Source organism: Gavia stellata, chromosome 7 (genome assembly GCF_030936135.1).
Source record: "Gavia stellata isolate bGavSte3 chromosome 7, bGavSte3.hap2, whole genome shotgun sequence".
NCBI classification, from domain to species: Eukaryota; Metazoa; Chordata; class Aves; order Gaviiformes; family Gaviidae; genus Gavia; species Gavia stellata.
Window position 1 is genome coordinate 20,338,621 of NC_082600.1, and position 288,358 is coordinate 20,626,978.

At 43.0% G+C, this 288,358-nt stretch overlaps 1 protein-coding gene and 1 non-coding gene across 3 annotated transcripts; both read left to right on the top strand.

The window, feature by feature from the left end:
- Positions 1-57,687: 57,687 nt before the first annotated feature.
- On the top strand, positions 57,688-189,464 carry FOXN3 (forkhead box N3). Of its 2 annotated transcripts, XM_059819611.1 has the most exons (6): positions 57,688-58,236; positions 86,538-86,674; positions 118,026-118,090; positions 167,081-167,146; positions 176,978-177,086; positions 188,770-189,464. In XM_059819611.1, exons 1-6 carry the CDS (start codon positions 57,694-57,696, stop codon positions 189,317-189,319), a joined length of 1,470 nt encoding a protein of 489 aa, XP_059675594.1. In that variant the 5' UTR covers positions 57,688-57,693; the 3' UTR covers positions 189,320-189,464. The 2 variants fall into 2 exon arrangements, with proteins under 2 accessions (XP_059675594.1, XP_059675595.1); XM_059819612.1 differs by lacking the exon at positions 167,081-167,146.
- A 50,655-nt stretch (positions 189,465-240,119) lies between these two features.
- On the top strand, positions 240,120-240,192 carry TRNAT-UGU (transfer RNA threonine (anticodon UGU)). The gene has a single exon. It is a non-coding gene; the product is annotated as a tRNA-Thr (tRNA).
- Positions 240,193-288,358: the final 48,166 nt, after the last annotated feature.

The following is a 288,358-nucleotide window of genomic DNA, read 5'->3' on the forward strand; positions in this document are numbered from 1 at the left end:
CCCCCCCCCCCCCCCCAAACTAAGCATTATTATCTTATCACCTATGTCCCACGCATACATTCTTCTGCTAATGAAGGAAAGGAAATGGTCACTCTCAGATTTCGGTCTTTAAAAAACATGAGCATCTTGATTTTGTTATATTTTTGGACAGGCTACAAGGGATAAAGTTGAACTTGTCTGAGGATAAATGAATACTACCGTACTGAGAGTTTACTAAGTGCAAAGTGATTTGGAAATAATTTTGGTTTTTTCCTATAAAAATTAAAGGCACCAAATAAGCTCAAGTGCGGTGCTTGGGATTTTAATTTTTTTTCAGTTCTTCAGTTCCGTGCTACAGAAGAGCTGGTTTTTGAAACTATGTTGAATGGAAATAATAAGTGCCTAAATTGTGTAGTTTGGGTGTAAGACTTCAAGCTAGTTCAGCTGTTACTAGGACCAGTCTTACATAAGTCCTTTAGGCTGATGTAGGTGACTTCCTGCCATAAATACCATGCAGTTTCTATTTTTTGTGGTTTGATTTCGTTACAAAATTTCCACTCATTCATCTGCCCTACTATGATATCTTCGTGTATTGTTTAAAGGAACATCCATTGCAGTTTTTTTGCAGGCTGATATGATACCAACTTGGTGCTCAAGACCTGCCCTCATGCCGCAGTTGTTCCCACTGTTAGGGTAAGGCAATCACAGAAGATTCCCATCCCAAGGATGCATCCTCTGCTGCTGCAACTTGGGGACTGCAATCAAACAGGGTGATTTCACCTCGCAGGGTCTGTGGCAGTGCATTGACTTTGGTTACACTACTGGGGACCGTGTAGTTGGTGGTTGTGGTAATGAGAATAAGGGTTCTAGGTGTTTGTCAAATCTGACAGTGAGTTGCCCGCTGCTCGCTTTTTGTTCAGCAATTCATTGTAAAGCCATAGCTACGAGTTTCACTTTCGGCAAGGGTGTTCCTTTTTTTTTACCTCTCCTAGGCAAGCTAAGCAGAAATTGTTGGCACCTGCTCCTATCTGTGGCTCATATCTATCATCATGCTGTAGACAGACAAAATATGGAAGATTTCCAGGTAATTGTCTGGAAACTGGGGAGGCGGTGGGATTTTTTCCTACGGTCTTCTTGTTACTCTCTCGTGTACAGCTGCTCATTGTTTTGCGTTAACTGTTCACACTTGAAGATTTCTGAGGATTGATACTGTGAACCCTTAAAGAAGATTAGACGAGGTGGAACTGGCTTTGATTGCCATTTGGGTCTATGATGCTGTGCTCTTTTCACTGCAGCACAGATGAAACCGTATGTTTACTCCTAAAATAAATAATAATCTGATGTTCACCTGAGTTTAGTTATTTACTTGGAGGAAAAAAGTTTCCTTAGAAATGAGAAGGCTATTAAAAAATCTGTGTTGGGCATTTTAATTGCAGCGTGCGAGGAATCCTTTGAAGTTTTATTACCTATTATATACTTGATTCAAAAGTTGCCTTTTGCTATAGCTTAAGGTTTTTTATTTGCCTAAGAATATTAACATTTCTGTTTCAAGCTTTGAAAGAGCAAACTTTCTGAGCATGGTTATGAACATTAGGTTAATGCATAATCCCCGCTCAGAGGTTCTCCTAGATTTCCATGTGCTTGTTTAGAGGCTGTTCAAAGGTGCTTAGCTTTAATTGCCATTATGTGAGCACACAGAAATAAGGATCCGAGAGCCTTATCAATTATTCTGTTCGCAAATTCACTTTTAGATCGTCTCCGAGCTGTTCTAAGTTGAATTACACTGAAGTTACTGGGAGGTGTAAAGGTTTTTATCTAAATGGGGAGAAGGTTCTGTTGTCTCCTTATTTAAATGCTCAGTGGTTATACCTTTTTTGGTCTTAATGTAGTTGCTGAGGATTTGTTTTGTTTTCTGTGTCATTGTTTTTTGCAGTTATTTTACCTGCCTTACATGTGCATGTGCAAACTTTTAGCCTCCCACATTGAAATAATAATAATACAGGTCTGTTGAAAAATGGCACGAATGACCGAGTTTCTGTGGCTTTCAGTCAGCTATGAGATCTTAAATTCTTGAGTTGGAATGGGAAAAGGACCTTGGCTTTTAACAGCCTTTGGAAATGTTACTTGGAGGGCTAGAACTGGGGCAACATGACTGAAAGGTGGCTGGAACTGCATCTTCCACCATCCAACAGAAGCCTTTTCTGTAGTCACAGTTCCCGCTTCAGCATCTTATCTAAAGATCTGTGAAGTCCACAAGGGAATTGAGAGTGAGTCATTGTTGAGTAAAAAACTGGAAATGTGTTTCTAGAATGCAGGAAAGGACTGGTGTATGGGGAAGAGCTCTCTGGTGCAGCCTGCCCAATACCAGAAGGTCACAATAAGACTGAGAGAAAAAAATCAACCATTTTGTGCATTACGCTGCAAAACGGAGTAGAAAACATATTTTTACATGGTTGTATTGTAGAATCAAGAATTAACTTCTAGAGATCATACAGAAATACCCTGTACTTCAGGCTATGTTTTACCCAAATTATGAACAGCTTTCTGGCACTGAAGATAATAACACCAGTATCAATAGCAATAAAACACAACGGGCTAAAATCTGTCGCATTAGAAGAATTCAAGTAGTCCCTGATCTTGCTTGTCCCACCCGCGTGCATCAGCTGTGCCTGGGGTACTCCAGAAGTCGGGCTCCATGGATTTGTGGTCTCTGAGCTCATGAGAGCCCATAGTCATCTTACACGTATATTGAAACGAATAATGAGTGCTGGTGAGGAGTACAGAAACACTGGTTTGAGCCCTGCCACAACCAGATGTTAAGAGCACGAGACTCACGCCAGTCAATTAGAATTAGTTTGCTGAGCCCAATGCACTGCCGTCAGCCGGGCGGTGGGAGATGCTGCCCACATCCTGCAGCCCCGTCCCCGCTGGTGGCCCCAGCTCTGGCGGTCCCAGCGGTAATGTCCCTGCTGCTGCCTGGGGCCGCTTGCGCTGCACCTGATGCTGGTCTTGGAGAAATAAATAATGCACACGCGGTGTGGTTATCCTCATCAGCTTCCTTCGCCTGCCTTGCAGGTCTGAGTTTCTTGTCCTTGAAGTCACCAGGTTCTGTCCAGCCCCTTATTTGTACCTGCCCAAAGCCTTGTGCGTTACTGTGTCCTCAGCACAGCGCTCATCCCGCTGGCATGGTCTGCCGCCTTAACCTCTGATTCCCATTCAGGTCTTAGGTCACTTTCCGTTGTGGCTTTTCATCTTCTTTTTTTTTCCCCAAGAACTTTTTTAAACTCAGGTATAACTAAAACATTTTATGTTTTCTTTTTTTTACATTAAATATTTTTTGTTTAGTTAAAATTCTCTCCCTTTCTTACAAAACATCTTATGTGTGTTTGGTGGAAAAAGGTTGGTCAGTTTTTCAGTAAAAAAATTCAGTTAGAATAATGCTTTTAGTTTGCAAAAAAATGAGGTTCTGTTTTTTGGGTCACAAGCCCAGTACACATTTCCAGGGTATCATGAAAAACAGTTGCCACCAGATTTTCAGAGTTCTCCAGGAAAAACAAGTGCAGTTTGTCATGAATCCCGGTTAATTTATTCCCCATTCCATAAATGTTATCCCCTACCAGTCCAAACGCTGTCATTATGCCGCTGTCATTAACCATCTGTTTAGCATGTAAAACTCCTCGGGGCAGGGATCGTATCTTTGCTTTGTACTGTGTAAAGCTGAGCCTGTAGCTGACACTTGAGAAACAATTAATGATAATGCAGCTCAGTAGGGTACTTGGATACCAAGCTAATAAGAGTGGTATAAATGCCTGGCTGGGTGGGATTAGAGGGAACTTCTGTGTCCCAGTGGTGCGTCTCCAGCAGGTGAAGGGAAATAGTCTTAAAACATCATCTGACAAGGAGCAGTGAAAAAATAAATGGCATTTCTGTAGGATGTGAAATAGTCAAAGATGCAAGAGAATCACAATTTGGGCTTGTATCTGTGTTTTGGTTGATTACTATGATTATTATGAGATTTTACCAACTAAATATTTTTCTCTACCCTAGAATAAGGGTTCACTTCAGAGCATTAATCTCATTAGTGCCTGCGTTTTCCTTTGCATAGTCCTCTGCACGCATTATAAGTTGATGCTTTATCGTATTTTCCTTTGTATCTTAATGATCCCCGTGCATCAGGGGGAGAGAGAGAGAGAGAAGCACAGTAGATTTTCATCTTATGTTAATCCATCAAAATCAAGTTAGTCGCAAGTGATGGAGGAGGCGAGCGTGTGCGCGCAGACGTCAGTGCCCAGCCGAAAGCTTGCCAGTTGCCCAGCAACCTTCCCAGAGGAAGATGGATGTCCTGCCACCCGCTCCGCTTTTAGCTGAGCCGCAATATATTCCTGGTACCGCATCGTCCGCGCACGCAGGGGATGGGCGCGTGGGCTCAGCCGGCGCGGGATGTCAAGTCTCTCAATAGTTGGCTCTTGTGCCAGGGCCGGATAAAATGCATTTCACACCGTCCTCGTTAAAACTGTTAATTCAGTTGACTGCATCACGTCTGTTTGGGAGGAGGCGGTGCGAGCTCGTTCACATCGTTGGCGTTGCTCTTCCCTGCCCTCGGGCTCGTAAAGCCACGTTGCCAGCATCGTTTCTCCCTCCTTTTTAGAAAGGCCCTTATCTGTAATAAATAAAACAGCAGGCTGTAGGAGCTCAGCGAATGCCATATGTGTCACTGACCTCTCGCTTTTTGGTGGTTTCTTTAGTTCGTGAATTGGGCTCAGCTGGGGCAGGGCCAGGTCTGACCTCCACTTTGGCTGTGCTTCCCCGTCCTGTGGTTGTCCGGCGTTAGGACTCCCGGCCATGCGTGCAGCGGGACAGGCACCGTCAGGATGCAGCCTGAGAAGCCTCTGGAGAAATCAAAGGGCTGTTTCTGTTGGAGAGTGCTGTGTAATGCCAGTGTTTCAAAGCCAAATAGGACCTGACAGTCTCTCTTTAATTTTATACAATATTTAATTATTATAGGATGCATTTATTCACTATTTGGCTTTCTCTAGAAGATGTGCCAATCTTGCGCTCTAGGGTGAATTTAAAATTCTTGCACATTTACAACAGCTGGATCTAAATCGTGCTGAAAAGCTGACACAAAATCCTACCTGTGTAATCACAGATATCTTTCATGGTCTGACTCTGGTGCCTTTATTTATGTTGACAAGCTCTTTACTTAGGGTTTGATTCAGGAAAGCAGTTACAAATGTGCTTGACTTTAAATCTTTTAATAGTCTCATTGAAGCTAATGAACCTCTTGACAGGTTTACGCTTGAACTTGTGCCTTGCTGGATCTGGACTTGTGTGAGCGGTGTCACTGAGCCAGCAGGACCTGGGAGCCCAGGGAAGACAGTGAGGGCTACGTTGGCTCGGGTGCCATTGGATCAGGTTCTTTGACCACTGCAAATTAAGGGTATAGAAACACGAAAGGGATATTAGGGAAAGCACCGGCTATTCTAAGGGGAAAAATATTTGCAGCCACATGATACAGCCCTTTAAACTGAAATAAATCTGCCCCAACCCAAGAAACATTGCTCCAGTTTCATCTGTGTTCCCCCCTCCACCGACCCACCAGGAGCAGCTTTGTGGGCACGCAGCTGCTCGGAGGCTCTTCCTCGCACCCCTGTCCTGGGTGACTCTGTCCATGTGCCCATGACCTTAGGGGAGCAGGAACTGCCTTTGAGAGATGATACTTGTATTAGCAGGCAGGGAAAACATGCAGCAGCAGTGAACTGCGTGTGGAACGGTTCAGCATGGCTCTTGCTTACTCTGTGTGTATATATGTGGCAATTACATGCTATTTCAAATGCACTTTCTGGTGGCAAGCTATTTATCAACAGACTATTGAACTTGTTATTTCCTAAAGCATATGGTGTGTGGCTCCTGATTGAAAAGCTGCTGTTCGGTCTCCTTGTTCTTCTGCCTTACGCGGATTCTTTCCGATTTGTTTTCTTCAAGTCCTTCAACTCTAGATTGATAACTTCCATCACCTGGATAGCGGAGCTTTGTTCAACGACAACACTGTTGTTTTCGTCTGTGCTTTTTCTAAAATGGCTGTACACAGGGTGACAGAGAGAAGTACCTGGGGGCAGAGCATCAGATGCCTGAAATTCAAAAGGAGGAATGTTTTCAGAATGCTCGTGTGCTTATTTGTTGGGAAACGAATAAGGACTGTGAAAAACTAAGATCATGTTTACCAGATGGGAGATGGGATAACACCAAAAGGCTACATATTATGGTTTTAATTGAATGAATCACAGGTTGTTGGTGAGAAACGTTTCTTATAATGGAAAGTGTCATCAGGGAACAAGTGATCTTGCTGCTGTCCCAGTCTGAGCACAACTCTTGCCATATTCACGCTTAATTATGAGAGATTGGTGTCTGGTCCTCTCCTTAGCCAAGTCCAGTGGGGATGGGTCCCACTCCTTTTGACAGAGATAGTGGTTTGCTGCTCATGGTATCCCATTTAAAGGGAAAGGTCAAAGAAAAACTTCCCCTTCCATGGTTAGATCACCTTCCCCCCGCCCCCCTCCACGAGGAGTCAGATGAGAATGTACCGTAAGCCGCATTCTGAAAAGAGTGGCAGTCGGGGTCTGCGCAGGGAAGCCTGCTCACCCTTACCAGTGCTGGTCCTAATGAGTATGTCATTAATTTGCGTTGTGAGGACTCCTGATGAGCCTGGTTCTGACCTATGGTCCTGCTGTTTCTCAGTGCTGTATAAACACAAACCAAAAAGGGACCATTTCCCACCTTAAAGGTTTTCTATTATAAGAAACTACCCTGTAGTACGCACAGGTTAACTGTTAGATTAGAGCCTTTTTTACAGATGGAGGAAGCGTTTCAGCTCTGCCGTTTGTCCTGTGTGGTGGGACTCACCTGGCTGGTGCGGTGTGGATGCCCTGCGTGCCGCAGGCAGACGGCACCCCTCCATAGCCAGCAGCGAGAAACGGGCGCTCGGCGTGCAAATCAGCTCAGCCCAAGGAGTGCTCCTGACCTAGGCCAGGTGATTGCCTCTGTAAATGCCGCTCGGTCACTCTTCTGGAACTCAGACGACCAGCGCAGCTGTAGGCAGAGGTCAGCACTTTGCAGCATCCTAGATTATGTGATGCAGATCAGAGACATAACGCCAAAACAGGCCCACAGCATGGTTTCACTTAACTGGGATATGTCTAGAGCTTGATTCTGCTTGATGCTGGATATTCTTACTGTCCCTTAGGGTGAGGAGGTATTGAGGTCACCCAGTGCCATCCAGGATGGTGTGCTAGAGAAGCATGGAGGAAGCATAGAGAAGCCAGGTAGCCGATCACAAAGAGCTACTAAAGCAGCAACAGGAATATCTTCTCTTATTTGAGACCATTTAATCTTTTTGAATGAGTAATATAATATTTATAATATTATAGTAGCTGTAATAACTTGCTTAAAAATTAAAAATAGTTAATGGGTGAAGTGGAATAAGCGTGTTTAATGTTTCTCACTGAACTGCTGCTGTACCTCCTGCTAGAAAAATTTTATTTAAATGCATAATTTTCTCCCATTTTAAAAACGTGGACTGGAGCATACACGCTGGCTCTGTATTCCCTTCTGGATGCACATCAGGCTGATGGTATTTATAAAGCTCTCTGTCTGGTATGTGTCCTAGCTGTCTGGAGCACCACCTCCTACCGTCAGACAAATGATCACTAGGCAGAGGAAGGCATTCCAGTGAAATACATTGATCTGCCTGGTCCTTTTCTGGGATGCAGTACTACGTCTTTTGTGGTAGGTGAATTTTGTGTATTATTTTATGTTATTAGATCAGATTTCCTTAAGTCCTGGGAGGTTAGCCCCAGGCTCAGCCCAGCTCCCAGTAAAGTGTTTCCTGCACTGCTTTCCCCATGCAGTAGAAAGTTCTACTATGCTTGAAGACCCAAACTGCTGACCACAGCCCTCAGTTGGGAACTGCTAAAGATACTGTAGACAGCTTGGACCTGTGCCATAGGGGACTTGGTGAACAGGAAAAGACACTGATTTGGATTTGATATAGTTGGGTGGTACAAAGCTTGTAAGACAGCCATGTCTTGCATTGCTGAAGAGGTGCACCAAGGCATTTTGTACAAGCAGCAGCAGTCTCCATACCACTGAAGACTTCATGCCTGGGTAGATTGCATGGCTATTGCTAATTGAGACGTGGTAAAGCATGAATAGCTGCAGCGAGGTCATCATCTACTAGAATGAGATGGAGATTCCTACGCAAAGTTGATAGTATTTTGCCACTCATAAACTTTGCTGAGGGATGGTTTAGCCTCGGTGTGAAATGTAAGCCTGACTGCAGGTTGGGTTGACTGATGGAGACGGGATAGGGAGAAAGGGAGGGCATACCTTAAAATGAAGGGACCTGCTCGGTGTAAGCAGACTTCTCAAAGCTCTGTCCTTTTCCCACCAAACTCATCTTTGCCTTCTCAGATCTTTGGCCAGTTGGTCTTTGTCAGTGGACTGATCCTGCTGCATGTGGTGAAGGCTAAGTAGAGCTATGTGTCATATTCACAGCATTGCCAGTTCAGTATGTACAATATGGTGAAGTGAGGTAGCGTTCAAACATTTTCTGATGACTGGGGCCAGATGACTTGTAGTCAAAAATCCTAAAAGGAGTTGATGCAGAAGATCTTTGGTCTGCTTCCATTCACTTCTTACACCTCTTGGAAATTCACAATGGGTGAATGTGCGCAAAATGAAGAACCTGAGTAACTGCAGGCAGCTTAGCCTGACATCAATCCCGGGCAAAAGAATAGAGGAACTGATAGAGGATTTAGAGAATTAAAGGTAGGGAATATAATTAATGCCATTCAACATTCTTTTTTGGAGAATATGTCTTGTCAAACAAACCTGATTTATCTGATGAGATTGCAAGTTTGGGGGATAAGATAACTGTGTAGATATGATATACTTAAACTTCTGTAAGGCATTTGATTTTATTCCACATGACATTATGATTAAAATATTAGTACTATATACTTTCACTGAAGCACACATTAAACGTATTAAGAACCAGGGTAACTGACAGAGCTCAAAAAGTAGTTGTCAATAGGGAATCATCACTGAATGGGAACATTTTTAATGTAACTCTGCAGGGATCAGTCAGAGCCCCCATGCTATTCATCATTTCTGGCAGTGATCTGGAAGTAAATATAAAATTATTTCTGATAAAATTTGTGGGTGGCACGAAGATTGATGAAGTGAGAACAAGGGCAGTAGGGTACAGTGCTCTTGGTCACTTGGCTAATTGTCCCTATTGAAACAAAATTCCTTTAAATATAATTGAATAAGAAAGTTTGCATGCATCTGGAGAGGAGCGCAGCACAGAGCTGTTGCACAGCCTGGAAAGCAGAAGGTTTATGAGAACCCTTTCAGTCTGCTGACCTCTCGAGAGAAATGGGGCTTCCCTGGGGAAGAGGCTGTTTGCCTGCAGGATCCCTCGGCCTCCGTGTGACAGCGGTGGCGGTCCGTGGCTCGGCAGTGCTGCTGTTTGAGGAGCCTCCTTGACGAGGCTGCTGATATGAAACAAGTCTTCATCTGCAGCGCTGTGGAAGGCCTAAGGAAAATGTCGGTTTGCGACTGGTTAAATTTCTGTGTTCGGCTGTGTATCTGTGGGATCTTGAGTGTGTTTTCTCATTAACCTTTGTCCATCGGAGGTACTTGAAGATGCCCCTACACCTGTATCGCAGAAACACAGGAACCAGACTTAGCAGTAGAGTTTAGCCTGAAAATGAGGCAGGGTCCATCCCGGTGTGACTGGCTTGTAACTCTGTCAGCACCTCCAAACTTAAACTGGGCTACAGCAGTAAAGGGCACACAGCAGTGAAATGAAAACACAGAGGTATCGCATATCCGTATCATGGCTATATTGCATTAGTGGCTTAGTGTGTAACAGAGACTCTTCTTCAGTGCAAAAGCTCCTTGCATCCGCAGTTACTTGCAGACCACAGGCGCACGTGCGTGCACTCTGCAGCATGCCAAGGCTTCTCCTCCTGGTGAGACCGAGAGAAGTTGTGTACCCAGGTACCATGTAGTGCGCCCCATTAGCAATAGGGGTATAAGGTACCACATTATGAAGAGGGCCATACCAGTGCCAAGGGCCTTCAGCAGTGGCCGGGGAGAAATGAACAGGCATAAGATTATGCACGCCTTCAGCTTTGTTACGTTAGAGATTTTGAAAAGGCAGAGGAGGTAACAGACCAACTTCTAGTGTAGCTTTCCAGCCACAAGTTTCCCTAAGCTCAAAGAAAACAGTGTATCTTACTAAATAAATGATTAGACGTCAATGATTTTCTGCCTTCTAGAGCAGAGTTATTTGGAAGCATGAAAAGAAATTGCTGCAGCAGTATAAAACCACTGCCCTTTGCACTTGCATCTTTCCCACAGAGTAATCCTTCATTCATTGTTTGCTTAATGAGAAAAGAAAGAGGTTAATTTATAAAACCAAATAAAAAACAGACAGAAGACTTTATTTGTGGAACAAAAAACTGAATTAAATGAATAGTATGTCCATTAATGCTGCTAATTGTGCCATGCTCCACTGAGGAAAATACACAGGTCAGCTAGTACTTTGCTCTTGCTGGTGGAGTCCACAGGCCCTTTCCAGCGAGGGGCCAAGCCAGCACTCTGTGGCAAGAGATTCCAAAAAACTTCTCTTGCTTGGTGAATTAATTTCAGCTCCCAGTCTGTGACAGGTTCAGCCTCTCAGGGGTTTCTTAAATTTAATAGATAGGCGTAGGAATAATTGGCAGAGCTGATCTTGCCGGTGAATGCTGCTGTCTGAATCATTTGCAAATTCTCATGAACATCCGCAGAGAGCTGCTGCAAGGATGAGAAAGAGGGACTCACTCCTTAATTCATTTTCCCTGCTCCAGAGAAGTCTGTCGTACCTACGTTATAATTCAGCAGTTTCTAGGCTATTTCTGTTGACTAAAGGATCTTGCAGAGGTTGGAATGAAACCCAGGTGGGGAGAAAGTTTTGCATTTCACCTGAGTCTCCTGTTGTAGCCATTTGTCTTTGCTAGTCAGTGCAAGTCGGAAATCTCCGTCATCCTGGTCGGGTAGAGAAAGTTAACGGGGAGTGGAGCAGGGTAGCTGTGTCCTGATATATATGGGAGCGGGTTATATCTGCATGGATGATGGCTACTTGATGCTGAGGCCGGCTGGAGGCTAAAGCTGCTGTATCTCCTGCTCTTTCTTGAGTAAGCCTGCAGAGGAGCGAGGGGGCAGGGGAGACCTGGGCAAGCGTGGGTCTGTACTGGCTTGGAAAGGGTGGTCACTTCATGAAGACGTCTAGGAGTAGTTCATGAAGACACCTAGGAGAGTAATGTTTGATTCCTTTTGGGAAGGTGGGGATTACTGTGAAGTGTAGATAAGGAAAAACATGTCTGGAAAAAAAAAAATTAAAGTTGTTTTGTTGGAATTCCTTATGATGCTTTAGAAGATTTTGTGTTGGAAAAGGCACTTTCCTCCGGACTGTGACTGAAACTAAAGAAAATGCATAAAGAAGGTTGATCTATTTACTGAACTTTACCAGCTGCCCTGTGAATGTTGAGGCTTCATGGTCTGTCTTTACCTGATGGGGCGTGACGGCTTGTAACCACCGCCCTGCTGAAAGGAGCTCGAGAGAGTTTGTTCCTCACTAACTTCCCATCGCCTTTGTCAGCCAGTCCTAAACCGTGATTTTCAGATTGTGATAGCAAGAGTGAAGAGCTAATTGTGAAAACAGTTAGTAAAAATTTAAACCAAACTGGTACCACAGAGCATGTGCAGATTTTAATGCGAAAGAAAAACCTGGAGCAGAAATGTTTTTCCCATCCTTGTGTCAGGCAGATTCATCACTCTTGAATTTAATCTGCAATCTGTTTTATTTCTGACATGATAAAATTCTACTTCTTAACTTTAAATAAGACTTTTTTCTATATATATGTATTTTATGTGTATATATAATAGATATGTATAAAGTATATGTATTTATGAATATAAATGAATATATATGTATTATGAGCATATATGTGAAAAAGTATGTAGCTGTTGCTCTGACATAGCTTACTGGCACCCAGAATTAGATGGAGTCTTTGGAAAGTGGTTTTTTTGAAATGCAGCCGTCTCTTTGTTAAGTATTCAAAGAACATTGTAATTATTGCTGTGAATATCTTTTAAATGCTCAGTGGAAAAAGTTGCAAACATTTTCGTTAGAACATGTATTTGTTTGTAACCTGTTCAATACATCACCTGTTTGTATGCCAGCTGGCTTCCTTTCAGAAATGTACTGTTGAGAAGGTTATTATTTTTTTAATCATTGTGATATATTTTTATGCTGTTGTCACACTTTAATGGAGATCCGATGCTTGCATAATATCTTCTGGAAATATTTGGGAAACATAAGACTATGCTTTTTCTGGATATATTGGCAAAATCGTTCTTGGCTTCAGTTTGGGCATGCAAGTGATTTTCTTTCCTCCCAATTCAAAGTAACGTAGTCGTGCTTGCCAATGGTTACATCAACACGGCAGTGTTCATTTTGTCTAGAAGGTACATAAGCTGTTATATTTTCATGTCTGAAACTGTGGCTCTGGAATGGGCTTGGGTCCTGGGGATGGACTGCTGGGCAGGTGGAGTCCGTGGCTGACGGTGGCTCACGGGGCGAGCATCGGGTCGAAGAGGTGCCTCCGAGCGCCGTGTGCTTGCTGGCTTCTCTTTGTCTTCCCACGGAGCGACCTGTGGTTGTGGTGGTTCATCTGACAATGCTGCAAGCTGCTTGCGCCTTGCTTGAGGTTTTGAACATCTCAGGACACGTGTCATTTTTTATGTGCGTGTTTAAACACAGGGCTGCAAGTCGGGAGGGAAGAGTGATTTTACAATATAACCAACTTCTGTATGTGAACATCATTTCAAAGGAAGTCAAGGGTTGTGCTGGTAAAGCTGAACCCCTCTCCTGGTCAGCAGCAGCCTCAGCTCCTGCCGCCTGCCCCGCTGCCTGCCTCGCCCCTTCCCGCTGGGGCATGGGCCACCACGTGGGGTGGCTGGGCAAGACCTTCTAGTCAAGCCCAAATCAAAGTTAGGGTCTGTAAGGAATCTCCACTGGTTCCCCAGCCTCTGGGCTTGGGTAGTCAGCTGCTTTGTCCACTCAGTTTTGGTTTTTAGCTTTTCTGGTTCATTTCTGAGAGCAATGGTGATGCATTTTTTTTTTTTAGCAGAAGCTGAGATTCTCCTCTGTATCGTACTTCCTGCAGAAGGTCCTCCAGGGCTGGGGGCTCTCCAGCACCGGAGGTTGTTTGGCTTGTAGCTTTTCCCCTTTCTCTGGTTTTCCCTGCTCACTTAAAAAGTGAAGCTGCCCCCTCTTGGAAAATACCTTTTCCATGTTAAAAAGACACGGCTGTGCTTTCATGCTTGTGTCCTTTCTGGTTGTTCAGAGCAACCTCTGAACAGGGATGAGGAACCCACCTCTGTGGTGGGCTCAGGCGGGTCCCTTCCCCTCCTGAGCTCTCCCTGGACTGTGTTGTGGCCTTGAGCGGGAGGCCATGGTGTTTTACGGATGCGTTTAAAAATGGCTCATTTTTTTTTGTAGGCTATTCTGCTTAAATCCAGGACAAAACCATAGTAGATTGAAGTAGCTAAAATTGCCTGTCTGTAGTTAGCGTGGCGGGGGCTGTGGGCAGGATATCCTCGGCCCCCGCCGGCGAGGCTGCGTCATCCTGCCACAGCGAGCAGACGGAGTGAGAAGAGAAACCCGAGATACACAACATGTAAATACTCCATAAATACTAGGAATTTGGCAAGGAGGCAGCAGTGGCTTCCTCTCTCCCTGAAGATACCGCCATATGCCCAGGGATGAATCCAGTTATTTCAGCAGCGCTGGCAAAACTCAATTTCGACTCCCTGCTGCTCCTGGGCTGGCACGAGCACCGGCCCCGTCTCCTCAGGGCTGGGGGGCTGCAGGGTAAGGGGCGACCAGGGAGGGCAGGGAGAAGCACCGCCATGGGCGTACCAGGACCGCTGGTGACGGCAGCCGGGGAGCGGGGCAGGCAAGGTGGTGCATAAGGCAGTGGGCTCGGGTGAAGGGCGCTGCATCCTTGTGCATGCTGCCCCCCGATCGGTTTTGGGGTGCAGGGTCATGGCCAGCGGGGGCAGGGGGGAGCACTGGCGGCAGGATGTGTGCCCGGGCACCTCCTGCTCTTGCCCTGCACCTCCTCCTTTGGATTTTGAGATCTGATGGGAATGTGGCACAAGGTGGAATAGCTGCAGGCAAATCACTGTTATGACAGATATATTACTGCAATAAAATTATAAATTTATGGCAGTCAGAGAGCTAGGCATTTGCCCATAATGTTTCATCACTTCTGTGTATTGTCCCAGTCAGGTGGCATATAAACTAAACCGAGCTGTAGAAGAAAGAGATGGTACTGGGTTCGCTGCGCCCTCCTGCTTAGCGCCCTGGGCCCTGGCGCTCTGCCCTGGAGCGTGGCACCGGGAGGGACTGCTGGAGCACCGAAACACAACGGGGGCTTTTGTGTGGGTTTGGATAGTGGGAAACAAGCTACTGCCACAGCACCTCCTCTGAAAGAGATTATTTATTGGCCCGTGGCAAACCTCAGGCTCACGCTCTTCAATGGCAGCACTTTTCTAGCCCCATGTTACTGCTACAAACGGAAGGTGCAAGCTGTGTTTTTTGTTTTGGGGCTTTTTTGTGGTTTTTTAAATTTTTTTTTTTCTCCTCCACAAGGAGAGGAGGTATTTCAAAACGTGGAAATGCCAGGGGTAAAAATTCACATCCAGCTCCTGGCTCCACTCTTCTGCGCATCCATACACTCTTCTCTCTCCACGCCATCTGTCTGTTGAAATTAATGCTTTAATAACCTCTGCAGGGTAATACTGCTGTTTATTTATTCCAATGTTTAAGTTCCTTTTTGACTTTCTGGGATTAAGCTGGAGTGCCCAGGTGTCCTCTTGGACTGTGAAAATCCCCAGGCTGGAGTGTCACAGGCTCTTGAAAAGGAGGAAAGTGTGGGAGACGGTGGTTTCTCCTGTGTTTTCCTTGGCTCGTTTTCCTAGCTGGGCAGGGGAGGGGAGCGAGGCCCTAGTCCCTGTGGTGTGACCCAAAGCAGAGGCAATGTACAGTGCGCAATGCCCCAGGGTCCTGATGGATCCCACCTTGCTGCTCCTCTGCTCCTGGCAGCCCTTCCCTGCCTGTTGCTCTCTGGAGTTCAAGCACAGTCTCCTCGGAGTAACCCTGGAGCTGTGAATCTTCTGACTTACATGGCAGTGTTTTTTCCTTCAGAGGTAACCAGAGCCTGAGACCACCGCACAGCAGTACTTCTTTAACAGAAGAAAAATTAGAAGTATCATAGCCCAAATAGCAACAGGCCCTCCATTTCTCATCTTGCTGTGCCACCAGGAGCATCTCCTGGGTTGGGCTCGGGGTTGTCTGGATCCCGCCTGCACCTGCAGTGTGTCCTGGGGGAAACCTCTTACTTTCTACCACCTGTAGTTTCTTTGTTGCATTCTCTTTCCTATCTGTGTGTGTGGGGTTTGTTTGGGTTTTTTTGGCTCCAGTCTAGTGTGTGACACAGCATTGCTACATGGTTTTTGCTGCTGGTCACTGCATCTAAGAAACTCCCTGGTGCTTCCAGCTGATACCACCACCGTGTCTCACCCCAAATCCGTGGCTGTGATCTTCCTACCAGCCATCACCGTCCTTTTTCTGCCAAGGTCTTCCCTCAGCCATGCCAGGCCGTGGTGGATACCACATTTATCTGGAGACTGTTGTGCTCGTTAGCCAGTAATTGTCAGAATAATCGCTTTGTGATAACTGTGTGGTATCAAGCAGGGTTCACGCAGACAGATTCCCCTGCGTATCCCACTGGTTTGCCTGCCCTGGCACCCTTTGGGTGTCCACTTGGCTGCCAGGGAGCTCACCTCCTCCTGTCAGTTTGCACACCTGGAGATGGTGCTTTCTTTCCCGCCTGTCTGGATAAAGTATGTCCTTTTTATTTTGCATCCTGGAGCCTTTAATTACTCTCAACAAGTCCCTTTCACACTTTGAAAATCCTGTAGCAATTTCAATTTGAATTGCTTTCTCTGAGGCTTCTGTTTAGATGAGTGCACCTGCTCTGGGGTCCCACTGGTAATTGGGCTGTAATAGTTATGATCCTTTAAATGCACTTAAGGTACCATGAGCTTTAAGAATTGATAACAATGCAATCTGGCATCTCAGCACCAGTGTTGTCTTGTCTCCGAGCTGAGCATTTTGGTTTTAATTGTATTGGTTTGCCATTTGTGAAAATTACGAATATTAGCACGTTGTAGAACTTGGATGTATTTAATTAAATGCTGCCCTGTGCTCCCATACGTATCCTGCAGGTCTGGGTCCTGGGCTGCTCCTCAGTTCCCGCTCTGTCAAACCGCTGCTGAGTTCAGTGGGAGTTTTGCCAGAACAAGGCCCTAAAAAAGAAGTATGGCTCATTTGAGCAGTTGTGCTCATTTGTGCTCCAGCCCAGGCTCACGTTAAAAGGATATTAAACAAAAAATACTAAAGAACCTACTTGTCTTGTCCTTGCCCAGAGCAAATCTTTATCCTGGGACTGGTCCAGCAGGTTAAAGATGGCATTTCCTCTGGTTCATGTGTTACCTAGGATTTTGTATTGCGGATGCCATGAATAGATCAAAGCTTTTAAAGTTCTCTGCTGCCTTAATTCCCCTCTAAGGGGCGGGGGGGGGAAGAAAAGAGAAAGACATCTCTCTCAGGTGTGTCTCAATACAGCAGCAAGAGGTGTGCAGTCTGTAGCCTGCTGCTGCATTCAGAATATAAAATTTCCAAAATTACAAGTTGCGAGTGTGATAATGAACTGAAAGTAAATACAGTTCAGTTTGCTATGAATCACTCTTTGGGGGTTTAATTGGACTCAGATGAGCTGGCATTGTTGTGGTGCAAGAATAGAGTTGTTTCAGAATTAGACAGGCGTTGTTGCTCAGCAGTCCAGAGCTGCAGCATCCGAGTGGCACCAGGGAAACCTTGTCCTCAAAGAAGCTTCCCAGGACAGATCGAGGAAGGTCTCTGGGTGATGAAAGAGCCAGCGGCTCCTGCAAGCCTCCGAGATCCGGGAATTCACCTGCTGGTTCCAGAGGCTGTCTCTGCGCTTTGAATCGCTCTCTGATGAACACTATGAGTTAAGGTTGTCACTGTGGGATGGAAGGCTTTCCTTCACCCTAAAAGCCCTCTAAGCTCTTCTGGCAGGGAAAAGGGGGCATGAAATGATAGTAATGGGAACCACTATAATGGGACATTACAGGAAATGAAAATAAGCGTTTTGTGCTCTTCCTTACAGCAGGAATTTAAGATCCCAAAGCGGAACCACCAATGGCTCGGACAACGTGTTGCGTCCAGGCAAGGACAATACTTTCCTTAGGAAAGCGAATGCAGTTTGGCTCCATGAGAGGTAGAGAGCTGGGATGATACCCTAACTCGGCGTTTGACTAGCGTAGCTTGACTACACTGGAGATGCACAGAGAACTTGAACACAGGAACTGTCCTGTAATGGGGAGAGACAGAAATTTCATATCACCCTCTTTAAAGCCATGATTGTGATTATGGGACGAGGTTCTTAACCTGGTGCAAGAAGATTTATATAATGATTCTCATTAATGCCAGTGGGAATTACTCAGAGCTATACAAGTGCATCACAATAAGAAATGTGCCTTGGCAGTTCACTATTAATATTTGAAGATAGTACAAGGAAAGTCTCCTTCTCTGAGTCGAGTGGGCAAAAAATAGTGATATTTTTTGGGAAAAAAAAATCTGTTATTTTAGTCTTCTGAAAGGTTATAGGAAGGTGAACCATTCGTACTTACAGGTCCTCAAAAATAAGGAATTTCTTACATATGTAGCTTTTTAACTGTTCCCATGATTATAACTGCAGATGTTTAGCTACTGTCTGCTGGTTACTGACGGGCAACAGCCCAGCTCTGTTTTTAGGCGCTGCTGACCATCTCTGCTGACCCACTCAGTCCCAGGGCTTTGGTCCCGTCTGTTGCTCACCATGGGACAGGAAAGGTTGGTTCCATTCTGCTTGCAGTTACATCCTGTAATAAAACAGGACAGGGAGACTGCAGGCAGCAGAAGAAAGGCATAAGCAAAATCAGAATTTGTGATTTTAGTCTAGTGAAATATCTCAAAGAGCTTGCTTCTTTTGAAGTGGCCACTGAAGTTGGGAGAAAGGGCTCTGTATTTATGTGAGGTACGGAGAGAGGCAGACATTGACCTTTACTTGATGTTTCTGAGTTAGTCGTTATTCCTCTGTTAGGTATGTATCAGTAACAAGCTTTCAAGTTGGTTTCTTCGAATTTTGGCTTTCTGGGTTTTTTTGGCTAAAGTTGGCATGAAGTTTTAATCTTAAAATCTGAGTTCCAGCAGCAAGCATTATTTCAGGTGTGGGTCCTGTCCTGCATTGTACCAAGTATGGCTACGCAGCCTTCGCCTCCAGTTCACCTTCCTCCCATGGACGGCAGGGCTCGGGCTGCGTCTGTTAGCAGCGTGTTGCTGCGGTGATTGCCCAATCCCTGTAAGACCTGTGGCTAATTGCTGCCGTGCTGTTTCAACTAATTTTCTTTATTATTCTTAGCATTATTTACATATTTTTTTATGGAAACCCATTTCATTTAAATGAGAGAAAGTAAAATCTACTATTCCTGACAGATGTCAACAGCTTTGGAACAATGCAGGACATGGTGATTGCATCCCAGCAATGCCACTGGCTTGGAAGAAGGTTCACTAAGGCAGATGAGTCTTGCCTCTCGCCCTGCAGATGGTAAATGCCAAAGCTAACCTTTATAACAGCACATTGCATGTGATGGTCCACCCCGAAGCCCAGGGTTCCCTGCTGAGAAGGTCCTTGCTCATGGCTGCGCAAGTTGAATTTCATCAGTTTTCACATTCCCAGCAAATAAACTGGTGAGGTAGAAGTTGGTGCTATGTGTGGCTTGGTGCAAACCTTCTTCAGGATTATTTTGAAAAGTCGAGGGTCTTGGAGATCATCAGCTGCTAGATTAGTAACACCGAGGATGGCGGTGTATGCCCTCAGGGTATACTCCAAGTGATAAGTGGAGTGTGGAGCTAGAGGGACAGCCACAGTGAAAGTGCATTTCAGTTTTTCAGCTGAGCAGTGGCCACATCCTGGCCCAGTGTGTATACATCTTACCACCCCTGTATGGGGCAGGTGCTCTCATAGGAGGGTTTGGCATTACAATGGTATGTGCTGTTTTAATACTTCAACAGAGATAACAGAATACTTAAATAAATCCTGTCTGATGCTTAGGTGAGGATTTCATCCTGCTATGTCTGTAGGCAGATACCAAACAGAGTTTATAATTCACTGTCCAAGGATTTGATCCTTTCTTTCACTTTCTTTTGCATTCCAACTTACAGTATTATAACTGCATAGAAATTGCTGTAAGGCAATAAAGAACATAGTCACATAATAGTTGCACAGAATAAGGTCAGCAGGTAATAAGGTGTTGGAAACCATGGACCTAGGAAGGTCCAGTTACTTGCTTAATACAGATATTGTATTGGCATTAAAAAGCAGAAATTCTTGAATGTTCCCTGCTTTCCTGTTATTAAAAAGCCGTCAGAGAAACATGAGACCAAATGAAGGTACATGTCTCCCCTGCCCTGCTGTGTGGCACCAGTTACAGGGTATTTTACAAAAAATTCCCAAAACACCCTGCCACTGTTACCATCTCTGCTGCTTGGCAACTGTTAGCACCAGCCGGGCCCAGCCGGGAGCACTGGGCTCCTAAGGCCAGAGCAGCTTTTAGACTGCTGTGCTAGTTAAACCTGACTGAAGCCGAGCCCGGCTGCAGGATGGGTATGGCAGCAGGTGCCTGGCTGAAGCCTGGTTCCCTCCTGAGCGCAGGCGTGGGACAGCGGTGGCAGCTGGGGACAGCTGTGAGCACCAGGGAGGGCACCCAGGTGAGGGCAGCTGGGTTGTTCGAAAGGGAAAAAGATATTTTTATTCCAGCAGCTAAAACCCTTTTGTATTTTGATTTCTTTTAGCAGCTATTTATCCAAAACATTTGGGAGAAAAGCTGTCTCTTTATTAAATATTTAACACCCTTGCCTTCAGCTGTGGGCTGAGAAAGCTCCCAATCCACATCTGAGTCACCAAGAACTCCTCCGACAAAACCAGAGGAAGTCCAGATTGGAGATCGTTACAGGAAAAAAAAAAAAGTTTGCTGATTTGGAAAAAGCCCAGAAGGGTTCCATCTCTCGTATATCATAAAACGAGCACAGCAGTCACTCTGTCGTGTACATCTGTGTGGATGAGGACTTGTAGAGTCCCAGATTTTAAGTGGAGAAGATCTCAATATGCTAGGTAGCGTCACACCCTATATAATGCAGACAAGTAGTGCACACAATGACTGGTCTCTTACTAAACGCTGTTCGGATTCGTATACTGACATGTTGGAGATGACAAGACATAGATCACTGTTTCCCTTAGTAGTTTGTTCCATTGGTAAATTATTGTTATTTTTAATCTCAGGCTGCTTAGTTTTCACCTGCAGCCATCAGCTGACATGCATCTCTCTGCAAAGCAAGGAGATCCATGTTTTGAAGGTGCCCCGCTCTGTCAAGACGACAGCTTGGGACTCGTCTTCAGAAAGTGGGAATGCAGACTCCTGCAAAAGCAGCTTATGGTAACAAATAATGTGAAAAGGATGATGGGTGATAAAACAGGTAACAAAAAAGGTTATGGCTAAAGTTTAAGTTATCCTAGCGCTGCTGGTGGTGAGTAGTAATGTGCACTGTGCTTGTATGTGCCATGCACGCATGGTGCTTGTAACTGACTCTGCTATGTATTTCTATTGAAGTGATAGGAACTGAATGAGTAAAGTTAAGATGAAACTTCTTTGTCATGTTTCTCCCTTTGGCCAAATTATGTTTTCAACATCCAAATGAATTATCTGCTGCAGAAATAGGTGGCAATCTCTGTCCCTTAGCCAATTACAGAGACATCTCCAGCAGTGGTTTTACACCTCTTTCCACTGTGGACCACTTAAAAATTTTTCCTGGTGATGTGGGTTCTTTGTATAACAAACATACACCTACTGCCAAGAGGTTTACTCCTCCTCATTGCTATTTGCAGATACTTTAAATGTGGTTCACAATATTTTCGCTGGTAGAAAACCATTAGTCTGTGACACAGGTAGTTTCTGTGTGCTCTGAGATCACTTCTACAGGGAAGACACAGACGCAAACCACTTTTTTTAGGCTATATGCTCTGAGTACTTTTAAACAACTTATTGTAGCTTATGGGCCTGATTCTGATTTCAAAGTAGTGTTTATAGATCAGCTTGTGGTAAAGTTATTCCTGATTTAAGACTATGAAAGTAAGATCCTTTTTTTCCAGATGTTGAGCTTAGGAATACAAGCCTTATAGCCTCCTCCGCCTGCCCTAGCATGGTGCTTATTGGAAGGTGAGGAGTAACACCAGTAATGTCTGCTAATGACACATCACCACTTGAGCAGCACTAATTGGCCAACATACTCTGGCACAAATCACTTGGCCCCTTTGCTCCTTTGACCTCCTCTGACTTGTGCAGGTGGGACTTGGACAGCTACCTTTTGTATGTGCTTGGCTTTTGGGTAGCCAAGGTTAATAGATACGACTCTTTTTTCCATAGCTAGCCTGCGCTGTCCCCTGCTTTCTGGGAGGCGAGAATGAGATTACGGAAAGTCAGTTTGGACATTAAAGGCTGACAGCAGTTAGATACCACTTTGACAGGCATTCTGCAAATACTCGGAGACAAGACGGTCAGGAGACAGTTTGTATCAGCATTATGGAAAATGTTATGACCCTTTTTAAAGCTCATTGCTCAGATGTGCTGCAACACGTACCTGGATAAACACGTTTGTTAGGACTCCTCACCGGGAGGAGCTGGTGTGGCCATCCACCTCCGCCTGAGCTGGCTGATACAGCTGGCAACCTCATTCCCTACCCATTGCTCAAATTGCCTAATGCTGCAATTGCCAGCGTCTTTGATGAAAGGCAGGTTCATGTATCAGATTGTTGAGCTTTAGGGATAGGGGATTAGATTTGCAGTGTAATCTTCCAGTAACATTCCTCTTGATCCAGAGACCGTGCTTTACAAAAGAGCTCTTTTCTCTCTGACATTGTGGTGGCCTGCTAAGGGACGACTATCTTCCACCTTCACTTGGCGATAGTAAGGCTGCTACTGACCTGATGTTCATGAAGGTCACAGCTGCACCAGGCAAAATTAGTTCTGTGCAGGACAGTTAAGGAGATTGGATTTTCTCAGTTGTAGCTGATTTGCTTTCATCTGGGTTCTTCCTGCAAAGCCATTTAAAGTCCATTCCCCTCTGCCCCCCACTGCCCGTCTATGGGAAGAGACTGAAAGGGGGAGATTTCTGCCTGGTCTCTGATTCTGCTTCAAGCCCTATTCTCACGTCTTTCCAGGAAAGCATCTGGACAGAGGCTGGGCTGGGCTTTGTAGTTGTTCTGGAGCCTCAGACTGTATTGCATCCCATCACAAATGTTGTAGGGCCAGTAGGGATGGTCTTCCCCTGTGCCAGTTGGCTGTAGCTTTTGCACTGTCTGTTTTGGATATAGGACCCTGTGGGGACCCTTCTGCAGATTCCTGGTAACGTCGCTGCAGATGTGGCTGAGCCCCTTTCCAGTCCAGCTTTTTTCTTCTTGTGGCTGAATGTACCCGCAGATTTTGGAGCCTGATGGAGCCATTTAATTTGGGTCAAAAGGCAGGCAAAGCCCATGACTTCTAATCAGGAAAAAAACCTTCTGCACAAGTCAGTTGAGTACCAGATTTGGCCAGTTGAGCCTGGCCACTAGGAAATGTGTCAGATATCTGTCTGTACTGGCAAAACATGGCATATGGTTGTGCGTGAGAAGCCCATTCATTGTGACCACAGTGAGACACAAGAGGGAAAGTGATTTCTACCTGGATGCATTTTACTTCAATGACTTTCCCAGCGGGATGTAATCATGGTGAAGCTTTGCCTGTTGCGTTGGGTTGCAAAGCAACCACTGATGGAAAAAGCCTCTTGTTTCCCAGGCATCCTCCTGATTTCACTCCCTGTCATTGTACGTTGTGGTGAAACCTGAAGTCTGCAGCAATTGCTGCCTGGTGAGTTTGGGAAGCGATACTGGAAGTTGAGGCAGACAATTGATGGAGGGAGGGCTATGATCACATGGTGATGGTGATGGACTCTGTGATCCCAGTTCAGCTCCTCAGAGCAAATGGGAAAATTCACAGGAAGATTTGCTTGAGCACCTGGGCAGGGGCGTGTGATGGGGATATGTCCTTCTTCGCAAAGTCACTTTCAGCCTGTATCAAAAATCCATGCTGCCTGGGACTATATGGAAAAAGGGGGTATGGTTATAATTGAAGCAAAAGAGAGCTGCTGTATGATACGTTCCCTCCTCCCCAAAACTGTAGCTGATGCAGAGTTAAAGGCAGGTGAGCCTTAATTGCTCCCAGAGCTCCATGTCTCTCCTCTCTGGATAGCAGAGCTGCACTGGAGCAGCGCCGGCAGCACCGCTGGGTCCTGTGCAGCAGGGTCCAGCATGACCAGGGGAGCCAGGACAGCCGTAGAGAGCAGGTCTGTCCCCCTGTCCCCAGGCCCCTGCGCGTTGCGGTCCCCTCGCGTCAGGCAGGTCCCCTTGACTTGGTCACACTGGTCAGCTGTATTAACGCAGAGCCTGGCTGACTCCGGGATCGTGGCATGCTGCAGACCGTCCCGTACCTGACGCTGCAAAGTCCTAGTGTAGAAACTGTTGCAAAGGAGAAGCACCATATCAGCTGATTATAAATGCAGCCAAGTCAAGATTTTTGGATTCCATTTTCTTTTCTAAAAGCTTTGGTAACTATCATTTTCCTGCACTGCACTGAAAACGTGCAATGGCTCTGGTTTGTCTTTGGCATTATCTGTTACTTTTTATTGGCATCTCCCTTTATGTTGTGACAGCATGTCCTGTACTGGCTTACAGGCATAAATATTGCATCGGGGTTTGGGCTTTTTAGTCAACACGCATTTGGGAAAGGTGCTAGCGACTGTCGAGGGGTCAGCGTGCAGCATGTGAATGTGCAGTCATTGGAAACATCAGCATCCTTTGTGTCTGTGTTTCAGAACAGGTCTGAGACGTGAGGATTTTAGGTTTTCCATTCAGACAGTATTATATTAGGAGTGTGAAGTATTTGACAGTTCTTTTATATTTACTCTTTTAATGTCAAAATGTGTCACATCTGGTATTAATTGGTGGAAAATTATGGCTCTAATTTACCAATTTGATTGTCTGGGAAAATTGAAAAGAGTGTAACATAATAAATGAATGCCTATTAATCTTTCAAATTTGTCTGTTTACCACCAAGTGCTATCTGCTAAAATGGTTTGTTACGTGGTGCTGTAAACAGCTTTTCTGAACTACTGGTATTCATGGAGAGGAATTACTACCTGGGAGGGCTGTGGCCAGTGCAGTTTGGACTCGCTAAGGGCAGGATGGGGCCCGAAGAAGTCCTTGGGCCAGCAGTGGCTGAGACCCACCTGAGGCAGGTCTCCTCCAGGCTGTCCTCTCCTGCGGGGAGTAGTAACCTTGGGGGGGTGATGGCACGGCGTCGCCATTCCCGTGTGCATGCCGGTCCCGTTCCCTGCTGTCCTGGGTGTGGGGACGGAGGAGCAGCCTGCCAGGGACATGGCCTTTGTTCTCCTCCTTCCCTTCACCCGGGGCTGTCTTCTCCATGTGGGTTCTTAGTCCAGGGCACAGGCTACCGCTTCATTGATGCCCAACACAAATAGGCATCTTTGTCCACTATAATTGTTTTAATCATCATTAATGAACATTAATTATTTTGAACCGGAGCTCTCAAAAAGCCTTGATTTTCTCAGACTTGCCAACAGAGGAGCGTAGGCAAAAAAGGTCAGATTGTTCTTCCTGGGGTTGCAAATGGAAAGGTTTGTCTTGCAGGCAACGTGGATCAAACCCAAACTGCCAATATAGCTTGGCAAGGCGCTGTCACTCCGTCCTGACAACCCCAGCTCTAAGGAGAAGGGTCGCCGCTGCCTTTCCAACTGACACGTGGGCGAAGCAAAGGAAGCTGGTGGCAGTACACTCTTATTTGAGTGGAGCGTGTGCATGGTGACAAGCCCGGTAGCTTTTCTATCAAAAGACACCCGTGTGTTTGTGAAAATACATTTTTGGAGGATCAAATACCAGGTGCTTATTTTAGTAGCAGAAAGCCCTGAAACATGCCAACTCTGGAATAAGCTGATTCTGAAAACTGACATATTCTGTATGATTATTCCAGTATATGCCATCTGTCAGTAGCATATCCAAATATTTATATATTTTGATTATTGTAACTGTTATGAGGATACTGAAGCTCACAAATCATTTCATTTTCAGCAATCATTTTATTACTCTTCCATGGTTTAACAACGAAGTTTTGCCTGTCCCCGTTCAGGCTCTCACACAGGGAATACAGTCACAGCGTGGCTATGCAAGTGATACCCTTCATAGAAAAAGCCTGTGGCTGGGGGATGCCTGAGCCTGTGCTCCGCCGGGTCTGCGCCAGCTCCCACTCACTTCATCTCCTTGGGCTTCAGCCCGTGATACGCTCTCCTTCAACTCCGTCCCGCCTTGTCAAGTGACTACGCTTAGATTGGCAAATGATATAATATGACTAATTATGTTTAATGCGGATAATGTCTTATAATCAAAATAAAGAGTGGATTGCAAACAGATCCTTAAAGGGCACGAGGCACAGAATTGACGCCGTATTTATTACCAATAACATCACTGAAGTGCTAACAGCTGCTCGGCTCCGGCAAGTGCGGCCCCTTTGCAGAGTTTTCCAGAAGAAGGGCTAAGTGCATCGGAAGCGCATTATTGCTGATAATAGTAATTAGTTCAGTAGAGCTCAAAATGTTTTGTAAAATATTATTATCATCCCAATTTTGCAACTCTGCAAACCCTGGCACGGAGAAACAGCTTCCTCGGCTCGGAGGAGTCACTGCCTGCCATGGGGGTGGCCCTGGCCCTGGGTGCAGGGCTGCTGCCCCTCTCGTTGGACCACAGTGCTCTCTCCAGCTGACTCCAGAAGTAGAAGGGATGTCCCCTCCATATCTCTGCCTTCGTTTTCAGAAGCGTTAGCAAAGAGACTTCAGTAGACGGAGAAATGCAGCGATGTGAAAGCAGATTTGGGTGTTACATTTTTGAAAAGCCATTGTTAAGCTAAAAAAGGAAACCGCAAGCTGTAAAGGTTGACGAAGCTCCTGTGTAAGGGACTCTTATTTTGCTGTGTACGTTTGTTTTCTCTTGCTTACTAAAGGACTAAAGTGCAATCTAGGTTTCAGAGAGAGATGGCTGATTAATCTGTCTGCCAGGTACATATGGAAATAAATTAGCAAATGGTGCATCTGGGATTAAACTACTGCAGAGATGATAAATTATTGCCATCTTCCATGGCTGTATTACTGAAGCTTCACTGGGTTCCCAGTACTCAGTTACTTGCTATTCACACGGTATCACCGTGGCTGTGGAACAGAAAGCCTCTATGTTTGAAGCAATTTTCTATGATATGCTAGTTTGAGAACAGATCTGGCCAGACCTGTAAGGATATGCAGTATACTTAGATTAAGTATAAGTGAAGAGATTTGATTCAGTCCTTCTGCTCTGCATGAAATTCTGCTGGTTTCTGAGGGCAGGAATGCTCGGGAAGGGGAAAGGCAAGGACCTGCAAGAGGTTTTTCCAGTATTTGCAGTCACCCCCCACCCTTTATCCCAAACAGCAGAGTTATCTACAATAGCATGAAGTTGTGAGGGCCTGGAAGTGAACATCCTCTGGCCTGAACCTCTCCCACACCCTCGGCTTGACGCAGATGTAGCTCCAGATTGCACAACTCCAGCTTATCTCCGAGATCAAGACTGAGATGAAACACCATGTGGGCAGGTGGTATTTGCATTGAATCCTGATATAGGCTTCTCAGCTCTGTCTCTGCTTCTACTGCATTTTTCATGTCCGTTTAAACTGATACGTAGTTGATGGGCTGGCAGCTGAGACATACCGGCGATGCCTACAACAGGACATGGAAGTGGAGTAAGTGTAACAGCAGACATGTGGTGTGCTGCCTTTCTGGAGGAAGAAAGGGTCGCGCAGAAGTTCTCATCAAGGCTTCTGCATTATAATACTTAGCGAGATTATGGCTGTGTACACAGTGCTTGTTGGGAGCTCTCTGTGGATCACCTGGACTATAATTTTCTTTCCTGTCCATGTACCTGGATTTCACTTCAAAAGAAACTGGGACAGCTGTGGAGATGGTACGAAAACCAGTAGCTGTACTGGCTAGGCCAGGAGAGGTTCCTTACATACACAAAGGTGATCTTATGATAGCAGTGCAGGGTAACAAAAGTTCTTGTTCTGGTTTCCTTATTTCCTGAGGTCTTTACTTGGGCTCTTAACACTTGCTTCGGGGTTGCTCTTCCCCAGAAGGGAGTTGAAGGAATAAAGCAACTCTGCAGATGGTCACAAAGAAGGTGGGGAGGGGGCAAGTGGGAGCAGTGCTGGACACAGAGATAAATCAAAGATTGAGTTTTGCTTAACGTGGCTTGTGTTTAAAAGCTTGTATTTTAGTTTGAGAGCATATTGCAAGAGTGGCTTGGCTTTTCCTAGGGCAGGTCTGAAGCATGTGGCAGTCATGGTGCAGAGGGGCCAGATCCTGCGGCACACAGGCGAGCTGTGGGAGCGGGGGCAGCATTGCTGGAAAAGCCGCAGCCGGGCTTTAACGGGGAGTCTGCAGCCCGGCACATAGAGCTGGTGTCTCCACGTCGACCTCCCTGGCCCTGCGTGGGCCTTCCAGGTCTCTCGAAATCAGTCCCTGTGCAGGGAGCTCTGCCGGGGACTGGTCCCGCGGGCAGGATGGGACGCTTGCGGAGCTGGGAGCTGCAGGCGCTGGTTGTCCTTCAGGTCCCCTCGGTGGCACCGGCAAGTGGACGCGAGCCCGTCACAGGGCACAGACAGCCACTGTGTCTTCAGGCTTGGCAAGGTGGAAGGGCTGGGTTTGAGGGACAGTTACTGGGTGACTGTGTCCTCCCGTTTTCTTCTCCGAGTCACTCATCGCAGTCCGTGAGTGAAGCACAGTGGGGATGTATGTGTTCGTAATTGAATACTACTACTGAGAACAACGCGTTTCGTTACGAGATGCATGGGTGGATGCCTGGCTGTAAATCTGAGCTAGCGAGGACTAGCTCTGTTCAATTAATCCAAACACAGAAGTATTTACTAGAAATAGATTTATCTTCCAATGACTTTATTTGCAAATTTTGGTTAACAACAACAGTTTGCTCGTAATATAATCGTGTCAAGCAGCAAGTGGGACTTACTGTCATTCTTGGCCTTTCCCACGAAGTGTTTGGAGTAGAATGCAGAGTGAGTCAAAGGAAGCACCGGCTGATGGATGAACAGATTGCGGCACAGTCATCTATTCTACTGCGCACTTCCAGGGAAACCCCTGCAAATTAGACGTGTGGTTTTTAAATGTACAGAGAAAACTAAAGAAATTACATTATGAATGAAAAATCAGATGGAAATGTCTATTCCTCTCTCGTAAACAGTTCAGGAATAACTTCCTCTAAAATATTCTGTTTTAAGCACGCATTTAATTTGTGCTCTGGGAGCAAAATAAAGTTGCTAAGATAAAACATTCTAATAATGATTTATGTAAATTTATTTGAACAAAGCAATGATGTAGTTGCCGATAGCAAATTGTTTGGAATGTGAAATGGTATTTACGAGCTGCTTCTCTCTATATGAATACAATAGATGATAGGAGATGCTACATAAAGAAAACATAATTGTACATTCAAAATGGAGTCTGATGCCATGTTTAGTAAGCAGGCAAGCCAGTTGAACAGATTGCTGTGTGTCTGATAAAATAACCTCCAGCTTGATTCTTCATAGGCTATTTATAGAATGCGTTTAATTTAAATTTTAGATATGTGCCACAGATGACCGTAACAATCATACCAGGGCCATGTATGATAATACTAATTGTTTGCCTCACACCACACATATGCAAAATCTTGGGTTGCTTTGCAAGCAGAAAATCAGGCTCCGTATCCTCAAAATACGGATGAAAAGAGGAAAACAATTGTAGTCCCCAGCTGCTACGGGCATATGGGGCCAAATTTATCCCGTCTGTTGAAGGTTATGGAGTTCCGCCAGGGATGACTTTGATCCCGTTTGTCTAGCAAAGTGGAACCAGTATGTCAATATAAGACATCCTGCTACTTCTGATGTTCTCCCAATAAAACAACATCATTCAAAGTGGATTGAATTTCCCAAGTGCCCGAGTCACAAATGTGATCAAGGGGGATATTTAAAAAATGTTCTGATTCTTGTTAGGTTTCTGTTAAAGCAGTGAACAGCAAATTGGCTTTTTCATCAATGAGGGCTTAAGCCAAGGAGTTGCTGGTATAAGCGAGCGTGCGTCAGCGCTAGGCACAGAAGACCAAGGGCCATTTGAAGCTTTTTAACTAAATGCTGGAGGACAGAGAGCTGTTTCTGCATTCAGGTAATGCAAAGCATGTTTCACTTGACAAGGTTTTTTTTCAGATCAGGAATGAGAATGCCACGTAGAAATAACAGGGTTATTTACTGTATTTGCTTTGGCATACTAAGGCATGTCTAGATACTTGGTGATGGGCTGAGCCACAAGGTTTGCATTCAGCTCCAGCCATTTACAAGTTTAAGAGGCTTTTGGATCCCTTGCTTTGAACAGGGCTGATTTCCTAGTCCCCAGCAGCTGCTCTCTTGGGGACATAAGGCACTTGCAAAGTAAGTTCAGGTAAGCTCCGTGTGAAGATAGGCACATCTGGCTATCGCATGAGAGCTGAAAAGTCTGTGTGTGCAAAATTGTGCCTGTGGGAATCCTAGAGGGATTCAAGTAAAATAGTGCTCTGTCATCTGATTGGGGTTCAGGTGACATTTTTGCAGAGTTAAGTTCTTCCCGGTTTATTCTGGACTAGCATTAAGTGCGCAGCATAGGAAAGCTACGGCTGCTGCTCAGGACTTCACTGGTGGCAACAGAATGGTCTGTCCAGCACCAAACTGGCACGTTAAAGGTGTAATACTGAACAGAAAGTAACTGTCTTTGGTCTCAGGCTTACAGGCTGTTCTTTTGGGCCTTTCATGCGTATCTGAGCGAGGTTAGGAAAATCATATAAATGCCAGTGTGGCGAACCTGCAAGTGAGGATCTCTGACCAAGGTGGGGTTTATTTCTAACAATGCTACATCGGACTGTATGAAAGGCAGATCTTGGTAAACACTGTTCTTTAGTGTAGCTGACAAAATTTTACGTAAAGTGGTCCTGGGAGATGATTGTAGGGTTTTAAATTTGACTAATTTATAATCAAATTACTTTGCGCCTGTTCAGTATATAGTGCCTTATAAAGAGGATTTTTAATAGCTGTGAGCAGAGCCACTGCACAGTCTGTTCATAAAGTGTGTAGGCACTGTTAGCTCAGGGTGAAGAGGTATAAAGGTACAGCAGATTTGCCACACAAGCAACAACTGGAAGATCATCTATTTTGCTCTATTTATTGCTTTGTGACCACTCTCTTCTGCCTGGGGCTTTCTCATCTGCACACTCTGCATTACTTATGAACTGCCAGGCCAAATATCTGAAGACATCTGAGAAAGCATGACAGATTCACTTTCAAATGTTGATCAATGCTGGTTTGGCCTCCAAAACAGACAGTAGCCCCTGGAGATTGGGGTGAAGCCATATGACCCTTTTGCTTTGCTCTTTGGGAAGCCATTCGTTTGCCACAGCAGATCAAAACCAGGAGATCACCAGGTCATTTACTGAGATGGCACATCTTCCTTCAGAAATGTGCGGTTAATTTTAATAGCTCCCCTATTTAATGTGCTGGGGTGTAGCTAACACCGTCTGTTACGTGTAATGAACTACACTGGGACATGTCTGGCACTTGAAGCTGCAAGGAGAGTTTCAGAAGCAGCTCTTGATCTGTCAGGGGCAACCATTGCTCAGGTGTCTTCAGCTGAGGTAGAAGCTTTGTTTGCTTAACAGGATTGAATTTTCCTCAAAGAAACAACTGAAACGATAGGAGAATCACCCCAACCTGTGCTGAGCATTAGCAGATGAGCTGTTTTGAAATCGATCCATTTGGAAAGGAAATAATGTGCAGATTGGTCAAGGTAATGACGGTATTGGATAATAAAGTAGAAGCAGGGGTGGAGAAAGCGTGTGAGGGATATAGTGTCACCTAAAAGCTTTGCAGGAGTGCTTTTATTACCCTGAATCAGCTTGGCTTTGCACTGACACTTAGCTGTTTGTAAAAGAATTATACCTGCTTCTGAGATAAATACATCTGACAGTGAACTCTTAACCCCTCTTTTGCAGGCCCCTTCTGAGTAGTAGCCATGGAGAACGAGATGCCTTCAATTTTTCTGAATACAGAGTTAGATAAAATGGGGTGCAAAACTATGGTACATAATTTTCTAGTGAGCAGAACGCTTCAGGAAAATTACAGTCATTATTGAATGTAATGAAACCTGACAAATTAGAGTTTCATAGGCCCTCCTTGAGATTAGCGTGGTCCATTAAACATGCTCTCTGACTGCTAAATGGCATTGTCCCATTTCACCGTAAGAACTTGAGAAATCCTGAGGTAACTCTGGCTAACAGCTGATTGAAAGCACCCAATCAAGAGCTCTTTAAGAGGAGAAATTATCCTGATTAGCATTATTTCCAAGAAGGTACTCTCTGAGTAGGCTGTAAATTGTGTTAGAAGCATTTGGTTATTGCAGGGAAGACCAGATTTGACACTGAAGTGGCCACAAAGTAATGTACGAAGTGCAGTGATCAAGGGAAGAACATTTTGTTGATTGTGGTGGGAAAATTGAATTACTCTCAGTTGCATAGCTATTCAGAATATGTACGTTAAAGTGAATGATACTCAGTTTAAAAGAAGAGCAAGCAAATACGAAGAGCTGAAAAAGTCCCTTTCCCAAATCCTTCTTGCCTCATGATTTACATCTTAAGAATGTTTTCACGGGGAATAGCGTAGCACACCGGTCATGAATACCTCATCCATTATGCTAAGACATCCCAGTGATGCAAACTAAATCAATACAATAGTATTTCTTAAAATGATTGCTTTTTCCTTGACTGATTGTGCATTAAAAGCAACCTTTGAATGATGGCCTTTAGCACCTGAGACCTGGTCACTGGCGCCGACTGAGCTGATATGAGATGAATTGTGGAGGATCTGTGTGATAGTTAGAGTTGGTACAATCCTTCCGAATTGTGCAACAGAGTCAACGAGAGTGCGTGTAAGTCACCAGTATGGGATAGGGGGTCTTTATCCTGTGGAAGAGGTAGGACATGGATGTACTCTAGTGCCTGGTCCTTCAGGGCACTAAGACCGTCTTAGACAGTTTTTATAGGCATAGGCATAAGTGAAGGAAAGAGTGCTGCGGCTGTAGGTGAGCATAGTAGCGTTCCATCAACAGATGAGCCTTTCACTCAGTAAACTGTCTAAAAATCCAAACCCCCCATCTAAAACCAGTGAATAGCATATGTGTACAGGAGTGATGGAACTGCAATTTAGTTTTGCTTGCTCTGTCTCTTGGTCTCACCCATCACCCATCCCACATCCCAGTTTGGGAGGTGCTGCACACTGCTACCACAGTCTGCAATGTCTTTCTGAAGCTTCCAGTGCAATGATGCCTGACACTGAAATGCAATAAAAATTAAAATCTGGAATAATGGCAGGCATGAATAGATATTTCTGTAGTTCTGAGGCAAAGATTTAAACGAGATTTTGCATGTCAAATTAAAAGAGCCACATGACTACAATTTAATGCTAGGAGCTGTCTAGTCTGGTAATGTCATCTCATTTCATGACATCCTCAATGACTAAAGCTGATCCAGAAGACTGATTTGTGGTGTTTTTCCAAGGTGATTTACTAAAAATGGCTCAGTTAGTGGTGCTTTGGGTGGTGTCTCGGCCAGAGCAATGGGCACTGGTATAGTGGTAGAGTGCCATCATGGCATATAAAGAAGAGTTGAAGCAAGAAGCACTGAAAGTTTGGAAAGGAAAACAAGCACTTGAAATACAAATAAGATTCCCATAATCTTACCTCTGCCTGGAAGAAGGAGTCTGTCAGCATGGCTGATGTGGTGCGGAGTAGAATATGATGAACGTGAATGCAATCGCAGAGAAGTTAAGTTTATTTCCCCCTAATCTAACTGCTTATAAGCGTTTACGGTGCCTGTAACATCTCAGCTATATTTGACATTGTTGTTCAGGGCTGGCAGCTCATGTTTGCTATCAGGAGCAGATCTTTAAGGAAGATCTCTGTTGGCTATGATGTAGCTTATACATAAAAATATTTATAGTAGCTGCTTACATCTATCCTCTTTCGAAAGATAAAGCACTTGAGTGCACACTGAATGCCTGCTACCTTCCCATCTCCCTGACATTCATTATAAACTGAGAAGCCAAGTTTTTTAAAAGCTATTTAGATGTTTTGTGCTGTAACTTTCTCTAATAGATATATTCCTGTTGATTGCAATGAAACACACAGAGCAGAACAGAACAGATCAATCGAAAAGTAAAGTTAAGACAGCAACTACACTTCTTTTCCACTTACCTTAATGGAAACAGTTACGGCTGGATCTATCCCAGGTGCAATGCTGCTGAAGTCAATGGAGTTGTACCAGCGATGAATTTGGCTCCTAGTGTTTTGTTTTGACCTTTTCAGAAGGTTGCTCTGCAGGAGTGAAACTATTACCAGTGATACCTTAAGTCGAAATATAGAAAAGGCAAAGCTAGAGTGCATAGCACCTTTTTCATTAAGGAAGAGGGCTGACTTTAATAGAGTGAGGGCGAAAGAATTGATTCCAGATAAGTGCTAAACTTAGTTGCAGGTTCCCCTGGTGAATAACAATCCCAAGTTGGCCTGAAACTTGGACATCTCTGCATTCACGCACAGCTGTCTGGAAGGGGCTGCATGGTCCTTCTGTACGTCTGTGCGTCAGGATGGTTTGGAGTTGGATGTCAGTTCCTGCAGATACGCTATTCATCCACTCACCAAAAATCCATGTAAACTGACTGAACGTACTAATGGTTCAAGTGTCCCAAAATTGCCTCGCAGTGCTCTGTGTGGTGATCTTTATTAGTAGGTATTTTTGAATTTCAGTAGACAACACATATTCTTGACATGCCGCGATTGTCTCAGGGAGGCAGGGAATAGCGCCATGACTTCGGAGTATTTTCAGCCTCAAACCATTACGTTTTGCACCACTGGATGCAGTCATCCAGGCTAAGTGACAGCAGCGTCTTTTGTGGCGACTGACAGGCAGCAGTGCAACTGAGAAGTGGCCCTCAGTATTGGCACTGTCTCCTTCCCGCTGCAATGGCCTTTTGTTCTCTGCTGAAATTTCCGGTGATCTCCGAAAGCAGAAACAACGAGCCACGCACAACGAGGACAGAGGCTTTGCTAACGAGGAGGGAGACAGCCAGAAAAGCTCTGTTTCCTTTAGAGATAGCTGGATTTGGAAGGATGGCAGAAGTCCAGAGAGGTGTATCAGAGGTGTGCCTCAGGAGGTCCCCTTGCCCGCAGCGGAGCTCAGGGCAGCAGGAGCAAACACCCGTCGCTGCCGCAGCAGGAGCTGCAGGAGGGGGTGGCCAGAGATGTGCCACACCGCCGCACTGCCGTGGCCCGGAGGCGATGCCGGATGGACGCCCCTGGGGTGGCTGGCTGTGTGCTCCTACCCCTCTTCTCCTTCCCTGTCCAGGCATCCCCAGCCCTTTCCTTTTATGGGCCCCTTCCCTCCTCCCGTCCTCCCCAACAAAACTCCTCCGCGACTGTGTTTAAGAAATCGTTGGCACCAACCTGACATTTGCAGACTGTCGGTCTGCTGGTGCAGGGTGCTGCTGTCCTCAGCCCTAACGCGGGCTCTGGGCTTTTTGGGGGGCAATGTCTGATCCCGCATTGCCTGGTTCAAACGCACCAGCGCCTTCCCTTCCCCTTAGCTACTTGTATAGTAAATACACTGATCTGCAACAACTCCTGGGTTTCCTGGTGGAAGAGGGAGGAGGAGTAGGTCTAAAGATTCCTCGAGTCACTCACACCTACTTACCATCCTGTACATGTAGGTGAGGCGAGAGGATTTCAACACTGACAACCCAGAATAAGATGTAAGACTCCTCATGTTAACGGAAAGCTTTATTTATAATATTGCTCGTTGTTTTCCTTGCTAAATTTTGGGTTTTCTTTCAAAGTCAAATACAACCTCAAATTCTTCATTTGCCCTAATCCTTGCACCTTGTAATTCCTTCACTAAGTGAGGCTTGAGTCCCGGTCCCGGCAGAGGTTGCAGAGCAGGAGGGCACGGAGCAGCCTCCCGCAGCAAGGGCCTTCCTACTTTTGTAGAGTCCACTGCACTGTGTTTACTAGTTTCTTCTGAAGTGTTATCATAAATAATTAAAGCTAAACTGTGCTTGTTAAATAAATGAGGAATGCCCATGTTCAGATGCATTATCTATGCTTTAATTGCCCTCAGTTGTTGAGCCCCTCCTCCTGTAAGGAGGCAGGAGCCTTCTGCCTGAATGGAGGGCTGCAAGAGCTGCAGGATTTTCGCTGAAGTACTGGCTCCTCTCTCAACTGCCCAAGAATTTTTAAAACACGTTTTTAGCATAGTGGTGAATGTCATCCATTGCGGTGAGATGGTGTTCCTGGAGGCAGGTGCTGTCCTTTCGCTACGGGCTTTAAAAATGTGGAGAAACTATTTCAGGGGGTGAAACATTTACAGAGAGAGTTTCTTACATCCGGGCTGCCATTCAGCAGGTACAGGACAACCAGGCAAAGCCCAACGTCTCTCGCGTTCACAGCCACGTGGGTTCACGCCGAGCGCTTTGCAGTGCATGCTGCCCGCGCGTGCCCCCGTTAGCCGCCCTGGGGCTGGGCTGCGGGTCTCCCCGACACGTTCCCTGTGCTGCTTCCTGCACACGCGTCTCTGGTTGTTTTAATTTCTCCGACAATCTTTTCACGTGCTTTTGGTCCTCCTGTGCTTACATAACGTATAGGTGCCAATGCACATGCTCCATATGAGCTAGTCAGGTCCCACTAAGTTGCTGCTGCATGGCTGTAGGCACATGGGGCCCCTCAGGTCAGCACGCTGTAGCATCCCGTTCGGAAAGCGATCCACCTTCATCTTAAAACTGGTTTTAAAACTAATTGCTGCATGGAGTCTCACAGTCATCCTGCTTAGTGATTTAAAACTCCTGGACTCAGTAACTCTACCTTCATTCGGAAGATCTGTTTTTATAATAATCGTCTCTAAAGAGGACCTGGGAGATTATTAAGAGATGGCATTGATTATCACTGAAAATACCATGAAGAAATTTCCTAGACAAATGTTGATGTCCTGGATGATGTTCATTTTTTTCCACAAGGAAACAGAATTTTATTTAAAAAGCATAATTAGCTTAATAATTATCTTGAAAGCTAAATGGGATTTTAAGGCTTAGTCTGTGATTTAAGGCTTGGTCAGTGATTTCTAGGTGGTTGACACCTGCAGGGCTGAGAAGCCGCGAAAGGGTAAGGCTGGTTGATCGGGGAAAAAAACCCAAACAAAAACTAACAGAAAAAAGGGTGAGGAGGAAGAGAAGTAGTAGTGTCATTGGTAAGGAAAGGCTGTGGTAGCATCTGACATTTAGGAAGCAGGCTAAGTTGCAGAGATGCGAACTCAGGCAGCAGAAACCAACTTTGGATCTTGAGGGCTGAGTGCTGGGAGAATATGGCAGATGGGGAACAAAGGATTTTTTGGTGTTTTTTTTTTTTTTCCCTTTTTTTTTTAATTAGGAGGGTTACAAGAGAGGCTAGTCACTAGAAGATCTGCTAGAAGACCATGTGAATGCTCAGTAACTAGCAAGAGGACTTGCTGGTGGCAGGAGTAAGGCTGGTTAGGTGGAGGTGCGGTAAGGCTACCCTGGCGTAGGAAGAGATGGGCAGAGCAAGGCGATGAGCAAAAGGAACCGGTGGTTGCTGAATTTCTGGAGGTTTTCTAACTTTACAGAAACCAGATTTGGTGCAAATCAAAAGCAAGAACAATACACTGATACAAGGCAGCTGTAAGATCAGAGTCAGATGTCCGTCTCTACCATCACCAAAGGAACACGGGTGTCCCTAGATACTTCTCACAGCATCTAAAATTGTTTTTACTGAAAGACTTTTGTCTTTATAGAGGACGTGGTTATAGAGCAAGAGGGAATGAATAGATTTGCTTTTTTTTCTGTACCTCAATTTTGCCTTCTTGATGTTTATTTTGGTTATTGTGGCTTCTGAGGCTTTTTAAATTAGTGTTTATTTCTTAAACAGAGTGCCTGTGAATGGTCCGGAATCTCATGTCCGAGGCTGCAGAAAATAATATTTTAGTGAAAAGGAGTGGGAAAGTGAATTTTCCCTGAGGAGATAAGTTTTTGAATGATTGTTTGTATCTGCATCTGGAAGAAAGGAAATGAATATTTCTTATGGCAGCTGAGAGATGGTCATGAGGAAAAGGAAGCCATTATTAATTAATCATCAATTATTATTTTAATATTTATGTAGCACTGCGTGACTGGTGCCCTACAGGGAAAGAGGATCATCTCTCTGCTTGAGGAGCCTATATTCTAAATTTAACTACGGTGAGGGCTGCTCGTGGCAGATGATGTGTTTTCATCATTCCCTGCTCCGCCTCAGCTTTCCGGTTGAATCCCATTTTAATTCCCCATCCCCAACAGAGGGGAGCCTGCGCTGAGCAGGAGTGGCGAGATCAGAGTCTAGAAGAGCACAATCAATGCAGTAAACAGAGAGGCAGGATTAGAGGTCTGATCTCAGAGTTATATCTTGCAATCCTTACCCAGAATTGCAATAATGTAAATAAAACCTTTCCAAGAATAACGAGTGCAGGATTTGGTGCCAATTTGGAAAGACCTGCCCTTCCTGGGCCCTCAGACTGGCGTCCAAGTAAAGCGGGTCTTTTTTCAAAGCCTTTAAATTGAGGCACTTTAGCGGTGAGACCTGGCCTGCGTGGGGCTGGTGGCAGCAATACGGGGATGTTTCTCTGATGGATGTTTGTACTGACCTTACCCCTTGCTGAAGTCCCGTTCCTATTTCTGTGCTTTGAAGCAATTGTTTCTACATCTGCCGTGCCTGTACCTGATACTACGCTCAGCTGGCAGCAGTCAGCAGGGTAATGAACTCTGATAGATGTATTCTGATAAACCCCATATATTTAGTTCCTAGTGATTAGCTGATGCATCACAAGGGTTGTATTGTAAAGAGGTAGTTCGGTGAAGTGTCAAACTGAACTCTTTGATTCGAAGAACACGTATACGTGGCAGCCCGCTTGAAGTGGAGTGCATTTGAAAGGGCAACTGAAAATACGTAATACCAAGAGAAACCAACGTTCATGTAAAGTACCTGTCATTGTGAAAGCGTGGTGTAGTGGCTAGAACAGAAAATGGGAGTCACACAGTCTAGGGTCTATTTTTGGCTCCAGCATATCTGTACTGAAGTCAAATTAATTGGAGCTAAATACAGAAATCTCTCCTTATATAGGATTTTTGATCCACTTTCGGAACTCTGTAACAGGGATGTGCTATTCTGTTTTTCTAGAGGATGATCTAAAAGCATGGAAGGAAGTTGCTATATTTTTGTATTAATGTACGCAAGATCTTCGTAAGTGTCTGAGTTAGCATCAGACATACGACTTCTGTGCTGGGAGGGATGAATCTGTGGAAATCTATAGCTATCGCCAGATGCCAGTCTTGATCAGAAATCTGTTGGCTGCACTGAAATTTTGCATAGATACCTTCCCCTGTCAGGTGACCTATTTAAATGGAAGAAATACTATGTAAGAGTCTTACAGAAGTTTCTAGGCAGAGAATCCCTCTTCTGCAATGTAGAAGCCCAGGGCAAAAAGACAAGTTGTCATTTATTACTACATTTTCCTTTATTTAAATAAAAACCAATATTTTGAATGTGACTTTCCCCTGTTAAAAAAGATTCTTTAAAAAACCAAACCAAACCAATCCGTTGTCTCCAGCGGCACGCCTGTGTAGTGCTCTGTGAAGGTATCCCCGTGCTGTGTGGAGGTATCCCAGTGAACTCCAGAGGAGCGCTCTCAAAGACGTTCAGCCACCTGGACCGTGAGTTTATCTCCGTGCTAGCGTGGGGACGTTGCTTACAGGACGTGCCGCAGTTTGGCTGTCCCTACACCGTACGGTGCAGGAGGTAGCAGGTAAATCTTTGGGGATTAGCAGCGAGAGGACGTTGCGATTCCCCTTTGCTTCAGCTAGCTTCCAAATCTAGATGGTTGCTCATACATGCTCACAAGAGTGGAGGCTTGCTAATAGTTACAGAGAAGAGACAATCTACGCATACAGGAAATGGGCTCTGCAGAGACATGATTTGGCAGTGGTTTCATCCTCTGGGCTGGCTCAGGCCTCCATCGTGCTGAGTGTGCTGTCTGAGTCTGTCAGGGCTGGGCACGTCCCTTTTGGGGGTCAGTACCTCCTAGGAGAAGGACCTAAGCCAATACTTGTAATGCAGAGTCCTGAAATAATTCACAGAATAAACTGTGTAACAGGGTGTGTTACCATCTCGTCCATCCATCTGAGTTAGAAATTCAAAGCAGAGTTACCAGAGGAGAGGGAGACACCAGTTTGGTTGTCTGCACGGCCGTCTCCTGCCGGCCGCAGAGCAGGACAGGCGCGGGACTAACAGCAGCCACAGACCGTTTGGCCATACGGGTTTGGCTAAGGGCCAGATATACTCAGGAGCATGCTCATTTCTGTGCAGGATGTTGCCCCCAGGCAGGACAAGCACCTTTTAAGATGAATATCCCACTATAACTGCCCTCCCCTCTCACAGGCGTGCTGTGTCGGTGGGGAGAGACAGGCAAACCTTTAGGCAGGGCTTTAAGATGACTTTTGAAAGGACCTGAAGGCTTTAGCAATCCTAACTTCACTGAAAGTCAATTAAAAGCCAAGGAGACTTGGGCTCTTACATCTTCCCAGCGCTTTTCTTACAAGTTACCATCAGGACTTGAAAATCTAATCTTTTGGCTATGCCTCCATCGCACTGTCCATCTGAGGATCTCTAATCAAAGCTGTAAATATCTATAAATCTGTAATACCTTATGAATTCTCTATATTGACTTGAGTTTTGGGATGTTTACTGTATGAGTATATTGATTTAGGTTAATAGGAAAAATAACCCAGTCAGTAATAAAAGCTGGCGATAAATCACTCTTCCAGGAATGCTCTTCAGGCGGGTGACAGGCAGTGCGAGGATGGAACAATCCTGCAGGCAAAGGCCAGCAGGTCAGGCTGAGCAGCTTGTGTGGCCAGTCCTTCCCTCACCATGGCAAGGGAAAGTCCAAGGGAGACTTGTTTAGGGGCGAGCAGGGTCTCCTCTGGAGCTTGTGAATGACTCGGCCGTAGCCACATTGCGGTCGGTCGTTGGGTGACACAAGATACACGTGGCCACTCTTTGTCTGGCTGTTAAGTAACAACTTGGCTTTAGGGGGACACTTGTTATCACTGTCACAAGCCTCTGACAGAAGTCCAGCGGAGTCCTCGCAGTTTGTTAGATAAACAGGGTTCATGCTCGGGGTGCTGCTTCTCAGGGCTGCCTCTTGTGCTGGGAGCAGCTGCAGGATTGTGCCTTGGGAAGAGGGAAGTGTGATGCCTCACACCCAGGGAAGGTGCAATCAGAACAGCAGAGGCATCACTAGCTGCAGCATGCTTCACTTATATCCCATGCTCATGGAGGAAAACATCCGTAGGTTATCCCATCCAGCAGCTGGTATGGATCTGTACCGTTTTGCCTGAAGCCATTCTGTAGACTGCAGGGAAAAATATTAGTGAGCCGCAGGAAAAGCCAGGCTGCCTGGTGTGGCTGTAACGTTAGGCTTAGCCACAAGACCGGGAGCGGCAGAAATTGTAACCAGAGTATGTTTTTTCTGGTCAAGCTCCTTGGAATATTAACTCACATTGTTCTAACTCCTTCTCTTGTCCTAGTGGTTTATACAGCAAAAGAGCTTTTTTTCCCTGTTAATTTCCTGAAGCACAGTGTATTGCTTTCTTGTTTTAAATAAAGCTCCTGCTCTATTTTTGAATAACATAATGAGTGAAAAATGACTTTATCCATCCTGGTGGCAGGACAGCGATTTGTTACGCTGCCAGCTGGAGGACCTGGATCAGAAACAAATTTGGGTTCCCAGGCTCTGTGCCAGAAGAGCTGAGACATATTTTTGAGGTGATGTACTCGGACCCTAGGGGGAGATTGTTGACTGAACTGAGCTGCTTTCAGAAACGTCCTGCCAGCTGAGCCGCAAAACACGGCTGGTCTTTGCCTCAAAATGGATAGGTCTCCTGCCCCGCACTGTGCGCGGTGGTTAGGAAGTGCTCCCAGGAGCTGGAAGTGCAGGGGAAGAATTCAGGGTACTTTGAGCAGAAATTAAGTTCCTGCATGTATGATCACCCTTATTTATCAGTTATTATTATTATTATTGCATCGATCCAAGCACGAGGAGGTCATGTGTAATGACGAGTGAATGTTGGAGGGGCGGTTGCCCTTTTCACATGGGGCCAGAGCTGCAACTTGAGTAGAAGATGATACAAGGCCATTGCTTCCCATATCACCACCATGGACTCAACCTAGCCCCACACCACTCTTTGAAAGCACTCTCTCTCTGTCCCTTCCTGATAGCACTTCCCACCATGCTCCATGGTCCTTCCTCACCTCCCAGACCATTTCCACCTTGGCCATGCTCCTGCTGCCTTAGGCAGGTGCCAGGTGTAAGCTAGAGGCTGCAACTTGCACTGGAGCACCTCTGAGAAGTTTGGTAACTGTGAATCTGCAACTTTTTTAAACGACTGAATCTGCATAGGGCCTGATCTGTTACAGCTGGTGTCTGTGCAAGGCAGCATCTTCCAGCTGCTGTTCTCTCCATGGATAAAGACATCGTCAGCTGGAATGATCTGCTTCCACATTTTGTATGGACATATTAAGTGCTTGGAAAAGCTCCAGGTACTTCAAGTGAGACTATAAAGGGAAAACTACAGAGTTAGACTACAAGGGAAAGCATGTTAGGATCATTTATTGAAAAAGAACACCCTTTTCTCCTATCTGGGTAGACAGAATACTGATAATTATGACTGTATGATCAGATGGTCATTGATAGGGATGTTTATTGATGTTTTATTGTTTATGTATACCTGTAGTTACTTCAATGAATGAAATACAGAATTAAGTGTATTAGTAACACTGTCCGAGCAGTAAAAAGGCACTATAAAATCAAGCGAAGTCTACATAGACATGAGTCACACGTCCTAGATATACAATGATTATCATCATACATGAAATAGGGCTTTCAGTAAAGCTACCAGGTGGCAGGTTTAAAGCAAGGGAAGAACTTTTTTCACATAGTCAATAGCTAAAACATGGAACTCCTTGCTGCAGGCTGTTGGTGATGCTGAAGCCTACATGAACCTTTTTTAGACAAGTTGATAGAAGAAAAGTATCTTGGGCTTATAGCATAACACAGCATCTAATTGCATCTTTAGCTGAAGCTTTTAAGAAGCAGGTCTGTGTAAACACGGAAGAATGCTGTAGGGCATTACTGTGCATTTGCCCTGCTCTTCCTTAGGACGTGGCTGGAACCAGGACGTGGGCAAGAGGAGCTTTGGTCTGACCGTCTTCTTCAGCTCTTACAGTAAAGGCTAAATGGAGTTATGTGACAGGGATATAAAAGGAGAAATAAAGTTAGAGGGTTGGATGCTGATTTAGTTGGCACTGGCGTAAATCCAAGGGTGCAATCAAATAGTGCAAGAGAGCCACAGTGGGTACCACTGGGGTACCTGGGAGCAGCTTAAGCCCACCTCCCTAAGGATGCTGCAGGCACCAGTATTGCACTTCCCACTCAACAAGGCAAGCACAGGCATAAATTTCCATCTGGCCACTTTCAAGATTTTATTCCATCTGCCTGACCTATGAAAGAGAAACCCTGCTCAAGTAGAACCTATAACTTCAGAAAGGCCCCCCTCTTGGTACTTGACAACTAAAATCCCATTCTTGAAAAGACTTGAGCACATACTTGCCGTGGTGTGCATGCACACACACCCCTCCCTGCACAGACGTATGTGCTTCCTCACTCACGGAGATCAGCTGCTTGACAGGGGCTGTTCTGCAGGTCTGGAGGGCTTTGTAGACACCAGGTCAGAGTGCACACGTGTGTTAGGAGAGCCATCAAAAAAATCCAGTAAAAGTACGCAGTCCTTCTCCAAATCCAGTGGTGTGCACCTAAGTGGCCAAATTTGCCTCATTGTCCTCTTGTTTCCCTGTTGTCTCTTGAACTTCACTGATAAGCATCTGAGGTGGGTTGACCCTGGCTGGATGCCAGGTGCCCACCAAAGCTGCTCTATCACTCCCCTCCTCAGCTGGACAGGGGAGAGAAAATACAACAAAAGGCTGTTGGGTCAAGATAAGGACAGGGAGATTGCTCACCAATTACCATCATAGGCAAAACAGACTCAACTTGGGGAAATTAATTTAATTTATTACCAATTAAATCAGTAGGATAATGAGAAATAAAACCTAAATCTTTAAAACACCTTTCCCCCACCCCTCCCTTCTTCCGAGGCTCAACTTCACTCCCAAATTCTCTACCTCCTCCCCCACAGCAGCACAGGGGGATGGGGAATGGGGGTTGTGGTCAGTTCATCACACGTTGTCTCTGCCGCTCCTTCCTCCTCAGGGGAGGACTCCTCACACTCGTCCCCTGCTCCAGCGTGGGGTCCCTCCCACAGGAGACAGTTCTCCACGAACTTCTCCAATGTGGGTCCTTCCCACGGGCTGCAGTTCTTCACGAACTGCTCCAGCGTGGGTCCCTTCCACGGGGTGCAGTCCTTCAGGAACAGACTGCTCCAGCGTGGGTCCTCCACAGGATCACAGCCTCCTTCGGGCATCCATCTGCTCCTGCACGGGGTCCTCCACGTGCTGCAGGTGGATATCTGCTCCACTGTGGACCTCCATGGGCTGCAGGGGCACAGCCTGCCTCACCGTGGTCTTCACCAGGGGCTGCAGGGGAATCTCTGCTCCGGCGCCTGGAACACCTCCTCCCCTCCTTCTTCACTGACCTTGGTGTCTGCAGAGTTGTTCTCTCACATATTCTCACTCCTCTCTACCAGTTACTGTCCCCCAGCAGCATTTTTTCCCCCTTCTTGAATCTGTTATCCCAGAGGCACTACGACCATCGCTGATTAGCTCGGCCTTGGCCAGCGGCGGGTCCATCCTGGAGCCGGCTGGCATTGGCTCTGTGGGACACAGGGGAAGTTTCTAGCAGCTTCTCACAGACACCACCCCTGTCACTCCCCTCCCCCCCCCCCCCCCAACCTTGCCATGCAAACCCTATACAGCATTTTGATGCAGAGGCAGTTGCTCTTCCTTCGCTTGCTCAGTACCTTACGCCACAGGCTCTTGGTCCATAGCTAGGGAGACCGTGCCAGGATTACTTTCCCAGAGCAGCTCGTGTGCCAGGGACCGCCCCCCCACCCCCCCGTGCTGGATTTGTGGGGAACCTCCAGACAGAGAGCGTCTTTAGGCCCAGTTGCAGTCTCATGCTTCATGTGTGCGTGCAGCACGTCTCTGGCTCCCTAAATCTGGTGGGGGTGTGTGAGCATCCAGGGTCAACCACGGCTGTGTGTAAGGAGTGTGCGAGACCAGCGCTGTGGCAGAAGAGCAGGTAATAAGTTACTGATGGCTGTGCTTGTTCAAGCCCATTTGTTTTGCCTTCTCCACTACTGCAGTAGTTGTGACAATAGACAGAAATAAGTAAAAGTAAGGGTAATAAATGTATTATTCTCTGGCCTCATCTGGCCAGCGCTAATGGATTTTCTCTGTGAAGTTGCGCTGTCCCACTGACTGCCCTGTAGCTACAGGAGTGTATAAATGTTAAATTGGGACCTTCCCACGGTAGTAGATGAGTAGAGAAGCCACAGCTTTTCCTTTGAGTTGAATATATGAGTTTTTCACTTTGCGAACATCTGAATTTGCTGTTTTCTGGTAAGAAATATATATTTTGTTGCAATGATATGACCAAAGGACAGAGGAGCCCAACCTTCCTGACAGGTGAGCACACGCTGGGGTCTTGAGAGCCATGAGGTTATGTGTTTTGGAGATCTGAGGGGGAGGAGGAGTTGCAGAAGCAGTTTTCCAGTACACGTAACAGCCGTGCATGGCTTTGGATTGGGCTGGTTTTGCCCTGGTACCCAGCATGATCCAGGTGCTTTCACGGCTGCAACATCAGCTGGCCCCTGAGTGGTGGTGAGGGTCACCCGGTTGGCCAGTGCTGGCTGTCCACCCTACCCATGGCATGGGAGTCTTGCGTGAATTTGCTGAGAGCGGTGTCTCAGGACGGCCCAGGTGACCTCTTAGGTCAAAGCCATCCATGGCACCCTCAACAAGAGTAGTGGCATTGACCAGTCAAGAGATTCATCGGCAGCTGTAGCCAAGTGCTGGCTTTGTTGCACGCAGTTAAAAGCTGTACTGTCAGTTTGTTTGCTCATCCTCCCCCAGATTTGGCATTCCTCTGATTTTGCAGCCAACTGTAGGTTGTTTTTATTTGGACCAAATCATGCCTTGGGGCAAAACTGACATCACTGCTGGGCCTCATTAGGGAAATGAGGAGCAGGGTGTGGGGAGCCGCTGCAGGAAGCGCCTCGTTTCCCACCGCTGAACTGGGAGGTGAACTCCGCTCGCCAGACAGGTTAGTGGGGTCCGGCATGTGTCGGGGTTTCAGAGCAGCCCTTTGCCAACACCCTTCAGCTATGAGAGGCTCAGGAATCTCGTCAGGTGGAGAGCTTTTGATAAGTTACGACTTGCATGCTATGTGGTGTAGGCTGCTCCGTTGCTGTCTTGGTGTTTGTTGGGGGATTTGAGGTTTTTTTTAATCATCATTTTAAAGAGCAGTATTAGCAGGCAACAGGGTCTCTGTGTGTCTCTGGTAAATTCAGAGTCGTGGATATAAATAAATGAAGACTAATCACATGGTTTTCAGTAGGTGGTAAAGTCCTTTTCTTCAAGTAGTGCGGAAGTTCTTACTCTGCTTAGTTACAGTGTTTCCAGCTTGGAAGAAACGGAGTGGTTAGTGAAACTTGCAATGATTATTTAATTTGTGAACTTCTTTTGCTAGCCCCATTTTTTTGTTGTGTTTAGATACCACTATGATGTTGCCTTATGTCTCCCACACTTTACGTTGTTTTATACCTTACACAGTGACTGGACTTTAGCTATGTAATTCCCAGCTTTCCCTTTTATCTAGTTGTTTCTGACCTTTGGAGTTGAGTTGTGTAACCAGAGGTGCGAGTAACGTTTCTCCACTGAAGATCAGACATATGTCATATAAGACAGTGTCTTTAATGTCACTTTGTAGTTGCTAGTTCAACATGTCACAAGTTGCTAAAGTTAACTTGTAAATATTGTGAGCAATTTGTCTTCCGAAGAAAAGTACCATTTGAAGAGAGCCAGTGCCTGTTCCAGCCACCCCAGCAGCAAACACCACCGCTCCTGCTGCTAACATTGAACTGTAACCTGGCTCCTGTTTCATGCTAAATAGGATAACAAAAAGTATTCTTAGAAATGGGATGTTTCTAAACATATCAGAAGCTTGTTTGGTCCAGCACCTGAAAAAATGCAAGTGTGTTTTTTAAAGTCCTCTGTTTTCACTTTGGCACAAATCATAGATGTTCATAGAAGTATCTATAAGCACAGGCTCTGGAGATGGGCTGCTTCTCATTAAACATGCATGTGCCATTGTCTTCTTACTTCTTCAGACCTGGCCTTCATTTTGAGGTCAGGCTTTAATTTCTGAAGAATATAATTTAAAGCTATTTATATCGCTTTGTGATTACCTGCAACTACTAATGAAAAAGACTTGGCAACGAGAAATAAATAAGTAGCAGCTGCAGCTGCTTTAACTCTACTAGAGGTAGTAAAAAAGAAGGCCTAAACTCCCGAGCGAGTTTAACAAAGGGGCAGAAGCAAGCGAAGTGTCTGATTCCAAGAAGTTTTACAGGCAGAAGCCGACAACACAGAAGGCTCCGAATCCCTGTATTTAAAGTTTACTTTGCCGTTTATCTTGAGTGGGGTCAGTGTTGTAGTGAATAATTTATAGGCAGCATGAATGAGCTCATTAGTCACCTTTTCAGAGCTAAAATGAGTTTTGCGGTTGTCATTACATGGGCCCTCTGTTCAACGGCACGGCAAACGGATGGCTTGGCGGCTGGCTGGCTTGTGGCAGGACAGCCCGTCTTCCTCCAGCCCCGACTGGCCTTTGTGTTCCACTGAACCCCCCACGCTGCTGCCCAGTGCTGGTCCAGTGACCTGCAGGGGTTTCTCCAGCGATAGCGCTTTTTTTTTTGTTATATGTGATGCACGATGTTTGGTGTGAGACTGTGTTTTTTCATGTTGTATTTTTTTTTTTCCATTATGGAAAAACATACTGAAGATTATGTGACAAGTGATGTGGAATAAGTAACACCCTTTACCTGCGTACAAGCAATGAAAGTGACTTTCCTCCTCAAACATGCTTCAAAATTTTGCTATAGACATAGCATTTTTTTGTCCTTGAAATGCTTATGGAAGTGCTAATCTGTGCTGGAACTACCTGAACCTTAGAAGGAGGCATAACTATCAATGTGTACAGGACTGCAGATGTAAAGAAAAAAAAGATTCCCAAGATTATTTCCTAGTGCTTTGGCTGTCAAGGCCCACTCCATCCTTGTGGCACCCTTGTGAAAAACCTGTGGAAAGAGAAATTTTCCTGCAAAAAATCTGTGAGGTGTCAGATGTACTGTACCTCCCAGATGACTGCAGCTGTTAACTAAAGTTACCTGTTGCCAAAAAGACTGGAGCAGTGCCAAAAGACCCGGCATAAATTAATGCCCCAGTGGATAAGTCAGCCCATAATCATAACGAACTTTTGTCATCATGGAGAAGGCAAAAGCTACTCGCAGGGAAACCCACCTCACAGGACATGAATGTGGCAGCCAGGGGTGGTAGCAGAAGTTGCTGCTGGGATGCGGGTAATTTAGTTGTGCTTTTTGCCTTGTCAGCTTTCCTTCTTCCTTCCCAAATCTCGGTTACCTGCTCTGCCTGGTGGCTGCTCTCTGGTTCAGCCGTGGAGCCCGCCTCGCCTCCTTGCCTGTGGCTGTGGAGGAGAGCACAGAACAGCACAGAAGCTTTCTGCAGATGCTAATGACTCTTTTTAGTCCTTCCACTGCAATTTTTCATTGCTTTCCATTCGTTGGTAGGCTGGTATGTAGTATTAAAAACACACCAAGGATAGAAATCTGCTTAATCATTTTATGACACTTTGCTTGTTTCCCAAAACCTGCATTCTCTCAGCATCCCTTCACAGACACAACTGTAGGTCAGCCTTGCTTGTGCTTCATCACTGCAACACCTCATACAGGCTCCTGTAGCTGTCTCTGCGTTGCCGCAGTCTGGGAATCTGGACCTGCATCTCACAGGATTTCCTGCGGGAACAGTGTTCAAGAAATGTACAGGAAGAGTAGTGCCGACTGGTGAGTAGAGGAAAGCACCCTGGAATATCCTGTGCTACAAAGAGCTGGAAATCAAGCTGGGACTTAGTACAATCATGGCTAGGAAATCCACCTGGTGCAAGCAAACTGTCAGAGGAGAATAATCACCTACTAGCTTACAGCTCTAATGATAGCAAAGTGTGTTTAGTGTCAGGTCCCAAGATCCTCAGTTGAAGAGATGTGAACACAAACTTCACTACCTGTGAAGTCTTGTTGCAATTTAATTTTGCATGCATAGATAAACAAATAAAGGACAAACTCCTTAAGTCTTTGATGAACTGAACAGCTTATATTCAGGAAAGCTGAGGCAGGACTTGAGATGTTGTCCAGAAAGAATTTTGTCTTAGTTTTAGAAATTCAATTTGGCAATACCGTTTGGGAACTTTATAAAAAAAACTTTGTTCTCCATTATAGTTTTCCCCCAAACTTCTGATCTTTACTGCTATGCAGTGTTGGTGGCTGCTTTTCCTCCACCTTGCTTGTAAGAACAAAAAGTCAGTTGATTTCTGGTTCTGCTGATTACTTGTAAGTTTGACTTCAGCTGCCAAATGGTGAATACTAATGTTGAGATAACTCCAGGCCACGCTTCGTGGCATTACACCTGTACAACAGATAGCAGAGTCCGGACACCAAACCCCAGAAAACAGTTCTTTCTTTTTTCAGCCTCTTCAAACATTGCAGTAGTACCAGAAATACTGGCTTGTATTGCAATTAATGTACCAGCTGTGTTAGTTTAGGTGTGATTTCAGACCAATATAGCCATTACAGCAGAAGACTCCAGTAAAGATACGTTTGTCCCAGAAACATTTTGCTTCCCACTGGCTGGGCTTCTAAAATAAGCTGCACTGACAGAAGCTTCCGTTTACCAGTACAAGCTAGGTTTGTGCTTGGGGTGCTAGTATGTTGGTGTAATTACACTGGGAAAGCATCTCTCATATGGACCTGTTTTAACAAATGTATGTAGGACAAACTAGCGTGCATCATACACTCCTCCCACCGCACTCATGTACAGAAACATACTTGCTGGTAGCTTGTCAGCTGTATATAATTTTAGTGCTAAGTATACTCATTTTCTTAGAAGCTGCAAGCAAGTGTTACTACAATAACATCGTAAATGTGCATATATTATTTTATAAAGGAACTATTTCATAAAAACTCTGGATCTTATTGTAAGAAATTAATTATATTTTAGCCTGTGAAACAGAAATGCTGTAGGTACTTCAGTTTGCTTGCACTTCTGACAAACCTTCATATTGGTGCTCCTTTTCTCACCAATTCGGTTCTGTTTCTGTTGGGTTTCGCCAACTGGGGCAAATGGGAACTTGAAGAATAATTAAATGAAAGGTTGGGAAAATGCTTTGTAAATCTGATTCCACGGTCTTAAGTGAATAAGCAAAAGATGGATCTCTATCAGTAAGCTGGAGTAAGCTGGACCTTCATTGCACATGCAGTTTATATCTTTAGCTAGTGCCTGGGGTGGGAGAAGAAAGGGGAGCGCATGCTTGTAAGGCATGGGGCAGGAAGGCAAGGTACAACTGCGCTCGGAGCGGCTGTGAGACAAGAGCTGCTCATTTTCACAGGAGTGAGGCACTGTTTGTCAGCTGGTTAGGTGTGTTACCTCTGTACGAGGCAGAGACTCTGGCTGTTCATAAAGTGCCCAAAAGTGGGCATAGCACAAACAACAAAACCAGGCTGGTCTGACACGGTTAAAAATAAAGAAGTATTGATACTGCAGGTTCTGTATGAGGGACTGGAGAAGAATGCTGGAAACAGGAGTTGTGAAAGAGGAAATGAGCAAACACATACTGTATTCACGATTTAGTTTTTAATAATGCCCAAAGGTGTTCAACACGTTTCTGCTCTGTGCAAGATTAAATCCATTGCCTCAGAGAAAACAGAAGTTTAGAAATTGCAAGACTGATGGGGGACGCCAGTCATTCTGCATGGGGGAAGAATGGGAACAAAATGAGATGGCCATTGTACAGTGTTAGAGCCTGAGATGTGTCCCACTATGAGGGTCCGATGACTGATCACAAGGGGCAGCAGCCCTGTCCTCTTCGGTCTTTGAAAGGTACCTTGCACATCAGGACCTTTTCAGAATTGGGCGGTTTTTGGGTACAGCTGCATGTCAAATTATAAATCCTGATGAGCAAGCTTAGTTGGCAGACTTGCAGCAGACCTCAGGGAAGCCATTTTACTCTGATGCAGAGAGACTAAACATTGACAAGGATGCCCATCAATGAGGACATTATAATTGGAGATCAGGTTAGGAATGAGGTTTGAAGGTGAGGATAAGAAGTGCAGGACTGTTGAACGGTGAGACTGGTGAGGTCAGAGGGCAGAACATAGAAATATTTAGCAAGGTCACGTGGCATGGTCATAATACTAGCAAAGGAAGGTGTTCCCAGCAGAGACGGAGATGGAGGGGGGGAGATGAGCTTTGGAGGGTTGATAAAGAGCCTGTGACCCTTGCTGTGCTCGTTTTGCAATGATGGCTTGTGGGAGGTTATCAGGGATTTCCAATCTAGAGGAGGATAAGGGATAAAGGAGTATAGGGAGATGGCTGGAAATCCTCATTAAATAAGATACTGCAACATCTGCAGTTGGTATTCTGAAATCCGAGTGAAAAGATTAGACTGTTGTATATTAGCCCACAAGGCTAAAGTGCAGCTGTGCACTGTTGGTACTTCTAATCAGCCTTCGGTACGGCAAATACTTTGGTCTTGATGTACGAACATTTTTCATCTGTCAGTGTTGCAAATCTTTTGCTGAATGAGTTAGTATTATTCCTGTCTTAGAAATGGGGAAATCGACACCCTAATAAATTTGGTGGCCTGCCTAAGATTACAGTGAGTTACTTCATAGCCATACATTGGATGTTCTGATGATGCTGTAGTCTCTAAGCCAGCAGTTAATGATCTTTCAGTGGTGCTGTGTGAGAGTATATTCTCCTTTCTTAAATAAGTTGTGTTAAGTATTCCAGCAGACTCAGAAGAAGCTGGGGGACAGTCTTCCCAAGAGGCAAGATAGCAGTATTTACCTCGCTACTGGTGTTTTACTGCTCTGCAAGTCAGCAGCTGCTGTTGCTGCTGAGCTCAGGGGAGTGGGAGCCAGCGAGAGGCTGCCCTGCACCGCTGCCCCTCGTGGGTGCCTCAGCGGGGAGCCCCATGCCAGCCCTCCGACCTGGCATGCAGTCTGTCCCCCTGCTCTCCTAGGCATCTGCGTCACTCACTGCTGGCCCCTGCGCTCGATGACGCTGGCTTTTCTGTCTACACGGCAAATGTCTCGCAGTGGTCCTTCGCTGTAATCCTTACTGTGCGCTCTGGGGAAATTCCTACCCGCTGCGGAAGAGATATGAAACTCTGGAACTGATCTTATTCCACCAATATCGATGGGGAATTTTGCCACTAATTTTGAACAGAACTGAGCTGTGTACCTGAATAGGATGCATACATAATGTATTCACGGTGTAATGTTCTTTGTGTACTACCCTGCATCTCACGAGGCTTCCCCCTTCTCACTTCAGAAAAACTTCTTGGTATTCTCTTCTAAGACACTTGACTGTTACAAGTGATGATAAACGCCATAAATCTCCTTGCTTGCCAATAAAGAGACATGTTGATTCACTCAGAAAAACGTCTGAAGCATTTGGACTAAATTCAGGTGGGTGGAGTTATGACTTGGTAATTTAGTTTGGGTTTGAAACCAAATGGCCATGAGATAAGAACTGTGTAAACTAATGGTCTGCTGACTGTTGGAGGGCAGGGTTGGTTACTAGTGGATAACGATGATACTCTGCTGCCTGATAGGTATTCATCCGATTCTTCAATCCAGCTGCTGGCATGTCTTCTTGAAAATATGCAAGAATGTGAAATAGCAGTTTACTGGGTAGGGGAGGGAAAGCTATCGGCAAAAGAAGGTCTTAGCAAGTTATGACAGGAATTTCTAGTTTGAGAGCATCAACAAAACGCTTCTCAGCCCTGCACTTTGAGAATGAGGTAGTTGCCACTCTTGTCTAAAAATGTGAATTTTGCAAGTGTCGGAGATTAAAAGAGGTAACTCATGCCTTGGGAAATGACTAAGTACGGACACAGACATGCAGGAGGATACAGTGGTGATCCTGGTTAAGCGGGATAATATTGGCTGTGGGGGCCAGCACAGAATTTCTGCAAGGTCTTGAGACAGCTGTCCTAACTTTTCTAAATAAAATGGCTAAAATGCTTTTCTTCTTGTCTTAGGGATAATTTCTGTGTCCAGGGCTGTATTGGAAAGGATCTACCAATATAGCTGTATTTCTAACTCGTATTATGTTGTTTATATGCTTATGCAGCAGACTGTTTCTATACCGAAAGGAAAATTAATTTTGAAGTATGCTAAATCGGCAAGCCTTGTTTACCCAGAGTGGAAAATCCTTGATTTTTGTGGATCAGCTACGAAACGATTTCACGTACTTGTTTTGCAGGTGGACAGCGATACCTTAATTCTCTGCTGCGAATCACTGAAGCTGCTTGAGATCAAGCGTGTTGCAAATGGGATACTGTATGTTTAACTAGTGTTGTCTGTACTGGGCAACTTCTTTTTTGTTTTTAAATCGAGTTAGTTCCCTCCAATTAAATTAACTGATGGTAAGGTTTTTTCGCTGAAGTTAATACTAGTTATGTTAAGGTATGGTAGCAGGGGAGAAAAGGCACCACTCTTCCTAATTAAATCAGGCCTTATTTTAAAGCAGATTTCTTTAGACCAAAGAAATAGTGTCTTTTTTTTCCCTCAGCAGTTATTGCAGATTTCTGCAGCACGGTTCTTCACTGCACAACATGCAGACAAACCCTCAGCAGAGGCCATAGTTCCACGATACACCGAGTCAGCAGCAGAGACCCCTTGCATTATGCCCTGCTTGTTGCTGCCCGCAGGCGTGCCCTCCCCTGCCCTGCGTGCCTCTCTGTAGGACCTGGCTCCTGCACAAATTAGGAGGATGGATGTGTTTGAAACTGGCTGACGGACTCCCTTAATACCGGAGGCTCTGCTCCCAGTCGTGTGTCATCGGTGTGCTTGCAGGTTTTGCCCTCCTCGGCAGGAATCCGTTGCCTGCTGGGAGATGTGCTGGACGGAGCCTGGTGTGCTGGTGTTGAAAGATGTCTCCCCTGCTCCTCTTGAGGAGGGAGGGAGGGAGGGAGACGCAAGGCTCCGCTGTGTTGATCTTTGGACTTCGGGCGCCTGGTGGTGCCCTTAGTGGGGACGGTGCAGCTGATGGCAGTTCAGCCGCCGTCGGTCTGGCCGGGTCTCCTGTCACCGGCGGCGGTCACGCCACGGGCAGGGGGGAGGACTCGCACAAGTGGGAGCGCCGCTGCTGCTGGTGAGGACCGGCAGCGCTGTCAGTTCTCTCCACGCCGGAGACGTCTCCCCGGGCGCTTCCCGCGTCCCTCCCGACCTCGAATACCCGATCACCCCGGGCAAACGCCGCCGGCCCGGCGCGACCCCGACGCCGCAAGGCCCGCGGCGCCCGCCCGCCCGCCCGCCTCGGAGGCGACCCCAGGCCACGCCGCCGGGCGGGGGCTGGCGGGCCGGGGCGGGCGGCCCTGCGGGAGGACACGTCCCAGCAGCCGGCGGCGGCGGGTGCCCCTCGAGGGCGGCGGCGGGCCGGGGCCGCCGCGGCCTGCCGTGAGGCGCGCCGCCCGCGCCGCCGCCCTCCCCCACCGCCGGCGGCCCTCCCTTCCGCGGCTTCTCCCGTCTCGGCTGGCCCAGCCCACGTTTTCCCTCTCTCCCCTCCCTCCCTGGTCATGTGTCGCCTTTTTTGTTTGCAGTGGAAACAATTTCTCGCTCTTCGGCTCGCACCGAGGCGGACCTGCCCGTCGGGAGCGCGGGGTGGGCGGGCGGTGGGCGGACGGCGGCCGGGCCCCATGCTGGCGGAGGTGCCCCCTGCGCCGGGACCCCCGCGGCACCCTCGGGGCTCGGGCTGAGGCGGGGGGCGCGCGATGCCCGGCTCCGTCAGATGAAAGTTTGCGCCGCAGCCATGAAGGGGCCGCGGTGAAACCACCGCCCCCCCCCAGGTAAGTTGTTGTTGTTGTTCGCGGGGATTGCGCAAGGCGCTGGCGGGCCCGCCTGGGGGGCGGCGCGGTCCCGCCCGGCCCGGCCCGGCCCGGCCCGGCTCGGCTCGGCTCGCCCCGGCGCGGCCCGGCCCGGCGCCACAACTTGGCCAGGAGTTGGTGCGCGGCCGCGGCGTGCGCGCCGCTGTGTCCCCGCCGAGCCCGGCCGGCCGCGCCGCGGGCCTGAGCCGCGGGGCCGCCTCCGGCCCGAGGTGGTCCCGCCGGGGGCTTCCGGGAGCTGCTCGGGCAAGGACTTTTGAATACGCGCGCACACACACGCACACGCATATATATATATAAAAAGAGGCTTAAAGAGGGGCCGCTCGGTGCGCAGGGGCGCGCGGCGGCCCGCGAGCGGCGGGGCGGGCGCGAGGAGAAGTTGCCTTCCCGGCGCGGCGCGGCGCGGCGGGGCCAGCGAGGGCCGGTGACATCTGGCCGGCATTGGAGGTATGCGCGCCGCCGGCCGCCCTCGCCCGCCCAGCCGGAGCAGTCCCAGTCTCCTAGCAACGCCATTGATTGGCTGCGACGGCGGCCAATGGGCGCCCGCCCCCGCCTTCCCTCCCCCCCCCACCCCCCCCGTGCGACAAGTACGGTGGGAGCGCTGCACGGGGGGGGCCGCACCGGAGCGGCCCCCCCCCCCCCCCGGGGGTGGCTCCCCCCGCGCCCGCCGGGCCGCGGGTGAGGCAGGCGGCAGCGCCGGTCGCGGAGGCCCCCTCGGGCAAGCGGCCGTGTAGATATCTGGTGGAGCACCCGCAATTGGCAGCGGATTAAAAATGTTCGCCCAACTGCGGGCTCTCATGTGACCGGCGCTCCTTTGTCTGGCGGTGGGGAGCCGCGGCAGCCGCCACGGGCCTCGTTAACACCCCCCCTCACGCCCCCCGGGCGCAGCCGCGGCCGGGCCCCGCCGCCGGGGGGGCAGCCCAGGGCACCCCTCCCGGCTCGCGGCGGCCCCGCCGGGAGCCGCTCTCCGGCCGGCCTCCGCCGGGCCTCCCTGCAGACCCCGGTGGCCGGCCCGAGGGGCACTGCGGGGCCCGCGGCCGCCCGGTCACCCGCGGCACCCCTGAGGACCGCTGCCTGGAGAGGGGGAAAAAGAAAGAAGGGGGGGGAGAAAAGGGATGGTATGATACGGCCCTTTGGGAGGATACTGGCAAATAAGCAAATTAAACAGAAAGAGAGCAGCGTGTTGTCATAGCAACAGTGCAATTAAATTACTTTACTGTCAGCCATCATACAATTTTCCTGTTTAGAAGCTCATGGGACGTAACTTCCATTTGGAGTCAAAGTTGAGCGTGCGGCGTAGGTAGGCGATGCTGGTGCCCCTGGCTGCTGGTGGTACGTGTTTACCTTCTGGCTGTGCTGGATGCTGTTTTGAAAGCTAGGAAGTGGGACCGACGTAAGTTTGGCCTCCCGGTGTTTATATCTGCCTGGGTATTTTTTCCTCTTCCAGATACTTGTGTAAAACCACACATGTTCGCTGAGCTTGCTGGGTGATTGTCTGTATTAACGGGCTTCTCTGGATAAAAGTTCTGTATGTTTCTTTTTTAGTAATGGCTGCTTTGGTGTAAAGTGTTTATAGAAAGACCCGAGGAACTTTCCTTTTTCGTTTTTGCCCCTTTGTAACAGGCAAAACAGAGTCCATCATATCTCTTTCCCAGAATGGCTGTCTTGCTCTTTTTTTCCTGTAGATAGGTGGTTCATTCTGTTGTTAACTGTAGGTTTTTTTGCCCTTCGTTTACAGTATCGAGCGTGTGACAGCATGACTTCAGGGAACTGCTGAGGATATATTTTAGATACAGGAAATCATTTTGCTCTTGTTCAGCGTTTGTGCAGGAAATTTCATCTTTTTAAAATCTTTCCAGTTTTTATTTCACTGCTGTTAACATCTCCAGACCTCAATCCTGTCAGATTTATTGTATGGAGGAGCTAAGGGAGCCTGTCTCCTGCTTCTGAAGTAGGATTGTTGAGCTCCTGTCTGCTTCTCTTGAGTTGGGCAGGCACCCAACTTCACTCAGCTTCTGAAGGGCTTAGGTCCTCGCAAATATTACTGCTCGCAGGTATTCCCCTGGGGCCTGCTGGTGCAGTACCCTCGGCAGCTCGTCCCACCTCTCCGGGGCCACTGCTGAGCATGACAGCAGTCTTTCTGACTCTGTTTTCTACCATGTTTGAAATACAGTTCAGCTTATGTTAAAATCTTCTCTGTTTACATACATTTTTAAAGTGCTCGGTTCCTCTGGCACTTGTTTCCCCGTGTCTTGGCCCTGGTCCCAAAATTACCGTGTGTTGCTTTCCCTTCTCCCACCCTTGCCGGTTTTGAAGTTCTGCTGTCATAGAATTCTGAGTTTTGTTGCAACTGCGACTGTGGTCAGATTGGATGCTTGTCTGCCTCAGCCTTTAGCCAGAGTGACTTTAATCACGGTGCTGTTGTATTGTCCTCAAAAGTGAAACAGCTGAACTTAATCTGAAGCAACTGGCCTTAAGCCCCCCCCCCCCTTTTTTTTTTTCAGTTTACATGCTTATTAAAGGGATACAATTGTAGTATTCAAAGATTTGATACACATATTCATCACTAAAGGGACATGTCTTTAGGATTTCCTTTGTGGGGCTTCACGTACATGCAGAACGGAGGTGTATTGGGATTATAGTCTTATTCCATTGACTGAAGTTTCTTCCCTTGTCCCAACTTTGGATTATTTTACTCAACAGTTGTGAATGAGTGTTTAAGTGAGTCTGTAATTTTTAATACAGATGGCAAAAGGCCGAGTGACCAGTTAGGGAAAAGCTGTCAAAATGTTACGCAGTATCTTTTTATGATCTAACTTTTCTCTCTGTTTCTTTCTCCCCTTCCTTTGGATTTGCTCGCCCAGGAGTCGCTGTCTAAATGGGTCCAGTCATGCCTCCCAGTAAGAAGCCAGAAGGCTCAGGAATTAGCGTTCCCAGCGGATTGAGCCAACGTTACCAAGATAGTGATTTATCAAAGGCACTTCATGATGACGAAGACCTAGATTTCTCTTTGCCTGCCATCAGATTAGATAAAGGGGCCATGGAAGATGAAGAACTAACTAATTTGAACTGGTTACACGAGAGCAAGAACTTGCTGAAAAGCTTTGGGGACTCGGTGTTGAGGAGCGTTAGTCCCGTTCAGGACATGGGTGATGACACGCCGCCGTCTCCCGCCCACTCTGACATGCCCTATGATGCCAAGCAGAACCCCAACTGCAAACCTCCTTATTCCTTTAGCTGCCTCATATTTATGGCCATTGAGGACTCGCCAACCAAAAGACTGCCCGTAAAGGATATATACAACTGGATCTTGGAACACTTTCCGTATTTTGCAAACGCACCCACTGGATGGAAAAATTCTGTGAGACATAATCTATCCTTGAATAAGTGTTTTAAGAAGGTGGACAAAGACAGAAGTCAGGTAAGTTTGGAACTATGGGAACCTATCTGGCTTTGAAAGTATTCTCCTACTAATCCCAGAATGTGTCTGTAACAGTGAAATGCAGAATATGGGACGCTGTCCCTGGTAACGGAGTTCATTAAATTCAGAGAGCCAACATTTCTTTAGCATGGCTCATTCTGATTTTATTAAATTCATTGTCTAGACATCTGTAAGAAAGTACTCGGGGGGGTGTGTGTGTGTTTTTTCTTTTCCCCCCAGCTGGTGTCTTCATGCATAGTGGTTAAATATTGTTTTTAGTTATCATGCTGTGGTAATGGTTTCCAGCTATAGTAGATGAATGTAATCACGTTATAAATAGGCTGCTTGCTGTTCTTGGCTTATACAAATGTATAGTGAAAGGGTATGTCTTATGTAAGAGTCTATCGCTTTTTCTCTGGTCTGTGCTGTAATCTGAAAAAACTTTTCTTTCTCTTAAACAAACAGAAGGAGTTCTGAATTTTGGTGATGAAGCTTCATTCCATTTCAAGCAGGTTTTAGAGAAACTCTTCAAAGAGAACAGATAGGTCTGGCATCAAAGGTGAAAGTTACCGTTCACCGAAATTTCAGTCCTTCTCTCCCTGGGCTTGTGTAGTTTCTGCTGCTGGCATGGTGGCAGAAGCCTGGGGAGCACATTTTTGCTTTTGGGTCTCTGTTGTTGTCAGCTGGTTTCATCGCTGAATCTTCAGCGGCGTCTGCAGGAAGAGGCTGTGTGCGAGGGAATGGGGAAGCGAGCTGAGGGGTGGAGGCAGTCCTTTGCATAGCCTTCTACCATGTCAATCTGCCTGGGAGCAGGTATCAGTTTCCGAAGGGGACCGTCTACAGAAGCAGTGGTCTGGATGAATCTTTGGCAAAGTATGAGTATACTGATAAAAATAATCAGCTTGCAGAATAATTTCAGAGGTCTTCTCACAGGTTAGTGAAATAAGTAGTGGGTAAAATCACATCACTGACCGTCTGTCTCTAAAATTGGCTGAAGATCAGAAAGTGGACACTTTGTCGTGGCAGAAACAATAGATACACTCAACTTCTGTATTTCAGTGAAGTAAATGCTGTGATTGTCTTGTAACTGGTTACCCTGAAACTGGACTTCTGTTGGTGGTGCTGTTCTCCCTGTTTTGCGTGTGATTTAACTTAAAATGCTGTGGAATAGGAGCTCAAGTAACTCTAGAAGATACCTTACCGTAAACTAGCAACTTTTCATTCTACATTACCTAACTTTCTTCTCTCTGGAGCTTTCCTTTTTTAAACTTTTATCTTTTTTTTTTAGTTTATTTAAAATGTCATTCCCTAGAATCCACTGTGCACATATTGGTGATCACACACTGTATGTTGGTATTTTTATAAATAAGTTGCTGTGTATGAGATTAAAAAACCTGTTCCTGAACTGGATCTTGTTTTGTGTAAATCAGAGTCTTAAATTCTTGTTTGGAAGTGTGACTATAATAGCAAGTGCCACCAGACTTTTATGACCCTAACCTAGACCATAAGAAACCTTCACACAATACATTTTAAAAAACCCGAAATATTGTAACTGGCAAGGCATGTGTTTAACCCTGCCATTTGTGTTTTGTTCTATCTCTCTTCCTCTGTTTACAAGTTGACTATTTAGATTACAGCTTCCTTTCTATGAGGAACTTGTCTTCATGTCTATCTGTCAAATATCCGGCAGTGTGCTGAGCTTGTACGAACAATACCATGACGCGCTGCTTCTCCACAGGGAAGTGGCGGAGCACAATGCATGACTAGTCACCTACATCTCGAATTTGTGATTAGAGCCATGGTTACATAGCTAGACAACAAGGTGTGGTGGGAGGCCTTGCCTGTATGAATAATGAGGAGGGGTTTTATTAATTCCTGGAAAATCTCAGGTTACGAGAAAGAATTTCTTCCATCTCCTGAAGATGCTAATAACTGCAGGTAGCCAGCATTAAGGTGAATGAGATAACAATCTCAAATGTAAAATGCACCAAGGCAGGTCGTTTAAATCCCCTGCTGGCTTTTTCTTGTGTCCTGGCCAAAGGATGGGGCAGACAGAGTCCTCAGCGCAGAATTGGCGCTTCGTCAAGAGTTGCTGAATCAGGTGCCTGACAGCTAATTGTGGACTTGGAAAGCAGTAAACTTCAACTGCTGGCTTTGAAAATAACCTTTGTGTATGTGCACACGCACACTCAGGGTTGGTTTGAGTAGCTTGCAGCCAGCATCTCTGCTGCTCAGAAGGAAGGTGTCCATCTAAAGGGTTCTCCGGTTTTGGGCTGGGGCTTGGGGTAGGGGAAGGGGGGGACTCTCCTCTATAAGGAATGATTTTATGCCACTTCTTCCCCTTTGCAGCCAGATTTTGCAAATTGCAGGTTTGGAGTCTGCCTGTCTTCCTGTTTTTACGTGGGAAAAAAAGCATTTAGCAAATGGCATGTTATAAAATGCTAACAAGATAGGCTCTGGAACATGTACAGGAGGAAGGAGTTAATCAGTGCTGGGAATTGCAGGCATTTGCTGGTTGATGTGCGTTGACACACTGTGAAAAGCTAGAAGCTTTTCCTCTCACAGTTGTGCTTTCCAGTGTTTGTGTACCCTTTCAGTAATCGTTTTTCTAAAAAAAGTTCTGCTGAACACTTAATTCTTGTTTGAATTCCCTCTGCATAGTAGTTTCCTCAATCTTGGGTTCCACTAATTTATATTCATGGGGCTAAATATGTATTTAATAGTATGCAGCTTTTTCTGCCTGCATATGAATGCTTGCATTTCCTGATGTTAGATGCTTGTAACAGAGCAAAACCAAAGGCTTACAGGCTGCATCACTTTAGTTTTTGACTTGCCCTGTCCTGGTGCTTTTAGGGCTGGTGTGGAATGCCGGGAAAAGACATTTTTCTCCTCGGATTTGTTTATGCAGTGCTGCTGTGCCACTTCAGCTGCAATGCCATGAGGCTTACCTGGCAAGCCGACAGAGTGACTATTCATGTAACTTTGCGATGAGGCTGATCTCCTGGATCGAGACACAGAGCCGGGCTGAAGAAGGGAAAATGCTGAGCCCTTGATTGTACAAACCTCTTTGCATTGAGCTCAGCAGTTTAATAATAGTTGGCCAGAGTATGAAGTATCACATGATGGGGAGTAGACGAGGAGTTCCCTGGCTTTGTTTATACTGCTGGACCTGTGAATTCAGTCATTCAGATTAATCCTATTGTGAACGTACAGATCTAAATGTCCTCTAGTGTGTGTCCCATTTAGTACAGCCCGTTAGCCCATGACTTTCCTGACTTCCCTACCATCTGGTCCTTGGCTATAGAGAGGAATTTTTCTTGTATATGTGTCTCCATAGCAACGAGTTTGCAGTTGATATGGAAAGTAAGCAGTTGCCGTAGCAACGGAGTTACTGATGTGGCAGCTTCTCTGCTTGCAGGGAAAGGGCTAAGCTAGTTCAGACGCATTATGTAGGTTTGCTGTAATTATAGCTGCGCCCACTAGTGCTGCTCTAGCTAAGGGTCTGTTGAAAAATTTTGTGATAAGCCCTATTTTTTTCCCCTCTGAAGATCTGTTTTATTCGTGTAGGGATTCCTGCTTTGAACAAAGGCTGGTAGGATTGTATTTTCAGGGCATGCGATACATCTGTGCCTTTTATGAATGCAAACTTTCTCCATTATTATCAAATAAGTGGATGAGGGGAAAGGATGTTTGACCTCGTTGGCTTCTCTGCAATTTTGTTGTCTCAGTGAACAGCCCGTGGTTATAGAAGCTGGGGCTCTCGTCCCATGCTCCTTTCTGCTATTCTGCTATCTTTTCCCTGGTCTGTGGTTCTTCGGGCATGATCCTGTCAAGAGGGTTCCTCTTTGTCTGCTCTGCGTTGTCTGAGATCGGGAAATGCGCACATGCTCCTGGCTGTGTGCATACTGAAGAAATTCAAGTCTCTTAAAGGTTTGTTTGGCACTCGTGCTGAGGGACGTCTTAATAAAAATGTAATGAGGGTGAGGGATGTGTTTATGGGGCTGGGAGAAGAAAATTCTCTTCACTTGATGTCAAAGTTATTCTTAGAACTACATGGTCCATAACTGGGTCATGGAAATCCAGCCAGGCTCCTCCTCTGTCTGGAGCAGGCTCTGAGATGTGAGGACTCCCGAGTGGTCCTTGGGCTCTGTGAGAGCTGACGTCCAACTTGTCCTCGTCTAATGCACTGCCTCTCGTAAGCACTCTGCCAGGGCACCTGATGAGAGCTGTGGGGGACCCTTTGGGCACAGGAGACTTTTCAGGAGTCCCTGCTGCCAGTGTCTTTCCTCTGATGTGGTAACGTCTGGGCTTTTGACAAGTAAAACCCTGCAGAAGGATAAGCACTAGCTGGAGTGAGAGGAAAAGGAGCCTGCTTGTTCTTTGTTAGAATCTCCTAATCCAATCTGCATATGTGCAAAGGCAAGGGACCAGGGGCCCTGTCCTCTCTCTTTTAATGTTATTATTCGAGGAGATCTCCTGTGAAAACTCGGTGGCACTCTGGAGATAGAAATGATCTCCTACATTTTTAATGTTGCTATCATTTAATGTTGTTACCACCTAGACTGACCCAAATAACATAAGCATCAGAATTTCACTGCGTTTATAACATCTGGTGGAACTAAAGTGTAAAAAAACCCAAAAAAACAAACAACAAAACAACCCTTCAGATTCATGTTAAAGACCTCAGATGATGTTGACTCCATTAATAAAATAATGTCCTAAATCAGCTGGTCCAACTGTTAATTTCCCAAATTCTTAAAAAGAGATGTTGTATTTTTAAGCTGGAATTCATCTAGTTTAACTTGAAATCCATTTTCTTATACCCTAGTCTGTCATACTAAAAAGCTCTCTAGTATCAGAAATTTTCTCCTCAAACGGCTATTTAGAGAAATGAGGGTCATCTCATTCCAGAGCAGTCATAAAAGTCTCTAGAACCATACTGTGGGGTTTCCAGATATCAGATGATTTATGGAGAGCTTTTCTTGAACCCTTTCAGTTTTGTTTTTGAAGTGCAAACCAAAGAAATTATACAGAACGTTTAAATAATAGATTTCCTAAAGCTGTGCATGGCAATAACATGCTTCTATTTCACTGGCTTCCAGCTGGTTGACTTTACATCAGAGATTACTCTTTGCAGTGGAGTCTGCCTGTATTAACTGGTTTAGAGCTGTACAAAGCATAATCAGTTCTTTTTCAAGTAATGATGAAGAGCTGGCAATGTCCGGAGAGTCCTCTGAACCTTATCTTGCTCTTGGTTAAGACAGCCCATGGGCAGGCACCCTGCTGAGTAACTGGGGTGTTAGTGGAACATTGACAGGCTGTTGACTTACCAGAGGGGACTGGCTACTTAGGTTAGATAAACTGGAGTAACTGGCCATGTCTGTGCTCCTAACCCACAGCAAACACGGTATGAAGTGTGTTAAGCAGCGCTGAAAGAGCCCAGACAGGAAAGCAGGAGCGGGCTGCTCCTCACCCATTGGGCTTGGGCTGTGGTGGGGTTGATTAGTCCATTTTTCAGCAGTGGTAGCACCTCCCTTGCTCCTGGCTGTTTGCTCCCGCACCTTCCTGGAACATGAACTTTCGTGTCTCTGTGACAAACCACGGATCTGGTCAGAGATCTGATCTGGCTAGATTTTTATCTTCCCCTCTCTTTTTAATTCTGGAGTTGCTTTTCAGCTTAATTCCCCAATTGATTGTACTGTGCTTAATTCCCACAGCACAGTACAACCAACAGTTGTGCCAACACGGAAGAGGGTGTAGAGATGATGGGGAGGCTGGGGAATCCCTCCTTGGGATTGCTGAGGAGGCAAGCTATTCCTGACAGAAGAAAGGCTTGATAGAGGCTGGCAGCTGCAGGGAGAGACAGTGCACCACTGCTTGGTGGGGTAGTGGATGTGGTCCCTACCACCACAAGGTAAAGGCTAGGCTGAAATGAGAAAAGAAGTTTAAATACAATGGGAGGCTTTCTTCTGCTGGAGACGTTTCTTTTGGTTTTCCCCTAGGAGCAGGACTGTGCTATTTGTTGTTCGAGTGGCCTGTGTTAGCTGCTCTTTGTGGTGTTTTACAGCTGATTTAAAGTGATCAAAAGTCTGGGCTGTCACCATCAGGCATGGTCCCTGCCCAACTTGGCTGCCTGTTCCTTCTGCTGGGGGATTGAACTGATCTGGGGCTGTGTTACCAGCCCCTCTCGAGCTCATACTAGCACGTGCGTCACCACGCAGTAAGCAGGCTGAAAACTATTTGTGTTTATTTTCATTTGGGTTATTTTTCAGTGGGTGAATTTAGTTGGATTCATTTTCAGCTCCCTGCTTAGCTCATGGTCATTGTGGTCAGAGGAGCACCAGTGTCAGCATGGGCCGTGGGCTCAGCTCTGTTTAATCTGGCATGAAACCATGCCCATGGCTTTCAGCCAGCTCAGGGCTGACCTGGCAGCAGTAGGAAAAGACAGGGAAGGGAAGGGGATGCTCTTACCTTCAAGAGCACAGGCTGTGCTTAAATCACTGGGGCTGCTTGTGTGTTCAGTCAGATACATGCTTGGTGCTGGATTGGGCCCATACAACATGGATGAATGGTCCTAAGAAAACTGTGCGAGGGTGCGTGTGCACACACGCATGTATGTTTTCTCAGTTTCGCAAGCTTTGTTTCTTTATGTTGCCCAAAGGTTTTAATATTGGCAGTAGAGGAGGCTCTGAGTGGAGCTGTGCTGCGGATCCTCTGAAAAGCTATTATGGAAGAGGGAAGGACGTCCATAAAATCAATTGTCAGGCTTTTCTGTGCAGCTGTCTCTACATCCCCATCACCACCGAGGTTTCTTCCTAATTCTTGGAGAGCTAATGAACTGCTGTTGTCACTGCCAGCAAATGAAGCATGGATCTTGGGGCCTCGATCTGTTGAGCACAGGAGGACTCGCTGATGATGGGGCTTGAGTACGTATGTACACAGGAGCGCTTTCTTTATGTGTCCGTTAACGAACGCTGGCCCATGGGGGATCACAGTGACACTCCTGTGGCAGTAGGCAAGACATGCCCCTGAGCACCAGGCTCGTGATGGCGGCTGCTCTACCTCCAGTTGTGGCTGAACATCAGAGATGAACTGGGCTTGCTGGTCTGGCCAAGCGTGCGCTCTTCTGTCTCACACTTCAGTTCTTCAACAAAACATCAAAGAATCCATTTTCATTACAAAATATGTGTCCCTTAGACTTCCTCCTTCCTTTCCTAAAGGGAAGTGAACAGTTTTATGTTGGCTGAAAGAGCACAGTAAATTATGCTGCGTGGCTTCTCTTCCTGGGTAAAGATCTCATGAAAAAGCATTTAAAAGACTTGATCGTAATTGAACAGTTGAAAATAATGGAGTAGTTGAAAATACTCTTCAGGCAGCCTGAAGTAGTCTTTGAGTTGCTGGAGAACCCTCCTTTCCTTGGTCTGGTTTCAGGCAGTTGCTGCATCCCACTCGCTGACCCAGGCAGCTGAAACCTTGGCTCATTCCTGCGGCAGCTCTGCGTTTGTGGTAAAGTCATTCGAACGACTGGCCTGGTGGGGTCTGAGAAGCAGTCTCCAGGCTGCTCATACCTGCTCCTTCTGTGCTATGCTCAAGATAATTGCCGTATCTTCATTATAAATCTAGTTAAAACAAATGAATGGTCCAGGGTAAGAGAAGCTGGAATCCATATGGAAAGGGGATCCAGTGTGTCTCTATTTTTCATTTAGTTTGTTGCTATTTTTATGTTTGTCAGTGGTAGCTTAGCATATAGAAGTAATTGACTTCTGTCATTTCAAGACTGGGCAGACCATTGCTAGATGAGGTCACGGTGCAAGCACATATATAGCTATAACAAAGCCATATGTTATGATGCAGTTAATTTTGTGAACACAGATTTACTTAAAAAAAACCTCAACGTGGCTGCCTCTGGTTAAGTTTTGCTCAGTAAGCATCTAGGGAAAGACTGTGCTACATGCTTATATGTATTTTTTAAGCTAATAAAGATTTCTCTCTCTAAGTATTTGATCTTATCTTTTGATTCATAATCTGGTATTTTAAGCAGTATAAGTCAAGTCTCCTGTCTTCTAGGTTAAGGAAGATATTGAAGAAAGTTTGCTTTAATAAGACGCGTATAGATCTTACTGTTTTTCTGGTACTTCTGGTTTAAGTCAGTTTGTTAAGTAGTTGTTTAAGTAGTTTAAGAACAATGAGATTTTGCTTTTTTCAGTAGTAGCAACTGTCTTGTTATGATTCAGAATTTAAGTGTTGGTCTCAAGGAAAAAACTGTTTAATTCTGCTTCCTAACACCTGTCATTCGATCTAATTCCCAGTTAGTTTCAGTCCCTCTCCCAACCATTCCCCACCTGCTCTGGTGTCTCAGAGCCGGCCAAAAGCAGGGTACCTACTCAGCTCCAGAGCCGGGAAACTGGGAGAGAGAGGAGGTGCCAAAATTGATTGTCTGGCAGCGCTTAATGGACAAGCAGCAGAGAAACGTAGGCAGTCCGTTCAGGTGTGCTTACGAGTCCGTGTCCTTGATGGTTGCACTTGGACATCTTTAAAAGTAAAATAGATCCTGTACATTGGCTTGAATGCTTATATCAGACTTGTGTCTGAGTTTTTCAGACTTAACTCCTGTGTGTATTTTCTCTGGTTTGGAAGAATTCAGGCACAGAAGTAATACCGTACGTTTTCTTTAGTTGTGGAGACAAAGGCGGCTCTTCTCATGGAGCAGGAAAGTTGCTGTTGGACAGTGGTCCTGTGGATAGCTACTGACATACTCGTGGTTCAGTAGAGTCTGGCTGGCCTGGTACTGACTGGTCTCGTAGATGAGGGCAAGGAACACCTTGCTCAGCTGTGCTGCTTTTGGCGAGAGCTTCCTGAGATGTTTTCCCTTTGAGCAAAATTAGTGTCCAGGACTGAAGTTCACAGCGATTGTCACCGTTAATTACACAAGGGAGTGCAGAGTGCCTTGGCTCTGCCATGCCATTGGGTCCATGATTCCTCTTAGCCTGCCTTCAGATCTTAGCTGATCAAGTGGCTGGAGCTGCTGAGGTGCCCGGTAGTTGAGATACTGCACCCACACCACGCTCATCATCGCTGCTGTATCTGGTCATTTAGTGCAGATTATTGCAATGGCAGTAGAACTGTGGTTATCTTTTCTGGAGAATAACCACATTTATAACAGTCTGGATGCTGACAGGGTTTATACACTTACTGGCAACTCAGCTGGCTTCCACAAAGTCCTAAATTTCTTATAGCTGTAAGTGGTGTCAGACTCATCAGTGATAGAGGTCGCATAAGATAACCAATAGTAGGGAGGAAGAAGGGGAGTAACCTTCCTACTTTGGCATAAACTTTTTTCCGCATGAATTTTTGGTAGGTCACTATTGGCCCTTCTTAGGCTGGAATGTTACTTGTTTTCTTCTGTTCTCCCACCAGTTTGGACTCCTGACTTCAGAGGAGCTGCTTTTGATTTACTCTTGAGTAAACAGCAGCGGAATTGGGACTGAGAGCTGTGGAAAGCAGCAGTTGTGGCCATAAATGATGTCTCTGGATCTTACTCAGTTATCCATAATAGTAATTTTGGAGACAGTACATTTTAGTTCGTTAGTTACGTTCTTCAAATGCCATTCTGGGTGTTATGGAAACTTTGTCCTGGGAACTGATGCAGGAATTTGTGAGAGGACTCATTCCAAGGATCTTAAATGTGAGTGGGTTTTTCCTTGCTGCAGTAGAAAAGAAACCAAATTGCTGCCCTCAGCCAGTGACTTAAGATACCAAAACACTATCTACAGCATGCTCAATTGCTATATTTCATTGCAGCAGTGAATGGTAGCAATTTACCACTAGCTGAGTACTATCAGGATTTTGAAATGCTGGTGTAACTTGCTGAAAGATGGCTGTTGGTAAGCAGAGGAATGAGCGGGCTTCTGTATGGGGAATGGCATGGCAAAGCGTCTGTGGCAGTACATGCAGCAGAAGCTTATTGATGGGATTTTGCATAAGGGAATCTAGTTGAATGCTGTATTCACACTCATTGAAGCTATGAGCAGAAAATTAGGCTCTGCTCCAGAGTTTTATTTATGAGATCCCATGACTGCCTACTGTGGGAGGGTACTCACTGAGATTAGGCAACTATTGTAAATGTTTTTCTGAGTTTACAGTTGAAAAAAAATGCCTACCATGCAACTTGCAGGGGCTGCAGAGGTTAATGCAAGACTAGGGTTAGGTACTCGGATACCTTATCTCAGGCTTTCACTGACATACTTTTATCTCCTTTCTTCACCCTTTAGGGTGGAGAGTGGGAACACACCTCTCCTTAGGTTATGTGTGTTCCAGTAAAAATAGGGAAATCATTCATTAAATGCTCTGGGTTTAGATGAGGGTGAGGGAGGTAAACATCGCTGTTAAGGTTAAGTGATACAGAACGTAATAAATGTAGCAGTTTTGCAATTAGATCTGTTTTCTTTAAATTGTTGGGGAGAACTAAATAGTTCTTGCATGGTTCATCTTTAGGAATAAAGTCCTTGCCATGCAGGAAAAGCTGTATTTGCAAGATTCTCCTTAGTACCACTGCCTTGCACTGGCTGTCTGCGTGCAGCCTTCTCCAGCCCTAGAATAACACAGAAGCACTGCACTTCCAGAGATCCTCACTGCTCCTGGGAGCACTTTGAAGGCTTTCGGAGAGGAATGTTTGACAGCTTTAAGAACTGCATGCTGCCAGCTCAGATGGAGCTACAATTGCACTTAGACTTTGAGATAAAATGGTGCAGAGCTCCTGGGTCAAAAGGTATTTAGTTCGGCAGGAATCCCCTTCAGGGATTATATTTATTTTACAAATTTAACTGGAAATAATTACATGATTCTTACATAATTCCACCCTTCCTGAAGTACTTTAGGACTAAGGAGCTGTGGATGAATAGTGTCAGTGATTCATTGGCTTGCCCGTATTGCTGAGGTAGGAAGAAATGCATGGTGTGCACGGGAAGTGCAGGTTTTCAGTCTTTAGTTGGGAGAGGTGGGAAGTTGGAGTGTCAGGTTGTGACTGAGATGGCTGGGAATCAGACAAACGCTGGCACTTTTAGTGTTGCGTGGTTTGTTTTGAAGCAGTCAGATGAACTTGTCCAAAATGTTTTTTACCTGTTTTGGCAAATAACGTAACACATTTATTGTTACATAATTACCTCATTGCACTAATTTATTTGGATTTTCTTTCTCTTACCCCCTTCTCTGAAGATGCTCAGGGTTAAATATACAAACCCTGCTGTTGTAAAAGAGGGTAGATTTGTTTTTTACAATTTTATATCGAGTTCTCATACTTTCTAGACTTTTGGCTGCACGGCAGAGAAAGAGGAAAGAAGCTGTCATAGAGACAAATTGCACAGAAGACTCAGTACGATGCTAGCTCCCAGCTAGTGAGACAAATGGGATTTTATTGTTCAGGCTGTACCTCCTTTTCTGCTTAAATTAATTTATTTTTGTATCTCTCTATCTGTATATATGTGTGTGTGTGTGTGTACAAATATATTTTATATATTAAAAGCATTACATAGTCATATTGTTTTTTAGACCATCCAAACACTTCTAAGGTAAAATGGGAGCAAAAAGTAGTATGAATTTGGGTTGTCACACAAAGCTTTCTATCTACTTGCATCTCTGTGCTAGGAAAACAAGGTGCTGCCATAGTGGACGTCTCTGCAAAAGTTCCTTAGGACAGACATGTTCTATTGCTACAACTGGTTATCAATTAGTTTAAACAGATCACTCTTAATTTAGAGTCTAACTAACCTGAACAGTCTCTCTTTTTTTTCCCAAAACAAACCAGCACTTAAAATCTAGTAAAACGCCTCCACTTCGACTAATTTTTTGTTCTTTCAGGTTTTGCTAAAACACCTGTAAGACATCACTGTCTTTTGGGCAATACTGCTTTTGTTCGGAGGAATAAAGTTCTGTGTTCCTGGCTTAGCAAGTTCGCTTTGGTGTATCATTTGCTGTTGGTTTTTAGAGCTGAGTAATTTTGAATTTGGAAAAGCAGAAATGTAATTATGACCTTTTCCATTAAGAAATGTCATTCTTGTTTGAGAAGAAATACAAAATTCTCATTTAGAAAGCTTTGATTTTCATTTGTAGTATTGAAATTGTAGGAAAGATCTTGCTTTCTCATCCTGTTTTTCTGCTGACTAGGAGAAAAATAGGAAAATGTCCTACCCCCCTGCTAAAATACTTGCATTATTTTAGTTGCAAAGTAAACATGCTTATGATCTAACCACTTTTGCTAATTACCACCTGCTCCTTCAGCAGCACTTGAGTCCCACTCACCCTCCAGTGTCTAGTATGCCAAAAATGCACTTGCCTGGGCTTGAGTTGACGGGACAAGAGTCCATGTCTTAATTATGGTAGAATTATCCACTTGTGTGCCACATCAACTTCGATTTATTTCTCTCGCAATTTATAAAACAGGGTTAACAAACTTGTTGGATTTGCACTCTGAATCTTTAATTTAGACATGCATTAAAAGGGGAAGAATTTGCTTCATCAGTAAACTCGGTTTTTTCCTGTTTTGACTATCTATCGATTCCTGTTGTTTGGCATTGGACTAAACAATAAAATGGTTCCAGAGCTGGTTTAAATGGCTTTTCAATACATGCCACGTGTAGCCTCGGCCTTCTCACACTGTGGACAGAGACACGCTTTTATTTGGAAAGGGAGGGAATTCTGTAGTTGCCCAAATAAATTCTTTGTGTTTGTGTTGCACAGCTTTTAAGTTAGACCGAGTAATGTTAGCATCTGGGGGGGGTGTGGGTGTGTGTAATAGTCTGGATGGATATGATAGGGCTGGTATGAGGGGATATTTATATAGAGATTTGGGCCTTAGAAGTTATAAAATTGTCTTAAAAATCATACTGTCATTTAAAATAATGTGGGAGGGGATGTGTGCCTTATTTTAGAGCCTTTAAGATCTTTTACAGGCTCTTTTACAGAAGTGAAAACAGCTGGAAACATTTTGGTTTGGTCTCCCCCCTCCCCCCCAGTTTTGCACCATCTCATGACTTTCTACTAGAAACACCTAGAATCCCAACATGCTAAAAATGCCATGAATTGGCAATATTAAAGCCAGATTCTGGAGGGTACAATAAAGCTGTAATCTGTCAAGTTTCTTACAAACTGTTTTGGTGGTGGTGTGTTTAGTATTGCTCTGGAGAGCCTTTTGCAAGGAAAACACAGCAATTAGAGAAGTACTCTTCTGTACAGTGCGGATGTCAGCATGCTGGAGAGGGTACAGCAAAGGGCTACGAAGATGATTAGGGGACTGGAACATCTTTCTGATGAGGAAAGGCTGAGGGACTTGGGTCTTTTTAGTCTGGGGAATAGAAGACTGAGGGGGGAACTTACCAATGCTTATAAACACTTAAGGGGTGGGTGCCAGGAGGATGGGGCCAGTCTTTTTTCAGTGGTGCCCAGTGACAGGACGAGAGGTAACGGGCACAAACTTGGTCATAGTAAGTTCCACCTGAACACGAGAAGGGACTTCTTTACTGTGAGGGTGGCAGAGCACTGGAACAAGCTGCCCAGAGATGTTGTGGAGTCTCCTTCTCTGGAGATATTAAAAACTCACCTGGATGCATTCCTGTGCAACCTGCTCTAGGTGAACCTGCTCTGGCGGGGGGCTGGACTAGATGATCTCCAGAGGTCCCTTCCAACCCCTGTCATTCTGTGATTCTGTGATTTGTGGTCACTGGGTGCAACTATGAAGAGAAGAAGGACCCTTTGGAGGATGCCAGCCCTTTTCCATGGGCTGGCACTTTGGAGCTGGCATATCTGGCTTCCTTTTGTGGGGCAAGCAATGGTGGATTCTCACACCAGCAGCATGCTCAAGGGCTGGTTTCTGTTTTTCATCAGTATTTGGTACATTATGCAGCTCTGAAAGGTGAGATCACTGCTGTCAAAGTTTTTCATGATCAGTAGGATGAATGGAGTCAATTATAAGGTGCCCCTTCTTTTTTGCTCAGTCTTTGGATAGGGTTTTCAGCAGTTTGGACCTCATTTTCTAGCTACACGTTTTTCTCTGTAAGGCAGTTTGTACGTTATTTTTGGTTGCTTTCCACATTCAGGTATTAATTTCCGATTGCTATTTTTGTGTTTTTTTCCCCTCTTAGTTCTCCTTTTTCTTACTTGCATCATCTAGAAATGGAATTGTTCATAAACATCTGTCTGAGGAACGTGTGGCAGGGGCAAGTGCATTAAGTCATCACTGCACTGTGCTGAAAGTGCGTTTGCATTTTGGAAAAGAAAAAAGTTGCAACCTTTTCTGAAGCAAGATTTTAATTTGTAAATCATCTGCTGGTTTTGGTGTGTCAAATGTGAAGGCTTCCTGTGTGAAACCGATAGAGAAGATGATCACAGGAGACCTGGAGCAGTGACTCAGGTCACAGCAGGCCTGTTTGCGTGACACCTGTGTCATCAAAATAGCCTTGCTTTGGCATCCTTAAATGAGATTTTCTTTTCCTTTAGGTGGTAGATCTGTTCAAAGGCATATTTGATCATGAATAATTTGGAGGAAAACAATTTGCTGTCCTTCTCAGACTATCATACATCTTCTCCTCCTTGTTATTTCTGAACTCTTCACAACATCAACATCTGATGCTGGGCAAGTTGTCAATTTTCATTACTGGAGTCTGCTCAGAAATTATTTCTCCCTGTTTCCTTCCACTTCAGGCATGTTAAGTCAGATAAATTCATACACTGATGTTTAATCACTGAGCACTAATCACCCTTGTGCAATATTGATCAGCAGCCTTTTTGTATATGATGATCAGAATGAGTAATAGCTTGCTAGTAAACACCAAGGAGTGGGAGGGTGAAGATGGTGAGTTAGCCTAATGTGGAAGTTGATACAGCTTTTCTAATTTTTAGGGGTTTCTAGACTCCATCAAACAACGTTGTCTTCTCTTTTTCCCCCTCCCCTGCTCCAAACTCTGTTTTTCTTCCTGTTCTCATGTTCAAACCAAGCAGTAATCCTTCCTTTCTGTGGATGGTGTGTCTTTCAACAAATGCCCCAGTCCCTCTTCTCAGGGCTGCTGGCACTGCTGAGGTTGTCCATGGTCCCATTTTCCCGAGAAGCCTGTCATTTCTCCTCCTCCAGGCACACTTGAAGCACACACAGGCTTCCCGTGCAGCCGTATTTCATGGGGGCTGCCTGTGAAGATCGCACTTGGAAACGGCTGCTTGAGAGAGAATTCAGTTAAAAAGAGACCAGGGAAAACCCAAGTAGGCAGGGCTGCGGTGTGTGGGTTGAAAGCTCCCCCCCCACCAAGCTTCCTCCCACTCTTTCTTTAGCGGGTAAAAGACCCGGTCTGTGCCTGAACTTGCTATTCTGAATAACCTCTTCTCTGCACACAGCGACTGATGCTCACATCCTGTTTGCTACCAGCTTAGCCAAAAGAGCGCCCTGAACGTGACATTTCTATTTCTGCTGGGTTTGTTTCAGTGAGTTTGCAGGCTGGCTCTCTGCTGCTGCCTCCGTCACGTGCCTTTCGATTCTCTTCTGTGAATTTGAGGAAACCCGCTTTTCCTTTGCTTGTTGTATGAAATAGCAAAATCACTGTGGGATTTGGAATTGCATCTGAAAAAATGAGGTGGACTTTAAACAGAGGAAGAATCTGTATTCAGTTGGGATCCTTAAGTATTTAGACTTTGATTAATGCTCTGCTAATGCCGAACTAGTCTGCCTGGGAAATAACATGAATAAACCTGTGAATCCTATTCTTGCCAAGCTGTAGGTTTTGATCAGGGACTTGGCTAGCTTCCTTGGAAAAAATCTAGATTTAATTATTCATTTTTTTGCTTTAAATCCATGCACACCAGTGAGTCTACATCTTATTTCTCTAATGTAATCACTTCACCATGTTTAATAAACTATCTGCACACTTTCAAATCTGTTTTACTGGTGAAGGTGCTCAGGGAAGCTGAAATGCAGTATTAATTATCCACTCTAAAATATGCTTGATTGAGTGGCTCATGCTGGAGAAGTTCCTCATGCCAAGCTTTGTTGCATCTGCTGCTTTTAGCGTTTTACCAGTTGCAACCTATGTAGCCATGCTTGTAAAAATACAGGCACCTAAAACACCCAAGGCAACAAAAAAATTGTAATTGTCAAATCTATTTTAGAGATGCTGTGTGGAGAAGAAAAAAGGGGGAGTCTTCTCGCAGTTTCAATGAATCTGACTTTGAATAAAACTTTGAAGGCTAAGCAGCTTCATCTCTTCTTACTGTTTTTACAAGCCTGTGCTTCTACAGCGGACTTAAAATAAAAACAGGAGGAAATGTAAGCACATCCGAATTAATTGCTCCCACAATGAGAAGTTCCTGTATTGTTCCTTTTAACTTAGTCCACCTTGAGGATGACTTGGATGAGACACAGCAATGTAGCTTGCTTTCTCCCCCTGCCACTGCACCCTCCTGTGGAGGACAATTTCTCACCGGCTTCCCCCTCCCCGACCTTTTCTGGTAGGACGCTGGTCCCCTTTGGCTGGGTGCAGGCTGGTGCTGTATGCCGGCGGGGCGGGCAAGGGGACTGGGCTTGCTGTCTGCATGGCCAGGGCGTGAGGACGCGCTGCGCTTAACCTACATGCCAGGGTGTCTCCTGTTTGTGCTTGCGGTAACGCTGTAGCCCTGGCTATCTCCTGCCGCTGCTGGTCTGGGGCATCTCGCCAGCTGCAGCGGGAAGAGCCTTTATGCTCTTGTGTACAGGTGGGCTGCAGGGTGGCTGCCGGAGGAGACCAAAGTTACGGCTAGGATTGGGAGAGGGTGCTTTTTAGCGACCTGCCACGTAGTAGTGAGTAGAGAGGCAGGCAGGTGGCTTAGCAGTCCACTCCCTGTCTCTTCCCAGGTATGTAATTCCCTTGCAGTCTTGAGGTCAGAGCCTCCCGGTGCTGGAAGGCTTTGGTGCAATCGAGGTGAGTTTCGGCCTCTCCTGGGAAAGTTTCTATAGCCGGCTCTCCAGAAGACTGTGGGAAGAGCTTAGTGCTGAAGGTGGTGGTGCTCCTCCTCCGCAGCTGGGCCTGGTGGGGGCTTGCTGCTCCCTGCCTGGCCATGTGTAGGCCTCAGTAGTGTGGCTCTCAGGTGGGATTTCTTGCTTGTTTCGTATTACAATAAAAACATGATGCCAAATTCCACCAGGTGAACAAAGCCTTCTCCTGCAGGTGCTGCCGTTTTAGTCCCACCAGGGTGCCCGCGTCTAAGAGGGACGGTGCTTGCTGGAGCAGCTGGGTTTTGACCTCCCTGCAGGAGGCCAGTTTGCTCCTGGAGCTGAACTGGTCCCGCCCTGGTTTGCCTTCACTGCAGAGCCATTGATCTTAATGACTAATTTAGGTGTTCCTCCAGAGCCTTGTGATGCTATCTGGCATTTGGGAGGAAGGAGGATTGGTGTAGGCTGCTTGCAAAGGTACCAAGTCACGGTGAAGTCCCAGGTTTTTCAGAGTCCGCAACGTTTGGGCTTGTGACATTTGGGCTGTTGAGGCTCCTGAAGCCAGGCCCTGCCCTGGCGAGTTTGTGCTGATTTGCACTGTGCGAGTGAGGTGAAGGCTTCAAATGCAGTCAAGAAGTTGCCTCATTTTGGAGGATGTTTGCAGCATGGGGGCGTGTTTTGTTTTGCTTTCTGGGGTTTCATTCAGCCATGAGAAAGAGGAGAGGGAAAGAGAAAAGGTAGTAAAAAATAAGTATCTCTGAACTTAGTGTACGAATGGGACACAAGCAGAGTAGAATATGTGTATGTGAGTGGCAGAAATAATTTGTGTGTGATAGGTGTATGGTAACACTGAGGTCTCTGTTGCAAGACGGTTTTTCTTCAGCACATGCCTGCTGCAGGTGACGGGGAGCTGTTGAGGCTGCTGAGCAGGGCTCAGGATGGACCACAGCTTTGTTTCCCTAAAGAGAGAGCGCAGGGACACTTGGAAACCCCACATCCAGGCAGCCTCTCAAATCCTTTATCAAAGTGCCTGTTTTCCCCCCTCAATTCATTGTGTGAACCAATATTAAATACTAAGCAAGGAAAAACCCTACATTAAATAAACAGTTACAGGGGGAAATGGTGCAAATCCATTAGCTTTTGTCAGGTCTTCCTTATTTCTATTTTTATTTGTCACTGCTAATGGATTTAGTGCAACCTACTCCCTCCCACCCGTCTCTGTTAGCTGTTAACCCCTTCCCCTGGAAATTCACTCACTGGTTTATTTCATCATTAATACACTAGTAGGCAGAAAATGACCCGCAAACCTTTAGCACAGATATAAGCGTTGAATAATTTTTTGAATATCTGTTGGGTGAAGGGTTGTGTTTTAAAATTGTTGCTAGGTTTTCATATATGGTGTAACTATATATTTGTAAGAAAAGGCAATTTGTGTCTTTTACAATGGTATAATCTAGATAACATGAAGAGTATCGGATGACCAGTGGGTATTTAAATGAGTGCCCCTCTGACATGAAATTAGCACATCCCACTAAATGGGCAATTGGTCTGGAGTCTCAGGGATTTTTTTTCTTTTGCATTTGACTTTATAGGTGACCTTGAGCACTTTCTTTTATTCTTTTGTTTCTTTGTCTCCTCAGTTTTTTTTTTCAGTAGGGTAGGGATAATTATACTTTCCGTGTATACACAGAAATTCTATAGGCTGCGACAGCATTATTAATGCTAGTTGCTGCCTAATCTCCCTCAGGTATGCCATGTGATGGCCCGTCATGCTGACAGGCTTGTCTTCTGGGCTCTCCTGCCTTCCCAGCCCAGTCTCCCTGTGTCTGTCTGATCTTGCACTCTGTTCCTCTCTAGCAGGGTCACAGCCTGTCTTCTTCGGCACACGGACTTTGCCTGGCCTGGGGAGGCTTTGGGGAGCATCTGGGTTGCTAGGCACCAGCATGAAACAACATACTACTATGTTATATAGGAGCAAGGCATTGTTTAAGGGCAGTTAATGACGCTGCTTTCTTCAGTTGCTTGCAAGATTTCCATATGGCAGTTTAATAGCTCCATAGGGTGGTTTGCGTATAAACTCAACAAGGAGATATTTAACAGGCTAAATGTGACTCTTGGAGTTGATTGACATAATGCAACACCTCCTGAGCCTGTTGAAGGAGTCATTTTATGATGAGAATAGTGGGAAGCTAATGTGGTGTAGCAGATCTACTGCAGGCTGTAGGCAATAGTATTGTGCGAGCTTACCTGTACTAATGGACATACAGGTGCTGGCGTGCTGGAGAAGTGGAGGAGCTAGAGGAGGAGCAGTGGACCAGCTGTGCCCATGGTGTCATCTGGCAATGGGTCACCGCGACTGAAATAATGATAGAAAGTCGTTCCAGACCCAGTGTTGAAGTGCCCCTTGTGGGATCAGGAGCCTGGACTCTGGGGACGTGCCTTGGGTTGGTAGTCTTTGGCAGCAGCTCGGACTTGTTGGGTGTCTGCGTCACACACTAGAAGACATTTCTGACTTCTCTGTGCTCATGAGGGGGAGTGCCGAGGTAAAAAATTGGTTAAAAGCCCATGAATGCCTTCATTTGCGTAAAACCCAAACTGTCCACGCAGTCACTCCTGTGCTGTCTCGCAGCCATTGCCATGAGAGGTTACCCACTGTTTCTTTGCTCTACTTGGGGCAGGCAGACAAGGCCGTAGGACCTGTGCCTGTGGCTCTACTTATGGGGCGCTCCTTGGGTGTTTGCGTGGGGGCCAGCCTCTAAAGGCACCACTGAATGGAGCAGGGCCCTCTTCACAAAGCGGGCCCTTCACTCTGGTAGCTCATACAAGTCCAAAGGTACAAACAAAACTTCTCGTATGTCTTGTGCTGGTGAGACTTGAACTCCTTTAACATTGGAAGACCACTGGACAGTGTGCATTTTGGTAGCACTTTCTTGGGTTGCAAGATCTTGCACTGTCATCTTGCCTGTGAAATAGGTTTTTTTTTTTTGACACTGGAATACCACAGCCTTGCCTTTTCTCCAGCTGTTACTTCACAGCGCTGATCTGGCCTCTTTATTCCTGTAGCATTTTTTGCATGCTTGGCTTCCCATTTGGTTTAGGGGCTTTTGTTTTATTTCGAGGCTTAGTAGTCGTTTTCCACTATGATCATACTTCTCAATGAAGTTACTTACCCACCTAGTCTCTCCAGTGGGAAAGACAGTGTCCATTTTGTAACTGGAAGGACACCAGAGGCATGGAGATGGTTAATGCCTGGGCACCACTTGGGGCAGAATTAGGCCACCTTTCTAAAGGCAGACCAGGGGTTTAAAAGGTTGATGGCTTTGTCAGCGTCTGGGGTAGCTCATTGAGCAAGTGGGCTAAAATATCGAGAGATGAGCATGAAAGCAGAGACTTGGACTTGTGTGATTTGAACTAATCGATGTTTTTACTTGGAGCAAAATAAGATTTAAAAAGCCCCGACCTTTTGTTTTCTTGGGAAAAGCTGGTACTTTCTTGATGCAACTGGTTTACTAGGGTTGAATACTATACTCCTTCCCATCAAACCTTTAATTTCATGCATTAAATGAACATGTATTTATGGTCATGTAATTGTATTTTAGGTAGTCAGAGCTCTTTTTCAGCTTTGTGCTTGAGCTGAGCTGTGACTGCTAGTTTACTGAAAAAAGAGTTGAAAACATGCAGAAGAAGTGGGTGTGAGGGTTTTGTTATGCTGCATGCAAATACTACTTTAGTTTTCTCTTGGTGTCAAGCTGTCACATAACATTGCCAAACTTTCCTTGGAAGGGCAGTTCATAGGTAAGGGGAATTTTGTATGAGGGTTTCTGAAAATTAAACGCTTACCATGCAGTTGTTACTGTCATTAAAATTGCTGTTAAGGTCTATAGTGCAGTTCTTTAAAAGTGGCCATATAGAATTTCACTGGTCTGTGCTACAAATGCTGGAAGAGAATGAAGAAAATCTACCCTTAAATTGCATGAATAGTTATTTGTAATTTTTATGTGAGATTACAGTGGATCTAAGGAATGTGTTTTATAATAATAACAATCATTGGCAGTGGCTTTGTTTTTCTTTCTTTAAGAATTCCTTAGCAGTTGTATTTGTTTCTTTTTTTCCTTTAAAAAAACCTGGCAGACATCAGATGATTCAAATGCTCTGTGTCTTTCTGTGAGTTACTTTATTCGTTTAAAAAAGATGTAACCAGAGAGCCCACCAGCCTCATCTGCAAGGTACATAGCTGTTAAAGAGAGTGAAGGTTTACTATTATCTGTGACCACTCATAAAAACTATTTAAAACTGGAGAACCAATGTAGGCGAGCAGAACAAGCAACATTATGTCTGTCCTGATAACTTGAAATACTGATGAGTAAAGATAAAAGATAACCAACAGAGGTTTAAACAGACCAGCAGACCAACTTGGGCATCTTAATCTTAAATCTTCATGAGCATTTGCCAGCTAAATAGTTTAAAATTTGTTATATAGTATCTTTCCCCAGTTTTGATAATAGTATGCTAATTCTGCCTCGTGGAAATGAAGGAACTACAATTCTGAGTTGGTCCTATTTTAGCAGTGATGCCCTTCATTTAGAGGAGGGTGATACTAACAAAAGGGATGGGTAGCAGAACTAAAAAAGAAAGGCGTGCTCTTCTCAGCATCATGGTCTGCAAGTGAATAGCACAGAGGTGGCCTTTGAGTAGTGTTCCTGGTTGTACAAGTTCTCTTTGGATATTGAAAAGCCTCTCTGCCCTTGCTGTTGCAGTGCTGATTCAGCACGGCATCAGTGGTCGCAGTACACTTTCATGCTCTAGCCTAGGTGAATTTTGTAATCATGAGCCGCTTGTTTCCCATAGTGCCTGCACAACATTTGCAAACCTTCAAAAGTAGCAGCATACTTGGTGAAGGATGTGTAATCTATGTTGTATTGCAGTATGGTTTTTAGGTCACTTGGCAGGCATCTCTGCGTAGTGCAAGAAAGTTATTTAAGCAAGTCATTTTCTCCTGAAGTGGATTTTGGAGTGATTATCGTGTTCCTCTTGATGCATTTCAGAGCTAAAGGCAGGGTGTCATGAGGTGCCACTCAGAAGGTGTTTTACTTCCCTTCCTCCCCTCTCCATCTCCTCACTAAAATCCTTCACTTTTCTTATGAAATAGATTTTTTTTTCATAAGGTGAAAAGAGAGGAATTTTGTTTAGGAGGAATTCTTGGTGTTACTTTGCTGTCCTGGGAACCAACCGGAAACCTGTTTTAGTCAAGATTTCCAGGACCGCTCTGTGTTTTGAGTGACTGCAGTGTCCGGTGGTGAGTGAAATACCCTGCTCTTTTCATGGGTAGAAGTTTCCATCGTGCCTGTGTTACCGAAAATTAACACCTGTTCCCTTGGGAGGTTGTCCTTGCTGCCCGACAGCCTTGGGCATGCTCTAACCACCAGCAGTGGTTTCATGCACAGGTGTGAGCAGTCAGCAGTGGTTCCAGAGACGTGAGGTCTGTGAACGGTGAACATCAGACTGTAGGCTGATGAACTTTGTGCCTACATGTTAGATGTGGTGCAGACGTAAAAGTGGAGAAATGTTGTTCTCTCTCATGCTTTACGCACAGAAATCTATTCTGGTCTAAACTGATTATTTTTTCAGATTCTGGTCTTGGCTGTAGTTACTCAAGCAGTTGTAAATTCTGTGGTATCATCATGGATATTTCTATCATCCAATTCTTTTTTTGAAATTTGCATTTCAAAAACTGGTTCATTAAAGCTTAATCCTAGAGAAATGCTTCTGTGCTCACATGGCATACTTAGACACCTATAGAAGCTGTACAGCATTCCCATAGATAAACTTGTTGGCAAATCCATGAGAAGGGTTTGTTTCAAGCCTGCTGTTGCAGAGTAACTGGGCACAAGGAGCTCAGGGTAAATACTTCTTTAGAGTAAGAACCTTTGATACCCAGTGATCTCTCCACTATTACTTGCAAAGAGGGCATTTGCTGTAACAATAGTAGGTTTCATCCATGCTGAGAGCAAACCCTTAGATCAGTAATGGTGAATACTGACACCAAAAGGTTCCTCATTACTGCAGAAAGTGTCATTAGTGTTACTGGCAGGTCCTGTGTTAACGACTGCAACAACTTAGACTGAGCTCTAGGCATGGACTGGTAAGTCACAGTGGTGTGATTTCAAGATTTGATAGCTTGGGACTGCAGATGCTAGTTGGAAATGTCCTTTTTTCGAGTAATAGGAAATTTCTGCTTTTTCTGCTTGTTTTTACAGTTCCTGAAGCATCCCTGTAACCAACATGGTATAGTTCTCAAATATGGTGTACATCTACACCACTTCAGCCTGGGTAGCTGCCATATACCTAATTCATACTGCTGACAGTTTCGGTTCAGGAGAGTCTAGCCCTGGGCACTCATTCCCACCTGGTTTGGTAGTGGAGAACAGAAAGGACAGATCTACTCGGTGGGGAGTGCTGACTTCGTTTTGGTTTTGTTTGCTTGTTTAAAGTAGCAAGGTCCTTAACTCAAAGAGTTCAGTTTAATAATTCTCAGCTTGCTGGCATAGCCTGGGTGCCTGTGCAGAGCTGTGCGGTCACTCACGCACTTGTGGGTTTCTTGTTTCAGTTCTTCTCTTCCCAGCCTACTCAGCTTCCCCTGGCCCTCATGCATCCCTGCCCAGCATCTCCCTGTCTCTGGTCTTGGCTGCATGGCTCTCCTGGTCTTTCCCCCAGGGCTGTGTCTGCCAGCCTCGCTGCCAGCTCACCCCAGCTCTCTCATGCATGTCTGCTCTCTGTCACGCTGGTTATCCCGTTCCTCTTCCAAGCTGCTTTGTGTCCAGCCAGAGTCCTGGTTTTCCTTTCTCTGTCTGATGTTCCAAGAGATGCATCAGGGTGTCACTATGGCTTCTGCTGCAGAAGGGAGAGCTCCTGTTCCCCTACCTGGCTCCCCACATCCATCCCCTGCTTTGCAGCAGCGCTGGGTGCTCATCAGACTCTTCACTGTGAACCAGCTTAATGAATTTCAATGACATAAAATTGTGCCAGCAAAATAGTTTTCTTTGAGGAGAATGACTGAAATGGGCTTGTGGAAGATGGTCTGGGCACATAGAAGAGGGCAGGGAGGAGAACAGTGCAGCAAGGACCAGGGAAGCAGCAGCTCAGACCCCTCCATCCACTACATCCCTTTTGGGCCATGTTGCCTTAGGGGTCTGTTCCCTTAGGGACCCTCTCGGTGGTGATGCTGCTGCGAGAGATGTCGGTGCCTGGAGCTGCTCATTCCTGGTTTTAGTGCAGTCCCGTGTGGATTCAAAGCGAACATGTAGCTTCAGAAGGTACAATCTGAAATTGCCAGCACCCCTCTGAGCCCGCGTGTTTTGCGGTTCCTGTATCTGCTCGCTTCCCAAAGCTTTATTTTGGGCAGACTGTATGGCAATGAAAAGAACAACCCTGGAAAAAAAGTTGCATTTCTAACACATTTCAAGTCTGTGCTAAAATAACCAGGGAACAAAATTCCTCAAATAAACATTTGCTGGAATTTTTATATAGACAGGGTATGTATTTTTTCCCAGCCATTGGTGTTGGAAGAGCTCAATGCACAATTTTTTTTTTATTGAGCTCTGGGCAGATGATAGGTGATATGTAAGGCCAGGCAGTTAGTTGTGAGGTATATGGAAGCAAAATCTTTTTTCTTTTTAGTTTTAATAGTGGGTAATGCTGTTATCCCCAACTATAACAACTGAAAGAGCTGAGAAGCAGCATTTTAATTATTTTATTTTTAAATTTCAAACTTTTTCCCCATTCTACTAAAAGATGACCAAACATTTTTGTTGGATCCTAATAGGTTGTGTAAAGCAGGATTATAAAACTTTTGTGTGCAGTCCACTGGGAGAAAAAATAATTGGACACTGAGTGTATCATGTACCTCTTCATGGCAATGCACTGGTTTTAATTGTTGGAGGGGGGAATCAGATTTGTATATTGGAGATATGAGAAAGAGCAAATGAATTAGTAAGTTGGGATTTAGTACACAATATCCCAATACAATTACATATATATTAAGTGACAGAAAAAGGCGTAACAATTTCTTAATAGAAAATATAACCAGGAATTTTTTTAAAGAAAAAGTATTCAGTCATAAACTTTTATGGGGTAACTTCTACGTGTTGCTTTCGCTCCCCATTAGTACCTCCGAAATGGCTTACCTGCAATTATAGTGTACTCTTGGACAAGGTGAAGGGGACTCGTAGTAACACTCCCCTTTTTTAAAAATAACCTTAAAAACGGATGCAGAAGCAGTAACTCCTGTGGTCTGCAGGAATGAGGGAGGGAGGTGGCTGCGCCTGGCTCTGGGAGGAGGTGTGGAGGTCTGAAAGCACTCCAGCGCTGAGATGATCAGGGGGCTGTTATCCACTCCTCAGTCACTTGTTGCCTGGGAGACAAATGTAATCCAGGGATTTCTTTTTTTCCCCTTCCTTGCTGGTGTTTGATTGGAGCCGCTATTGACTTTTGTCTTGGAGGAGGTAGTGAAGCAGCACGCCCAGTGTCATAAGATGGAAATTAATCAGTAACCGATGGGTCTGAGTTCCGATGATTTCCTTTCCGGTGATTGCTCTGTATATGGGAAGACTAATGACACATCTAAACAGACAGTTAACGAAGCTCTTCACACCTCCAGCAGTCAAGAAGGATTCTTAACCAGATGACACTTCAGTTTTCTTTTTATTTCTGCTCTCGTGTGATTGTGGAAAAACAAAAGTAACTATCTTTAAAAAGGAACTTTGCATGGCTGGAGAGGTTTGCCTTAAATTGCATTTGTTTTTGCTGCTAAATTATAAGTCAGCTCAGTTGCAGTGAAAATATAGCAAATCTGCCTTCCCAGTGTTTCTTTTAACAAGGAGTATAATTCTTCTCAATACTTTTTGTGGGGGAGAGTGTCTGTTTTTCAGTGAGATTATTTTGAGCTTTTGCAAGAATATGGGCAAGCCAAGAAAACTTAGCTTAACAGTAATGAAAGGTTTTGAAGTTACTCTTCAGTAGTGACTTCATCTTGTAAGGCCTTCAACTTGAACAAACTCCCATGGGGTTTGGGGGTTATCTCTTCCAGGTAGATGAAAAGTCTGTCTTGGAAGTAAATGAAAAAACAGAAATTTGGAAAAAATATGTTGTGTTCCAGCAAGTACAGATAAGGTAGATGGTATTTAAGTGTAGCTTTTTTTATAAGCTTATCCCGTGCTGTAAGGAGTAAGGAATCCAGCAAAGGTTTTTTTCTGAAAAACATTCCCAGTTTTGCATTGCTTGCTTAAAAGGAAGTTTTATGTTGTTCTTGCTCTGGCTCTTGGATGGAGCTCGGAAGGGGAATTTGAGAGATCTGAATTCTATTTTTGATTCTGGCCTTTGCCTAAGAAGTCACTTAGTTGGCTTATCACGTCAAGTCTATGGCTCATTGTCCCATGTTTAAAAGAGGGCTAAACATAATAGTCTCCTTTCTGCAAACTGGTTTGAGATGTGTGGTGCACAGCTTCCACCACTGACACCAGCAGTGGATCTTTCAGTCATCTTCTGTAGTGCTTTACCAAGACGAAAACACGAGAGTCTTGGTTGCTCTCTCTCTCTAGCCCCTTGAATCTTGGGCTTTTTGGCCATGCAAGGGTGCCGCTTCACTTCGTGAGCTGGAGGATGTCTCCCCTTAGACAGTTCAGTGGCTTTCTCGTAGGCTGCCCTTGGGAAGCAAGGGGAGAGATGGGCTTGAACCCTGCCGTCCTGAAGAGGCTTGACCCCATGTTCCCAGTTCCACCAGAGCAGTGTGCAGAAGATGTTCCTTCCTCATCCCCTCCAGCAGATGTGCTTGTTTCTGAAAGAAAGCAGTCGCGGCTCCTGCAGGTTGTGCCAGCCTCTCTCCTTTTCTTTCAAGCCAAGTCTCACGTGATGCTGCGAACTTGATAGATGTTCCCACACAGCCATACAGTGACATTGGGGAAGATTTTTCTTTTTATTTTTTTCTGTTTTTTTTTTTGGGGGGGTGGGGAGAATTTAGTGCAAATTTGCTGTCTGTAAGCTCGGAAGGAGGTCTGTAAGCACTTTGCACGTTGCACTGTGTATCCTAAAGCTGTCCTTGAGGCAGAGGAACGCCTAGGAGTTGGTAGAGCTCCACAAAGATGACAAGTTTTTGAAAGGAAACAAGCATCTGGTTTTGGTCTTCCTTGTGGCTTTAGAAAATAATATCCCACTTTTGGTGTGACTTTGTGTGTGTTCATTCTTTGACACATGCAACAGAGAGCCTTGCTCTGCTGATAGAAGTTGGAGTTGAGAAGAGGGATGGTCCTGGGTTGAAAAGCAGCTAGGGACGGTAGCGCAGCCTCCCCTGCCTGTTCCAGAAAACGTCAGCATTTACCAAAAATCTTATCATAATGCCTTGAAAGCCTGCCAGCGGAGTTCAGTCGATAATTACGACTGGTGTTTGTTTTCACGTATGCTCAAGCAGACCAAGGCTGCTCCTGAGCTATCATTTTGTATGCTTTCATAGTGGAGCTGGGCGAAAGTTGTTTTTCTGTTTGTTTGAGAACTACAGAAAACAATTCAAAATATCTGCACCCTGACCTCTGATGAGATTGAGACAAGAACTGAAATTGCACTGATCGTAACTGCAAAATAAATATTGAATTTTAGTGTAGTCTTCACATTACAGATTGACTGTTCGAGTTGCTCCGTGTGTCCAGAAAGTGTAGTTACAGTAACTGTTGTTTAAACAGATCACAATTTCACAACACCCTTAAATGGTTTAAACTCTGATTATACTGTGGGCTTCTTTTTTTCTTTTGTTTTTGGGTATTTTTTTTCCACCTTATGGGAGAAAAGATTATTAATTTCCTCTTGTAGTATAATGGCACTGATGTCATGTGGTTGAAGGATTAAGTCCTTTTATTTTTAAAACAGTTGCTAGGGTGTTTAAACCCCTCCTTTTTAGCCCTGTTTCTTGTTAGTATAACAGCAAAAGGAAAAGAAAATCACTTTCAAAAAGAATCTAGTTTTCTTCAAAGTTTCCATTTAACAGTAACTGAAGCTTCTTACTTTTCCAGTATGGGGTGATGGGGAAATTGCCAGATATTATTAAATCATATTAAGCAGTAACGGGGGAGGGGGGGGGGAGCAACCGAACATTCATTCTTACTTTTTTCCCCCCAGAAGTGTGATTTAAATTATACAGTTGCAATATGTTGTTAATGGAGCAATAATCTCTGGCAAGCAAACTATGTTCACTTCCGTCAGACAAAAAACCCAAACCCACTGCTTTTCCTGACAAATACTACTAAATAAATAAGGCTATGCCATTAGATCAAATATTTGATTTTTTTTTTTAATTCTTTTTTCTTTGCAGAGTATTGGAAAGGGGTCCTTGTGGTGTATAGACCCAGAATATAGACAAAATCTTATTCAGGCTTTGAAAAAGACACCCTATCACCCATATTCGCATGTGTTCAATACACCTCCCACATCTCCTCAGGCATATCAAAGGTAAGAACTAGATGCATTTTACAACTCTAAATGTTTTCATCCAGTGTTGCGTATGAATCTTGGGTAAGACATTAAATGTAATCAAGCGATGCAGTTTGGAAATGTGCTAGTGAAGAAAGCCCGAGAGTGCTGGCAGCAGCCCGGCCTGGCTCAGCCTGCGTCCGGGATGCCTTACCTGCCCGTCCCCCTGCGTAGCGGCCACGCGTCCCCCGAGCGGAGCTTGCAGTCCTGCTCCCAGGTGAGGCACAGAGCCTTTTGGCAGAAGAACGCCTGAAATTAAAATGCCTGTAAGCAAATGGAGAGCTGTGAAGTGTCCGCTTATCCCCTTTGCAGTAGGTGAAGGCACAGTACCCTCGCTCAGAGGAGACAGGCTCATTTTTTTCCCCTGAGCGTGCTAATGGGGCCTGCGTTGTCTGTGCAACCTGCGCCCAGGTGACTTAAACAGCCTTTGTTGTAGTTACGCGCTGCCTGCGCAAGCGCCTGCCCTCGAGGTTACCCCAGAGGGGCGCGGGGGAGAGCAATAGCCATTTTTCTGCCTTGCTTCAGTGAAATAGGCCTGGGGCGGGTTTTTTTCATTTGTTTTGCATTTGTCTTTGATCTGGCCGTTGCTTACGACTACCGTTAGCGAAGGAGGAGGGATGATCTATGACTGCCATACACCAAGCAGGGAAGCAAACACCGGGTTTTGCCACAACTGCTTTCTCCTCGCTGCTAATATGGAAATGGTTTTCTTCACTTTTTCCAAATGTGGCAGCGCATCACGGCTGGGTCAGAAATGGCGGTCGTGGCCAGCGCTGTACGAAGTCAGGAGGGTGTCCAACCAGCCTTAGCAGGGGTCAGCAGCATCACCAGGACGAAGAAGTGGCTGGGGTGTCTCTCACGGGGTTGGATGGCTCTGGTGGGGCTTGGGGGGTTTCTTCGGTTTTTTTCTTTTTTCCTCCGGAGCAGTTTCAGCGTTTGTGTTGAGGCGTGGTGGGGAGGGCTGCGGCGGGGCGGGCCGGGGGCCGAGGATGGGGACGGGGCCGCTGGCGCGGGAGAGGCCGCCGCCGCCCGCCCTTGCCGCCCGATGAGCGTGATGGTCGCCATAGCAACGCGGACGTCTCCCCGGCAACGCGCAGGGCAGACAGGTGCCGTTGCATCACGGGGCAGCGCGGCGCTGCCTGGCGAGAGGACCGGCCGTTGGGGCTCAGCCGCGCGCCGTTGCCGTGGTAACGGGTAATCCTGCGCAGCAACGGCAGCCGCTCCGAAACTTCGTTGAAAATGGGGATCCGGTACCGGGTTTTGCGTTCCGCGGAGACCGGGAGAGTTGCGGGCGCGGGGGACTTTTCTCCCTGTTTTGAAGTGAGCGGCTGCCTTGGGGTCAGCCAGCAGCGGGAGGTGGCGGGAGCTGGGGGTTTCCCCAAGCAGCGGGCGCCAGCGGTAGGGCTGCAGCGCCGGTCACTCTGTCGTGTGTTTCTTCTGGAGCTCGAGAAAAATATTTTCTGTCGTACCACCTTTAGAAGGGATTTTTTCGCTTTTACTTTTCCCCTGCTCCCAGCGATCCCACTACTGTGCTTTGCAGAAGGACAGAAAAATAATTTGGATAATGGCATTAAAATCGTAATTTGTGTGTTTGAACAAGGCTTGTTTCCAGAGCCTCACTTTATCATCTCTGTTGCCCTTTTGAGAGTATTTTGATTATGCCCCTACAGATTTATTCAGAGATTGCCATATGAAGTAAAAGCGTAATGCACGTCTGACATAGAAATGGAGGGATTTTGATCCCTTCTAATCCCCGCAAGCAAAAAAATCCAGCAAACACACGCGGTTGAAAGCACGAGGATCTCCGGTTTTTTTATGCTTGGAGTGACTGTGGACTTAATGGGTGGGGTTTGCCAGAAGCACTGTGCAATCTGCTGGCAGATGTTGCCTGCAGGAGCTCACAGATAGCTTTTCCAGGTTAGGCTGAAGGAAGCGATGCAGCAAGCGCTGGCACGAGCTGCCCTTGCAGGGATGAGCCCGTGGAGATGCCCCGGCTGGGTGCTGGGCGTCAGGGATCCTGCACAGCTATGAGCCCGCTGCTCTCCTGTCCTCCCTGCATGCGGCAAAGGATGCCTGCGGAGCCGCAGACCTCGGGCAAAAGTCGTGCTGCCCTCTTCTAATGGGGTCGGTGGGCAGAACCTCATAGCCTGGTTTCATGCGTGGGAGAGGAGAGGTGTCCTGGCACGTGCCAAACACCATGGGATTTAAGAAAGCGTTTTGAAAGACTGCCCGCTTTCGCCAATGCCCAGATGTAGCTGGGCAAATGGCAAAGCTGTCTTCTGAGTGAGGGAGAGGGAGGGTGCTACCAAAACACCCGCAAGCGAGTCCCAAAACTGAAAGGGAAACTTCCTCTCCTTGGAAGCCGTGGGCTGTCGGAGCTGCTGCTACACTGCTTTGAGCGCTTTTGAGTCTTCCTTGTAATGACTGCATCATAAAACAAAGAGCTTGCGTGGCTGCAGGAGCAAATGCCTCGCAAATAGAGGCCTAAAGGAGGCCAGGCTTTGTATGAAGAAATTGTGGGCTCGCTGTTATTTTTAGCTGGATATCTTTCAGCAGTTCCACTGTCAAATAAAACTTAATCTTCCCATGGTCTTCTAAAATATTTATTTATTCATGTACTAGTGACTAGTGAAACATCAACACAAGGCTGGTCTAGGCCATCAGTGACTGCTGATTTAATTTAAATATGCATTGGCAGTTACATGGCAAAATCATTTTTTCAAATATATTTCTGATATAGTCACAAGGAGTTGAACATCCCCTGTGCATTTGGAAAAACAGTAATCCCACATGTACGTGATTGCTTTCTCATGTGTACAAAGACTTTGGTAACGGGCAGAAAATGTAAATCCACTCCGCCATCGTCGGATCTCCAGAGCAATACATCATCATTGTAACCAATTCTAAGGGAAATTTTTCTGATGGCGAAGACAAAATGTCTAGAAAAAATCCCTGGGTGGCAGAGGTTTTGCTGTCCATCCGTCTTACGTAACTGAAGCCCACTAAGAGACACTGTGTCACCTGATATTAATGAAATATGCCTGGAACCAGATAATTCGCCAATATTACTCCTGCCTCTAGGAATGGGATTAATCGGAGGAATTACAAGGTTTGTAAAGATCAGTTGGTGCGATTCCACAGGGGCAAATTGACCTATTGCTTGTCTTCATCAGATGTTTTAAAAGAATAAGGATACACAAATGAATCACATGTTTAGTATCTGCGTAAGCAGCTTAGGGGTGAATTGAGCACAGAGTGGAGGAATGTATTGTAAAAATATCCCAAGCAAGATGATCACTGAACAGACAAATTCTCCTTTTCTGAGCAGAGTTAATTACATCAGATAATGCAGCTTTACAACTTTGCTAGGGCATCCTGCATAAACATAACAGGGAGGACCTTTTATGAAGGAGTTTCATGATATGAACTCACACATTTCGATGGCTGAGTCAGTGTTATACTAGTATCATTTGAGATTAGACATATGACTCAAGCCAGGAAGTTTGGATTACATTGGTCTCCATGTATAGAAGACCATAGTTTCAGGGGAAAAAGCAAGCTTCCAGTGTTTGTACATAAGAAGGAGTTTCATGCTACTGTTGTCTGAATTGCTACTGCAATTCAGGGTGAACAAGATTATCTGTAAGCTTTAAGAAGTCGATGAATATAGCAGTGCGAATGATTTAATTTTAATTGGATTGGATGTTTATTCTTAAAAAACCAAAACTCATGCCAAACCAAATTAAAAAAAGGATTTTTATGTAGTTCTTCTAATCGAAGTATATATTATATCATTTATGATGATTTTCAAGGGAGAACTAACACTGATACACAGCGTTTTAAAGAAAAAACTCTCCTTGGTGTGGAAAATACGGTGCTTTAGTCTAATGTGTTTCTTTTTAAATATTACAATTGTATTGGCAATAGCAACCTTGAAATATATTTATAGACACAAACTTTGTTAAGTGACTACATAAGTCAGTGCCCTGATACTTCACCTGTATGTTTTATTTCCAGTTTTCTGACCCTAACTGAACTGTAGGTAGAATTTTCTTTGCTGGTAGTGCTTTGAGGAGATCTTGAAATGGATTTTTCTTTCCTCTGAATGTGTTACATCAGGCTAGTTCTTAATTGTTTTCAGCAGTAAAAGGAGAAATACTACCAGGAAATGTAGTGTAAAATAATAGAAATCGTTAGTTTCACAGATGGATAAGAAATTTTTGAAGATTTGGGTGACCTTCTAGGAGTGTTGGCTATATCCCTTTACAGACTTGTGGAGCACTTTGCTGCTGCTTTTCATTTTTCCAGTGTGTTCTGCTAGTTGCAGTTTGTTAAACCAGTGGCAAACATTGACACATCTGTCCTAAGCTGCTGTGTAACAGATGAAATTGCGAACATGCCCTGAGATAGAAGCTGAAGAGTGTGGTTTCTTTCTTGGATTTCCCCAGCCTGCCTGTTCATAAAGGCTTCGCTGGGCTCCTTGTTGGTTTGCTCCTTCCCGTTGGAACAGCTCCTTGGGTGAGCTTGGTTGAGATGTTCTGCCTTAGGAAGGGTTGAGACGCCAGTGAGTCCTGAACTAGATTTGTGCTTGGCTTTGGACACCGAGTTCTCCTGTGCACTTCAAAGCACTTTAATCAGAAAAATACTCTGCCTCTCCTGGTGCGTATTGCTGCATTTCGGCCGGGCTGCCCTCTGTAGAGAGGGCTTGAGCCTTGCAGGGCTGGAACCAACAGGAAAGCACGCAGCAAGAACTCAACTGCAGCGCGATTTCGGTTGTTGGAGAGCAGAGTCGACCTGCAGTCGGTGTACGTGGTGCCCACTGGTTGCTGGCAGAGCGGGTGCTGCAGAGCCGCCCCGCTCCTGGCTGGTGCTGCAGCCTCGGTGGCTAGGAGGGACCAGGCCCCACAAGAAGTCGGCAGAAAACCACCTCTGCTTCTTGTGTAGAGTCACTTTCCAGAACAGATTTCATTTAAATGCGCTTGGCTTTGTGATCAGGTTTTCCTTTCCCCTTCCCTTGTTGAAGTGTGTAGTACAGGGGTAGGCCAACGGATCACAGAGGGCCTGCAGGTATGTGAGCGATCGAACATTTTATGAAACTTCACTAGTCCAGCATTTGAAAAATTTGGAGTGGCTTATGTTTTATCGAATTTAGTGTCCCTTATCAATATTTCCTTCTGCTGCTGGTGCCTTCCCTGCAAAATGCTATGAGCTCCTTAAACGTTCATCGCTTCTCCGGTGTCTTGTCTTTTGATACCTGTTTCTGATAAAAATGTTTTTCCTTCCTCTCTACCCCAAGGTAGAGGATAAGATAAGGGGACTTTGTGATTATGAACCCTTGTCTTACTTTTGAAATTTGTTGATAGAGACATGATGAAAAATTCGTGAACCCTGGATTTCAGGTAAAAAGCTGTTGCCACCAGGACCTGCCATCATTGCAAGCCCTGTGGTAAACAGCAGGAGAGGTGGCCTGGGCACGCTTACATTTGGACGTGAACTAGAAAAAAAATTGCATTTACCTATTTTGAGACTGAAAACACAGTCTTACCACTCTTAGTCCTAGCTTTCTGCTTCCATCTCACCAGTACAAGTCCTCCCACCTTGCCGTGAGGAGGGCGAGGGGTGGCCATGCCACGGGAGCTCCCCAGGCAGTGCCTGTGCGTGGCCCTCGCTGCACACGCGTGTCCCGGTCCCCCCGCGCCTCCCATGCACTGCTGCAGCAAAAGCTTCTTGAGCAGTCGCGTACACAGTTTGCATACAGCCCGCTCAGGATGGGGAACTTCGAAGCTGTTACACGGATGTGAAGCAGACAAGTGTTCCCCGCCAAGGACGGCTGTTGTAGATTGGCTGCTTAGGAAACTGCTGTTACTGGAACAACTCCTTCAGATATTTGCGGTTTTGGCTTTACTGTCCAAGCTTCACCTTTTCACAGTTGTTTATTGAAGCCAAACCTGCATCAATGTCAATATGTTGTGGGTTATTATTTTGGACAATGTATAAGCGCTCTTTTTATCTGTACACTTTGTAAGTTGAGATCAGAAATGATCTTCAGTGGCCATTTGGTGAAGCTGGTGAAACAACCTTTTCCCATTCACTGAAAACTTTGAAGCATTGACATATACTGCAGGGTGTCTCCTTGCAAGAAGGGACTTAGAAGAGAAATTAATTAGTTGTCCTTTGCAGTCTGGAAACACATATTTAATTCTGTATTACTGTTTTTGCTTTCGGTAGGAAATGAAACTGACCATAGAAGCAGTCTAATACTAATTTCTGTCCATGTTAGAACCCGTTTATCAAGATCGATCTAGGTATTTTACTTCCTGGATAGAGTCAGAATGAGTTTTCTTCTCTTGGGGTGGTGTTAAGGTGGAGTCTTTGGGGAATTTTGTTCCCCTGTTTTTGTAGTTCAGAGATCACAGAGAACACAAGTTCTTCCACGTTGTGCCCTCTGACACCATAACGTGTCTTGATTTGAAGAGCATCTATACTTTGGGATTATGCTGCTTTACTTCTGTTTTCTGGTGAGTTAGAGAACACTGGTTCCGCTTGATGCCAGGTAGGAATAGCAAAGAAAAAAGAAATTTTGCTTGAGTGGATGTCTGTAATGCTGTCAGTGCATATTTGAGGATTTGCCAATCCAGGACTTGTTTTCTAAAATATTCTTATCAGCTCTCTAGCCAGTAGACTTCTGTGAGATGGGAAGTATCCCACTGAGCATAGTTTCAGAAAACAAAACAGATCAACGTCTGCCTTTTGATGGGATTTTTCTTTTACGTTATAGTATGAGGAAGGTGGAGGGGATGGAGTTAAATTGGGAAAGGTGGCAGCAGATCCTAGACAGAAAAAGAAGAGCAGAAAGTCCAAGTCTGCCCTCTTTCACACAACAGTTTCATGCATCCTTTCTGCAGCAGCCTTGTGTTCAGCAGGAATGGCTGGTGGAATAACCATCTAATCATGTCTTCATTCTTCTCAAAACTAGATAAATGCTTCTGAGCCTTCTCAGCTGAGATGTTTTCAATTCTTTCTCAACCATACCCCCAAAATAGTACAAGTGTCTTGTTTCCCATTTGCCAAATAGATAAAGATTTGGTTGAGTTTTTGTTTTGGCTGCATGTTTGCAGACCTTTGGTAAAGAACTGTAAAGCAGCATCCTTAGCCTGTCACGTTTCTCTAGATGCTGGGCAAACACGAGCTTCTTGCTTTACATTGTTATTATTCATAGCCCCATTTATTGAACAGTCTTCCCAGTTACTTGGCTTTTTAGGCTTTCCGCCCCGCCTCCTCTGTGTCTTCTGTAGATAAATATAGCCTTATTCCAAAGATAGCTTGGAATGGTACCATAGATATTTCCACTTCAATTCATGGGAAAAGGAAAGTCTAGAGATGTGTTTTGAAAATTTTGTTAGTTTGTTTGTAAATCCCTCTCTAGCTGTGGGTATTTCCCTATGAAAATTGCTACGGTAGCCTCATTGATAGAGCTGTGAACTGTTGACTGCAGAAACTTGGAAGTACATGGGTGCTGTGCTTCTGAGATGGTCTTCTGCTACTCCCCATCCCTCTTCTTCCCTGTCCCCAGGGTGTGCTCTTGTACAGTTAGCGCATGCATTGCATGGTGCATGGGCCGTATGGTATAGCAAAAAGCAGAGAGCATGGGGCACACCTCTCCTTTGGTTACTTTGCAGTGTTCAGTCCATCTCTCACCCTTTGTCCCATTAACAGCCATTGCATCACTACTAGAACTGCAGCAGTTGCGTGGATGGGGAAGCCTGTGTAATGCAATTTAATAACAGTTCACTGCAATGTTAGCAGTTGAAAATTAGAACTCGGGAACAAGTGTTTGTGTGATGAACAGTGGCTGACATGAGTGTCACATTTGTTAATCATACAGTATTACAGCAGTGGAAGTCATCTGACTTCTGCATTTGAAAACATAGACTCATGAAGCTTGAGAGACCAGAAATAGTATAATGATGTCTCACATCTTACTGCTGTTGGATTCAGAAAACGTTTTTTTATTTCCAGAACTCAAGTTAAATTTTTTAATTTATATTTAATTTTCTTTTTCTTTTTTATTTTCTTCACTTCTGTATTAGTTATTGGACTTCTTTCCTTTGGTTCCTTTAGTAAGAAAGATTTACAGGGAAAGTCACCTTACTTGCAGTTCTGTTGTATTGACTGACATTCTTAGAACAGTTTCTAATGTCGTATTAATAGTAATAAACTGTCTATGAGTAAAAATAAAAGTTATGATAATTTCAGACAGTTGTTGATGAGAGACAGTTTCAAACAATAGGGAAGGGGTGGCTTTTCTGTAACAGTTACTTTTGTGATTTTAAGGCATTCTGCAGTTTAACTCTTCATTATTTATTTGATACTTGTTCAGATTCAAAGTAAGGTGCATTGACTATTTCCAAGAATTGCAGCTCTGTCTTAAACAAAAACCTGCGTGGACTTTTCATCCTTTTACCTATTGGAGAATAGAGAACATGTTTAAAGTGTGATGGAGCTGTTGCAGTTTATGTGACACTCCCGATGTTTGCGTAACCAATTTGTAATATCCTTCTGAGAATGTCAGTTCTGCCCATGGGTTCAATGGCCTTGGCTAAGGAAAGATGCCAAGCAGACTTACTTGACAGCCTCTCATCATGTTGGGACAATCCACTTGAGTCCAAGAGCTGGAGGAACTCGCTGTAAGTGACCCAGCTTCTCCCCAGGTCATAACAGAAGGTGACAACTGTACCATAAAAACACTCTTTTCCCATAGAGAAGTGGCCTGGGAGATGAGCATGGCCAGTGAGAATCAATTCCTCTTTTCTCTGCACAGTGTTAGTGAGAAGCAGAACATGAGAGGGTCCCATTTTGTTGCTGCTCACTGTGTGACTGGAAAATCCTGACAAAGTGGTGTCCAGGTGCTCGAGATGGCCCATCTGACCTTGGGTTACCCATCAGAGGTAAAAAGACTGAACTATATGATGGACCCTCAGCCTGGGCTCTAGGTCAGCTGGCAGTGGGTTGGGAGATCTTGAGCTTCAGGGGAAGGTGGACTGACCTTAAGATCTTGCAGACCAGCTGGTCTTTATCCTGAACAAAATCCTCTCTAGCTTCCTTATCTCTCAGTCACAGGAGGCACCTGTGTACTAAGCGAGGCTTGTCACAATAGTGTTTCCAATTGTTTTGTACATATAGTTGAAAGAAAAGTGCAGTTGCATTTCATACCTGTGTGAGGTGTCCACGTAATCCCTGCCTGTGTATCTGACCCTGGATTTCTCAAAGTGTCAATCAGTCTGCAAATGATTTTTTAAAAAGCACAGGTGTCCTAAACCCATAGAGCTTTTCCACTATCCTGTTGCAGGGCCAGTGGCCCTAAATCTTAAAAGTGAAAAGCAGTTCCCCTTGAAAGCTATTTCTTTAGTAAATATTTATTCTCAGGTAAAAAGGTCAAAACAAGTTTCAATGGGGTAGTCTTTCTGAATCTTTATGAGCCAGCACACTTTTTCTGGGATACGTATGATATCCCAGCATATAGATATGTGTATATACAGTATGCTGATAGTATAGTATCTATATATAATTTGGTATGCTTTCTGGAGAAGGCAGTTTTTTTAATTTGTTTGTTTGAAGAAAGTACATTTTGGGATAATTTTGTTTGTTAATATTTGAATGCTTGAATCGTGACTTTTTTTTCATCAACACTGCCAGTTATGACTTCACTTGTGATGTCATAAAACCTCAGCTCAGGGCTGGAGTTGCCACAATGGTTGTGATTAGTGACCATGGCTTTTATAACTCTCTTCATCACAGTTGTGGTTTAACCCCAGCTGGCACCTAAGCACCACACAGCCGCTCGCTCACTCCCTCCCAGGTGGGATGGGAGAGAGAATTGGAAGGGTAAAAGTGAGAAAAGTCGTGCGTTGAGATAAAGACAGTTTAATAGGTAAAGCAAAGCCGTGTGCGTGAGCAAAGCGAAGCAAAGAATTCATACACTACTTCCCATGGGCAGGCAGGTGTTCAGCCATCTCCAGGAAAGCAGGGCTCCATCACGTGTAACCGTTACTTGGGAAGACAAACGCCATCGCTCCGAATGTCCCCCCCTTCCTTCTTCCCCCAGCTTTATATGCTGAACATGACATCATATGGTATGGAATATCCCTTTGGTCAGTTGGGGTCAGCTGTCCCGGCTGTGTCCCCTCCCAACTTCGTGTGCACCCCCAGCCTACTCACTGGTGGGGTGGGGTGAGAAGCAGAAAAGGCCTTGGTGCTATGTGAGCACTGCTCAGCAGTAACTAAAACAACCCTGCTTTATCAACACTGTTTTCAGCACAAATCCAAAACACAGCCCCATACTAGCTACTATGAAGAAAATTAACTCTACCCCAGCCAAAACCGGCACGATCACCATAATACCTGGATTTCTGTTGTATCCGGTTTTTAAAGTGTGTGAATCTGTCCTCTGATTGTATGATCCTACCATGTAAAAGTGATGTTCCTCCCATTTTGATGGAACTGGGTTTTGTATGAATAAAACTATTTTGCTAGAGTTGTTTCCTTTCACAGGAACCTCAGTGGCTCAGAGGAATAAAAACTGAAAGGACTTAAAAAGTGTTAAAATGTCTCATTTTGAAGTTTTAGAACAAAAAGCATAGAGTCTTTACTGAAATTTTTTTACGCTTGAGTTTTTAATTTTGACTTGGAAAAATCAAGCTGCTTGTTTCATCAGAATGAAGTACTTACATAAAAAACTGGTTTTTTGGAGGAGGCAGGGGATCTTCAGCAGAGAAATTTCCATCCTCAGCAAAGCTCTGTAAGGCTGGGAAGAGACTATCTTCCCCGCAAATTCACCTGTTCGTCCCAAAGTAAAAAGACAGGAGGTGAAAGATACGGCTCTTTGCTTGTCCCATGTGTTTTATGCTACAGTGGCCTGATAAATTGTTCCTTCCCCTTTCCCCTTGCGAAACAGAAGCGCTCAGAACTTGCACTTCTTTTTCTTCAGTAAAGCCACGATGAAACTCTGAAGATTATATTTGATTATTTGTACTGTATTTTTTCACAGATGTTTTGACTTAATTTTGGGGACCCCACAGTTGTTTGAAGAAAACCTGTCAAGCAATTTTGGTACATCCAAACATAAATGAGGATTAAGAGGCTGTGTTTTAGACAGATTTCAAGAAACTCTTGTTGGCTTGCTTTCTGTACCACGTGGCCCTGAAGGCAGTGTGTATGTATGGGGTGCTCATCAGTGGTATTTGTTCTGTTTCTAAATTATAAAACTGTTTGTAAAATGCAGCATTTGCTTTTTTCCCCCCTACTGGTTAAAAAAAGGGGGAGGAAGGTTTAAACAGTGTGTAAATTAGTTAGTGGAACTTGCTACCGCAGGAAAATGCTGAGGCTAAGGATTATGCAATAGTCCCCCAAAAGATGGAGTTTTGTTTAACTACCATGTCCAGAGCTAATGCAAATGCATCTGGAAGAGGGTACTAGACCTCGTGGGATTTTTAGTTTTAAATCAGTCTCTCCAATATTCTGAGTCGCGTGGGTTGTAGTAGCAAGCACAGATTTACCGTGCTATGCCGCTCTTCCACTTTCTGTGAAACTTCCATCTCTGGCATTGGGTCATGGAAACCTGGACCAAACAGGCTGTTGGTTTCATCCAGTTTGGCTGTTTTGATGTTATACTTTTGGTAAGATTCCCCGTTTTGAGTCTAAGGCTTTTTTTCCCTGTGTGACCGTATGTTGTTCTAGTCATAGATGTGCAAACCTCTGGGGGTTTCAGTGCACAGGTATATGTATTTATGTCAAAAGGCAGCCTGGCTGCCAGGGAAGCTGCTCTCTCTTGTGCTTAGAAACAGAATGTACTGTTCTAGTGCAGGTGACCTATTTCCATTACAAAAGAGTAAATACTCACAGCAACAGTGATAGGAGAATTGCTTGACACGACTAGTCAGAAGTGGGTTTGTTTAAGCAGTTTGACTATCAAACACGTTAGAGAAGTTCATTTTGTTGATGAATAACTTGCGGATACCAGAACAGCATTGGTGAGGTGCAGCCTGGCTCTGCTGCTCAAGGTGAAGTTGGTAGGGTTGTCACGTACACCCGTGTATCTGCTTACAAAGGAGCATGGTTTCCACCTCTGTTTTAAGATCATTTTTTCCTTTGTGAAAGGGGAATATCTGAAGAGATTGGCTATCTCAGATATGAGTGTGGATCAGAGTTTTATAAAAAAGATCTTTCTTTTCATCCTGACTCATTTCTGCTTTGATTGCCAGAACTCGCTCTGTGGGCACATGTGTATGCTTCAGTTACGTACAGTAATTTTTCATTGCTCTGCTCTTGAAGCATCCAAGATTGCACAGCCAATGGGTCTTGCTAATACAAATGTAAATGTATTTCTTTCTTGGCTTGCTGCAGTATGCATGCACTTGTTAAATTTTCTTTTCATGAGCTTGTATGACATATTTTTGGTATTAGAATCGGTACTACATGGACTTTATTCGTGAAAGTGGAATAACTGTAGTTTACTATTCTGCCCTTTTCAAAGGTAGTAGTCGGTGTCCAACTTTATACAGCTGGTGGTTTTTTGCTTTTGTTGCTTATGGCCTTGTATACCTGACTGCTGTTGCCAGTTGTTTTCTGTACTGCAGTTTTTGACCTCACTGATGGGTTCTCTGTGTTGTCTGCCTGGATAATAGAATCATAGAATCATTTAGGTTGGAAAAGAACAAATATTGCGGAGCTCTTATGCCTCTCACTGCTTTTTTCTGTAACTATTTTTATCAAGATTCCATTGTATTTCCTTCCAAAAGAAATTCTGTTCAAACAGTGGGTTACAGGCTTGATGGAAAACTTCCTAAGGTTGGTTTGGAGAACTAAGATGCTCGGAACAGGCTTTTTTTTGACACTTAACTTCAGTGTTTAGAAGTGTATATAATTCTCGGTTTTAGTCTTGTGTGAGTATGATGGTGGTGTTTTTTAAGACAAGTATGTGAAATCTGGAAAAATTAATTGCATAGAAATGCAGATACTGAAGACCAAGTTATTAAAAATACAGCAATGCTTTAAAATGTCCATGCAGCACTGGGAATTCATAACTGATGGCAGTGCAGGATGTAGGTTCCAGTAAAAGTATATGAAAAAGAGATGTAATTTTAGCAAATTTGGGGCTATTCGGGTGTCATTAATTTTTATGTTTAATCTGGATTAGCAGATGGAGGAAAAATGTAAACAAAAAGGAATTGGATTACATTAATTATGTAATTTTCCTGAAAAGACTTTTTTCCAGGCAGCTGTCTGATCAATGGCAAAACTCTTAACAGCTCCCCAAGTATTTAAGCTCTCTATTAATTGGAGTTCCTTCTCTATATGAAAAATTGTTCTCTCATTAGCTGTTTTGCATATGAAAGATGGAGACGACCATTTTTCTCATGAGATTAAAAAAATAAAACAATTAATTGGAATGAAACAATTTTCTAAACTTAAGGGAATTAATAACAAACAAAGCTTCGGGAGTAGCCAGCTTTTATTTTGCTACTTGCAAGTATAACATAATGTAAAAGGTAGACTTTATACAAACACATTTATTCCATGATGAAGAGCCATAGTCAGCTATATTGCTAAAGCCATGTATAACTTTTGGTTATTAAGTATATTTTGCTGCTTTTGCCTTCAGATGTAGAAATAGACTTGCTTAGATTTGGGGGAAAAAAGAGAACAGAAACTTATGCTGGAAGTGCTGGAAGTGGTCATCTTCTGTCTCCCTGGGGATATTACCATGAAAACCATGCTTTGAAAATGGGGAAAGTTGTATTTTTGAGCTCTGTATTTTGTAGTGATATGGAACAAGAGGTTTAGGAGTTCAGTTTGTGTTGAATAGCACTGCCAAAAAAAAAAAAAAGTTCATTTTTGCCTATTGCTGTGCCAGTTTGTCATCCTCAGTTTGCTACAGTGAGTATGAGATGCCCCTGAGAAGAGTGGCTAGTACTCTGTAGGTGGTACTCTCAGGCACTACAGTTAAAAACCGCAGTAGCAGTTGCTGTCTGATCAGTTAAAACCCCCCAAAACTAACAGAGGAAACTTTTCACAAGCTGTTTGGATTTGCTACTGAGTTTGCCCTTTGGCTAGTCTAAGGCAAGAAAACCATAGTTGGGCTTTAACCATCCCACAGGAGACAGTGGCATGCAGCAGTCTCCAGGCTGGTTCTCAACCAGCTGCCTGAGGACGCTGGGAGCAGTATCTTCTGATGGCTCAGCAGAGGGTTGGTTTTGGGGTTTGGTTTGGTTTTGTGGTTTTTTTCCTTCTTTTTGCTTTTGTTTGTTTTCTGATTTGCAAACCTGTGTTCTCAAGTCACTTACATGCTATAGAAAAGTTTTCCAGTGCCGGGTAAAGCAACAGTTGGGCAAAGAGGTGCTGCATCTCAACTTCATGATTCCTTGGTCTTCACGAGCTTGGTGAGGGAAGGTAATTCGCATGGCACAGTTTGGCAGTCTGCTGCATCCCTCAGCCTATGCTCTAATGCCATAGCAGTAGAGCAGCCTGGGCAGGCACAGGAGTTTGGACCACACTGAAGCAGGCAAACACTACCTGGGGACTCTGACCTAGGGAGAGGGGACTGACGACAGGAACTGATCTTCACTTGCTGTCTTCTGATTTCTGGTATTCAAACTGCAAAGTAGAAAAGGGACGTTGCTTTAATTCTATAAACAAGTTAATACTATCCCTCTGTGAACGCAGGTGCTCGGTTTTCACAAGGATGTCTCTCTGGCTCCATTGTATTGTTGTTGTGAACAGACTTTGACACTTGGATGGAAAACTTGCCATTTTAATAGCACATGAGGAGGAAACAAGCACACAGACTCTGGCTTATCTTTCCTTGGTCACTGACCAGGCGCAAATAAGGAACTTATTAGACTGAATTAATCTCTTAGAGGAAATGGCTTGAAATCCATCTGGTAGAGTGCTGAAAAGCAGACTCAATAAAATCCTAGAAAATTGACCGTAGGAAGGAGTTTTCTGTTGGCAGAAAGCTGAATTGGATGACCTGAGGAGAGTCCTCTGTCTGAAATTCCTGACGCAAAGACAAACAGAAATAAGCGATGGATCCTGAGCATAAGGTTTGCAAACTACATTTTCAAGAGATGGAGAATTTAAATCCACTTGCTCCAGTTGATGTTCTCTAACACAATTCCCTCAGCGAGGTGTTGCGCTGTGTGTGGCTTTAGTGTGATGGGGGAACCTAACATTCAGAGGACGGTAATATGCACAGAGCTAAGCATACTTACTACCCGTCTTAATTCAAAAGCCACCAAGACACTGCCTGATCTGAAGCTATGGTGCAAACGAAGAAAAATCATCAGTAATTTCAGCTCTGTGTTCAAACCTGCTATCGATTTCTGTGACTGGAGATAAATGACAAGTTCTGACTTTGTGGCTGTTGTGTACCCACACCAGTTGTAGAGGGTACTTGCAGTAACAGCCTGCTTTTTTCTCCAGCGATAGTCAGATGCTGGCTGAGCATGCCAGAGAGTATGCCTTTTCATACAGAAACCTTTGGTGTCGTCTCTTTGCGCTAGCAGCAGGTTCCCGAAATCTAGTGAGACCTTGTGTCTTGCGTGCTGGCTTTTGCAGGACTCTCGGCACCTGACAGCCCGTTGAAGAGTTGATCTTTCAGGACAGTGAGGCGAGTTGTATCTTCTTCCTTTTTTAATGCTAGCGTATTCCTCATAGCATACCTGCTTGCAGATGCCTAAAGGCATGCAGTAGTGAATGAGGCTGTGGTTGTAGTTCCAATTGCGTTTAAACTCCAGAGCAGTCCTTGGGGGTACGGTGGAAGCAATGTCTATCTCATCAGATGGAGTTTCTTGTGTTGTCCTTCAGCTTCAGGACAGTAGAAGACACTGTACAATATCTGAGTGTCAAAACTTTATGTGGACTCTTGGTGATGCAGTCCTACCAACCTGAAAAAACTTCTGAAGCTTTTGGCTTATTTTGCCTGAATCAAAGCTCAAGGTTAGCCTTAGGTTTGCTGGAAACGAACATCCATTGGAAATAGCTTTTTTTGTGGTTTTGTTTTAATGCACTCGCTAAATTGGAGTTTCCAATTACAGAAAAACTGATTTTACTTCCAAGTTTGACTGGGAAATGGTCAACACTGATAGTCCCTCAGTAAGAGATGTCCTTGTTCCTTTTTGGCACTACCTGCAAATACGATCATTAGCTGAAAAGTAGCAGGCTTTCTTAAATCTCCTCTTTGCTCATTATTCTTCAGGGAATTGTATTCTGGAATATTTCTTGAACAAAGGCTGTCCTTTCACCACACTGACTCGGTCCTGTCATGTCGATGCATTCCTCAGTGGCAGCATTGCCGCAGTGCCGGGAGGTGAGGTGGGCAGAGCACTTCCTTGCTTCCCTCCTCCTTCCCGCTGCGGCGGAGCTCTGGAAACGCCGGCACTGTCCATGCCGCCCTGCGTGCCCGGCTGGTGGGGCTCAGCCTGGGCATGGTGCCCTGCATGCCGCCTGGCCATCCACGTGCCCAGCCTGCAGATCGCCCGCAAACTTGTGGAGCTCCTTGAGCAACAGTGAAGCGATTCTTTGGCTCTGCAAAGTCTTGCTGCTCATGCTGTGCAATTTAAAGCCAAAATGCTTCCTGCTAATTATTAACAGTTACTCTGTAGGAACGGACTCATTATAGGGGCGCTGAACCCTGGCCCGCCGTCCTTTTCAGCACCTGAACAATGCAAGAGGGAGGGGGAAGAAATGGCGAGCGAAACTGGAGTGCTGGCACCAATTAGTCCTGAGATTAGTCCTGAAAGAGGATTGCAATTTCAAGGCCAAAAAGAGTAGGGAGTGGGTAAAAGGATTTAAAATGAGATTATAGGACCTAAAAGCGCCTTTCTTTTGTTAGGGAAATAATTCAGCAGTTTTGCTCTAGCCAGTGAGACAATCCAGTTTAGTGGCTGAAGTAGGAGATGTGTGTCCTGTTGCTTTTTAAGGTTCTTTAACTAAGTTGATCCTCAGTTGCATTTGTTAGTGCTTCCTGCGAAATCAAAGTGTTTTCAACAAACAAACAAAAACAGGGAGGAAAGCTATTGCCTCATCAAAAGGCCCATTGTTTTTCAGGAAGCTTATTTCTATTCTTTAAAAGGGAAGCCAAGGAAAGGAGGCAGATTGAACTTCCTTTTTTTCTTTGCGGAAACTTTTTTCCTGGTGGTTACTGTGAGACCAGCACCGGAGTCACCCTTTCACCACCCATCCTGCAGATGAGTTTCGGTGCCGTTTTTTGTTTGTTGGCCTGCTCAGAGATGCAAATCAGACAGTTCCTATTCCAATTAAAAGCACCATCTCCTGTCAGTGCCATAGTGGTGTATGTCATTCTCTTCCTCCGGGAGGGAAGTGGACGCTAAGCCTTGCTGCCCTATTGAAAAGACCACGATACGCACTCATGTAACAGTAAGTGTCTGGGGCTGAGGACTGGAGCTTGCTTGGAAACAGCAGAAAAAGCGAGCTTTTCCCCCTCCTGCTCCCTTCAGAAAGAGAATTTCAAAAGGGAGAATTACAGAAGCTAATTACAGACATTGTGGATTTAACAGGAAATACTTTGTTTTAGTACACTAATGACTGCAAGACTGCGTGAAATGGTGACTCTTTCTGCCCTTCCCAAGAGGGAGGCTGTTTCTCTTGGGGTGACATAGACTCAAAAGGTGTGGAGGGATCATGAATGTATCTGTTACCAGCTTGTGTTTTTTTTTCTTTCCTTTACTTTTTCAGTGGAACTTCTCACTGTGAAACACCTATGTAGTCAGGCTCAAAAGCCCTGATTTCAGTTTGCTATGCCCGCAAGTTTAGGGGAGTTTCTCAACATGGAGGAGTAGTGAGTTCTGCCATGCTCTTGATTTCCCTTACTGCTGCATTTCACACGAGCCCTTATTAAACCTGCTTTCATAGGCAAATGCTTATAGTTGTCTTCCAGTGTGGCACTGAGAGGTTAACAGGCATCACCTTGCCATTCAGGCTAGTGCAGCATGAATAATGGGCAAGATTGGGTTGTATGGGGAACATACTATTGGAGAAAACCTCTCTTTTAATAGCGGGGACCTTTTTTCTCTAGACAAAAACATTAAAATAGGACATTCTGCACTCTGTTCTGGGAGCTGAGCTGTTCTCTTTGGACTTTTTTATAAACACGTTTTAATTCCCATCCAAAGCACTTGTTAAATGCTACAGTTTTGTCCATTTTGTTTTGTATTCCATTACACTGCTCTCATATAATCTAGTGAATCTGACCTGCTGCTTTCTAGCCTTCACAACGTATTCTTGAGTCCCTCCAAGAAAAAGAGGAAATGAGAGAGCAAGAGATGACCTCACCAGTAGAGTTCCCACACAAACAGGGAGAAAGGGGGATTGATGAAGAAACACAGGCTCTTGTCCTGTCCATGGGACTTGTCTAAATGGTGTAGTAAAGCTTTAGTTTTGAAGTTGTCCCATGCTGAAATGCTAAAGGCTTACAAAAGAGCCATAAACTTTCTGAAGTAGAATAGACAATAAAACCAGAAAGGGATTCAGCAAAGGGTATGATGTGGAGGAGGACACAGTTTAGGCAGGGGTTAGCAATGAAAGCAGAACGGCAAGTCTTCTTTGTAGGTCAGCAGAAATGGTTTGAAAAGGGTAAAGAGTGCACTGAGATGACAACTGTTTCTGCTGTACCATCCAAGTCCTGCTTCAATTCAAGTCACGTTTCTCTGTGATGTAATATTTAGGCCCAGGGATTTCTAAAAAGGTGGTTGAGCATGTTCCAGTTGAACGGAGGGCCGCAAGTGGTATTTGATGCCCCCAGCAGAGGCAGCTATCTGGATGGTTCAGTGCTGCACATGGCTGGACTTGATGCTTTCCAATTTATGCCTATTTACTGTCAGTCCTTTGTGTGTTGGCAGGAAAATTCAGTGATGCACTGTATATGACACTGAAAAAAGAGACTTGACTATCAGTGAAACCACAACATGAGAATTAACTGGAATGGTTTGGCAAAGTCATTTGTTCCGCTCCCCTCCCTCCCCCACCCCAATTTGACAGAAGTTACATTAACACGTGAAGAAAGTATTTCTGCTTAATTGGTTGTAGTAAACGGATGCGCTATAAATTAATTGCCTCTTTAATGTTTAAAAGGTTATGTCCTGTTCATTTTATGACTGATTAGTATCATTTCACTAGAATGAGCAAGCTTGAGGTCATCTGATGTTTGAAAAGTGTAGTTTGTTACTTTCTGTGATTTGCTGCTTTAGAGGGCACAAATGCTATCTGGGGATGTCAGGGTGTCGGTGTCTCTTTCTAAACACCAGTGAACCATAATTAATTGTTTCCTGTAATCTAACTCATTGATTCTCTGTATTTGAGGTGATCCAAGGAACAGCTTTACTCCAGGGATTAATTACAGAGAGAGTGAGAGTGCATATACGCTCATGAACATATTTTTTGCTAATAACTAATGAGGATTTTTTGCAACCGTGTGGCAGGCATTGACTCAACTGGAAGGAGAATTATGCAGTATCTGACAGATAACCATGCCCATCCTTAGCAGCTCCTTGTGGTGCGTGCAAAGATTGTGTTCTTCGTTAGTGAAATACCTCTGTTTTTGGGGTTGCCCACCAGCAGATGGACCTCCCAGAGCCTCTTGGTTCGTCGAGGAGAAAGCTTGCGGTCTCCTCTGCTGGCTGTTAAACCACAGCTGTTCGGCAAGGGGCACAGAGGATTGCTGGATTGTCATATTTGGCTTTATTCTTTAACTTTCTTGAGCTTTATCAGAAGAGAGTGAATGGCCTAGACTGTCTCTCTAGGTTTTGTGTTTTGGCACAAGGTTGTTACCAAACAGCTGTTTAGGTGTACCATGCGGAAACAGTAAACTTAGATATTTGCAACTTGGTGTGACTTTTTCATGTTCGTAACGATTTTTTTCAACCTTCCCCACGTGAAGTCGCAGTGGATAAACCAGAGAGGTAGAAACCAGTAGCTCATCACAAAAGCAATTGCCTGCCCACCTTCACCTTTCTTCATACAGCCTTTATTTCTACACCTCTGCTTTCTGCTGAGGATCCCAGAGCAAAGAGCAGTGCTTAAGCCCTGTCTTACTGAGTGATGTCTGATTTCTGCACAAACAGCTAAGGAGAAGCAGCAAATGGAGGGAAACATAGACCAGATCGTGGATTCCACCAGGAAAGCTGAGATCTGTTGAAATAACAATGTTGTAAGACAGTTTCTGGAAAAGTAGTCATGTGGAGGTCAGCTTTTCTTTTCCTTAGTGAGTTCCTTCATTCATGCATTCATACTGCAACTTGAGAGAATTATTAGAATATTATTAAGTACAATGTCAGTATCAGTATTCTCAACAAGCTGAACAGCTGTTTGGAGAGGTAAGGTTTAGGGATAAAGATGCACACTGAATTTTATTTCCTGTTACAGGTGGGAGGTTTATTTTTCTCCTAAGATGAAAGTGGCTAAAGATAATTTAAAAATGAGTCAAAATTAAGTCCTCCGAGTATTTGTTTACAGTTAGATTTGCAGAACGTGTGAAATTCATTATTTCATAGCTCTGCTTTGAAAATGTTGAGTAGAAGATACTGGGAGTTGGGTGCCGTGGTTATTGCTACTGTAAAAATAACTAGGAGTGCTCTTGTTCTGGAGATCAGAGAAGTACAGCTCATGTACAGTTCCCACCCACCGTTCAGTGGGGCTTCTTCATTTTGGCAGAGGCTGTAAAGAGGGAAGAGACTTCTGCAGTGTAAATACCTGTGAGGTCGCATCTGCTCAGCCCCTTGAATTTGAGGCTTTGCTTGAGTTGAAGACTTTTCTGGTATAAATGGAAAATTCCTATCTTCTCCTGACTGGATTGGGCTGATAGGATAGAATTTAGTCAAACTTGTGCCATTTGCTTTAAATTTACTGTACAGTGGAGGGCACATTGTAATTCTGCTTTTAATTTCCTCTTCATCCAACCTGAGATATTTGGGATCTGTTTAGGAGAAACGCTGAACTCTTGTAGGTGCAGCTAATGTCAGTCAGTGATGAGGAGCCCTAATATCACAGCAGTGTGGGTTGTCATCAGGGGCCTGGAGCTGGGAGGTGGGGTGTCCGGGGGCTGGTCCTGGTCTGCCACGGTTTACTGGGTCTGTTGGACGTATGTTGTTATCTCTGTGTGTATGTATTACTTTCTGTGAATGGAAATGGTATCTGTGTAGCTCTGTGGGTGGAAGGATTTATCCAAGTTGTGTCTCTACAATGCTTCTGAATGCAAAAAATACTAGATTCTTTTCCCTCTTTTGTTAAATCTGTAGATCAAGAAGACTGCAAGGTGAAATAGCCTGGTGTTTGGTGCTGTAGTTTCATGTGTGTGTTGGTCTGTCCCTCCCCCATCCCTAAAATACAGCTCTGAGTGCTTCAAACTGAGTAATCACAGAAATGTGAATGAGTGAAAACTGACAAATTTTGATACTAATTTTTTTATGCCTTAGCAGTTTATTTCTAAAAATGTATCTCTAAGGATGACTTGATATTTATGCATTAAACTTTTGTGTTGGTGATAGAAGCATCCACAAACTGTCTATCATTCATCTTTTGAGCACCTTGCATACTGTGCAATATGATCCTCAGCCAGATGTTCTGGGGGATAAGAGCGTGACCACTGGATGCAGGACTCGTGTAGTAGATACGCATGAAGAGGTAGAATTGAGATCAGTCAAAAAATGTAATTGCAGCTTTCCAAATACATGAGTACTTGACTTCTGTTTTGTTATTATCGTCATGTTTTCTGCTTTTATGTAACTTTCTGACATGTGCATCGAAGAAGTTGGTATATGGCCCAGTGACTGCAAATCTCTGCACGCTCCTCTGCAGCAGTGCTGCAGAGCCTATAAGCACATTAAGCTTCCTAGGGAAAAATACCCTCAGCATCTGGGAGAGGTTAAATGTTCCAGGGGAGAGGTTAAACATTCGTTTTGTCCTCTGCTTCTGTAATTCCAGAAGCCAGATTAGTTCTGAATCATCTGAACCACATTCATTCAAGATTAATGAGAAAGACCAAGTATGGAAAATTTCAGCTGGTAAGCGCCTTGGCTTTGAGCAAGCGGTGGAGGGGGAGCTCATACTGGCAGCAGCCTGCGGGTCATGCTTAGTTTTGAGTTTCCATAGTACTTAAATTGGTGAAATGGGGAATCGCACCATATTGGATAAACAAGAATTTCAGCAAGCGACAAGAAGCTTGGGGGAGGGGGGTACTTAAAGGCCTCCCCTTCCTTTTTCCCATCTATTTCTGTTTCATTGGAGATCAGATTTGCCCTTTTGCATATGCACATGTTTATAACTTTGTGCATGTTCAAGGTACATTGGTATCTTTAAAATTAACAAGCGGTGTATTCTCACTAATGGGTGACAGGTTGTTCTAGCAGAGATGTGCATATAGTTAATCTCAAGTCTGACTGACCGACAGGCCACGGTTAAGCAGTGGTTAGAAATGTGAGTGGGAGCCTCATGTAGAAAGTATTTATGAAATCCAGGCAGGTCTACCAGCAAAGCTGTTAGAAGTTCTGCAAAAATAATAAATGGAGAATTCAGGACTAGAATGACAGAAGTCAGCTGGGTGACCTTAGGCTTTTTAAAAGTTTAATCAGTTTCAATTTGGGAGAAATGCTTCTTTTAGCAGAGCTTTACAGTGTTGTGCCTGGGTGGCAGCTCTGCGGTTTCACCGCAGTTCAGTTGCTCAGGTGGTTGGCGTGGAAGTTCTCTAGAGTCTTGTCTGTGTTGTAGCATTAACTATCAAAGCAGACTCTTTACATCAAGTTGAAAATGAAGGTGAGCCTAGATACAGGCAATTGGTAGGACTCATTTATTTTCTGGAATCTGAGATTAAAGACTTTTTTTCTTCCAGTACAATTCTAATCAAGTAAGACCAAAAAAGAAACAAACCTCTTCTTCCCCCTCACTTGTTTTATAACAAACGAGGGCTATCGTCGGAAAACTGCAGTGCTCTATGTCTGATTTTGTAGAGTAGAAGAGAATCAAACTTCTCCTCACTGGCCAAGTCAGCGTTTGATGCTGCTACGGCCCAAAAGAGGCCACGGCCCTCTGTGGTCTCAGAGGCCAGTGGCTGTCCGTAAACAGGATCTTCTATTCATCTGGGCTTCAGGGGACGACCTGTGGTGCCTGCATGAGCTGGCACGGGCACGCTCTCCGTAGCACATGAGCAAGTTTAGATAACTCTGAAGTTTCCCCAGCCTGGTGACCACTGGTTTTTCATCCAGTGGTAGATAGTCTAGGAACCATTTAATAGCAGTTACGAAATAAGGAGAAACACAGCACTACAGCATGTGAAGTAACCTGCAGTGTTTTTCCTTACTTCAAAATCAGGAAAGCAGGAACAAATAACAACCCATGCTCTAGAAGTGAGCTGTGGTGTTCCTTCTTTAACTACACGCACTTCAAAAGACTGTTCCCTCACCTGTTGTGTTGTTAGTTAACAATTCTTTATTCCTCCAGGAGATACGTAGACTATGTTGGTAAGAACTCATTCCTGGTTTTAACAAAAGACGAAGAGTAACACTGAGACAGAAGGGATTAAATGACTTGCCTGAAGTCACTGTGTGATTCAGTGGTAGAGGCAGAATTAGAATTGGAGGCTGATAGCTGGCATCTCCCAATTCCCAATGGAGACAAATCTTTTATAATTGAAAGTAACGTGGGACAGTTGTCTCACCATGAATTTTCAAATATATCTGGACTTTTTCCTATTTGAGTATTCAGCCTGCAATTATAATGTGTTCACAATAAATGTGTTAAAATATTTAAAAACAGATTAGTAAGAAATTTGCATTTTGCACTAAGGCTGGCATACTTCAAATAGCCATCTCTTTTAACAACTGTCTAGAAATCGTTATTTTTTTATTTATTTAAAGAACAAATCCTCCATTGTTGTCCGTAAATGTGTATTCAGCTCTCGGCAAAGACCAAAATTCTGGCTGAAGGCTGCAGAGTCTCACCAAGAGGACAAGAAGGCTTCATATATCACGTCAGCAGTGAGACGGGTCTTTTGAGCACCACAGCAGAGTCATTGATGGGCTCCAAAAGACACATGACCGTGTTTTTCACTACATTAGGAATTACCCTTTTTATTTCTAATTCTGGAAATTTGAGAAGGTTTTCTTATTGTAATTTTTTTTTTTTTTCTTTCTCTCCCCCTCTCTCTCTATTTTCTTGCTTAATTACTTACTGGAAGTGGAGACAGTGACAGGAGAATAGCTTTGGCTATTTGGAGAACGTAAAGATTTAGCCAACTTTCCACTTCATTCTTCAAAAAGTAACATTAAATTTTATTTTCAGGTGTTCTGTTCGTGAATAGCTTTCCTGAGCAACTTTTCTTTTGTCTTTAATAAAAATTTAGATGTAATCCCTCTGGCAGTCGTGTCATATAGAAAACTCATTTAGAGTGCACAAGACATCAAAATTTTATTATTCACTCAAAAATGTGTTAGACACCCTAGAGAAACCAGGAAAGACTCCATCTAGGAGCTTAAAGTCTCGATCCCACATGTCGCAGTAAGTGAGAGATACCGAGAGACAATAAAAGAGAGAATTGTAGAGGAAAGAGAAGCATTACTAGAATATTAGATCAGCCTTCATAAATGAAAAATTAGTATTGTGAATTCGTAAATCTCTTTAAGAATAATGTTTTGTCAGTTCTGGAAAATTCAAGAAGATGGAGCAATGGATTTATGTATTTAAAATCTCTAAAGTAATCAGTTTTCATCAAAATCAGGAAATACCTTAACACGTACCTTCCAGATTTTTTTTTTATGTATTGTCATTAGCCCAGGTTAGTAGAGGTTTTTTCCCTTTGATTGGAGAGGACGCTTGCTTGCCTGTTGCTAGGTGATTGCTAATTGTGATACTAACTGCCAGCAAGCTGCTGGCAGGGATTATAATTTTTTTTTCCTTTTTAACAAAATGCAGGTCTCAGAGGTGCGGTGGTATCTAAATGCTTCTGAATTGCTCGAAATACATAATGGGAGTGATGACTTCTTTAATGCAACTATGGTTATGTACCCAGGTGTAGAGTATTAACCCCTCTTTGCAGTGCAGTAGTCTTGTTAGCCCCCATCCAGTGATGGCATGAAAGTTGAGTGTAGAAAACGGAGCTGATATGACTATAGAAGGATCTGAGCTCTCCGGTGCAAGCAGTGAAGAACTGACAAGCGTTAGAGGAGTCCTCAACCAGAATGAGATGCCGTCTGTCCCGTGTTCACTCTGCAAGCTCGTGGTGGTGTGATTTGGACTGAATGACCTCCTCCCATGCCGTCCGACAGCCGCTTTGCAGACCTCCTTTGTGGGAGCCAAGAGGGCTGCTCGTTGCCGTAGTCATTAATATTTCTTATGCCTTACACAGAGTGACTGCAGTAAGGAAGTACTATTAATCTTCCAGCATCAAGGGTTGTTGTATTCCCACAAAAGTATACTTCTTAAGCTTTTTTCTCAGTTACCACCCCATCCTAAATTTGCTTCTCAAGGAATGGTAAAAATTACAATCTTCCAGGTTAGTTGGGCATCCATTTATATACCTTATTTTAGCAGTCTGAGTCCAGCTTGTATGTAGAGCTGAATGTACTTGTGAAAAGCATCATTCCCTGCTGCCACTAGATACAGGGTTTCATGGGCTCCAGCCAGATAAAGGCACCTACAGCTATTGTTATCTCAGCAACTTGAACATAAGAATTAATGGTGGTTTAGTTGCTTTTCAGAAACTTTCGGAGGTGGATGCATGCGCAAGATGCTCCATTGGTTACTCTTTGACAAAATGGTTTATTGTTTCTAGGTTTGGTGTCCTTGATATTTCCTTAAGCTCACTATTTGTCGGAGGTGTACGTGAGACTTGCAGTGAAATGTTTTGCACTGTAGATGGTTGGTAATGGAGTACCTACAGCGCGGGTGCAGCGATGCCTTCATTCCGTTCATCTGGCAGCTGCAGCTTCTGCTCCCGGGAATTTTCAGTTATATTTCTGTCCTGATAACTGCTGTCGACCCTGGGGCAAAGGGTGGTGATGGCAGTGAATTCGGTGCTCTCTCATCCACTTGTTCTGCATTACTGGGAACTTCCTGCGCTTGTCAGGAGAGCAGGAGTTTTATTTCTTCCTGCTATGCCTTTTTGCAAAATCCATGGGCTGAACTGGATGTAGAGGCACTTCAGTCAATCATCTTTGCTTGTGTCCATCGTTTCTGCCACTGAGAGAGATCCTCTCCACAGAGGGGATCCCCTGTGTCACTGCAGCCTGTTTGTGGTCTAGCAGCTGTTTGCTTACTGCAGGCTCTGTGCTGGGTATATTGTGTGCAACAGCTTGTTAGCTTACAGCTGACACTATACATCTTTCTACCTCTTACTGAGCTGTCCTGCCCTGTACTCCTAGCTTTCCTGAGAGTCAGGGTGTGCTTTGGCACCAGCTATGCCCCAGTAGCTGAGCCCACCACCTCTTGGCCATGGTGGGCTGAGCTGTGTGTGGAGCATCTTCCCTGCCTCCCCGCTGAGCCTTCCTTCTTTGGGCCAATAGCTCCTTGCTTCAGTGGCCTCTGAAGTGTGTGTTCGCGGGGGCTGTTGGCTTGTTTGTTTGTTTCCCCCCCTTTCTGTGTCCTCCTGCTTACCATCACCCGCTGGACATATTTGATAACACAGTCATTGGCCTATATTTATTGCCTGCCTTCTGTGTTTTCATCATCCCTTAATTGTGGCGTGTAGTCCCACACAATTAAATTTGTTTTGAATTTTTAGTTGTTTGGGTTTTTAAAATCTATTAATCAGGCTTCTCTGACAAAGAGGCCTGTGTGAGTTTTTGGCATAGTTGTGAAATACTGCAACTGTGTGAGAGAATTCATACCCTGGCTTTTTTTTTAGCGCTTGGCTTTAAGAACTGCAGTCTCCTTGCTCTAATGTGAATTCCAGAAGACAAAGGATTTATATTTCCTTTTTTAAGTCTCTTGAAGCCTACGCACCTTTTAAAGATTGTTATAAATCTGTGGCACACGTTTTGGTAGAAATAATTAAGGGAGGGGGGGCTCACATGCGTTATTGCTTCTGTATGCCCTGGGAGCTCTTGGTTGGGCTGGCTGGCTGCCACGAACCCTCGCTGACTGGCCCGCCAGCCTTCACGTCGGCCTGGTTTCCAGCACAAGTGGTGGCCAAATCAACACATTCACATGGAATGTTTCAGATTTCAGCAAAGCAACATTTTCCTATGGAAAAGCCTTCCCTCAGAAAAATCCCTGCTAGCCCTCTGTCAGGCGGCTTCCCATGCCTGGGGCCCTGCGGCACAACAAAGTTTCCTACTGGTTGTGTCATCAGAGGAAAAACAGTTCATTGCTTGCCTTGAGCAGAAATCGAGTCCCACTTACCGTTAAAAATTGATAGCGAATCCTTGGGAAAGACTGGGTTTGATCAGGGGTGGCTCCTAGTTCCAGGTATCTCATTTCACCTGAGCAGATGCTCACAGGTTAAACACCGTTGGTTGTCAGTTCTCTCAGCTGCTGGTTTTCAGCAACTGTCTGAATACTTGATTTGCTCCCTGTGGTGGTGCACGGATGCCGTAGTGACAATGACTGCTTCAGAGAGAGGTGAATCCTGCACTGGATGGACGTGAACTTGCACCCCCAGATCCTGTTCTATGCATTTGCTGCAAATACTGTTGCAGTCTGGATATCCCTTTGGCTGAGGGTATGCTTGAAACAACAGTATTTTCTGCAAGTCAAACCAACAGTCCTCGACAGGTAACTCTTCGTGTTTCATATGTCATCTTACCCATAAACAATACTAATTCATGTTCTTTCAAGCTGTTATTTTGAAATCTCAGCTCTTTATGATTGAGCCAAGTCCGTCTCCCCCCTCCCCAAGTGTCCTGTGCTCATCTGCTGCTGGGAGTTAAGTCAGTCCAAACCTGTGCATAACAAAAATGTATTACGCCTCAAGTTTCTTTGCAGTGATATAAAAGTTCAAACTACTTACTGCTTTTCTTCTAGTAGCTGTATGGGGATTTATTAGAAATTAAATATTACTTTAGTCAGTGTGTTTAGTTGGTAAGTTTGGGGAAAAACTCTGCCCTCGATAATGCTAATTGCATAAATATTAATCTCACAGCATGTATGGATTACAAAAGAAATTTCTAAAGCCACATTTTGCGTTTTGGTTTTGCCTAAGTACAGAATATGCTGTTACTTCCACAGAAGAACCAGCCAGTCTTCTCCAGTAGCTTACAGACTACACCGAAGAATGATTTGTTTGAAAAAACCCCTGGGATGGACAAAATGGTTTTTTGTTATAGATGGTCTTTAGAAGAATGAACTTCTTCAAATGGTTTCTTAATCTGGAACAGGGAGAAAGCAGCTTTTGAACACTTTAAAGTGAGAGATAGTTTAACTCTGTTATTTCTCAACTTGAAATATGTTTTAATAATTAATACCATCTGAGACTACACGTGCAAAAGTTTGGGAACAGAAGGAGAATTTATCCAACACAGGTCAGGCATAGCTAAATTTCAGCAAAGCCCTGCAAACACAGAAGTTTGTTGTTTGAAAGGCTTGACCAGTCGCTGTGGTACATTATTTACATGCTTGAATTCTTTAGCTTCCTTCCCTGGGAAGGCACAGTTAATATTCTCAGTTCATGTGGGCTTGTGCCGAATCAGATGGAGTTTTTTATGAGAGCCTTGGGCCTTTTTTTCAAATTGGAAAATAAGATAAATCACTATGGCTTTGTTTCTCTAGTGGAGACGTTTTGTCTATTCAAATATATACACTTTTCCCTCTCCTTTCTTTAACCCTCTTTCACCCACATACAGCCATACAGCCGCCTGGGAGTAAATTTTTTGTATGGCTTCATTTCAGAATTTCGCCATTTTTTTCTCAGGCTTTTGAGAGGCCTATACTTGCCATACTGTGATTTCTGTGGCAAAGTTGTACAGTATGAAGACTGTGCTACGGCTTTCCACTTGTAGCTTGATGGGTCCTGTCCCAGAGATTATCCTGGACTGTGATGCTCTATAAAACTGTGAGCCTGTCCTACAGGAGTGTGAATGCCCTCAACAGCTCTTGACCTTCATGTGAGTCGAGGAGCTACACTTGAAGAGCTGGCGCTTACTATAAGGAATGCAAACAATTGGTTACATTAAGCCCTATGAAGTGACTGCGCGTATTCAGACAAGTGCATGCCCCAGCACACTCCAGCACTTACGAATGTAGACCTACTTAACTTCTTTTTGGTCATTTTGGTCTCTCTCTTTTTCTCTCTCTCTCTTTCATCTCCCCTTTTTGTTCAGGAGTATCGAAGGTTTTTATTACTCATGTAATTGCTTTGGATCCTTTTACACTCCGTATTTTAACACAGCGAAGTTTTTATATGTTAACACAAGAGCCTCTGCAGAGTAATTGTAAAAGCAGTGTGGGTTTTATATATGGCATTTTATCAGAACTTTGCTTATGCTGTCAATGTAATAGACAACATCTGTTTTCCATTTCATTACATTTTCTGTAGCGGTAGTCAACTCAAGAGGAGACAAAAGTAACTTCGAACAGAAATGGCGTGTGGGGCTTTGTTCACATTTTGCATCCAAAGAGGAAGGTGGATTACCTGAAAAAAGCAGAGTGCCTTACAGTAATCTTACTGAAGGATATTTAGACCCTTGCTTTTAATTTCTTCTCCAGTTTGGGCATAGGGCAATTATTTATATATTGATAGCATAGTTTCATGATACAAATTTCAATAAAATTTTGTGTATTAAAATACCTATGATTGTCTTCAAGCTTTAGAGGACTTGGAAACCTGTTTCATGACTACAGGAACGACCCCCTGCTGATCTGTCTCTTCCACCTGCCTTGACAACGCTGCAAGAAATCTTTTCCATGTTTTTAGTTATTTCCCCTAGGTACTGTGCTTTTAAAATACTTTAAAATACTCAGGCTGCGCCTGAGCCCTAGGATGCGATCAGTAAACTCCTACAGGTAGTGCCTCTTCTGTCGAGGACTCCCCACACAGCAAGAGCAGCGGCAGCAGCAGCAGCGGCACTCTCGCTCTGGGCAGCACCGCCTGTGGATTTCCCTGGGGAGAGCGAGCAGTGCCGTACTGGAAGGAGGGACACGCGTGGCCAAAGGTCATCTGCACTGTTAAGAAAAGAGCAAGGTTATCTTTTATGCCCGGGAAGTGTGGTCCTTCTGCTGGCAGACGTGGCTGTGGGGCAGCTGCCATAGGGAGGAGAGCTGTTCCGGTGTGGTGGTGTCGGTGCAGCCGTCCTCCGGTGCCTTTGCAGGAGAGGAGGGGCGCCGGCAGCCGTCAGGCAGAGGCTCCCCTCTCCTCCGGCTTGCCAGCACCACGGGTTGTTGGAGTGGGTGCTCCGCAGTCCTATTGCCCGCAGCGCCATGGGGCTGCTCCGAGGCAAGGAAGGAAATGAGGTTTAGAGGATCATACCAATGTTTCCTCCTCTTCCTGCTCTTCCTTTTCCCGCATTTGAATCCGTTCTTCGCTTTCAGCCGCACCGGTCACAGGAGAGGCCTCTCAGAGGCCATTACCTTCGGGCAGCCTCTGCGCAAGCCGGAGGCGAAGCGGACGAGGGACCTGGCGGTGGCCCGAGTTCAGGGAAGGGCTTCGGTTCAGGCGGGCACCTGCGTGTGCCAGGCGACCGAGGGCCTGCCACAGCCACCCCCCGGCCGGCAGTCTCGCGGGAGCTGCCGCGGTCATCAGGCACGCGCGCAGAGCAAAGACCAAGCTTCATTAATTCTGGTGCTCGCGGGACAGCTCGCTGAGCTGTGTGTTTTCTGATGTGGTGAGGTGACCTCTGCGTGCGGGGAGGTTTGGTGGGCGCAGCGCTCGGGTGGAAGCACAGAAACCGCCCGGTGTCTGGCCGAGGTTTTTCTGGGTTGATGCGTTAGCTGGGGTAGCGCGTTGTTATGGCTGAGTAAAAGCCATAAAGCATTTGGGTTTTTAGCAGATGGCTTTGGGAGTAAATTTTGCTGTACTGAGAATTCAGTAAATATTTTTGACATTGATTTCGTGGGGTTTTTTTATTATTTATTGCAAATTGCTTTTTTCTCTCTTCCTCTAAGAGAGTGTGGGCATGTGCTTTGCTGAGGAGGTTTTTCCTTGTGAAGAGAATGTGAATCTCAAATAAAGTTTGACCTATTTTTAACATGAAATTTTAGACCCTTGCTCGAAGGCAGAAATGCCTTGATGTTACATTAGCTTTAAAAACAAAACGGAATTCATGCAAATAGTAACTTATAATTGTTTAATGTAAATGAGATTTTCTTTACACTTATTTCTTATTACCTTTAGCACATCAGGTCCACCCATTTGGCCAGGAAGCACCTTTTTCAAGAGAAATGGAGCCCTTCTACAAGGTAGGTGATGGATACTACATCTTGGAGTAGCTGTTCTACTTAACAAATACCTTTTGCAAATTACACAGCTTTTGTAATATTCACTGTTAAGAAGTAACCAAATGTTTTTTGTTTCCTTTAACCTGTCTTCTTTATTGCGCATCTGGTGCCTTTAAAATGACGATTTACTACATACAGTGAGTGTAGTCTATGAAAGTTGCTGCTTTATTTCTTTCCTCAGATTATTAATTTGCTGACTAAAGTATGGCACGGGGTGGCTTTTGTTTTCCCTTTGTGTGGATAAAGAGTGCCCAGAAGGAAATGTTCCAGGAACACTGCTTTTAGCTCTGTGGATGAAGCAAGGTTGTTGTTTGAGAGAGATCCTTTCTTTTACTCCCTAATTGTGCTGATAGCAAAATGTACCTGAAGGTGGGTAGCAGTGCTGTAGTGGGGAAAACAGTGGCAGAGTATTTGTCTCAAGAAACTTACCATGTTAAAGGGTGCATATATCCATAGAGAAATGTTAAATATCTTATTATTTCCATTGGATGGACAATATAAACAGAAGCTATGTGACTGCAGTTTTGATAGGTGAAGATTTTCGGTCTCTCTTACCAGACTTTTTAAAGTCATTATTCACTGCTGAGTGTGTTTATATTTCTGTCATTGACTACATAGAACTACCGTCGCTCTTAATGGAAGTGTCTTGGGAACACAGAAGGCTGTTTCCCCAGAATGCATGCATTTGTCCATGGTGCAAAAGTAACTTACACCATTTAGGATGATTTTGTGGTCTTTGCAAGTATTTGTCCATGAAGTGTCTCAGTTTTGTGTTCCTTCTTATGGTGCCAAGAGTTTTCTGGCCTTCTTTCTGGCAGAGAATGCTGCATAATCACCTAGGATGGAGCCTTACTCACAACTAGGCTCACAAGCAAATAATTGGCAGGCAGTACTGCTCACCTTCAACACCCCAAAGTAATCCAGCATCTGTATTTTACCCGAGAATATTTTTCAACTGATTCCTTGCACGTATCTAAGAATTTGCATCATTCTATTATCTAATACCTATGCTGAGATTTGTTCAAACAAATTTTAAATACACTAAAGCATTCAGTTTATTTCTTAACACTAGGAGATGGTATAAATTGTAGAGATTGACAGCTTTTGGCTTTAGTCTTGATAAGAGAGATCTGCTACCTTTGCAGTCCTTCCTAATGGAAGAACTAGACTTTTTAATTTTTTTTTTTGTAAGGAAAAAAAGAAACTATTATGAATGGATATGCTGGATTCATTTTCAGTTGTTCAACAATTCCAATTTTAAATATGTACCTGCATATATACAATCTTTGTAATTTGAGTTCATAAGATGTAAACTACTCCGTCAAGTCTGTATGGCACAAATGTTTTACCTCTTCTTATGATGCGAGATATCGAGGAATTAATAACAATTATTTTGTAGTCCTTACTATCTCAATTGTTGCTTAAAGCCTTCTCCCAGTAGAGTACACTGTTCTCCACCCATCATCCACCTCTTTGCTGCTTCTGAGTGTCTTTTTCCAGAAGACCTGCATAGAGGAATGGTAGCGGGTGCAGGGAGGTGTGAGATGAGAGGGTGGAGAGGTTTGTCGAATCCTACCTTACATGACCATCTTAAGTCTCTTTTTCCAGTGCTTATATCCAGCTTAATGCAAACAGGAGAATGAAAAATTGGCTCAATTATCGGTTTCAAGTTATAGTACTGCCTTTTGATTGGCAAAAGTTTAGGTAACAAAGGGATTTTAAATTTTTTTTACTTGATAAATGTCTTGCTACATTTGAAAAGAATGTTCAGTGCGTGTTATAGACAATTATACAGAATAATTCTGAAATTTTAGTAAATGTGATATTCATGTGCACTTGTCACACCTCATTTCTTCTGAGTTGTTAAGGAAAATGCTCTTCTCTGGTCTGGGGAATGAAGAGAAAAAAATTCCACAATGTAAGTAGTACTTTTTTTAGCCAAGAAAGACTTGTAGATGTTCCTGGTTTCCATTCATTTTATACCTGAACTATTTGGCAAAGTAATCTTAACCATTGTAAAGCATTTAACATCTCTCTCTCTCCAGAGAAAGTGACTGAGAAACCAGTTATCTGTGTGCCTCAAAATAGCAAAGGAAGAGAAAGGGAAGCTAAAAATCATTGTAGCTATTCTGCGTCCTTAATGTCTTTGACATAAGCAGGATTAATTCTCTGTTCCTTTCTGACTGTCTTTGCTGGTAGTTTGTAGAAGAATTTTGAACAAAATATATATACGTCTTTTTGCCTATGGTTTTATTAGATGTGAGATGGCTACCTCAGTTTCTTTTTTGAGGATCATGGTACTGTTGTTCCTAGCATTAACTCTCTAATCAAAACAAACGAACAATAAATTTACTTCTTGTGTTGAGTAAGTCACCTGCTCAGGTGCTTTTTGAAATGTTGAGCTCCTTCTCTAGGTGAGGATTGCTCCTTATATTTTGAGCTCTTTGGTCCTCTCATGAAGTTGCATGCAGAGATTAGTATAGGTAGGACCTTCAGCCTTACCAGACTGATACCTTCTCTCAAAACTTGTACATCTGTGGAGATTGCTGCATTCTAGCCTTCAGGATTCCCAGATAAAACAGGCTTTTGCTCTTACTGCTTTACTTTTTCTATCAGTTTTTCTAACTTGTTATTGTACATACTGTGTTTTTGTTTCAAATCACGGCTTAATTTTTTTAAACCTGTTGCACGGAGAGCCTTTGTTCCCACTGGTTTTTCTGTTCTCAGCTGTCATAACACAGCCATTTTTATTTAATAAAACGTGTGACAGGAAAAAGTCTTTATGGTGGAAAAAATTTAGATGTATTCTAAACTCTTCAGGAACCTTGTGCTGGGTGAGATAGGTGGGGACATAATCACATTAACTTCAAGACCTTGAACCTAATGCATCGTGTTCAGATAAGGTCAGTTTCATTGCCTCTGCTCTGGTCTTGTGTATTAATCTCATGGTATAGACGTGAGGATGCAGTTGCTCACAGATCAATGGTAATAATAAAACTATTTTGCTCTCAATATATGTAGCATTCTCCCTCAATAAATTAAAAATACATATTCAAATTAACTTTTAGCGGCAGTCATATAAATTCCAGCTGCTGAGTGCCACCTGTAAGATGTAACTGGACTGTGGAGAGGTTTGGTTTTGTTTCTTAAAGATACAACTTTCATTCTGAGGAAAAAAATACCGAACTTACTACTCTCTTTTTGTCTTATTTGCCCTCATACTTTAATAAACTAAATGCGATATATTACTATGCCTTCTCGTATTTAATTTGTTCTGTCCTGAGTTGCAAGGAAGCATACGTAGAAGGTGCTTGTGGGTGTAATTACAGCTGGCACGGAAACAGAGCACTGTACGGTGAAAATGGTGATCTGATAGGCATCTGCTGTTGCTGCTGCAGTGGGAATTGAAACAAGAATGCAAGAACTGCGGGAATTGCCCCAGAAGATGCAAGAGCCCCGTGACTGGGCAGCAGCTGACATAAAGCAATGCCTCCTGTCTGGTTTATGGCAAGTATACATCTGCCAGGCTTGATGCCATTCTTGGGTAAGCTTCCTGAGTTTCTGGTCAAAGCCTGGAAGAAGCACGCCCTCGTGGTAGCACAGTTAGTGATTCTTCATCATCCTGGGAAGGAAAGTGAACCTGGGTCATCCAGTCCCTATTGCTGTTGGAGCTGAAAACGGAGACAGCCTTCATCACTGTGACTAGATGGTCCACATTGGATTGCTGCTTCCAGCAGTTCCTGACCAACTCTAGAGATACAGTCGTGATGCCTGCCGTGCTGTCTGTTTTCTTGTGTGAGCAAGGTCCTCCACTTCCTCTTCTGATAATCAGTACAGTTTAAATCTGCTGCCTGTGGATGCTCAATCAAAGATACGAGCTCTTGCTGCAGAGATCCTGCAGACCCAGACTCACACCTGTTAACAGGATTGCAGCAGTCAGTGAACTGAATTCAGACTGCATGGCTTTCCTTTGAAGCCGTGATTCTCTTTGAATTAGAATGGAAAAAAAAGATTGGCAAAAATCCCTTCCCATTCGCAGAACACAGGAGGGGACAAGTGAGGAGTCGCATGTGGCCTCTGGTCCCACTTGGCTGAGGGAGCCTGAGAATGGAGGTATTGAGGGATTGTCTTCCCCAGAGCTCACAAGCTGCTTTGTTCTCTCTCTACCATCAGCTGCAGGGAACAGGCATCCTCATGTTCCAGAACAGAGCAAGCGATAGGATGCTTACATGGGGATGGCTTGGCCTCTTCTCTGGGAGAACACTGTATGAGACACTTTCATCGCTGGCTGATGCTTCCAGCAGCCCATGTGTGATCTGTCTTGGTCCAGCTGCCATGGCTGTAGCTGGCACCACCTGTGAGGAGCTTTGGCAGGAAAGAGTTGGAAGACACTGTCTTCACAGGGTCAGGTATCACCAAAACCAGCATGAGACAGTAAATCTGGAGTTCGTCGCAGGTTAGAAATGGAAACTCTGGGCACTGCTGCTGCAGGCAAGGTATCAACCCTTGATGCCCTCAATCTGAAATGGTGCCTTTCATGTTTTGGTGTACTGGCATCTGGTATCTGACCATAACATGAGACTTTAAGGAAATTGCTAAAGCACACGGATCACTTTATTCTTGGATGAGAATGGGAATTTATTTGAGAGAGCAAGAAAATTGCATCCCTAATTCTGAAAGTTCATTTTGTACAAAATGTGGACAGACCAGACCTGAGAAGTCCTACAGAAGAAGATAGGGAAGCAGCTCATTTATGAACACATGCACACATTTGTGCAGAAATCTTTTTCTTCTCTAATAAGCATGAGAATCCTTGAAATGACCAAACAGTTCATTTAATCCATTGTCCTTTGAGTAATTGTACAAAATGAGAGAGCAGGTTTGGGACTTCATATTTCCAAGTGTTAGCTATTAATAGAAGCGCTTGCTGAGGTGGAAATAAGGCAGCAGGGAAGAGGCAGAAAGGGGGCAACTGTTGCTGGTTTCCTTTGTGAAGGCTAAATTAGAATCATCCCTCTTACAATGAAGACATCCAGCCTGTGGTTTTATGTTAATAGTGACATTAGGATAAAAATATAACAACAGTAAGGACCGGTTTATTTGGACAACGAGTACTGCCCATGCCAGCTATTCAGTCTTTTCTCTGGAGAGGTTTGGGAGGAAGATGGAAGTTGACCACAAATTCACAAAGCGAAGACTCCTGCGTGCGTGCAGCCACACACATTTTCTCGCTAATAACGTGAAAAATCAGGATGTGTTTGTCAGCACCTGCCAACAAACACCCGAGGGCCCCTGCAGGCACAGTGGGCTTCTTTCTTCTGGTGGAGTTCAGTTCATCTGCTCTTTCCACTGCACAAGCAGGACAGGTGCAAGTCCTGGGGGAGCGGTGCAGCCCGTCGTGGGACGCAAGGTATCTGTGCCTGCTGGTGCTAGCAAGGGTGAGGAGAGGAGGAGCAGGGGAGAGCTGAAAGACAAGAGGATTCAGTAAGACTCGTGTGCATTTAACTTTCAGAATCGCATGTCTTACACCTCAAAAGAAAACCAAACTTGGAGAGAAATGCTCTGTTTTCTTCTACTATCTAGAGGTGCAAAGAAAAAACAACGTGGGAAGGTAGTATGTACATTACAGATAATTTAGTATTATATAGTACTTAAATGTCACGATGACTATAAGAAGAAAGGCCAAAAGTGATGCAAGACCGTCTAGCCTTAGGATTGGTAGACTTAGGTGCTGTGATCTATAACACAGCCTTGTGCAAGACCCTTATGTCCGTATCCAACTAAATATTAGTTTCCTAATGCATATTTGGTCATCTCACGTTCCCCAAGAATCTAAATACTTTTTTAGCTTTGGGGTTATAATTCCTTGGTTTTCTGCTCTGTGAAATGAAGATGATAATGGTGCTTCTCACTGACCAGAGCTGTCAGTCTACAAAATACTGGCTCTGTATTGTATTCCAATGCTCCATTAATGGGAGAACCTTAAACAGGGGGAACCTAACTGTAGAAAGCAACAGTGCTGTTTGTTAGCTTTTGCAGGGAAGTGTGGTTTAGGTTTTGGGGGTTTTTTCCCCCATTGAAGTTTCAGTTAAGCTCCTTACTCTTAGAGGTACACTTGGAAAATGACTCTTTAACTCCATAAATGACTGTTTTCAGAAGAGCACCAAACCTGTTGACTTCACCAAGTTTTCTCTTCAAATTTTGCTTCTCCAACCTTCAGTTCCACCCTTGTTGAAAGCTGTGGTGCCAGTCATGCTCTGTGTTTGCTGGTGACTTGCCTTTAGTCAACCTATTGAATTAACAGCAAAGCTGCTGTATCTCCTTGTTACAGCAAATCACTTTTCATTCACATTGCAGTATTATTTAAATCAGGTGCCTTTCCTCACGCACACACATGCACACACACCCCCACACACCCCTACACACCCCCACACATGAAGGGTACCTGACAAGCTCTTCATGAGTTTCTTTTTGGGACAATGATTCATGTGGTGCTTCTGTAGAGACCGAATATTTGAATAATTTATTTATTACTAGCATTCAGTGTGTTTGCAGTGGTATTATTGAAGAAGTAAAGTTGAGTCAGAGGGGTTGTGCAGCATGTCCCTAAGGGAGTAATTTGAACAGCAGAGCTCTCCTTTGTTTGGGAAGGTGGGCAAAACCCTAGTGGGGCTGCTGGGGTCCTGAGGGTGCTGGTAAGGGCTTGTGTTTGTGAGAGGATTTTAAAATGGCCTTAACACTGTGCATTCGATAAAACATCCCATTGAGAGACAGCGTTTTGTGATTCATACAGAAATGGTCACTTTGGTGTGACATTTTCAGATCTGTGTTCTGTGTAGGATATTTGTATATAGGGTGCTATGCATTAGCTGTGCAGTATGTACATAGTCTCTTTATTCCTGTTTTTCTAGTTGAGTGTATAAGACAACAGCAAAAGCTGTAATTTGTTAAGTGCCTGAAGTGTGGTCCTGTTGACATTGATGTTAGAGCCATTAGTAAGGAAATGTGACCGCTGGCTGTTTATATTCCCTGTGACCAAAATGTCTGAGCTACCTTTGGCCTCTAAAGTTCAGAAGAAAGAAAACCGAAGTGCAGCAGACAGGTCTCGCTAATGGGAGATCGCGTTGCAGAGTACACAAAGATAAGTTGAATTCCTACCGTGTTTGAACTCAGTGACTTATGTTTTAGATCTGCATAGGTGTCTTTGCGATCTTTACAGATAACTTTGCTTATTTTGTGACAGTCCCGTGTAGTGACTTTGAAATTATTACTTCTGAGTGACTCAAGATGAAGTTTACTGGCTTTGTTTACTTTCCTTGACGACGAGAGGGTGTGGGTGAGTGCTGCAAGGCAAGTCCTACCGCGGTGCTAAGCTTGGGCAGAGGAGAGGATACATCTGTGTATACCCACCTGTTTTACCTTCAGTATCAACTGCTGTGTGAGCAGTGGCAGTAAAACAGCACTTTGCAATACACACCGAAGAGAGAACTAACTGCTGCTGATGCCGCAAGCCCTTGCAGTGCTGGCCTGGCTGCCCCAATAACTAGTGTAGTGTAGGAAAGGAAGGGGAGGCTACTTAAAGCATGGAGAAGGTGAAGAGTGGACAGTCCTTGCCCAGACGGAGTTCAGTGCCGAGGTAACCTACAGGTAGCATTGCTCCAGGGATGCTGCTAAATGGCCTCAAATATGTTCTTAGCTTCCTTTCAGGTTGGTCCCGTAGGTGATGCGCTTGTGGCTTTGCAATTTGAATGCTGCAATTCACTTCTTGTAAATCACCAGTAGCTGATCTCACCTTTTTTAGGAAAAGTATTTTCTGTGACTGGCCCTTCTTTACACATCAGTACAGGTGCTTTTGTCCAGAGACATGTCCCTTTCCCCCCTACAAACATGCATACGGGGCTAACTGACACGTGGGAAACTGACTGTGCCACCCTTGCATTTCAGTTGGGTGAAGGAAGGTGTAGACTAGATGCAGCAAGAGAAATGGCAAGTTCCTGTTCAGTGGCTTTCTCCTTTACCAGGACGGCCATACATCCAGGCTTCCTCCAATGTTTTCCTTTCCCCACCAGGAGCTATAGTCTGCTCAGAGCACAGGGGTTGTTTGCTGGTGCCCAGGGTTTCTGGATGCCTGGCGGCATGGTGAGAGCATCTCGTAAGGGACTGTCAGGTAGCTGGAAAGTCTTGGACTTGAGCACTGCAGATACAGTGCTAAGTCTGGCAGCAGTCAGAATCAGACCTTTTCTGTAGGTGGAATTTGGGGCCAGGCCACCTCTGGCTAGGCTGGGGCTTAGAGTAGGAAATTTCGGTGGCCTATGACAGGGACGTCGTGTACCACCATTTAGATGCCATTTTACAACAGCAGTTCTCTGAACAAGTCACGGTTATAAACTAGCAGTAAAATTTGTATGGTAACTTGGAAAATGGTAGATTATGTAAAGATTTATTTTTCGTAACTGTGAAATTATTGTGATTATTGCCATCAGACTCTCTGGGCCGATGAGCTGGAGCATATGCTCTGTGCTGAGAGCCCGTGACTGTTTGCATTCCTAAAACGTGAAAGTGGCTGATACTAAAAGTAATCTTGGCTTTCATAATTGTAGTTAGTAGCTCTCTGTTTGAGAGCACAGCGACGAGAGAGGAGTAAGCCTGTTCTTTACATGGAGATTACTAAAATAAGAATAATATTGCAGTTGTGTTGCTATGAGCAGTTTTGGTGATGTGCAGACTGCTATGAGCAAGGGAAAGCTGTTGTCAAGTTGGGCTGTTCCTTGACTGCATGTCAGGTTTCTTGAGACAGACCTATACTGAGAGAATTAAAACAGCAGCTCTGGGAATTTTTAAGATGCTCTCTTGCTATGATGTGCTTGTGTGATGGACAGCTACATGTTTTTGGATCCCTGGGGAAACAAAAGCTTCATAAGTAGTGGACAGAAGAAAATTATGGGAAAAACAGTGATGGTGATCAATTCCAAGTGATGTTCATGTCTTGTGTTTTTTGTATGCTGTCTGTGTTGATGTTGTTCATGGTTAACATCGGCAATAATTTTTCCTCTCTAACACGCTAAGAATTTCTCCTCGCTGGTCAGAGCAGATCTCTGTGCTGCTGGTTAAAGACTGGTAAGTTTTTGATTCTGCAAAAGGCATTTCTTAAACATCTAGAAGAAATGGCAAATTAATGGAAATGGCATATTACTAAGAGAGCTTAATTTTATTTGAACAGTTGAGAAAACTAGAGGCTATCTTAAATTGGAAGGGTGGTCAGTAGTATGCACATTTTGCTGCTGTGCATTATTTAAGCTAAATGTGAAAAAAATCAGTTGGTTTCAGATATTGGTATAAATCTTACCACTAGAAATTCTTCAGTTGTACGCTTGAGAGTATGCAGCGCTCTGGGATGGCCAGGTTCTTTATTACAACTGTGAATGCATTGCTTGATTTTCCTGCAATTTGTAACAGACTCGAAACTGAATTGGGACTTTAAGAGGGAAGGAGGCAGGACTTTCTTTATCAATAGAAGTACAGTGTGTTCAGAAACCCCAAAACCAAAGCTAGGGCTCCTTTTGGGGTAAGTAGTCCTGTACACCACCGGTTTCAAGCTACTTGAAGTACACCTGCCAAGGCAGTAGACTGTGAATGTGAACCTGCTGTATACGGCACTTCTTCCTTGCATCCCTTTTCCTTTATAAAGGAAAGATAAGTTGCACCCGGATCCTGAAGGATGAACTTTTACAAAACAGTCCTCTCTAATCAGCAGAATGGGATAAACTCTCATTTTCTTACAAAGGTAGTCTTTGGGAAAAGTCCGTAAGTCTTTTAGGCGGGTAAAAGAATTTATCCTCTCTTTAATGCATTTAATGACAACCACAAATTAGCAAAGAAAACATGACTTTTCTTTAAATTATTTTAGGACAACCTCCGTCAATTTGGAAATACCATTGTGGGATCCTTGGCTGCTTCTTACATGTTATTTCTCTTAGTTTCCTTTCTCTTTATAGGTCAAAGTCTCACAGTGGTTGCAATTGCATACAGTAAAGGTAATAAATTTTCTTTCTCTCTGACAATATTTATTTCTATGTCTAGCCCGTCATACTGCTCTCTAGTGCACGAGAAGTATAAGGTGAAATTGAAATTAAAACTGTTCACAGAGTGATGGGAAATTCCAGTCCTGAGTTTTACATATTTGTGCAATTTGTATGAAGAAACTAAGAACACTTCCTGTGTATCTTTCATTTTCATATTTCTACAGTACATCCTTGCTTTGCAGCTTTTAAACATTATTTATTTATTTTGTGTGAATACATACGTTGTTTTTCTTTATAATAAAATAGGATATGCTGCTTTGTGAACCACACGTTGAATTTCAGCACTCAGTTTCTGCTACTAATATATTAAGTAAGTTGTTTCTCAGGAGAAACAAGAACAAAAAGTTGTTTCTCCTGGAGATGGAAAAATAAAATAGCTAAGGCCAGACCACCTGATCAGCTGTGTGTGTATAAATATGCCTGTGTGTATATTTAAATAAATGCATTTAAATATAAATATGTGTGGTTATCTAATATGTTGAACATGTACAAAGAAATACATGGTTATGTAGAAAAATATCCCTTTTTGTGCTAGAGATTTGGTGCATCTGCCTTGTTCTCATAAACTTTGAAACCCATCCATGGAGAAAAAATTACCTGTAAACATGTTCTAATGTTTTTTCTGGGAAACACGGATATTTTCATTCTTGTTTGGAAATGTTTTCTGTGTCATCCAAATGCTAGGTTTGAGATATCAATACAGCAAAATACTAAGTTTTACTTTTTTTTTTTTTTTTTTGGGTGACAAATACTGTCCTTCCTACCACCATGTGTTGTATCTCTCCTTTTATCCCCATTTTTTTTCTCTATAAACATTTTCTTTTCTCTAGTATTTTATGTTTCTGTCAGTCCTCCCTTTCGGTCCTTTGGAGCAAATTTGAAGTTTTTCCCTTAATAATTTTTCCTCCCCTCTCCCCTTCAAGCAGTTCCGGTTTTCATGACTGCAGTTGACATTGCTAATGCTTAAGGCAATTTGGAGTTTAAAAAATCAGATGTATTGTAAAGTTGTTTTTTTTTTAAAAAATCCTTAGTTTAATCTTACACTACCACGAGTTTGTGTTGATTTTTTCCCCCCTGATTCCCCTGGATGTCATTATGTCAATAACAACTTACTCTGTTACCAAACAGAGATAGGTTTCTATATGTGTCTTAGGTAGAAGATGCCTTATTTACTGTATGATGTCTAGAAAGGTCAAGGTATACGTCTGGATCTGTCTCTTGCAAATTTTGCTATAGTGGCTGGTGAGAGAGGAGATTTTTTTCTTTGATTTTAATAATATCACAGCTTGCTTTGGTCACACTGATAAACCACAAGAATAGGTCTACATTTTCAAACCTGTCATAGAAATGAGTTAGTGACTTAAAAGCATAAAATAGCAAATGCTGTCCACGATGCGTGATCGATTAAGAAATTAGAGAACGTTATTTATTTACTTATTTTATTGGGTGTTGTAGTCAGTCTCTGAGGTGCTCTGTCTACTTGGTTTTGCTTTTTTGTTTTTCTAGATAGTTCCTTTTACCGTGTCTATAACTTAGCTGCTTCTTTAAATGGGTTACAGTATCTTGCACAAATACGTCTGTTTCTGTCTTTCCTGTGCAAATGAAGCCGGTGTAGTATTTGTAAGAAGATGACGCCTGAAACATGTGAACTGGTGTCCTAGTAAGGGTTTGACATGACTGGTGCGGAGTACAGCACTGATGCTTGTTCTGAGTGCTTTGGACAGTATTAATCACTGACGAGGCAACCTGTGTGCAACATGAGGGCTCGGAGTGCAGTTTTATACAGAAAAGCGAGAGAAGCAGCTCGGTACAGTCTACTCAAATTGATACTTAAAATACCCAGCAAACCCTTAATTTCTCTATACCATCTGTTGAACAGCTTAATGCTCAGAGGCAGACATGAGAAGGGGCAGAACTAGATGGGGACAGAACCTAGTGAGCACATGGTGCTGCAAGGTCACGACTCCCTGGCTTTTCTGTTCGGTCATGATGGGGCTAGCAGAGCTCCAGTTACTTCTGAAGAACAGGATCCAAATTTACTGGAAGATTTCTGAAATGAATCCTTCTGAAATTTTGTTGCTAGGATCAGCAATTACTCTCTTGCCAGATTTGCAGATGCATATAGGTCATTGGCGTCATGATTTATTTTGTAAACATTTCATGATTTGACTGCTATCTTTAGAGGTGCCCCCTCTGTCTACATGTAGATGTTTTTCTTGGAAGAGTGACACACATTGAACTCTTCCATGTAGCCCTTAGTTTCCACTTTTGGGAAGACAGTGAACAAAGATTATAAAACAAATATTGCTGAGTTTTTCACTGATATTTTACCTTCTCCATGATCAACTGCAACAACAAATCTTAAATTTTTATTTTGCAAGAGGAAGAAAATGGAATGTAGAGGTCCAGATGAGATTTGCTAGTACACAAGACCGCTGAACAGCTGTTCAGCAATCCACGGACTGAGCGAAATAGCTTAAGATGATGATAGTGAACTATCAGTCTAACTAAAGGCATCTCTTGGTTTTTTGAGTTTATCTGAACAAATAGAGATGTTGTGGCAGTACTTTGAGTGGAATAATAATCTTTTCCACTGAAGATTAGTTTAAAATAATAATAAGGAAAAAATGTACTTTAAAACAGATCTGTTGTGTGAAAACAGATCCTAAAGTATACAGTTCCTCTAGATGTTTTATTCAGCTGGTAAACCTGTTTTATAAGATGAAATTCTTTTCCAGATAATACCCTAGGGGAGTGTGCTCTGTAAGCCTGACAGGAGGAGGGACAGCTTCATAATAGACTCGAGACAATACGCGAAGAATCTTAAAATTGTTTCTTGGAACAGCCTGTAACCTGCAATTTGGGGCACACCCAAGTGTTGCAGCGACTGGCCAAGGGTCCCAAGAGAGGAGAGGAGCTGTGAGCTTCAGCAGTTCGTGCTGCCTATTTGCCACCTTGGAAAACTGGTTTGCAAACAACTAGTCGTGGTTTCATTTTGAACTCTTAACTCACGTGAGCAACTGTGTCTGTAAATGTGTAACCCCTCCACCACGCTTTGCACACATTTCATGTTATTTTACACATATTACTTCACAAATAATTTGATGAAAACCGGAATATTCTTATCAAAGGACATGAAATGTGTGAATCACTGTGTGGCAACTGTAATTAGCATCGCGAGCCTCTGCTTGCGTGTCTGTGCTAGTTAAAATAGCCATCTGCACTGCTGTTTGGGCCTGCCTGTTGTGTTCAAGTGCGGCACCCAACACACTCGAGGCATTGCCTTATTACAGGTGTCTTTTTCAACACCTCAGCTTTCCTGGATTCTTCATTTAGGTTGTTTCTTCAGTATTTATTAATCAAAATCAGGAAGCGAAATGCTGTTGAATGTACATAGGAAGCCAACAAGCTGAAGCCTGTAGAAGTTTTTCCCCGCAGGCACGACGTTTGGTCATTCAGAAGCAAAGAAAGCCTGTGTGATAAGTAGCTCCAGGTATGCAAACTGCGTGCAAAATAATAAATGAGGGTTTCCCATTGTCCTCACTGGTTGGAAAGCTGCGGTTGCCTTTGGCCAGGAGACTGGCAGGGAGCTGTGGTCAGCCCTCCTTGGGGAAGGTGGTGATCCTCAGCTGGCCGGTGCCAGGAGGCCCCTGCAAAGGGCAGAGCGAGGTCCCCTCTGCAAAAGGAAAGAGTCTCTCACTTCCATCACTGTGTAAGCAGCTACCATTTTGAAAAGAGACAATTTGAAAAGCAACATTCAGACCTGTGAAAAGAGAAACCAAGTGGTGAGGACTCATTGGGGTAAACTATGGTTAGTATTAAAGATGTCTTTAGAAATGCCCCACTGCATCCGACTCACCTGTCTGAGAATTTGGATGTACATTTTTCTCTGCTTGGATTCCCTGAGCTGGCAAGGAACAGTTTTACATCGAGTACTAAGTTTCCTGAATGACTCACGATTTAGCTAATTCTCATGAATTCAGGACAAATGCTGAAATTTGGGAAGATTTTGACATGCTGTTCTTGTTATACCAACACAAAGATTCGTCCCAGCTTTCGCTGCGCTGCTTTGTGGCGGTGGTTTCACAAGTCGTATTTCTTTGACACTTGCTGAACCCCATCAGGCTGCTGTTCTGCCATAATATATGCTACGGACAAAGCCGACTGTCAGTTACATTAATTAGCTATTGGTAGTGATTTGTCTATTACAAGTAGAACATAGGCTGGGGGGAAAAAAAAAGCTTATATCTTTCCATGCAATTTTAATGCAGCTCTCCTGGTATGTGTACTTTAGAATACAGTTCCTCTTATTATGTAATTGCTTAATCTTTTTTTTTTTCTATTAGTCTCCTGCTTTATTCAGTCCATTAACTGTGGAAACTGAGATTTGGGGGGCTACTGCAAATCTACCAAAATGTAGCATTTCCTAGCTTTTAAGTGCTTCACCTTTTGGTTGGTGGAGTTGGGTTTGGGGTTTTTTGGTTCTGTCACCTTCATAACTTTCATTTAGGTTAGTTATTTGTATATATAAGAAAATCTGGACTACCGGTTCTGCCATGCTTTCGCATGCTGCATGCCAATTCTGTATGAGATGGAATGAGTTTGTTGTATTATGAGGTGCTCAAAAAATAATAAAAAAGGAACTCTTGAGCATCCATTCTAAAAGTTTGAATCTGCTCAGGGAGAGACTCTGGTATCCATTTAACAAAAAAGATTATTCTGCTTAGTTGTTTAGTCAGGGTTTTGTTCCCCTTGCCTCTGCCTATTACATGTGCTGGTGTCATTATTTATTATTTCCTTCACTGAAATTGAAACTGTGGGTCAGTTTCTGTTATCAAGGAAAACTACTTGCATTTTTTTAGGACTTCATAATCTGGTCACTCTAATAGAAGTATAATATATGATACCTAAGTTTATTCAGGCAGTACTTTTCCGTAGGTGGCATGGCACTTTGCAGAAAATCAAAATGACAGACCTTTGCCCTGCAATATCCAGTGTCTAAACGTAACATGTCTAAATAGGACCCCTTAGATATTTTTTTGTCCTCAAAAATTACGAAGTATTTTCAAGAATGGTAAATTACTTGGATCGTGGTAGTAACTCTGAGTGGTTGCCACATACAGCACTTCTCATCTTCAAAATACTTTAAAGCATTATCTAATTAAATCACACAGCACCCTTTTTAGTGGGATGGGTGAGCACCAGTACGACTGACTTAAATGGAGAGTTAGAGCAACTTTTTCAGAGCAAGCCTGTGCCCATCAGGTGTGGCAGGAGCCACAGGTTCCCTGATCCCTCCTTGATTCCTGCATACTTTTTTAAAATCCACCTTGAGAGAGATGCCCATCATAGTCTAGAGAAGTGTCCCAGAATTGTTAAGTATCTGGCTGTACGTTTTGGACACTGAGTTTTGGAGGCCTGAATGAATAATTGCATGGCCTCTTCAGTTTGGTAGGAAATTTGCCATAGGTTTTCTTTGTCAGTGATGGACATTTACTGCGAGATTGCTTCACGGAAGTCCAGAAATAGGCAGGTGGTAAAGGGGCCAAGTGAGAAAGTGCACATCATGACCAAGGAGTGGGGAAAGGAACTGGGGAATAACAGATTATCTGTGTGAAGTGGTTGTAAATCCCATTAGTACTTCTATGACCAGAGAGAGTACCTTTTTACATCGAATAATCTGTATGACTCTTCACTGCGGGTATGGCTGCTGTGTAAGGTCTGGGCTTGCTTCCATGTGACAAACTTCAGTGACACTTTCTGCTGTGGGTTCCTGAACTTTTGCATATGAACTCTCTGAAATTTCAGCCAGGAGACCAGGGGTTTCTCAGGTGTCTACTGGCAGCTGGAGCTGCACATAAGCGTGCAGCTCACTCTGTCCGTACAGCTATTGGAGCAGTCACATAAGCAAGTATGAAGTCTGTCATTTCCTGCAGTATTCTCTCTATTTAAAGTACTCGAATCACAGAGCACTCAAATTAAGCAGTTCATACACTTCAGAACTGAAGAGACTGCCTTGGAGAAACTCTCCAATTGCAGCTGAATTAATGCTAACCAGGGCCTGAGGATTGCTAGAAATACTAGCAGATGAGGGGCTGAGAAACCTGGCAAAGTTTCAGAATGCAGGGGTGGGGTGGCTGGGGAGCATTATCTTATCTAAATGGTAATTTCTATTCTGTACGTTAATTAAAACACATAGTTTACAAACGAGCATTTAGGAAATCTTTGGGATGATCTTTTCCTAAGGGGATGTTTTGGAAGTAAATTGCGAGTTGTACATGCCTGCTCAGTGCAGCCTCTCAGAACTCTGCTGAAGCAAACAGTCCAAATTATACGCCCTCTTTAAGCAGCAGTGTTTTATGTGTGTTGATAGTTTTGGGGGAACTGTTCTTATTTTGTTCTTAATAATGCATTTTGGGTATCCTCATTCTCTCAGGGAAGGAACAAAACTACGTTTGTCGAATCAGTAGACGTTAACAGAGTGAGATGGAGGAATCTGGTTCAAGAATACAGAAAGGAGTCATCAGTTTTAAAAGAAAATTTTCAATAGCTGTTAAGAAGTTTTGCTATTCCTTAATGATTCTTCTTCATGAAGACTACTTGAACAAACTTATCCAGGAACCAGTTTGGATGAGTTAAATCTGTTATAGGTGGGTCTGATTGTGTATTTCTGGTAAGCATAGAGACAAGGTTCCCATTTAGTAATCAGAAAATGTTTACATGGGAGGCATGTTTTCATTATCTTGTCAGTTTTGCTTTCTTTGCTGTCTTATTGTGCATTCATGACTCTGATTTGTATGCATCCTTGCTTCTGCGTAACATCCCATATTCTGTGTCTCGGGTGGAGTGATCTCATGCACTGACAGAGGTGGGTAATGCTGATATTTTGTTTGCTACTTGGCTTTTTTATGGAACATAGGCACATACTGCCTCAAAAAAACAACAAACCAATCCCCCTGCAAAATACTTCTCACTTGAAAAACTATAGAATTTCTTGGATTCTTAGTAATTGCAATGACCTCAGGTGTAGCAAATGAATAACAATGAAAGCCAAATAACAGTCTTCTGCTGGGTTTAGAGGCAGGGATTTTGTTTCTTAAACTTTTCCGGAGGGACAAATATTTCCTGTCATGGGAAAAAGAAGTTACAAATGCCTGTGTGGAATTAAAAGGGATTTGGAAATGAAATGCAACCCTGTGCCCCAAATATGAAATTGCATGTGGTTTGCCTGGGCATTTCGGGAAAATCCACTGTCCTAATCTAATCCAAATAATTAGATTTTGGATTAAGGTAGGCTATAGTCATCAAAACCAGAACAGGTAGAGATAATTTTTGTCCAGTCTGGACCCTCTCTTATTATGCCTAGGTTATTTTTCCTATTTATAAACCTCTGTATCTTTCCTTTCAATGATTAATCTACAGGCAGAGTGCAAAAGTTATTAAGGCTAGAAACAGACAAAAAGATAAATGCTGACCTTTCTAATTGGCTCTTGAAACCTGAAATATTTACTGCTCGGAGGATTAATAATGTTTGTGGAATGATTTGTCATCCAAACTAAGTATTTCTTGCTTCTTCATGAAGCCATGCTAACCTCAGATAAATAAATATCTGCTGGTGCCTCCACGTAATGGATTTTTCGACATCATCGTAGAAAGAAATCTTACTTCCAAGCAATTCACAACGAACTTCAGTAGCCAAGCATACTTTACCGTTGGTTCCCTCGCTTGCTTTGCTAAGTGCGATGATGGCTGGAAATGAATGGTTCTCTTCTTTATCTGAAGTCTTTGGCACCAGGAATCAAGACTTAATCATTCTCTGCATTGATGGGTAGCAGAGCATAACGGCGCTCTCAAAACTGACAGGGTGGTATTTTGTTCTTTGCTTGTGTTCTCCGGAGTTAGTGGAAACAGCTATAAAACCTGTGATTCTTTGCTCCACTGTGGATTAGGCGTTTTCAAGCATAACTGGGAGATTTTTTTCTCTCTGTTAGTACTGAAGCTGAGATGTCTGGTAGTGCCCTAGAAAGTATAACGATGTCACCACCGAGAACGTGCTTGTTTTTACTGTGTTCTGCAAACTAGCTAGGATTAACTATTTGCATTGCACTGTATTACAGCGGGTGTTATTAGCAGAGGATAATAACTTCAGCATTTCACTGACAAATCTATAGTCTCTCCTCACAATAAGGACTCAGTAAACGTGATGAAAAGGATTGCCTTTGTTGAAGTGTTGGTCTGTTAAAAGTGACTGTGAAAAGAAAAGAATGCCAGAAAGTACTATGCTTTTACAAAGGGGAAAAAAAAGGCAAACATTAAAAAAAACAAAAAGACCTTTCCTGTGGCTTTGTTGCTGTGATAAATGCTGTGGGTTCCAGGGGCTTCTAAAAGTGAGTCTTTAAAACTGGCCTGACACATGAAAGTGCAAACACTGAGCTAATCTTGAAGAGCAAGTAAAATCACATTGTATTTGACTTTAAAAGGAATGGTAAACTCTGTCCTGCTGGGCCCCTGATGGATGAATGAACATTGATGTTTGAGAACTGAAGTAGCCTGTGTAAATTCAGTCTTATGTGTTATGTAACAGCTGAGGATTTTAGGAGAATTATGACGTAAAAGCCTGATGCTTATTTAATAAACTGATCATTAATTACAGTTCTGCAGTGAAATGAAGAGTAGCTTTGCAGCTCTCTTTATTTTAATTGCAGCATCTGTTGCAAGCCGAAGTTTCTCTTCCCTGACAGAGTATTTTGCTGCATTGATGCTGAATGCGTATTATTGGCAGTGTTTTAGCACAGCTTCATTGTTTATTTTGGGGGATGATATGTGCCCACTCCATGAGACACTGACCAGTTTGCTCAGGACAAACAGCAGGAGCAAATTGTTGATCCACTCTAGCTGGTTTTGGTCATGGTTTCCTAGCTGTGCTTTTCCTTTTTTTCCCATCTCTCTTCCACCACTTCCAATTAGATCATGTAATTGTAGAGGAAGGCACATGTCATTGTACCAGCATTATAAAAAGATGATTTTGTAGGTCATTTATGATTAAATTTGCTCAGAAGCTCTGCTGTGGCTGGTGGAGGGATCCATCAGTAGCTAACAAGATCTCCAATCAAAAGCTTCAGATAAGGTGTCAACTACTTAAATTTTGGAACCACCTATCAATTGTGCATCTGAATCTGCCGTGTACTCTGGTAGCCGCTTCAACTTTGACGTTGTTGCTCTGAAGTGAGAGGTAGGCTTGCACCCTCAAAATGTTTGAACTTTTGAATTGCCTCCATTTCTGCAGCAGCCACTGACTGAGTCAAGAAGGAAGAATGGACTTTTCATATTTACACTTTCCAAGGCATGGATGTCCTGTCCTAGAAGGGAGATGGTGATCCAAGTGTTGTAGAGAAGGAAGAGTTAGTACCTGAGCTGCTAGAGAAAAATAAAAAAATTAGCAATGACCCAAAACACTACATGGGAGATCAATTTAAAAGGAAAGAAAGTCAGTATTATCCTGTTGAACTAAAACCAGAACATATTACAACCTGAGTTCTTACTGAAAATCTTTATTTTCCAAGAATAATTAACCCCAAACTTTGCAGTTGAAGAACTAAGCTTCTTGTTGTCCAGAGGTATGAATAAAAATTTACATTATCTGAGAGGGTAAACAACTTCAAGGTAATGATGCTCCAGGTTTGATGATAATTCCTGCAGTCATTTTTTCCCATGGCCATTCGTGGAATAAAAGCAAACAGGTTCCTCTTACTGGAGCCTGTAGTATAAGGCAGCGTTCACAGCAAGCAGTGCTGGGTGTTGGTAAGAGTAGTCTTGGGAAAATTTTTGCCATTTCTTTTTAGGTGGAAAATCTGATATTTCCCCCCCTAACCTTTTGACAGGGTTGATTTGCTTAGTTTTTGGGGAAGTCCTGTTTTCACACAGACACATTAATTAAAAAAAATGTTTGCACAAGATTTGCACTGTGCATATTTACTAGTGTTGATGCAGAGAACAGTGTTCCAGTGTTGCCTTGTCTAAATATAGGTTTTAATTGCTTTCCTTCTTTTATAAGGGAGCTTAAGGGAGCGGTATATCAACTGATAGAGCAGAATAAAAATCTTTCACGTACACAGTTTAAGATTATTAGTACTAAAGCCACTTCTTTGTTGCCAATGTGTGGAGTCCTGATACCAACCTGCACGTCTGGTACACACAGTGCAGTGTCATCGCCGGTGGGCTGATCTGTAGGTGACAGAAACACCAGCAGTGATGTTCAGCTATGTCACATGAGGAACTAGTTGTTCGGCCCCTGGAAGTCTGTTGAGTTACAGGAGCTTTCACCAAAGGATTTCTCAGTGAAGGAAACATAAAGAAAATTTTCCCATAAAGGTTGAGAGTTTGCTGTGGGAGTTAGTGCTGACAAGTCCCTTTCATGTAGCCATGGATTGAACAGGCCAAAAAGAGCTCTTTCCAAAATATTAGCATAAATTGGGGGCTTTAAGCTTCATTAGGGCATGTACTTTGTAAAATAAATTGCGGGGGCGGGGGGGGGGAGCTTCCACCTTATTTTTAATTATATTTGTACAACTTTTTATACATTAATTATGTGTTTTACTCTGAACATCAAGTTATATTGGGAAATAAATGGTGTAGGCTGAGTCTGAATTTTAAGTGTGAGCAATGATTAAAAAGCAATTAAGGCAGAGAGGTGTACTGAGTGATAAATGGGGGAGGAGGCAAGCAATTGAAAGTGAAATGATCTTGCTGTAACAGTTTAATGTTCAAGAGATGTGTTAGGGAAGCGACTTGTGCATCACCTCAATTTCTGCTGGGCTTTTGCACAAGGCAAATCGCGTGGCAGCACAACATTTGTATGCCAGGCTTCAGCGGGCAGCTTTGACTTTCCCAGTGGCTATACCTTGCCCACAGTGTTGATGAGTGTTTAATTACATAAAGATCATTTACTGAATATAACAGAACTTTAATTATAAAAAGTTTAGGTTTTGTTGTGGTTTTGGAAGACATTAAAGAAGCGAGATTTCTATCTGGCTAACTTTCCTCCTAGTGACTCATGGACCTTTATGTAGCACTCTGATAGTTGTATGATTTACAGCTGGGGCACGTGTTCGAAAGTAAACATGCTGAAACTCTGAAGAGGTTGCAGCAGTGCTGTCATGTTATCTAAGGGGCCTTTTGACTACTAATCAACTTCAAAAATTTTCTTTGTATGCAGTTCTCTCATCCGTGCTGGTGTACCTGACTGCCAGTCCCATTACTGGGGGCAACAAGTCTACAGTAGGAGGAGAACAGACCCTGTGGCTTTTGTTTAGCTGGATCTTTCAAGCAAACATTTCCCTTCCTTCCAGAAACAACAGGCAAAACCTGAAGTAACAGAATTAGTGAAGTAAATTTAGGGAGATGCAATGGGTGATGAGTCATTACTTCAGTTCAGTTTCTGTGTTTTAAAATGTTTGTTTTGTCTGTAATCTAAAACTCTTCCTAAATGTTGGGACAGTTTTAATCCTTTCTTGTGATTTACCAAAGTTAGGGAGAGTAAGTTATGGTACTGATTCAATTTGCCAAAAGAAATAAAGAACGTTAAGTTTCCGTCCTGTTTAGAAAACTCATTTCTTTAAAGATCTTCCAGATCTTTAAGCTTCTAACCCTTGCAAGTGCAGTAGAAATAATTTAATATGCAAACCAGCAATATTTTGAAATATGAGTAACTTTTTAAAGCATCACTGCAGTTACTATATTTAAAGTACTTATTTGGAAATAATTCAGAGCATTTTTTCTTGCTCAATGGGTTGTGCTATATTTTATTCTACCAGAAGTGCAGAGCTGTAGCTGTACCTCCTGAGCGCTAGGCTTGGGCAAATTTTGTGTTGGTGAGGGTTTGTTAATGTGGTTTTACAGGTAAATTCTCCTTGCAAGAACACTGTGTACCACCAAAAAGCATTTTTGCTGGCACAGGTGCATTTACTAACTAGAGTATATCTTCAGAGGCATCACCAAATACAAATTGGCACGCGGTGACTTTCTCTGTGTTACACTGAAGCAGCACTCCCTCACCAAGCCTGGGTACCTGCTTGGGCTGTGATTCTGTTCCTTGGGAGTGTGAGGTGGTGCACGCCAGGATCATGCCCCGGCCCTGCTGCGCTCTGCTCACCCCTGGTTTCATCCAGAGGTGACGTGGATGTGTCCCTCCCGGTCGGTGGGATGGGATCCTGCTGCACTGGGACATGCAGCAGTAGGTGAGTGCTGCCCCGGGGGGACCCCACCAGCATACACCAACTATACCTGGGCAAGAAGTGGGAATTGGTGAGTATGTTAGTGTATTATTTATCCTTGTTAAAACTGGAAAATTTCTTAGCGTTGTTACTGCTGAACAACTTCATGGTTGTGCAGATAAGACTGCCTTTTGGGGAAGAATTGCCACTATTGAAGCATTTGAGAGCACAGTGATAGTATCAGCACTAAGCAAAACTCTGTAGCTGTAGATTAGATCACACCTGTGATGGAAAGATTTTACCAGGAAGGACTGTTTATTCTGGCACGCTGCTGCACACCTTGCCCATGTTTGTGTGGTTCATTGTTCTTTGCTGTCTCTCGACAAAAGCTACTCCAGGCCACTGTTGCTGTCGCTGAAAATGGAGCAGAACTTTGAAACCAAAATGCTTTCTGGTTTTTAAGTTCCAGCTGTCACTGAGGAGGGCAGAAAATCAGTGCTGACAGTGGCAAAGCACCAAACAAGCAGGGGAAATAAATCCAACTCTAAGGCTCAGAAAAGGAGGTTACAAGGATTCCCTATGCCATTAGTTATGGTGGTTTTTATTTAGGAACAAGGGCTCCATATACATTTGTAACCAGTTGCTTATAATGTAGACCACTTCTATTTTCAGTAATACTCAAATACATTGTAGGTTGGAATTTCTTTGCTATAATTAGTTTAAAATACAGGCATAAAGGAATAGGGTTTGGGGTTGTGGTTTTTTCCAAGTCTTTGTTTCTTAAGAAATTGCTTATATCAAGTATGTTTAAAACTGTTTTGGTTTATATTGCCAGTTTGAAGTGCAGATCAAGTCAGCATTGCAGCAGCCACTGTGTATAGATGGATGAAGAACATCTTTTTGTAAATATCAGTCGATATATCTCTGAGTGTTTTATGGAATGTAACATAAAAGGCACATTCCTTGCCAAAACTTCCTTTGTGCTGGGCTTCTCTCTAATGTAATTTCCATCAGTTAAAGAATAAAGAGAGCATGTTTTTGGGCCCGTTTTACTTGGCAGTGCACAAAGGAAAAGAAGGTTGGGGGGGCTGAGAGTATTATTTCTCAGCTACTTCACACAAAGAAATACTGTACTGCTTTCAGAAATCTCTTAGTACAAATGCCTCCTGTCACAGGCGATCAGTGTTACGCCATTTTGACACAGCTGTACGCGGGATACTGTAGTGTGTTATAAAATTGTTGTCCTGGACTCAGTACAGGAGGGCTGGAACTGGCCAAGAGCCCTAGGTCTGATTTTCCATACTCACGTGGGTGCTAACTGTGAAGTGAGAATCGTTTCAGTGAGTAGGTCTTCTGAAACGGGATTGTCTAACGCAGTGCACGTAAAGGATGAGGCTCACCTAGTGCAGAGCTGCTTGGAGAGGGGCTGGCTTGGAAGGACTGGGGGTATCTCTGTCTGTCTTCCTTTGGGTCTGTGCATGCTGTCTTACAGGAAGGAGTAAGAGACGTCCTCCATTGCTTGCATGGCACTCATGTTGGCTTGGCCTTCTGATTTTGTCAGCGTGTGTTTATCACAACCCTGATCGTTTAAAATCTGCTTGTTTTTTCTTTCCGTAGTTTGAACTTAAACACAACAACATGGTTGAATGCTCCATCTTAAAAAGGATCCAAGCAATGTGGGACGGCTGGGTGTTTTCAGGACTTTGTATTTCAAGCCTTCATATCCATTGCAGTAGCTGTCCTACCAGTGCGTTATCCCATTCTGAAAAGTTTGACCATAGAGCACTGAGTGAGTGCATGGCTGTGTCTTCTGCTGGCAGAAGTGTTTTCTGCCAGTTCTCTGTACCAAGAGCCAAGGTTTGACTGGGAGAAAGAGCTGAACCCTTGATTCAGAGGGCTGGAGAGGGAAGAAGCCAGAGAGCTGCAGACTCTGCCTAGAGTGGGCAGTGATGCTGCCAAAGAGGGAATGGCCCTGGCAGCCCAGCAGTTAGCCTGGTTCAGCAGCTGCGTATAGGTGTCGGGAGGAAAGACTGTGCTGCGTGCTTGGCATGCACTGAAGCTGTTGTGCTGTCATAGGCCCGCGCGGGGAAAAGGCAGAAGGTAAAGAGCTGAAGTTCCCCGTGCTTGTTAGCATAAACATATGCACACGGATGTGCTTCATGCTTGTTAAACTTATATCCCTGTTGCCCTCTTTCAAATGATCTGTGTAATACTGAAAATGAGATAACAGTAAATAAAATGTTAGCCTACTTTGCAACTGCCAGTAAACAAATGTCTCCATTTTATGTTGTGTGCACACATTTGCTTATCAGATGTTTCCTGCAGTCCTGCTGCTTGATGCTCTTTGTGTGTGTCTCCTTTTGGGACTAGCATACGAATTTTCTCCCCTAATGACAATCTTGCACTGCTTAAACTAGTTTAGTAATGACGAGAGTGGCCATTACTTCATTAATGTCTAAGAAGAAAGTAAGATTCAACTCCCTTGACTTCTGCTGGTCATAAGTACTTTGAAGATAGGTGACTTTATTCCCACGCTTCAAATTTGAATATGCTATCTTTTTTATGCTCGAAACATCAAACTTCCTCATTAGTGGACTTAACTGTGAGAACATCCTGTAGATCTGGCTATTTGCCTTAAAACAGAAACTGAAAATTTTATTAGACTTATTTGTGTTATACCAAATTCCATCAGCTTTCTTGGTGTACTTACATTTTTCAATTTTCATGAAAGTGCTTCATTTAAAATTTAGTTTTAAGAGGTGGTTTCTTCATGTTGGTTCAGGCCTGCAGCCTGTTCTATTTGTAGTGTGCCTCTGGTACATGGCCAATACAGCATGCTGTCATACTGGGGGGGGGAGAGGATGTTTGGAGATGGAGGCAAAGGCCTGTCTGTACTTTTTTCATGTTTGTTTGGGCTTTTTTGTTCAGTTCTGCTTTTTAATAAGTGTGAGCCATTCAACTTCCAACGCTAGTTTTGTTTTTTCTGTTCTTGAAGTTGGGGAAACACATCAATATTTGTGATTCTAATGCATTTTGAAACAGAATTGGCATATTTCTTTGCTAGTATAGTCTAGCAAAATTGCATGGGCACTGCATGATGAAAACAACTAATTTTGCCTATGGGTATCCATTTTATTCACAGTGAGAAGGGGAATCGTGATGTGCAAATGAAGGGCACTCTGTATTTGCATAAACTGTTCTCTTTCTTGGTCTTTCAGTCTGGTGTTTCCTCACTATTTTGTTTATTGCAGGCATTCCTACGTGGTCAGTTTAACAGTTTCCTTCAATAGCTTCTGAGGTTCTCCAGTTCTTTTGGGTGCTTACTCTTGTATTTCCCTTTAAAAGAATCTTCTGTCCCTCTATAGATGATTTTGCAGCTTTGCTCAAACTGTGAGGTCACAAATTCTGTACCTTCAAGGGAACTGTAACTTTGTGTTTATCATGGGTCAGGTTTTAACTTCACTTGCCTTTTAACAGGGTTTCAGGCTTTACTTTCACAGTAAAGGCACGCTGGCTGTTTCAGTGTAAGTACACGGTGTTCCTTTATATTTGCTGTTGGTCTGGATGTAGGCTACTAATAACACAGTAAGAAGAAACGATTTTATCGATATTTATATAAGGTGTGTGGTTTATTTTTCCCCATTGAATGTGGTGTTAAATAATAACTGTTATAGCTCAGTGTTACTTCTAGGTAACATAAAAGTACACACATCACTTGAAGGACTAGGGTTCTTTTGCCCTAAACTGTTGCATGGAGAGTACTGCTCAGTATATAATGTGTTAGACTGCAGCAGTGGAAAATGTGTTCTCTAGGTGGAAAGAGAGAGATGTGTGATGCTCTGGTGACATGTATATAATTAGTTCTGAGGAAGCGAAAGAGAGTTATGGTTTGTGGTCATCTATATATTAATATAGGTTTGTGTTATTTCCTTAAACAGACGTAAAAAGCTTTAACCAAATTGAAGTAGTCCTGGTAGTGTGGTTTTCCTTGGCTTGGGTAGAGCAGCCTGCAATCAGGGCAGAAAGGGATGGGTGCAAGTTACCGTATCATGGCACAAGAAACAATTACTTGCTCCTGTGTTTCATCTAGCCTTGGTTTTGGTCTGCCTCATACTCAGCTGAGATGTGGGGGGCTTTGGGGGCCTTCTGCTTTCTGAGGCAGGCAGCTACTCTGCACAATCTGGATCTGGCTTTGCTGCCGGCTGGAATCTCTGTGAGGAGGAGAGACGTGTGTTTCCAAGTTGATTGGCAACTGCTTAAAAGGAGAGAGGTAAATTCTGAAAAAACAAAGGCTGTCTCCTGTCTTGACTGACCGAAATGAGGCCAGCTGGGTATTTCAGTCAAACAAAACACCTTCCTTGGAGTCATTTAAAGCACAGCCTGCAGCCGAGCATGCGGGGCGAGGGAGAGGTTTGTGATGAGCAGATTATTTCATCTGGCATCCACGAGAGTCGAGGTCTCTCGCTCTCTCCTGTGTTGTTTTCTTTTGTTTTTAAGGAAGGTGGCTTTTAAGTATGGCACGGCATTTCCTGTCCTGCCGGGGTGATGCGATGCGGTTTTCTGTGGTGTGTGGACCGCTGCCAGTTGCCATGGCAATAGAAAGCCTCCCCAGCCGAGGATGGAAACGATCCATCGCAATGTCTTCTCTGGGAAATGGCTACAGCAGCAGAGACATACCCTGTTGGGGAGCAGAACTGCCTTTGAGTATCTCACCAGTGATTGAAATGTACTGACCCTACCTGATGCGATTGTGGATCATAGGATGGAGGGTGTTTATTTTTAGACTGAAAGGGCATCACATCATATTGAAATACATCTCTGCTGTCGTGTGGAAAAACAGACTTTTCTGGTTTACTGTGTTCCTTCTGCCTAGCAGGGGTGCTTTTCCCTCACCTGCTCCCATGCGAGAGCACGAGTACTACGTCGGACTTTCTTAGGTAGATCAATCAAATCCTGTATTTAGTCATCTTGCTCTTGCTTGGTAAGTTACATTTCAGTATGCCATGAGCAAGTATAAAGACGATTCTTATGTAAGCCACTTTAATCGAGTTTGCCGACTTTAATATCCCATTCTGATCTCATTGGTGCTCTTCAACTCCACTGACTTTAGCAGAATGATTTCTGATGCGCAGGATGGTAAGGGAGGTTCACATCCGAAATGCCCAAGTGCTGCAGTGAGAGGAGGCAGCTGGGAGCACTCCCTTGCATGTTGCTGTTTTCATGATGCGGCCTTTCCATCAGAGAGTAATTCTGATCCTCACGTGATGCAAATATCCACTGGTTAGAAGGGAAACTGATAGCTCTTTCTGTCTGCAGACAAAACATGTCCCAAGTTTCAAAGCTGTTGTATTTCCTCACTCTCTCTGCACACAAAAGAACTTCATATAATTAAGTTTGTAGACCATGGCCTGTATTTTTATAACATTTTTTACCTCATCTAGCCTGCTGTGGGTGCTGCCATAATATAAAAAGCAGGCAATGAAGGGAATCTTCATTAGGGTGTGTTTGAAAAGCTTTTATAATAGTTTATTTTAAATCCTTGCCTCTGTGTGGGTAAAATGTAATTAAAGCAAGAGCTGCATTGCAAATGATGCTAATTCTGAAAATACATTAAGTATATATCATCAAAGTTTTTATTTCTGAAAGCTCTAATTTTGTAAAAATACTGGAAAGCAATGGAAATAGAAGCCTGGTTGCACTGTAAATAGTGCAAAAGTATTTTAGTAACTGTAGTACTAATGAGCAGAACATTTTATTTTTTTCCTTTAATTTTTTTAAATGGCATTAGTATTCCAACCAGCAAAATCTCTGGCTGGAGAATTGTAGAAATGATGATTGCTCATTAGCAAATAGAATACAGATGTTCTGTTCATTTTGCCTGAGTGCTTCACATAAACACCTTGGGGAGTGACTGGCACAGAGTACAAAACTTGATAGCATAACAGTGTGCTAAACACTTCGGGGCTGGCAACAGAAGCAGAAGCATACTATGTAATTTTGTAAATTTTCATGTAATTTTTAATCATTTGTAGTGTTTGTGTAATGCGAGAATCTTCGTGTGGGAAGTGTGCGGGGAGGGGGTGTCTCTACAAGGCTGTAATCAACACCAGAAACTAAAGTTGGGTCAACTTTGTGGAGGTCTGTTCATGTCTTTTTGGTTGACTTTCTACCTTCAGCTTACAAAGGAGCAAACTTCCGTCCCCCTCCAGGTCTGTGAATCTTGTATCAGTTGTACATTTTTGTATTTGCCTGACCAGTTGCCCAGAATTTCTCGGCCCTCTGAGGTGGCATCTTTTTGGTTCTTTTCTCATATGTCTTCAGGTGGTGTTACCAGGTAAGAAATTTGTTCTTCCTCCTCTCCCCTTCTTCCATTCCTCCGTCCCCGTCCCCCCCCCAACAAGAATCCTAGTTACTTTTTTTTTATTTATTTTTAATCATATAGGTGCCATGACTGTTTTCAAGCACATACTAAATAAGGACTGGAGTAGTAAGGCACCATTAGGGACTTTCTGATAGTTGTGTGTTAATGGCTATGGGGTTTTACATCCCAGCATGATGTTGCTGAAGTCACAGTTCTCTGCCGATGGCTGTGGTGCTTACGGAGCAGCTGAAAGGGGAGATGCCCCTACTCTGCTGCAGGAGCTAAGTGAGTTAAGCCTCTCTGTGTCCCTTGCTCATGGGCTCTGCTCCTTGCAGAATTTTGTAAGAGAGAGAGTTCCCTTTCAGTGAAAATGCAGGAATTGGTTTTTTTTTTTTTAAAACCCACGTAAGAAATGCTGAATCTCATTCATGCAATAGGGTAGACTTTTAAAGAAAGGGAATTCCTAGCTGTGATACTACTCTGGCCTCTGGCCGTGACGTGTGTTGTACTTGTTTAGTTGCCAGGGCCAGGCTGGGAAGAAGCTGAATGAACTTTGAAAGTTTCAAAATGTATTTATTTTATCAAAGAATATGTTGAATTCCAGTGCATTCTTTTTGTTAATTTTTTGTTATGTTGGGTAAAAAGTCTTCAATTTACTGCCATAAAGTCACGGAGCAGTAAAGTTGTGCTTCAAAGCAGTACCTGTCTCAAACTGCAGCTGAACCTACCATATGCCAGACCTGATTGCCTGCTGCAGCTATTCTGCAAAATTATTATGCAGCAGTACACCCTTGGCAAGCAATTATTAAAAAATGCTTTTGTGGGTTTTTTTTAGACCTTTTAAAGTAGCTTTTTCTTTTCCACCTTAGTGGAAAAGTCTTAAAATATTAAACAGTGTCAGCACTGGGAATTGTTCCGATGTTACAAATCAGAAGATGGCATTGGGCACCCAGAGAGCTGGTTATAGCCTCAGGGTTTGTTGGTTATGAGCTCCCACCCCCCTTTTAAGCAAATACTTAAAACTAAATTGAACTTATTTAGATTAGTTTGTCCTGCTGAGTTGAAAACAATCTGTCTAAATGTAAAAAACTATAGTAGGTATCAAAGTTAAACCACTTCTAGAGGCGGAATCAAATTAAAGTGAATTGAAACAAGTTGGATCAGCATGAAGTGACTCTGTTTGTAAAGAGTACTTTGCATTTCTATATCTTTTCACAGCCATAATGGAGAGAAGAATATCGGCACCTTCACTTACAAAGCTGCTGTTTGCTTCCTCCCTTTGCCCTAAAGCAAACAAAATAGGCAGGCTCCCAATTTGGAATCTATTGAATGAACCCAGATCACTTACTTGCTGTTTAGTTGTCGTGGCAGCAAGGCAAATAGATGTGAAAAGATTAGCCAAACAAAAAGGCAAAAGCCTTGGCCCTGTTGTAAAGATTTGGAAACCCAGTTAGTAGTTCATCAGTTGTTGAGGCCACAGGATGAAGGCATGTAGGAAAAAGCAAGCTGAAAACAAAATGCCTTATCTGTGGGATCTGTAGAAATGGGAAGATTCTTGGAATAAAGTTTTAAGTTTTATTGTCATCTCTTCCTTCCTGTTTCTGTTTCATTGCAGCTTCAACGTGTATTGAAAATCATATTATCAAATAGAGAGGGTGTGAAGGAAAGCAAGTTAAAGAAGAAAATTAATTATTATGTTAGCTTAATGACTGAGACAGTGGCCTGTTTTGCAAAGAAGATGTATCTGAGAAAGGTGTTAGTGAGGACATTAGGTTTCTAATTCAATCACATTAAAAAAATCCTAGAAATTGTAGACTTCAGGACAACTACAGCAATTATTGTCAACTGAGACACATGTAGTAAGAGACAGTCTTTGCCTCAAAAAGCTTGCCGAGTGGGTACACCAGCCAGGCAGCCCATGCAAAGGAGGAAAATTAAACCTCATTCATTTAGGAGGGAGGATGAAAGACCTCACCTGAAACCACAGTGTCTGCATGAAAATAAGATGTGAATTTGAGGCCATGCAACTTGCAAGGTTTTGCTGGCACAGGCTTGCTGGACATAAGTATAGGTGAAGAAGGATCATTCCCATGTATCTCACTCTGGAGTCCAGCCTTGAATATGGGCCCAGAGCTTAACAGAGAGAGTCCAGATGGTCTGAGCCTTTGGTCTCCCATCACTGCCTGAAGGTCTGATGTGCTTTACTTTGAAATTGATAAATGGAGTGGTAGAGAATTGTTGCTGTGTTATGAATTATTCCCACTGTTATTAAATAATAAACATGACCACAGTGACCTACTCACTCTCTACACTGGATTCCTTCTGTGGCTTAATCTTGGTAATGGCTTTGTATTTGAACTACATAATGTCACGGGTGAGCTGCAGGCCGCTGAAGAAAGGGGCAGCAGAAGGAGGTTGGTAGATTGATACCATATCATGTGTATCATAAAGTAAGGGAGTAAAAAGCCTCAGGAAATTATATTTCTTAAGTAATGCAATCAGAATTGCACTTAGACACAGGAGATTGCTTTGTATTTACTAGCCTGTGTTTACTGCTTCTTCTGATGTGCCTAAATAGGAAAAACAGGTATTTGGAAACTTCAGGGAGTGGAAAATGGAGTTCTAGACCTGAATCTGTACAGTTACTTTTGGGAATAACACAGCAAAATGAGTGAGCTTGATTTGCTGCACAGCAGATGCCAGGATTATATGATGTGGAAGGAATTTTTTACTTTTAAACCCTTTCAGTGTGATGAAATGCAGGGGAGAGGAAGGAGGGGCTGACATAAGTGCCCTCATTTTTTTTTAACCTCTTCTGTGCTCTGAATCTAGAGATACCAGTTGATTCATGCAAGCATAGCCCATCTGAGTGGGTGGACTCTACCAAAATAGTAATTAAATGTAGTGTATGTTTCTGGACTAGAGCTAAAATGGAACGGAAAATAATACTATTTATTCTGTGGTTTAAAGCCGTGCTGCTATAAACAGAAAATGCAACAAACAGAGAACTGAGTTTGCATGAAAAATGATTTAAGAGTACAGTGTGTCTTTTTTGGTATTTATGCATTATTTAAAACAAGTTTAGCAGACTATAAAGCTTTTGATTATCGTCAGCTTGTGTGTTCTGCTATTGTCGTGGTTTAGTCCCAGCTGGACTAATCACCACACAGCCGCTCGCTCACTCCCCTTCCTCAGCTGGACAGGAGAGAGAAAATATGACAAGAGGCTCGTAGGTCGAGATAAGGACATAGGGAGATCACTCACCAATTACCATCATGGTCAAAACAGACTTGACTTGGGGAAATTAGTTTAATTTATCACCAATCAAAATCAGAGTAGGATAATGAGAAATAAAACCAAATCTTAAAAAACACCTTCCCCCCACCCCTCCCTTCTTCCCAGGCTCAACTTCACTCCCGATTTTCTCTACCTCTTCCCCCTGAGCGGCGCAGGGGGACGGGGAATGGGGGTTGCGGTCAGTTCATCACACGTCATTTCTGCCACTCCTTCCTCCTCACGCTCCTCCCCTGCTCCAGCGTGGGGTCCCTCCCATGGGAGACAGTTCTCCACGAACTTCTCCAACGTGGGTCCTTCCCACGGGCTGCAGTTCTTCACGAACTGCTCCAGCGTGGGTCCTTTCCATGGGGTGCAGTCCTTCAGGAATAGGCTGCTCAAGCGTGGGTCCCCCACAGGGTCACAAGTCCTGCCAGCAAACCTGCTCCAGCGTGGGCTCGTCTCTCCATGGGTCTACAGGTCCTGCCAGGAGCCTGCTCCAGCGTGGGCTTCACACGGGGTCACAGCCTCCTTCGGGCATCCACCTGCTCCTGCACGGGGTCCTCCACGGGCTGCAGGTGGATATCTGCTCCACTGTGGACCTCCATGGGCTTCATGGGGACAGCCTGCCTCACCATGGTCTTCACCAGGGGCTGCAGGGGAATCTCTGCTCTGGCGCCTGGAACATCTCCTCCCCTCCTTCTTCACTGACCTTGGTGTCTGCAGAGTTGTTTCTCTCACATGTTCTCACTCCTCTCTTCCCCGGCTGCTGTTTCCCAGTTTTTCCCCCCCCCTTCTTAAATATGTTATCACAGAGGCGCTACCACTGTTGCTGATTGGCTCGGCCTTGGCCAGTGGCAGGTCCGTCTTGGAGCCGGCTGGTATTGGCTCTATCAGACATAGGGGAAGTTTCTAGCAGCTTCTCACAGAAGCCACCCCTGTAGCCCCCCTGCTACCAAAACGTTGCCACACAAACCCAATACAGCTATATTGTGCAGCATCTCAAAATAAAATGGACCAGCAGTTCGTTTACAAAAGCTAAAGGCTCTCAAGACCAGCTCGTGGGAAGAGCAGATGGTATTTGGGCATTGTGTTGTGGTCTTGCAGTCCACGCAATGCCATGTTGGCCTGATTCATAGAGTTCCATTTGCAGAGGCATCATAGTGAGCTGCTTCATTGAGAAGAAATGTTTGAATGAACTTTCTTGCCTTTTGCGCTATTTTTAGTAAATACCATTGACTGCTGTTGTATTTAAAGAAAATGACAAGAGTATACCATAGCCTTTGTTTTAATAAACTGGTGTCCCTTGCAAGCAATGATCCGTCTGTTCAGGAGAGCTTTCTGTATCAGCTGTGATAAGGTGAAGAAGCTGTGCCGGTAAGGTCCAGCCCTGGGTTTTTATGGTGGGATCACGCAGAACTGTGTTGATCGCCTGTGGTGGGCCTGGCGAGCAGGCAGCCCAGGTGTGCTTCAGCTGCACGAAGGGCCAGAGCGCTACCTTGGCACCATGTTTCAGTCCAACGTCCGCTTCCTTGCGCAACTGAAAACTTGTGCAAACTGAAAAGCGCTCCCGCTCCCCTGCGGGCAGGGCGCTGCCCCCCCTTCCCAGGGTGCCTGCATGCAGCCCTGCCTCAGGCGCACGCAGTAAGGTTGGGACGCTTAAATGTTTTAGTTGGACAGGAGGGAATTGTTTTTCTTGACTAATTTAAAGAGGGTCAAAATACTTCCTTGCCGAAGGGAGAGAAGTGGAGTGGGGGAGCTGCACTGAAGCAGGGATGGCGGTGAAACCCCAGGTGACAAGATCTTTGTGGCGTTTTCCTTCTAGGCACTAATAAAGCTCAGGGTGACTTAATTTTCAAAACCTGTTGAACCTGTTGGCAAGAATGGAGCCCTAGATCCTCAGTGCAGATGGTTTGTTTGTTGCTACCAACTGCATTTCAATTGCCTAGTGATAGTGTTTGTTTTCTTTGGAATTTGCTTTCTGGTGCAAGGTTCCAGCGGTGGCTCCTGACCGCAGCCCTGCAAAGGCGGAGTTGCTGCTGGCCAAGGTGCGGCGGGTCTGTGGGCACCCCACGAGCCCTTCCCTGCGCCGGGAGGGCGGCGGCGGAGGAGTGTTGTGGCTTCAAAGGGGCTGAATGTGGGAAACGGGAAAACTGCAGTCGTCTGCTACTCCTGCTGGCAGGCAGGGTCGGCGTTAAACCCGTTACTTTTATAGGAACAAGCTGACCTACTTATTAAAGCATTGTATTTCAGTGTTCAGCTAAGGCTGTCTGCCCCAGAGGGGTTGTTTCTGACCCCGCCTAAACTCGGGCCCCAGTCCTGACCCAGCCTTGCTGGGGGTCTTGGGCAGGGCCTGTTAGTCTGTCTGCCCAGTGGTGAGGAGCTCCGGTACCATGGCAGTGGGCACCATGCACTGACCTGTGTGGAAAAAGGGGAAAAGCCTGCTGGAAGGAGTGATATATGCTGAAGAGCAAAAGGAAAATAGAAAGAAAGGAAAATTGGAGGGGAGTGATGTTTACGTATTCTAAAAAGTTTTGACCAGAAACGTGTTTTCGGTTGCATTCTATGGGGTAAAGAGGGGCAAGTCACTAATGGCAATAGCTGTGGGTGCACTTAAGGTATCTGAAAGGAAAACTGTTTTGCCAGCTTGTGAAATTCAGAGGTGATTGTGGTCAGCTGCTCTTCCCTAGCTGCATTCGTAAAGCGAGGTGAGGGTTGGTCTGATAAGAACACTTGCGAAACAGCAAATTTGAAGACGGACTAAACGTCTGTGCAGAGTCAATGAGGAGCTTCCTCTAGATCTGGTCAGCTAGTGGCACTGTGGTGATGTAAGATTTGCACATCTCATCTCACGGAGATGATGGCGTCAGCCAACATGGGAGGCAGTCCTGCAGCTCTTTGCAATCAATGGCTTTGCTCTGTTTTAGCAAATCCAGATTTCTGTGAGCAAAGGACAAAAGTGTGGTGGGGGAGAAGATGGGACAGGACTAGGACGTGTCCTTTCTGTGGCAGACTGTTGCTTCTGCCTCTGCTCTGGGAGCCTTTCAGTTTTTCAGAGCTATTGGAGGCCCGTTTTGCTAGGCCAGCGAGAAACATCTGCTACCATCCATCTGTAACAGTGGTCTCACACCTTCTCTGTTGGTCTGGGTGGAATATATACTCTTCTTATATGACTTTCCAGTAAAAATGGATTTGCTGCTCTGACAGACCCCTTAAGCTGATTTAAAAGAAAATTTTCTGCTATGTTGTGTAGAGGCTCTTGTGAATGTATCTGTTTAGTTTCCAGCCTGGAAAGCCAACATAGTTGTCCAACTAGGCAGTTTTCCAGATATTTCGTCCGCTTTTGCCCCCTGAAAAGCTGTGACCTCCTTTGGTAATTACATTGTAGTGTAATTGAGGACCATGGAAGGTGGAGTTCACATAGGATAACATGCTCAGCCAGAGTGTTACCACAGGTTTTGCTGCAAAATTCATTTTTCTACCTTTTGTGCTTTTTCTCCAGTACCTTGTACGTGCGTGTGTCTCTTTGATGTACACATACACCCTTAGTCAAACTACTTAATCTAAAAGTTTGGAAAGAAAGGAGAGAATTTCTGTGTTTAAATTCTTGAGAGGCACTCTGCTATCATAATGATAGAGCTGTAGGATTACCCAGAGATACAAAATGACAGACATCATAGTTAATACTCATCAGCATCCTTTCTAGCAATCTGAAAGCAGTCCCATCAGTAAAAAGCTTAAGCAAGCTGTGCTGCATTATCATGATTGAGGGCCAGATCGGATTTGATGTTGCTGGCTGACATGAGAGGAGTAGAAAAGGAAGTTTTCCCACTTCTAAAACTAACTTTATATATCAGCTTTTTGTAACACTGCAAATACATCCTCACATTTCTGTTAAAATACCCAGTAATGACATGAAAACCAACCTCAAACATGTTTCCAGATACTTTGCCTTGAAACTAAAAGGAAAGGGGCTGCTTACATTCATCCCTGATAAAGGAAGATATATCTTAGTGCTTTCCCAGCATTAAGATTTTGTTGTTTGGTTTTTTTATTCCAGGCCCTTCCCAGCCAACATCAAGTCCAGCAACATTGATTTTTAATCAGGCATAATTACCACTGTTAGTCTCCTCTGAAACAAGCGAGTAATACAACTTATCTCTAGACATTTTAAGGCGTTACACTGTTTTCCATAACTGTATTATCGTTGTACAACCTAGCGCTTGGTTTCCTGCACTAAGGAGTCCTATAACTACCAGGTCTCTAACTTTACTGGAATTTCACTGACAATTTTGCATAAAACAGAAATATTTTCGTTGGTGTGTACCCAATGGAAGAATATTTGTGGCTTTTATAACAAAGGCTCTACAAAGACTGTAATACATGCCATTAGCATGTTTTTTGTACTGGATGAGATGTTGCACCAGATTTATGAAGAATTGTTTCTAAATTGGGGGCATCAGGTATGTGCAGGGGCGGGGGGCACAGAGGAAAGGATCCCTATAAGGTTTTCAGTTCTATTCCTGACTGTGTGCAAGACAGCTGTTTGCCTATAAATCATGGCATTAAAATGAAAAATACATAGGAGCTTTTTTCTTTTTGCATTTGCTTTTCTGGAGGTCTGCCACGCTTACACTTTGAGAGTTTTCTACCCCCTGCTGGATGGACACAGGAAGAGGAGAAGCAGGGCATTCAGAGTGGGGATGGAAATCTTCAACAGACACTGGGGTGCTGAGAAACTCTTCATCTTCTGGCCGTGGAAGGGTCATGAGATGAGTCGGGAGGGCCTGTGTACGGTGGTGGGTAGTCAGTCAGTTTGACTCTCCCATGAGAGGGCAGGCAATCGTTAAAGATCAGTGCAGAGAGAGGCAGAGATGCAGAGGGGAGCAAGATGAACGTGTTCTCTCTGTTTTGTTTTGTTGTAATCGATCTGATTACCAAACATCATTAAGATTTGTTTCCCCAGACAGCCGGTGCTTTGCTCTCACAGACACACAGATCTGATGCACAGATCATGCTAGTAAATTGAATTTGAGCTGGCAGAGTTAGTATGAACCATTTGCTCTACGTACATGAAGCAGAACTCTCTAAAAGGCCAGAGAGATAGATGCCTGTGCGATGCACTGACAAGGATTACAGAAACTCATGGTTAAAATCAATAAACCAGCTCTCACTAGAGTTTGTTGAAATTTTGGAGTACAAAAAGAAATGTGGGGCATTTTTTCTATTTGGTTGTAAACACAATATTGACAAGAGGACTTCATAACTACTAAAAGCAAGCCCTCCCTTTCTTCGTGGCAGCTTTTGTCATGCCACCTGCTTGGCTGGAGCGACGGCCGTTCCTCCCCGGCAGGGACACGGCCGCCTGGGATGGGGAGCTACGTTGGGGAGCTGTAGGGAAAACGAGATCTAGCACCATTTAAATGGTGGTTTCCTCTCTGGCCTTGCTGTGTGCCCGTGAGAATGGTGCAAAACACACTTGTGATTCTTGCTAATGAAAGCTCTAATATTTTTACAAAACTGTCCTGAGCTATAGATAAGCTGCCCAGCTGTTCCAGTCTGGGGCTGAGCCCTGCAGGATGCTGGCACTCTGATCCTCTTCCATGGGGAGTACTCATTCTCTGGCTTGTATACACTTACAAGTGCTTTCCTGGATTAGAGCCACAGCTCTCACTACTATCTGGATAAAGCTTCATTTCTTTCTTTTTTTTAATGTCCACCAACTTCAGTTTGGGTCCCTGTTCACCACACAAAGAGAACGGGATGAGAGCCCCTTACCTTATCCACTCTGTTTAGTGAAGTAAATAAGCTTTACGCCTTTCAGCTGAGGATCTGAAAGAGCTTGCAAAGGAATTCTGGTTGTATTCTGCCCATTCCTTACTTCGCCAATAATCTCTCCTGTCAGCTAGCAGCGATTGAGAGTCCAAGGAGTTTGAACAGGATCATTCATAGCAAATCAGAGGTAGGCAGAAATGGAATCCTGTGTCTCCCCTTCTTCTTTTTTAATTAAAAGGTAACAGATAATAGTAAGTAAAAGGTTGTTTCAACCATTTTGGATAGAAAGGAGCTACATGATAGCAGTCTGGCATGTTAGAAGCATCCAAGGGGCCTGTAAATGCGACTTAGCTGCAAAGCCTTGCCTTAGTGCCCATTTTCTAGAGACTCGAGTGAATTACTCTCTCACATTTTGGTTCACAGCATTTCATATTTCCTCTGTTTTTGAAATGTTTAAATAAAAAAATCCAGCAAAGCCAATATTTAACTTACATGTTTGCTACTATATAGCGCAGGTTGTACTAAATCTTTGCATTAGCAAAGTGTTTACTGGAAGACCTGAGATGCATATGCAACTGAATTCAAGAAAAATGTAAGCAAAAGCAAGTTTGATAGGTTTTTTTCAGGTTTGAAACATACCTTCTACAAAATCTCTTCTATGAAGTATTGAAGTAAGAAACAAAAAACCCCTAATAACTAGGATGTAATATATAGTCTAAACAAACTGTGTTGCAGTTGTTTTAAATAAATCCTATTATTATGTATGTTATTTAAGCTAAGTTAAAGCCCTAACCTAAGGCTGACTAATTTCACTCTTGAAGTCTCTTTAGTGTTCAGGAAGCTTACCTTCACTGTGTTGCTTTCAGCAGGATCTTTCACTAAAAAAGGCCAATATGGCCTCAGAATATTGATTGTTGTAATTAGGAAGTAATTCTGCTACTCTGTTGGCTATCTTGTAGATGTCTGCAGTGGGAATGTCAAAATCTTCAAAGGGTATCTTTGTTTTCATATGTCTTTATAATAATTCTTCAAAAACAACATTAGTTCCTGCACTGCCTTACCCATTGGCCTGTGTCTCGTCCCTCAGCCCACTTGGGAAGCTCTCCAGCAAAGAAAGTCAAAAGGTCCTAAACACTGGATTCCTGCTCTTCTGTCATTTCCTTTATTTGAAAGTTAAAGAAGTTTAGAAGGAGTATTGCAGGAAGAGTGGAACCAATTTTGTCAGATGACGCCAGTGTTGCTGGGGCTGTCTTCCCTCCTCCATTGATTTCCTTCTGAAAAGCAGAAGAGCAGCTTGTTCCAGCCATGTCAAACATCAGTCCCTGTGGAGAGTGCTCAGCCGTCATCCACAGACCTGCGCGAGTCTTTAGCATCTCCATGTCCAGCAGGCTAGGGCTGGCTCACAGCAATGCAAAATAACGGTTGTCAAGTGCTCTGATGGAAAACAGGCTTTAGTCTGCTTGTTTGGGTAAGTTTGTGTCTAGGCCTGTTGGTATTTAATGGGGATACACTTGCAAAAGGTTGGTGAGGGAGAAAGAGTTGCCCCAGCAGGGTTTTCCAAGGTGTTTAATAATAGGTTTTCAAAACTAGTAATTTGACATATTTTCATACTAGTGACTGTTAGTTGGTCTCAATCTTAGGAAGAAGGGAAGTAAATGATACGGACTTTGCTTGTTTATAACACGCCTGCCTGTCTCAGACATAATTCTACGAACAAAAAGTGATCTGTTCTCTCAGGAGTGACTTTACTGAAGAGTTAGCACTAACACACCTCCATTTATCCACTGTCCTTTCTGGGGAAAAAACACCTAATCTAGAATGGGAGGGCAAGCCTCGGCTGGCTGTCGTGGCTGTGTGGTATGGAGTTGAGCCCCAGCAGACTGCATGCCTGCCTGTCTGTGTACCTGCTAGTTTGTCATACTTATACTGCTTTTTTTTAACATACTTCTGGTGGCAATTCTAGCTGTCCTGCCTACATCCATGCCTTGAAACCCAGGATTGCACAGTGTACATCAGAATGGGAACTGTTGGGCTTGGAGCCAATTTTCCGAGCCTTTGCTAGGTTCATGAAGAAGCCACTGTGCACAGACCTCCCTAAGCTGTGGGCCACTATCCTTCCCCTCTGGTTCTCCCTGTCCCCCACGTAGGACGCTCTCTGCCTCCTAGCACCTCTCTGCACCTTCCTGCCTGGACCTGCTCTGCTGTCCTGCAGAGGAAAGCAGCAGAGAGAAGGCAAGAGTCTGAACAGAAGTTTGTATGTAGGCATGGGAGTGCAATGGGATAGGTGAGACTACTTGCAAGCCAGGTCTCGCGTGGCTTGCTTGCTGGCTTTCCTTCATAGTGCCATGGTTCAAGTGCTACTGGAGTAGCCTCTGGCCAGCTTCTCCTCATTATACCGCGAGTCTTGTTTAGATGCTTAAGGCTGCTGTCACAGAGCTCAGGCTGGCTGCGTCTGACAGCTGTGGGCTTACATCACCACTCTACACTGCGTTGACTGTCAGGTATGAGGCTCCAGCTCTGTGATGCTGTCCTCCAAGTGCAGATAGCCACTGAGCTTCACGCATCCAGCCTGAGTTCAGCAGCTCAGGGCACATCGCACACTGGAAGCTGACAGGCATGGATCCAGTGTGTCCATAGCACTGCCTGTAAGTTTTTTGCAGGTTGGTTTTGTCATGAAGTGGTGCGAGGTCTGGTCCTGTAGTGTCAGCCATCATCCTGGTGCTTCTGCAGGTTTATGTAGATGAATCTCTGTGCAGATGGGCATTGACATAGTTTCTTCATGACTGTGTTTTTGTGCTCTTTCCCTCTCTGTCATAGTTTTGCAGAGGGCTTACCTGTCCTGGAGAAGCACGGTTTGGAAGGCTGCTTCTGGAGAGTCCCTTTCCCTGGGTCATCTTGTAAGCCGCAACATTGCATAAATACGTCTGAAAACTCACATTCAATCATTTTACTTTGTTCCAGCTCCTGTTAGAAGAGTTTTCCAAAATACCATTGCTCTGTTGTCTAGAAATGTTCAGTTTGTCTTCAGCCAATGTTACTTTACTGAAGCTGTCTTTAAATGTAATAGTTACTCTTCCTGGCTTTTCCCCCCTGCATCCCATAGTCACCTCATTGTATTAATAGAGTCTTACTTCTTTTCTGCCTTTGTTTTGCTTAACTGAGCAAGCCAAGCTCTCTGTTTTCTCTCCTAAAGTAGGTGTCTGTATCAGTTCAGTTGTCCAGCCTTGGGGTTTTATCTTTTTTGTTCTTTTTTTCAGAGAATGAATCTTTCCTACTTTTCTCAGGATACAAGTTGAAGCGAGCTCTTTGTGCAGTGACTTGGAGGAACTGCAGCCTCCCCCAGGCTGAGGTCTAGAGTTCCTCAGCCTAGTCTGTTTTCCAGAGGTTTCCGAGGAACCATTTAGTTCATCAAAACTTGCTCTTTGGAAATCGTAGATCTTAAACAAAATTAGGCTTGCTGTTATCCTTCCCACTTAATCTAAACTGAATCACTTCGTGGTCCCCTGTTCCAAAGTCGTTTTCATTACTTAACATAAAGAGCAGAAAGAATCTATTCTTGTTCATTCAGCAATGTGGATAAATAAACTTGTCAGCTGTCACATCCAGGAATAACTGGCCTTACCATGGTTAATAGCATTTGTTCTCCAATCTGTACTGTGAAGTTGGTCTCCCGTGTTGACATAATTCCCATTTCTTTAATGATGCAGAGCTCTATCCAGATTCATATGTGGTACAAGAACTCAAGAGCAGAACCACTGTCTCTCTCTTAGAAGTCTTTTTTGACCATCTTTCCACAGCATTTCCAAACATACTGTTCTCTTCTCTTTTCTTCATTTCCAAAGTCTGCTGTTTCATTATTGCATGACAGTATCCTTCCATATAAAACCCGTATTTCTTTTCCTTGAAATGCACAGACCTTTTGACACCTGTTTTGATAATAATTGTGGTTCCACCCTGTTTGTGAATTTTCCTGTAATAACACTAGTGCCTTGAGTTCCTCTTTTATTATGTCAGTCTGCCTGCGTTATTAGCACACAGCTATTTTCGCTGTTGGGGTTTTTTGTTCACCTTTTTGGCTCTTGTTTTTGGTTTTAGACTGCATTTGGCTCCCTAGTTAGACTATATACAGTTCCTTCACTGGTGGTGTCAAATGCCTGACCCCTTTTCTCATGATTAGTAGGATTTTTTTCCTTCAAATCCCTGAAATACCTTTCTCACTGTTGTTTTCATGTCTACCTGACATTTTCCCCTTTGCTTTCTGGATCCTGAAACAGGTGTGGAATTTTTGTTCGCCTCCCCCAGGCTTCCCCTGCTGTGTTCATGCTGTGGGTTGTGCCATGGTGGTTCCAGTAGTTGGGATGTTTGGGTGAAGCCCTCCTGAAGACTGATGTTGCAGTGAAAGTACCCAAAAGCTACCTTCTCCTGCAGAACCAGTGGCTGGGGGCAGGCGGGGACTGTAAGCATTTACCCAAGGGTCACTCAGGCTATGCGAGATGCGTCGGTTCTTTTTCAGTCGGTATGTCCTGCACTTGCTGGACTGAAAGACATGCTCAGTTCTCAAGGTCTGGTGGACACAAATGTGTTTTGAAATAGCATGAGAGGGAAATGAGTGGTTACAACGAACACTTGTATGGGACAATAAGGTAAGGTTTATTTGGTCTTAAATGGTCAGAGTTTTGTAGAAGGCTTCCTCCTGCCAGCCATCCTCCCACTTTGGTGAGGGAAAAGCCTGTTGCTAGCAGCAGGGACATTACGAAAGCTTGAGCAATGATGACCTTGATGTCCCAGTTGGAGATAGCACACATCTGCATAACTGGGGACAAAGAGCATGTGTGTTTCTGTGTATGTGTATCCTTTGGTCAAAAAAAATACATGTACAATATGTAAGGCTGCAAGGAGTTACAGCCCTCATAATCCCGTCTTCCACTGTAGAAGCTGAGGCTGCAGCAATCAGTTAAGAAGATGGTTGAAATTCCTGATCACAAATTAGGTAAGTACATGATGGAACAGCAAATCATTTCTCTGTTCTTCTGTGCTGGGCTCACTGGCTAGCGCTTTCTCCAGCTGATGTTTTCTGTTCAGTACTACAAGCTCCACAGGCTGCATGGAGTCAAAAAAGACTTTACTGTTGCCTTTGTGATGGGTAAATTTTATTTTCACATCCTTCAGCACTGAAAATTAAGCTTGCCAGTAATGTACACCAAAAGGAAAAATTATTTTAAAAATAAAGGAACAAAACCAAAGCAAACATCTCTGCCCTGTTTTTAAGCAGAGAATGTGTTATAATTCACCATTTTTAAGTGCAAGATGTATATCTCATCGCTCTTTAGTCAGCTGTCTCTTAAAAGATTTTTATCTTGCACTGGTAGAATATATATCAGTGTTGTGAGTCTTTCTTTTAACAGTTAATTGATCTTAACCTTTGCTACTGAGAGGAAAAGTTAGGATGGTATTTTTTGGTTTGTACAGCTTTCCAAATGATAGATGAATCTCTTTGAGTTTGGGCATGTGTAAGACCTTCTGTAACTGTTTCTCCTACCTTTCTTTTTATTAAAGCTGATATTTTTAACAAGAATGTATCTTGTAACTGTTTGTGTATACAGTTTTTCAACTGATAAAATGGTATTAAAGAATGGAAATTGTAGCTTCATGACGACACAAATTTAACAAAATAGAGGAGCAGGAAGGTTTCTGTTACAAATGTTCTGTATTTTTGAAAATTAGACTTCTCAGAATAATTTGTGCCGTAACTTATTTGGCAGTGCCGGAAATGAACTTAAAATACAGGAAAAATTACTGGTTCGTTTAGACCCGTACCTTTCTTCTTCTGTGTCTCATATTAGATCCTTTCAAAGGAGTGGGAGAACCACTGTGACTGCCAGACCAGTTTTGTATTGCTAGTGAAATTGCTTCCTCCTGGCCTCTGTTATATAGCTTCCAGAATTCTCATTCTTGGTCTTTCGTGCACTGTTGTTGAGGTATGAATATAATTTCTTGTTTCTTCCCAAGATCTTGGTTCTGAATCCTATTGGTTTGCCATATGCTTCCACAGTATTGTGTTTATTTTAAGAGCTCTACTCAACCTTATTTAAATATTTCAGAAGTGAACTCAGTGGCATCCTACACCAAGGAGTTTGACAGAGTTACAGTACTTACATTTCCTTTCAGGTATTTCTTTCTATCTTGCACATTACAGTTTTATTTTAACAGCTACGTTCTTATTCTGTCATCAGGCAAAATAAATTAAGAACAGGAAAAAAAGAAAAAAAAACAGGGAAAAAAAGCCTTCACTCTATTAATTATTCGCTGTGTCTTTGACCTAACCTGACTCATACCAAGGTTAACCATCATGATGTGGGAAGGGAAAAGGCACATCTATTAACAGACAGGGTAAATAGGGGCAAGCTGCTGTGTGCTCTGTTGCAGTTTAATAAGCCTGAAGGTAAAAGGTGGAAAACAGAGTGTTGCTTTTGCAACAATTTTCCTGCTGCTGAAAACTCAAAATATCAAAGAATCAGATTACAAAAAACGTGTAGGAGTGGGCTGTGCTAGGAACTGAGGCAGGGAGTAAAAAGACTGATCTTGCAGAAAAGGAATAAACTGGACTTTTATCTTCTGAGTACAGTGGCAGTAAGTTTTATGCTTTCCAGCTAGAGTAGAGCATTTGAATGGAAAAAAGCAGTGGAGGATGCTGAGGCAGAAGTAGAAGGGGCCAAAAGCTGGCATATTGAATGGTGAAGTGAAATTCTTTACAAAAATAGTTCTATTTTAGATGCAGTAACTTTAAATTAAAAGAAGATCTTATAAATTCCCTCCTGATGAGATAACATGGCAATGGTTGTAGTGTACAGATGGTGCAGTTTATTTACTAACTATATTTTTTACGTCAGTTGGCAGTAACATTTTAGTAGTACCTAAATATGCATCATAAGTGCTTCTCTCTAGGCATCTGTGCTGGAAAATTCAGGCCATGGTTGCTTTGAACTGCTTCAACTGCTATTTTCTTTAAAACCTTACGGTATGGCTGTAAAAATAAATACCCTTTAGCAAAATCAAGAGAGACTGTGTTATCCTAATTTTTATTACGATTTAGCTGGAAGGGGATGGATTTGAAGCATTCCGTGAAATCAGACCAAAGTTTGAAATAAAAATACCAAAATAATGTTAATTACTGTAAAACGCTTCCTCTCTCTATGACATTAACTCGGATCAGAGATCACAAACATAGTAAAAGGACAGCTGTCACATCCGGCTTTCTCAGGTATCCTGTTTGTTTTTCATTATTTTTTGTCAATTCTAGAATAAACAGTCTGCTACTTTAAGGTTCTCCTCTGTGTTGCTGAATGTTTGTATGTACTCTCATGCCAAAATATTTCATGCCTACTATTTCGCCACTTCACATGTCTGTGCAGGACAGATTCTGATCTGTACAGGTAATGTGCAGAGTAAAGTTTGGCTCAAAACACGTCTTGACAATATGTGCTAGATCGTAATTCCACAGAGTGACAAATTGTCAGTGAGTTCCTCAGTGAGAGAACTAGATGCTCTTTACCGATGCGGTGTTCACTTTTGAACTCTTTGCTGAATAGGGGCTTGAATCTAAAATGCAGCCAACAGACCTGCCATGAGCTTTGTGACTGACTTACCCTTCGTTGGTATCGTCTTCATCAAAAGAAGTTTTGTCTTTGAAAGCAATCCTGGCAAAAATAACAGTAGGCTCCCACTGCAAGGGGAGGTACTGCAGCTGTGGTGGAGTTCCTACCACTTGTTGGCTTTGAGCTGTGTCAGGATGTATGCTGTCATGCCTTCTGAGTTTGTGTAAGTGCTTAAGGTTTCTTCCAGGTCCTTTCTGATACCCTGTGAGGGACCACGCACTGAAACTTCAGACTGTAGCGTGAAGCACTGAGTGTATAGAGAGCAGTCATCTGTTAGGGAGAGCTGTGGCTGCTGGCAATTTTTGACACTATTTTTTTGTCACTCTCCGATGTTGCCCGGTTGAGACTTTGATGTACTCTTCCTTCTTCTGAGACTTGGACGTACTCTTCCTTCTTCATACAACACCCACAGTCCTTCCTCTTCTTCACTGTTCCTTACTATTCTCTTTCATTGGGAAAGTTTGGCATCTTCTACTTTCCACTAGCAAAAAATGAAAATACAGTTTGTGTATGCAGTCAATCCACCACTTTAATTAGCAAAAAGAAACCAGAATGTATTAATTTAAATACTTGATTTTCTAAATTCCGAAACTCTTTATGTAGTTATTTTTAACCTGGTTTCCTAGGGAAAGATGTTCCTGCAATCATTTTTCACTAACCACCCACTGTTAATAACTTCAGGAGCCTTTGTGTTGATCGCAGACTTCAGGTGGGGCAGAGGTCCCAGTTACGAAATCCACAGCTACACAAATGGAGACAGGCGGGTAGAAGGGAGAGGATCCAGTCACCAGGCTGGTCGGGCTGCCATGCGAGGTCAGCCCTTACTGCTAGAAACGAGAGGATCCGCATGGAAGAGACTTCATGAAGATGGCAACTGTAGGAAGAGAGCCATCAGCATGGGGGCACTGGTTGGTGCCAGGAGCAGGAAATGCTAGTCCAAGGAGAGGTGCCCTTCATTCTCCTGCCTTCAGCACTGCTCCTCATGACTACTTCTTGGCTCTTCTTGACATCCTTCTCAGGGGAACACTTCCAAATTGTGAGTGTACACGCTGCACAAGAATGAACTGTCCTTTCGATTTGCCCTTGGACGTTGCTTCTGCACCTCTTTGTGTGGTCTCTGACTGCTGGCCCTCGGCCCTTGACTTCCTTGTGCAGCCAGTCCCTCCTTTTTATTTTTTTTCTCTCTGCAGAAAGACAACCCAAAGCACATTGTCCCGGATCCTACTAACACCACCCTGGGTGCGTGTCTCCAAGCCCTCTTACCTCTGCCAAGGCATTATGGAATAGCTGTCTGGTTTCTTCAGGAATATACTAATAGAAACAGAGCTAGACACCATAGCAGGTGTGGAAGTGCCTGAATCATGGTTGTGCTTTGGAAAACAGCTGCTGTGGATGCAATCATGTGTTGCAAACAGCTTGCGTTAGTGTTGTGAAATCACTACAGAAACATGGTGGTACCATTAGTGGTCCAAAGGCCAAGAATGCACCTTTCAAGATAAACTGGTTGCATCAGTTTTATCTCAAAGCACAGAGTTTGTTACACAGACAAAACCCGAAGTCAGCAGGAAATGTGGTTTTTCTGGTTGTGTCCTTTTATTCTTTCAATAGCAAAATGAACATTAAGCTACGATGTTACCCAGTGGTGGGAACTTATTTAAAGTAAAACAAGAAAGCAAAATTTAGGAACAGCTGATAAATGCTGAAGTTGGCTGTATGAATTATGATACAGTAAATTCAACTTCTAACAATCTTCTGGTTTTATGGTATGAAAGAGAGGGAAGAATTCTGGTTTGGTTTGGCTTTATTTCCCAGGCTTCTTTGCTTTTTGTCTTGCTTTTTAATGTTAGATAGATTATCCCTCTTCAGTTTGACTAAAGGGAAACTCTTGCCACGTTGGCTGTGTGCTGTGTGCACCCAGTCCTGCAACAGGGGATGTGGTTGGGAGTGAAGCTGTTTGGAAATGGCACTTTCAGCATAGATGCTCATGGCAGGAATACTGCTTTTGATGTATCTTCAGACTTGAACATAAGTTGGTAAAGCTGCTTGTCTAAGGAGTCTGCTGGTGACTTTTGGAAAAGGATGTGCCGACCTGTCCAGGAGACAGACAGGCACCTGCTTTCTAGTATGTGGGCACCTTTTATACTAATTTAGTCTGCTGCTGCTTCAACTTTAGTTTTACACCCTCTATACTGTTGCTTTGTTTACTGTTTCAGCAATTAGATAATAGAGTAGCCATTAGAAGTGTGTTTCCAGCTATTCACAGAAAAATAGTACATACTTAAACTAATAAAAGATCCCCTTTTTTTTCTCAATCAGTCAAGTGAATTTCTATTTTGCTTAAGCAGATAATTGAAATTCCCTCTACGTCATTTGTATTGTTAATAAATTGCAGGACTTTATACCACATCACATTACTCTACTGGAAACAGATTCGAAATCTATAAAGGTACAATATAGATATATTTTTAAGAGTGAAAAGTAATTTTCTCACATAATAGCCAAATAAAGTGCCATGAAGCTATTAGCGGTAAATTGAATTTTTTGGTATGTAATTTAGTATAAATACTGACAAGCTGAAAAAAAAAAAACCAACAACCCCAAACAACAAACGCATACTCATTAGTCATTCAGTTTAGCAGCACAGAGGCAGCAGTCAGCCAGAGTGTGCGTTTTTATGTCTGCTTCAATTGCACACTTCATTTATTTGGACATGGCATAGGCGGCTTTCTCTGTCACGCGGCATCACTGCACGATTAGCAAGTTGCGCCCCAGGGCAGCTGGGACGCTTTGCTGGGGCAGATGTTCTTTTCAGCTTATTCAGTGGCCATTCTGGGGTTGTTTACTGTTGTCATAGCTACCTACATTTCCATAGCAGCCGAGCTGCTGTGTGTGAAACAAGTGAATATAGTTATAAAAGGATCATATTTTGTTCTGTCTCTACAACTTACCATCTGTCAACTGACTGTTCATGATGGATTCAGAAACCAATTTAAGAATAACAGCAGCCAGACGATGAGTTTTGCTTATATTAAAGTGACAATGGATGAGGATGCAAATAAGTTGGTGCTTCAGTGAAATGCTAGTTTCTTTTTTTTTCCCCTTAACTGTAGCAGTTTGGCTTCCGACACTTTCTCAAACGTCACTGAAATCCTTATTGACAAATCAAAATGACCGAGTGTCAACTTCTGTACTTGCTCAGGTGTAGGTATTCCTTACGCTTTCCCACTCTACTGTCAGCTCATTCCTGTGTGTTGCTTCCAAATTGTGATGTTGCACCTGCTTTCACAGATCCTTTGTAATGAAATCTAAATACTCTCCACAGAACTAAATAGCAAATTCATGAGGCTAACAACGAAGGTATCATGCACACAAGAGTACGGGTTGGTGACATTCATCACTGCACTCTGCTTTATAGTAGCAATGGGATCACATGCAAATTTGGGGGTAAATTCAATGTGTGATCAGCGAGCCCTCTGAATGATGAAGTCTTATACCTTTTCACTGCAGAGATTTGGTTGAACCTATACTTTAGCAGCGGGGGCAAGAAGATTAGCCCAGTTGTAAATAATGTATTTATTGGTTGATTTTTCCAGATCCTGACATTGATGCTGCCACTGCCATGATGCTTTTGAATACTCCCCCTGAGATACAAGCAGGTTGTGAGTAGATATTTCTATAGCATATAGCAACATAGACGTGTAAAGTTAATATTCTCTTTTATAAGTATACAGCGTACCAGATAAAAAGAAGGATTTCATGAAGAAATATAACTTCCCATGTAGACCCTTACACTTCCTTGACTCTTACAGGAGTATAATTTTGTGGTTCATACTACATTCTTTGTTACATGAATAATAGTAATCCATGATCTCTAATGTAAAAGAGAGGTTATTGTTATTCATGGTATACACATAATTGAGTAACATACTATTATCCGTACTGATAGAAAGACCTGGGGCAACAGCCAGGAGAAAGGCAGAGAGAGAAAGAGAGCAAGAGAGCGAAGGGTACATGGCATATGGTTTTGTTTTCATTTTGTTTTGATTTGACTCCCATCGTGTGAGTTACCACAGCCATCTGGATACTTTCCATTCACTCGGGCACTGTTTCAAGTCCTTCCTTGCACACATCGTGCCCGTTTTGCTTTTTTGCTCTGACTGATGCAAGGCAGCAGGCAGGCTCCGGGGAGCAAGGAAAGGTCTCATTTCCTGCCAATACTGTCCTCCTTGTTCTGTGACCAGACCCGAGGTTTTGATGCTGTATATTAACAGAGCACTGAAGGGGTCTTGGCCCCCACTGTAGTGGGCTGTGCAAATAGGGCAGGAATCATCCTGCCCCACAGAGCTTGCAGTGAAGGTATTAGCGGAATCTGTAGAGGAATACAGCCACACAAAAGCAGGGAGTACAAGAAAACAAACATATTGCTGGTCAGCAAGTGCGGTAGTAATGCCAAGTGACAGGCAGCTCTAAAAAATAAAGGCAGAAGTTAAAATAGAAGCCATTATCAAGCCTGTCTAGCATCACCGCTATTGTTCTAGCTCACGCAACCAAATCGAAATTCCAGGGGAAGCCTTGATTCGCACTTTGATACTCTGCCTGAGGAAGAGAGTCAGTTACCATCAAAGCATTTCCTGTGCAGCCGAGGAAAGCTATTGTCAGCCTGCTTTGTGACCCTGCCAGAGAAATGCCTCTTGAAAAGCTCCTCTCAGGGGAGAGCACGATGTACCAAGAAACTGTCTGTTCTGGAAAGAGAGAAGAGTGGTCCTTGTCCTCCTCTCCTAAACAGCCTTCAGGGACTGTGTGCAGTAAAAGAGCGAGCAATCCTAGCTATGTGTAGGTAGGAAAAAGGAAAGATATTATCAGGCAGAGGAGGTTATCATTGGGCTTAGTGGGAAGAATAAAATGAAAGATCTTCAAAGGATCAGAAATTTAAAGAAGCCAGGTTCGTAGGGCAGAGAAAAGGGGAAAAGAAGTTGGGGTAGAATGAGAGTGCAGGGGTGAAAGGGTATGTGAGAGAGGGAAGGATAAATAAAGCAGTATGTGCATGGAAAAGGATGGGGAAAACGCAGAATAATCTGAACTCCTGGAGGAACTGGAGAGCAGGAGAAGATTGCAGACAAGAAAGGGAGGAGATCCATGGTAAGCTGCATGTACTAAACACAGTGCAGATCTTTACCACATGCACGTTTGCCAGCATTGCAGGTGATTGCGTGGAAGTGATTTGGAGACTTGGGCACTGTCATTTCATAGAGATCATAGCTTGCAAGTTGGCAAGTGGCTTATTGCTATTTTAGTTTGTAGAGGTTGCTCTGAGGAAGGAAACTCTAGCCTTCTGCGAGTTTGGCGTATCTCTCCCCCCATGTCACCTTCCCAATGGGCTGTTGTGTCAGGACATCAAAAGTGAGAGGGAGATGAAAGCAGAAAGATGGCTTCTCATTCACATTGCTCCCTCCTTAATGTCTGCGAGTAACAAGGCCTTCCTCTGTGCCTTTAAACTGTAATGCAGGGTCTGCTCCGAAGTTCATGAATCTTTCCAAACGTTGTGTAGAATTGGTGGTGCCAGGAGGAAAGGGCAGAATTTTTTGTCATAACCTCTAAATTACAAAGGAGAAATATGTTTGTGTGTGTGTGAAGTTGGCACCAAGAATAAAGCATGGAAGATACTGTGATATGCTGAGAAAGGGCATGTAGGAACATAGTTTTAATACTTTTTTTTCTTCAGTTTATGGAAGTCCTTGTATTTCATCAAGTTTTATATGGTTTGATTATGATTAAAAAGAAACAGCAAGTGAAACGCCTACTTTCTTCAGTAGCAGCTATCACAAGTTACGAATACTTTGGATTTATTAGTAGCCAGTACATTAATATGAATTCCAAAATACGTGACTTGCATTGAAAACTGCAGGGGACTGGGTACTGGCTGGGCCATCTTGGGCAAGTTGCGTCAAATTTCTGGGCCTGTTTTCCCTGATGGGAATCTAATTCACAGAGAGGACAGAGGAAAAGGAGATGGTGAACAAACAGTAAAGCTCAATTTAGAAGTCATGCCTACTAGCTCAATGAAGCCCATGGTTTAGTTTTGTACAATTGTTAAGATTTTCAATCAACTCTTACCAATGTTTTGAAAGTAAGTGTTACCAGCTCTCACTCCAGTGTAGCATTTCTGACTCTTAAATTAAGAGTGTATCGTCCTGGGCATGTCATTTAGTCTTGCCAAACCATTGTGTTTTGCCATGAATAAAATGGAGATTGGTTTTGGTGGTTTTGCGGTGTCTTTGGACTTCCTGAGATTCAAGTCACTGTACACATTTTAAGTAGCAATGCCTGATTAATTGGTGAGGTCATTCTGAACATTGAACCATTTGCTCTGAGGGAAGGACCAGTAAGGAGGGAGTGTGTGTAGTGTATTTCTGCTGCTGCTACTACTGCTAGTGAAACAACGCTGCGGTCAAAGTGATTGTACTGGAAATCTTGATTTAATTCAAGCAGCTCCTGACTCAGCGATATTATATATAGCTACAAATTCATGAGTAGTCCTTTGCCTGTTGCTGTATAATCTGGGAATTGCACACAAATGTAAGTACATTGCTCAAGCTGAAGTTTAATACTGCAAACAGCTATAAACAGTGCTTACAGACAGGGTTTCGGTAAAAACCAGGAAACTGAGAGTCCTCTCAGCTTTGAACATCTATCTTCTGGTTTTGATACTGCTCACCACTACTCACCCAGGTTTGCTGGAAAGTGGTGGCCTTCAGGAGACTTTGCAACACTGGTTTTGTCAGTGGTTCCTTACAGGAGACTAAAGCGCTGTGGCGAAGATGTTTGGGAAGATATGAGCATGGAGTTTTGCTGGGTGCTTCTTAAAAAGCAGGATTTCCAAGGGTGAGATCAACATCTCTCTGGTTTGGAAATCTTTATTAATCTTTGTCTCAAAGCATATAAAACCCAGAATAGATACATATATTTTAAATTTGGTGGGAGGAGAAGTAATTCCCTGAAGAGATCTACAAATACTGTACCTCTGTAGTTCTAAAATTTACCCTGATGAAATTTGCTTTTTAAGCTAATGCAAGTGGCTTGTATATGTGGAAGATATATTTACAGGAATCAAGACAAAAAATTGATATAAAATTGCCTTAATAACAGACAGAAATCCTCCAAATAGGATCAAATAGAACATGCTGTTTTCTTGGGACATTTTTATTGTATGTGAAACTTGATAACTGCAATGTTCTGTTTGTACTGCTTGTGGACAAGTCAGTTATTATAACGTATTAGACAGCTTCCAGCCTAGATTTTTATATCAGAAAATGATAAATCATTGACTGTAAAATGTTTCATAAAGCTATTTTTGCTGACAATTCTGTATCAAAGTGAAAACTGGGAAAAGACATTGTCATAGGGTTGAAATTTGCATTCCAGTTGCTGGGATTTTTTGGGGAATGGCATCCTCAACTTCTATTAAAGAGGATTTTTTTTTTTCTTTAACTTCAGTGTTTCAATATTAAAGTCATTAAAGTGAGGAAATAGAGTTGGAAAGAAAACTTACTTTTATGAAATAACTTTCTACTTCTTTCTCCCTACTCCTCATATTTTGATCTAGCAGCATGATTTAGTTTGCTGTTGAGCAGTTCCAGCATCACCAAAATGAAGAATCGCTAGCTGTGGTTTTCTACTTATACAAAAAAATAACTCGGAACATTGAATTATTTTTATTAAATGTCCTTAGACAAGGTATGAGTGTGATAGGATTATCAGGATACACTTCTCTCTCCACCCCACCCACCCAATTTTTGTTTAGAGTAAATGGGTTTTTGGATGCATCCTTGATTTGCAGTTTGTTAGGACTACAGACTATGGAATTTAAGAGCTGTAAAATTGTCCTTGAGCAGTAAAATAGAAGAAGTTAGGCAGATGGCATCAAATTTATGCCTGGGATAAGAGAGTTGAAGTGAATAAAGTTACACATTTGGCAGATACCATTTGCTTTTGGCAACTGATGATGTCCCATCAATTATACATCATTAGCAATTTCCTATTTTCAGTTCTTGTAGCCTGAGATAAAGTATTTTGCTAAACACTGCCCTGGAAGAGAGATTGGCAGAAAGAAGCTGAAGCTGACAGATGTTAGCAGAAACTCAGTATCTCTTGTCTGTAATGATTTCTTCTGTGCTACAAGAGATGCGTCAGGGAACAGAGCCCTAAGATAAATGCATGTGCCACATGATAACAGAAGAGGCAGAGAACCAGTCTGTCCCTACAGGATACCTTCATACTCTAATATTCCACTTTTTTAAAGTTCGTTTTCAGTAAATACTATTCAGTTTTCCTCAGTAGTCTAAATGTTGTTTACCTTGAGCTAGACAGTTTAATGAAGTGCATGTTTGTTGCCCAGATGACATAAAGAACATGTTTGTTATCCCTTTCTTTTTAATTTCCTTGATTTACAACAAATCACTGTCAGCGCTGGTATTTCATTTAACTTCCACATGCCAACATTTAACCAAGAAGTTGGTTTCCTTATTTAGTGAGCTGTTGGGGTGTCAGTGTGTCTGAATGCTCTATCCATTGAGTATTTCTTCCTTCTTTTTCATTTCGATTTTGCCGAATTGCTATATTGTGTGTTAGACAATCAAATCTTCAGGGAAGGACACAATCTAACATGGTTTTGATTGTTGCGAAGGTCTTGGATGAGGTTGTTAGCTCAGCTGGATGGGGGAAGTTTGCTTTACCTGCAACACACACTTGCAAGTAAGAGATTATGGATGCAATCTATCAAGGGATGTGATGAAAGAAGTCCGTAGTTTGGGATATTCTACTCAGCTAATGTGCACACAAGAACATGCTCTGAATTAAAACAGTCCTGCACTGGCTGTGGAGTGATCATGTGGCCTTCTACTTATTTTCCACCTTCAGAGCCTGAGTACGGGCTACAAAACAACACTGGGTTTTTGAGGGCTTCTGTTGGATCTTTTTGACACTATCTGAATGTAGTGTTTTGATGGATTCAGATTATGGTATGGTCTCCTACATGGCATTTGCTTTATTGTCTGTTAAACTGTAATGTGAAAGTTTGCTACAAAAGACAGAGACTATTTTCCCCCTTGGAGAATTTCAGAGATGCAGTCTTGATTTTTGACGTTGGATGCATTGCTTCTCTCTACACTTAGCCAGTGGAGACTTGAAATGCCGGCCGGTCTTAACTCAGATTGTGGAATTCCACCAGAGCACCATAGGATCCAAAAATAATTTCTCCGTTCATGCAGCAGATGAGGGGCCGAGTCTCTGTACATGGTTTAACTCTACTCTGGTGGAAGTATTTCCTGGGTTTAAGCTTCCTGAGAGCAGAACGACATCCAATGCTTCTTTGAAAACAGCAGTGATGAAAGCTGAAAGGTGAATAATGATTTTGTTGTTTCAGACTCTTTGCGTTTCACTAGGAGCATTTTGTAAAGGAGGAAACCTTTATCAAAGAGATGCACAGATCTTTTTGCATTGTTTTCCTGAGCTGAGTTTCTCAGACATAAATGCCTCTCGGCACTTGTACAGAAAAGGTGTAAATTACATTTCACACTTCTGCCTAGGAATTGGGAACCATGTAACCTGCCTGTACTGTTGGTTAAAGAAGCATTAGAAAAGAGGAGTCTGGACTGTAAGGTGTTAGTCCAGACTGGCACTGATAGATTATATGGCTTAGAGAAAATTATCTTACCTCCACACCTTGAATCTTCAATCTAAAATATAAATACCTCACCTCCAGGTATGGTTTTGAAACGTAATTAAAGCTTGTAAGGCATAAATATATCTTTGGAATAAAAGCACCACGTATTTTCCAGTAAATAGTCCACAACCCTTCAAAAGTACCAACATGTGATGATAATTCCTTGGATAATAAGTAGCCACCTTCATACAAAAATAAAGTAATTAGTGTCATTTTGAGAAGGATGGGTATTGATGCTTTAAATGCTAAAAGTAGAGATGCGTCAACAGTAGAGATCAGTCTTACAGTGCTACATTGGTTGTGTGGATAACTAGAAATTAATAACTTCTACCATTAAATTATTTTGACCCTGCTTTTCATTTTAGGTTTAGAATACTACAGAAACTAATTTGCCAGCAAGTTGTGGTGGGTTTTTTTTTCTTTTTCATTTTGGTCCCAGATGTTTACTGAAAGGATACGCTGCATCACTCAGCGTCCTTCTTCAGTTGATCCCTTGCATCTGTTTGTCTGTCTGCGTAACTTAATTAGTGATGTAGTGGTATTGCTGCATCATAATTCAGAGAGTTTAAGGAAACAAAAATCAGTAGTAAAAACACTGCTGTTGCAAGCTGAAATAGTTACTGAATTCTGAGAGGTGATTTCAATATACAGAGCTGTGGTGTAATTCAGAGAGAAAAGTTATGGCCTCTTCTGGCACGAATAGTCCTATTGAAGCCGTTCAATGAGTGGTAGCACACTGAACAGACCAGACATAACTGAAAGTGAATTTCATAGGCAGGAATAGGTACTAAGTTGTCTCTTTGGGTGTATTTTCAGAGGACAGCAAACTTCTGCTTTTTCTTTTTTTTTTAAACAGTTGTTAATCCCTGAAGGGAAGGGAAGGGGGAGAGGGGAGAGGGAGAAAGATCTGTGTGTCTGTGTGTGTTTTGAGATGGGGATGTTTTTAAATGTGAAGCTTTTGAAGAGAGTGTTCCTGAATAGCACACCATGACTTGCAAACCTACAAAGGGTCGAGGAAAATGGAGGATGGGTTCAAGTGGGGATGTCATGAGACTTGGCAGTATAGTTTATATATATAGGGGTGCAGAAGAAAAGGAAACTCAGAGAATGTAAAGAAGGAAAGGCATGAGACAGTGTTTTTAGAGAAGTAATGGAGAGGTGAACAGGATTTTTTAAAGAAGCAATGGGAGTTGTCAATAAGGCAGAAAGAGAGGGTAGGAGAGGAGAAAGTTTAAGATAAGTATCAGCTAACTCTGCCAACAGACCAGGATAATTAGGTGACCATGGAGAGAAGAGTTTGGGCATCAAGGAGCCTCTTGCTCTCTTTTTGCAATAGAATTGTCAGTGTGTTTGCTTTGAAGTTTTATATGTATATATATTTAGTCAACATCCATTGCTAAATGACACGTGCCTCTTCTCTGTGTGTATGCATAAATGTTTCATTTCAATATGAAACTCTATGGTTTGTATCAGAGTAAAGAGAAAATTCCCAGATCTCTCTTGGTCAAAACTCCTGGTCCATTTCTTTTAACAGGACTTTGTAAAAGTAGAGAAACTGTACTGTGTTGTACAATACAAAATCTGTCCCTCTTGAAAGCCTGTTGGAAAAGCCATGCCCACTGGAAGTGATGTCTTTTTATTGATCTTTTGATATTTAGCAGTTTTATCTGTTGCTTTGAGTTTACCTGTAATCTGTGCATTTTATTTAGGTTAGCCATATCCTTGAGCAGACTGCTTTTGTTTCATGACACTGGTATTTTGGCCATCTTAAGGTCATGCTGTTGAAACAAATACAATAATAAGTTTGGATTTTGGAGGTTTTAGCAAGATAACATTCCTCTACAGTATCTACAAACCCAAACATCGGAGCATTGAAAGCCTGATAGCATCCCCTGAGTGAAACAGATTTGATCGATTTCTCATAATCTAGTGCTGGAGGAAAAAGTGCACAAAGTAGTGAAGTATAAATAGCAAAAAGCAATTTTAAAATTATTTTGGTCATTGAAAGCTGACCCTAGTTGTTATAAAGTAGGTTCTGTAATTTTAGCCATTTGAAGCTGTACTTAAGCACCTAAATATAAATGACCTATTCTTCAGAGGTGCTCTAAAGCAAGAGTGGGTATAACACAGTGATAGGATTTGATTAGGGGGGTGATGTTCTCTCACCAGCAGGAGAAAGAAGATTATTTTCCCCGGACTAATCTGTGTGGTCTTGAGTGAAGCAAGGTGAGCATCAGGATAGCAGGAAGGGAGGTGTGGATCTGGCTTGGTGTTGATAGGAAGTTGAAATGTACCTCAGCAGCTCAGAAATAATGTCCTTCTGAGCCTGTATTTCTCTGCCTCGGAATACACTAATATTTTTGGGTGTGAGCATTTGAAGTTGGGCATGTGAAGTGTATGTGTTGATTCTTAGGCTGAATGATTTTTCTAGTCTCCCTGTAATTTGTTTAAAAATAAAACTCTGCAGGTGTATATAAAGTGATATGGTTTACATTTATCTTATATGTATTTATGTAATATCTGTACGTTTAAAATGATGATCATCATTCTCTTTTTGGATATTCCCCATCAGGGGAAGTGACAGTATGAATGATGACTTATAGTGAAGAAAAAGTGAGCAAACTGGCTAGCTGTGGATGTTAAAGAAGCAAGTTCAGGTTGAGGCTGTTGAAGGTTACTGTTCCGACCTGAAAGGACATAATAGCTGTGCAAACAAATGGCATTACACATAAGTCCCTGGTAAGTGCCTAGCATAAGGACTGTGTTCAGTAGGTCTGCATTCCACAGTGGAGGAGGAAAATGCTGAGGACCTGCTAAGAACAGAGTCTTCCTTTGGTGGTGCCTTTGATAATGCTTCTTCTGCTGTTACTTCAGCTGGGGGGTTGGCTGCCCTAGGCTGTGCAGCGAACAGAAACGTACCTGAATAGAAAAGAAGTACTCAGTTGTAGGTTAAAATCTTGTTGGCCAGAGCTGCAGTTTTCAATGTACAGCCTGGTTAAAAGGCCGCAGTGAAATCTCTCATCTGTAGTGGCCAGTACATACGCAGTTCAGTGTCAGTGGCATCAGTGAGCCGCGTTGGATGGGGAGGCTCGGCTGTGATGCAGCCGTGTGCTGGAGGCGCATGACTGCTGTCAGGCTGAGTGAGAGAGGTCATCGGTGGCAAGAGAGAGGGACTAGTTAGTGGTATGGAGCTCATGCCTTTTTAGCCTCTTCTCTTTGCTTTCCTGGTAAATCCACATTTGTATTTAGTATTTTATTTTGCAGGAGACAGAAGCCAAGAGATTGCAGCTCAGAAAGTAAGCTGGGATGACAAAAAGCTATGACCTATGTTCTTGCAGTGAAGTGCTTATATTCTGTTTACCTGTGAAGAGTCGTTGTTTCTTATTTAGACAAAATAGTTACATCTGCGCTCATAGCTGGTTTTGACTTTAAGCACATGGATTTCCAGCAGAACGGTGATTACAAAACAAAAGTGATTCAGTTGTACAAAGAATGATCTGCAGCAACTGGGTCAGGCAGTGGCTTCCACAAGCCATGTTATCATTGGTTGCTGTTAATTTTTCTGCCATGAAAATAGCATTGGAAATAGCATAGCATTCACAAGAATTGAGGCCAAGATGTTCAAGGTAAGCAGTGTACTACACGAACCTCTCTAATGTTTTCTCAATTCATTGAAAAGCTTAAGTTCCACATTTTGCTCCTACATTTTTGTAACTTTTCCTTTAAAAGAAAAAATGTTCTTTTTTTGTTTTGTTTTGTTTTTTTTTAGTTCCTCCGGGAGTGATACAAAATGGAGCTCGAGTTCTGAGTAGAGGAATATTTCCTGGAGCCAGGCCGTTGCCAATCAACCCTATAGGAAGCATGGCTGTTGCAGTAAGGTAAGAGTAGCTCATTGTGGGATCTTTATGAAATAAATCAGTATTTTGCAGAGAATGTAAAAGTGTATCTAAGCTCTGGTCAACAGATAACTTTGCCGTTTGCAAATACTTCTGAGGTTCTAAGTGAAATAAAACTCTGCCACCTAAAATTCTTGGGTTCTCATTCTTTGCAAGATAGTGATGGCATATCTGTCTGTTGCACTCTGGTTTGTAAAAAGCAGTTTTATTTTCACTAGCAAATTGCAGGTACTTTGTGGTGAGAACCTCCTACAGTGACGTGTTTTTCTAAGTGCAAATGCTTTTTCATGCTTCTCCCTCCCTCCCTTTTCCTAAAGACCTTTTCCTGGATTAAATACCAGTGAGAAGAATATCAATAATATTAAAGCAAGTTCTGAAAGATATCTAAACATGTAGCTGTCGGTTTGTTGTTAACTTAGGTCTTTGTGAGGCAGTTTCTTTCACTACAGTTTCTATTTCAAGGTTATATGGAAACATTCGAGGGTAAAATGTTGTTTGAAGATACTCATCTTTTTCAGAAAGCAGAGCAGTAAGAGACATCTAGTGATGGCAATAAGAATTGTGGTTCAGTGGTTTGCTTTAATTAAAGCAGTGGTGGTTTATTGGTGGAAGAACAGTTTGCCTCAGGTGTAGCTCCATTTTCAGTCAGTCACAACAGAGATTAAATTTGGTCAAGTGTGCTGCCAGTGCCCTTCTCTTTCAGAACTCTCAGTATCTGCAAAAGCTATTTCAGCTCAGGCAGTTCAGTGTTCTGGGTGGGCTTTCACAATTAGCACTGACCCTGCTTTGCTGGGCTGCTCCCGTTACACCCTCTGATCTCAGTAAAAGGCTGCAAGGCAGTGAAATAAAGTATCTTGACAGCTGCTTATTCCGTTATTATTTACTTGGGATTTTTTTCCCACTTGCTCTTTATTTTTTTATCCCTTTTCAGAATCGGTGTCTTGCCCTTTGGGTGCAGTATTTCCATCCAATAAATGGAGGGAGAGAGAGAGAGAACCTATGACATTTGTGTACTCTTGATACTTAAAATGTGTAGAGGGGAAGACACTAATTGGAATAAATTCCGTATTTTTTGATGGGCAACTGTTTCAGCTGGTTTTCACATTTGCTACGCTGAAGGGATGCAACCCTGAAGATCATCCTCCAGAAGTCTGCAGAGTTTTTCTCCATCTCACTTTACCACAGTCTCGTCTTGCTAGCAGTGGAGGTCAACCGCCTTCAGTAGCTTTGCCGCTGGCTTTAGCCAGGACTTGTATTCTGCTGGGATCCAGAGCTGTGGGACTACTGGATCATTAATTATATATAATTTTTATGAGGTGTCCAAGCTAAATGGAGGACATAATGGTCTGAATATTCTCTCTTGAGTTAGAATAGAATAGACTATTTCTGTTGGAAGGGACCTACAATGATCATCTAGTCCAACTGCTTGACCAACTCAGGGCTGACCAAAAGTTAAAGCATGTTGTTAAGGGCATTGTCCAAATGCTTCTTAAACACTGATAGTCTTGGGGCATTGACCACCTCTCTAGGAAGCCTGTTCCAGTGTTTGACCACCCTTTCGGTAAAGAAATGCTTCCTAATGCCCAGTCTAAACCTCCCCTGGTGCAGCTTTGAACCACTCCCATGCATCCTATCGGTGGATACCAGGGGAAGAGATCAGCACCTCTGTCTCCACTTCCCCTCCTCAGGAAGCTGTAGAGAGCCATGAGGTCACCCCTCAGCCTCCTTTTCTCCAAACTAGAAAAACCCAAAGTCCTTAGCCGCTCCTCATAGGACATTCCTTCCAGCCCTTTCACCAGCTTTGTTGCCCTCCTCTGGATGCAGTCAAGGACCTTCACATCCATCTTAAATCGTGGAGCCCAGAACTGCACACAGTATTCAAGGTGAGGCCACACCAACGCTGAATACAGCAGCATAATCGCCTCTTTTGACCGGCTGGTTCCATACTGTGTTTGGCGCAACCCAAGGTGCAGTTTGCCCTCTTGGCTGCCAGGGCACGCTGCTGACTCCTGTTGAGCCTGCTGTCGACCAGTGCCCCCGGATTCCTTTCTGTAGGGCTGCTCTCCCAATTTATACTTGTGCTCAGCATTACTCAGTCCTAGGTGCAGAATACGGCATTTCAACTTTCATCCCATTAATCATAGCCCAATACTCCAGTCTATCTAGATACCTCTGCAAGGCTTCTTGTCCCTCAAGAAAGTCAACAGCACCTCCCAGTTTGGTATCATCAGCAAATTGTACATAACTGGCCCTAGAATTAAACCCTGAGGAACACTGCTGGTGACCAGTCGCCAGCCAGAGGTAGCCCCATTCACTACAACCCTTCGAGCTCTGCCCTTCAGCCAGTTCTTCACCCAGCGCACCGTGAACCCGCTCATCCCACAGCTGGACAACTTGTCCAGAAGGATGCTGTGACAGATGGTATCAAAAGCCTTACGAAAACCCAGAAAAACAACATCCACCGCCTTCCTTTCATCCACTAGGCAGGTGACCTTATCATAGAAGGATATCAAATTAGTTAAACAGGACTTTCCCTTTGTGAACCCATGTTGAGGGTGCCTGATGGTTGCATTATTCTTTAAATCCCTTTCAGTAGTACCCAGTATAATCTTCTCCATAATTTTTCCAGGGACTGAGGATAGACTAACAGGTCTGTAGTTCTCTGGGTCTTCCCTCACGCCGTTTTTGTAGATCGGAATAACATTGGCTAGCTTCCAGTCAGCAGGGACCTCCCCAGACTCCCAAGACCTTTGGTAGGTGATCGTGCGGGGTCCTGCCATAACATCCGCTGTCTCCTTCAGTACTCTGGGATGAATCCCATCAGGCCCCATGGACTTGTGAACATTCATCTGATACAGCTGGTCCATTATATATTTCAGTGTCCACAAATGGAAAGTCACTGTTCCCACACTCATGGTCCTGCTGGTCCTGGTTTATCTGCATTTCCTGCTTAGACCCTGTTTCATAATCAGGGTTGACTCAAGGAGATAGAACTGTTTTTCCTTCCAGGCCACTTGGAAGCTTCCTTCTGTGTAGACATCCTCAAATTTCTATGCTGTAAGGCTCTATATAGTTAAATTTTATGCATTTTCTGAGGACTTACTCTCATGTTTTTTCCCAGCAGGTAGAGCAGGATCTTTACCAGCTACCTGCTAATGTAGGTATGGGAAATTAGGGATTTTATCCCTCCCTTGCTTATGTTCTTTTTGCTCTGTCTCACAGAAAATAATTTATAATTAGTTAATGCAGACATTTCTAATTCTTTTTGTTCTCTTCTCCAGCCTTAGGCAGTATTAGAAATAGCTTGCTATGAATATATTCCTGGTCTGCATGATGTCTACTCATATTTAAGGGCTCCTGCAATATCCCCTCTTCTAATTCTTGAAAAGGGGGCAGGGGGGAAGAGGCTTTGAAAGCTTTTGAGAAGTTAGGGGACTCTGCAATAGAGCAAGTCCAGCAGGCAGTTTTGTCTTATTTCTCTCAGGGATATTAAGACTCAGAATTGCTTTAGGAAGAAGGTCAGTCTGGATGCATGATGCCTCTTAGAACTGGATCTAGTCCTCTCAAAACCGGATACTTCTGATATCAGTTACTGTAAGAATGACACCCAGTTGCTTGGTGCTCACCCCTCTCCTCAGATACCCAGGGCTAAATAGGACCTGTCGTGTTGAGCTTTCATGGCATCTCATGAGAATAACTTACGCTTATCATGTGCAGCAGGGGGAATTTACCAGAGCATCCATGCAGCCTTCTTCTGTTGCGGTTAAGAGTAGGAGTACTGCTCACATGGAGCTGTCATTCGTGCATAGAGAGAGATGCTCCTGTCAGGCTGGCAGGGGATGTTTTTAGACCTGTTCAGGTGCAAAAAGGTTGATTTCCCCTTCCAGCTTTCACCAGGAGGGAGGTCTGCTGGGCAGCCATGGGAAGGTGATACAGTCTCCTTTTACAATTATCTGCAGAAATTATGTGCCTCTGCCTATATATTGAGAAGCCAGGCAGCTTCTTTCCAAGAAGTTTTTAGTCAAATGTATATTTTCTTGAGAAGAGTTCCTTTGGTGCTCTAAGTGAAAGGCCTAAAACCACCTAAAAAAGGTGGGTTTCATTATTCATATAGGGGACGTCTAGTATTTTCTTGGTAGTGGATCCTTGCATAATAAATTAAACCTCTTAACTGGTTTTCTTTAGTTACCATATATAGGAATTACGGGTTCTTCTGTAAGGTGCTGGTCTTCTGTTGGCACTTCCTTGCTGTCTGAGCTGTTTATTTCCTCAATATCTTAGTGATCTTTGGTTTTGTTGTCCCCCAAACTGCACGTGAATAACTTGCAGTATGCTGTCTTGTTGTGCAGACTGCCATTAATGTCAAAACAGAAAAAGAAAAAGTTTGGCCTTGGGTTAAATTTGCAGTTGTGATTAGGTAGAATGTTTTGATTAATTTGTTGTTCAGAAAGGAGGCCAAAACCATAGCATTGGACTAAGATGCTGAAATCTGTGATTTCTTCAACAGTGTGACTGAATGTATTAGCGTATTTTGTTCCTGCACAAGGTATCGATATGTTGCTGTTCCCATGTAGTTACATGTAATCACTTTATTTTTTATATATAAATTGAATTAAGTGGTTTGGATTAAAAAAATGTACTGGAAAGTATTTAACAAACACGACAAATCCACCACTTTCCATGAATAAAGAATAGCAATTGAGGAGAGCGTCATTATGTTGTAGTGCATTTGGCTTAAATTGCACAAATAGGCCTTTCGTTCCAAACTAATCTACAAATGGAAAAGGCATCCCACACTATTTTTACTTTGAAAATCACCCTCTGGTGTTAAATCTCCACAGCAGAGCATAATTGGATGTGTTTTGACAGTAGCTTTTTATTTACTTTATTCACACCACTTTTAGCTTGTTTACCATCCATATTTTCCATGTTGTGGCTGACAAGTCTAAGACCCACCCGAAGACAGCAGGGGAAAATAACACTTCAAGGCTGCACAGCGTGTAGCATGTCTCTAACATGAGAGCCATCATATATATTTTTGGCAGACCATATCCCCATACAGTTCCCTGAGAGAATCTAAAAGCAAATGCAGTGAGTCTGGATATGCAGAAAAGAAAATACTGACTTACAAAGGTATTAAATGAAAGCAAGCAAAGCCAGGAGTGCCTTACATGCAGCAAGGAGTTGGTTGTGCTTTGAAGGTGAGCTCTTGCTCTTGCTATGTACATCCATTGGAAAATACCTTGTGTTTACTTAGGAGGACTTCTGTGTCCACTTTAGTAGGCAGAGTCTCTATCAAAGTGGGCAATGCATCTGCCAACGTGCATCTTGGCAAGGTGCAAGAAGCTCTATCATATATAATCACCTTCCACTTGAGTAAGGTGTTACCAGTTACACCAAGCCTTTGGAAGAGCCCAAGCTTGGAAGTCGATATAACATTAGAGCTGTTTAAACTACGATTTCAATACATTCAGCAGACAGCCTCCACCATGAGGTTTGTAGTTTTCTTTGGTTATCCATAGTGCATGAGTGGCTTGTGTCTATGTCCATGTCCTGCTGCGGTGCAGTAGACCTACTGAGCCTAAGACTCATCTGCCTGATCTGGGCAAATCCACTGAGATGAGGTTGATGGAGTTTCACTCCACAGAGAATCTCACCAGCTGTGTGGCATAGGTCTTGTAATTTGGTCCAGATTATTCTGCAAAACATGTTTTACAAAATTTCCTTGCTAATTTTTATGTATTAGGCCTTTTTTTCTTTTCCTCTGCCCCAAATGTTCACTGCTACAGAGGCTGCTGAACAGCATTCACACAGGCTCCCAGGTAATCCAGGGTTTATGAAGCTGTGGTCTTCAGTGCTTTTTGTACTGTCTAGGCCATGCTTCCCCATTTTTTTGGTCAGATTAAGGTGCTGCTAGTCCTGGCCCCCGGGGCTTAATGGCCTGTTCAGTGGTCTGTTCTGACGGGAGGGCCAAATGAAAACCCCATCCCATAACACTAGCCAGCAAATGTGTGTCAGATGGAGGTGAATAAGGGGGAATAAGAGTTTGCAGCCACCTTGGTGGGAAACATTAAGGAGCGGGTAAAACCTTTAGGATTTGGGAAGACCTAAGCAGAGCCAGTCCCAGTAAAAATGCTTTGGCTGGATTTGCCATTCTCTTTGTTTGTTGATGCATCAGAAATGTCAGGAAGGGAGGATAGTATAGACTGCATTGCTTAACTGCCTTTTTTAGCTCATATTTCCCCAGAATGAATCCAAGCTATTGTTTCAGGCTAGTGGAAAACTTAGGCAAAACTTCTTTATATGCCACTTATGCCTAGGTAATAGGTTAAATTACTTTTGGTAGTGCTTGCTAGAAATACTTTGGTTTTTTAAATTATTGCAGGTTTAACATAAAAATTAATGGGAAATTACTTAGGTTTTTTTCCTTTTTTTTTTTCAATTCTCCTTTCTCACCAAACTTTCATAGCTTCTCAAGGAATTTCACAATTATCTGTAAATTGCAAACACAAGCTTCCCAGTGAATTTCCCTAAGTAAAAAAATTTTCCATTCAAGTTTCCAAGAAAAAATGTTCCCTCTTCCTAGGGAAAGCAAGTGCATCCACACTGGCAGAGCTCCTGCTCTTCCTTTATTTTGGGGGGGGGGGGGGGAGCCAACCAAAAAACAACAAAACACCCCAAAATGAGACACTAACAAACCTTATCTACTTCTTCATGAGTAGATTTTAAAATATCTATTCTTCTTCTGATATTAATGCCACAGTTCATTGTGCAGCTCCTGATCATTGGGACATGAGAAGAATTGAGTTTTGCGCCTAACTTTATTTGAAGATGGAAGATTGTTATTTGTGATCATTTTAACTTTAAATTTATAGGGCGATTACTAGATTATTCTTCAGGCCTAGCTTTCATTATGGTGACTTTATTTCTCGTGCTGGCTTTATTTTTGCGTATTTTTTCCTCCCTTGAAGCAGCCATTCAAGTAGTGATTAAATGAACCAAACATAAGTAACGTGTACAACGTAGATGCCGAAGCATAAGTAAAATTATGTACTTACGTTATCTGTGAATGATGGTTTTGCTTAGGTAAAGACACTGGTAGGTATTTCCTCTTATAAATCTTTAATTGTATATTCTTAATGTTCTTGCTTATTACTGGCATGATCAGCTTAACAAACCCCAAATCATCCTTGTTGCATTGCATTCCCCTTCCCACCTGTAACAGGCAGGATTGATTTATCCTTGGGAGCTGAAGGAATTCTTTAGTAACTAAAGGACAAAAATACTGGCTGACTTGATTATTCTTTTTTGCAAAACGCAGAGGGCTGCATTTGTCTTAACTTCAGATCTGCTGTTGATACTGACAAAGTGCTCTTTCTGCTGGCAGTTCATGACTCACATTTACTGTGGTACTTTGCATACAATTATGCTGTGAAATACCTTTGTAAGAGCTTCTATCAATAGTGTAACTGACTTCTTGTTGCTGATTCTTAACTCAATAACCCCTGATACAATCTCATCATACAGTAAGTGAGCACCACTTACTTTCCATATGCTTGCTCATCCTCTTGTCTGCTGGTATGTAGTGGTTTTAAGTAACAGTTTAACTACCTGTAGCTGAAAGTTCTGACTGTCCTGAATTTCCCTTTGAAATTATGTTACCTATACAGTAAAAAAAAGTTATTTTTCTGGCAAACCTGGAACCTGTCAAAATCCACAGACCCAACTTACCCATGCTACTTTCTTCATATCTTTTAACTGTGTGTTTCCAATTACATACCAAAACTGTCACCTATGCATATACAGTATCTGTCATCCAGAAGGATCAGAGATAGATAAGGTGATATTTAAACTCCACATAGGTTTGCTTTGTTCATCAAAGGAATACACTTGTCTCTGGTGTGGAATACAGTAAGTATTTTTCAGCAAAACTTTTTGCCGTTTTGCAAACAGAATGTGATTACCTATTTTTTTTAAAGCAGTAGAGAAATTTAAGGAAGATATTATCTGCCCTTGGTAAAATGACTGAGACTTACTTTCGTCTCATCCTGAGGAAGACCCCTGTGAAAGGCAGAGGCACTAACACTGTGCAAAGGACGGTATTTCCTTACTGACTTGAGATCCAGCTGCTGTGAGTCCCATCTGGCTGCTGATGACATTAGTAGCAGAACTCCTATCCATTAACAAAGGGAATGGAGTCGGGCTTTCAAAAGTCCAAATTTACCTCTGCAGTGCTTGAGGGTTGTGTCATTGTGCTACAACCAAATTGACATATTTTAAGAAGAATCTGTGCATGCTACTTTTATCTGTATAACTATTGTTAAGATCTCTCAAGCAAATAAAATAGTCCATGTCAGTAGGATGAAAAGCTTTAGAGACTGTCCCATTGACTCTCCTGAAAGGGCAGGCCACTGCTTTAAAACATTTGAAAATACATCAGTTTCTGGAAATTTTGAAATAGCATTCTGAACAAAAAAGGGGGAAAAAATAAGGTATTACTTGAAATTAATTTCCCCTCACTGTTACAGTAAACACAGAATTCTTAAATACCTTTTCTTCCCCTCTGTAATTTAAAAATAATCCAAACATCAGAGCGAGTGCTTGTTTTAAAAATCTATTATTGTTTCAGTAACAAAGTTAGAGTTACAACCAGAAATGTGAGCAAAAATAGATTCAGCTGGCCAAAATCTATCCCCTGAAACCCAGGGGAGTTCTGTCCACTGATCTAGACTGAACTAAGTAGATCACAGATTAATTTCTTAGTGAGTATGTGACTGTATAAGAGCAATATAAAGCTTTAGAATGTCTGAGAAGCGCATGCGGAATATGAATGGTTTAGATACTAGTTTATTCAACTCTTATTAATCTACTGATATCAATTATAAGTAATTCTTCGTATCATATGTTTGAGCTATTGCGTATCAAGATACAAATCAGATTAATTTACTTTCAGGGTACATGACTTTTGATCTTGTGAATATCCTAAAACACTCTGCCTGTATAATTCATTTTCATTTCTGCGGATATCCTTTGCTAATTCTCTCCTTGACCTGCTTTCTCTTCCTTTTTTATTTCCCCAAGCAGAACTGGTTGGAAATCTTTCAAAATGTAAGTGACAACCAAAGATTTTTATGAGATGCAAATGCTACCCATTTCCTGACCAGTTCCACCATAGATGCCTTTCTTCTGAAGTGTGTTGGTATTTCCTCCCATTTTTTTAAGTTATTTCTTTTTATCACCTTTCTGTGGTCTTCTGTTTTTCTTTGTCATCATCCGTATTTGCAGTCGCTCCCTGTGGGATGCTAACCCCACATTAGTACACCTTCCCCCGGGACATTGCTTCTGTAATCCCTGGGCCTTTCATTCTATTTTTCCTTTTTTTTGAAAGGCCTGGGATCTGGAATAAGTCCCCTGGGCAGAGCTTTTGAATCCAAATTATGGCCCCTTTATGTAAAAGCAAACACCAGAGACTCAAGAGCGGGGCAAATCAGGGATGTCTTTTTGGCATGTGGTTGCTCTGCTCCATGGAATTGTAGCTTTCCTTTTACTGATAGTCTCTCAATACAAACTAACAAATAGGAGTAGATCTAATAACATGAAAATGGGCATCTTGATTTAAATCCTATCTGTTAGAAGCCTTGTTCACTAATAACCCAGTCAGTAGGAATCCCATTTGAGGTCCCACCTATTCTGTCCTGTGTTTGTTTCCTTGGAGCAAGAATTCATTGCTATTTTTAATGGAAAATTAGTAGCACGTGATTTTTATTGAGCCACATTGCTCTGACTATTAGCTGCCTAGTAAAATAAAGAAACTTTAATTTTATGCTAATTTATGATAATTTTAACATCTTTAAATGTAAATTTACCCTAAAAATGAAGAATCTGTCACTTAAAATGCATCACATGCTTCCTCGTAATGACTGATCTTAAGGACTTGGTTATAAATTCACCTTACAACTAGTTTAGTATGGATGATTTCTTCTTTTAAGCATTTGGCATCCTCTAATGACAACCCCTGCAGTGGCAAACCATCACAGAGTCAATGCAGCTGGCTTGCTGCACAATCATGAATGACATTGCATTTAGTTATTAATAATTGAAGGAGCTTTGTGTATTCCTTCTGGGTTCTATATATAATTTATGGATCATAAAGTTACTCGAAAATCTGGGGGAAAATGAATTTTTTGAGCAAAAGAGGTTGGCAAGTGGCTTTCTTTGCTAATAACTGGGCCTTCTATTATATACATTTCTTTGAAAATACTGTAAATAAGAACATTTGGAATGACTGATTAACTTGCTACCTTCTAGCGTTGTCCTGTCACTGGTTCACAAAAGCCTGTTTCAGCAAGCTCTACAGACAAGAGCATTTGGATGAATAGAACGGTGGAATTGTATACCACTCTCATATTTTCCACCTTTCAGCCTTACCTTTCAGAAATGGATAATACTCTGCTGTTTCTTCTGTAAAGAAACCAGATGTGAGGTGCATTCCCTGAAACCTAAAGCACGTTCACATTTTTTAAGTAGAAGAGCAGTAGTATCTGGACATGCCACTGTGCCATTCCTCTGTTTAGTGTGTGCATTTAAGAAAAGTTTTTAATCCAACACTGGTGTGAGTGTGCAAAAGCACTGTAGTGATAGCATGAAGATGGCAAGACTAGATTTTAACGCAGTTTCTCATGTGATAGTTTAAACTGTCTTGCTTGTTTTGGTTTTTTCTAACTGATAGAGGGGTTCAAGGCTGGTGACCTGGTGGGTGGCAATGATGATGCCTTTACTCAATGATGAGCATCCTCCTCTCCTTTTTTTCAGCAGGAATTAAGCATTGCACAGGGTCAGTCCCTTCTTTAACAGACTTGGAAATATTGTATTCTGTATTTTACAGTCAGTGGCAATGCTCTAATATTTTCCAGTGCAGAAGCGGACACTGTTAGTTTTTAAATATATTGTGTTGCAGTAGTTCCTACAGCACCAAGTGCCATAAAACCAAAGGGGAAAATGACAACTTCTAGAGCAAAACCAGGTATTTTTTTTCTACTGTTTGTTTTTAAACACGTTTTAATACTTTCTTGGCAGCTAGTGGCTTAAGATTATATTGTTTTTAAGATTATTCATAAACTGATCACAATCAGAAATGTGATTGGACTACTACCTGGGTGCTATACTTAGTTGCTGCCTATGTTGGAAAGAGTCCTAGCTGGAAAAGAGTCTCTGAGAGGAGGCAAAGAAGTACTCCAGAAAGCTAGTGTCTCTTCCCCACATTTTTGATAGTATCATTTTATATGAAAAAGGGGAGAGGATATTTATGCAACTCATCAGAGTTTATTTAATATCCAGTTGGTAAAATAATGGGGATTTTTTCTTTTTAATTTTTTTTGAAGTGTAAACTTTTAGTTGAAACGTAAATCAGGACTGTTCAGACATCAATTATTTGTGACCATTCCCTACTTTCTCCTGCCTCTTGTGCTGTTACGTGTCTTTTGATTTGTTTTATGTGTGGAGTCCAATCCACAAGCAATTTGAGTCAGGCATTGAAACTGGCCTGCATGGACATTACTTTGATAGTCATAATTTTAGATTATCTGTCAGTTGACTTTATATCTTTTGCACTGAAGCAGGATCACATCTCTGTGGCTTCTAAGACTGCTTCAAATTGTTTTTACAGGAATGGAATAACAAACTGCCGGATGCGGACAGAAAGCGAACAGTCCTGTGGCTCTCCAGTTGTTAGCGGTGACCCAAAGGAGGATCACAACTACAGCAGTGCCAAATCTTCCAACCACAGGAGCACATCACCTGCTAGTGACTCCATTTCCTCTTCCTCTGCTGATGACCAGTATGAATTTGCAACTAAAGGTAGCCAAGACAGCAGTGAAGGAAGTGAAGTTAGCTTCCAGAGCCACGAGAGCCATAGTGAAACAGAAGAGGAGGACAAAAAGCAAAATCAGAAGGAGACCAAGGATTCTTTAGCTGACAGTGGGTATGCATCCCAGCACAAGAAAAGGCAACATTTAATGAAGGTGAAAAAAGTACCAAGTGACACACTGCCTCTTAAAAAGAGACGTACAGAAAAGCCCCCTGAGAGTGACGATGAGGAGATGAAAGAAGCAGCAGGATCGCTCCTGCATTTAGCAGGAATTCGATCCTGTTTGAACAACATCACCAATCGGACGGCAAAGGGGCAGAAAGAGCAAAAGGAAACCACAAAAAATTAGAACAAATCAGTGATTTGTTTGAACTTACAAAGTTTTGTTTCAGCACGTCAGGTGAATTCTAATGATTTGTGGCAATATCAGCAATTTTTTCCTTTTTTGTTTTTCTTTCTATTTGTTTTTGGTTTGTTTCTTTCCCTTTTTTTTTTTTTTTTGGACCCTTAAGATTTTTATTTTTAAAGGAGATTGAAGCCATAGAACTCATACTGACACTCAGCTAATTTACAAAAGCTTTTCATTACCTGAAGACAAAAAGTTAACAAACAAAAAAAAAAAGCCAAAATCGCCATTGCTTTCTCCGGCTTGTCAAAAATGCATGGTTGAATACGCAGTGACATCAACATTAATGTGATGGGGGTAAAATTGGGCACTTGGAAATCCCTCTTATACTAGAAGAGCTGTGCATAATTTAGTAATTATTCAGGCCTGGCCCTTAAGAATTTTTTTTAATGGCCTTACGATTGGGTTAGAAATGAATGTGAATAAAGAGATTTGGGGGAAAGAGGAGGCACATACTTCTCAACACCAAACCAAGAACCATCTAGTGGCACTTGGATACGTTGTGCCATAGAAGTCTTTGGACAGCCACTGGTGGCAACTGCGCAAACCGTAATGCACTTTTAGTGCTTCACGTACTATATGTGGCCCATAATGTGAAGACTGATAACTTTAAGTTTGGGGAAATTTGAACTATGTATGCAATGGGTTTCAGTGAAATAACAAGAAGAAATGGGGGGGGGGGAGGCACTGCTAGTAGCATCGTTAATCATTGAATTCTGTCTTCTATATTAAATTAAAAGAATGTTCAAAAAGCCATAAGCCCGAAGATTGGCACTGCGTGCAAAAAATAATAGTAATAGGGAAAAAAAGCTATGTCTTCTAAACTGCCTGAGTGAAAAGCAATCAAGTCTAAGAAGTTACAGTAGATATTAAGGAAGGAAATACATTAGAATCTTTTTCTGTGGATCAAATCCTTGATCTAACTGGGGAAACAAAGCTACAAAACCTGCCATTAGTAGTATTCTGTATTTAAAAAAAAAAGAAAGCATATTGGTGAACAGTAAAATTCAGAAGTTCAACAAAAGAGCTCCTACACTGCCCTCAGAAATGAGTGTGCAGTTACTGTCAGTCAGGATTCATCTGTGCAAAAATGACAACAGATTTCCACATTGAACCAGCGTAGCCAGCAGAAGAAATTTGATCCACATTGCATGGATTCCTTTTGGGAGGGGGGAGACGAAAAGCAAACAATTTTTTTTATTCAAAGATGACGAAGTTCTTGTAAGGTAAATAATGTATTTAGCATGAAGCATGAATTATTTTCATATAAATATAGAAAATAGAGAAAAAGGCTATGCCTCTAATTTTTAAGCCCTTAGGCTTAGAGTTTGTTTTTTTGGGGTTTTTTTTGTTTGTTTTGTTTTGTTTTTGTTTTGGTTCTTTTTTGTTGTTCTTGGGGGTTTTTTTGAAGCAGGTGTTTAAGGTTTAACCTTCTTCAGGGACAAACACTGACTGTTGGGGAACTTACTCTGCAATATTAAAAAATAAAATCTTCATGCTCTGGTAGGGCTTGGATGGTTGAATTATACTGCCTTGTCTGCACATTCAGCCCCCCTCTCCCTACTTCTGTTTAAAAAAAGAAAAAAAAAAAAGAAAAAGTGTGTCCTTTCTTCGTCTGTACATGTGTAACATGACGCAATAATCTGAGGGCAAATTTAGTAGTGAGTGTGTATGACAGAATCAAGAGAATAATGGGAGGTGAATTGAGGAAAACTCTCTGATTTGATTCAGGAATAAGTAGACAAGAAAATAGCTTTGCTAATTTGCCATGGGAAAATGAAGTTAGTAAAGAGCCTTACTGAGGGGTCCAGAATAAAAACAGTGTTACAGAGAGTGTGATTCAAGTATAGTGCTACTCTCCTGGTAGTGACGACTATTAGATTGGAGATCCCTACAGCAGAGGGAAGATGTGAAATAAATAAGACAGTCTATCTCACCTGGATTAATGAATTTGGCATGAAAAATTCTACACTTAGAATATCCTAGAGGCAAGAAGAAAATCCTAGGAACCAACCACTTAGGAGAGTGAAATGGTCTGTTTCTTAAAAAGAATACAGGTTTATGTTTATCCCTAACAACTGTTTCAGGCAGCAGTTTCACCAAGATGAATCTAGTTTATGAAGAGTGAGTTAGAGAAGGGTTTGAATTCCCACTCAGTGGAGTGACCTAAAAATTGCATTTGGAGATGCCCGTGGTGCGTGTTCATTTAGGAGATGGAAGGACTGAAGGGCAGGCTGGTCTGGACCTGTTCCTGTGCTCCACAAGCATTTTGTCATGTAAAGAACAGGGCAACTCTGGGAGCAGCACAGCCAAATGGTGCCTCTCCTCCCATCTCCCCCAGTCTGTCCTGGGATCCAGGAGCTGCCTGACATCTGCCAGAGCCCAGCACAGCTGCCAGCTATGCAGATAAGGAAGGAGGGAGCCAAGGATGGTGCAAGGAACAGCTCTGCGCTCCTCTCAGTTTGCTGGGGCCGATGCATGCAGGGTTGGTTCCCAGTGTTAGTTAAGTCAGGAGTCCATGGATACTAACTTCTGTTGGCTGCCTGCAGTCCTTAAGATAAAGTTGGGAAAAAAGGAAGGACCCAGTCCCTTGGCCAGGTAGCACAGAGATGAATGAGCCATGGCTTTTCCCTTGTGCAATTGGACTGGGATAACGGGCTTCTTCCCAGATCCATGCTCCTTAGAGCCAGAGTCCACAGGCAGTGAACCACACAACCCCTGCACAAGAAAACTTGGTCTTTCATCTTTTTACAGACTTTGGGGAGAGTAATTTGAAATATAAAATACCATAGTCAGTTTGCCAGCAACTTTGCTCATTAATGCATAGTTGTACCAGCTCAGGAGTGGTTTAATATTTATCAAAAAGCAACACTGAAAAGTCAAATTTAGCGGCAGAAAATAGACTCAAACCATGGCTCAGCCATCTCTGTCCTCCAGAGGAAGCGATGTGGTTGTGTGACAGTGGCCAGATTCTGTCCACAGTCATGATACTAATTCCAGAGCAGCTTCACTGATTGCAGTCTGTCAGTGCAAATGAGATCAAGTGTCTGCTGAACAACAAGTACCAGTCATTAATGTGGACTCTTGGTGGCTAAATGTATAATTGTGACTAGTATTGCTCACCTTAGAAAACAGTCATTTTGTATAAATATCTAATTAGGCAGATTACAGATATATATATAAAAAAAAATCTATCTAAGACTTCAACAACTCCTTGTATACTTGCTGGTAAACCTAAAACATTAGCAAGCATCTATTTTCATGTAAAATTTGTTGCTCCTAGTGTAATCTGCTAAGGAGGTATTGTTCGGTAGGAGTTTACAAAGTTATGTTCAGGAACCAGCAGTTTGGCTGAGGGCTAATGCCATCAACAGATTACTTCTGGAGTTTAAAAACAACTTGTCCTTATTGACCCTTACTCTGACTATTGACGAGAAGGACATAATTTGGATTTGCATAAAATATTTAGGAGTCACCTTTGAAACCATTTTTGTGCCTGGCTAACAATGGCAGCTTTGTCAGAACTGGTTCTACTCCATCAGAGAAGTTCTCTTTTTTTATAAGAATTGAGACCGATTTGTTTTCCAAAAAATACAATGTCAGCTTTTCAATCCAGTTGTCTCTACTTTGACTGAATCATGCCAAAACAGAGTGGTAATTGCACTGTATTGTGAACTCTTACTTGCCAGACATGAGGTGGTTTGGTTTTGCTTGTTTGCTTTCCTTACTAAGCCATTTTGGGGTGAGAAGTTGTTGAATCTCTAACTTTCCATTTTCCTCACTCTATCAGTATTGCCAAATTAGCGTTTCTCCAAGACAAAGTGGGGGCTAGGAGAATCCCGGTAGGTCAGCAAGCATTCAGTGGCGAGTTTCACATAGGTGTGAATTGCAAGGGTCACTGGACTTCATGGTGGTTTCCTTTGGAATATGCCTTTTGCAGCAAGAAGCTCTTGCAGGCCAGCACTAATGCCACAAGCAGATTTCACCGGCGTCTGCGGGGAGGTGAAATCTGCCAGTCGTGCTTGCGTTCTGCAAGCAATTGGATGTCCTACTGCATTTTGATGCAGATTTTGCCTGCATTTAAAAATTCAAGCGAGGTCTTGAACAGCTTTAATGTATCACCCCGTAGCTGTTTCTGAAAGCAGTCCAATTCTGATCTTCTCCTGGCAAAACCAGCAGTAGTTCTACAGAGATCACAGGGTTTTACAGCTGAAAAGCCTGATGCAGGAGCAAGGAGGCGTGCAGTGTAGGATTAGAGAACTGTCCTGTCACTGTGTTCTCTTTTCTCTGGCAATTCAGTTGAGGTCCATGTTCTGGCTCCTCTCTTACCTTAACGGGAGAAGGGAATCCCGAAGGAGATGCATCGGCTCCCAGTGTTCGACTGAATTACTCTCTACCTTTGGAAAAGATACAGAGAAACTCGGGGGGTTGCATTCTTCACTGGAGTGAGGCAGAGTTACATCGACATACTTTAGCAGAGAATGAAATCCTAAATTGTATACCAAATGGCACCAGGGATAAAATGACCAAAACTACACTTTGTCCCGTTCTCTTGGTAGCCATGATTTATTTTCACTGAGATTTTGGCTCCCAAATCATCTACAGATGTAGGTAGGGGCAATCGGAGGTTTTCTAGAACCTGAAGGTGTCTGATCTCCTTTGCAGTCAGTGGAGCTGTAGACACCCACGTGCTCCTGGAAATCTTTACCATTTCACTATTACTATTATTACCTTTTTTCCTTGAATCTGGCCCTAGGCATTTTTGAAAACATTACTCTCTTGTGCTCCAGGATCAGAAAAAAACTATAGAGAGAATGCATTTCCAATTTCAGATGCAATGCAATTCACTTCACAGAGAATGCAAACCCAGCTCCTTCAGGTATGTCACTACTGCCTGAATAGCTCATTGGCATATTTTATAGGAAATATTTTGAAATGTTTTCTTGACTTTGCCACCAAAAGAGCATTTGAACCATACATCCTCCTGATTGTAACAGAGTATCAGTGTTGACCGTCTGACCAGTTAAGTTTTAGTCGTGTTCTTCACAGCCCTCCAGTAATATATCAAACACTGTTATGCACATAATGCAGCACTGTGATCTAATTTAAATAATACTTTTTTATTATTTATACTACTCTATGTAATATACATCAACACTTTACTATATAACCTAAGTGATAACCCTCTTCTTAGTTGTCTGCCAAACTCTGAATTTCTGTTTGGTTTATATTGCAGTTAGCACAGTTACCAAGTTGTAATGATGTCTCTTTTCCTTTGAAATGGGATGTGTAAGTCAAACTATACATTTTGTGTGTTTCTGTTTTGAGCTGGAGTTTATAAGGATTTACACACAACATTCGGTGTTCTGTATAAATCTGCATACATTTGTGAATTCATCTGTTAATCCCCTTTTATTTAGAAAGTATTAATTGATGGTGGTTTATTAGGGGTTTTTATTTTTGCATTTTTATTTTTAGTACTGGTTATTCTTGAATTAAGCAGAGACTTGTCAGCTGGGTTGCTTTATCTTTGATCATGTACATGACCTTATAATTCTTCCACAGTTCAGCAAACAAGTACTAGCTTCACTGACCAAAAAAAAAGAGTCTCAACCTAATGTGTCTATGGTGCTGTATTTTGCCGGTGTACATTTAAAACCAGAAATGATTTAAAGGTCACTTTTGAGTTGTTCTGATAAGTAGCCTTTCCTGGTTTGGGGAGTTTGAGTTTTGTTTTGTTTTAGCATTGAAACAAGGTATATTTATCTGAAGCTATATAATGGGTTTTCTACTGTATCACAGTTCCTTTTGCAAAGAGGGGGAAAATCAACCTGATGTAACATCCTTTCACAGTCAATGGAAGGGGGTTTTGTTTCACTTTTTTATTTTCAGTTGATTTCGTTGGGCTTTGGATCAGGCCAGCAGTTACAAGAGCTCATCATCTGAGGGTTTAAAGGATGCTGCCCCTCAGTGCTAGAAGGGATTTTACTGGATGCTAAAATTATGTGCTGGATTCTGGGATGGCTGATCATCTAGAAATGGGAATCTTTTTCGTTTGTTTACTCTGGCCTGAAATCCCAAGATTTTCTTTTTTTGTTCAGATGACATTGAACTTGAGTACATTTTTAAGTTGCTAGAGCATTGTACATTTCCTCAGTATGTGTGTGGGACAACAATTGAAAGTCATACCTGTATTTGATAACCCGTTCCATGCCTGCATCATTCACACTCACTACTTAAAACTGCCATGATGTAAAATGTTGGGGGGAATGATTTGTGTGTGTATGAAAAGCATTATGGACTTGTACATTTTTTTTATACTCTGATCTGTAATTTCTGAAATATTTTGTTTTACAGAAAAAAGTGATAAAGCAATCAAAAGACCAAGAGATTTAGTATCAACGCTTAAGGGTCACAGGACCTTAACTGGCCAATAAGTTAATTTAGTACAGTGATAAGCCAATTTTTTTCCTGTACTTGGCGTCTGAAACTGCCAATTTCATCAATATTAAAATAATGAACTGTGATGGGGAACGAACAGTGATGTTAAGTTGTATTTGTGTTTACCTAAATGAGCAGTCCGAAGGCAAGTGCAATCAGCTGATCTTTAGGAAATATGAAGATGTTGATTTAGAGGCATACTTGCATTTTACATTTTCTTGATGTGTAATCATATTGCCAAAGACAAACTATTTCATCAATTATTATTGTAAATAACACTTTCCCAAAACCTACCATAAAGTTTCTGTGATGTATTGTCTTCCAGTTGCAATAAAAATTACTGAGTTGCATCAATTGAACAATGTAGTTGTCTGAATATTGGCTTCAAAATATGCCCAGATATTAAGGAGGAACAATAGTGATTTTTTTACAAATGAATTCCTTCATTATTAAATAGTTCTAGCCCCCATGAGATGTTACCTGTATCTTCACTGCAGTAGATATCAGCTCATGTTAATTTGCTGTCAGCTGCAAATGGCTAGACATACTAAACTGCTGTTGAGTTAGGGCCTGATGTTCCTTTCTCATCAGTTCTGCAGCCTGGAAACAAAGCTGATTTCACTGGGAATTGTATCTTTTTTTTTTAAATTAGCAACAATCAGAAGAGATTCAGTAATGAGACATGTCTAACATCCTGAAAAACACTGCTTTCTAATCTTTGCATCAACCCTCTCCAGGCTTTATTCTGGTTTCTGCAGCACCAGAACTCTTAATTCTTTTGCCACATTACTCCCGTTACCTTGCATCATGGACTGTTCGCAGAAGGAAATCCTGTAGAGCCAAGAGTTTCAAAGCTAGTTGCCTAAACTGACTCAATCCATAACCATCTAGGAGGTATCCTGCTCTTCAAATAATTGGAACCTCCCCGGTCACCTTGGGCTGCTGCAGCGAGTAGTAATGCTCTTTGTTCACCGGTGCTAAAAACTAGCCCGTTCGAGCTGTATAGATCCAACAATCCAACCTAAGTCTGGAGAAAACAGTGCAAGAGTCATCTCTTCAGAGAGTGCATAATAGAGGGTAGAAAAAAATTTTAGTTGCCTCATAGCTTTCTCCAATCAAAATTAAACTGAACAGTAAAATCTTACAAATAAAATCATTCCCTGAACACTGTGGTTTGAAAGTGTTTTATGAACAGCCTTACGTCTCTATAGGTTAAACTTTTAAAAGGATTGAGAAGGAAAAAAGCCCCCTTGTTCTTCTGTCAAACCAAAATCTGCCACACCTGGTTTGAGACACTGCTGAAGCAGGGGAGGATGGTTTCTCGGCTGTGTGATGAGAATGTATGGCTGCTGAAGCTGGAACTCCAGCTGACAGGAGCTATAGAAGTATCCCCCTCACTTGTCTCAATGCCATCCTGAGCGGTTGGTATTGGAGACCACCACAGTAGGCTTCTGAGGGACAAGATGGATATAAACAGGTCCTGGGGGGAGTGGGGCAGAACAAACAAATATCCAAGATACACACAAAAGAGCATAAAAATGCCCAGCCCCAATAGCTGACCAGGCAATTGATGCTTCAGCGTATTGCCTGAGAAGGTTTCAGTTTGTAACGTACCCCCAGCATCTGCTGCCACTGCAATGGAACAAAGAGGGGAAAAAAACAACTTGGCCAAGGAGACGAGATGAGAGGAGACTGGTGAGAAGGGAAAAACATTTAACTCTGCTCTGGACCATCTTCCTCTAATGGATCCCCCCTCCCATCCACTGCCAGTTAAGCAAGTATCACGCAGCACGGTCTGTGGATGGATCCGAAGTGACATGTGTAGAGGAGCAGGGAGACCTGCAGACTCCACAGAAAATGTTTTAGCCTTTATATGCAAGCCAGCAAGCTTGCCAAGAGACTGGTCTTGGGCTTGTTTCAGCATAGGGCATTACATGAGGGCCTTAAACCGTTTAGATCAGGCACGCTACTTGAGATATGCTGAAACCCAGTTGTGCTACAGGCTTTTTGTGCAACCTTGCAATTTGCCTGTCATGGGCAAAACAGTCTCAGGTTGTGAGTTTTACTTCATTGTCAATTAACACAGACTTCTGATCGCTCATTTGGGTATTTAGAAAGGACACAAAAACCCAACCACTTACATAAACACCCGTCCTACCTCCTCTCCAGCCTCAACGCCCTTTTTTCCACCACAGGTTACGCTCCCTTTGTCAAAATGCCTCCGGCAAGACATTGGGCAGCGTGAGCAGCTGAAGTGATTTACGTACTGGCTCTTCCTGCTGCTCTTTGGCACTTGCTGGCTGTCCTGCTGCTTGGGGCATACTCGGTTCCTCTGCTGCTCTTTCTTCAGGGGAGTCCCTGCTTCAGCATGCATTGCCTGCGGGCTGCAGTCACCCCTGGGCATTCCTGCCCCGCTGCGGGTGGCCCATGGGCCGCAGTCCTTCAGGGGCACAACGACCCCTTTTGACATCAAGTGGCTCGCCAGCAGCCCTCCATTTGCTGGTTCCTTTATTAAATGCACCTGAAGAGGGTACCCCCTGCTCCTCTGACTGCCCAAAGCGGTGGCACCCAGCGGGTTCCTCCCTGTCCGTGACCTCAGCCCTCAGCTGCTGGCACCAGCTGTGGCCCTCTCAGGGTGGCTCCTGGCAGGCTTCCACACGGGTCGTGCTGCCACCCCCGCGCCAAAATCTGGTCCCTCCTGGCCACTGCAGCACCTCAGACCCTCAGCACCCCAGCCACGGCGGTGGCGGTGTTCGGCCCGCTCAGGGCCTGCCCTGGCCCTGAGAAAGCCGGGGGCAGGCGCCATGGCTGCGCTCCGTGCTGAAGCCCTTGGGGCCCACGCAGGGCAGGGGGAGAGCCCCAGCCTGCCCTCTGGGTTGAGGCGCCCACCCCTCATGTGGGCGCTGCCCCTGTGCTCCCAGCCCCTCGCCTATCTCCTCTTCAGCGGTCCCCAGGGACAGTGTGACGGTAGGGCCCCTGCCCCTCCTCACCGTGGAGAAATAGATGTGGCTGTGGAAGCGTGCGGTTGTGGACGTGTGTAATGCAAGGCACGCGCAGGACTATGAGCTTTCACATTGCACATTTTGGCTACGGAAGTCCGAACAGCCCAGGTAGCACAGACAGGGTGCTTCCCGCTGAGGGGGCAGAGCTGCCACGTGTCCCATCTGGACGCCCCTGCAGACTCCTCGCTGCTGCTGAGCGGCTGCGTGGCCGGAGGAGCAAGGCTTTGGGATCCAAGTAAGAGCAAGCAAAGCAGACCTCAGCTGGCCAGGGCCCTCAGGAGAAACCGCGGGTCCTCAGGCTCAGCCGGCTTGCTTGCAGGAGCAGGTGCCTAATGGGCGTCTTGCACAAAGTGGGTGCACACAAAATGGCTGAGTCTGTATGGCCTCCATGTTAAATCCCTTTCTTTACACCACAACGTCTGTTACTACGGTCTCCCCTGTAAGGAGGCTGCATTTGTCCCTTCTGCTCGCGTGTGCACGCTGTCTGGTGAAGTTGCCTAGAAAGAAAGAAGAGAGTGTAAGTAACAACAAAAGGCTTTGTTCTATGTACTCCAGGTCCTGTATTATGCCAGGAAACCAAATAACAATGGTTTCTGTGACGTCTGCTTCTTAAAGAAATACTATAAAGGAATAAATCTTCAGTGTGATGCTTTGACTGCACACATTCAATCCACACAAGGTAATTAAAGAGTTTTTAAACTTCATTGTAAAATACAGATGATTAACAATTGTGAGAAACTCCATGGAAAACACTCTATGGCAAACATCTGTAGGAATTAATAACAAACATACACTCTGCTTTTAATCTTACGCTGTTTGACATAATTTTGATTGCCTATAAATCTGCAGGTTTTGTTTATATTTCTATTTGCGTTAGGATTGGTTGCCGCTTTATATTTGGTCGGCAGTGCTGCTATTCACCGTGGTGTAAGAAATCAAATGATTGTGTATATATGGCAATCTAAGCATTACAGTGCAGGAGACTGTAAACACAAAATTTTAAAATCTCTGCTTATCATCATAAGCGATGTTCTCTCCAGGTCTTTAATGACAGTCAATTTCTAGAGGCTTTTCCTAAATAACTGTCACTGAAAACAACAGCATCTTTTTTGGTGGCTTGGTCCTGAGATGCAGTATCTTCCTGCTGCTGAGACACAACTTCTTCTTTGTTATCTGTCTGTTTTCAATCAGTTAGACAATCTAAAAAAATAGCACAGACATTTTTCTTCTCCTGATTTTTAAAATGAATGTTAGGACATCAAAAAAATAGGAAGAAAACACTTTTGCTAGATGCACCTTAGGAGTCAGAAGCTGTGCACTAGGGACACTCTGTAACTCAAGATGCGTATTTTTGGATGATGCAGCAGATTCCTCCTGAGCTGATGTTTCCATATGCACACACCCAGCCTTTAAAAACAAAGGGCTTATTGGCAAAATATAAAAGAAAACTTAGGATGAGTTAGAATGGCAATGAAGAGGTTGATGACATAACTGCTTTGCCCTTAATTAGGACAGGCAAAGAGAGAGTCTTTTAGAATAATAGTCTCCTCTTGTCACAGGACATTTCGGTAACACTCTCATTCCTTTGCAGCTTTGTTTTCGCATCTCTAAAACACGGATCAGTCTGTGATGCAGGGACCTGATTTTAATCATCATCTTACATAATCTCTGCAATCATAGTAAAAAGCAGTGCTGTTCAGTGATTTTAAAAATAGTTTTATTCTGCTATCAGCATACTAATTAATACACTTGCTTATTCCAATCTAGTTCATTCACCATCTCAGTTACAGAAGCCACGCTACCTGGGGTGTAATCAAATACAACTGGCTTTGCGTAATACAGTATTGTAAGAAGCAGGTCATCAGTCGGGGGAGAGCCCCGGCCCCTGTTCCTGGTGGCCACCCCCTGCTATCTCCTCCTGGCGCAGCGGTGGGGAGGAGCCGTGCTCACAGCAAGGTCTAGCTGGTGATCCACCATGCCAAAAAAATGGATTTGGGGAAAATTGTCTAAAAGACTGCAAACAGCGTTCAGTCAGCCATTTTGAACTGCTGGGCTTGGCAAGCAAGGTAGAGGGAAGGGAAGGGAAGGGAAGGGAAGGGAAGGGAAGGGAAGGGAAGGGAAGGGAAGGGAAGGGAAGGGAAGGGAAGGGAAGGGAAGGGAAGGGAAGGGAAGGGAAGGGAAGGGAAGGGAAGGGAAGGGAAGGATTGGGTTCCCGCTGGCTGCCGAGGAGGAAAAGGTGATCGCAGGAGAGGTTCCTGGTGCTGCCTGAGGTATCCAGGAGCCATGGGGAAAAGACCGGGTGAGAAACCCTGTCAGAACCGAGTGCTCAGCATCTGACGTAAGAAGCCAACATGGCTTTGTCTCTGCTGGCCCTTTTGTTTCTGAGGGACTTCTCTCTCACCATTTTTTAGAGCATTTTGCCTTCTGCAAAGCATCGTGGCTGCCTGTTCCATGCCACCACTGCCACCGTGCCAGCACTGCGGCTGCTCCTCGCCATCCAAGGCCCAGCTGCTTTGTGTGACTGCCTCACCCAAGTACCAAAGTTACAGGATATTAAAAAACTGCCTGAAGGACTTTCCTTAACCTCAGTTAGGCTAAACGCTGTTACCTCCAGTGGGCTGGATGGAGACCGGTGAATGCTGATGTTAGTGAGAACAAAATCACAGCCTTGAAATTATTCCACTTGTTAAATGACTTGGAAGAGAATTATCAATGCGTTTCCCAGTAGCACATCAGGATACATCTCTGCTGCTGAAAAGTCATGTCTCCATCCTCCTTTCTTCTTCCTCACTATCCCATTTTGCTTCATTTCAGGCAGTTGAACCCGATCCTAGGTGGTGGCAGGCTGACTGCCACAAATACGAAATCTAGGTACTAAGTATCTTTTGCCATTTTTTCTTATCTCTGTTTTTACAGCTATTTGCAAAAAGAGCCCTCTGACAACCTGGCATCTGACCTCTTAGAAAGGTCTCACCTTACACAGGCATTGTGTTTGCTTTAGTAAGCTGGAGTGTAAACAAATGTGAAAACAGGGGACTGCTTAAATGTAGTGAACAAGAAGCCTAATTGCTTGGGCATTTAGTGCTGCCACACAGACGGTAGCTGTTTGCTTGCCCTGCTGCTTTACCACTCCCTTCAAATGAGGCTGCAGTAAAATTAATAGTCTGTGACAACGTTATCTAACTGGAAGCAAATCAGTCACCTCCATCATGCTGGTAATATCATCTCCATCGACAGTGGTGTTTAGAGCAACTGGAGGGATCATACGGGGACCCCAGTCTGTAGGACAAGTCACTACTCAAGAAGTAAGGACTGGGCATGGCCAAGTAGCCATGAGTCACTGGGCTTCAAAGCCTACATTGGGTGGCCTGTTTTAGCATTAAGTAGCAGTGGCAAAAAAAAAAAAAAAAGGATTAATTATTTCCAAGAGTTGGGAGATTTTTTTTTTTTTAAGCAATTCATCTTGAAGCAGCCAACTAATAACTTGTGCCTGGCTGTGTTTGCAAGGTAGAATTATAATAATTTCTGGTTCAGGGTTCAAGGGCAGAAGGAAAGATTATTTCCTCAAAGGCAGGCAAAGCTTGTATCCCTTCAAGTGCCTCCAGTTGTTTATTCATACAGATTGTAAATGCCACTAAAATACATGAAAGCTCACTATGAGGACAACTGTCTGATGTGTATAAAAATAAAAAGAAAAACATATTTCATTTTAGAAATAAGACATGTTTCTCAAAATATAGATTTTGAGACAAAATGAGAAGCTTGAAAGTGGCTGAGAAAGGAAGGGGTGGGCTGCCAGAAGGATTAGCCCCTCGGAAGTTTTTCGCTGGGGCATGGGCAGGGTTTGTCAGATGAAACTTAGCCTACTCCTAATGTTAAGGTTAGGAGGAAGAAAAAGCCTGGAGCCCTGGTACAAGTCAGGCTGCAAAGGGGCTGCCAAAGGGAAGGGGTATGTTGCCAATACAGAAATTTTTCATGGGAGCCAGGGCTGGGATTCTGGGGCAAAGGCTCAGCCCACACCTAGGTAGGGAGAAGGACAGAGCCTGGAGCTGCGGTGTAGCAGGGCTGCGGAGGGGCTGCTAAGGGAAGGGGTAATCAGCTGGGAGGGTCCTCCCCTGACACCATTTTCATCTGGGTCAGGGTGTTCTGTTTGTATCTCCTTACCAGTGAGTCTTATCAGGCTGCTGGGTTTCATCTGCTCAGGCTTCTGCTGATGTATGAGCTCATGGATAAGATCCCAGTCCCAATCCCGACATTATCCAAGACATCTCACTGCCTGTCTATCTTTGGATTTGAACTTTCAAACCACAGGTTTTTTGTCTCAGTCTCTGGCTGTCACAGAGACAAATACTGTGTGGATTTATTGCCTCTAAATACACAGCACATCCTGGCTGGGTTTTAGTCACCTCTGGCAATAGCGACTTGTACTTTCTCTTGTACTGTGGCTCACACTTACCCACAGTCTGAATGTGGGAGTTAGTTACACACCCAGGGAGGTGTGTGGGGATACGGTGCAACATGCAAACTGTTTTCTAGTGCTAACTGGTGAGGAAAATCTTCAGCCTGCCAGTGCCAACTCCACTTAAGCTGCAGGGAAGATAGGAGACTGGTTGTTGCAGGTACACAAGGTGGTTGGTGCCAAATGAACTACCCAGGGGTAGAGGTCAGCATATCCCAGCTGTGCTGTGCTCTGAGCAGCAGAGCTCGGTTACCTTGAGAGTAGTACAGCAGGAACACACTTTCAGGACCAGCTCTGACACCTCTGTGTGGCATTGCTGTGTAGACATCAGCGGGACTGTGTAATTAGAGCATTCGTTACCTTACACTGGCAATAGGGATGATCAGTGTCCATGAGACACTGCAGGTACCTTTGCACTTCACTCCCCATGGGGGACTTCTGTGCTGTGCCAGTGGGTCAGCAGGCCAGACAGCAGCTGTACTGGTCAAGGAGTCCTGTGTAAACAGGCAGAAATGCTTTCTGCATAGATCCTTAACACGGCAAAGCAAGGGTGCGCTGCCTTGCATTGTCTTCTAAGCAAACACCTGCACTTCTCTGAGATAACCCACCCTGTGCTATGCTCCAAGTTTTCAGTGCAGGGGTGGATGCTCCAGAGCAAAATCCTTTTTAGACATAAAAGCATCCTAGCATGCTCATTCCATTCTCTTTGTGAGCTTTTCCTGCACATGAAGTGCTTACTATCTTGACGTGAGCAAACACTGGCTCGAAACTGAGGTTCTTGCTGAAATGAAAAAGCAAACGTCTTGCAAAATCAGACTTAATGTCAGGGCATTAATAGTCCTTAACGGCCCTGCCCAGCCTCATCTGGGGTCTCCACCCGCACCCCTGCCCATGGACCCAGGAGCCCCATTTCAGCTCAGTCCTGGGCTGTCTGTCTTTGCCTGAGCTATGCTGTAGGAGCACCAGTCTCCAGCTCAGCCACAGCCATGCCTGTGCCATGGCCATGGACCCTGTTGATCCCTGTTGAAACAAGGCAATGATTTTGCCCCTCTCCTTCCCATGCACGTTATCTCGTTCTGCTCTAAAGGAACATCTTCTGGGCGGGGTACTGCAGATCCAATTAAATATGCTTCTGTATCAACACTGCTCCTAAGCAAAATATATTGATTGGTGAAGCTTTGGACCTACTTTAATCAAGTAATCTAAACAGGGCTTAAGCTTCAAAAGCCTGGTGATGCTCCTAGCTTCAAAGCTTTTACTTACACTGAATTAATTTATCCTGGATGTTCTAATGCTCCCAGCAACCCTATGGATTATAATGTTAGAGGTTATGATCATGGCTCTCATAATATTCCCTAAGCTTAGACTATATTGATCATAATGTAAAGGCAGAAAGGAGAGTGGGAAACACAAGGAGAAAACAAAAGGCTTTGATTTGAAGCAGGAGTGAATCTGTTCACTGCTGTAGCAGGCTGCTGAGAAGGAATATCAGAAGATGTTAACAGTTTTTTTCTTGACTGAAGAACTATTCCAATATGGACTGGGTGTCAAACGCTCATTTCCAGACTCGTTCTTGCATAATATTGTAGGTGTATTATGTCATAATTCTTTGGCAAAAGGAAGGTTGGTTTGGATTTCACATGCAGTAGCTAGCACAGCACTGTTGAACATCAGCACAAGTTACAGTATTAGTCTCAGCTCTACTCTGGGAAATGGGAATAATGTTTTTCCCCAGTCCACGCGAGAGCTAGAAGCCACCTGATGCTAAATCATGTGCACTAATCACACAACCAACGCATGCTCAAGAAACAGACCTGGTAGTGTTAGGTTAACAGTTGGACTCGATGATCTTAAGGGTCTTTTCCAACCTAAATGATTCTATGATTCTAAGAACATTCTCATCTTTACGAACCAGCATGTTTATCTGTAAGCACCAGCGGGTTCCATACACCCTAGTTGATGTATTGAACACCTGTGTAAACTCAGGGAAATGTCTAACCTGATGTGCACTCTAGTCTAAAGATGCCATTAAATCTGATACGGTTTGACCCTCATTAGTGAGAAGAGAAACATGACAGTGTTTGCTTAAACAAACATAGCTGCACCCACTCTGGTGTTGACACAGGGTCCCTTGGGGCTGCAGGCACGTAAGCCAGTGGCATCTAGCAGTTTTATCGAAAACACGCAGGGCTGCTGTCCTTTGTTCCTGTTCCTCTCGGCAGAAGCCTGGGATAGTCTATATGGATAGCTCCATCCTGGCAGACTACTGCCTGGTGAAGTCTGTAGGGGTACTAGGCAGTAGGGCAGAGTTATTGTCCATTAGCGGAGGGTGGCAGAGACCCCTCTCCAGGTAACTCCGAAAATTTCTTCAGTGGCCTTGCCCTGGCCCTGCCTGTCTTCCAGAGATTATCATGAAAGCAGCATATAGGTGAATGAATTAAAAGATGATTCAAAGCAAAGATAACGCTCATGTTGTTGTTAGGTGGCCAGGTAAGGGCTCATTTCAATACAGACTATCTCCCGCTTTATGAAACTCAAAGCCTATGAAGCGATTTCACACAGAGAGCTCTGATTACTACAGCAATAATTTCTTCTAACAGCCTTTCAAACACTTATTAATAGAAAAAATATCAGTTCAAACTGCCTTCCCATCACACAGCAAATATCAATGTTCACAGTGTGAACTTTAAAATCCCATCTGATTAGTTAATGCCAACAATTATTAGTGTACTGTCAATTTAGATTTCTATTGTCCTCCGTTGGTCTCAGTCTCCATATACTGTGCAGTGCACATCACTTAAAATGTAACTTTCCTATGCCGGCTGGCTAGGGATGATTTTCTGTCCTGCTGTCAACTGGCAGTGAGTAAAATAGGAAACTTTGGCACATTTTGCTGTGACAGGCTCCCACCTCGCTGCTTACCACCAGCAGGACAGCATCTGGTTTCAAGAAGGGAGCAGGCAAGTGATAGCAAGAAGAGTGCCACTTGGTTTTGTTTCTTATACTCTTATTTCATAAACCTTTGGGCACACGCAGATGGCAGCTTTTCTATTTTCATCATGGCAGAGATGACTGGTACCTCCCATGAGAAAAGATACAAAAAGGAGCTAAAAGGTCAGTCGTGGTCTAGGTAAGATATTGATAGTGCTGCATCTGGTGTTCGTAAGGCATCAGGGCTTCTAAACTATTGCTCTCTTCTATTCTGCTAGTGACAGGAATCTTAGTCCTCCCAGGGGTAAGGTAAAGCAGCCTCTGGCATTTTGGCATTCCTTCTCTCAGCCTTAATTAAGCTTGAATATAATTTACAACACTATTTAAATTCTGATTGACTGTATTGTGGCCAACTTAAGCTTGCCACTTTTTGCACTTAGGTTCCAGAACGGGTTGAATTATTCAATGGCTACTGATTTCTGAAGCAGGGTTAATATAGACTGTAGCTGCCAAAGCCATGAATGAGGAGATCACGCCAGCCCCCACTTCCCTTACAGTTCTCCCACCCTATACTCCAAGATCTCTTAAGAGAGACCAAGACATTTAGACAGCTGCATCCCAGTGGAAGGGAGGCACTGACTTTTAGCTCTGCAAAATCTGCCCCTCAGGTTCACAGTTGCTGGAGAAGACTGAGGATACTCAGTCCATCTGATTGGTTTTGCTTGAGGTCACGTAGCACAACCTCAGTCCTGAATAAATGTGGACCCCTTGCATACATGTCTGACTTTTTGGCACAGTATGGGGTTTTTTGATTTTTATTTCAAAAGCCCTTGGAAACTGTATACAGACAGTAGACATCTGGACTCCTAATTTCTCTCTCCCTGTTCTCCTTCCTCCCTGCCCCCCAATAGTAATCCTTTTCTCTGCTGCCCACCGGAGAAAATGAGTCTGCTTGTACCTCCTGTGCACTGTTGCCAGGCCATTTTACGTAAGTATCCTTTTCTGTTCTCCATCGCAGGACAGCACGTCCTGTTGGAGCCAGTTGTTGTCTTTAATCTCTGAACATGACCAGTCAGATTACATTCCGCTCTGTCACCAGTGTCCAGTGGGTAACGGACGTGCTGTCATATCTGTGCTGCTTTCCCTGGGCTGTGCTGATCACTCTCCTGCTGAGCACGTGACACCGGATCAATGATGTACAGGCCAGGATAAGCCTTTCCTACCCCGCTTCCCAAGGCTTTGATACATCAGGCTGCTCCAGCCAGCCCTCAGCAGGAAGCTTCAGCATCATCCTCCTACTCAGTCAGGGATAGGAGGACATGACAACGGGCAGACTGGGCTCTCTGTGGCTGTGGTCACGTTTGGGATTCTCCCCTCTGTCCTTAGAGTTTTCCAGTCTTTGACCTTCATGGCAGCTCCCCCAGAGCTGGCAGAGGTTGGAGGAGAGGTTTGAATTGAAATCCAGCTGTCGCTGAAGTACTGTGTGGCCTGATTGCCCCAAACAGCTTAATAGCAGTGCAACCAAAATGTCGGAAATGTTTGCCTTGAACAATTCCCCACCCCCAGCCTTGTCTTCTTCCACTGGTGGAGCTGCTTTTAGGACTGGAAATAAAATTATGTAGTTTGAGATTAGTCAACAGGTGGACCCTATGTGATGTCTTCACTGCTAGAGGTAGGTGTGGGAGGGGTAGGTGTGTATCCACATGGATATAGGTGGGGGAATACAAGCTGCAACCTGCTAAGTTGCTGCAGGCTCCACTTTCCTGTAGAGGCCATGGTTTGTCTGCAAACTCTGAAAGATGGGGTTACAGGCAAGATCTCAATATGGGGTAAGTCAAGGGAGTGTGTTAGCAGCAGAGAGGACTGATTAGGATGCATGATCATATCAGACATGTGTGTGACTCCTCACTGATGGAGAGCTGCAAGCAACATGATTTTTTTTTAAGTGCACATCGCCCCCTTCCACCCAAAGCCTGAGGCTTCCAACCCTCACCATGTTTGGCTACACCATGGCTGAAAAAGGCTCACACCTTGCACAGTCATTGAAACCCTTGCTGCAGGTTTCTGTACTGGGTGAGTAGGAGCTGCCTACACAATCTGTCAGAGCCCATTTTACCTGATTGTCATTGTGCCATGCAGTAAGTAAGGGCTTGAGAGCAGTACCAAAGTGGATCAAGCATCCTTACACTGAAGAGTTTACTGAGAGGTTGCAAAGCTTTCCAAATAATACCTGATCGCTCATTTTGCATTTTGTATTGGTTCATGTGCTGCTCTCAAGCAGAGGGTGGCAAGAGAGGGGGGAAACACTATGGTTTATTCAGTCATTAATTTAATAAACATATGGAAAGGGTAGACAAAATTGGCTGTTTTCTTTGCTTAATGTTTAATCATTTGACCTTTATCTATGTCAGGAGATGAAGAATGGCAATATTGTATGTCAGCTGTGCTGGCGGCTCTGAACAGAATTCCCGTGCCAGCTCCCTCCGGGAATTTAGGGGGCTCAAATTTGGGAATTTGGGCCTCTTCTCAAGCTAAAGCTGAGGCATGGGCAACTGAAACGGTGCTGTGAGGAACAAGCCCACAAATGGGATTTGGTGCTGAGCTCTCCCTCACATCAGCATTGCACAAGTCTGGAAAACTCATCGGCTTTCTGCACTGATGGGATCCAATAGGCTGCTTTACCCAACACCAACACAAATCTTTATGATAGACTTACTTGCACTACTTTGAACACACTTACCAAAGTAGAGAAGGTGATTGAAATAAAAGATGGTTTAAAACCACTTAACTGCATTTGTCATACAGGTTTCTCCTGGATCACCAATCTACGTTGGTCACAGCAGAGAGCATTTCCTAATATAATCAAATCCTGAACGACAGAGCAGGCTGCATCCCAGGCTGCATACTAAATTGCTGTTCACTTTCTAAGTTTTTGTCTTTCTCTCATTTTCTCTATCTCTCATTTCTTTTTTCCTTTCTTCGTGCAGAGAAGAGAAATGATTGCTAATGAATTGCAAGCATGGGGTATGGAAGATCAGTTAATATGGCCCAAGCATTCAGTAATACAAATACATTAAAGTGATCAAGCAATGAATGAAAATTGACCTAAAGAGCAGGTTCCACTGAGAAAACATGTGAGAATGTAAATTAATGTGGCTTGATGAAACTTGAAATGTCATAACACAGCAGGGCATACAACACATCAGAGGAAATGTGAAAATTATACTTTTTCCTGAAATCATAGTTTTCAAAAATAAGTGCCTTTTAAATTCTTCTAAAAATATAATAAAGGAATTAGTGTCAAGAAAAAGGTTATTGTTGTTTATCAGACTGCAGGCTCAGTCCATGGTGGCTTTTCACAAATATCCTCTTTTATTCCTCTGACTATGCAGGGGGAAGAAGAAAAGAAAAATCCTGAAGTCTTTCTATTTGTCTGGATCCCTCTTCCTTTTAACTTTGCACAAGGGAATTTTTTAAGTTGTTTGGAAGGTAAATGGCTTGCTAATCTATCGCTTTTTTTGCCTTTTGGCCATCTGCTTTCATCCAAAAGTTCTAACACTTAGAAACAAATAAACAAAACAAGAGGAAAGGTCACTTGAAATTAGGCTGTTTTCTAATAAAACTTATTTAAAAGGAAGGGATAAAAGCATCAGGAGACAGAATGAAATAGTTATGCTGGCAAGTTTCCAAGCCCAGACAGAAAATATAACGTATTCTCCCCCATCCCGTGTGTCTGTACTTGTTTGGTGGGGGTATGACTGGCCCAAGTGTTGGGAAAGTCTTTCCTCTCTTTCTCTCATGAGAGATGCTAGATTTTTCTGCTGGCCTCCATGCTGGAATATGGTACTTACAGGGGTCTAAGACATGAATAGGAAGGAAAGGAGTCCTCCCCTATACCACACCACACAGCCAGCTGGTAGTACGAGAACAGGTCCCTTTTCACCCGGCGCAGAGTGGATTTCTGTAGGAAGAACACTGAGAGCGCAGGTCTGCAGCGCGAAAGGAGAAATTGCTGCACACCACAAAATTATTAGTTTGATCCTCTGACTGCAGTGAACACGTGTGGAAAAGGGAGCCTCAGCCTCTTTCTCTGGCACTGAGTGCTCCACGGGAAGACTGTGTACTGGATTCCAGCTGAAGATGGGTATCCTCTATGGATTATGTCCTAACTGTCCCTGTGCCAACCACCAGCTCAGGTGCTTTCCTCAGACTATTTCTCAAGTCTTTATTTCCCCAGTCTTCCTAACCCTCTTTCTCTCAACTGAGTTAATATGCATATAGGAAGGATTAACCAAAGCCTATGTCCAGGTAGGGAAATGAAAAGACTTTTATTCCATAGAATAGAGTGTCTAGTAAGCAGGACGGTCTGAGTTACTAGGGGATACCTGAGCACAAGGTATTCTTGGCGCAACGCAGCGCCATCTCTTTTCCTGGAGAACTGCATGAAGGGGGCATGGTACTGTCCAAAGAGAAAGTTGGCAGGCTCCTGTGTAACAAAGCCTGTTCATACATGAAAGAAACAGAAACCAAAAATAGAGAAAAATTCATGCAAGTGCAAAATACAAAAAAATAGACTGGAAAGAAGATATACAGGAGGTCAGTAAAGCTATTAGATGGCTATCTAAATAGCACAGTGCATAATGTCATCTTCCTATTCTTGTATTATTAATTTCATGAAATGTCATGTTAATGACCAGAAACATAATTCCTGTTTTGCTTTGGTTTTAAACCAATGCATGAAGCTGGCTGTAAAAGAGATGGGGAAAAAACAGGTTAAAGGATATTTTACCACTCACAGAGTGCTCAGAAAATTTGTGAATGCAAGTTGTGCAGCTTTGCATTGGTGCAAATAGCAGAGCATGAAGGTGGTTGATCTGTTTTCATCAGTCATCGAGAGCAGTAGAAATAGTAGGTGAGAACAAGTTGCAAAGCTTCTATTTCTTAGCTCAGGTAATTGTTTTTTTCATATTTGAATTTATACCCTGAAACCTAAGGCCACTGTAAAGCAACTGACCAACAATACAATAATTTTGCCACCCTGAACAAAAATGCAGCCTTTCAGAAAAATTTAGCACTTCAACTAAAGGAAAAGATATTACAGATTTCAAATTTTTGTAATGTGAGTAAGCAAATTATAAATGGGAAATTATTGAATAGCTATTTTTTCCTGAACATTTTCTTGGCATGGCTTATGTGTAGCTTCTCCAGTTGGGTTACAGTGTAAATTAAAGTTATTTTTCTTGGTAAGGTTTGTTACATATTTATAATATGTCTACTATTCACACAGAAAGTGGAGTCTAAGGAATGAGACCCTGCATAGTTCTATGCCTTCTATTAATTATCTGCTAAAGTATACAGAATAGCCTTCCACTCGTATTAGAAATAAGTCTTGATCATCAATGAAAAATATGATTGTTTAGTGTTGTCTGGTTAGGATCCAATTACGGCTGGTGTATTTATTTTAAACACGTAAGATGCACACTAGCGATCTCCAGGAACAAAAATGAGCTGAAATTGGCTGAGCACTGAATGGAAAAAATAATGTTGTGTGTTACTTATCTTGTATACTGGAGACTACAGATGAAGGATTAAAAAGTTAAGGCCATAGCTATTTACACTGCACCGCACAGGTTGCTCTGTTATTTGAGTGTTGGCACCCAGCAGATAGACAGCCCGCTTTATCCATGGTTTAAGTACATCTTCTGCAACACAAAAGGATGGCACGAGTTATCAGTGTAAGGTAGCAGTTATTATGTCAAACCCGAATGCCAGCTTTGTCCTTCAAATCCAACTCCTATATGTGCCGAAGTGCTCATGTGCCCTCCCTGCCCTGGTGTGCTGCGCGAGAGGGGCCCTGACGCACAGGCAGCTCCCCCGAATAGAGCTGGCATCCTGCGGTGGAGGTGGAGACCTCCGGCAGGGAGTGCATCATTCACACAAATACAGATGCACAGCCACGGAGGGGCCGCGACAGCTTTTTTCTGCCGACTCCAGTGACAGACACAGCTTCCCAGGGTTAGCGTGAGGAAAAGCCTGGTAGTTGTTTGCGTTCAGGCACTCAAGGTCATCTTTTCCCAACTCTGACACAGCAGGTTAATGGGGGGAGGTTTTGTCCCTGGGCATGCAGAAACTGCAGCAGGGAGGAAAGGAGACTCTTTTCCAAAGGGGGATGGCTGTTGAAGAAGAGGGTTTCTAATTCCATAAGGATTGGTAACGGAATATGAAGCAAAATAATAAAAGTAGAGCCCCATCCTCTTACTTGGTAGAGATAAGCTAAAGAAGCCAGTTTGCTTTTGCAGTTCTCAGCGTGTGTGATCTCTCCAAGATCCCTTTTATTTACTTATTCACGTGTATAATTGCTGAGGAAGATGATTAAACTTCCCTGTTACGATCCACCTTTGACTCAGTACGTAATTGTATTACTTTCCACGTCCTTCACTGCATGTGTTTAGACAGCACTTCTGAAATATCTTGCCCGTGTTTCCCGAAGGAGGAGTCAGTGGCCTGCAGAAAACCTCTTCTGTCTCAGAAAGCCACAGGACTGCGCAGTGTTTAGTCTTGCCTTGTTCTAAACAAATTTTAAAAATGAGCTTTCCCCGCTAGTAGACTTTTGCTGCTGGAAGTTATTTCTAAAGCAGTTTTATGCCTCGTCAGTTTGTCTGTATTTACACTGGAGCCCCATTTGTCTGCTTGCATTTGAGCCCTGAGAGTGCTTTGCTGCCTGCTTTAATTTTTTTCCTGGTGAGATGAGATACGTCCATGGGTGGGGAGTTGTTATTATTATTAGGAAATTTCCAGAAGGATTAATTCTGGCTAGTTCTCATAGCCATTCTCTTTCGCTTCCCTGCTACTTTTACTCTGGTTTTGGGTGGCAGCCTTTGTTTATTGCTTAGAACCAGCAATACCAAAAGAAGAGACATTAACATCCCGCAGTGCAAGCCAGTTTTTAAGAAATAAACTCGTTTCATAAGTAGTAACTGTGAACCACAAGTGGAAACAGAGCATCTGGACGAGCTACACCTAGGAAGAACTTAAGAAGATGAGCGGTTGGGGAAAATCTGAGCCAGGAGTACAAATGCTAGGCTATATCATGCCAGACTGTAGAGTATCAACAGTGATGCCCATACTACTGGGATCACTGGTAGGGACCAGCTCTTTGAAAGCTTTTCACTGCATTAAATAAGTTCCAGTCACAACGACTAACTATCTGTACATTGTTGAAGTCCTGGGATTGTTTTCAAGTAAGTTTTGGAAACCAAATGAATTCCAAACCAAGCAACCAAACAACAGAAAGGAGGAAAAATATATTACAGTTGCTTAATAGAAAATGGGACATTATAATAGGTTTGGTGTTGCAGAACAACTGTGTGTGTTCTTCGGAACATTTATTATTGACATACCCTTATAACAGCTATTCATATAAGCAAATACTTTTTGCCAAGAGACCAATACAGTTACATGATTTATGCAATAATATTAAAAATTATCTATCCAGATGGTACAAAACATAGAGAGTGAAGAGCTGACCTCTTAAGTCCCTGAGAATATTCGTTTCAGTAGGATCAGCACTTCACTCTCATTTCTTAGCATCTGACATACTCCAGTAAAGTTGTTAATTATTGTATAAGATCGCTCTGTGTTAAACTGACTTACAATTTTCTAGCTCATAGGCAGCTGTCACAGTAGCACAAAGGATTCACTATTTTTAAGCAAAAGAGTCAGAGGATTTTTATGGCATTTTGGATATTGCAGTAGACTTTAAAGAGCTGAGTGATGATACAGTTGGAACTAAGGTACACGTCTCAGGTAATATTTTGTGGTGCTTGATGCTTACTGTTAATAGCACCTTTGGTTGCCTTCCCTCTTAGCGAGTCTGTAAGCCATTTGTACATTCCACTGAGGTTCTGTAGTATGGTATTGGAGCACCTCTGTCTAAATCAATACGTAAATCCCATTCCTTAAAACCAAAAAAATTAAAAGAGGAGATCTCAATTTAAAAACCATTCAAAAGAGTGTCAGCCACCTTCATTTTATTGTCACCTGCCTGGAAAGTAATGAAGAGAACGGATACAAGTGAATATGAATCATAGGAATAAATACAGGGGGAAGGTCAGGCTGTTTTTTTCCTCAGGAGCATGGGCTGGTGTCCATCAGGCAAGTCTGTTAAGTACCAGCTCATATCGACAGAAAACACCATGCTCCCACTGCAATCTGTACAAAATGGGATGGACTTAAACCTCTTATTTCTCATTCTCCAACCATATCTCATCCCCTGACGCTGCTTCATCTCCTTGCACTATGCCCCCCTTACCACACTTTATTTACTAGCCACTGCTATCAGCAGCAGCGACAGCAGCAGCTCCCTGTCCGTGCCAGGACATGTCCCTCTCTGAAGAAGATTTTGTAGTGTTAGTATTATGCATACCACAAAAGGAACATCTGCTCCATGCTATCCCTTCCTCCCCCAAGCTACCTCTCTTATCTCCTCCTACTCCAATCTTTGTTCTTTCAACTTAAATATTCCTCCTGTATATAATTTCCACCACTCATGTTTGCATGCTTTTGCTGAACTGCTGCTTCTTAGCACTTAGAAATGTTTTTCTTCCTTCTGCAGGGGAGGTCAGGAGCAGGTTTTGGGTTTCTAGTAGCAGCTATTGAGTGCTATTGTAGTCAGATGAGCTAAGAGGTATCACCTGCCCTTCCTTTGCATCCTTTCTGAAAAGATATGTATCACCTGAGTCATGATCAGGTCATGATCTTGTGAAATCCTAAAGGAGTTTAAAGTGGCATTAGACACCCATGTTTAAACACCTAAATGGCTCCCCAATTGTTGTCAGCCAGCCTCTGTCTCCAAAATTCCACATTATCATTTGTTATCAGATCTCATAACTTGATCGTATCCAGTACTGTTCACTAACATGCAATGGGCAATGTCTTAGTGGTAGAAATTCTCATGGCTCACATGAAGTCATGGAAGCTTCATGGAAGCTTCCAAAGCCAAAAGAACTATGCCATTTATCCCAGCTCATGACATGACCTGCTGTTGTAATGCATGCATCTTCTTATGCCTATAGATTTCTTATGCATGTCTTAAAAGCAACATCCTTGGAATAAGGATGGTTTTCTCAGCACAGAGCAGTACTTCAAGGGGTGAGTAACAGAAAATCTGAAGTATATTCCACAAATGACTGTCCAATTATACTAGTAAATTTTCAGCTCACCTATTTGTCTCTGTCACCTGCTTTATCATTCTGTAATATTCTGTTTGGAGGTTATATTACTGATTTTGAACTCAATGACAGTGTTCACATTGCCTTGAATGGAAGGTGGCCTGGATTTCAACTGGATGTATGTAATATGTAACAAGAATCTTTTGACAGTCTTCCAAATTCTTCCATTTTTTCCAGAGTAGGTTATGATGTACCTTGTCAAGAGGAAAGTACCAAATTTCATCAGATTTGGCCAAACTTTTCAAATAAATTGTTGAAGTTAAGATCAAGTATTATATCCTTATGTTAACTAGCCCATGCAGATCTTACACAGCTATATATTTTCATAACTCTTGCACAAATTATCATATCCTACTAACTATATTAAAAGAAAGCGTTGTACCCAAACACCTCTTCATATGTTGTGTAGTCAGTCCTGTACATCTCTACATATGTCATGTATTTATCAGCAGGAACTTGAGCACTAAATTATTTATGAGTGGTAAAGACAGGCAAGAAGCAAGTAAATTATCCTGAATGAAGGCCAGTAAAACCATACTGCTGCACCACAGAAGTCTGTACTCCACATATACCACAGGAAGATTGCTTTTGGATATTTCCAGGTTCTTCCAGTGCTCTCCACTGCATCCTTTCCATCTCTCGTGAAGGCAGACTTCTTTCTTCAGCCTCTACCTACGGCATCATAAAAATTGTCCGCCTCCCACCCACCCAGCCTATCTGTGGCTACAAGTGTCATGGAAACAAAATGTGCTGTTCATCCATTTGGAGAAAGGAGACATCTTTGATTAGTAGGAATCTCTCTCTCCTCTCTAGCTTGTAAGGTCTTTGAGGAATGGCCTGTCACTCATTATGTGTGTATGGCATTTAGCAGAGGGGGGCTGCCCCACTGGAGGCTCAGGGGTGGTATTGCAATACAAATGTTAGCCGTGCAGGTTTGTAGTAAAATGATGAACTACACAGCCATCCGGCATCATTTATCACACAGCCTTCACTACAACATACAAAGCATGGAATATAATAATTTATAAAGATGTATATTACTTTTTCATCCTCCCTTTTTCTCTTCTTTAGGGGGGAAATTTATACAACACCATGGTAAATTGTAACTAAGAGAGTTGGTACTGTTAGAAAACAGGGCTGCAGAAAGAGTATGGTTTCAAAATACCAAAATGCTTCGGAAAGTTTCACTAGAGGAGGCTGAAAAATACTTGATGATAATCTGCCCTCAGTCTAGGGAGAGTAAGATGATGCTGATAAAGTAACATTCAAAACTTGGGCATTTGTCTGTGGTGTTAGGGTTTTTTAATTAATCAGCTTTCCAAGTGCACTACAATTTATATCTGCGTTTGGCATTTAGTCATTGCAGATAGTGAACTGTATTTAGTAATCTTGCCTATTCCTTATGCATCTTCTTGACAGACAGACGGGAGCTGTACATCTGCTCGAAGACAAAGAGGTCCTCTCACACATGACAAAACCTATCATCAAAACCAGACCAACAAAAATGATCCCCCAAAGTCAGTGGTCCTGTGATAGCAATGCACAGGAGAGCAGGAAAGGGTGGGAAAGGGGGTGGGAGAGCTTGATGGGAAAGAGTCTGCGGGGTGGACCAGGACCCGCAAAGAAATGGGGAAGACATGTCTGAGACCGCTGGGAAGGCACGAGGATAAACAAGGCGGTTTCCCACAGACCTGAAAGTGCAAATGGCCCTTGTCTCTCACTACATCTGTCTCCCATGTGGAAAAGTCTGACATCTCATCTCCTGGGTCACTGGGGAAGGAGGGGACTTGCCAGTGCATGTGTGACTGGGAGCTCCCAGCTCCTCCTCACACCACCACTTACTCTGCTGCTAAATGCAATATGCTTTGCCGTTACCTAGCTGTAATTTGTTAAATCATTCTAAAAAACTTTATCACTATAAAGAAAAGCTTCGGCTGCAGAGTTGAAAGGCTTGTTCCAAATGTGAATATTCCACATGAAAGAATTTCTCTTGTTTCAAAACATTTGCATTTCCTTTACATGTTATTGATCTGATTGAACAGTTCCCAGATCAAAGGCACGCTGGTAAATGAGCAGCCAAGGTGGCAATATGCGAAGTGGACAGCTGTTAAGAGAGCAGCTTAAATAATTGCTCAAGGATTTACTGGGTAACATGATTAATGATTATGGAAATATGATGACATTATACCAAAGAGTAGTGTGCAGTGATTGATGGGGAAGTTGGATAAGGCCAAGCTTAGATGCCAGAGTATGGGAAACAGTAATATAGCTTGTAATTATGGTATATGTGGTGCTTAGTTGTTAGGAAAGTTTGGTATTCATTTTTGCCTTCCGATAGGAACTCAAACTGCAAAGTATGTTATGTGCAATATTTCTCTTGTAATGAGGTTAAGGAAAAAACCTCCTGCTAACAGTGCATTGTAATAGCAGGACTGATTCAAAGAGACACCCTCATCTTTTAAAAAAAAAACTTTTAAATCCCCACAAAACTTACTGGAAGCTCATGTTGCTGTTTTAATTAACACCTGAGAGAACTATACATAACACATTAAAGGAGAAACAGATCTGTTTGTAGAATTGACAGTACTTTGCATAGAGACAGCTTTTTTCCTGTTCTTTTTTAACCTCAAATTCCAGCAGCCAGCAGTAGCCTAATGCAGGATATGGGAAAGCAGAGGACTGAAGTGCAGGCTAGAGCCAGCCGGTGGCAAAAATATTGCAAACCTTTGAAGCTGATTCTATGATGGGAGTTGCACAAGATTCCTATTCATGCTGCGCTGGTGGGTGACACAAACCCTCCTCCTCCTTCAGAAATTTTGGTTTAAGAGCTTGTGAAACAGAAGCTAATATTTGAAAAAATAATAAAAAGCTATTATAAAATGTGAAACATTAGCAGACAATTTTAGAGGTGAAAGTATGCAGTGAAATCCTCAGTGTGGAACCTCAGTCTAGGAAAATGGAGTGCAAAATCCTAGCATGGGCAGGATTCCATGCTGGGTTGTTGGGGCTTTTAAAAATTCTATTTCTTATATTGAATATACTTGAATATAAATAGGATCCTACACTGGATTTGAGACACACAGTGTCTGTGTGCCAGAGAGTTGGCTGCTGCAAGTGAGGGGACCTCATCAAAATTTTCAGTTAGGTTGCAGTAGATGACAGCTATTAGGCCCAGAACTCTAGATCCTGCCGTTAGGTGGTTGTGGTATGACAACAATTGTCAGAGCTTTAAAAACAGAGTGATGTGGGTAGAGCTATTTAAATGAAAACAACATTGCTCATGCTAGGCAAAGCAGACAGCTCTGGAAAGAAATATCTATATTTGAAACCTTGGAAATGTTGTTAATCTCTTCAGGGATGTGAGACAACAACAGAGATGGTGTAGGATTTGAGGGAGATACCAGGAAGCCTGGCAGTTTAAAGGCATAATCTAGTTTGCAAGCCTCAGGAGTGAGTATTAATGAGATTACAGTTTTGGTGAAGAGTTTTCACAACAGAAGGCAATAGATTGAGTTGGAGCATCTGTTGGCATTTAGGGACAGATTCATTTATAGCCTTAGGTGACTTCCTTAGTGTTATTAAGGGCGCAGGATGATGTGATGGGTCAAACTCCCAATATTTAGTTATGGTCATGCTCAAAACACCCTGAAATATTGTCTCATTATTTAATCCATCACAAATACCATCTACCCCATCACTCTTCACCACTGGGAAGCCCTCACCTCATTTTATAGCACACACAGGCTTCCCCATGAGGGAAAACTGGGATCCCTCTGCAGCCCTTTCCCACCAGCCAGATGTGCCAACTCTGCCTGGCCCTTCTGAGAGCTGTTTTGAGGCAATTGCAAATAAGGGTTTGCTACAGGGTTCACATACCATTTCACTCATTTCAGTATTTTTAAAGTGTAGCCTGTAAGTACTACGTGGCAAGGACTGTGTTGGCCCAAGTGTCTCTGTATGCTCAGTCATGGTGTCAGAACCAGTGAACTATAATTTATAACCCTTGTGCGCACCTGTAAAAAATCTGTTGTGTGTTTTTATCTTGTTTCTCTTCTCTGTGCAGAGATTCGTTCTTATAGAGTTTCTCATGAATATCAGACTGCTGGCACTGGCTTTTTTTCTAATTATATTTATAACCAGCATCAAATCTGGGCTAGTCCCACCTGGCTTCTGCAATGCACCATGACAAATTCTGTGGCACATTGGGATTTCTGCAGTGGCATTCTTAAAAAAAAAAAAAAGAAAAAGTTTGCTATTGATTTAAATGTGATCAGGACAATCTTGTTTATCTACTTTGCTATAGCATTTATTTGCTATGTATTTATAGGAAATACTTTGTTGACTGTTCTGATCATTTCAGTTCTCACTGTTTTTCCAAATGCAGTTTGCGCAAACCGGCACTGTAGTAGTTTGGAAAGCATGGTAACATCACTGAAATTGTGTATGGGTCAGCTGAGGTTTTGTGCATCAAGCTGGGGTGGAAACGCTTATGATGTTCTTGTTTCAAGAAGGTCTGACTGGCAGGTGCTCTGTCTTTTCTCACCCTCTGCCAAGACCAGAGCTCATTTCTGGCCAGCCCAGCTTTCATATCCCCTGGCAACCCCACTGGTGTTCCAGGTTCCTGAGACCCCCACACTTACCCCTAACAGGCAGTCCTGCTTCCAGGTCCCCCTGAACACCCGGTGAAGTGGGGAGATGGCTCCGCTGTTGCCTGGCCCCTGGACTGCTTGGTGACTGGGCAGCCAAAGCCATTTTTCAGCCTGCCCATCTTCCTGGCTGTGGTTCTCCTGTAAGAAGTCCTTTACACCTTTAATAGAAAATTTTGTAGTTCCACTCCATTATATATTTCTACTTGAGAATTGAATTTTTTCATTTAGTTATCTGAAAGTAGTTATTTAGCTGCAGGACAAGAATTGAGGTAAGAATGAGTGATCAAACCTTTCATCTGTGACTCCAGCTTTAAGCTCAGGTTAAACTGCTCTTGCTGTGCCTGGTTATTGCAATCAAATTATTAGTAAAAATATTAACTGGGCTAATTTGAATCAGTGTAAATGACTGATTAATACTGTAGGCATTATAAGAACCCAGCAGCTCAAGAAAAAATGAATATGTTTTTTTCCCATGAAGTACATTGGAAAGTTACATGGATTATTAATGAAATAGGGAGCATTTGGCACCTTTTGGAAGGCAGTGAGGTTGTTAACGAAGCTCCTTTCACAGAACATTGGAGACACTTGCATCACAGGAATCCCTAAATCATTCCCAGATTGTGGGTGCTTGTTGGCATAATGAATCCAGTAGCTTCAAACGTACTTCTGACGGAAAGGTGTGCAAACCATAAAACGTCACTGCTACACTTTGCACACTTGCTGGTAGCAGTACCAAAGGACTAAGGACTCAAAAAGTAAATGAATGTGAAGACAAAGGCTCAAATCCAGAGAGGAACTAGAGTTGCCTGCATGATGTGTTCAGTTCTGTGTCAGAATTCTGTCCAGTTCTGGGCTCCCCCGTACAAGAAAGACATGGACTTACTGGAGCGAGTCCAGCCAAGGGCTGCGAAGATGACTAAGGCACTGGAGCACCTTTCATATGAGGAGAGGCTGGGACAGCGGGGACTGTTAAGTCTGGAGAAGAGAAGGCTCGTGGGGGATCTTACCAATGCATACAAATACCTGATGGGAAGGAATGAAGACAAAGGAGCAAGATTCTTCTCAGTAGTGCCTAGTGATAGGACAAGAGACAATGGGCGCAAGCTGAAACACATGAAATTAAATCTGAACACAAGAAGACTTTTTTTTTTACTGTGAGGATGGTCAACACAGGCACAGGTTGCCCAGCGAGGTTGTGAGTCTCCATCTATGGAGATATTCAAAACCCAGCTGGGCACAGTCCTGGGCAACCGGCTCTAGCTGGCCCTGCTTGAGCAGAGGGGTTGGACTAGATGATCTCAAGAGGTCCCTTCGAACTTCAACCATTCTGTGATTCCATGATTCAAAACCCGTATTCAGCTGCTGCTTAAATTCAGCTGGCACATGCCCTGTCTTCGAATGTATGTCTGCATCCGACAACTTGAGAGTCCCTTTGCTTCCTGGTCTCCATGCAGTGTTGCCGGTGGAGTGCTAGGCACCCAAAGCACCTTGCTCCACCCTGTGCACAGCATTTCAAAGGTACCTAATTTCCTCTTCTGCCAGTGCGCAGAAGTGCTTCAGTACTGAGAAGCTTCAGAAGCCAGGTAAATAAGGTCACACACTCAGGTTTCAGGAACAGGGATTCCTTTGTCAGTCTGTCCTGATTAAACCTGGTAAGTGACCCGAGGGATCTATAGGGATCAGCTACGTGGGTCCAACAGCAGCTGCTGCTGTTTTCTGTAAAATGTAGCTGGGGAAAGAGTAAGCAGTGGCATGTTATCTCTGCAGTAGCTTAGTGGTTCTCTCTGTTAGACAATCCACAGAGGTGCAAGTTAAATTAGTTCCTTGGCCTGAGATATTCAAACCCAAACTTTCACTGCCCCAAAGTACTGGCTACAAAACCAGTTTGTTGCAAAGTAGAAGCATTCTTCAGACTTGGAGGGTGACAAACTGCCCTAAAATCTGAAATTTTTTCTTGGGTGTACAGTCCTTATCTAAGCTCAGTTCGTCGTGTAAAGCATCTACCTCAAAGTAGCCATGTTATTGGGGTATTCCTGTAGGAGGCAGGAGCTGTGAGTATAAATCCTAACTAGAAAGACGTAATTAAGACCTTGCAGAGCCAGGAATTAAAACACACTACTCTGCTAAGCATTCCCTATCATGGCAACTGGGCACCCTGCATGCTAGGTGTGAACGTTGCTGCAGATGTTGAATTCTGCAGCTGTGTGGACTCCGTTTTGGAAGGTGCACACTTAAAAGATAGGAGTTGCAACAGCAAATGACAAGTGCCTAAGTGTCCTTCTGGATCTTGGGTTTGGTGGCTTAATCTCCAGTATGTTTCCAAAGATCAGAGCCGAGGTACTTCATCAGAGGTGCCCGTGGGGGAAGGAGGGAGGAGGTGGAATTGCAGTGCAGTATTGCTGTATTTGCTTTTTGAATAGGCTCTAGTTATCACTGCTGTCACATCCCTGGAAATTCACTCAAAGAAGACTTTTGCAGGAGAACCTCTTTCTTCCTGCACATACAAACACACACAAGCAAAGTTTTTTTTGATGATGCTTTCAAATAAACATCCACAGCAAAGCCTCAGTTTCCTTTTATCTCCATGGATAGCTCCAGGAAAAAAATCACTGCTTCTGCCTGCAGCCTAAACAACTCACTTTGCTGCCAAGTGCCATCTCAAAAGGAGGAACAATATAAACTAATTTCATACCTATTCAGTTCAATAATAGGTATTGTTCTAACTATACTTTTAGTGATAAGACACAGAACAGCTTATTTTCCATTGCTAAGCAACTGTTAAAACAGTGTGCAGAATTCAGCCAGCTGTAATGGGCTGATAGGAATCAGTGTCTGAAGTTCTTGTCTGCATTCTGAAGTCAACAATAATTGTCCTTCTCTATTAACATTCATTTAAGTTAGTTTATGGCTGCACCAGATTCAGTTGGGATTCTGTCTTAATGGTGTTCTGAATGGTCTGCTCTCCTTTAGAAAGAAATATTTAACCATAATGCATTAAACTGCTTTGATCCACTTGTTTTGGTTTGATACAGTGATGAAGTGGCATAGAAGGTAACACAGGAAAAAGAAGGTAATATGAAACACTGCAGAAATAAAAGCTGATGGTATGAATGGTACCAAGTAGCAGGCCAAGAGTTTGAGGTATTTAGGTAGGGTTCCATAAATCACAAGATGGCACTTGTGTCTGGGATGCAAAGACATTTGCAAAACCCCTATACATTTGGAAAAATGGAATCTAGTGAAGACAGATGTAAAAGCCTAAGTGCATTAAACCATGGGATTTTTTTCCAACCTTTATTTATGAGTTCAGATTTTAGTCATTTGTGTACTTGATTTAGGAGAAGGGACTTTCTGGCCTGGATCATGCCTTGCTGAGATAAGGAATGGGCAAATTAATAAATGCAAAAGAAGAAATGTTGCACTAGAGGATCCTGCATTCATAAGCATTTCTGTGTAGCTGCAGGATGATTTCTGTGACCTAAAAGGAGAATGCATTATCATGAGAGGATGATATCCCTTCAGCTGCTCTGTTCCTTATCTGTGAGTAAGTAAAGATGCATGAGTAAGTAATGATGCATAAGTAGAGGGACTGAAGGCTTACTGCTGCTGGAGCTGGAATTCTGTGCTTGTACCCAACACTGCTCCATTGCTTTTACGGGTGGGTAAACATATGATTAACACTTATGCATGTGAGCAATCCCATCACATTCAGCAGAACCACTATTGTTCCCTGTTAAGCAAGCACTTAAATGCTCTGTTGGCACAAGCTGAGAAAAGCAACACTTGGTCAGATGGAGCCCATGCAGGTGAAACAACATTGCCTTGCTCAGCCCACTGTGCCTCACAGCATAACTTGCAAGAGCCAGGTCTTAATGTAACAACAGAAGAAAAAGTGCTTTGAAATAAGGACTTCAGCCAGTGCCTGAGTCAGAAGACTAGCTTGTCACACAATGATATGAAAATGTGGGGGTAAAAAGTTGAGACCATCCCTCCGTGAAGCTTACAGCAATGTCTGAGTCACCACAGGACATGAGAAAGCTGCAGGCAATGGCATGCAAAGTAGGCTCAGTCTGACTTCTCTTATGTAACTCCTACGTTAGCATCTTCTCTGCTCCATATATAAACCCAGAAAACATCAAAAAGCTGTTACTGAAAGCAGTACTCTTATTTATTCATTTGTATGAGCCAAATGTGACTTAAAAAATTAGATAGTTTCCATGCAAGGTTTAGTACAGGACCAGGCACTTTCCTTGCTGGTCCTGGTAAGACCATTTATTTATGGACTCATTAAAAGGATGTTTGCACCCCCTAGTGTATAAGAATTTGCAAGAAATCAGGTTCTCACAACAGCCTTAGCTGAATGAGGATATTTAATATTACACCATAATAAAATCTCCCTGTTACAATCTTAACAATCTCAAGAGACAGGATTCTAAACTCGATGATCATCCTAGGGTAATCCCTCATGACCCTGTACTCAACAATTGTAGGATCTGAAAACTGGTACTATGGAGTTGGATTCTTATCCCACTGGAAGATATCAGGGATTTACAGTAAAAAATGAGGCTGTACTGAAAACAGACAATTCAAATCCAGACCTTCCTGAAACTTGGGGATGTTGGATCCAGCTTCAGCCCATTAGTGAGATAAAGTCTGCAGCTGTGTTCCACTGAAGGACAGGGATCTTTGGATGTAGGAATTTACTCCAGTTAACATGAACTGTAAAAACGAGAGGTGTGTGCTTAACTGTCCTCCAAGAACTACTGCCCAGATTGTCACAAGTAATTAGACTTCTAACTTCTGACAGTGGCCTGCACCTCACTTTTTGGCATTAGGTCTTAATATACCTTAAAACCTTCTCCTTACAGCTGTAGATCACTTTCTCATTCTTCAGGTGTGACTTCACTTACGCCAAGTTCTGCCCATCATGTTAAACAAGGTAGAACCAGTCACTGAGATGAACCAACTGTGCTTCCCTTGTTGGGACCCCAAGAGGCAGTTCAGCTCCCGGCATCCAGCGTAAGCCTCTGGAACCTGAGCAAAACCCGGGTGCCCCTGGGACCAGCAAGCCCCAGGTGCTGGCTCCTGGCTGTGAGTGTGGGAAGGGGTGCACTTTCACGTGGATCTTGCACTGATTTTTGAGGGTTGGAATGTGTGACCCAAACCTTCACATCATGGTCTGGTATGTGCTGTTTGGCTGATTGTCAGCAATGCTGTCATGGGCAGACTCTCATCTGACCAAATTACATATATGTGTTTTCAAGAATTCCCTTGCTCACCCCTCCACTGAAATCAGGGTTTAACCATTTCCCCTGAGGTGTCTGCAACCCAATCACTGCAGCCTTGGCAAGTGCCTGACAACCAGAAAAATGATATTGCCGAGGGAAAAAAAGTGGTCTGTTTTCATTATCCAAGCAGAATTAAATGAAAAAGCAAACAAACTGCATAAATGATGAAAATTGAATTAGATTTTCTTTACTTTCATTACCTAAGTAGTTCCTTATAATAAATGTATTCTAAAATATGACTTTCAGCCAATGGTATTTACTATATTAAAACCAGACTGATTTTATTTACTGTACAATGCTTAATAGCTCCTCCAAGCCACATTATTCTGTAATTTTAAATGAATTCTTTGGGCTTTTTTCAAAACAAGAAACTTGGCTTTTTGACAGAATAGCCCTTAATAACACACTGAAGATACTGCCAGGAGCTCTGATAATGACTTTTGTGAGGTATTCTTTTCTTCCAGAAGAATGGAGTCATTGTGATATTAATGCAGAGTTCTTTCTGGCATTTGTGTAAATAAATACTAATAATGTAATACATGAAAAGCACCAGTATATTACTGCTAAGTGTCCCCAAAGAGTTACATTTCAAGGCTCAGTAGTACCACTGTGATATAAACCAGGCAAAGAGTATAATGAGAACATGTTTTAAAAAAGTATGTTAACAATACGAAAATTATACTGGCACATGCAGGTGCCAATTTTAAAAGCAACTCTCCACCCATATTTGGAAAATTAAATCTATCTACTTCAGAAGCTGGACTAGTTATTCACAAACTCCTTTTTTTTATTAAAAAGCCAGATCTTTCTATATCAATTAATTTCTGGTTTAAAGCTTTTCTTTTTCACTATCATAACTAGATACCTGAAACTGTGATTTCTGTTAGACAAAATTCCAGCTGGAAAACTATTGAAATTTATAAACTCTTCACTGTAATTAACAAAGTGCTGGGACCATGAGTCTCGTTTCTAGAACAGAGAGAAAAATGCCACCTGTTTCCTTCTGCGGATTTCACACTGGCGTTAACTCCAGACCACTGAGGTTGGGCTGTGATGGTACTGCTTAGCCCTGGCCTCTAAATCTCTCAGTGGCTTGTGAATATAGGACTGGGGTTCCTGGTCACAGGGTGCAGAAATACTGACTATCAGGTTGAGGTTCAGATGCAGCTCGACTTGGTGATGATGAAGTCATCACTCTCGCAGCCTGTTTGAAGTGAGTTGGTGGAGTTTTAATTTACAGTAGATACTGCTATTAACAGTAAGCAAGCAGGAGCAGGAGACTGCTTGAAGTTTCAACAAGTGGCCCAGGTGAACACTTGAATTCTTTTCCCAACCAAAATTGAGATGTTTTAGCAGAAGAATATGGTGCTATTGGTACAGAGCCTGCTACTAGGACATAGAGCTCCTAGGTTTCAATTAGAATAGCCCCAGGACTCTAAATGAGCCACCTAAAAGCAGTGCAGACAGGAAACAAGAAGTATTCTTACTACACTATAAAAAGAAGTCTTGCATAAGCAAGCAAGATCTGCTCACCACACCTCTTGTTTTTCACAGGAGGATGTCAACATAAAATGCAGGTAAAGAAGAGTGATGTACTGCTTTCTGGGGATTCAGCTGAAAGCAAATGGAGGAGTGGAAGATGTGATAATCCCCCCCACTAAATAGTGAAAATAACTCAGGAATTTGGAGATGAATCAAAAAGCTACATTAAATCTCCTTAAAAACTCAAATCAGTGTCATGTAGAAGTTCCTCTTAAACTTCGCAGCTGTTGCCATTCTGTCCATGGCCATATGATATGGCTTGCAATGAAATATGCTGGTTACATTGACATTCCATACAAACTGAAATGGGCATTTGCTCTCAGGGCTCTCAAAGAGTTTGTCATACTTCCCTGGTCTTCCAGTAATGCCCAATGATGTTTCCATGGGAAAGGCAGGGTGAGCCACTTCTTATAATATTGCACTGTGCAAAATAAAAATTATAGATGAGACAGGTCCTTGCATTGATTTTACAGCCAGGATTGTATGAAATCATATTCAAGGTTTTGATTGTTTCTTTCCTTTTTAAGGAAAACTAGTCCCGCTCTGTTGTTGGTGAGGTGGTGCATTTCATTTAATAACCCGTTCTTGTCCCTTTTGAATGTCTAATATGGTATTTTATATGAATATTAGGGTGCTTGTTCACGGGGAGATTTTTTCCTGCTTCAAGAAGGCTGTAGGATTCGAGCCTTTGCAAAGCTGCTAATACTCGGTCAGATTTCCCAGCAGCCTCATGTGGCTATTATTCCAAAAGGTATCACCCTAAAGCCTTGGATAGAAACCATTACAGTTAATGCAGTTTGGCAAGTCAGTGTAATATTCACTGCATTACCTTGACATGGTTTAATGGCATGAGCAGCATGCGTTCTGTGTCAGAGAAAATTACCTGTTGACCCTTGCTGTAGCTTGATGCCTGTTCTTAACTGGATAGCTACGAAATGGTGTGGAAAATCTTATATGAACTCCACTCCCTCCCCGGCTCTGTCCCATAGGGGACTCATTTCCTATCAGCTTGCCTATTGAAAAAAGAAACTGGCTTTGGTGTTTTCATTTGCTACAGTACTATTTCACACACACAACGGAGCTGCCCAGCAAACCTTCCTCCTGGCTTACCCTCTTACTGAAAAGATAAACCAATAATGGAAGTGAATACAGAAAGAAAAAAAGAGAGGGAAATGCAAAAGGATTTCTTTATGGTGATGGGAAACAAAGAGACTGTGGTACACCCTTTGCAGGAAGCAGTCTTGGTCCACTCATGGGAAATTCCTTCTTTGCTCAGGAAACAGACTGGCACAGTGAACACACAGGTGATCTTCATAGCTATGTAATGTGAGAGAACTAAATTTTACCCTTCTGCATGAATAAGTAGATTAATTGTGAGTGACAGCTGGAAAATGAATTTCATGTTCTTGAAAGACACTGGACGATGTCAAAATCCTCTGTTGATTCAAAGAGGCATGTCCTCTTCCAAGGACCTGACCCCTGACCAAGGAACCAAATCTGTAAGCAATGTTGTAAATGTGCAGGGCAAATCAATTTATTCCCTGGCTTGTCTGCTCAGACTGCCAAGAAGACTCCCGGTCAGTGCCAGCCCCACTGATGGCTCCTGAAGTGCACACAGCTTCAGAGATGTGAACACCCAACTTACCACTTAAGAGATGGTTCTTCCCTTACTTTGGTGGGAATTTAGGCAACTGGCTGTGGTGGATCTTTGGAGCCTCACATGCTGACGCTGCAAACTCATCCCTTTGGACTTTGTCTCCTCCTTGTTGCCAGGAGACTTATTGGTCTGACATTCGCATCAGGGCTCCAGCAGAAACCTTCTGCTTGGCAGCTTGCTTGCCCAGCACAGGAGGTTTTGCGGTGGGAAAGAGGCAGCCGGGTGCAATGTAAGGGAGGAATACACACACTATCAGGCACTGCTGGGCCCACCCACGGTATCATGTCATGGGTCCTAACCCATGCCACGATCTGGTGAGCTCAGGAGCAGGACCGGTCTGTGGCCCAAGGCATGAGCGTGTCTATCATGTGGCTAGATGTGACTAGGCTTAGGTTCAAAGCTTCTACGAGCTTGAAAGCTGGAAGCTGGGGCCTGCGACACAATAAAGGCTAGCATGACGCTCATGCACAGGGATGCTATTTTTGCAGTATGTTGCACTCATTAGACGTGAGTGTCAGTGCCTGAAAAAGGTGGGAAACAGTAAAAAGGCAGGTCCTCAGTACCTCCCTTTGATGTCTCAGGTAACATGAAAGGCAGCCTATGCCACTGTTCTGGTACGGTGGCAGGAAAAAAATCAAAAAAGAGAGAGAAAACATCGACCATAGAGTAGATAGATCCCTGTAATTTGGCAGTGCTCCTGATCCACAAAGCTACTTTTCTGGTTTCTCCCATTAGCCCAACTGCAGTATGTGCAGAACCAGATTACTTATCAGACCAAAATATTAACGTTCACAGCATTAATGTTTTGGAGCCCTTAAAATGAAGAGCGCTAACAGAAAAATCTTTTCAATCCTTTCATATGAAATCCCCCCCGTTCTGATCTGACAAAAATAAATGCAGTGAACTTTCAGTGATATTGCACCATATAAAAAGGTTATTAAAAATGTATTTGAAGGACTAGATTTGTCAATACTAATGCACTGAAGAAATGGAAGGTTTCCCAGCTCAGGCACAGATGTACAGACTTAGGGAGTGATTACTGCAATAATAGCTTTTGGTAGCTTAAGTTAGACAAGCATTTTTAGACTTCATATGCAACGGATCACTCTGTGCCATAAAAAGATGTGATACTCAGTAATATTGAGGTGAAATAAGAATATGTATTTAAAGGAATATTGCTGAGTAGATATTGGTTCGGCTCTGAAAATGTGTTTGAAAGAGGGGGGGAGAGATAAAATAGAGCGGTGTAGAGGAATAGAAGAGTACTGGTAGGAATGCAAATGATTTATTGGTTTATTTGTTGATTTTTACTTCCATAGTAATCAGAGACATTTTTAGAGGTGATCTGTACATTCCCTAAAGTGATGTGAACATAGCAACAAAGTGCCAGCACATGAAAATTTTAAAGCACAATTAGAGAAACACTTTGAGAAACAGGTCCATTGTCTTACTGTGCATTCAGACACCTCTGACCTTGCCACTAATTTTTGGATTAAGTGACTGCTCAATCAAGATTCAGTATTCCTGCTATGGGGTTTTGACGCATGTCTTCCGGGACCAAATGAAAACCAGTCAATCTTGTTTTATTGCTGTAAATGAGCCTAGAATAAAGAGATAGCAAGGAGAGAAAAAGCCAAGCTTTCAAATCCTTCCTTACTTAAGATGATGATAAGAGAGGTAAGAATTTATTTTTCATTACCATTGTGGGTTTTTTTGATAATGCTCCTTTTGAAGAATGCAGAAAATACTTTACTCCTCCCATTGATATGTACTGCCACTTTCAGTGTTGTTCTCCTCAAGTATTACAGCTGATGTGTTTCTTTTGGTGTGTGAGGGAAGGTGAATGAACATCTTTCATTCCAGCAGTCAGTCCCTGTTGAAGTGAGAAGGTAAGTGCCAACCGCCTCAGCTGTGCTGCCAGCTCTCACACAGGTTTCGTACAATCCTGTCTTTGTGAGTCTCAGCTCCTAAAGAAAGTATCAGCTGCACTCTGTATCGCTTTTTTCGGTGCACAATTGTCTGCTTTTCCCAGGTTAATTTAATCAGTGGAAATGCCCGTTAGTTCTTGAGGACTGTCTTTCTTAAGAGTGTAAGAGTTTTAAATACTAAACCCAGTACAATTATTCTTGTTCAAAGAGGGTCCCTTTGTCCTACAGCTGGAATCTGGGGCAGCTCTTGCCTTAGGGGTGACAGGTCCATCCCCATCAGGACTTAAAAATCCTTGCTGAAACCATTTCTGGTTGTTCTGACTTAGCAGGGATTGCGGTAGCAGAACACAACAGAGGTTTAAGAGAACAATATGGTAACATGTAGCAAGTTTTCATAAAGGGTTTTTTGGTGGGGCTTTTTGGATGTTTGTTGTTTTTTAAATAATGCTTAAATGTGTTCTGGACTTCTTGTGCATTGATGCACTTACATGATAGCCTCCAGTGGGGATTTCACTGACTTTCCCAAGTTCACAGATGAGCGTGTGGTAACTCAGGCTGAGTTTGAAAAGGGGCACACAGGAGAAAGTTGCAACGTCTTTTACATGGTAATAGGATTTTTTCTGTTTTCCAGGGTGTAACAACTAATCATGTCAATATTATCTTGATAATGAATAATCTGTACACCTTTTGTTTCCTACAATGTTGTTCTCTTAAACTTCCATTGTGTTACACACATGCACATAGACACATACAGGCACACACGTGTCTATTATAAAATTTTCTGCTGAGATCCCTCAATGCCATCTAGAAAAGCATTAAAGCTGCCACTGGCAGTCATCGTAGTTTTGAAGACTGAAAAGCCTGCAACCTGGCTTATTATCAAGTGTAATATCTCAGAAGAACATGACCCTAGCAAGAAACAACACAGGAAATAATGTCTGATTAATAGATAGATCTGTAATTTTAACAAGAATATCTTTGTCATGATGACTAGAAAGACAACTTAGACTTTCTTGTTATTTCCAGAGTTAATACAGAATTAAGAGGAAACTCTTAATGGATTTAAACACTTATCTTCACTGAATATTTTCACGATAATTTGAATTCACACCCATGTAATGAATGTCATTCAGTGGATAAAATGGACCTGCCCCCTGTTGCTTTGCTGACTGTATCTACTATCTAGCTGCCCCATGGAGATTTGTTTTCCAAGAGTCAGCAATAATTGTTTCCTGTCCTTTGATAGGAAAACTCTTTGGGCAGAAACCACATATTTATACATCTAGCGCCCAGAGTACTGCAGACCCTGATCCTGCTGTGGACGTTGGGGTTTATTTCCATTTTATAACATTCTTTGTAAGAATTCTCTAAGCCAAACCAGATTTGAGCTTTCCCATTGCATCCCTTCTCCACCTGCTGATCCAACTCTGAATTCTACAGAAATAGATATTACTTCAGACTCAAGACAGGGCCCTGAATATTGCTTTCAGAAAGGCATACGACTGGAATGTAAATAATTTTATCTGTGTGCAGTTTAAAAAAAAACAGTTCAGTCCAGCCACAAGCGATCAAAGCTCTTTGCCAGGCATCTGCTTTAGTGTGTGCTATTAAGACCGATGACACGCAGCACCAGCGCTGGATGGAGTACACTTGAACAGGTGCTGCAGCATCGCTGCCTTCTGTTACAGGACATCTTGAAAAATAAGTGTTAAAAGCAAGTAAGAACGTCTTGGGAAACAAAGTAAGAACGCCTTGAGAAGAATGTAAAGAAGATACTTCATAACAACTGCACCTGGCATTTAGACATATTAGAGATAAAGACTCTCTGCTAACAAGCAATAACGATTAACACAAGGACAAATCTTAGAAAAATAGAATGGACTGCCAAAATAGTGCCCTAGAGTTAACTTGTCTCATTATAATCTCATTAAAATGCTAAAGAACACACCTCCCAGCTAGAAAAGCCCCCAACCCAATTAAGCCCCCAACTCTCTGAGCATGCGTGGTGAATTAAAAGAGAACTGTAACTTTAAGAAGAAGTAAGAAAAGTATTAACCAATAGTTAATTAAGGGGTAGAACCAGTAGGCGTAACTAACTTTGTTAACTCTTTTAAATACCTGTCATGATTTTAACGCAGCGTGCATGTTAGGAGGAGAAATCCCCCATGCACCCAGCGCTGCAGTAAACCAATGTCGGCTTTCTAAACTATCATTTGGTTTGGAGAGTTTTCTTCGGTACAATTTTCAATAACAGAATTTGGCGACCCAGATGGGACCTGCTGTCCGGAATCTCAACGGACAAGAGGAATCCTGAGGACTCCAGCGCGCACCGGAGTATTTTCGGGGAGGCTCTCCGATTCCCTGGTCGGGTGAGTTTCTGTGACAGCTCTCTGGGAGACTAACGACATTGGTATTTGATATTAATATTGGTATTGGTTGCTTGCAAATAAGTCGTATCTGAATTTAGTAGGCATTGTTAAGTTGCTGGTATTGATATCGGGAGTGCACTACTGTATAATTTTGTGTAATCCGTACACTACTACGGGGACACCCAGAGTCCGGATTTTGGTTTGACTTGGGCACACGTACGTGGTAATTTTACATAATGGGAGCTGGACAATCTATCAAAGGGGGGATTCTTAAAGGTTCTCCCTTGGGGTGTATACTAAGCCACTGGAGCAATTTTGGGGGTGATCCCCTTACTCGGAAAAAGCTGGTAGAATATTGGAATCATTGGTGGCCCTTGTATACTCTGGATGATCAGGAGAAATTGCCTAAGAAGGGAAGTATAAGCTACAAAACTGTGTTGCAATTAATGCTGTTCTGTAGATGCGAAGGAAAATGGGATGAGATACCATATATGAATTTGTTCTTTGCGTTGTGGCATAATTATGATATACGTAAGGAGTGTGGCTTGATTGAAGGTGAAAGTGCTGTATTGGCTCTAGAGGCAGAAAATAAGAAAACACCTAAGCGTTGTTGTTCAGCATGTAGCATCGCAGGCGGTGCAAAAAAGAGAAATGGGAAGAAGAGCAACAGGAGGAGGAATTTGAGATAAGGATAGTAATTGGGAGAGGTAATGGGCAAAACATGGCCTGGACAATGTTAGAGAGCGGAATGAATGTGGATTTCTGTTGTTGTAATTGTGGTTTTGATTTTGGTGTGGGGAATTCTTGTTGTTGCTGTGAGTGAAGTTTGTAAAGATTGTGTGATGAATGTGGATTTTAATGATAATTCTTAAATAAGCGATAACAGATTTAAGAAGGGGAGAAGATTTCCCTGTAAAGCACAAGGGGCCGGAATATCCTTGGAGAAATATCAGTGTGCTTTCTGTAAGCAGAAAGAACACTGGAAAAGGGAGCGTCCGCAGTTAAGAGGACAAGGCCTGGAGGAAATGCCAAAGCAGGCTGTTAACATGATGACATTAGATCCAGACTGAGGGAGACTGGGGGAAGATTCAGAAACCCTCCCCAACAGAACCCCTGGTTATAGTAAAGTTGGGGAACGAAAAAGTAAATTTTTTAGTAGATATGGGGGCTACTTATTCGGTATTGAATACATGCAAAGTTAATTTGAGTAATCAAAGCACATCAGTTATTGGTGCCACAGGACGGAAAGAAAATTGGCCATTTTTCCAGCCTTTGAAGTTTAAAATTGGGAAAAGGGTGTTAATCCATCAATTTCTCTATATTCCTAATTGCCCTGTGCCGCTATTAGGACGAGACATATTAAGTAAACTGAATGCACAGATTACTTTTGAAAAAGGAAAAATCCAAATTCATATTCCTGAAAATAAAGCTTTGGATGCTCAAGTTTTTATGTTACAGAAGGAAGCCGAGTTACAGGAAATACCAGAAGTTGTTGAAAATGCTGTAACACCTCTAGTATGGGCTTCAGGAACACCAGGACGATCCTGAGCAGCAGAACCGGTAATCACCCAGTTGAAACCAGACACCAGACTGGTAAGACAGAAACAGTATCCAATTAAATTAGAAGCAAGAAAAGGATTAGAACCATTAATAGAACAACTTGTAAATTTTGGATTATTAAAAGAATGTCAATCAGAATACAACATTCCGATCTTACCAATTAAAAAGCCACATTCAGAAGAGTATAGATTGGTCCAGAACTTAAGGGCTATAAATCAAATTGTACAGGATGTTCACCTGGTAGTGGCAAACCTGTATACTCTCTTGATCACCCTGAAGGAAATGCACAAACGGTTTACTGTATTGGACTTGAAAGATGTGTTCTTTTGGCTTCCGTTAGCAGCTGAGAGTCAGGAACTGTTCGTTTTTGAGTGGTAAAGCCCTAAGACTGGTAGAAAAACTCAGTTGTGCTGGACAGTATTACCACAAGGATTTAAGAATAGCCCTACGATCTTTCAAAATCAATTAGCCAAAGAATTAGAAGACTGGCAAAAGATGCATAAAAATATCACCTTGCCACAGTACATAGATGACATACTGTTAGCAACAAGTGACAAGGAAGGTTCCATAGAAATGACAATAGACCTCCTAAACTTTTTGGGGTTGGCAGGGTACAAGGTATCCCGGAAAAAGGCACCGATCGCCCAGCAGGAAGTAACATATTTGGGGTACACAGTTTCCCAGGGCCAGCATAGGAACTGAGAGAAAAGAGGCCATTTGTTAGATTCCCGAACCTAAATCTCAAAGCATTGCCCGGAATGGCCGGATGGTGTTGCCTATGGATAATGAATTTTAGACTCACTGTCGAACCCCTGTATAAAGCTGTACAAGGGGAGGGAAACCTCCTTGTTTGGACTCAGGAGTGCAGAGATGCATTTATGAAATTGAAACAAGCTTTAATGAATGCTCCAGCCCTAGGCCTTCCGAATTTGGAAAAACCATTTGAATTATTCGTGCATGAAAGACTGCATATTGCCTTAGGCGTATTGGCCCAGAGACTGGGATCGTGGAGAAGACCAGTGGGGTATTTTTCAAAACGGCTAGACAATGTTAGCAAAGGATGGCCACCATGTCTTCGAGCAGTGACGGCTACAGTGTAACTGATCCAAGAGGCCCGAAAATTGATGCTCAGGCAAAAACTAACTGTATTTGTGCCTCGTGCAGTTACAGCAGTGCTAGAACAAAAAGGAGAACACTGGCTGTCACCAAGCCGGATGCTGAAATATCAAGCCGTTCTTCTAGAACAAGACGATGTGGAGCTGAAAGTAACCACGATCCTGAATCCAGCAACTTTCCTAACTACTGATCCTGATGGCAAAGAATTAGCACACAACTGCTTGCAAACTGTGGAACAGATGTACTCCAGCAGACCAGACCTGAAAGATGTACCAATAGGAAATGTGGACTGGGACCTGTTCGTGGATGGTAGCAGCTTTATGCGTAACAGAACGCAAAAATCAGGTTATGCAATAGTAACTGGTAAGGAAGTAACTGAGGCCAAAGATTTGCCATCTAATACCTCAGCCGAGAAGGCAGAACTCATAGCCTTGCTGAGAGCATTAGAACTATCAAAAGGTAAAATTGTTAATATATGGACAGATTCAAACTTTGCCTTTGGAGTGGTTCACGCTCATGGAGCTATTTGGAAAGAAAGGGGACTCTTAATGTCTCAAGGATCCCCAATCAAATACAGGCCAACGATCCAACAATTACTACAGGCAATTAATCTACCCCGATTAGTGGCAATTATGCATTGCAAGGCACATCAAACTGGAAATAGCCCAATGCATATAGGGAACCGCATGGCAGATAGAGCTGCGAGAGAAGCAGCTGAATGTCAAATATTGCTAGTTTTGCCAGAAAAGGTTCAGAGGTTGGGACCTAAGAGTCCGCAATATACACCAGAAGACAATCAATTGGCTAACCTACTGAAAGCAAACAAAAATCAAGAAGGATGGTGGGTGACTCCTTCGCACCAAGTAATAGTTACACAAGAAATCATGTGTGAATTGGCTAATAAGAAACACCAAGAAACTCACTGGGGAATTGAAACAATGGTTGAAGCATTAAAAACACAAGTGCTAAGTGTACGAATGACTGGAATAGTCAAAAGCATAGTGAAGAAATGTGAATTATGCCTGAAGAACAATCCTCACTTACCCTGAAGACCTTTACCAGGGGTGACAAAAAGAGGAAACAGTCCAGGAGACTATTGGCAAACAGACTTTTCTGAATTACCACAGCAAAATGGATACCGGTATCTTTTAGTAATGTTAGAAACTTTTTCAGGTTGGCCAGAAGCTTTCCCTTGTCGCACCAACAAGGCAAAAGAAGTAGCAAAAGTACTACTTAAGGAAATAATACCAAGATTTGGGGTACTCATAGGACTATCTTCAGATAGGGGCCCACACTTCATAGCAGAAGCTGTTCAAAGTCTGACTAAAGCATTAGGCATAAAATGGGATCTCCATAACCAACGGAGACCTCAATCAAGTGGAAAAGTAGAAAGAATGAACCAAAGTCTAAAAAGACAAATAAGTAAAATTTGTCCGGAGGCTCAGATGAAATGGCTGGATGCTTTACCCTTAGCTTTGCTACGGATACGCATCCAACCTAGATCTAAAGAAAAGGTTAGTCCTTTTGAGATCATATATGGTAAACCTTATCAAATGACTGAAACAGGAGTTAATCCTGACACTGCAGGAAGACATTATCTAAAAGAACATGTTATCTCTCTGTGAAAGGTTCTGTCCTCTCTTCACAGAAACGTCACTGTGAGCGCGCCACTATCTTTGGATGTACCTGTGCATCACTACCAACCAGGGGACTGGGTGTATCTGAAGACATTGTCAGACGAGCCATTGAAAGAGAAGTGGAAAGGACCTCTTCAAGTTTTACTCACCACCTACACTGCTGTCAAGCTTGAGGGAGTCGCTCCGTGGATACATTGCAGCAGGATAAAGCCAGCTGCGTCACCACAATGGACAGTCAAACAAAAGGGACCTTTATGTTTAAAATTAACACGGAAATCCTGAAGTTCTGGGTTATATCTCTTGCAGCGATGTCAGGAATTGCAGAGGTCGACAGAGATGAAGAGGTCAACACAGATTCTGATGAAAACCTAATTCTAACTTTGATACAAGGGTTGGGCAAAATGCATAATCTTACCAGTGTTGCAGCATGCATCCCGATCCCTCACTTGGCCAGTCAACCTATCCCATGGGGCACTATACCTGTAAATTTATCTTTACTAGAGGAATATGACAACATCACAGGAGCCTTTAAGCAGGCCAATGTCTCTTATTACTTAGGCAAAGACAATAAATGTAGACAGAAAAGGACCCCGATATTTGGATGGAGCCTTCCACAGCAGTACAATTTGAGTGGGGACTCCAAAGTTTCCTGTTACCAGGGGTAATGGCTTTAGAAATTGAATATGAATAGAAAATCTAACTTGGTACGTGGAAGCCTTATCGACAGCCACTCAGAAAGGATTCCAAATTATCAACAAACAAATCCAAGCTAACACTAAAATGACATTATAAAATAGACTGGCCTTAGACTTGCTATTAGTCAAAGAACAAGGTGTGTGTGGATATCTTAAGTTAGACAAAGAACACTGCTGTATCCACATCCCAAATATCACTGAAAACCTGCAAGAACCATTAGACAAAATAAGAAAAGTAGCAGAAGACAGTAGAGCAATAAAAGAGGCAGCTGCAAATAACTGGTTTAACAAAATTCTCCAAGATTTAGGTAGGTGGTCTCTAAGTGGATGGTTAGCTACATTGTTAGAGAGAGTAATTTATGTGATTGTGATTCTTATAGGAATCTGCATAAGCTGTACTAAAAGAACCAGTGAAAGAAATATATGGAAGTAGTAAAAATTTAACTATTTCAAAAGGGGAGATTGATACCAAAGAATTAAGAAAAGAAACCAAAGTTGCCGAACCTAAACCATGATCATATATGAGCAATTACTGACCCTAACTGCATCGCTGAACTGATATAATGATAATACCAGAACTTCAGACTGAACTAATATCTAAACCACTGAGAAGATTTGATATCAACTATGCATAACTGATTTTTCCGTAGAATTCCTTCAATAGGGCTCTTAGAAATTATTATTAATGATAATATTGATAGTACTATAGTATTGATAGTATTATTGCATGCATAATCATGTTAGAATTGAAATATTTTATATTCTATTTCTTTTTCCAGGTTGTAAGAGGACGGGATAGATTTGAGAATGTGTGACAAGGTTAATCATCTTCTGTCTAATTGATGAAATCTAAGTAAAAGGGTGAGACTTATATGGAGATTATGAAATATATCCACAAGTCTCAAAGGGAATGTTATAGGACATCTTGAAAAATAAGTGTTAAAAGCAAGTAAGAACGTCTTGGGAAGAATGTAAGGAAGCTACTTCATAACAACTGCACCTGGCATTTAGACATATTAGAGATAAAGACTGTCTTCGCTAGCTCTCTGCTAACAAGCAATAATGATTAACACAAGAACAAATCTTAGAAAAATAGAATGGACTGCCAAAATAGTGCCCTAGAGTTAACTTGTCTCATTATAATCTCATTAAAATGCTAAAGAACACACCTCCCAGCTAGAAAAGCCCCCAACCCAATTAAGCCCCCAACTCTCTGAGCATGCGTGGTGAATTAAAAGAGAACTGTAACTTTAAGAAGAAGTAAGAAAAGTATTAACCAATAGTTAATTAAGGGGTAGAACCAGTAGGCGTAACTAACTTTGTTAACTCTTTTAAATACCTGTCATGATTTTAACGCGGCGTGCATGTTAGGAGGAGAGATCCCCCATGCACCCAGCGCTGCAGTAAACCAATGTCGGCTTTCTAAACTATCATTTGGTTTGGAGAGTTTTCTTCGGTACAATTTTCGGTAACACTTCCACCTTTTAGCTATTAGCTGAAGCTTCCACCTTTTGGCTCTGAACTCCATAACCTCTGTGAAGGCGGCTCGCAGGTACCAGGTGAGAGAACAAGCCAGAAATCTTCTCCAAGGTGAATGCCCAGCGCTGCCCGCGGGGGGTCACACAGCAAGTGATGCTTACAGAGCCCCGGGGGAATACCTCTGCCTTCCAGCAGCGTTTCCCAAACTTCCCAAGACCACCCAACCTCTTGAGAAAGAAACACCGTGCACCATCTTATACAGCTTTGTCACAACAATTTTTACTCCCAACCTGTAAAATCAGGCCGTATGCAAACATTCACCTACTGCTGATTTCTCCTCTTGTGGGTTTTTTTTGGCTTGACTGGATGTGTGCATTTCCCACCAGCTTTATTTCTTGGTTTGCAAACGCCCCGGGGACCCTTCTCCGGCCTGGACGCTCCCCACGCAGCCGCGGCGCTGACGGGCTGGAAGCGCCGTGTGGACCGCCCGGTGCTGGCGGGCGAGGCAGGGCAGCCGCCAGCTCCCGCCGGCCGAGGAGCGGCTGTCGGCGGCCCGCGGGCTCCTCCCGGCGGCGGCCCCGACCTCGCTCTGCAGGGCGAGCCCCTTCCCGCCGAGGCCGGCGGCGGGGCAGGCGGCCCGGCGGCCGGGCGGCGGAAGGCGGAGTGCTCGGCCGCGCAGGGGGCCGCGGGGCCCGGCAGGGGGCGGCGGGGAAGGGCTGTGCCGGGCCATGGGGGACAGCCGGAGAAAAATTCGAGCGGCGGCTCCATAGCTCAGTGGTTAGAGCACTGGTCTTGTAAACCAGGGGTCGCGAGTTCGATCCTCGCTGGGGCCTCGCTCTTTTTCCAGGTGTCACTCCCGGTGGACGGCATGCATGAGGAACGAGGCTAATTTTGGGTTCTTTTGGTGGTGGCGGACTAGAGGATGCGTGCGCGTCCCGTGGGCTTCTTATTAAGGGGAACGCTTTGGAAACAAACACTTTTGGTAAAATCTGAGTGTTAACAATATTATTGGTGACTGAATTAAGACATGTGCTGGCAGGGGAGCGGGGGGAGCAATAAGCTCTTTGGGAAGCAGCAGGAGGATGGCTGAAGAAATATTTGTACAGCTCAGATCGTAATTTCCCTGATGGGAGCTTTGGCAAAATGGTGTTAAGGGGTTTAAAAGGAACAAATTGCCCCTGAGTGGAGGGGGACAGGATTATCTGACTCTTCACAGCTTGTCAGGCAAGCCGAGCTGTTGGTTTTATTTCTGTGCTGAAGGCTGGACAGAGGAGGTGTAATAATTCTTTGCCTTTTTTTTTTTTTTCTTCTAGGTTATAGAAAAAGCTAGAAACCTTCTCACATATCCTCTTGAGCACCACATGTTAACAATATGCAGTCATTTTTTCAGAAATCTTGCGGTCAAGGCATTTAGTTTCCAGCACTGCAAAACACCACAGCAATCATTACCGACATCGAGCAGGGAATTAACACATAGGCTTTGGCAAGGGGAAAGGACAACACCTGCAGCGCACATGCTGCAAGGGGCTCAAACGGTGGCAGAGCTGTTGAACAGGCAGGCAACTGCTGGAGGCTGCAGCTCGGCGTGCCAGAGGCTGCAGCTTGATGCGTCAAGAAAGATGCGTGGGCTGTAGCGTGGCACTGCAGCCCGTGTTATACCCTCCCGGCTGCTGTCACAGCTTCTCTCCAGCCTCCTTTCTCTGCTGAGAGTAGATCAAAGCTGTGGTGATGCACAGGGCTGTACAAGCGGCTGTTGCCGTGGTGAAAGGAGCAGGGCGTTGACGGGCTATTTCCCCCTTACGGCAGGAGTCATGCTACGCCACAAGGCCCAAAAAGCATTTGAATTTGCTGAGGTTTGGGGTTCTTGCACATAAGAGTTCACTTGGAATTACTTCTTGTTTGCCACATTGCCTCCCCACCCCATCTGGGGAAACAATGCTTCATCCTAATCTCAGTGTGACCAGTTGACTAACATCCTATCCAGTTCCTCGGTTCAGCAGTCCTTCCAGAGTCCTTGCAGCAGGCTCACGGAGATGGTGATAAAAGCCGTCCCTCGAGAGGATCTGTCCTCTCCGGGGGGACTGGGTGCAGCGTGGCTGTAGTTTCTCTGTTGACAGTGAACTGGGTTTCTCCGTGACCAACCACAGCACTATCAGATCCCTGGGATGCCACAAATGGTCTTAAGAAGCAGTCACGCATGTGCTTATAAAGGCTGTGTAGTTCCTTTAGTCTCTCACAGGCTCACTGAGAACGAACCTGGAGGAACTGCCCTTGCAGCTGGGCCCGGCACAGCCCAGCGTAATCGCTGTCTGCGTTCAGGGGTCGGGACAATGGTGCTTTAGCCACGGAAGGGAAGACCATGCACGTGGTGCTCGGCTGCTGTGTTCCCCACAGCCACGAAGTATCATAGGAATAGGGTTCAGCTATTCCCGTTTGTCACAGGTATATATAGGAGCTGCCACGGAGGCTTTTTTTATGTCTTTGGCAGTTGCTCCGTGTGCTGCTATAGCAGTTTGGAAGCGTGAGTGGGAGCTAAGCCACCCAACGCAGCGTTTAAACCGCGCTTCCATGTCAGGGCTCTCCCGAACGAGCCCTCGGCGCTGGCGGCGCCTTGGTTACGTAAGCGGCGGAGCGCGGCCGATGCCGCCGGAGGCCTCCAGAGGGAGAGCCGGCTCCTCCGAGCGCGCTGCCCGCCTGCCGCGGGCCGCGCTGGGGACCGCCGGGCACGGCTGCCGCTGGCCGCCGCCCGGGGGAGCCGTGCTCGGGGGAGCCGTGCTCGGGGGAGCCGTGCTCGGGGGAGCCGTGCTCGGGGCCGCCGGTTCCCCCGGGCCGCTGGAGCACCTGAAAATTGGGCCGGGAGCGGGCGGCCTCGGTAACAAGCAGAACGGAGAGGAAGCCGGGGCGAGTGAAGGGACAAGGGGCCACCCTCCTCCTTCCACTTCCGAAAATCTGGACCCAAGATCCCCTCACCTGCACGTGCTGCAGTTGCGGGGCTGTAGCGGCCCTGCCCGTCCCCAGCAGGCACAGCGAGGGGGATGTGCCTGCTCTGGGGGCTCGGGGCGAAGCCTGTCTCGGCTGCTTCTGGTTTGGCAGCCGCCACCCTCCATGCAGAGCCACGCGTGCCGAGGAAGAGGCGCTTCATTGCATGCTGCCTTAAATTCCGAGTTTTCTGCTCGTGTGATTGAATTTTCGTTTTTCAAAGATACTTCCTTACAATTAAACAGGGCCTGTTTTAAAATAGTGGCCTTAAAAGAAGAGTCTCCTCCAATCGCACTGCTGTCATAAGATACATAGCAGCCTGGGTGACTTGCTGTTAGAGCTGACCCTGCAGAAACCCGGAGACTCCAGCAGCTGGGGGCAGGGGCTGGGGCCAGCAGGGCATGCCGGCCCCTCGGCGAACGGCCCGGGCTCGGCGCAGCTCCTCCCGCTGGCACCGCTCCATGCCTTTCCCTGGGACCTGCCTGTTCCCACTGCCCAGCGGCAAGAGCAGGTGGTGCCGCCCCCCGGCGCCCGGTGCATTCACGCACATGTGGAAAGCAGGAGATGCGCCCAGGACTCCTCGGAGCTGATTGTCCCTGCCCTCTCCGTCCTCCAGGGGACACCTATATACCCTTCCCTGATCCCAGCCAAGGAGTGACCCCCAAATTTGCTCCATCCTCTACAAGTGATGCCATCTGCACTCCATTTCTTGCTATAAAGGAAGCTTTATTAGTAACTGTTGTTCCTGAAGGTGAGAAGCGTGTCAAGACTTTGCTCAAAAAAGCTGAGGTGAACTTCACTAGGTCCAGTGATACAATTTGAAAATGTCCTTACAGCTTGTTTCTCCAAACTGTGGTGAGGGGCCTGGACAGAACTGATTGTGTTTGCATTTTGGACCGCTAGCAGAGCCCATGAGAATTACCACAGTGTCTGGAAAGACAGATACCTTGCCATCACTGCAAGGCATTCTGAGCTCATCTCAGAGATATTCCTCCTTGTTATGTTTTTTCCAGGAAATTTATACCCATCTTGCTCAGTTTAACAGCAGGAGGTCTTACACAAGAAGAGGCTGTTTTCTTCATGAGTCTACTATTTTTCTTTCCAGATATGTAACAAAAATTGACATAACTAAGCATAGCATACTGCAGTGAGATATCATTTTTGACAGTGGGAATAGGGAATCAAAGTCAATGACTGTGAAACTGGTTTAGCCATCAGAGGAAAAATGAAATATAAACTCTTTCAATATTCCACGTGCTTTAATATTGTACAGATGCTGCCAAAACATCATAAATTTCTAAAAAACTCAAACAACCTCTCTCCCACCAAACTCCAAGCACTTTCAAAAAATCTATAATTAGTAAAGAACGTTTCTGTTTGTTCAGTCAGAAAAGAACTAAAGAAATTCTGACTTGTGTTTCTGGACTTTCTGCAAGTACTTAAATTTTGATGATTTTGGATTTGCGTTAGTGAGGTAAAGCCAAAAAGTGAGAGTTGAGACATTCTTTTTCCTCACCTGATGTGAATACAGCCATCAAGAAAGTCTTCAATGAACAGTGAAAATGTTTACTTGTGATAACCTAAGGTGTTAAGGGTAACATCCAAAAGAAAAATGTGTTTGTCTTCTAAAGATACTCTTTTTAGTCAGACATTGCTCTTTTAATTCTGTTTTTCTGGTTGCTAAAACAACACAAAATTCCTTGTGTGTGACAAACTATCATGCTCCCAGTCAGGCTCTTCTAGGATGTTCCACACCTTGATGCCTGACCATTTATTTTTACAAGTGTAATGGACTGTTACTTTGTGTAGAGTTTATTTCCTGGGGTGTCATTAATAAATTTGCAAGAGTTGTTTGAAGGTGGGTAGAAAGAATTCTGAACACCACAATCATCAGCTATAATATTGATCCAGTCTGGTATATCCTGACCTCCAGACCGCGCTGTCTTCTTGCCCCTTTTCCTCCTCTGCTGTAAAGAAATCTTTCCCTTTTAAAAGAAAGTAATTAAACTGATGCTGTTCAAGACCAGATGCAGGCCAAATGCATCCCCAGATGAAGTGGGAGCTCAATGCATTAGGACTTTGAATGATGATGCAAGGCAATCTTCACAGGGGAGTAACAGTAGATAAATCTGTGCTTACTGGTATTCTTGGCAAAAGACCGTATTTCTGAGCCAGTTAGCAATGGATGGAGGGACCACTAATGAACCCATTTGGCTTCTAGTATGGATGTTATTTACTGTGATGTTAGCATATGAATAAGGATGCTTAAAAAGAACAGGGACCTCTTCGGTAATGAGAAAGTGCAGATGAATTAAATCCTTCAGTGTTCGCCAGGAGAGTGACTGTTGTGTTTTAAAGAAAAATAATTTTTTCTATATTTTCAGGGAATCTTTCCTAACACTTGAAGAAAATAGAAGGAAAGCAAACAGAAATGTTTTATTGCAACTCACCAAGATATTTAACTAACTAACTGTGCAACATGTGGTACTAACCTTGCTTGTATTTTAATATCGATGTCTGTCCACAGGTTTTGATGGTGCACTTCAGTAGAGAAATGTTGCCTAAGATAAAACATAGCCTTTTTTCCATGCAGTTTATAATCTAATGATAGAAACACCAGGTCCTGGCAGTACAGAATCTAGGCACAATACAATAGGTCTGAATATAATGAAATGCATAGAGCAGTAAAGGGGAGGGTTCTTTAAAAATCTTGTATGTATGTGTGTAATTTATTATGTCTTGAGAATGGATGAAAGAGCAAGAGAGCTTGAATTTAGAAAGGATGAAGCACTGTTCATTTAGAATCTATGTATCTTATGTATAGACAAAAAAATCCCTGCTGACATCACTAAACTCAATGGACTCTTCAGATTATTACAGTATTTCTGGCTTTCAGGTAACCAAAAATTAGTGTGCAAGTAGAACTAGTCTTAGGGATAAGGTGAAGCTTAAATAAAATTTAGAAATGCAACCCTAAAGTATTAGGAAAAATAAAAAGATAATTCAGCTTAATATTAATAATAATGCCTGCTTCTCTAGGACTGGTTCTCTAAATTTTTCCAGTTCCAGCTTACCTTAATATGAACGTAAATCAATCCAAAGACTGTAAATGGAGAACTTTTACTACAAAATAAGGCTGTTATCATCAGCTGTGTCAACCTCTATTCAAAGCAGGGAGGTTGCTCTGCTGACAACACAGCAGGCAGAACACTACCTAATGCTGCATGTATCTGACTGCCCATCTGCATGTATCTGATTACCTCTCAGACAGACCCGATGCATAGGCTTCTCACAAGTAAAGCACATTCATTCCTTCTGAAGATAAACAGAGGAGTTGTTCCGTTTGGTCGCCAAGTTACAGACTATTTATGGACAAGAATGCTGTTGCTTGCAATCCCCCTGCTGTATCTGTGAGACTTGCCAATGACCGTGGTGCCTGTACATGTAAACAGTCTCAAATCATGATACGTTCCCTCCTGAAAAGAGGCTACGAATATGTCTGCTCATTCCCTTCAGAGGACTGGTACTGTTGATCACATCACCACAGTAAGAACTTTAATCCATACCAAAAGCCATTTGTTATAGAAATTAATAAAGAGCAAACCCACAAGAATCAGTATTTCTCGCTGCATGTAGCAGCTGTATAGACACAGCTGTCACTACCAATGCACTAATATTTTTTTAGATCGATAAAACACAGTGTTGAAGCACCATACATTTGAACTATGCAATAAAGAGACTGTAATTTAAACATGACCACATCCTTCTGTAGGTGCTTCCTCAAGACAAGGATGTAACATTTCTCTTCTTAATTTACATTGAAAGCACTGTGTGCTTTTTTAAAACAAAGTAAATAACATGACATTTAAGACACTGAAGTGTAATCCATGAGAGACCTTCCTTGTAGATTAGAAATTCCTCAGCTATTTATAACTTTTTAAGCATTGAGTAATGCGAGTATCACATTTTGCTTGGGCTTGTCATTTTAGAATTATCCGTGTAAGAATTTGGAATGTGCATGTTTAATTTGCAGTGAGGTACTTACAGTTACTACTTGTAACTTGTTTTATTCTAGAAGCTGGATGAAAAAAATCACCAGGAACTGACTATGTTAAGAGTATCTGCTTACTTGCAGAAGTGGGCTTTCATGAAAACTACTGATAGTTGGAAGAGTAAAACCAGATGATCTTCAGTATGTATGGGTTTTTTAAATCTTGGATTTGCAAAGAAACAATAGTATTTGCATCCAACTATCATTCTGGGTGTTACTTGTATTATAGATTGTTCATTGCTTTTTGATCATTACTCAGTTAAACTGTAAATGTTTTTAGTGAATCGGAAAGAGTTTTGCTTTCTGGTGCAGAAAGCCCTGCCTTTGGTAACAGACCCTTCCAGTTGGCAGACTACTAAGAAGAGGTATGAGAAAGCTCTGCCTGCTTCTTCTGTGTTTTGAACAGAAGGGGTTTTTTCATATGATTTTTATATTTTTCCTTTTATTTTATGAGTTTTCTGGGCTCTGCAGATCTATTCTCCCATGAGGCTGATGGAAATGCTGGTATATTTGGGTCCTCTTTGAATGCATACTAGCAGCCATTATTCAGCGTAAAACTTTAAAAACGACAATCACCGTGCATGTGCAGCAGATCTCCAGGGCAATCAGAGATGTGTGTGCCAGCAGAGTGTTCACTTCACCTTGCAAAGAAGGGCCATTTGAGTCTACTAGATTTTTTGAACTAGTCAGGCTGGATTTATTGGGAAAAAAGCTTGTTCAGATGTTATAATTAATTGCTTAATAACTGCAGGCTCCTTACCAGCAGAACAGCAGGAACAAAACTGTAAAGCACTGTCATGACTGTTCTGAAATCACCTGGATGTCCCCTGAAAACATTTTTGCTGGCTGCTGGCCTGAGCAGTGTGTCTCTGCTGCCTGCTCTGTGTACTTAGAGGGGAAACGTGTCTGCTTTTTTCCAAAAATCAGACCAAAAATGGTGTCCAGCACCATGGGCTCACTTTTTCAGCCCAAACTGAGCCTTTTACGCTTTGCTCCAACTGCACCTCGTGACTGGTTTTTGGAAGCTTGAGCTCGCTGAGTCCAATGCGCAGCTTTTGAGCCTGAGCAGGTCCTTCTGGGCTCATGCTTCCCACTGAGTGAAGCGGTTCCCTTGTTCCAGGTTTGAGCCAGGGAGAAACCCAAAATGTGGGCCTTATGGGTGATAAAGGAGTTAGTGTTTGATGGAGAGCTTGAGTCCTGAATGAGCACAGCAACGGAGATGTAGCTGGAGACAGTGTGCTAGCTGTGACATGCTACAACACCATTGCTGCTTGTTTAGCTTAAAAATGTCAGTCAGCCAATTAGTTCAGTGAAGCTTTTCAAAACATTGCCTGTGAGGTTATTATAATTAAAGTGCTAACACAAATAGCCCACATTCCAAGTTCTGAGCAGCAGAGAAGAAATCTCAACACAGGGCTGAGTCTGGACCTGATAGAAACTGTGCAGATAAACCCTTGACATTAGAATCAGGAATTTTTAATGCCTAGTTTTCACTGTGATTTTCATCTCTCTGCCCCATTCTGCAGAGCTTGCTTAGCACGACAGCACATCTGCTCAATTCCTCTCCAGCCAGCTGATGAAAAAGCAGGCTGCTGAAGTATTACAGGTATCCCTCATAAACTGGGGCTGTTACAGTATACAGCCCCATATAGTGCAGACAGGCTATGTTCCAGCTGTGCTTCAGGGATGAGGGGAACTTGCTGTGCAGCTGTGCAGAGGAATTAGTGACTGCATTCAAGCACAGCAACATCAATCATGAAGAATCAATTCTTGCTCCTCCCCTCAGAGCTGCAAAATGCCAGGGGCCAGCTGCCCTCAAACAGAGTTGATAAACACATCTGAGGAAATGTCAGACTGGTTCAGGCAAACCTAGTACTCCTAAACCACCACTGACAGGAGCCCATATCTTACCCAGCCCTCAGTGATGCTGCTATAGCAGCTCAAGCCTCTGATCCAGCACGTCTTTTATCATTCCTCCATCTTCCTCTGGGCTTTCCACACATCCTTGCTCTCTTGGCTTCACGCTGCTTCGACCCTTCATTTGCTTTTATCTCTTACTGTTCTAATCTGCTTTTTAAAAGCCAGTCTTTAATTTATATCTCTTTGTTGCTTTATCCCACCACAAAAGCCTTTAGATATGCTTTTTCAACACACTCTCACAGATAAGTTCAATCTTCTTTTAAAAAAATGACCCCCCTAAAAATAGATAGATTTTCCTGTGATGATTTTTCAGTTTCATTTTTTTTGCAAGGTATTTACATCCCACTACTCCAGCATTTCCAATGCCATTCAATATTCAGCTTGGTTTTTCTGCTTTTTCAGGGGTTCAATTTTCTTCTGGCTAAGAAAGAGAATATAGGTGAAGATGTAATGCAGCTGGACAATTAGCCACTAAAAATAGTTTGCTAAAGGTCTGGGCAATGCAGAGACCTCTATAAACATCAGATTTGCAGAAGATGTGGATTCAGGCTGAGTAGTTTGGTTAATCCTCAATGCTCTGCTAAACGATTTACCAAGGCTGCTTCTAAACAAACCTTCCTGAACCAACTATATTCTCCTGCTATCAACAATCCCGAAACTTGTAAATACAGTTGCCCACCGTGCCCTACAGAGTCTTAGTTAGAAATAAAATCCTAAAATAAGGTTATGGTGACATCTATATTGTTTTGTCTCATAAAAACTATGCCATACTTGCTTAACTCAAAAGGACATCAGCAACAGTTATTTAATGGCAATTGAATTAAAGTCATGTAACTGAGTAGGTAAAAATAAAGGCCAGTGGGACTGAGTTACTAGAATTTGAGACCTGTTTCGTTCAGCTGTGCCTCTTGGTTCAGTGTATTTCATTCAGATGAAAGCAATGCCAATTCACTTACACTTCATGCTCTGTGGCAGCATCCTCAGTAAACATTTCGCTCATACCTACCTCAAAACTTCCACTGACTTAATCCTGAGGAAATGTTGGCTAGATGCTAAGTAAGGTCTTCAGCATTTGGCTCTCAGTGATGACAAGTCCGTTAGTCCATATGTAAAAATTGTACGGGTAGCAGGAACTGTATTGACACGGAATGTCAGTGAAGTGCAAGACAAAGAGCAGGAATTACACTGGAAGTTCTGCACAAGCCTGATTTTTAAGGGTAAGTTAAAAGTTACTGCTTTTTAGCCTATAACATCAGAGTGGAAAGTTACTAAGTTCTGTTCTAGACAGAGTGTTCATCTTTGGTTATCACATGCCCTGAATTTCTGAGATGTGGTTTTTGTCAAAGCTGCAGACAACTTCTAAAATTGTTTGGATTCCTAAAGACCTCAAATAAAATTTCTTTAATCAGTTAAACTGTTGTTTTCTGGGCAAATCAAGGTTATTTTATGATTCTTAATTAATTCATTACCTTCCCAGGCACAATCATTCCTACTTCACTTTCCTGCCTCTCAACTTTCTCTAATTTTTAGGTGTGTCCAAAAAAACCCAAAAAATCAGTCGGAACATTTCTTTGTCTCCCTTTTATGATCCTACAATGTGAAATCGTGTTTTCTAATGTTAGCCGGTAGTTTTTGTCCTGAAAGTAGCATGGGAAGGTTTCTGATATATTGGAGTTAGCACCAAAGAGTTTTGTGATAGCAAAGAGTGATGGTGAGAAAACAGGGAAGAGGAAACCTTGCAGACACTGAGAGATGTTTGCCCAAACCCCATTTTGCTTTTTCCTGAGGCTTCCAAAACACAATAACAATGCAACATGCCAGCTAATGCAAAGGATGATCAGACCTATTATCTTGATAAGCCTTACCTACTGAAAAAATAGTGAAGGAAATAATTACACTGATTGTTAGCTGCATTCCAAATTATTATCTGTGACAATAAAATTATTAACAGTTAAGTGTTAAAAGCCAGTCAATTAATTTGTTCAGGAGAAGTATTCAAAACACACAAATTCCGATTATACATAGCCTATATTTCAAACTTAAATTCTGGTGTAGCTTGCTCTACACAAATTGGCAAATGCCAGGACCTTGCAATATTGTAAAGAGTAGACCAGCGGTCCTCTTGTCCTAAAGTTGATGAAAGAATTCATTGAAATTTTAGTCAGTCACAAGAGGCAGCTGAGGCTGGGCGGACAAAGAGAAGTAAGTGCTACAGAGGAAGGACCGATGAGTCTGTTGAACCCAGAGAACAGGCACACATTCACACTAGCGAATTTCTGAGCTGCAAGTCATCCCTAATGAGGTCTCAGCAGTGGTATTAACAAGAGTGAACTCTGTAGTGCCTCAGAGGCTGCATCTCTCTATTACCTTGACATTCAGTCAGTACACAGCATGGTGGAAAAAAAGCTACTCATCCCCTTTATCAACTTAACCTGTAGTACAAACACTCACAAACTCTTTTTACATTAGCATTTCTGTCAATGCTACCAATGAATGAGGGAGGAGACACCGGAGAAGATTTCTTCAGAATGCTGGAAGTGGACAAAACCAGAGGTTTCTTTTTCCCTTTCCCCTTGACCTCTTGACTGCTTTCTAATACCTTTCTGCTGAGCTACTGCCTCTTCTACTGCAGTTCCTTTCTAGCTAAGAATGGCTTTGGCTGGATGATAACTTGTCATGGCAATTTTAGACTCCTGCCATTACTCTTCTTCCCCTCCAAGCCCACAGAACAAATGATATTTTATGTAAAGTTGTTTTGCTAATGTAGGTAGTACTACTTTGATGGGGGATGCAAAAGTGAATTTGGTAAAACACCTTGCTGTTGACTCAAAGGTAATGAATACGGGCTGTAGTTTGGACTTGTGATGAAGATTCCTCCCTCTACTGCTCTCCACCCTCATCAAGCTGAGAGCAGGAGTCTAAGCAGCCAAAGCTGTCATAACACTTGCTGTTTGACATGGGGCAGCCATCTGCCATTATGCCTTTGTCTTAACTGTTTGTTAATTACAGGAATTCTGCCTTTGTACTGTTTGCCTTTGGATGAAATCTTTTTTTGAGTGTCCCCTGTAGACAAGCCCTTAGGTGAGTCTTGCTAATAACCTCATTTCTGTGACACCACAAAGGCCGCAAACAGAACCTATAGATCAGTTTCTACTTGAACTTAAATCAGATAAGGTAAGTTATAATTTAAAACCCTCCTGAGGGAGAGATTAGTCTTGCACGGTCTGGTAGCTGTCCCTGACCTTGCTTATTGAAAGAAAATGACCCATAGGAAAGCTGATAGAACAGGAAGCATTTTAGTCCCAGAATTATTTATTATTAAAGATGTATTTTTACTTCATGGTAAGAATAGAACCTATTACTTGATTACTTTTAAAAACAAGAAAAGGAACAGTCTTTAACTGCTTTTATTAGTAAAGGACTATTATCAATAAAGAAGCCTAGAAAAGTTTAGGAAAGATGTATAAAATACAGTGAACGACATCCAGATGTAATACAGGGCTTAGGCACATGTGATCCAATCCAACGTGATCCAGTTAACTATGGCAGCCTGTCAGCTAAAGTTACTATAGGGGACTGCATGTATGCCACAGTTGCTCAGTTAATTGCTCAGTTCATGTATCTCAGTTCATGAAGATCAGTAACTTAGGAGTATAATAATAAGTAACTTACTGACGCTCCTTGTAAACAAATGTACATCTCGTTGTAAACAAATGTACATGTGCAAATAATGCATGTTGTGTATTCAAAAAATCCCTTCATTCTTCCCCAATTATCTCTTTTACGGGAATTTCATATATATCAAAATTTAGGACTTGTAGTTAATGACCTGAAAGTTATCAAATCAGTCACTGTGAATTAGTATAAATATGTTATTGTACAATCTGTGAATCGGTGAATATTTTGACAAAGTTGTAGATACTTTAGATTATAAACAATAAAGACCAGCTGGATGAATTTATATGGGCATGTGCCTTTCCCATCTAGGACTAAATGTTACCAGACATTCATCACGGGACCAGTACAACTAGACTGAATTTGTTTGCTCTACCTCAAGAATATGAGACAGGTATTTGTCTCCTTCCTTTCTACTGCAATGCTGAACAAGGTGCTTTTTGAGGTGCCCTCTGACAGAGGCATTTTTCCATCTGCCAAAGTCATAGGATCTTCAGGCCAAAGGGTACCAGGGAAGAGAAACTCAAGCATAGCCAGATGCCACAGTGATGTAGTGCAATACTAACCACTGTTTCCTAGGAGTGCTTTGGTTTATAGGTGGAGATAAAACTGCTAATTGCATTGAGAGTCGCTGACAATCAGGGTCACTGGAACTCAGTTGTGGCTACTTTCCTCTGCCCTGACAGCACCAGTCACCCTGCATAGGCAGAGAACTGGCTTAGCGGTGGCTCTCCCCAGAGGTGTTTTAGTGCTTCCAGACTAACCATCTGCCTCAAGCTCCGTCAGTTTGTCCTGTGATAAGCACAGGTATGGTCTGGCACTCTTCCTCTGGACAGGGCTGCTCTTGCTGCTGGCTAGAAATCACCCCTTCCCATTACAGGTGTGCTGAGAACAGAAGCTCCACACCATGAAGGATTTCAGTATTTCAAAAGCTGGTGCAATTTCAAACTGGAATGAGAATAATATTGACTATTCTTTGAGCAGGCCTTTTCCACAGCTGACAGACTTATTTTATGGTGATACAATAGAGGCCACATTCCCTGAGTTTGCTTGTGGAAAAGGCTGTCTGAGACTGCAACAACTTCACTAAATTGAATATCCATTTCCTCTACTACCTTCCTCCACCCATAAAGGCAAGTGATTCTGAAAAGCCAAGTTATTCACTTGGAAAGAAGTTAGCTTGGTTTAACACACTTTATTTTGATAAATACAAGCTGGCTGTTTCTTATCATGTTTATGTGTCTAGATGCTTATACACAGATTGTTTCACATTTTGTTGTGGTGTCTTTCCAGGTATTAAACTTAAACTGACTAGCCTACAATTTTCCAGCTTCTCCTTTTCCCTTTCTGCAGCAAAGCACTGTAGTTGTTCTCATCAGTCCTCTGTGTGTCCTCAAAGTAGTTCAGATTGTTTCAATTATTTCTTAATCTTCTAAGGTGAATTTTAGCAGGCTCCGTTATCATGCACACGTGTCTCAGTTAAATATTTGCTATCTGTTCTCTCCTAAGTCTAGTTGGTGTTCCAGACCACTGAAACGTGTTAAGAATCTGGTCACAGCTACTCTTTTTATGAAGGCTCAGGCACTGAACACTTTGTCCTTTTACATTCCTTCATACATTTTTCACCATTCCTGCTTAAGACCAGTGCGATGCTCTCCATCTTTTATCCTGAATGTATTTATAAAAGCTTTTCTCACTGCCTTTTATGTCCTTTGCTGGTTGCAGCTCATTTTATGCCTCAGATTTTCTGACGTCATCTGCAAATCCCTTTAAGTTATGTTCAGTGAGTGTCCATGTATCCATTTTTAAAAAATTAGGTTTTGATTTTTTAGGTCATTAGCATTCTTTTGATGTTCTTGATATTGAGCATTTATAATACTTCCTATCTCTCCTCTGCAGAGGGATAACCTGCTATTGTTTCAATATAGAACACTGCTGTATTCTATTCCAAAAGTGTCAAAAGGATATTTCAACACTGGCTGAACTTTTTTCCAGTTTTATTCTATAAAAAAGAAATCAATCTCCAGAAGAATGTGGATTTTGACAGACTGCATATAAGACTAAAACAAGATTTCATCGAACTTTTTGCAGCCAACTTCTATTTTAATAGGAGTGTTTAAAAAATGGACGACATCCTTGGGAACAGGAGAAAAGAAAGAAGAAATAAAAATGGTCTGAATATATCTAACATGGCAAGAACATCAGATAATGGTCCATTACAGCAATGCTATTGAAGACTTACTGGCAATTGAGACATAGCAAAGAAAGCCCTTCTTGCCTTCTGCAGGATAAAAGTGCATGTGGGAGATCCATATCAAGGAACAAGCATGCTGCCCTAAAGCTATTTCCATGGGGAATGAAGATCATTAGGACTGTGGTACTGGATGGCAGAACTGTAAACCCTTTTCTATATGCCATAGTTATCCCTGATAATCTGCCAGGCCCGGTTTATAGGTGAACTGTGTACCCTTTTCCTGGACAATTCATGTTTTTTGTTTCTAGCTAAGTGGTGAATTTTCTTGGGTGAAGAAAGTCCAACTAAGAACAAATCAGTCAGTGAGAACTGTCAAAATAGTGGAAAATGCTTTGTTGGAAACAGCAGAGCTTAGGCCCAATAGATGTATATCTGATTTTTACATATGAATTATCTTTGGAAATCTGTCCTGCTATTCTCTATTTCTTAACTTGAATAGACTGTAACTATAACTTGTGTTAGATCCCTATTCTGGAGGTTCACCCTACTGCTGAACTCAACCACAGTGATGAAGCAGTCACAGGATCTGACCCACAATGAACTCTGCGTCTGAATTTGGCATGGCAGAGTGTTCACTCCTTTGCTTTCCTCTGGGTATGTGCAGCCCCACAGTCCAGCTGTCCTCGGCCCCAAGAGCTGTGCTGACTCCCCAGCTAGGTTAAGGACATCCTCCTGCAGACCACCTCCATCCCCACCTTCATAGATACTCTGATTAATAATTGCATCTTTCAAAGACTAGAAAATTTTCATAAAGTTTTGCACATCTTTGTAAAAGCTCTTTTAAATTCAAACCATTTTGCTAGTAGATATAGTGCATGAGATGTACAGCTCTAAAGACAGCCCATGGCCAAAACCTGCAAAATAACCTCCAAGTTTTGGTGTCTTAATTTAGAGAACTTCTAATTGTAATAAGAGTCTTCCACAAATTAGAGCCTTCCGACTCCTTTGGCCAACTCCAGAAGTTTGTTTCAAACTGATTTCCCTAAGGTTTTTCTTCTCTCCACTCTGCCACTTCCAATTCTCCGTGATGGTTATAGCACATAAGCATCATTAGCAAATCAGTAGTGTTTGGCAGGCTGTCTTCATTGTCTTGCTAGGGCAGAGTTATGCTGTTGCCAGGAGTCCATCAGTGTTAGATTTCACAGCAAGCACTGGGGCACAGCGTTCAGCTTTTCTAAATGAATTACGTGATCCAGCTGGATCCAGTCTTCTTTGGAAGAGCAGACCCTATGGCTCGTTCTGGTGGCTGGGGAGAGGTGAATGCCACCAACTCACTCTGCTGACACTGTCTCAGTCCTGGAGGTGACAGAAGAATATGGAATATATACGTGCACTTGTGCTGTGCATCTTGGCAGGACAGGATGGTGTCAAGGGCCTGGGGCAGGGCGCTCTGGAAAGCCATGGCAATGGAGAGCAGACCACCCCGAGCAGGCTCAGTTGGGTTAGTTCTTCCTACAGGCCAGTCCATGAGCCGAAGGCTGAGCTCTTCTGATGTAATCGGAAGTACAGAGTAACAAACGTAAGCAAGGTTATAGCCATATGGAGAGTTGATAAAGTCAGACTGAGTATACTGGTTTATACAGATAGCTCAGGCTGTCAGGGGAACACTGTATGACTGACACAAAGCAAAACATATTTTTTCCGTGGAGAATCAGTTGTTTGATAAAAAATAAACACTTCCAAATGGCACAATACACCGATGTGGTGATCTGTGCATAGCAAATTGCATTGATGTGGTGACCAGTACATAGCTTCTTGCAGTTATAACAAGGCATTCCAGGGCTCATGTTATGATAGATATTGACACTTCTGAGGTCATTTGGTTTTTATTCAGAAACTCAGCTTTGCCTCATACTTTGCAAATGCACTTGAGGCAGACTGACATTTGACACAGCTCATGGTCTGGTGTGTCTTAGCTCTGAATTTCAAACCAGCTGTGTCTTAGCTCACTGCTCAAAGCAGCTGATAATATCAGACTGCCGTATAGTTTAGGCCAGATGGGACTCAACTGAGTTTCTTAGAACAGCTGGCATCTCATTTGAAATAATTCTTGCAGCTAATCAGAAAAAGCTTGAAAGATCAAATTAAAAAATAAATACAGGAAGAAATCTGAAGCCTTTTGCATTTCTCTGACTGGCGTGTATTTGCTTTTCTGAGCTACCTCAGATTGTTCGGCCTTTTTTTATTATGCTGCACCCCAGCCCTACTGTGTGTTAAAATATTTAGCTAGTGCAGAAGATATAAAAGTCATTACACTGTAAGGGCTTAAGACAAATACCAAGGCTGCATGCTGAAAGATTCTTCTGATTGCCAGGGTTACACATTGTGGAAGCAAAGCTAAGTTGGGGCTTAACATGACAGAAATGTGGGCATAAAAAGTAAGGTATTGAAGGAAAGGAAAAGGATGTTTACATGACCTTTGAAAGCAGTATATTAATGGAAACATTCATTGTGCCTCAATTTTGTTTTAGCCCAATATTTAGAGCTTATGCTGAAGCTGGTCAGAGTCATCTGGTTCTGTGAGTAATGCTCAGTCTTGATTTAAGTAATATAAGGTCTCACTGCTCTTGATAAATTTCTGCTTTTGCAGTTTGCTGACTTTGCTTGTATTTATGCTTGCTTATTTTCTAGGAGAGTTTAGCTATGGCTGCTAATACTGTTTAGTGAAATGCTGTCAAATTATTTGTGTGCCTCTGTCTAAAACATTTTCTGAAGACCTATCTGTAACCTAATGCCTCATCTGTATTAATATTCGGCAGGAGCTGAAGCCGTTTTCCTGTGGACTTTGTGCAGCGTGTTAGGGAAGCTTAGCCTGTGCAAGCAGCTAGGCTGTAGTGAACTACTGGCCATCAAAAAGATTTAAGTTGCTTTAAATAGACTTGTAGGAATCTGAAATACTTTAATCGCCTAGCTAGCAGCAAAGCATTTGCAGTGTCTGGATTTATTTATATTCTCCTCACATCCTCTGGAGCAAGAGATAACAGCTGATAACATTTCCTTCTACCCCACTAACTTTCCATAATTATTGTACAAAGGTTTCTGCACATGTCCCTGGACTTAAAGTGTGGTGACAGGGCTGCCTGTGCAGAACAAAGGGTCTATTTACTAGAGTAAATAGGAAGTGAAGATACAGGGTTAGATACATACTTTATGAATAAGCAGGATGTGGAAAACAATTATTGTTGTGAAAGAGTAGGTGGTTCATTAAATTTTAAAGTCAAGGAATTTGAAATCATCCAGTAGCTACAGCATGGGAGGTTTGTCCTGGCCTTGGACAAGGGTAATGGCAGGGTGGAAACCTCCTTGCCTGAGGAAGGAAACGATGTATATGATAGACATTACATAATAACTACATATTTAGTATCCACTCCTGAAATCTTGTTTTGGGTATTTCAGTGGCCTTTTTGACATCCCAACTCAGTTGCTTTCATCATTGCCATGATTTAAACTTGAACTGCATGTTTGCCTGATATAGGACTTGGTTGGACGAAGCTCTGAACGGCCCAGATTCAGGGTCCCGATGTCTGAACTCCTCAGTTAAGCACACACTGCCCCGCATTTCCTGCTCCCCAGCGCTGACCGCTGGATTTAGCAACAGGCAGACATGGATGAGGAGCTCTTTGTCAGGGCACTAATAGGCCTTACAGGCCCCAACCTGCCCAATTTGGGGTCTCCCCCACCCTACCCACAGCCCATGTCAGCCTCCCAGGGCCGTCAGCCCCTGCCTCAGGGACGCCGCAGCAGGGCTGGTCCCCAGCTCCCCACAGCCCGGCCCTGCCTGGCCATGGGCCCTGCCAAGCCGGGCCTACCCACAGGCCCATGGCCCCGGCCAGCCTCGGCCTGCCCCTGTCCCCAGGGTGGTGCCTGATGCCCAGGGCTGGGGCTGCCCCTGGTGCTCCCAGTGTCCTGCTCCTGGCTGGGGCAGTGGGACGGGCCCGGGCTGCCAGGCCCTGCCCTGCCCCCCTGGGGCACCCCACGCCACAGGAGCTACCGGCCATTGCTGCACCCTGCTGCTTCCTTGCAGTGCCATTTCCAACTCACACCCGATTGGGATTTCTTAATAAAATGTGAAACGCAACCTGGTATTTCTTTTTACCAGAAAGGTCAAGGTGAAGCTCATTTGGGAATGCTCTTTCATGCCTTATATGCAGAGAGATCTCTCTGTAGGATGGAAAAACCGTTTGTCCTGCAGGGCTGGGCCCAGTCTTAACTTGCATATCTGCATAAAATATATCAATGGCTCATTTCAAAATTCACTCTCAGGTCATCCACATGCTGACACCACAGCCCAGCTGGTTCCTTCACATACTTTTCAATTCAGTGCTCTTTAATTTATGCTGAGTTTTTCCTTAATTTATGACATCCACAAAAGTTTGAGCTTTTAATGCCCAAGGGGCATCCTGGAGTGAGACACACAGGGCTGTTGCTGACAGCAGGGAAACAGCTGGAGTTATTGACCGTCTTGATCTTTGGCTGGTCATTTGGGAGGTCATCCATGCCTGCTAGATAGCTGTCAAGTTGACAGAAGAGACCAGATTCTGCTGCATATAAAATTTCTAATGAGATTTTTCTGCTTCTCTGAAGGGAGAAAGCCAGGATCTGTGGATGCAGCTCTCCTACTAGGCAGGTTCGAGCCTCTTACAGAGGTGAATCTGCATTCCCAATATCTGAGTCTTGGTCTTGAACACCCCAAAGTCTTGGTGGGCTAAAGTACAGCAATGATATTTCAGTTTGGATTCTGTATTTTGATGGTATTCAGCTCTAAGTATAAAAAAATCAGTAGTCAGAAGACACCTCCTACTCAAATAGTCATCTTCCTGTGATCACAAGGACACACAGGAAAAAATGTCACCTAATTTGGTTGAATTTTCTCTACTAATTTTCAGTGATGCTTAGACACAAACAATGGTGGGTATTTTTATCTATATACATATATAATCTAACATCCTACCACCTCTGTTAAAATACTTAAGGTACATTTTTTAAATTTGTGGAAATCTAGCACAATTTCATACACAGACGCAGCTAGAAATGGCACTAAACTTAAGGTGAGGAACAAACAGCTTAAACACAGGATCATATCACTGATGCTGTTTGTGGATCAGCTACAGCAGTCCTTGTTTCTGCCTTTCTTCAAGGAACAACAGGTTCAACCAAGAGCTTCAGCAATGTCAGGAGTTACTCAGAGCTAGCAGGAAAGACATTTTTTTGTAAGGGACAGTGAAGAAAAGGTTGGATTTGACTGACATGCACTTAAAGTTTTATACCATATTTCTGGTCAATGCAGAATGAAACTGTTGTGTGCATTGCCTAGGTCCTTTCACTCTTCCCAGGATGGCCCGGATGGTTCACACAGCTAAGCTGGTACTCCAGATGACTGCCTCGCTTTGCGCCGTGTGTGTCACTCCTTCCTCTATCCCAAGTCATGCTAAACCTTGTTGACATAAATGTAATGGCCCAGGATCTCTCTCCATGGGGACTTCTTGTCACATCTTGAATGAGCATGACTATTATATCATGGTAATTGGGTATAATAAAGGTCAGCAATATTCAGTTTAAAAAAAAAAAAAGAAAGAATTTGCTTCTAATTTGCTTCTTTGGACTGAAGGTCATGAATTTCCAGATATTTTTGTTATGGCTTCAGATTTCATTATTTGTTTTTGGAAAATCCCTTCTCCCAAAACTGACAGGGTTTTTTGACAATTTTTTTTTGTGACATTTTATCAGATACTATTATTAGTTGCGATTTGTCTTTTTCCTAGAATTTGTTGCAATCTTCCAGAGTTATGTTATGTTAACAGAATTTTAAAAATACAGCAGTTAAATGCTTTTCATACAGCCATAAAAACAAATCTAGTGTTAGAAAGGATGAATAGGCCCTACATTCAGCTGCTGTTTGCATAGTAAACATTAATTGGCCATAAAGAAATAAAATTTTATATATACTTGCAACAACTGGCAGGCTTGAAAAAAGGCTTCTTAGATTACCTGTATTTATTACCGTTTTGCCAAGATCTTTAGAATATGCAGTGCCTATGTGCAAGAGACAGTAAGTTGCTTTTATGTTTATCATTAATCCATTTGAAAGCTGGACTTTTGTAGTGTCTGTGATTAAAATCTCTCAATATTGTCTTGTATATTATGTTCTTCTCAAAATGGCAGAGGTTCACAGAATAAAAAGAAAGCAATCAAACAGCAAACATCTGTTGGTCTGATACAAACTGGGACCAATAAGCCCATCACAACAGGAAGCAGCCATCCACATTTCTTCCAGTCCTTGCATGAAGTTCAGATAGCTGGGTCTTTCAATGACAAGTGAAGCTAGTCTCAGCATCAGTCACTCGCCTGAACCATCTGTTCTGTTCTCCATTCAGTGGGAAAGGAAAAATAAAATGGCATTGTAAAAGATCTGGTTAACGTATTTATTGAACTCCGGTATCTGGAAGCATCCAGGGCATGTGCAGCTTTGTATTAGTGGGAGTCTTCATTGAACTGATAGTTCTTCATCTGGAAACTGGCATGGTTCTTGGTTTTGCATGTGTGTGCATTGAATCTGCAATATGTTATATATGCAGATGATTAAGCATTTGCCAACATTTCTCAATACTGAGATTATTAATTGGGCACCATGAAGAAGAAAAAGGTAAATCATGGTTTAAAAGCTTCACAGCAGAGCGTGCACTGCTTAAAATGGTTCTCTCACTGTTTGTTCATTTGACATAATACTGATAGAAATTCTCAAATGTGATCTGTAATAGGGAGCAGTATTAGCCCTATCACTATAAAAGGTGGCTATTTATATGCTACTTGTTTATTCAAATTTATTAAAGAGACCTTCTGCATATGCATAAGCATTTAAGGACCAGATCAGAATTCAGTCTGGCTGTTCTGATTTAGTGCATTGAATGACTAATGGGATGGAATTCAGGAAATCTGGGCTTTCTTCCACATTTTGCTGCTTGTTTGTCTAATTTTTTAAATCTGTTTGTGCCTCGGTTTCCCCATCTCTAAAAAGAGAAACATTTCATGTGTCCATATTTGTAAAGTGTTTTAAGACATCAACTAAATTTGGTCTGTCAATGGAAAGTTTTATTTATCATCTGTTGTTCAGTGCCTGCTGCTCATGGACATTTTGGAAATGGATTCATCAGATGCAGATGCATTGGTGCATTTGTAAGATTTTTTCAGTTCAAGAATGAATTAGAAAACCTCAAAATATCTCTGAAGATGTTGAAAGAAAAAAATAATGTAAGATTTAACAAAGGACTAAAGTCTCAAGAGTGTAATGAATGATCAAATTAAATACACATCATAACGTTCACCAGTTTTGTGCCTCAGTTTCTCTGTCTGCAGAATGGGATTAAGGAATTTAACGGCTTCCCAACAAAGCAGTGAGAACTCAATTCAGTCATAGATACCCAGTGTGTCGAAGATGTAAATTGCTAATCATTGCTTTGGCTTTTTTTACAGCCACAATAAAGTAGAACTAAGGAACTGAGATTCCTTAAAAAAAAAAAGTGGCTTCAAATGCACATTTACAAAGAGATTGTGGCTTCTCCGCATGATCTGTTCCCTTTGATATCCATGACAGAAATAAGGTAGACTTTTCTGGAAATGGGTTCAGATTCTTTTTCTGGTACATCTAAATCTAATGATGTTGTGTTTTGGAATTCATATGGGTAACAGTTGGCAGTACTGAGACAGATTTATGGACCCTGACAACACCCAGATGTATACCAGGAGCAGCAGACAGCAGCAAAGGCTGCAAGGGAGTATATAATGCAAGTCAGAGGATAAGGTTCATGAAAGTAGTTGAAGAAATTTGGATGAAAATCCAGTGACCTTCCTGCTATTGGTTCCTGTTGACAAGTGGCAGACATTTGTCCTACTCCTCCTGCCATCTTGCCGGGTGTCTCACAATCGCACACGTTGAGCTGTGGAAGTGGAAGAGTCAGGGAAATTGAGCCCAATCCATTTAGGAGTGAACTCATGGGGCATGTGCTTTTTTTTAATAGCTAGTTTCATGTAGTGATAATGAGCAGCCATGTGACATTGCAACCTACTCCTTATTTACAGCATAAACCAGCTTTATTCCTGCAAGGGCAGAGCCAAATGTTTTACAAACAAGCAGCCTGCACATTTCAAATGAGCTGTTTCTATAATTCTAGCACTTGGTAGTAAGAACCAAACAGCATAATCATAGGTAAGGAAGTGGTGGTGCTGGGAGGAGATGATGGAAGGGGTTTTCAGCAAACAAGCAGAGCTTGTTTCAGCAAACAGTCAAGAGTGGATCTTGTATCCTGCTGCTGCTGAAGCACCACAATGTCCCCAGAAGTCACCAAAGGAAATCTTCAAAACATAAGAACATACAATGAGCATATCCTAAACAAAAGCATGTAGCATAAAACGGAGTTCCGGTGTGCCTGGCCCATAATTAACTTAGGAGATACGGACAGGAGTCCTCTGATCTGAGCTCAAGGATGGCAGAAGGCTGCAGCCATGTAAGTAGCTCTGAATAGATTATTTTTGAAAATTAAATAAAAATCAGTAAGAAGTAGGGAGCAACAGGGTTTTTCTTTTTTGCTGCAGCAGATCCGGTTTAAATTAATAAGATAGCTATACCGGGCTGCAACCCACTGTTCTCCTCTCTAAAATTATTTTTCTTGTCACTATCTCCTGTCTCATAAATAAGGAGTCAATATGAATATGTTTATAATATGCAGAACGGGCTTTTCACTGGTGTGAAGCAATTATGTATAATCCACATTGCACTGGGCGTTTAGCCAGCCAGGGTTGTAGGCAAGTGCCATATGTCATTTCTCAAGTACATGATACATCATTGCTTGAGACCCAAGCATATTTTACCACACACATTGCCCATCCATTTCTTGTTTTTATCTGTGGATTCTGCATGTTTCTCATTGCAAGCTCTCTGCCTTCTGTTCTCATTGGAAATCACTTTGCTGAGTAGGGATGCTATCAGCACAACCAAGAGCGGAAATGCTGCCATATCCTCGTTTCATGTAAAATTAAAGGTTATATTTGTGAGATTGATCTGTCATTATGATGCCCAGAGGAACTCTGCAAAACTGAGGAACAATACAGCTCCTTCATTAGCAGATTAAAAAGAATAACACTCAAAGCAGTTACTGAAAAGGGTAAAATTTTTCTCTGGACTCTACTTGCAGGTGTATGCTATCTTCCGTAAGCTGTAAGGAGATGACAGTTCTGTTTTATCTGCCTATTTATTCCTCTTGCAAAATTCCTCTTTAAGAAACCTTTTTGATTTATAGGTTTATTACATTATGAGTGACCAAGTGATTGTTCACTTCTCAGTCACCAAATAAATCCTTGAAAATGGACCAAACAAATAGGACTGTCTGAATAGTGATGAGGACAAAGACGTTTTAAAATGGAACTGTTTCATATTGAAATCAGAGTTGTATTTCTGCATGGCGTGTTCCATTGGATCTGCAATGAAATACACTTTGTGGGTATGTGAGACTGAAAAAGGTGGTGAATTAGAGTTACAATCTTGGAGGCAGAAACCCTTAAAGCAGCAACTGTGTGGTGAGGATTTTCTCCCAGGACACAGGAAACTCAGGTTCAGTTCTGTCCTTCTCAGCAGGATTAATCCCATGTTTTCTGGTTTTCTTCCTTTGTGTGTAGGTAAACTTCTGGCTGACCTGTTTCCCTTTGCATAAATAATTAACCAGTTCCTGGAACTGGGGGGATTTGAAATGCTTTCTCCAGGCTACAATATGATTATCATAGTCTGGCTCCATGGCTAGAAAATCTTGTATCATCACCAGCATCACCCTCCGAGCAGTGCTGTGGATCTAGCCATAGGAATCTGGCCAAAACTATGTAGAAAATTCACTGGGGATGTACAGATAGTTTGGGAAATGACCGAAACAGAGTTATTCACTTATAATTATCTTTGTCATGAGCAGTTTGTACTCTAAAAGACACAAATAAAACTAAGACAGCTGGAAGACCCCAAACTGTCATTAATATGGGTGCATACCTCCTGTGTAGCATTTTCTCTTTACTTCTTTTTCTGTGTGAAGGAGTCAGTCATCTGAATTTTGTGAATAGTTGCTAACACATACAGTGAAGGAAGAGCTCTGAAGAAGGACATGAACGAGGAGAAGTTAGAGATGCCAGTTATCATGAAATTACATAGCTGCTTCATGCTTTGAGAATAGCAGAAACACAGTGGCAAGACCAGCAAAAAGAATCCAGTTTGGCTCTTCTCCTACTTTCTGTAGGGCCCTGCCATGAGCATGGCACCCTGTCTTGCTTTCCACTCTCAGTCACCAGCCTTCCCATCCTTGGTTACAGCTTCAGGTCCCTGGTCAGCAGTAAGCGAATGCCATTGCCAAGGGATGACAGTGATCCATGGAAAAACACAGTATTTATTACCTGATGAGCAGGTGTAGCCCTGGCAGAAACCAGCACCACTTCTGGTACCACTGTTTGCAGATTAATTTGAGATGACTAGCAAAAGTTCCCAAGCCATACAACCCTGAAGAAAAGTGATTATTACTTTATTATGTTCTCTTTTCTGAGAAGACCATCAATGGAATCTCAGGGAGAAACGTTCCCTGGATATGGGGTTTTTTATCATTTGGGTATCTTAATTCACAATGAACTGTCTTTATTAGGTAATTTGTACAGATTTGGTGAGTGCGGGGAGGTACCTGTGTTTGAGATTGTTAGTGATGCTGCAGATGATGCCAGTTTGCATGGTGCAAGTTACTGAATGGATGAAAGAAGTGTTAATGGAGTCTTACTTTGCAGTTTTGAATGGACTTCATATTAATCAAAATGTTGACTTTATAATCCTTGTCTACTAAAACTATCCTGTATGCTTTTAAAATCAGGTTCAAGGAAAATGCAGATATACTTGGAGAAAGAGTATTATAATTAAAAATATAGTTTTAAGCAATTAAAAGTGGCTAGGTTTCTGGATCAGTTTTACTTTGATCCTGAAATCCCATATAATCTGAGTACAACTCACTTTTAGTAGGATGATGATTGAATAGACCTCTGCTTCTCTCTTCTTTTTAAGCCACTGTGCTATACTTTGGAACAGGCACAATGTACTTGCTGAAGCTTTAAAACTGGGAATTCAGACAACTGCCCCCCACTCCTGGCTTTGTCAGAGGCTAAATATGTGCACTTTAGGACACACTTCAGAACAGCACTCTTCCTTGTCAGGGTGTTCTTAGTTGTAGTTTGAGGATGATAACATTCCCTTAATTCAGTTTTACAAAGATAAACTCGTAAACATTCAATGCACTTGGGCTGAAGGTGCTATAGGAATGCAACCCTTGCCACAATCATGCTAAGGGTTGGGTGGTACTTGGTACTGTACATGATGGGTTTTGTGCAGCCTTAGGCAGGCCGTCGTTCAAGACCTATCCTCTCAGCTGGGCTTGGCTGTTATTCCTCCTCATCCTTTCCATTCGAGAGTGCTTGGTTACGAATCCCAGTCTTCAGTCCCAGTATGTATCCCTGTTTGCAGCAGAGGAAATGTAGCATCATAAACTCCATTCCTGTAGTCATGTGTCTAAACTACTTCATTGAGTGTGCCCTTACGTTCCCTGCTAATATACTGGTTATCAACAGCTCCTCTTTTAGTATATTGTACCACTACTGGGGGAGGGAAGTAGCAAAAATATATGAGACAATATCAGCCAAAGACTCTAAAATTATTTTTCTTTGCTACTTGACAGCACAGGAACAAGAGATAGTCTTGTTTTAGTCAGTAACCATATCTTTACTTGCAGATGGAAATTCAGTGCTGATGATACATTGGGTTCTTATCCTTAGCTGAATTTTAAATACATAAGCTGACATGTCAAAATGTAAGTATAAGCAAGATCTGAGATCTCTATTATTAGGTTTTTAAGTCTATCTATCTCCCAAGTTTGAGTTCAGTGCAGGACAAAAGATACCTGAATTTAAATGTATTACTGTTTTACTTGTCATCAATATGAATGTTAGACATGTTCTTTTCAGAATATGGGACTGCGCATCAGTACAAGTCATTAGCTGTAAACCCCTCTACTTTATGCAGCGTCATTTGCTGCTGGATTTGCATACATTTTTCTAATGACTCCACCTGTCAGCTGTCATGGTTTCTGCAGTATTTTGATATTTCACTGTTCAGAGTTAAGAAGGCTTATGAGATCTTGGATCATTTATCAGTATTCAGTGTGGAGTTTCATTATTCCAGGATGGATTATGGAGGCACAAACCGTTATTCTAATGGCTTCTTTGCAAGTGACTAACGATGTCTTATCAGGGGCATTTTATGTAGCTGTACAGTATGTTTAAAATAATACAATGTGGGGTGTGCAGTGGACGAGATACCAACATTTGTTTTATTTGTATTCTAGGACACAAGGGTATTAAGGAGAAATGAAATGGCAGCTGCAGCTGTTGTAGGCATTCCCCAAAGGGATAGCACTAATAGGATATATATCTTCATCCACAGCTGAGTTAATTTTGAAAGCAGAGGATGAAAAATGAAACTAACCACATACAACAAAGTCTTGGATAATGGGGGTGGGGAGGAAGTAGCCGCCCTCACTAATCTGTGACATCATTGTGATAAAAAAGGAGATCTTTCAGCTAGAAATCCTGAAAGAGAAGGTTTTGTGAGGCAGCTGAAGTATTAGTCTGCCTGAAAAAAAGAACCGTCTAATCGACGGTGTTAAAATCTGCAAATACTGTATATCTTGAATGCTGGAAAAGCATTGCTCAAAAAGGGAATAACTTTTAAAATCTTTTTTAAGCCTGACCTTAAAGGCTGTATTTTCTATGTTTATGCTGTAGATGAAATATGGTGATGGAAATACAAAGTCACAAAATCTACAAGAGAAATTTAGCTTTTAGTCAGGCCCTAACTTCATTTCGACTAGATTTATATTCTGCATTTCTTCTAAAATGGTGTAATTTTTTTAATGGAGCCAAATGTAGCTTTTCATTTTGTCTTTGAGAAGCTTTCAGTCTGTCTCCTAGATCTCGGGGTTTATTTCTCTCTGGAAATTTGCCAGGTGCAATACTGGGGAGAAAAATGCCTCAAACCTTTATTTAATCTTTATTTGACTCTCCCACCCAAAGAGCATGATTCACAGTAAAATGTCCTAATGTGCAATGATTTCTCCCCTGCACACTGATGGACTTGAATGTCTTAAAGCTGCATCTTTGCTGGCAATTAAAAAAAAAAAAATCTCCCAGAGGGGCAGATTCACAAGGAATGATGATGGCATGGGTGTTATGTAGGCAAGACCCCAATTTACCACTTGGTAAGCTAATATTACACAGAACAGGTCTAGAAAAAACACATGCATCTACAGCCTGGCTCTCTGAGGCATAGTCATCCTAATGCACCATTCTGTTCCTTGGGTTCTTTTTTTAAACAGACTGATGCTTAAGGAACGCAGCAACCTTGTCCTCTAAGGTCTCTTGCTAAAGGATTTCCTTTTTATCATCTCCATGGTCTGTCGCTATAAACCTATGGAAATGCCATGTTCTGCAATACTTGGGCCTTTATGTAGAGCTGTCAAAGTAGTCTTGGGGAGAGTCTAAGCAACAGATGTGTCTCCAGGATCAAATGCTAGTTGATTTTGTGAAGTATCATCCTGCCAGTTGCTCAGTCATTACAGAGTTGTGCAGGTGTCTCCAACCCTGTTGTAGGCTTTTTGAGGAGCTCATGCAGGAACAACGAATGTGTGTCTGAAGTCTGTCCAACTTGAAGTATGTTTGAGCAGAAAACATTCATTGTTGGTATTAGACTATGGGAAAATATTACAATATGGATATGCCATGTTAAGTGTACCAAGACAACAGATAAGCACCTTACAGGAATGGCCTTTTATAGCATAAGTAAGTGTCCTGTCACTTCTGAGTATGTCACAGCAATTTAGGGTGCTTTGGAAAAGAGGTTGCCAAGTCTTGGTGGTAGGACTCTCAAAATCTGTAGATACTTTCTTATTGCTTTTCCCTTTTTTACACTCTTTAGTTCATAAGATATATTTATAAAATTAAATGATAGAGGGCAAATTTATTAGGACTGAATTTGGTCAAAGGTGCTAGCTGTGCTATTCTTTCTGCTATTCTTTATGTGCCTTTTTTTTAGTTGCTGTCATTCCAGGATTTTCTTCCCAGCTTGTGTCTTGTTAAGGATGACTGTCACTAGCCCTTTCTCTAGTGTTGCATCTGAGCAGGTGCATGGGTAGATCTACATGCGTTCACAATTCTATTGTGTTCACAATTCAAGGCGAGGCCCCATTCCCTGGGTTGAGCATGGTGAGTAAATAGGCCTGCGTCATTTATATTAAAGTAGGAGACTGGGTCAAAGTACAAAAGTCAAATTTGGGGTTTCAAACACCCATTAGCTGCTAAGATTCTGAAATGTCTCTTTATCCATTATGAACACTGAGGGTATTTTGTAAAATTTGAGTCTATTTTAGTGTCTACTATTGCTGGGTTTGCTGGTCCAGAATACCATTAAAATTTGGGAAGCTGCTGATTTAAGTTTATTTTATGCTAATTTTGGCTCAAACTAGAAGGAAAATATCTGCCCATTTAAACCAATTATAACTAATAAAATCTTGATTTAATATAACGGAACACAACAAAATAGGTTATGTTAATACCTGGAGCATTTGAAAGTGATAAAAAGTCTTTGTTCTATACAATATATAATCTTGGTAAGATATAAGAGTAAAAAAATCCTTTTTATAAGGTTTAAAGGTATTCAAAGCAATATTTTTTTACATCTTTTACAAGCAGTAGAGCAAAAAATATGATAAGCTTTCATTTTTCAAGATAGCAATCATTCATTTGCTATGGTGAAAAAAAATGTTTACTCATGCTCACTTGATCAAACTACTTTTTTTTGGTTTTTAATTTCCTTTTTCTGAAACATCAAGAATAGGTTGCATTGATTCAGTGGCCCTTTGGGTTGGTTTTCTTTTTCTGTTTAGTCCCTCTGGAAATAGTGTAGAAGCTGTTGCTAAGAGCTTGTGGAAACAGAGGTGATGGTGGTTTCTTTACTACCATCCAGGAAGCTCCTATTTTCCTTTGGTTCCCTTCCAATTTTGGGAGCCTATCGTGTTTGCTAATAGGAAAGTTTTCCATGGATATAAATATTTTTCATTCATTTTTTCTCTTCATCATTGTTGCTTTTGCAATGAGCATAATTAGTTATACTAATTACAACATAATTAGTTATACTAAGTTCCATATTAAACCCATGTATATTACCAACTGTTCTGCAGAAAAAAAAGAGATGCACCTTAAAAGTAATCTCTGAAGAAGATCTGAGGCAATATTCTAATAGATCAGCAGCTACACCTGCATAGTGGGACTTACCCAACAGAGAGAAGAGGGATTTGTTTCTCATTTCACTGAGGCATGCGCAGTGCTGTTCTGCACCATGGAAATGCTTGTCTCAGTCCCTGCAGTGGAAGCAGTGAAGGATGAGGTTGTTTAAGTGACACGACTTATCTCTCCATCAGAGTGTGAGGTTGAGTTTTTCAAGCCCAGTGCTCAGAGGTTGCAGTAGCTCGGTGTCAGCACCGGCTCCTACAGCAGTACTTAGCATTGCATGGACAAAGCCTCCCCCATGTACACACTTTCCAAGGTAACCACTTGTCTTTCTGCAGCTAAATCAAAGCTCTTTGCAGGGCAAGAAGGCAAACTGAGAGAAACAACAAAGTAAAGAGAGAGAAAGCAATCATCAATCCTGTAATACTTTTCTTGGACTCTGTGGTAAATTGCTTCTTGAGTTTAATGGGGCCAAGTCTGAGTTCTGGGAAGTAAGGGAATTGTGCCCAGATATCTGAATGTAAAACTCATTGTACATGTGATACTAATTTGTGGGCAACATTTCTCATCATGCTGCAATCCCTTTCATGAAGCCTGCCTGTAACCTGGACCGTCACATTCCTATTTAAAAAGAAGAGTGTATCAAGACTAATTACTGATATAGCACCCTGCTTGGTTCAAGTTATTGTTTTATTAATTCATTGTAATGAGATAATGGGAGATCATATAAAACCTAGCCACTTTTAGCACCTCAAGTGCTTTCGCCTGTCCTGGTGGTGCTTCATAGGTAATTGATAGTGACACAGCAGTGTCTTTGAACAGGGAGCTGTTCATTCGGGTTACAAAGCACTTTCCAGAGAAGTCGTCCTTTGATAAAACCTACTAGAATTATTTTTTTTCCACTTTGGGAGAATGGAGGAACTCTCCTGCTACACCTGCTTTGCTTCATGCCCAATGCCCCATTGCCTGTGCTGTGGAGGCAGGGAACTCTGTCAAGCTGCAAGACTAGAGCCAGAGTAAACATCTGGCTAATTAAGTTGTAGCACTGGCGGAGATGAAGGTGAATCCTGCTAAATACTCATATGACTCTGTAGAATATTGAAGAAAACCTGTGGGGCAGAGAGTGATTTGGGCCTGAATGTGATCAGTCCTCTGCACTCCTCCACTAATTGCTGAATAATTTGAGTAAAGGTTTTAAAGCATGAGGGTTTTTTTTGTCATTAGCCAGTGGCTTTATAAAGTAATGTTTATGGTTAAAGCAATCAAGAACCACTGTGGTCAAAATTCTTCTGTTCTGCTGCTGGCTTAGCGACTGGCTTCATATGTGATGGCGAACAACACACTCACTGAATACTTCAGGTTATTCGTAATATTTACCATCCTATGAATCAGGGCAGAATATGGTATAGCTTCTTGGAAATCGTTAAGAACAGGCTTTACTCAAAACAATAACTGGTTCTTTACTCAAACAACATGCCTGATGAAGTAATCTGTACGAGGTTTGTGTTTTAAAATAGCCTTCATATTATGTTCTGTTTAATGTTCTAGCTGTTCATTAAGGGAAAATGTAAGGAAAAAATATTTTGAAACCCTGTAACTGAGCAGATCTTTTCCCTCTAATATATTTGATGATAGCATAATAACTTCTATCTATAACTTCCATAGCTAGAATTTATCTTTGAGCTCACAGCAGGGAGAAACAGGAGTAGGTAAGCACATCAGCTACCAGATTTATCTAGTGCTTTTTCTGTGAAAACTTTTTCAAATGACAGTAACCTAGCATTTTAGAAAATTATTGCCTTACCAAATAGTGCAGCGTCATGAGAATGGATGTCTAGAACAAAACTGCTGATGCTGTGGATCAGTTGTCCACACAATACACCTTCCAGGGGATTTCACTCCAGTCTATTTCTAGATTGGTCTTGAGAACTGAATTCCCATTAGTGGTTCGTCTAATGATCTTCCAGTTTAATTTCATTTGCAAAGAGCCCAGGCTGTGTGTGCCAGGACAGCTTTCTGGTGTGACCCAAAGCACAGTAAATTAAGCATTACTAGGAGTTTACTTCCAGAGTGTCCTCCTGGTTTAAACTTAAACACTGGTGTAGATACACCCTTCAGTTGATACTGAATTAGCAGGAAGCATTTGTGGCACATACATACCCATTAGAGGACTGAACCTTCCCTGCTAAGTGCAGAGGAAGTATCTCCAAAAACAGTGTCCATACTTTAAACCTCCCCTAAGGCCTGTGAAGTAGAGGAAATCTGCATTTATCTGTGATCTCAGTTAATTAAAACAGCAATTATTTGGAACAAATCGTAATCACCCTTCCTGTAACGAATGCAAATATTCAGATTGCCAGATGGATTTGAATGAGTGACAGCCTAATTTTGGCTTACAAAAATAATAATAAAAAACTTAAATTGAAATATTTCTGCCCCTCATCTACACTTAGAGTTAAAAATGAACAGCATATGGAAATGTTTTGAGGAATAAGAGACCTCAGACCACTATGTAGCATTTGGGCCATGGATTCCGCCACATGGAGCCTTAATACGGTGTGGTAGAAAAGTGTGATATTTGCATAGAAGGTGTATGCTCTGGAATTATGAGTCATGTCCATTTACTTTCAGTGTTTATACAGTTTCCCCAAAAGACCTTTGACTTCAGTAGTCTTAATCAAAAGTACCTGCCCATTGACTAATATCTAGTATTTATATTCAAAACTCATCAATTCTCAGAGTGATAAATAACCAAGAGTATTGATCTTGGAGGGGGAAATGTGACCCTTTCCTAGTAAGTGGAGCTACAGTTGCAATAAGCAAAATGTCTTGGGATTAGCTAGAAATCTGCACAAGAATCCAATATTACTAGTGGCTTTGCACCTTCTGTTTTATTTGTCTGATTTGACAGAGAGATTATTTTCATTGCAAATATGCCATTTCTTAGCTGCTTCTATTGCTGTATCTGCTTTAGATGGAAAATATCTGGTTTTGCTGGAAATTCTTTATTTTCTGTGAGAATTATCACACTCTGAGACACACCAAGAACAAGGGAAACATTCATATTCACTATGGGACATCTTTTCTGGTGAAGTTCTTGTGTCAGAAGATGAGAGGTGGGGAAAACCACTACAAACAATAGGCTGTTGAATATCCACTGTGTGTTGTTGCACTGCACAGGAGCCAATAAGAAGGCTGTATCTAAATGCAATACTGATGTCTATAGGATGTAGCTGTGCATAAATAATGAAATAATCTCTCCAATTTATCAAGTGGTGCATGTATCACTTTTGGCCATATTAACAATACAGAGGGTGTAGGCTAGAGGCTAGAGGAAGCTGCTGTTTCTGGATGTACTTCTGAACAGGGGGAACTTTCTTTGGTGGAGATATTATCATATGCTCAGCTCAGCAGACTGTCTTTCAAGCCCCAGTGAGCCCTAAGGCTCCTCAACAAGAAAGTGGCTGACAATAAAGCACTGGTTTCTAAGAAGAGCTCTCTTTCTGTCTTGCTATCTTAGCTGCACACATTAATTTTCCTGCCATTACAGGAATAATTCACTTTGTATAATTCAATTTCAGGTACGGTCTAGGTATGGAAGGTGGCTGATGTATATGTAAGGAAATAAAAATGTCTTCTCTGTTCTAAGGCAGTAAAAAGGAATAATGAGCCATTATTTGTCTTTTCTGCTAAACAGAAATTAAGGAACCCATCTGTGCCAATGACTTCTGATTGCAGAGGGACACAAAGAATCAAAAGTCTTCACTTATTTTTTCTCTTTTTTTTTTTTTTTTTTTTAATTTCCGAATTGTTCTTTTTATCTTAGTTGCATGACAATGCCTTTATGCCCTGGCCTCCTTCAAGTCTCTGTAAAACAGTTATAAAAGGATCGCAGTACAACTTTTCTGGTCAACAAAAATCCTCCTCATCGGATAAATTGCTACTTTGAACAATCCACTGAATGTCAGCCAGCATCCTTGGAGCATGGGGAGGGGGTGAGAAAGGTGAGACTGCAAGGACATTTGTAGAGATAGGGAGGAGTCTTCATACCATCTACCATCCACCCTGCCTTGCTGAGATTGCCCTCTCCGTATTGTAGTAGCCAGCTCTGCTGCAGTTTACCCGACATGGGCTATGAGATCTTGAGAGCCCCATGTCCCAAGGTCACAGTAGTGACAGACACAAATCAAGAGCTTGTGGTATGTCTCTGCTGTGCTTCTCAGGGATGGCAACTTTTGCTACTAGAACTTTTCTGTGATATACTAATGTTTCAACATCCTCAGGACAGTGCAAGGAAAAGTAAAATGCACTGCCTATGACCATAGCCAAAACCCAGGTCTCAGAGGAATTCTCAAAAATTATACATTTCACTAAATGATATACTTCACTCTAAGAATGCCTTCAAGTAAGGAGACGATCATGTTCATCTTGCAGTTCTCTCCAGTTTGCCAGCCCTCAGGCATAGCAGCTCAGGCCCACACTTCTGCTTGTCAGCCCTCTTCCCTGCTGCTCCACACCCCGAACCTGGAAAAAGAGCAAAGAGGGCAAATGGGCTCAGCAGCTCTGCTTGTCAGACCATTTCTTAGTTTCAGTTTGGGAGGTAATAGAAGGGTAGAGGAAGGGGAGCCCTTATAAATGGATTGTAGTTGGCAGTGCTTGTGCTGCTGCACAGAGAAGGTTCTGCCAGCTCTTCCTGGGCTTTATACCTCAGCAGTGAAAAATTGCTAGAGGTTGAAGTACGTCATCAGAAAGCTAAGCTTGCAAGGGCAGAGTTTTAGTTGTGAGGGTGAAAAGTGGTACTTGTCCATCTGTACTTTGAGGATGGTGTTTTAAAAGTCCCTTAATTCTGAAAAGCTATAGGTGTGATTCCTTCTGATGTTGGACACCCCCACCCATACCTAAATAACTTTGTAGGAGGAGTGAAGCAATACCTTATGACTCATTCTCCAAGTTTAAGGCAATTTGACCCTGACTAATCATTTTCATTTTTAACACCATTTGCAAAGTATACTGTGATGCCAGTTCAGGTTCACCAGTTGTTTCCCATCCAAGGAACTGTAAGTTTCCTGATGTGGAAACATCTGTACTCTCTTGTAAGAGGAATCATCTAATAAACATGGCATATTCTTGGGAAGGCACTTGAGAATGCCCAGCCTAGCAGTTGGGGGAATACTGAAAAAAGTAGTTAAGACTTATTAGTCTCAGTCTTTAATGATGAGGAATTTCTATTCCCTGCATCCCTCTACAAACCTATCATAAATTGAAAATGAGGATGCAGTAACAGTTATTGACTATTTCACTGCATAACTTAATGTAACTGAAAAAAACATACTTCAGAAACTTGAAATAATAAAAAACGCATACCATTTATTAGCTATTCTAATGAATCATGTTGCTATGAGAGTTCTGGAAAGGCATAAAATGTCTTCTGATTTAAAATTAAGTATATTATCATATATGAGGGCTTGTTAGTATCCATCAGCACAGGATTTCAAATTGCTTTATCAAAAGAAAATGTTGAATCTTCATAAAAGATTTGCAAGGTAGGCTGATACTGTCAGTTACTCTGAAAGAAAGGAAACTGAGGAGCAAGGGGGCCATGCCACTTGCTCATTTGCTAAAGCCTGAAGAGAAAGCCAGCACTCCTGCTTGCCAGTCTTGTGCTTTGACCATGCGCAATTCCAGCAACTTTAAAGAATTACCGTTTGTGATATTCCCCGCTAGCACTGAAGCCTTGACCTGTGTCACAGGTCCAGGACGTATAAGTTAGGCCATGGAAATTAACCTCCCAGGTTTACTCGTGGCTGAAAACTTGTGGAGCAGTTGTGGGTCAGCTCCTAGGCCACTTGTGATCCTCACTCTAGAGCAAGTGAAACCTTCTCTGCCTTGTGCTGATAACTCACAGTCCTAGCTCTCTGAGATGGCCATGCCCTTTTCCCCTTGCAATGTTGATGGGTAAGGAAGTGAAAGAAATGAAGAGGCATATAAGTGCATAGCTCAGTATTATCAAAGGATCATCTTTATCCTGACCTGATTTTCTAAGGAATAGTTTTCCAGTAAGATGGAGCCAGGGCAGCAACCATACTCGACTGAAGGGAAGAAGTCAAGCCTGTTAAACAGGTCAGATCATGGGGTCTTATCTGTTATGCAATCTGTACATCACTAAATGCTCACAAAAAATTTGCTAGAGTAAATAACGTCTCAAGATGAGGCTGAAATTCTGCTGCTCTTTCTCAGTTGATGGACTCGTGAGTGTTTCCAAGCTGCCACGTCTGCGTGTGCACCCTGACTGTGTCTTAGCACAATCTCAGGGTGATCTTTCCTGGTCGTCTGCCAGCAGCCTTCCTCAGGTTTTCTGGGCAGCATCAGCTGCAATCAAGCCTCACCACCCTGGGCTAGAGGCCAAGCACAGATTCCCCTGATTGTGCCTACTGCTCTTTTTAACGCTTTCCTCTTAATTATCCAGATTTCCTACTAAAGTAAGTGGAAGGTGTGAAAGATCAAGCCATCTGCACTTCAAGCCCTAGAGCTGGAGCCTATGTTAAGAATCATGTGCTTGGAATTTGGGTTTCACTCCAAACAAGTAAAAACTGCAGCTCAAATGATGCTGATAAGGTCATCACTGCTCCAGAAGGATTCCTGCAGAGATGGTTCCATTGAGTTGGGTTTCTCACCCATGGAGACTTGATATGACTATACTGTAATTATGAGGACACCTGCTGATCCAATGTGTATGAAATATAGAAACCTTCCATAAAAAAGTATCAACATTCAGGCAGTGGGTTTTCCCACTCACTGTATGACTGGCGATAGATGTGTTGTTGCCAAGTGTTGTTGCACTGCAGAGTATGTCTGGGCCAAGATTTCTTTTTCTACAGATAACTGGAAATTAATGGCAGTTATATTCATAGCGTTGAAAATAAAATTAGAACTTGAGAAAATTTCATTTGAATAGAGCAAGGTCAAGGGCCAAATTCTCAGCTCATTTAGGCAAGGTTAACTTTGAGATTAGTCCTGTCAATGCCTGTTCATCTCTATTATCACTTAAACCAAAATATATTAAGTTATCCTGTTATTAAAAAAAAAAATCACTTAATTGGATCTATGTATCATTGTTCATCTTTGAGTAGCATCACACCTGAGACAGGCTTGTCTCACACACAGACTCACGCCATATCCACTTGATCCCACCTTCAGCTTTATTCCATCCTTGCTGATGATTCTACTGTGTTTAACAAAATTTTTTTCCATTTAGTTTTTTGTTTGTTTTTAGAAATGAAAAGCCAACTCCCAACAGAAAGAAAACCCCACAAAACCTATCATTTGGATTTAGGAAATATCTTCCTTGTTTAAAAACAGGTATAAAGGAAACCTCAGCATTTTATAATGAAGAGTGTTCCTGTGGTGATTTCAGTCTCATTATTCAATTATGTGTTCCTATAACTGCCATAATATGGATATGACATATGCATAAATGGAAATAAAATAGATAGAGCTGTCAGGGCATCCATTTCCTCTATAAACTTCTAATCTATTCAAAGACTTTTCCCCGCTGGGTTCGTGTCTTTTCAAGCTTTAACTGCCGCCAAAGAGATGGTGCAGCTTAACTGTCACAGATAAATAGAGGAAGTTTTACAGCAAATACCTTGTTGTTATCTACATGTCTGTGGGTATGATTCAGTTCTCTAGACTTAGATTCCTTGTACCATTTTACATTTCCTAGGACATGCTGCCTGGCCTCGATTTGGCACTGCAGACATTCTGCACGTTTCCCAGGGTCTGTAGACGTTTAGGCAACTGAATCCAATGCTTCAGATACAGTACATCGAGAAGTGCCTTTCATGCTAGAGATCATGAAGGATGGGCCCTGGTGAAGGTATGGTAAAAAAAAATAATAAAAGACGCTTTGTAGGGACATCTTATGAAATTATTCTGAAATACCAAGGACAAGGAAAGCAGTCCGACTGGAGTCACACCTGAAACTGTAGGCGTGGGTCAAATTAAGAAATTAGGAGGGGTACAGGTCAGGCAACCCTGGCTGATACTGTTGCAGTTAGCAAAATCATCCTGTGTGCTGTTCCTGCCCCTGATTCTGAAGGATTTACTTTCCTGCCATGTGATTGTACAGTGACAGCAAGAGTGTTGACCTCTCAGTCAAACAGGACTGACAGCTTTTCCCTTGTTTCCTACATGGAGCATGTTTTTCTAAGTTACCAGGGAGGAGAAAGGAAATTTGATATCACCCTGTATAATTTTCATTCTTTGAGATTATAGGCGGTAAACAAGGTCTTTTTTTCCTTAAACATAGGACACACTGAGACTATCATTCAGGTCCTCGTACGTGAGGGACACTCAGACATACTATTTACTGCTTATGCCATCTCTGGCTCTTCCCCATACCCAAATAATCCTGCTTAAGCATTACAGTTCATATGCCAGTTAGTTCTTGTACTTTACTTACCTGTCTTGAAGCAGTGTCAACTGACGTTATGGATGAATAATGCAACAAACTTAAAACCATGCCCTCTGGCAAAAAAAACAACTTTCCAAGGCAAGTAGGATGAATCATAGATAAAAATGTTTAAAATATTTAAAGGTATGCCTGAAACCACCCCCCTGCATAAGCTTCCTTTAGCAAATCAGAACCTATGGTAGGATTATGAAAGCTAGGTCATGTGTCTACGTTCTTCAAAGTCAGTTATTACTGCTATTTGAGTAGAGGACATCCAAATGACTTGTCAAAAATGTAAGGAAAGAAACTAGGGAAAAACTGGCATTAACTTAGGTCTTCATGACTACACCCTTGTTCCAGGATAGAGAGCTAAACAGCATGGAAACTTGGTGGCCAGCGCTTTTTGGCAGTATTTTGATGGCCATGAGCATTGCCTAAGAATCCTAATGCCCCAATAAGCCTCTATTTCATACACGCATTTCTAAATGTGAGTCCTGGTGGTAAGGGATGAATTCTGCCAGGTATCAGACTTCACCCTGAAAAATGCAAGTGCTGAATTAATTTCTTTGATCTTGCCTTGTCTGCCATCCTTGCAACACAGAATAAGCTGGTATGTTTTAGTTATCTGTAGGAGAAAAATGAGACTAAATGAGCAGATAGGTCTTTTTGAGCACTGTATTTCTGAAGACCAAGAAGAGCAACAAATACCTTCTTCTCTGTACTGTGCACACTCCTGCCTTTGGGGAAAGGAGGAAAGAAGAGTCAACACAGTACCCACTTTAATAGCTAAGCTTAATTCACCATCCAAAATATTAAAGTCATGACAATGTTATATAATCACATTAAGAAAAATATTGTTCCTCTTTCAAAGACCGTCTCATGAGGATGATCAATTGTAGAATCCTACCTGTGCTTTTTTAAGGGACACTGTCCCTGAAAGAAGGAAAAAGGAAGGAGTTAGCTGCACTACCAGCTGTCTGCACTCATCTTTCAGCCCTGTTGCTCTCTAGGGGGTGGAGCAATTGGCAGTGGGGGCTGTGGCTTTACTCTGCTCTGCAGGGACAGTGAGCATGATGTGCCAACCTGGAGAAGCCATACCAGCTTGTATGTATACTTCAGAGAGGTCGTCTTTTTCACCAGGAAGTTTTGACCAGGTTGCCTGATGTCTAGAAGTCGTGGAGAAAATGTCTTGCTTATCCTGAATATATGAAACATGCAAAGTAATGTGCATATGTTGGGCTCTATGAGTGCTACACAAAAGCTTCCTCTTCCCTTTGCAACCCAGATGAAGTATGATGCTATTTAGCATGGGTAAAGGAATCAGAAAATGATCACCTGAAAATGATTTGTCTCTTCCCTGCAGGTCAATGCTTAACAAGGCTGTACCTGCTTCTACCAGCATGTAGAGCTGCCTACAAAAGTTGATACCACAAATACACAGAGTAATTGCATTTGTCTTTCTGTTGTGTGTTACAGACAACTGATGTTGAAAACAGATGTAGTTTGAATGCACTTCTGGTGGTAAATATGATCTCGGATATATGCCAACCAGTAGTTGTATTATTGGAATTTTCTAGACATGATATGATTTTTGAGAGTCTCAATTTTAAGTCAGTGACTGAAGCTGTTGTCAGGTTCCTTAGTGTGTCTCTGGCATAGTGAAAGGAAGTAACAGTATTTATTATTGGCTCTGCCACCTAAAAGATCAAGGCTTTCCACATGTTTTGACAGCCTCTCTGTATCTTTTTGGTGATGGTGGAAAAAAGCACTGATGTAGATGGAAGTTCCAGCAATAAGCATTAAATGTTCTTTATACCTTGCCCAGAAAAGAAGGGGAGTTTTAATGTATTATCTGAAGCATGCAGAAAGCACTTCTGTATATCACCAGTACCCATCATCATAAAGCTGCAGCTTTAGGCAGTACTTTATTCCTGATGATAATAATTCAAAGCTACAAAGAGTTTTTTTAGACTGTCTGAGAACAGTAGCAAAGGCTCAGCAGGAGCAGGAGCTCTAGATGCCCTAGAGTTTTCTTTTGAGCAGCAAATCAAGAAGGTGTCATGTCCTGAGCTCTCTGCATTTGGTGATATCCCTGACCTTGCGACACAGTCCAAGGGAAGAAATATCAGCGGTGTCCATCTGCAAGATAGCATTTAAGGAAATACCAGGGATATTTTTTTTTACCAATGACATATCTGGGATACAAATTCTTCTGATACTTATCAGTAGTAATGCTCTATCCCAGTGATTCCACGATCATTCTTCTGCCTAAGTAAATAGGCATAATTTCTGGAAGTATCTACAGACAGTGACGGATCTTCAGAATGTGTGATGGCCTTGTAACTCCTCTGAAAAGATACGCGTTTTGCATGAGTTGCTTTAATGGGATTTGCACTGGGGTGAGGCACAGTGCTTGTGCTGTTGGGACAGTACTGAAGCAGCACTGTCCACTTTGATACCCTCCCACTCTGGCCTCTGGGGTTTCAGAACAAATTAATGCATCTAGTCAGCTGGGATAGATGTTGGGCCAGAGTCTTCCAGGAGGATTTCCTCCCAGCTGCTCTAGAGCTGACTTCTTGTGAAATCTGCTGAGTCTCTGAACTGTTTAAACCACTAAGAATATCTTAGCAGTCAAGGGACCCACCCCAAAGAGTTACTGTGCTGGAAGCAATGAGTTCATCATTTCAATGGACTTCATCTAAGCAGAAGTTCTTTTTCTTGTGTGTGTTTGGGGACGGGAGCTGCTCAGTTTTTTCTGTCTCTGCTAAAAGTGGGTCAAAGCCAGAAGACTGGGAACTGTACTGCATGTTGAGCACATCAGGGTGCATGTGATTGCATTTGGAACATGACCAAGTTGCATTCATGCTCTGAATACTCCCCAGGGTGCTCCTTCTGCCTAGAACCAGCTTCAAGTAAATATTTTCCTCAGGTATTGGTTTTGTCTATGATATTGAATTATGTGGATGGTTACTGAAAATGGTTTATTAAATCCCATTGCAGTGGGGCAATTAAGTTGTTCCATGTCAGTGAGATAATGTGTATACAGTGTAGCCATGGTTCAGCAGTGGAACAGCATCCCCAAAAGCTGGAAGCCCAGGTACCCCGTGCTCTCCATAATTTAACTGTTCTCCAGATTACTATACTGTAGAAAGTGTTAGCATACAAGTAGGACATAATTCCACATTTTCTTAATTTCTGTTTTCAAGGATATTACAGGTGCTCGTTCTGCAGTCCTAGTTCAAAAGCAACATATGTGCATGGGACATCCAGACAGCGAGACCTTCCATCTCCTGGCTGTGCTGCAGCAGATGGTTCCTTTGGGATTTTCATCCACAAAATGCAATTGAATATGCTGGGATTCCTATCTCATGTCCCCGACAGATCCACAGGCTAGGGATGAGGAAAGAAGAAATTATTATGTGATTGCTCATTGCAGCTCTGCCTGCCTTGTGCTTCACTTCTGGTGATTCATGAGGTCTCTCCTGGTGGCACAGTTCTAATCTGGGGGTTCCAGACAAAACTATAAATACTGGCCTTTGGACAACAGACCCTATGAATGTAGGTGATAATGTCCAGTGTGATGGCAGTAATTGCCAGCTGCTTCTCTTTTTGAAAAAAAGCACACATATAGACAAGGCATGAATGCTTTATCTGGCCACAAAAGCATTCAGAAACATGCCCAACATGACAGCAGTATTCAATGTGCTAAAATAGTCTGCATGAAAAAAAATATTTTCCTTCTATTCAGTAACTTGGCACAGATCCTATTACCTACTGCATTAGGTCACATCAGTGTGTACTGCATGACATGATGTGACATAGCTTGAGAGCAACTGACACAGCATTGCTTCTCCACACTGCAGAGAGGTACATCGGATGCTTGGGCAACAACTGCTGCAGTTATTAAATCCTCTCTGTTATGTGCAGTTAGGCAAGTGACCCATGCTCTGAAGCATTTGCATTTAATAGCAAATTGTTCTCTTTGTGCCAGCTTGGGGAAAGGGTTTTCTTACAGGGCACCTTCACTGCCACTGCATTAGAAACTCATGTTGTGCTGTCTGTTGATAGCTGACACTAAGTGAAGTGCTTCAGAGACAACACACCAGTGACTGTGAGAAACCTAAGCATATTACAGCATGTGCCAGGCCATTCCCACTCAATGAGGCAGTTCTACTCCTCCACAGCAATATTCAAATGGCAAGTATAAAAACAGAAGCCTCATGGCTATCCACTGGTATTGAGGGTTTTGCACTATGCATTAACTTCTTAAACCATAATATTAAACCATTGTGAGAAATAAATTTTGTGAAAACTGTGCTAAGAGAACACCTTTCAAAAATAAAAAGTTTGGGAAACTCTTTGAGATAATTAACTCTAGGTGATTAAACCAATCACCTTCGAGGTCACCAGCAGTATTACAGCCACACTCCCATTGATTTAGATTATTGTATAGTTTCGTAGTTCAGTAACTCTTAGGTTGTACGGTTTTTGTTACGACTTATTCTTGTTTGATGGTGTGTAAGACCTTGCCAGAAATCAAGGGTAAACGTTCAAATAGGTAACAGAGAAGATTGTACCTGCCCTGATCATTATGAAGCTATTTTGAGACTCTGTAAAATTTATTATTCTCTAATGATAATATGGGTGTTGAAGTGGAAAAAATATCAGGGCCTGATCCAAATCCTTTTTTACTTCATTGGTGTTAGTGGACTTCAAGTGAAAATACTAGATTGAAAATGCTGCCAATGTATTATTTTATTTTAGAACAAAAATGTGCCTCACTTTAGATATTTTATGGATGTCTGTTTTAGGTACAGAGGAAGAAAGTATGTGAGGAGTAAGAAATGTCAGGTATTGTTATGAGACTTATCTGGCTAGTAGCCTCCCCAAACCTGTCTGCTGAATTAAAACCCCTAGTTACTTGGTTCAGACATTTTTATACCTTTATTTTTTTCACAAGCCTTGATGTTGTCATCCCAACTCAAACAGTGTCTGCTCAGTGTAGTTGCCTGACAGCTTCAACTGCCAGTCTTGCTTTATATGCTTTGAGCTGCTTGGAAGTATATTGGAGAGGAGATTGTATGGCTGTTGCCCACTGGGACCAGCACGATAACAGGACAGATATTTTATGAGGCTACTTTAGGAATAACTGCATCAATAATATTCTCCTATAATGAAGGCTCAGGCAATGAAAGAACAAGAGGAAGCACACTGCACATTACGGGAGTCAAATGAAATTCCAGGCGGAAAGCACCAACACATCTTATACTGGGCCATAGGATTGCCTATTCCCTCATTATATTTGACCTTTTGTTAGAAAGGGTCCATTTCTGTGTCCTAAGTCCATCACATCCCCTGACAAAGACCAAACATCTTGCCAGGTGGGTGCAGGCTAAGGGACAGCTTGAGTTGAAGTGGGCTAGATTGGAAAATATGAAAAAAGTTGCTCCTTCTGTTTTCAGGCCCCATGCACGTGCCTCTCTAGGCAGCGTGCGTGACTTGAGGTGCACCTCCCTGCTGCCAGCCCTGGTTTTGTGCTCTGGGGGTCATGAGAGCGTGTCGGTATTTTCCTAATCACAAGCACCAGGTCCGGAGCAGAGTGAGGACCAAGCCAGGAGGCCATTGGAGAGCTAGTGCTAGGCTACTGTAATGGCTATCATGATGACTATTTTGCATTGAAGAGTGAATTGGAACATCATAGTTTGGAAGCTGGAAGGGGATTGTGGCCAGAGAGAGACAGAAGTGAACTGAGATGTCTGGCCTGGAGGTTACGGGCTGACAGCTGGGTGTGCACATCCTTCTGTGAGTCACTGACAGCCAAGTCAGAGGGTTTAAAAGGAAGATTAAGGCGAAGCCTCAGGTGCAATATTTCCTCTATTAAATTTGTAAACTGGCTGTTCTTATCTGTGTTGTTTAAGTAACGGAGTGCCCATGATCTGTACTGGAGTCAGAGGGGATGTGTGAGTCCAGACCCCTTTCTTTCTTGCCACATTTAGAAGCAGCTACAACATGAGCACTTGGGATCAAACTGGTAGTGCCATGGCTAAGTAAGTATCCAGGTCTCTGCTCCCCTGGCAGGGACTTGCAAATATTTGAGCCATCAGACAGACAAGTCGCAAGCAGAAGGAAAAAAATACCAGGATACTGAATTGCTCTGAAAGCCTGAGGAGACCTAGCGACTGAACACGCATGTAAAGCAGGGTAATGCCACAGTCGCCATGGCAGCATCTCAAAATTGTACAGTAATATTTTGAAATGTAATATAAATTCTAATTTTTCAGTCTTAACCCATCAAATGTTTTACTATAAATATCCACACTATCCAGTCTCGGAAAGAACTAAGGCTGACAGTTATTTTAAGACTGTCCAACCAAAGACCTAAAAATACAATTTATATTCCCTGCCAAAACACAGTCCTTCAATTAGGAGAACAGAAGGATTTTGGTTTTAGGCAGGCAAAACCAAGGAAATACAGAGATTATGGGAGAAACGCGATCTGTACTTCCTCATACATCTGGGTTATGGCAACCTTCATTTGTCTAGCATCTGAAAACACTAGGGCTTTGTAGGCATGTACACAGGCAATGACTAGCTACACTACTGACTACAACTGTGAAGGAAAGGAAAGAATATATACAATAGCCTAGTTTAGAATGAAGCATTAAGTTACTTTAATAAACTTTCACTCAGAGGTTCTGAGCACTGCCCTTTGCAGCCACTGACAAATTTAAATTAGCTTATTTGTCTAAACCAAACAAGGCACCATATAAGCATCTTGTGACATAAGTTACCCATGCATTGTAATGAGCTTGCAGACCCTCCAACTGTTTCACCCAGTCCTGCTGTCTCCATTTTGCTGTCTGGCAGATGGAGATGCGCAGATGGGCCCCACCTAGCCTCCGAGGTGGTTGACTCCAGCCCCAAGGCTTTGTAACTGCAGTAGCTTGACTTTCTACCTGAGCTAGGTACCTACCCAGGCTGGATTAAACAAATTTCCTCCCCCAGCTGAGGATATCTGGCTCTAGACTTCAGCGGATATAGAAGAGGAAGGAACTAGCATTTTTTGGTCCTTGCTTTCCTTACCATGTTCTAGAAGCCATTTCTGTATGAGTTTGTAGAAATGGTCTCTGTGGCTGCCCATGCATATGGGTGGAGGAATAGTTACCAGAAAACAGAAGGCTGAAAAGAGGCAACTTTGCACAGAGAGGTAACATGTGAAAGACTCCCAAGAGCTGATAAGCGCCAGAGACTTACAGTACTGTTGGATCCACAAGAACTGATAAACTCAGGACACAAAAAGGCTGCTGAATCTGTCTGAAGCCACCAGCACACACCAGTGTCCACCATGGTATGTAACTCAGACCACGTTCAAGAAGGCGGTGGCTGCTATATGCAGACAAAAACTATAGGCTTAAATACACACCTAGTGAAAGAAGGGACCGCAAGGGCTCTGCTAAACCCACCAGTGTGTCAGTACGAGCCTACATGTCTGAGGAACCAGCGGGGGTCAGCCCCCAGCTGGTGCTCCAGGCAGATAACTGAGAGCATGTGTGCACACTCAAGGGAGTAAATTGAATGTACTCTGTGATGGTTGTCTGGTCTCCATAATAACAGCTGGATTCCATTCAGAATAACATCTTAATTGAGAAAAGGTGTTCTAATGAATATCAGTTGTGATCTATGTCTCCACCTGACTTTATCCTCTGTCAGAGAAATTCACAATAATCTTACAGGAGCTGCTGAAAAGTTATCAGTGGAAAACATGCCCTCAATGTGCAAATGTATTATGCAAAGAGCTGTAACTCATTTTGAAGATATTTGCATTTGTGGTGTAACTCTATGTACAGATGCTGTTAGGTCTGAAATATTCACTTAATCATTGTAGACCAGATTTTCTAACCTCACTCCCATTTTTGCCCCTACATGCAGGTCACTTGGGTATCTGCACCACGGACTGCTCTTGCAGATCAGCTGCTTTGAAGCCCAGATGAGAAAAGATTTGGACAGATGTAAAGTGGTGTCCCCTATAAACACTAGAAGACCAGTCTTATCCTCGGATGGAAAGCAATGGGCTACAATCTGTCAGTCAGGCATGACAGCTCTGACGCGTGCTAGAATTACTAATTAAAAAAAAAAAAGTTACTCATGCTCTTGGCAAGTTATATATTGCCATCTGTAGTAGCAGGTACATCACAGCCAGCATTTCTTTAGAAAATGAGATTATTTTATTCTTTCCAATACCCGCAGAAACATCCAGGTGCTGCTAGAAGCTTTGTTGCTAATTACGCTTACAACCAAAGCAAAATGAAATAAATAAATGGAGCATGAGATAATTACAAGGTGCTGAGAATGTCAGATAAATAAGAGAATAATCAATAAACAAATATTTCTAACAACTGTTTCTGTGGAAACTGGAGACTCCGATTATCAAACGGAGATACCAACTCGGTGACTCAGGTGCTGGGTCTGAGCCAAAGATCTGCTGAGTACTCACCACTCCTTCCCAATGCAGTTGGTGCTTGTAGGATTAGGCTCATTTGCGGAGTGATGCATTGTAATGCTTTCAATTAAATGAAAAAGAAGGGTATGGCAAATGCTTGTCTATATGAGATGTTGGGATTCCGTCCATCCAGCATGAGGCTGCAGCCGTCTCTGAATAAAACATGGCATCCGAATAAGAAAGAGAAGGAAATTACACAACAGTTTGAAGACAGTGTGGGAGTCATTGACCGAAGTCAGGAAACCAGTGCCACCTGTGATGCTTGAGAGGATCCTCCTCAGTCCCCCAGAAGTCCCATGTTATATCTGCTGGCCCTGTGCAGATGCTTCAACTGCCTTGAACGTGTGTGCATAGTCGGCATACACTGAGCAATGCTAAGTGCCAGTGGTCATTTTTTGGTCAAGTATTTTTCCCGTTGCACCCACAGTCCTGCTGGTTTGCATGCAGTCACTCCTTTGGCCTTGTGTGTCAGTCTCCTTCAGCTCTCAGGTGCTCACTGCAGGTCTGAACGGTGGCTGACATTGCTCCATCGTTACCACTCTGGTAGCTCGGAGAGCCCCAGGAGAAACCTGTGTGCTCAAGCTCTCTACAAGAGTAAGAACTGCTCCACCTTCACCAGCAGCAGTGCAGATGGTGGGAACACAGCTCAGCACTCAGAGCTGCCATTGCCTGCCCTTCATCTATAGCCACATCATGCACCCTTTGCATCTGCCACCATCACCCATGTGTCTGTGGCTGCTTGGTAAACACACGGTCCCTTTCCCTTCAAGGCTGGATTTGTCTTGGGAAGGTGTCCCCGAGGTTGGGGTTTTTCTATGTTTTTGTCCCTCTCCTTCAGCTGGAGTGAGCAGGCTGCAACGGGAGCAGCACTCCCTCCTTCATCCAGTGCCAGTCGCCACCATGATGCAGAGCCCTGGGTCTGCCCATCTCCAGCCGACCGGCACCACCTCCCCAGGCCCCAGGCAAGGAGGCAGGAGGGCTGAAATGTTAGCCCGTGATGAAAAGTGAAGGACAGCCTGATAACATGGAGGTCACCGACTGAGACGTGTTGGCAGCACAAACGATGACCGGCAGCACTGGCTGATAGCTTCTACGTGAGGAGGAGGAAGAAGAAAGCTCATGTTATTGCATTTAAACTCAAGCCAAATGCTCGCCCACAGTCATTTTCAGGCAGAAAATTTAGATGTGGTCTTCAGTCTTTTCTATTTGTACCACAGATGGTGAATACATGACTCAGCTTGTCCCATTTTTTAGCTGTGACTGTGTATGTTTTCTACACATATCCCTCCTCCCTTTGCAGAGGCTCTCAGTGCAGGTGTTATTCTCCCCAAAACCTGAGCTGATCGGGAGTTACAATCACACACTCAGTGATGGAAAAAGTGAGGCACGTTAGAAAGTGAGAAGGTCACAGTTTCAAAAACAACTCCCTGTCTCTCCTGCTTCTTATACGCCCTCTTTTTTTAAATTTTCTTTCTCTCCAGGGGCTGATTCTACCTTGCTATTTGTACACTATCTGGTATTACCAAATACAAGTGTGGAACCCTTGGCATTACCATTGTATAAATGCTTTTAAAAGTGTTCTTGATTTAGGAGAAATTAGATTATTTCTCTCTGTTTATATCCTAAGATCATATCTCTGACATTTTGGATAATTAAAATATATATAGCAGAAACAATGTTTAATTAGAAAAAAATCTACATTTTAATGCATTTCATGTATAAAACATTTCTGTATAAAATATGTGCAAAGAGCTAAGACGTTTCACAGTTCCAGAAATACTTACAATTACATATTCTTTCTTAATCTTCAGGTAAATCTGGAG

What these genes read in the sequence shown, in the direction of transcription:
- FOXN3 (XM_059819611.1), top strand. Translation starts at nt 57,694, where the DNA reads ATGGGTCCAGTCATGCCTCCCAGTAAGAAGCCAGAAGGCTCAGGAATT. An exon ending in TCTCCTCAGGCATATCAAAG is followed by an intron (nt 86,675 to 118,025) that starts GTAAGAACTAGA and finishes TATTACCTTTAG; the next exon opens with CACATCAGGTCCACCCATTT. An exon ending in AAATGGAGCCCTTCTACAAG is followed by an intron (nt 118,091 to 167,080) that starts GTAGGTGATGGA and finishes TGATTTTTCCAG; the next exon opens with ATCCTGACATTGATGCTGCC.